The sequence below is a fragment of the Antechinus flavipes genome, chromosome 1 (assembly GCF_016432865.1).
Source record: "Antechinus flavipes isolate AdamAnt ecotype Samford, QLD, Australia chromosome 1, AdamAnt_v2, whole genome shotgun sequence".
NCBI lineage: Eukaryota > Metazoa > Chordata > Mammalia > Dasyuromorphia > Dasyuridae > Antechinus > Antechinus flavipes.
In genome coordinates, this window is record NC_067398.1 from 175625253 (window position 1) to 175913610 (window position 288358).

At 33.7% G+C, this 288358-nt stretch overlaps 1 protein-coding gene across 1 annotated transcript; it reads right to left on the reverse strand.

Moving 5' to 3' along the window:
- Positions 1-115107: 115107 nt before the first annotated feature.
- Positions 115108-224923, reverse strand: TMEM161B (transmembrane protein 161B). Its single transcript, XM_051993198.1, has 12 exons — positions 224819-224923; positions 190810-190913; positions 182670-182753; positions 181170-181267; positions 178420-178576; positions 141305-141456; positions 140668-140728; positions 140061-140201; positions 137252-137365; positions 129380-129554; positions 127118-127214; positions 115108-125485 (listed from the first exon to the last, which is right to left on the reverse strand). The coding sequence occupies exons 1-12, from the start codon at positions 224819-224821 to the stop codon at positions 125208-125210; spliced, it is 1464 nt and encodes a 487-aa protein (XP_051849158.1). The 5' UTR covers positions 224822-224923; the 3' UTR covers positions 115108-125207.
- Positions 224924-288358: the final 63435 nt, after the last annotated feature.

Below are 288358 nucleotides of genomic sequence, written 5' to 3' on the forward strand. Positions count from 1 at the left end.
AATAGCAGAGTTGATTTAATCATGATTATAGAATTACAAAGCCAGGCAAACTATAGGAGCAATGGTAAAGCTGCTGATGAGTGGGTTGAGAAATTTATTACTCTGATGAAAATATATCTCATGCTTAAGTATATGTATATTACCTCTTTATACCTTTTCCTCCATCAAAATATATATAAGATATTATAGTAGAAAAAAACTTTTGGAATGTTCAGTGTTCAGTAAATATTTGTTGATTACTACTTTTAAAGAGTTATTATATCATTCATCTTAATAACATATCAGTGATAAAATATTTGTTAAAATTAATTGCCTAAGAATGTCTCCAAAGTTTTCATATACACCCCAAATGGGTTTACTGATTTTGTTGATTTAAAAATCATTTGCTACCAGGATGACAAACTAGATCTCAGCATGAATATTCATGATCAGGTTACATGAAGAAAAGATTGCTGAGAAAGGCCTTTGAATACATAAAATATTTAAGCTTTTCCTTCTTCATCTGCTATATCACATATATTCTTGCTTCCATCAGAGAATATATTTTTCAGATAGAAAAGCTTACACAACTTTAACTGGAATGATACTAATAATTCAATCTAAATCAAAGTAGTATGCACTCACCCACAAGTTTATAAGGGGAACTCTGCAAAGATAATTGTGGCTTTGTCTATAACCATAATATGAACAGAAGAATGAAGCAATCATCTAGATAATTCAACCATTCAAAATGCCCCTTTGCCTGAAATGTCCAGATAATGGAGGCCAAAATATTTTTTCTCTTTCCGTTGCTTCAAAGTTCTACTTCATTTTATATTCAAAAATTTAATCTTTCATTCAGCAGCAAAAACCTAAAATATTTTTTGGGTGAGAACAAAAAATGTTTTCATAAAGGTTTTGTTCCCCTATTAACAATAATCGCCTCAGGATTATTGTAGCAATATGTTGCCCTTACTATATATATTGGAACAATGAGCTCATGAAGAGATAGGGTAGATCAAAATACGAAACATTTTTAATTATGGTTCATCTCAGATTTGGAGAATTTTTTTTCATTAGATTCTTCTGGAATGTTAATTCAATAAACATTTATTAAATACCTACTATATGCTATGTTAGTCCCAGAGACTATGAAAGCAAAATTGAAATCTATGTTCTCAAGGAGATTATATTCTACTATTTTATTCACTTTGATCATTCTAACACATACCTTATAATAATTATCAAGAGATTTGGGGAACATTTTTTTAGCTGAATGTTAGATCAAAAACATATCTTTGTGTACATTAACTGTCTTCTAATGGATAGTTTTTGGTTCTTCAGGGATATTGCTTAATTAAGTTAAGAGAGCCATGGATGGGGAGAAATTGTCATTAAAGGGCAAGACACATGAGAACAGGGCTATTCTCAATAAGTGAGCTCAGAACAAGTATGAAGACAGGGAATTTGACATGAGATATCCAGATATTCATGATTACAAAATATGAAGGATACCCTGTCCTACACTCAATTAACTGTCAGCATGATAAAATCATATTAAAACTTATTGCATTAACAGGGATTCCTTGGAGATACAGAATGGACAGCATTTGTGGTTTCTTGCAAAATGTTGTGTTCTAAGGTCAGCAAGGTAGATAATATCCCATCTGGGCCTTTTCTGAGAATGTAGCACTTGGGGAAAAGAACAAAATCTTGATTCCAATCAATAAATCTAAAATAGTTTTTCAAGGTTTGAAAATGTTATTCTTTTTGAATTATAGTCCTGCCCTCCTTTGGCACTAGAAGGCACTCATGACTACTGCCAAGGCAAGGAAAAATTAATAGTTCTCAACTTGGGTTTTCTTTAACTTGCTTTATTCAAGGTTTTCTGCAAAGAGCAAATTTATTACCTGTTTTTCAATCCTAACACCACTTGGTCATCAGAAGTTTATCTTAAGTTAATGAGGACAGTGAGCCAACATAAATTTGACCATAACCTGATCTGACCCAAATAAAGACTCTTCTAGGCTTTATTTGAAGGTTATGCTGAGTAAGACTTAAACTTCTATGGTCAAAAAATATAAACAAACAGTTCTCAAATTGAAAGCTATTAATAACCATATAAAGATATATCCACATCACTAATAAGAGAAATATAAATCTTTCATGTTCAGAAAATTGGCAAACATGAAAAAAACATGGAAATACTAAATAGTGGAGGGATTGTAGAAAAACAGACAAACCAATATAGTGTTGATGGCTCTGTGAATTGATAAAAATCATTTTTAAAGCAATCTGAAATGTTAATAAAATAACTAAAATCTTTGACTCAGATCTTGCTGCTAGACATATACCCAAAGGAAGTCAATGATTTTTTTAAAGTTCTAGATATACCAAAATAAGTATTTTTTGTAGAATCAAAGAATTAGAAACAAAATGCATGCCAAATGAAGAATAACTAATAAGAATATAGTATATAAATGTGATTGAATATTACTTTGCTATTAGAAATGATCAACATAAGGAATATAGAAAAGCATGGGAAGATTTATATGAATAAAGTAAAGTAAGAAGAATTAAGAAAACAACATATATGTAGTTTTCCTATATATAAAAGCACCAAAATGCAAACACTAAAAACAATAAAAATTGAAACTGAATACTGTGATATTGTAATGATAAAATCTGGTTGTTAGTTATTGGAGCTGATAACTAACATTTGTTTAGATAACAGGGATTATACTAAGTGCTTTGACATATTATCTCATATAATTCTATCTTTTTAAAATAGTATCTTATTTTCCAAATACACATAAAGATAATTTTCAACACACATTCCTGTAAAACATCATGTTCTAAATTTTTCTCCCTCTCCAAGACAACAAGCAATCTGACTTAGTTTAAACATGTGCAATCCTTTAAAACCTATTTTTATATTTGTCATATTGTCAAAAAAAAATCAGACCAAAAGGGAAAAAATGAGAAAGAAAAACAAAGAAAAAAGTGAAAAAACTATATTTCAATCCACATTCAGTCTCCATTATTCTCTCTCTGAATGTGATTGGCATTTTCTACCCCAAATGTTTTGGAATTGCCTAGAATACACTGCATTGTTGAGAAGAGAGGAGTCCATTATAGTTGATCATCACATAATCTTGCTGTTTATTGATAATGTTCTCCCGATTCTATTCACTTCACTCAGCAAGGTTTTTCCAGGCTTTTCTGAAATTAGCCTGCTCATTGTTTCTTATAGACCAATAATATTCCATTATCTTCACATACCATAAGTTTTTCAGCCATTCCTCAACTGATGGGCATCCACTCAATTTCCAGTTTCTTGCCAATATAAAAAGAGTTGCTACAAACATTTTTGCACATATGGGTCCTCTTTTTTCTTTTTTTAAAGATCTCTTTGGGATACAGACTCAGTAGCAAGATTACTGAATCAAAGGATATGCAAAGTTTTATAGTCCTTTAGGCATAGTTCCAAATTGCTGTCCAGAATGGTTGAATCATTTCACAACTCCATCAACAATGTATTAGTGTTTTCTAACATCCCTTCCAATATTTATCATAATCTATGTCATTTAATTCTCAGAACTATATTGGGAGATAAGTGGTTTTATTATCCCCTTTTACAGGTGAGGAAACTGAGGCAAACAGAGGATAGATGCCTTACTTTGAATCACACAGCTAGTAGGCCCTAAATCTGGGCCCTGATCTGAATATAGATTTCCTGACTTCAGGGCCAGTTTTCTGTCTCCTGTATCATCTAGCTATCTCTTTCTATAAAGAAGAAATAAGACATTGCAGCTCTCTTCCTTCAATGCAAATATGGGAGACCCTGGTGGCTTCTAAGTGTACTTTTATGTTATTGTGAAAGAAAACAAAGGATATTTTTAAATTTATTAAAGGTTTAAATGTCAACTGGCTTTGTGAATATATTCTGCATATTTTTAATTTACCAAACAAAATGTGTGTACAGTACAGAGTATATTGTGCTATTAGAGATAAAAGGACAAATAAGAAACATTTGCTGCCCTCAGAGTATTTATGATCTAGCAGGGAGTTAAGATTTACATAGGCAAATATAATGCATAAAAGGAAGATAAGTGCACCAGAGTAGTACAGCACATTAGGGGCAGTTAGGTATTGTAGTGGACTGAAACAGCCTCACATACTTTACTTAGCTGTGTGACTTAGCAGATCATTTAAACTTGTCTTCATCTCAGTTTCTTCAACTGTAAAATGGGGGAAATTATCCTATCTCCAAAGGTTATTGTGAGGATCAAAGAAGATAATGTTCATAAAGTATTTAGCACAGTGCTGGCACACAGCAGGCACTTTGTAGTAGTCACTACAGATTCTGTAATTATCGTTATTTATTATGTCAGATGAAGTAATTATTCAAACATGCAAATCAATCAAAATTTCACACAAAAATAGCTATTGAACTAGATATCCATTTTACATTTATGTTTAAAACTCTTATAATATGAAGTCTTTACATACACACACACACACACACACACACACACACACACACACACACATATAAGTGTATAGGAGTAAAGGGATATGCAAACATTTTTTAACTGAGCTCTCCTCCAGCAACCAGCCCCACTTTGTCATTGTTTTGCGGTGATTGTCTCGGAATGAGTATAAAGAGTAATTGTTTTATTTTGGCCAGAAACCCAGAGGGTCTTACCCTTCTAGATTGATTTTTTTTTTGAATATGCAAAAAAGGTCATTCTCTGCCTTGTTTTTTTAACTAGCCTTCAGCACTGATTAAGGCTTTGCCTCAACCTGAGACGGGTTAAAGATCTTAGCTTCAAAAGACCAGCAGGATGATTTCAGAAAGGTCTGGAGAGACTTACATGAACTGATGCTAAGAAAAAGTGAGTAGGATCAAGAGAACGTTGTATACAACAAGATTATGTGATGATCAATTCTGATAGACCTGGCTCTTTTCAACAGTGAGATGATTCAGGCCAGTTCCAATGATCTCTTATAATATGAAGTCTTTATACACACACAGACACACACACATATATATAAGTGTATAGGAACAAAGGGATATGCAAACATTTTTTAACTGAGCTCTCCTCCAGCGACCAGCAATAGGTCCCAGACCAAGCCCCACTTTGTGAAGGAGAGAGCCATCTGCACCCAGAGAGAGAGAAGTGAGTGTGGATCATAACAATATTTTCACTTTTTTTTGTTTGTTGCATTTTATTTTCATTCTCAAATATGTTTCCTTTTTGATCTGATGTTTCTTGTGCAGCATGATAATTGTAGAAATATGTATAGAAGAATTGTACATATTTAACATAAATTGGGTTACTTGCTGTCTAGGGGAACCAGTGAAGGGAAAGGAGGGAGAAAATTTGGAATGCAAGATTTTGCAAGAGTGAATGTTTAAAATTATCCGTGTCTATGTTTTGAAAATAAAAACCTTTAATAAAATATAAATAAATAAAGATCTTAGCTTAAAAAGGCCAAGGTATCCCACTGCATCTCAGGTCATCTCCAGTAATTCTGATCTATATCTTGCTACTGGACCGAGATTACTCTGGAGGGGAAAGCGAGGCAGGTGACCTTGCACAGCCCTCCCTCATTTAAATCCAATTCACTTGCATGCCATGGCATCACCTGCCTGATGTCATGGTCCTCTTCAGGAACAAAGGACAAACAACAATCTTTGGGGAGATTGTGGGTACAGAATATTTTGGTAGTTATCAGACTTGGTATTTGTATTGTTTGTCTTAACAATCTATTTTTTTCCCCTCTATTTTATTCTTTTTTTTTTTTTTTTAAAGATGGCTTTGTGGGAAAGGATAAGGGACAGATATATTTAGAAATGAACATGATGTAAAAAATAAAAGATAATAATCAAAAAAATTCTCACACATGCCTAGTAGTTTTGAAAGTCTTTCTAATTTCAAAGGTGGTCGTCTGTCTACTACCCTGCACTGCCTCCCCTATTTGATGTTCCAATAAAAGTCATCCATCTTTAAGTCCCAGCAAATACAAGCTGTATATACACTGACATACAAGTTTTTTGAATCTTAGAATAGCAGCATCCACAAAGTATAAATGTTGACCCCTAACAAAAAGCCCAGCTGGCAATTTATCAGCCCAATTTAAGATCTTAGAAGTAAAGAAGAGTTTATTGGCAAAAGCTCGCTTCAGAGAAGGAAAAGCAGAAACTGAAGGTTCCAAGTGGGAATTCTGGTTATATAAAAGGAAGGATTTGGGAAGAAAGAAATCATAATGTCTGGTAACAGAAAAAGAAGGCAAAGAATATGATAAAAGCTCCCAACATGAAAAATGGTTTTACTCTGACTTTTGACTAAATAAAATTACAAGATACAAATTGGTTGTCTTTGTATTTTTTGGTTATCTACATTGCTTAGTATGATGACAGATACATAGTAGGTGCTTAAATAAGTGTTAATTGGTTGGTTTTCAGTTTAATGGCTAAAGAAATGAAGAAAACAAAAGCTGGCCATGACTTTTAGACACAGATCAAAATAGACTGTAGGAGGAACAAAGAAAACTCTTATGAGAAGTCTATTGGGCAATGCCTTCTGAATATTTTATATGAAAAGTTGGGAACCTATCATGACTGGCATGTAAAATAATCATCAAAGACACAACTGGATTATAAAATTCTAGGAACCAATTAAGGTTCATAGGAATATAGATTTAAAGCTAGAAGAGACCTTTGTAATTATGTACTCCAAATTCCCTCATTTTGCCAATAAGGAAATAGGAATCAAGAAGGGTTAAGATTCTAGTTATCCTATACATAGTACAGGTTAAGGTCCTAGTAAGTAGCATAAAATCTAATAACTTATATTGGTAGTATGGTAGACAACTCACATTTATGGAAGTATGCCTTAGATACTTCCTATAGTCTACAAAACAAGAAGTCTTATATTCTACTCCAGCCTTTGACACATACTTGTTTCATGACCTTGGAAAGATCACTTAAGGGAGCAGTGCTTTAAGCAATGGATTAAATTTTAAGTTACAGGTGTGCATTGATAGATGTAATTTCCTCATCCAGAGACTTCAGAATACTAGTGAAAATAATTTTTAGGTCCAGTCCCTAGTCCTGTATTTTATCTTCCAGGAGGCAAATATCTCTTACTGATATAAACCTGAGTTAGAGTGGGAAAAGCTGCTGAATTTGGAGTCAGAAGGCCTGGGTTAAATCCCAGCAATGTTATTTCCTACCTAGGTCATCCTGGGTAAGTCACTTAAATTGTCTGCTCCTCAATAGATTCATTTGCAAAATGAGTTAGACAAGGTGGCCTCTACAATTCCTTTAAGCTCCAAACCTATTATCCCATAACTATTTTTAGTATGAAGTTCATCCTTCATAGGCACAGTAAAACAGCAGTCATATGTCAGTAATTTTTCAGCTGCCCTTCAAGCTGTTCCTTTTTCTTCTTCTGACATCTGCTTTCTTCATTTTTAAAAGGCCTCTTTCCACAATGAAAGTTATACAGATTTCTTTTTGTTATCAAAATTTTTTATGCTTATTAGAACTTTCTTGTAATGAATATTACTTGAAACATGCCCCATTCATTGGAATTTTAAGTTTCATTGTTATTGCAAAAAACAAAAAAATTCTGGTTGTATTTGGCAAATATTTCATCTTTTCCTAAGTGTACCAAAAGTGTTAGAGTAACTAATATTTTCAGAGAGAACTTACCACCAGACATTATAAGTCACTATAAAGATCAACTTTGAGGATCTGCAAACAAGAAATTCCATTTGTCTGATTTCCATCGTAATATCTGGAAATAGCTTAGGCAGTAGATTGCCAGTGGTACACCACTGGTTCTCATGATTTTCAATCACTAAATTTACTTTTTCAAAAAAGAAAGGTAAAAAGTGAGAAGTTTGACATCTCCATTTGAGAAATCTCCAGAAGTTTAGATGCTGTCACAAAGTTGGGCATCTGAACCTTTTATATAAAGCTTGCTTATATATTTTCCCTTGTGCCGTTGCTTTGCCTAATAATTCTCTACCTTGCTAAATCTTGCAAAAGCAAAATTACCATATAGTGGGAGTAAAGCTTCTCCAATAGTGACATTCTAGCTGCTATCAGAAAATATATACACATATCAAATGCAAGCAAAAACTTCCCAAACAAGCACTGAAGTCTCTGGTAAAAAGTAGGTATAACCATAAAAGAGAATAAAAGCAAGGGAAAGCAAAAGACCAGGGAATATTTTAGGTTCATTTTTTTTAGGTTCATTTCAAGACAAAAGAAAAGTATTTTACAAATTATCATTTTGATCAAATAGGCTCACTCCCTCTTCATCTTTCTATCTGGGAAATTATAAAAACAAATACACTATTATTTAAATTAAGAAATTACTGATCATAGGAATAAAAAAGTAGGCATACACACACACACACATACACACACAGGAAATAACACGGAGAACTTGGGGCACATAAGAACTCTATTTCCTTAATACAAAGCATGTTTCATCCTATTGGGGCTCATCCAAAAATGAAGTCATCTCTTTAATTGGCTTATGTTGTGTTTCGAATAGAGTTATTTTTAGAAGTGGCAAGTTCATGCTTTCTCACAGGGTAGAATAGTTCAGAAAAAGAGCTGTCTTTAGCCAACAATTTCTCTATCAGTTAAAAACAGTAATTGCTTATAGGCAATGACCTTAACCTCCTCTTCTCATTTGCTGGCCCTTCATAGGGATTAGTGAATATTCGAGTTCAGTCTCAGGAGTGGCTTATCACCTCTGACAAAGGAAGTCCAGGGCTTAGGAGCCTCTTTTGAAATGATGAACAAAAATCTCCTCTCCATGGTGCAAGTTTATGATTCTTGCCGATCCTAGTGTGTATAGGAAGTCTCTTAACCCTATGTACCCCTTCAAACAAGCTCCAGGGATAGAAAACGGCTTTATTCTGGTTTTCAACTAAATTGAAACTATAAGATCCAAATTGATCATCGGCGTCAGACCAGCTCACAGGTAAATAATTCACAGTTCATAGTGTTTTAAGATGCTGACAATGTCCCTGTAAGGTAGCCAATAAAATGTTACTGCCCTCATTGTAAGATGAGGAAAAAGATCACAGAGATTATGTGAGTTGTCCAAGATTACTGAAGTATCAAAGCTAGCAAGAGAGCTCAAGTTTACTGATTGGAAGACCAGAGTTCTCTCTACTGTACCAAGCTGAATCCCTTGCCCTCTTACACTTATTCTTGTGTTGTCATTTTGTTGTTGTTGTTGTTATTGTTTTGTTTTGCAAGTTTGAGGAAAAGATAGCCACTGCAATGCTTAGACTCCTTTTTACTATTGACATAAGAGACTCCCATTGTCCCATGCATTATTTAACTTTAATCTGTATTGCATCATGGGGTTACCCTACATTACTTGACACTGACAAAATGAACCATGACATATGGTCTTCAAAGAAAAGAATCCTATCATACCAATATCTTCAATTCTGAGTTAGGATAAATGAAATAATTTAAGAAATAAAAATGAAAACTAGGAAAGTAGATTAAATTGCTTCATTTTCTTAAACCATTTTTATGGTTCTAAATTTAATAAACAACATACTCCAGGATGGCATCAGTTGAGGGTCAAAATGAAAGTAGAAAAATGATCTAAATTTCAAATGCCTGTTGAATACAAAAAGAAACAAGTAAAACTCTATTATTTTTCTTGTTCTTATTATTGTTACTATTGTTTTTTATCTTCCAAAAACTTGACTCAGATAGATTCTTGAGACCTAAAAGTGGGCCTAATAAGCAGTGGAGCTTATCACGTGTCTTTGAAAAATTCATCCTAAGCATTTGAAAGACCTGTCTAGGAGATCCTCATTGAGGAATTCATGTAGATCTTGGAAGGTTTATCATAGATTTAAAACAATTTCTTCTCCCATATGATGATCATTCTGTGCCCATGGGCATTTCCACGAAATGGCATGAAAAAAAAGTATATTTCTGGCTAGAAGATTATTCTCATCACCAATCATCAAAGACTGAAAAGGTTGGCTCACATACATTCATGCCCTTTGAAAATTCCTAGGAAATCTTTGAAACAGTGGGTTTCATTCTTAGAATACATATGGTCCCAGAGAGATGTTTTTCTAAAGCATCTAGTTATTTCTGCTAGTTAAAAGACTAAACTTATAATGATCACCCTAATCATTTTTGACTGAATTGAGTGATTGCATATTAGACTGACATTCTAATATGTTGAGTGTTTTCCTTTTTTGTTTTCTTAATAAACAGGATAGGCCCTTTCAATATAACAGTAGCCAGAGCCTCAAAACCCACTACTTCAAAGGAGAGAATTTTTAGGTTATAATAGGAAAGTTCACCAAGGTAGAAAAAATTTCACCCAGATAACCAGTTCATTGGCTCACAGGATTCTGCTATAGAATTGGAAGGGAGCTAACAATCATAAAGTCCCTTCCTTTTACTGAAAGGGCAGAAAAAGAACTGATTTGTCCAAAATCTCACAAGTAATCAGTATCAAAGAGAAATGCAAATTAAAGGGGAGAATAATCTGATATAAATGATGACTAAGTATGAGAAACTCTACATTCAATTCCTATTTCCTTTTCTGACCTGTCATGTAACCTTTGATCTGAAGGTGACTCAGTTCCTTCCCTTATAAAAATCCAGAACAAAAAATATGATGAAAGTTCCGGTTTCCTAGTTGCCTTACCAGAGGTCTGGCACTAAGGAAATTGTGAATTATGTGTATTTGTCTGTCCTCCACATTCCCTGAGTCCTCTTTCTTCATTTATCTTTTCCCTCAATGGTATCCCTTGTGCTTGCTGGTAGCTAGATGGTGCAATAAATCGAGCCCTAAGCCTGGAGTCAGAAAGATCTGAGTTCCAATGTGACCCCAGACACTTACTAGTTTGAGTGATCCTGGGCAAATCACTTAACCTTATTTGCCTCAATTTCCTCAATTATTAAATGGGAATAATAATGGTTCCTACTTTCTAGAACTGTTGTAAAAATCAAATGAGATAATAATTGTAAAGAGCTTAGCACTGTACCTGGTATTTTAATAAATACTTGTTTCTTTACTTCCTTTTTCTTCTCCCCTCTATTTTAATACTAGATACTCCTTTTGCTGACATTTTCTCTGACCTCCCTTGCTAGTCTCAGGGAATGGATCTCTGAAACAAAGCCCTTATGTTTTGTTGTTTTGTTGTTGTTGTTATTGTTGTTATTTAAACAACATTCTTTCAGTAATACCTTATAAGAGAACCACTGGATACCATTTCATCTAAATAATTAAAATTTATCTAAAGGACAATGAAAAGGCATTTGGTGGACATAAGCAGCTACAACATATTACAAATAATTAGACAAGGGATGGGGTATAATAGGTGTATGGTAGAGAGGGAAAAGATATATCTAAAGATAACAAATGGATAGCTATACTCCATAAATGTCCATACATTATCAAATAACCTTAAAGAAAGCTTCTAATATATCAGGAAGGCCCCTGTGGGAGACTTATGGGAGAACATGGGCAAAAGTATACAGGATAGACAAGTATGGATGTTTGGGAATATTCATCTTTGGAAGAAGCACATGTATAAAGTCACAGACCCTTCTAAGTATTCATCTGAGATGTTCCTCATGAATATATCCAAATATCAATAAAATATTAGGACTCGGGTCAATAGAATGAATTTCTAATTGTATAGAATTTTTGACATCAGAGAGCAATAGGTATTTGAGGAAACAGCCTTTCCCAATATACTTCAGATAATATTGGCAGACCATTGCTTATTCCACATATTTTTAAGGTTTATCCTGCTTGCCAGTTAAGCACCAGCTATAAATCCTAACAAGGGTAGATCAGTCCTGCCAAGGGTAACTATGTGAAAAAAAATTTTTTTGAAGAGATGAGTATTTAGAAATAAAAACTAAGACATAAGTAATAGAAATATGGAGGAAAGGAAAAACCCCATGTGCTGTATGTCTCATCATTTTTTTCTGTGAAAAACTAAATTTTTAAAGATTGCCAGCATGCTGTCATGATCAACCATTCTTTGTTATAATAGAAAAAAACTAACATACTTAAAATGATGAGGGCAGCAAAATATTGGCAATGGTATAGGGTGAAAAGAGCATTGTATTTGGAATCAGGTGACCTAGATTAAAAATCTGGCTCTGCCATTTATGGCCTATGAAGCCTTGGGAAAATCACAACATCATTTGGCCTAAGTTCCTCCATTTATAAAATGAAGAGATTGGACTCAATTAACTCTAAGATTCTCTCCATCTCTGTGAAAGACCTATCTTTTTCTAAAAGGGAGTGATTTAAAATGAAAAAGCATAAAATCTGAACAAACCCTAACTGTAGACAAAAAAGACCATCTGTAAGAGGCCATCATAATCATCATTTTGGGTTATGGACATTAAGTTAAGATTTTGTCTTGGGTTAAGACATTGTTCCTTAAAGGCCCCTCTGAGAATATAAAAAAGTAACCTGGGAGAATTAGCATGGCTCTTCATTAATAACCACTAAGACATTATCACAGATTAGCTAGACAGCACAGAACAGACCCCCCTGAAGATTTAAGTTTAGGCAGGCCAAGTACATTTTAATAATAGTGATAAATATCCAGGACATTCAAAAGCCTAAATTGGTCACCATGACAGGGCCACATGAAGTAATTGTGGCAAATAGGGAAAAAGAAAAAACAATATTCATTTGGAATGGGAAAAAAGTCCCCCTAAGAGAAGCCAGAAGTTTGGGTAGAGGGAAGATAATCAGAGACTTGGGGGGCATTAGCTAAACATTAATTTCAACCATTTGATAATTTGGCTAAAATCAAACCTGTGTACAGTATATCATTTTATAACCTGCCAAAATCCTATAATTAAACTGAGACCATATACAGAGAAAGGTGAGTATGAAAATTGAAGGGAGAAAAAAATGATCAGTTCTTTTCTTCATCTGTAAAATGTTTTCAAAACAAGAGAATGAGGAAATAAAGGAAAAAATTGATAATTAGATTAGATGAGAATTATATATGAAATCAAATAATAAATGGAATAGGAATAATTAAGGAAATAGTTAAGAATATGAAACTAAAAAAGAAACCAGAAAAGAAAGTCAGAAATTGCATTATATTTTTATTATTTTTCATCACTAAATAATTATGAGCATGTGAGAGAGGAAAGTAATTTAAAATGACAGGAAGAATTTGAAAAAGTGAAGCCAGAAGAAGATCAGTGTTAAGACTATAAAAAATATGAAATGGTAGTACATGGAGGAAAGAAGGAGAGACATAGCTTTAAAATATAGGATGACTGATAATTCTTAATAAAATAAGGGGGAAAGATATCTTAAAGCAAAAGAAACAGAGGAAAATTAATCACAATTTTGAAACAGTTTTAAATTAAGTGAAATTATAGGGAGAAACAAACAAAAAACAAGAGTAATGAGGGCAAACCTAAAAGGCGGCATATAATAAAAGAAAAGGCAAGCAGAGAGAAAAAGCAAAGAAATGAAGGAGAAAAATACAAAGGCAAAACAATAAATAATTTTCAAATAGAAAATTTCACCTTCAAACCTTCCCATTTCCATATACACACCCTATAAACATCCAGACGCATATACTCTTTTCCCAGACAGCTCTAGAATGCCTCTGCCCCCAGACCTAACTCCTAACCCCCCCTTAGTAAAATCCTCTCCTGGGAAAAGCTACTGTTAGTCAGCACGGCCTATGCCTGTCCTTCATTAGAATATTTCCCACAGGCATGTGTCCTAGCTAGTAATACACAGGAATCCCATATGGCACAATCTGGATCTCACAGAGGATAAATCTACATAAAGTAGGAATAATCCAGGGCCGGCACAAAAGCCGAGACATGCATGTAGCAACGTTGGCTTCCTGCCCTCTGACCCAGCTCGGTGCTTGTTCCCACACTTTGCACAAGTCAGGCAAGTGTGGCTGTGGGGCCTGTAGGTAGCAGCAGTGTGTCAGATGATGGTGATAGCATTGAAAGGAAACCACCAAAGTGGACCTTCTATAACACATGGGGCAGTTTTCTACTGCTATCTTTCTATCTATCAAGAAAATCTACATGTGTCAGTCAGATATTAACCCTGTTAGCCTGTGTCTAGCATTGTTTGGAATGACCAGCTAGTGAACTTGGGTAGGGAAGTACAGAGCAGAATGTTTCTGAATTAATTAAATCAAAGGTTCTTAATTTTTTTCTTTAATTGCACTACTGGAACCTTTTGAGTCACTGAAAACTATGGGGCTTTCTCCATTTTATGTTTTTAAATGCATAAAACAAAATACATTAGATGATGACAAGCTAATTATATTGAAATGCAAAGAAAAACAAATTTTCTTTTTAAAAAAATCCATGGATTCCACGTTAAGCCCACCTGATTTAAAGGTCAAAAAATACACTGTAATATATTTCTATCATGTTTAACATATTGGATTACTTTCCATCTAGGGGAGGGATGGAAGAAGGAGAGGATAAATTGGAACACAAGATTTTGCAAGAGTTAATGTTGAAAAATTATTCATGCATATGGTTTGAAAATAAAAAGCATTTTTTATAAAAATAAATTTTATATTTTTAAATTATTTAACTAATAAAATTATTAATAAAAATTTTAATTTTAAAATTAATTAATTAAATTTAATAAATAATTGAGGGTTTGGGTTTTTTTAAGTATGCTGTATCCAATATGGCTATAAGGAGTGGTAATTATTTTATACTAGTAAATAAGGATTAAGGGCTAGCAAAACAACTAAATCTACCTTTAAAACAGAACTGAACTCCTATCTGCAGTGTTTTGGGAAAATATACAGAGGGATATCTCAGAGGATTATAAATTAAGACAACTCCCAAATGATGGCATTATGTATTATTTAAAAAGCTTATATAAACATTCATCTATTAACCAATTAGACCCTGAGAAAATTATGACATATAAAGAAAAGATCAGGAAGGTAAACACACTTTCAAAAAATGTGGCCTGAGATCAGGTATTAGTTGAAAGTCAGAATTCTCTTTTTGCCTTGGCCACAATTATGGATGCTTTGTGATCTAGAAATGAAAATCCTAAATAAAAATTTTAAAACAATATGAACTAATGATCTCCATTATCTTTTTACACACTAAATGGTTGATCTTTTTACTCACAAGATACAGATGCACATTAAAAAAAAAAAAAAAGAAATGTTGCACAGTTCAATAATGAACACAGCTTCTTTTTCAGTACAATATAAAATCTTTAAATGAAATTCAATGGCAAAAAAGTGCCTTTTTAATGATGTCCTGAATTTTTCATATGCTTTTTTCTATAATTATATACCATATATAACAATTTTTATTAAATACTAGGATTCAAATGATTGGAAGAAAGAAGTTTGAAACATGAAATATACACATATATAATGCATACATATATATTTGTATATTTGTATGTGTGTGTGTGTGTGTGTGTGTGTGTGTGTGTGTGTGTATGCATATGTGTATATTTCCCTATCTCTAATGTCCTAATTTGATTTTTCTGGGGTTTTTATTGTTTTGATTTGAAATGAATATCATTATTTTATAGTTTCTTTTTTAAAGAAAAAAAAAATTCTTCCCAAGCCAAGGTCACCTTATTGTCTATTGCTCACTTGAAAGGCAATTAAGAGGCCTAAACTAAATTTCTTGGATAATCCGGGGGTGGGGGGTGGGAAGGGAGGACAATATTTCTCTGTCTGAAATGCTAGGTAAAGGGAGAAATAGTAAGGATAATTTTGCCTGAATTGTCCCTTTTCTTGATTATTTTGCTTACTTTACTTTGTATCCTATAAATTTGGATCTCTCACATCTTACCTCAGGTACTTTCAATTTTCATCAGTTATTCATTTTCACACATTCCACAGTGTTTCAGGTAAGTGTCACCCTCGATTTTAAGACTTTTTCCCCATTACTGCATGATCCCCACATGCCAAATAGAAGTGTCTGTTTTGCAAGGTTGCAGTCTCTTTCCAACATTCCCATTCCACATCCCTTTGGGTCTTCACAATAAAAGGCAGCAAGTGAGTTAAGTGTTTTCCACAGAAACATAATTGACTTTGGGGGAGAAAGGAGGAGGCAGTTTTCTTTTCAATATGTTAAAACATACATGTTTTTCCAGCATGGACTTAAACCAATTTTGATTTTAAGAAAGCAGAAGTAACAGAAAGTTATTCCCTAGCTTTTTGGGTTTTTTATTCTTTTTTATTATTATTATTATGTTTTACAATACTATCCAATAAATATCCAGTTTTTATATTCCAGAATGTCCTATGATACCAATAAGTGACAGAACCAGTGATTACCTTGAGCAATCAATTTACTTGGGACCCCAGCTTCTTCATTTACAAAATGAGGGAGTGGGATTAAATGGCTCTAAGATTTGACTCTACCCTAAACCTACAATCCTATGATTTCAAGAACTCTGACCTCCCTTTCCAGCTCTATGATGCTTTTGAGACAGAAAGAATAATGCCGTTGTTGCTTTTTAACCTGAGTTTTGTAGTGTGGAATTCAAAGAAATGAATAAAAGGTATTCATTGCTTATCATGATCTCTTCATTTTAAAGATATGAGCAAAATTAATTTCTCACCAACTGGACCCTGTAATAGACAAAACTTTCCTTGGCTGGATATCCAGACAAAATAGCTTATAGACATAGGATCCTGTCCTTAAAAGTCACTTACCCTCTCTGGATTTCAGTTTTCTCACCTGTACAGTCCTTACAACTAACCAATTCTAGAATTATAATCCCTATTTTAAATTAAGAAGCTAAACCCTAGAAGGTTACGTGACTTGACAGACTTCCAAGGTCACCCAGTTAATGTGTCAACCAGGACTTCTAACTCCCCTCCATGACACCATGCTGCCACTGATGATGCCAGAAGTTTAAATATAAAAAAGCCATATTATGATTGACTCAACTGCCATGTTACTATTATTTTTGAGCACTATGTAGTCACAGTTGTGACATCTTTGAGCATGTTAGCTCTTTAAGTGAAGTATCGTGTTTAGCCTCCTTTTCCTGTAACCTTAAAGAAACAATCTGTGAAATAAAATATTTTGAAGAATTAAACAGAACTATTCTGAACCACTGAGTAGAACATATTCCATGAGCACCTCCCCTCCCCGACCCCCCAAGAATCTTGAACATTAAGAATGTAGTTGTCTAGCCCAGCCTCATGCCCCATCACCTCAGCAACAGAAACCCTCTGGTGCACAGGTCATTCCGTTGCAGCTTGGACAAGAACACAGTCCCCATGGGTGGTCTAGCTTTTACATGCATTTGGGTACAAAATGCTAATGTGTTTCTTTTGGGCTTTTTGTTGAAATTCATATCCATCCTTCCAAGAAGGGATGGAGTGGGAAGGGAAGAATCAACTGAAGAGCTAGCCCTTCCTGCAATAGCATACTTCTAATCTTGTAAATTCAAATGTAGCATGCAGTGTGCAGTTGATTTGAGAATTCAGGTTATTTTTTGATTATATTGTACAGAAGCTGAACCTCATACTCACATTTTTCAACCTTATTATCCCCCCTTCTGTATATTTGTTGTTGTTGAGTCATTTCATTTCATATCTGATTTTTGTGACCTCATTTTTTTTTTTGTTGGGGGACGTTTTTAGCAATGGCATTGAAGCAGTAAGCCATTTCCTTCTCCCTCTCATTTTATGGATGACAAAACTAAGGCAAATAGGATTAGATGACTTGCCCAGCAACACACATCTACTAAGTGTGTGAGGCCAAATCTGAACTCACGAAGATGAATTTTTCTGACTCCAGGCGCAGCACTCTATTCACTCTACTATCTGACAGTCTACTACTATATGTTGCTACACTGTGATGATACTTTGGGATTCAACTGGTTGGGCTCTCAGTGGCTTAATTTCAACATCATGGTCTGTCACTTAATCAACACTATATGCAAACACTGAGAAACCAGGTCCTTTCTCTTTCAAAATGCCAAAGTGCTTACAAAACTAGGCTAGCCAGTTGGAAAAGTGAAAGGTGCTCTCTAAAAGTAATATTTCTAGAAGTGTCTTCCCATTGATAACGACAAATTAGGTTAATTCAATTTAGATGGACATTGGGCACATTTTCACATAAAAGGTTGCTTAGCTTCTCCAAAAGCATTAAGATATTTTCTTCATGATTGGGAGAAAACATTATTTGCAACAGCTGTAACCTAGAGGCTAAAATGCCTAATTCACTTGCAGATTATTAAAAAGCAGCAGGACGTACTCAAAATGAAAGGCCCTTAGTTCTTCAGACTGAGGTGACTTGCTAAGGAGAGAAACAGCATGGCGTTTAAGGGCTCCTTTTGAGGTCTGAGTTCTAAGACAGTTGAGAAAGCTTCTTAAAGTTCCAATGGTTCAGAAAAGAAGCCACCAAATTAAAATGATTGCTTTTAGAGAGGGGGGAGGAGAAAGAGGTAGCAGTGAATTATTCACAAGAAACAATCATGAAAATGTGTTTTCTTAACTAAATAGGTAATTTCTTAGGAAATACAAAGAGGGGAATAAGCAAGTGAGCAGGTCAAAATGACAACCTAGTCAGCCAGACAGAGCTCTCTCCATGTTAGCTGGGGACATGGCTCTTTAAAAGAGCACTGATTTAGAAATTCCTTTCCATTACAAAAAAAAAAAAAAAATGTCCACTCACTCCTACCCCTGCCACCATAACTGCCCATTTTGTTATCCTATTTGTATTTGGTGCTCTTTCCCCTTCTTTCCAGTGATTTCCCCTTGTCTCTTTTGTTCTGCCAGTGCCTCTGTTTCACTCTCTCTATCACTTGTCCATCCCTTTCCTCCCAATCTCTTCTATTCTTCTGTCAAGTCCTTTGCTCTCCTCATGACCTTGCTCCCCTCCCTCCTTTCAGACCAAAGTTCCTTGAACTTCTTCCTGACCCTTATACTCATTGCAGCTTTGCCAGCGATCTCCCTGGCAGATTTCTGTGAAGATTTGGGAGCAATGTTCACATTGCTAAGCAGTCTGACCACAATGAATAAGCCCCTTATTTCCAGTGACTTCCCAGAGGTGGTATCCGTGAGTCAATTTTGAACTTGAAAATTTTTCAGGATTTCCAAATAGCCTGAATGTGTTCTCCTGTTCTATGTCATTATCAGTCTCCAGCCTGCTGTTGGCTACTCAAATCCCATGCAAATAGCTTGGAGAATGTAGAGTCAGTGAAAATCTCTCTCTCTCTCTCTCTCTCTCTCTCTCACTCTCTCTCTCTCTCTCTCTCTCTCTCTCTCTCTCTCTCTCTCTCCCCCTTGCACAATTAAAACCAAGCAATAGCCCCTACAATTCTTGTGTTAAGAAATGAAAAGGGGGGGTTGTTATTATTTTTTTAAATTGACAGCAATGATTAACTGGCAATTTAATCTAAATCATCTGCAAGGGAAATCTGTGTTGCTGGCTTGTTAGTCGAATGTATTGCATGATGACATTGTGTTGTGTGCTATGTGGTATACTGAGTTGCTAGGTTACCCAGAGCATCAGGAATTCAGGGAACAATGTACTTATATCTTTTTCAATTTTGAAAAATAAAATAGGTATTGACATAAAATACAGTGTGGCACTGAAGTAATTTTGTAGTGGAGAGATCAGAGGAAGGGGGCCTTTCATCTCTGTGACAGCAGTTTACTTCTCGTTGTGACTTAGTGAGGGCAGTGGCGGGACAGCACAACAGGATGTCAGTCTCTAGCAGAATACTTGCAGTCCCTGTACCCCAGCAACTGTTCCTTGAGTCAGGCTCCCCAAAGCCATCCAGCAGCTGCCATTCTGAGCTCTGTCAACTGGTCCTACAGAAACCTATGACAGGTCCAGTGATGTATGGACCTGCAAGGGAACAACCAAGTCTTTCATGTTAAAAACAAATATGACAGGTCTTGCTAAGGACCTCACCCTGCTGGGGCCAAGCTGGGAGCTTTTTCTTTCTTTCTTTCTTTTTTCTGTATGATTATTATTATCACCTTCCCACTCAGAGATAATGTCATAATTTACAGTCAGGCATTGTGTGACCCAAGTGATTGATGCCACTTGGACATGAATTGGTGGGGTTAATAATGGACCTTCAGTGAGTCACAGCATGGGAGGAAGCTCACTCAGGAAAGCCTCCATCCCTTTGATATTATGCTCAAGACAGGAAGGTGAGATTCTAGAAATCAACACTCCATCACTCTACTTCCTAAAACTAAAGCATTCCCTAAGCACTGGTAAAAAAAAAAAAAAAAAATAAGAACTTGGATGAGCCCAAGCACTGCTTTCTGCTCTTTCCTTTCCAAAAAATGTTCACTTTTTGTTTATACTTTCTTAATCAAAAATTGTCATTTCTATGGAAATTCCAATATAAACATGTGCCCACCTTTAAGTTATCACCTTTGATATAAGTACACCTGTTATAAGGTCAACATAGTCTGCCAAATATCCATGAGCCATAGCAAATTGTGATCCCCACATGGAAGGAGATGTTTCTATTCATCCATTATTGATCAACTCATCTGTGCAAAATAGAATACTTAAACTTGGGGATACATGTACAAATATAATACAATGGTAATAGTATGGTTTTGGGAATCTAGAAGATTGGGTTCAAATTCCAACTCTGATACTAAGAAGTTATGTAGCCATAGCAAATCATTTTGTTTTTCTGAGCCTGAAAAAGAAAGGGAATAACCATACACTAGCCTGTCTCACTGGTTCATAGTATGGAAAGTGCTTTGTCAACCATAAAGAACTATCAAAATGGTAGCTACTGTTCTAAAAAGTAGTTAATGGTCTAGAATGTGAGACAAGATACCTCTACAGATGCTCAGATAAAAAAGCAGTCAGTTTTGTCCTATAAGTTCCCAGACAGAGACCAGAACAAATTGCCACATGGTTGCAATAGTAGAAAACAATTGGTTCTTCCTGGAAATAATCAAGGAAGGTTCAATAGAGGACATGACACCTGAGCTGGACCATGAAGGGTGGATATGATTTTGTGTAGCAAACACCAAACATGTTTGTAGAATTGTTAAATTGAATTGACAGACATGAATCATGATTCCCATCATGCAGAGTTCCACTTGTTTGGAGAATCATCAGGGCCTTTTTTCCAGCCAGTTCAGGCCAGAAAGAAAACTACGCTCTAAAATGATTATACTTGGACAGTTTTTGCCATTAAATAGCAACATTCATTTTTCTGAAATACTGCAAGTTCACCTGTCCCCATGAAACATTTTATTAAAACAGTTGCCACCAAAACATCTTTCATTTTGAGTTTTCTTTGTAACTTTATACTTATATTCAGTAATATCTTTCCTCCAAGGGCCCTAAAGCACTTTACAAAATAGTGCTATTATTCCCATTTTACTGACAAGACAATACATCCTCTCTTCCACATATAACACTTTCTATCCATGGACTTTACTGTTTTCTGCTGGCAACAATTATTCTTGAGAAATGTATAAAGCAAGAATCCAGTGACTTGTCCCATATAATACAACAAAGCAAGGATGGAGCTATGAGCAGAATCCAGGAATTCTGAGCCCTCAATCTGTATTTGCTTTTTTAAAAAAATTATTGACATATTTGTTTTTATTATTTTTTATATTACAAACATTTATAGGTTATTCCCACTTCATAAGAACTCTTGTACCAAGAAAAACAATAAAACAAAACTAAAAATATGTGACCTCATCTATAAGTACATACTTTTATCTATCACTATCTATTTATATAGCACATACTTCCCATGTCTCCATCTAAAATAATAATAAGAATGATATGAAAAAGCTATTTTCTCTCTCTCTCCCTCTTCCCATTCCATTGGGGGAAAAGAAAAGAAAAATAAAATTTATTTTAACAAATATGCATAGTCAAGCAAAACAAATAATCTCAGAGAATATATATAAATCTATCTAAATATTTATTTATCATTGGCAGCTAGGTGGTACAGTGGATAGAATGCAAGTGGTAGAATCAGGAAGATCTGAATTCAAATCTGACCTTAGAAACTTAGTAGCTGTTTGACTCTAGCCAAGTCACTTAACCTTATTTTCCTCAATTTCCTCATTTGTAAAATGAGCTGGAGAAGAAAATAACAAATCATCAGGTATTCTTGCTTAAGAAAACTCCCAAAGAGTCAGACATGAGTGAAACAACTGACTCTACTATTCATTTATCTATCTATGTCTTTTGTGTCTATATCTTAAATCCACCACTTCTGTTATACCATGCTTAATCATCAATACTCTGGAATCATGAATGGTCACTGTATTTATCATAGTTCTTATTGTTTTTCAAAGTTTTAATGTTGTTGTATATACATTGTTCTACTCATTTCATTCTTCATCAGACTATAACAGTCCTCAAAACTATCCATTTATATAATATTGATATTATAGTGTAAGTTGTTTTTCTGGTTCTGTTCACTTCACTCTGCATCAGTTCATAAAAGGGTTTCCAAACCTTTTTGAACTGATCTATTTTCTCGGGAATTGTAGTACAATATTACTTCATCACATCCATACACCACATCTTATTCAGCTATTCTTCAGTGATTGGATCTTACTTTTCAGAGGTTTTTTGTTGTTATTTTGTTTAAGTCATTACAAAAAGAGCTGCTATAAATATTTTTATACATAAAAGACCTTTTTCTCTACCTTTGAACTCTTTGGGGTATTGGCCTAGCAGTGGCATATCTGAGCCAAAGGACACATGCTGTTTAGAAATTTTTTTGAGCATAATTTGAATTTGCTTTCTACAATTATTGCCCTATTTACAGATTAACTGACAATGAGTTATTTTCCCACAGCTTAACCAATATTTATCACTTTTCTTTCATGTCATTTTTTTTACTCTGAATGTGAGATGGAATTACAACATTTATTTAATTAGTAGTAATTTAGAGCAATTTTTTCAAATAGCTATTAAAAAATCTGTTTTTCATCTCTCCAGAACTATCTGTTGTTATCATTAGACCACTTATCACTTGGGAATCTCTTTTTATTATAAATTTGAATCAGTTCCTTATATAGCTAAGAAATTAAAATGGAAGAGCTATGGATATAAGAGCATTCCAAGATTAAACATGGAATAGTGAGGACCATAAAAATGTTCAAATGGCTAACCCTGAATGCATAAAATTGAATAGATTTTGTACAAATTTGATAAAGCTAAGAATAAATAAGAAACAATTAACTGGAGTTTAACAGAAAGTGACAACACTCTCTTGATCTATTTTAGACAAAGTAGAGTTGAGCAATTATCTGGTGCCAAATCTAGATTACAAAAGTCAAAAAACATCTCTTTTTCTTGGATTACTAACAGAATACATTCCCCCACACTATTTACTCTTAAAATATATAAATCTTAAAATCATCTAGGACACAAAGGGACATGGTAGAAAATGTTTAAAATGAGTTTTCCAAGGGGGAATAACACACTTAGGTTCGATCTCCATTACTTTTAACATTTTCCCATGCCTTTCTTAAGTCTAAACAGTAGACAAAACATGAAATCAAACCTTGATTTGTAGTGTTTACTGATTCCTAAGGTGCAAATGCTCAAAATGAAAATTTAACAAACAAATTGAATTGTTTCCAACATCCCCCTGAGAAGTGTCCATTTACTATCTATTTTACTGAGAAGTAGAAGTAGCATCTCTTTCTCCTCATTATTTTACCTACCTTTCTTTAATAGCATGCATAGTAGATACTGAGAACCCAGACTCAAGTTCAATACTTCCTCTCACACTTGCTAACTATGCAAATGACTCAGCCTCTGAATGCTCTAGACAGTGGTGTCAAATTCAAATAGAAATGTATCCCTGAAGATCAAGTTGACTAAGAAAACCACCAATTGGCATTATCTACATTGGATTTTTGTTGATTTTATTAAACATTTCCAAATTACATTTTAATCTAATTTAGATCACTTTCTAGAGTTTTGCCAACTGCTGGCCAGCAGACCCTAAGTTTGACATGTCTGTTCTAAGAAACTGAATCAAGTAGGTTGTGGAGAAGGTGCCTTCCTGCATTAGCTGAGAGGATTTCCTCATTTAGAGACCTATCTATTCCAGTGACATTACAGGTCCAGTTCCTCTTCTTCTTTCATTGACTTGACTCAAGCCAGAATCTAAAACACTTTCCATAAACTAAAAAGACACATACACATCTTTCTAACTTTTGAGACAAGTGGGTCCCACCTATATAGAAGGAAAATCCAGGATGAATACTATTCTATACACTAACACATAAGGGATATATTTCTCTTCTTAGGAAAGATCATATTCAACTAATAGGTTTATATTACTATACTCCTGGTGCAATTACTATGTTCAAGTGGTTAAAAAAATACTTAATTAGAATATAATATTGACCCATCTCTCAGGGATACTTTGAATTACCTAATTAATGATGGCAAAATAAAAGGATCTTTAAAAGCTTAATAACAGGAGATTACATGATAAGTTAAAAGATGAAGGTTAAAATGTAGGCAGTAAAAATCCATATCTTATATCCATGACATAAACAATGATTTTAACATAATTAAAAGTTTCTATAGATTTTTCTACTCATATGTGAACATAATACACACACACACATATATATATATATATTTTATTTAAATTATCCTTCCCCAATAAGGCAGCATTTTAAAACTAATATTTTTCATATATGCTGTTTTAATTGCTGCTACTTTGCTTTATGTATTTTAATTGAATCTTTTAAATTTTGTAGTTATACCCCATGGAGTTATAACAACAAAGGGTGCAACTTTATTAATTGAAAAAATAAATATGGAAACAATGCCCTATATATGTTAGATAACCATGTAACAGATGAATTCCTATTTAGATATATAGATAGACTTTATATGTGTGTGGAGATAGATAGATGGATAGATAGATAGATAGATAGATGTATATATTATATTATACATATATTTATGTCCTTACTTCCCTGTCTTAAAAGATTTATGTTTCCCTAGGGTAGATACTTCCTCTACAAGTTAGCAGATATTTTCATGAGTTGCTATGGTGGAAAATACTCATTACATGGTAGTCAGCTTTCTGGTAATAAAGTTGTTTGATTTTAGTTAGGCTGGCTTTTAGATGATAATATATTACTTTAGAAGCAGCTAACTGGTACAGTATATAGAGTGCAGGGCCTGGAGTCTGGAAGATTCATCGTCCTGAATTCAAATTTAGCCTAAAACACTTTCTAGCTGTATGACCCTGAACAAGTTACTTAATTCACATAAATCAAGACTGACCATCGCAATCACATATAAGATGACTTAAAGGTTTGAAAAAAGGCAGAATAGACATCTGTAGCCTCTTCTCCCCTCATTCTTTGCCAACAGAGACTATTTCCTTTTAAGAAGACAAGCAGGATTATGGGGCCAGAATGTTAGCCATTCTGCTCTCTTCAAGAGAGAGGTCACTAAATTAGAATTAGAATTATATGCTTCCTTAAATATTATTAGCCCAAAGGACTGATTTTCAAGTTCAAGTTAACTTCTGATCTCTGTTTTTATTATGAGGAAAGGTGTACCCCAAGCTTTATATATGAGGCTTTAGATATCCTTTCCCTCTAAAGCAGTTCAGAATGAACAAGATGGCAAGTAGCAAGGGAAGCCATTTATCTAACTCACAGCAAAACAGAAATCAAAGAAATTATGCATAGGAGAATATATAACATATAATACAGAATGAAAGAATTTTCCCATTAGACTCACTAAAAAAAATAAAAAAGAAAAGAAAAAGAAAGATGTTAAATTTTGGTTAGCAATCAGTTAAAATAAAAATACAATTTCTTCCCTGTCCAAGTTCAGAGAGTCCCTGAAATCTATCTATCCATAGATTCCCTTGGGGGATCTATGGATTCCAGGTTAAGAACTCTTGGCCTAGAAGAAGCTGACACACAATTGAAGTATTTAATTATATAAAATCTTTTCCTTTTATTGGTTCCATGTAAAGATTATGAACACTCTATGGAGTTAAACATAAGTCTCTTCATATGAGATAGAGGTGATGATTCCATTATGACAAGACCACAAAGCATACTCAATGAAATGTAGTAAAATTGGGGAAGAAACAGTTTCCACTAGACAGAGGCTCCAAGGCAATTTCTGATTGAGCAAATCTACACTAACACCATTTACACTTAAAAAGATGAGTAGAGGAATTCAGAGAGAAGAAGGGCTGGGAAATAGATGACCATCCACTCTCTAAGAATCAAACGGGTCTTGGCACTTCCCCAATATTACTTCTAGAATGAGAGGGATAGGGGAGTGTGGAGGGAATATTAGCTGCTAGAGTTAGCAGGAAACTTCTCAGGATCCTGCCTTTTGAATATGATTTAGATAGTAACATTACCTTGTACTTAAACATAAAGAAAATGGAACTTTTGTCAGATAAGTGTTCCTGGTCTTTTCTTGCTATGGAAAACAAAGTTTTGATTTTTTAAATACACTTTTCCTAAATCCATCCTTGTGTTAAGCCCCATTTACGTACTCAAAAAGTGTCTACATAATACTAAAATTACAAGCTACTTTGGGTTAGACAAGCAATGTATTAATTAAATGAAACAAAATTATATAAACCAATACTTTTTTCTTTAAAATGTTGGTTATTTCTAAATTGATCATTAATAGTGTCAAAGTGGTCATTCTGGTAGATGTGCAAACACAGTGAGAGAGTGGATAACAGACACTGTATGATAGGTATGTATGATTATATAAGCCTCTGTGTCTGGAGCCTTATATGCCTGTTTCTTTTGTTGTTATTCAGTAATTTTTCAGTGTGAATCTTTGTGCCTCTATTTGGGGTTTTCTTGGCAAAATTACTGGAATAGTTTGACATTTCTTTCTCCAGCTCATTTTACAGAGAAAGAAACTAAGGCAAACAGAGTTAAGTAATTTGCCCAAGACTACATACAGCTAGGAAGTATCTGGATCAGATTTGAACTTAGGAAAATGGGTCTTCCTGCCTCTGGGTCTGACATTCTATCCACTACACCACTTAGCTGCCCCATGCTTTGATATATGTCCTAGAAAATAAGCATCTATTATTACATTAGTTATACCTTTGTTAAATATTGTTTTTTTTTTCCCCAATCCAATTGTTTGTTTAACTGAATAACTGTTTTGATTAGGGAATGTTAGCACATCTATCTGCTTTTTGTTGTTGTTGTTATTAAGATTGACAAAGTGATAACTTGCCATTCTTTTTACTCTAGTATCTCCAAAGTTAATTGTTTCAAACAACTTTTTGATGTTCTAAGATCTACTCCAGAGGAAAGCTAATTCAATAAGCAATGAGATTCAGAAGACATGTCAGCTCTTCTAATTTTTTGAACATTGATGGACATCTGGCATTATAGATATGAATTCATCTTATAGTCACATATAAATTTCTGCTTTTCAATACATCTTCCAGGAGACATATCACTATGACATGAAATTTTGTCTGCAAATGCACAACTGCAGTTGTCTAGTTAGTAAGAGAAATTTCAGAATAGAAAGTCAGGAAAATCAGAGGTGACTTAGGTAATGTCCTACCTTTTCATCCTGTGGATTTTTGTCTATATTTCTGTATGAAATCATATTATCCAACAAGTTGAAGGCCTTCCTTTTAAGTCTACTGAAAGTACTTAAATACCACTCAGTTATTGTTGTTATCTCTAATTTCATGACAATTTCTTTCTTCATTATAAAATGTCCTATTTTCATTAACATGTCTTAGTTAATTTTCCCTATGAAAATCATGCTTAGCAATTTCAGACTATTTATGTCAATGATGGATTTTTCTATTGCCTTTGGCTTAAGCCAAAAACAAACTTATCCCAGGAAGTATTGAAGAAGATATTTGAAAGACTTCCCATTCTATTCAATCTTTCCCTCGTGTATTTACTAGAAAAGTCAAGATCAAATTTGAACTAGGAAAACTAATGGAAATTCAATGAAAGAGTAGTAGTTCTAGAAATCTTTCAAAGAAAAAGACAAATATTTTTTAAAAAGAGCAGGTGGATAAATACATTCATTTAAAGAATAAGTATAAAGTAAAAACATATTTAGTTAAAAAATAAAAATGTATTACCAGAAGAAAAGAGATGTCTGTCATTGTCTGAACACTATGCATTTTTTCATCCATTTTGTTTTTCCTTTTAGGATGGATCAGTCAGTTACTTTTTGCATTAATATGTCTTCCATTGAAATGTATTAATAAGATTCAAAACTAGAATCCTTTCCACACTCTTTATTTTTTAGGTAAGGTGAAAAAAGCCTAGACAGATTAAATGAATTGAGTTTAGTCAACAATAAGGGAAAGATAATAAGAACATTTGAAGAATCATATCAGTAAAAGATACCAATTTCATTTGTATTTATGCAAGATATCATCTGACATTGCTGCATCTTATGCAAATACATATTTCTCTGTTGAACACCTTGTCTCATTATCAATACTCAATAACTAAATTATTTCAGTAGTAGCATCAGTCTATGATGCACTGCCTAATTTTCAAGGACTTTAAATATAACCATCTTCAAAATACAAATATCACAAAATAATGTAAATAATCAAATGTATTTAAATAGATAATCTCCCCTAAAATTTCATAGTACTCTTTTCTAGGAAACACACTGTGACTGGTCAATAATCTGATAGATTCATTAATTTATTCCCTTATGTTTTTCATTAGGCAAATGTTTAGTGTGTGATTGTTAGGTGGTAGACACTGTATTAGGTGCCTTATGAGATAATGAATATAAATAAGGTCCAGTCTTTACCCTCAAGGAGCTTAAAAACTTATATGGGAAATGATGCATATAAATAACTATAAGGCAAAATGTGATGATAATTGTAATAGAGGAAAACAATGTTAAATTAGCTCAGAGAAGCAATGCTATTTCTGATAGGGGGCAAGATCTTAGGTAGACTTCTTGGATCAAACGCTATTTTATATTACAGGACAAATTGTTATTCCTTGATAGATAAGGAATAAAAGGATTTAAACAAGTAGTTCTCAAAAGAAATGCAAACTACTAACAAGCATATAAAAGATTGGCTGTATAGCATGAGAAGAAAAATGCAAACCAAAAGAAATCTGAGGTTTCATCTCATAAAAAGAAAACATGCAAGGATGATAAAAAGCGGTAAATAGATATTGGAGAAGCATTAGAAAGATAGCCATAATAATTCTTTGTTAGAATCATTGTGAATTAGTCAACACATTCTGGAAAGTAATTTGGCATTATATGGGGAAACAAAGTAACCTTTTGACCCAGAAAATCAAAACATACTACTCCTAGGATATAAAAAGAAGGTCAAAGAAATAAAATAAGCTATCATATTCATAACAGCATATTTTATGGGTGCTAAGAATGGGGAACAAAGTAGGTATTCATCAATTGGGGCATAGTTAAAACTGTGGTACACAAATGTTATAGAATATCACTGTGTTCTAAGAACCAAATAAAAAGTTCTTTAAATGCAAAGATTTATATGAAATGATACAGAATGAAATATGCAGAACTAAGAAAACACCACAAAAATGTAAAGAGAAAGAGTAATAAAATAAAACCGAATCTTTAGCCATAAGAAAGAGGTGGAAAAATGTACCTCACTTTCTTCTTTGCATAAGTAAGGGACTATGAATGCAAAACATTCAAATTCAATTAATATTCTGTTTGATTTTTTGAACTTTTTTTTCCTTTCTTTTAAAAAAAATTCTTTGTTATAAGAGATATCTAACCAAAGAAGTAGATATACATTTGGAAATTAAAATGATTAAAAAACAAACAAAAGAGGGACAGCTATGTGGTGCAATGGATGGAGCATTGGGCTTAAAATTGGAAGACTCATCTTCATTCTTTCAAAACTAATCTCAGATAGTTACTAGCTGTGTGAACCTGGGCAAGTCACTTAATCCTATTTGCCTCATTTTTCTCATTGTAAAATGAGCTGGAGATGAAAATTACAAATCACTCCAATATCTTTGAGAAGATATAACAAATGGGATCATTAAGAGTTGGACACAACTGAAAATAACAACAAAAACAAAAGGTAACAATAATTTTTAAGAATATCATATTTCAGTAAATCCTGCACTATGAAACAGATTTTAATATGGAGAATTAGACTTCTTTCCAACACAGACAAAAGGAACAGCATTAACAAAATTGTGGAGGTGGGAAAGTGAAGAGGATGTTCTGGGAAAGAATAACTAAATTTAGCCAATGAATAAAAAATGGCAGAGATTGTGTCATTTTTTTCATCTTTGTATCACAGCATTTAGAAATGCTTGTTCATTTGGGGCAATAGGAAGCCAATCTGGAAAGGTAGATGGGAAATAAAGTTTAGAAGTGCTTAAATTCTAGACTTAGGATTTGAGATGTCATTCAGAAGATAGTAAGGAGCTATGAAGGTTTCTGAGTGAGACTTGGAAACGGGGAGCAAGGAGGTATATTATCATCAGAATTGTGCTTAGAGAGGATTTATCTGATAAGGAATAAAGATGGGAAAAGTCTAGAAGTGGCAATAGATTAGGGGAAGGGGTCATTGCAATAGTCTAGGTCAGAGCAAATGACATCCTGACTTAAAGTAGTGTGTCTAGAATAAAAGTGACAAGTTTGAGAGACATAAAGAATTAAGATCACCAAAATATAGTAACTGGTTTGATGAGAAGGAAAAAAAAGAGTCAGAAAAAACAATAAAGTTTTAAGATTTTGTGATTTGGAGAATCTGTCATTAACAGAAATGGAACTCAATTGCAGGTACTGGTTTATGAGGGAAAATAATTAATTTAATTATGGGCATATTTAGTTTTAAATACTGATAGATCACTAAGTACTGGTGCCCACCAGACTGTTGGAAGTTAAAGAAGAGGTAAAGCAGTAGAGACAAAACAGTAGAGTCAAATGCATAGAAGTTATAATGGAAACTCTAGGAGGTCATGATCTCAAAAAGAATCTGTAAGAAAATACTGTAAGACTGTAAGACTGTAAGAAAATAAAAACAAGCTAAGGATAGAATTTAATCAGAGAGTCAGTCAACTAGCATTTATTAAGTGCCTTCTGTGTTTTAAGAACTGATACAAAAAAACAAGATGCAATCCTTGCTTCTCAAGAAGCTCATAATCTAATATGGGAGACAACATGCAAAAAATTATGTATGAGCAGTTTATGTATATAGGATGAATTTGAAATAATGCAAGGAAGGCACTAGTATTAAAGGAGGTGAAGAAAGGCTTCTTGTAGAAGCCAGACCTTTAGCTGAGATTTGAAAAAAGTCAAATGAACCGAGGCAGAGATAAGGAGCAATAGGGTTTTAGGCTTGGGGAGAAAGCAAGTAAGAATGCCCATTTGGGAGGAGGAGTGTCCTGTTCAAGGAAAAGCAAGGATGCTAGTGTCACTGAATCTCAAAATGCATTGCTACTGGGAGAGAAAGATAAGGAGTAAAATATAAAAAGACAAGAAACATAGGAAAGAGTTATGTTATGGAAAGGTTTAAAAGCCAAATAGGAAATTTTATATTTGATTCTAGAGGAAATAGGCATCCACTGGGGAGTTGTGGTCAAACTCGAAATTTAGGAAGATCAATATGATAGCTAATAAAGGATGAAGAAGAAGAAGGAGACTTGAGGCAAGGAAACCAACAAACAGATTATTAGGATAGTCCAGGCATGAAGTGATAAGGAATCTATACCAACATAGTGACAATGTCAGAGAAAAGAAAGAGGTGTATACAAGAAATATTAAGAAGATATAAACCACAGGACTTGGCAACTGATTAAATTGGGGGGAGGAGAGAAAGAAAGTGAATTAGAAATGAAAATAACATCTATGTTAATGTAATGGGGGAAAGAATGACTTGTCAAAGGAAAATACAATGGAGTAATCAAAGAGGTAGAAAGTGAGTCAAGGTATTTTCCTAAAAAACAAAATTAGAGTTTCAAGGAGAAAGTGGTCAATAGATGAACAAAAATTGATTATCAATCCTAAATCATGAGATTTCTTATTAGGATGCCATTGGGAGTTCAATAGCACATAACCTACAAAGTGTCCTCTCTAATTCTTAAAAACTCCCCAAAATATTAAAAAAAATGCAACACTAGAAAAGTAATCTCAGTTGTCCCCACAGGTCAATACACCAAATAGCCTAATGGTAACTCCCTTTTAAATTAATAGCAGACAACACATTTAACTCTCTTATTCAGCATCATTAACACACACATACCAACTCCTATTCTCTCCTACACACATTGGTTTATACTATTGTATCCACTCAGCAATTTCCTAGCTGCCACATTAGTTTCTGCCATCATATCTTGCTCCCTGACTGGAGTAGTGTGGCAATTAATTAAGTGCTCCAGGTAACTTCCTAAAATTATAAACTACAGATAAGTTGTTGACTAAAATTAATAGAGGAAATTTGTATACCAAGTATTCCCCAATGAAATCACACATCAGAATGAAAAAATAAATGTGTCATATGATCTCTTGTTATTTTTGTCTAGTCTTTTGAGTGGTGTCCAATTCTTCATGGCCCCATTTGAGTTTTTCTTGGCAAAGATACTGGAGTAATGTGCAATTTCTTTATCCAGCTTTATCCAGAAAAAACTGAGGTAAATAGGGTTGTGACTTGATCAGGGTCACAAAGCTAAGAAGTATCTGAGGCTAGATGTGAACCCAGATCTCCTTGACTTTATCCACGGCACCATCTAGCTACTAGTATATCACTCTTGCAGAATGATGCAAAGAACATGTCCCAACTATCTTTTATATAGAAGTACTTGAACAGTATATATAGATGGGTGGATAGATGAATGAATGAATGCCTGGTGTGTAGAAAGAACTACAAATTTGAAGTTAGATGATCTGAACTCAAAACAAAGGAAGTACTTAATCTCTGTGTTTTAGTTTTATCTTTCATTAAATAAAAGATATGGATTAGATGATCTCTAAAGTCCCTCCCAGGAATAGCGATCTGAGCTGACAAAGTAAAAATACTTGAAGAGGATCTGGAGGATCTTGAGGTGTTGGTTCATATTATAAGAGGCATAGGGTTTGAAGGCCGGGATATTCCCTTCCTTTGAGATTATCAGTATCACATTAGAATCACATGATTGGGGCAGCTAAGTGGTGCAGTGGTTAGAGCATCAGCCCTGAAGTCAGGAGGACTTGAGTTCAAATATGATTTCAGACACTTAACACTTCCTAGCTATGTGACCCTAGGCAAGACACTTAACCCCAGTTGCTTCAGGAAAAAAAAAAAAAAAAAAAAAAAAAAACAAAAAAAAAAAACCAAATCACATGATTTCAGAATTGGAATAAACTGCAAAACCCATATTCCTGACCAATAATCCTACATCATCAACAAGTGATGACAGATTCTACTTGAAAACATATAGTGAGAGGAACCCTCCCAAGGTAGCCAATTTCACTTTGAGGCAGTTGTAATTATCAGAAAATAAGTGTTCACTAAAACTTCTTGACTGACTGACTAAATTGACACAGATAAAAATGACATAGTATAAGAAATCACGATAGGTTGTTATTTGTACCATTACCATTGTAAGAAATAATGAAAGGAATTGTTTCAGAGAAATTTTGGAAGACTTGTATGAACTGATGCAGAGCAAAATAAGAAGAATTAGGAGAACAATTTCTACAGGAAATCCCATTTGATCTCCTAATAAATTGTGAAACAGATGTTATTGATATTGCCACTAGTATGTGTCTCTGGGCAAGTCAACTCAGCTTTTCCCAGTCTCAGTGACTGTTAATGATAAATTGGGAATATCAGTGACATGTATATTGCTTTGCAAACTTTAAAGTGCTATATAAATACTAATTTTATTATTGTTATTATTATTATTATAACAAACAATAAGGAAATACAACTTTGAAAAATTTAAGAATTCTGAGCAAAGCAATAACCAACCATGATTCCAGAGAAATGATAAAGAAGTGTGCAGTAATAGAAGCAAGGTGAAGAATGAGATATTTTTATAAATGGCCAATGTGGAATTTGCTTTGTTTGAATATGCATATTTATTACCAAAGGTTTTCTTTCTTTTTTTCTTTTGTTTCTTTTTCTTTTCTTTTTTTGAAGTGAGGAAAGAATTAGATTTTTGTTAATTGAAATAAAATTAAATTTAAAAAAATAACCCAGGGCTTTTTACAAGTCACAAAGAGGTATCAGAATAGGATTTTTGATAATTACCAGGAAATTATAACTTGTTTTTATATAGCACTTTCAGATTTGCAAAGTGCTTTATATGTATTATCCTATGATGTTAAAGTTACTATTTTACAGATAATTATGATGACAAGGAGAAATCAACTGTTTTGCCCAGGATCAGACAAATAGTAAATATCCGAGGAAAAATTCAAACCCAAGCAAAAGGTTGTGGATAAACTGTAATATATTAGCGACAAGAGGAAAGGATTCTGAGAGCTGAATTTGTTATGGGGAAAGTTTATCAGATTAATTAGCCCTAATGAACTGCATTGGCAGGGAAGATTTGCTTTTCCACTTGTAGGACGTAGGCTTGACAATGGATGAAAAATGGTGAGGTGAGGTGCGCCTATGATGGATTTAAAACTATACCTGCCAACTTGTAAAAATACTAATCAATCCTTAGAATTTTCAAAGCGCCAAAATATGATAGACACAACAGGCCTAAGAGTCCAGGATCCTTTCACATGTTTAGATAACAACAACAACAAAGTACACTTCAGAGGTCTAAATTTAGTATTTTTCATTTTTATCAAATTTTTTTCTTGGAAGAACCCTAATTTCTAGACCTCAGGACCTTTGGCCATTTATATGATTGACCCAAGTGATAAGATACTTAGTGGATTCAGATATGGCCCAAGATCATTTCAGGAGAGATAGTACTCCACTGAACAGGGAAGTCTCTCTCGTTGTGACCTGTCATTTATGGCTTATTATAGGTGGCTCATTTTTGACACTGTGACACCTTTACTCCTTTTCTTAGCTTCTCAAAGGACATCTGACTGAACTGTACCAGTAGCTTATTTTGTTGCACTGTAGGTCATCCTGACCCTTTGAAACAGAATTGAGTGGGAAGAGGGAACACCATGCAATTGTCACACCATTACTCCTAGCCTGGGAAATGCGATGATGCAGAAGTTCAGAGATACAAAAGAAAACTGCTGGGAAGGTTGGTTGTTTTCCTAGATCTGACAAGGATAATTCTAGAGGCCTATGGCTAGTAGGAATAAGGCTTCAAATTGACAGCATTTAAGGTATATGGATGTTATTGACAGCATTTTCTTCTGGTTAGAAAAGAGATATTCGTGAATCCTAGCATTATATGTCTATAACAACAATGATGATGACAACAACAAGAAGATCTATATAACAATGAATTATCTCTTTTGAATCCTATGTGAGCTGAACATATTGTGAGGTTTAAATAATTAGTCCAGAGTCACAGTTAATAAGGATCTAAGACAACTATCAAATGCAGATTTTCCTGACTCTGAATCCAGGGAGTTATCCACAACACCACCTAACTTCCTCCATTATGTAGTTTGGAAGAAAAAAATAAAACTGACAATTCCTGCAGTGTTAGACATATATATTATAAGAGGGAAAAGAGACACAGTAAGAGAAAGAATGAGATTTACATTAAAAGACTTGAGATATGAGCCAAATGGCTTTTATATTTATCGTTGATCTATTTTCCAAGGAACTTCTATTTATCTAACATTTGCCAAGACCAAACAATATGGCTTTAAGTTTTATTGATTGACCTTATATTCCCATTAGAAATGAGGAAGATCTGCTGTGAATGCATATTGTCCCCCTTTTAATTATAATACCATGTTTGAAGGCCTGAATAAGATATCATCTTTATTAAAAGAAAATCATGTTTAAGTGGTTACTACAATTCAGTTACTTTTAATTTTATCTCAACTGAATCTATTATTTTTGATGCCAATTCAGATGGAGTTTTTGCTGGAAAATATGCCTTTCATTGGATATGATTTTTAAACCCCTAAAATAGGAGTTTTTAACCTGGAGTCCCTGAGCTTATTTTTAATAAGTTTAAAATATTTTGATTACTGCATTTCAATATAATTTATCACTTGAAATCCTTTTTTTTATTTTATGTACTTAAAAACATGATTCTGAGGAAAAGTAGAGAGACATTACTGGTCTGTTAAAGGGGCCCATGACATAAAAAAGATTAGGAACACTTAGTTTTCATAATTTCTGAATTGAAGCAATTTGTGACTTGCCTTTTCTGTAAAGGCAGCTAGATGGCATGGTGGATACAGTGCTGGACTCTGGTCAGGAAGAGGAGTTTGAATTCTGTTCTATTGTGAGAACCTGGGAAAGTCATTTAATTTCTGTCTCTATCAGATTCTTTAACTGTAACTGTAACTTTAACTGTGAAATAGGGATAATAACAGTATCTACCTGCCAGAATGGCTGTGAGGATAAAATGAGATTATATACACAAAGTGCTATATAAATCTTTGTTATTGTTGTTGCTATTGTTATTATTATTACGGAATGAACTTTTGAGCCTGGTTATTCGTTTTACCTAGATGAGAATTCAGTGGTTATCACTTTGTTAGATGCTTTTCTGTTCCACTTGGTATTTAGTCATCAGTTCAAAGAATACATGAGTGTGGGTATGTCACTTAAGCAACAAATCCAGTAAACACCACTCAGCTGAGGGAAAAAAAAAAAAAAAAAACCAGGGAGAGTATACCCAGGACATAGCAAGCTTTGGACTCACCATGAAGATCATAAATATACAGTTTGTTCTTCAAATTGCAACTGGCTTTCAGAAATGATACTCCAGTGATGATATCATTTAGGAAGAAAGAATGGAAATAGAAGTCAGATTCTTGAGCATGCAGTTGCTGAATTTCTCTTATCTTTGTTGCTTTGAGTTTAACCAGATACGAAGATATTCACAGTAATGCAACTGTACTTTCCAAAGAAGGAATTTCTCTTTTTATCATTGGTCACAAGAAGGGGAAAAGGAACTATGCATTTATTAAGCACCATTATTTTTCCTTTTAATTCTAAATAGTATTTTATTTTTCCAAATACATATAAAGATAGTTTTCAAATATTCAGTTTTATAATACTTTGTGTTCCAGATTTTTCTCCCTCCCTCCCTTACCTCCTTTACCTAAGACTCCAAGCAATCTGATATAGGTTAAATACGTGCAATTCTTTTAAACATATTTCCATATTTGTCAGGTTATGCAAAAAAAAAAAAAAATCAGACCAAAAGGGAAAAACCAAAAGAAAAAAAAAAGTGAAAATACTATTTAAGTGTTTATTGCCAGGGATTGTGATAAATGTTTTATAAACATTGCCTCATTTGATCCTCACAACAATCCTGGGACGTAGATGCCAATACTATTCCTCATTTTGCAATTAGGAAATTTCCTGGGGTCATATAGCTAGTAAAGACCAGATATGAATTTAAGGCTTCCTATCTCCAGGCCACTGCAACACCTAGAGGCTAGCAGTGGGAAAGTGACAAACTAAACTATGAAATATGTATAACTTAGTTTACTGAATAGCTATATACTAATTTAGTTGGAGAATGAATAGTTTAAAGCTATTTACAGATCCCTGTGGGTTTTTTTAATCTTTTTCTAGTAAGGAGAGCAATGTGTTGTTCCTATCTTCTAGAGGTACAAATCTGAACCTCAACTGCATGAACAAGTAGACTCCCTGTAAAAAGCTGAAAATTCAAGGAAGATGTGGAGATACATCTGAAGAGCAAATACATAGAGCAGGTATCTTGTAGTAAATTTTCTTTGATTTTTGAAAGGAATTATAGGTGATAATGGGCCTATGGGGGTAATAGCCCCAGAGGAACCACAAAGCAGTGTCACATTGGGGATTTCACTAATATAAGAAAAACCCAGGTCAATTGTTTTATGAAAAAACACATTATCCAGAAAAAAGAATCCATTTGTGGATTAAAGTTGATATATTTGACTAGTATTTAGTTCTTGGTGATGATTTTTTTCTTGATTTTCACATTTTAGAAAATCAAATGTTTTATAATTATAGATACTGTTTTGTGGGGGGAAAAAATCTTTTTTTTATAACTAGTTTATTATAACAATTTTTTATTCACTCTTTCAACAAAGTGAGCACCCATCACTGTTCCAGATGCTATGAATGTCAATATGATTAAGAAATATAAAATACAAACTAGATTGGGATCAGTTCCTGGAGACTAAACTAGAGTACTGCATAATATTTCAAAAGGTAGAAAAAAGAATGGAATGCTAAGTAGAAGGAACAGTATTGTCATGAACAAAGACATAGGATGGTAACTCAGAGAATGTGTTCAGAGAACAAATCATAAATCATAGACTTTGACATGGAGGGAAACATGAGAATCCTTTTGTCCAGTTTCCTTATTTTTTCAGATGAGGTACTAAGACTCAGAGAAGTTATTTACCAAAGATTATACCAGTAATAAGTGACATAAGCAGGATTCATATCCAAATGCTTTGACTCCAAATCCAACTTCCATCCTTCCTCTACTCCACCCTTGCCTGCCTTTGCCTGGGGACAAGGATAGAAAGATAATTTGGAGTCATACCATAAAAGGATTTAAAGGTGAGACTGAGGAACTTATACTTAATTTTACAGGCCACAGGGAATAGGGAAGCTTCCCTACATAACCAAAATTATATATAGATAAGGAGATCAGTTAGAAATCTATGGAATATTCCAAGTGAAAAGAAGTGAATTATCAGAATGAATTGTAGAGAAATAAAGAAGATATTTGCGGAAAATATTCAAAATTACCTATATCACAAACAGAATTTGATAACAGAGAATGGTGAGAGGATTCAATTCTATGAGATTTTGAGATTTCAGCCTTAAGGTTATAGGAATAGATTTCTGAAGAATTCTGGAATTGATTGCATGCCATGGGAAATACTGGTATAGAACAACCTAGCATAGCTTGCCCACATCAAAGAAGACACTGTGCTCTGCAAATGAAACAAATTGCAGTAGCTCAAAAGGAATGTGAGATATGCAAGTTTAGCACTCCAAATGTTCATGTGGACTACTTCTGCTTGATCTATGGCAGAGTCTTCCAAATTCATATTGATCTGATCAGCCATTGTCAAACACATTGTACCTTGACTCCAACATAGTAAAGTTACTTTCATCCTCTTCCAGAATGAAGGCCAACAATCAACTAATATTGGAGGAATAGTAATAGCAATGGCAGAAACTAGAAAGTTAGAAGTAGGTTCTTGATCTTTACTATGTGTTAAAGTAAGACATCTAATAGTCAATAGGGAAAATTGGGACAGACATACAAATTTAAGAATCACTGAAGAGAGTGGACAGATAAAACACAAAGACTAAATGAGGCTGCCAAGGAAAAGAGATTGTTAAAAGGAGAAAACATTTTGTGCCTCTAGTTTTTAAATATTTACTTATAGCTATCACAATAGTTTGCATATTATGATTTCAAATTCCTTTACAAACATTCTCTCATTTTGTCTTCACAAGAACCCTGTGGAATATTATTTATGCCCATTTTTACAATTAAGATGCACCCAGAGTCATATAATTAGAAAGTATCTGAAATTAAATTTGAACTCAGATCTTCAACTCTATTTCCAGGGCTCATCCCACTAAGCCACTTAGCTAATTATCTATGTAATTATCTTAGCTACTAAGAGAAATTAAAATCTTTTATTTTATACTCACACGTTTGATTTGATTAAAAGTCTAATTTCATGGAAAATTATGCTAAATTTTTCATTTTAGATTTAATTAAAATTTTATTTAATTTCATAAAACTGAGATTTTATGATCCTAATTTTACAATTGATGAAATGTGGGAAAAGTCATGTTCAAGGTCACATACTTACCAGAGAAACTAATATTAATCAACTGTTAAACACTTATGTGTTGGAATCCTTACAAAGTGTTAACTCATTAGAGTTGATAGAGACAATAATTATCTAATTTAGCATGGTACTTAGCAAATTCTCTAACTCACTAATGTATTTAAGTACTCATTGGAGTTCACAAGTATGGGAGATTCACAAAGTTAACTGTAACTTTGTGAATTCACACCTCCCATAATCCCACTCTCTCAGAGGAGGAGTCAACCTTTAGGGGATCATATATAAAGAAGCTCTTGGAGCTTCAGTCAGTTAGTTAGTTTGGAAGATTGACAGAAAAGGGAGCACTCTGGGAGATTGAGAGCCAGAAGCTCTCTCTCAGAGGCAAGACAGATTCATTCCAACTTTCACTTTGGTGCTGGCTGGAGATATTTGGAAGAAGAGAAGCTGAAGCTGGCAGAGACTCTGGGAGATACAGAAGCCCACAAGCCCACTCTCTGAGGTGAAGTCAGATTCATTCCATTTTCCACCTTTGTGCTGGCTGGAGGCTGAAGGACAAACCTTTGGATTTGGAGACATTCGGAGGGAGCTCTTGGAACCAAGCAGAGAGATAGGCCACCAAGAAAACTAAGCAGGCTATTATGGAGGAAGCAATAAAAGATCTGAACTTTTAACACCTGGTTGCATTTGGGGTGATTATTGATCTGAACTGATACTAAGGTTGCCTCCAGAAAACCCCCCAGAAACCTGATCCCACAGAGAACCATTATATTATATAAAAGAGAGAGAGAGAGAGAGAGAGAAAGAGAGAGAGAGAGAACACCACACCTATATACCAGTAATTCCCCTCATGGTATGATAGAAAGATTTCTAGCTCTAAAGTCAGAGAAGTTGGGTTCAGATTCTTTCCCCAAAACTTACCTATCTGTGTAACTTTTGGCCAAGTCACTTATGTTTTCTGGATCTCAGTTTCCTCTTTTCTAAAATAAAGAGAATGGCTTATCTGGCCTCTAAAGTCCCTTTTACTTTGAGATCTATGATCCTGTACTTCTATGATCCCAGTCTCTATTGCTTGTGTTCAAAGAACTTAAAATCTACTTCAGGGGATAAGAGATATATTTCCTGTCAAGATCTAATGATCAAAGACCACAGAAACAGGTATGACTGAGAGGAAAAAATAAGATTTCAGAAGGCACAGTCACAGGTACAAGTTGTTCTTGTGAAACCAAGCCATCATTACCAAGCCTTGCTTATGTTCTGCAAGCATTACCTCTAGCAGCTTCCATCACAGCCCAATACATGAAATTTACCCTAGGGAGACACACAAGCAATAATATGCTGGAAAATGTTTAACAAATAGAACTATGAAAATACACAAGTTTTGAACTTGAAAACTTTCGAGTTTAATCTGCATCATTAATATTTTCTCTACCACTTTCTTACATCTAGACAATCAATAGAACAATAAATCAAACCTTGATATGTAGAGTTTGCTCATTTCCAAAGTATAAGCTGAAAAGTTAACAAAAAAAGTTAAGAATCAGCTCTTGACAGCCAAGTTCATGCAGGCTCAGAAATGAAGACAAGTCAGAAAAGTCAATCAAGTTACCAGATTTCTTAAACTTACTACCCTATCACAAATAGGTCATACGTGACTGTCTTCTGTTAATATTAACAACTCTAAATAACACTATTTGAGTTATTTGTTCATTTTTCAGGCATGTCCAACTCTTCATGACACTATTTGAGGTTTTCTTGACAAAAGTAGTAGAGTGGTTCACCATTTCCTTTTTACAAATGAGAAAATGGAAACAAATAGAGTGAAGTGGTTTGCCCAGGATCACATAGCTAGTAAGTCTTTGTAGCCAGATTTGAACTCATAAAGATGAGTTTGCCTGATTCTAGTCATAGCATGCTATCCATATGCCACTTAGATACCCCTAGTAACATTGTAAGGGCCAATTGAGGAACTATCAGCTCAGAAACTTGAATCATTGCTGCTTTTATTAGCTAACTTTAGGATTCCTTAGAATGAAAGAGAAGTTGGTATAAATCCTAAACTTGTAGAGAAGATAGTTAGTAAAGATAAGGCTAAAAGGAGAAAAAAGAGAAGTAGTAATAACTTGAAATGAATGAATGGGTAGTTTAAAATATACAGAAGAAAAATCTAAGACTTTACTATCACAAATAAGAATAGAATTGGTTAGCAGACTACATTAGAAAGCAAAATTCAACACCTCATTTATAAAAAATACTCTTGAAACATAAAGATTCAACAGAACTAAAATAATAGATCTAAGAAAAATATATTATGCTTCATCTGAACACACACAAAAAGAGGTCCCAATTATGATTTCAGACAAGATGACAGCAAAAAAATACATTTAATTAAAAAAGATAATGAGGAAAACTATATTTTACTGAATTTATAATATAGACAATGAATTGATTTCAATATGCAACATATACATTCAACAGCACAGAAAATAAAACTATAATAGAGGAGGATTTCAAGTTACCCTGTCAGTCCCAGACACATTTAACAATAATAAGAATAATAATAAAGTTAAGAAAAAACTTGATATAGAATTTAGAAAATTTTGATATAATAAATTTTTTGACAATTATTGAATGGAAATTATTGAAAGGAGCATATGTATTTCTCAGCTGAGGGCATTACCTCAACAAAAATTGATCTTGTCTTGGGACTACAACCTCATGAACAAATGGAGAAAACAGAAATGTTATACACATCCTTTATTGATAACAATACAATAAAAATCAAATTAAATAAAGGGTTTCTAGAAGAAAAGCGTTAAAAAGCAACCAGAAACTAACAATCCTAAAAACTGGTAAGTTAAAGAACAAATCATAGAACTGATATGTAATTTCACTAAGTTCATCTGATAATATTCCAAAATTTGGGGGATGAGGCTACAGCAGGCCTTAGAGAAAAGATATATCTACATATCCTTTTATTAACAAACAAAAAAGAAAAAGACAGATCAATGAATGACAAAAAAAATCAATTAAACACCAAATAGAAATCCTGAAAATTAAAAAGAATTATCAATAGTGAAACAAAACATAGCATTCAAACAATAAATAAAACTAAGAGTAGCTTATTTAAAAATTATAAAACATAAATTATATCAAAAAGAGAAAAACCAAATTACCAGTATCAAAACTTAAAAAATAAAAAGTACAAAAAATGAAACAGAAACAAGGGATATTATTAGAAACTATTTTATCCAATCACATTCCAATAAAACCAAACAATTTAAAGAAAAGAAATGAATATTTTAAAAAATATATAAAAACCCAAATTAACAGAATAAGAAATAGAGAAGTTAAATAATTCTTTTTTTTTTTTTTTTTTTTGGCTAAGGCTACTGGGGTTAAGTGACTTGCCCAAGGTCACACAGCTTGAGGTCAAACTTGAACTCATATCCTCTTGACTTAAGGACTGGTGCTCCATCCACTACGCCATCTAGCTGCACCTAAACAATCCAGTTTTAAAGGGAGAAATTGAACACATCAGAATAAATTTACAAAGAAATAATTTATAGGTACAGATTCACAAGTTAAGTGAATTCCATCAAACATTCACAAAACAATTCTCATACATTGTTTACAAAAACAACAAAAGAAGAAATATTACCAAATTCCATGATAAAGATATAGCCTTGATAAATAAATAAACTAAAGAGAGTAAAAATAGAAAAAAACAATATAAACCAATATCCCTAATGAACATAGATAAAAAAATGTTAAATAAAATGTTAGCAAGGAGTTAAAATTAATTTGTAGGTAAGTTGTATGGTAGATAGAACACTAGATGAGTTCAAATCTGGTCTCAGACACTTACTAGCTGTATGATTCTGGGAAAATCACTCAACCATGTTTGCCTCAGTTTTCTCATGCATAAAATTAGCTGGAAAAGACCCTAAATGAGGTCACATAGAATCAGACATGAATGAAAATGACTAAAAAAAAACACAAAAATCATATTCAATGGATAGAGTTCTGAATTCAAAGTCAGGAAGCTCAGAGTTCACATCTGTAACCAGATATTTACTACCTGGGTGACACCAGGCAAATCACTTCACCTCTGTTTGCCTCAGTTTGCTATTTATAAACTTTAAATAATAATAGCATCTATAGTCTCAAATTACATGAGAATTAAATGAAATAATTATCATAAAGTGCTTGATACAGTACCTGGCACATAATAAATGCTATATATGTTAATTATCATCATTATCACCAAGATTATACACATGAACCAATTATATATACACAAGAAATGCAAGGTTGTTTTAATATTTGGAAAGTTATAAACAATCAACAAAAATTATAATATCAATAGATATTGGAAAATTTTTGATGAAATACAACACTCATTTTTGTTTTGGGAAAAAAAACATAATAACAACACTAGAAAACAGGAAGAAATGAACTTTTCCTTAAAATGATATATAGCATATATGTATATATAAACAAACAAGAGTACTATTACATATAATAGAAAATAATTATAATCATTTCCAATCAATTCAGGGGTGAAACAAAAATGTCCATTGTTTTTCTATTTGACATAGTACTACAGATGCTGACAATCACAGTAAGACAAGAAAAAGAAACTGAGGGAATAGCCATGGATAAACAAGAAACAAAATGATCCTTTTTTTTTTTTTTTTTTTTTACAAATGATATGACAAAGAACTTAAAGAACCCTAAAGAGGCAACTTAACAATTAATTGAAACAATAACTTCAGCAAATTTGCAGGATATAAAATAAATCCACATAAGTCATCAGTATTTCTATATAATACCAATAAAAATCTGCAGGAAGACACAGAGAAATTCCATTTAAAACTACCAGAAAATGTCTAAAATACTTGGGAGAGTTCCTTCTAAGATACACACAAGAACTATATAAAAACAAATATAAACAACTGCTTATAGAAATACAGTCTTTAATAATTAGAAAATATTAATTGCTTATGAGTAGGATGAGCTACTATAATAAAAAATGATAGCATTATCTAATGCTATATCTAATTATTTAATGCTATACTAATAAATTACCAAAAATTACTTTATAGAACAAGAAAAAATAATACTGAAATTTGCAAAGAGAAAAAAGTTACAGATTTTAAGAGAAATAATGAAAATATATAGGACTTAAAAGGGTATGGCAAACAAATCTCAAACAATATTATAAACTAATAATTACCAAATTATTTGATACTGGATAAAAAATTAGAGAGATTCAGCAATGTAATGGAATAATACATAAAAAGCAAATATATCTAGGACTCCAATATTTGACAAGTACAAATATCCCAACTATATAAATAAAATCACTATATGACCAAAAATTCCTGGAAAAAATTAGGAATATGGAAGAAATTAGATTTAGCCAACACCTCACACTTTATACAAAGATGTGTTTCAAGTGAATAATATAAAAGGTTAGGTCACATTCAAGTTAGAGAAACAAGACAGGAAAATTAGATATTAGCTATATGGATTGGAGAAAAGTTCATGACCAAGCAAAAGAAAGAGGTGATCACAGAAGAGAAAATAATTTCTTTATAAATAAATCCAATAAAGTTAAAATTAAAAAGAAACAATTAACTTGGAAAATTTTTTGCAGCAAATTTCTTTTAAAATGGTTTTATTTTCCAGAACTTTAACCAAAATAGTGACCATTCCTAATACCAAAGGATCAATAAAGCAATATACTATCCATGATAGAAATGTATAAGAAGTTTTAAAGTATAGGAAGAAACATGATATATATATACATATATATGCATATATATATACATATATATGCATATATATGTATATGTATATATATATATTCTATAGAGCCAGTGAAGAAATTTGTTTTTCTTGACTTCACATATTTATTATAAGGAATATGTTTTTCTTTCTATTTCAATGGAGTGAGGAGATAGGAGAGAGATTTGGATCCTATTCATTTAAAAAAATTGAGAGGTGGAGAGAGGAAAAGGATTCTGAAGATGTGTAATATTACATGCACTTTCAGATAAGATCACCTTATTTTTAGTTTTACTTAATTTTTTTTAACTTTGTTACAAGAGATTTCTGATGGAGTAAGAATCTTTTAATGTAACAAAAACAAAAAATCAATTAGACTTTAAAAAAAAGAATAACATATATACATATTGATTTATTCCACCTACATATAAGGCTTTATCTGCTCTCAAGTTTCAAACAAGTGGAGAAATGAATTAGAATTAATAGCAAACTGCAGTTTATATCAATACTAATCTGAAAAACTAGGTCAGTTCACATCAATTAGATCCTAGAAATGCTTGTGATTGAGATAAACCTTAACAATCAGACTGATTATGGTACCACATCTTTACTCTGGTCCTTTATATGGGTTCATAGTGAGTACTAAAACAGTGATAGAGGCAGACAACATAAGACACAGGAACATCAAAAGAATAGACAAAATATAAAACAGCCAAAAAGCAATTTCTTACAGTCCCTAGGTCTACCTTGAATTATTCATGTAAATTATTTTGGAAACAAGCATTGTCACAGGAATTCAGTGAAACGTGAAAAACCATAAACCAAGGATAATGATAAATATCAACCCCTTAAGTGGTCAAAAGACATCCAGAAGAACAATGAAATTCAGAATATTTCTCAGTTTTCGTTAATATCTTCATTAATGGAATGATACAAAGGCTAAACAGTACATTCATTAAATCTGTAGGTGATACAAAATTGAAAAGCATTTGAAACAATAATAAAAATGGGAAAATAGTAAGGAAGGACATGAAACCAGCAAAAGCATAGGCAAAAAATAACAAAATTACGTTTCTCAAGGGTAAATGCAAACCAATCCATCTGAAGAAAAAAATCTACTCTATAGATTACCTACTGAGAAGAAAGCAATACAAAAGCAACTCCCTAATGACTAAAAAAACTGCAAAGGTTTCAGTGTTATAAAACTAGAAGTCAAACTATTTTCATCCTAATTAAACAATCTAAGATTTATTACAAGTTTACTATACATCCAACACCAACCGAGGCAAAGGAATATGTGAATATTTCATCCCTTCTTTTCAATGTGTCTATCAAAACAAAAGATACTAATATTTTAGAGTCTATGAGATGTTACTTAATGAAAGACTATACATTCTGGAGGAGGATGGTATAATGTGACCATAGATCAATAAAAACAGGATATTCACAAAATACATACAAAGTGATGGGGAAGGAGTATAAACAATTAGGAGAATCAGGAATCTATTCTTGACATATTAAATGAGCCTAAAACAAATTTAGGTAATTAGAAGGGCATTCCATGTAAGAAGTAACTACTATGAAAAGATGGAGACAGTGACATAAGAACAAATTAATGGCATGCATACAGTGTGGATAATTTCAAAAGGGTCCTAGAGTAATGAGTGGGGACTCAGAAAGGATTAGGCCAAAATGGGAAAGCATGTGGAGCAGTGGGATGGGAAAGAAGAAAAGAAGTGGTTTGGTTTAATTAATACTAACTCTGAGGTTATCTTCTCCAAAATCATAAAGGAAATTTTTATGTGATTTTTTGAATGAAAAAGAAATGGAAAAGGTGGCCATCTGATTAGAATCTTCAAATCGATATAGTTCAATTTTTTTGGTCTTCTCAATATATATTGAGTTTCTATAACTCACTCATAATAACAATTCCTTTAGTATTCAAAGAAAAGGAATGAAGGTTGAAAAGATGGAAGCTAGATACTTGGTAATTTATAGCTGTCTTTTTCACCAACAAACTTCAAAAAGCACTATAAGCAGATATTAGAGATAATAAATGTCATTCTTTTCCTTAACTTCATTGTGTTATTGTTATGCAAAAAGGGAAGGAGGAAATGAACATATAGAAAATTGATTCTGATTAAGAAGAAAAAAATTGATTCCTAAAAAACAGAAACTTTGAGGGTGAAAGACAAATTATAGATTTTACAGTAGAAAAGAAGAGGAAATCCAGGTTTTCTGCCATATACTCCAGATCTGAGGAAAAGATTTCAAAAAGCTCAAGAAAAAATATGGTCAATATTATATAGGGTAAGTTAGCACAAAAAGGATGAGAAATTCTTATGAAAGAAATTCTGAAGATATAAGTAAAAATCACTAGAAAGAGAAACAAAAGGGGAACTGTTAAAAATAAAAACAATGGATATATGTTGGGGACTCATTGAAAAGCTCAGATTTTTTAAAAAATACATATAGAGAAGATGGAAGTAAAGTCAAGTAAATGAAGGTAAATTTTTAAAACTGTCTAGAAAAAACTTTTATTTAGTACTAAACTATCAAATGAGCTAAGGCTAGTGAGGAATGCTTAAAGACAACAAAAAAGATTTATTTGCTTTTTTAAAGATTTATTGGGAATAAAAGACCAAAGAAGGAATAGAACCACCACTTGGAGTAAATGAGAAGGATAAATGACCTAATTTTTATTTTGTTTCTTTTTTCTCTTTCAAGAAGAATGATATGAGAAGGGATAGAGCAAAAATTATTCGCAAGGAATAGAAGTCCAAGTCAAGTGATGAGGTAATTAAGCAATATCTAGCAGCCCTCAATTAGTTCAAGTCTCTCAGAACCACTTCTTAGAAAACTAAATGTGAAAGGGAGAGAAGTATAAAACTAGAAAGAAGTGAGGGAGAAGGTGAAACCTGTAAACCATTCTTAAGAGAATTACAAAACACATGTTTTGGGGATGCTTTTTGAGTACATAAAAAGGAAAGCCACAATCACTGAACACTATCTAGGCTTCTTCAAGAAAAAGTAATGCTGGACTTTTTTGACAGAGTAACCTGATAGGTATATCAGAAGATGGGGTAGACAAATTATATTTCAGAAAAGCACATGACAAAGTTTCTCAAACTATGATTATGGCCAAAATGGAGAGATATGCATAAGGTAATAGTAATTATAGATGATTTTGGCAATGGTTGGACGAGTGCCCTGAAAGAGTAGACTTTAGAAGAAATCACTTTAGAAGAAATTATCAATATATTCATAAAGTGGAAAGAGAGAGTTAGAAACAAAAAACCTGTGTCCACTCCTGTCATTTAATACCATTATGCCTTAGTCAAGTAATTTCATCTCTTTGGGCATCAAGTTTCTCATATATAAATTTAGACTAAATGACCTCCCAGAGCCTTTCTACTTTCAAATCTATGATCCTATGACCTGCTTAACTAAGAATTTTCAGAAACAAACAGGTCCCTGTATATTAACAATACCAAAACTGAAAAAAAATTATTTTTTGTATGTATGTAATGTATGTTCATAGGGTAAATATTTCAATCAGTGTTTTCCATCAGCAGCTCAAAAGAACATCATGCTTCAACCAGGAAAACCTGATCCCCTGAAATCTCATCATCATGCTGATTTTGACTTAGCTGTGGATACTCAACACTTTCTCATCTCTCTTAGCTGTCTCTCCCTCTAACTGGAGGGAAGCACTAAACTTCTCCCAAAGTCTTTCTTTGTAGAAAACTGTGATCTGAATTTTCCAGGTAACTCTCCTCTTTCCATTAGCAACTGTGCTTGGCTTTTACAATACAACATACCCTGATGCTGAATACTTTCTCCAGGTGTTGCCCTCCCCCTTTTTCAGTCTCCTTTTTTTGTATTTTCTTCCCCCATTAGAAGTAAGCTTATTGAGGGTAAGGACTTTCATTATCAGATTTGTATCCTCAGAATATAGCAGTATTTAATAAATGTTTATTGAATTATGTATTTAATCCTCTTGAATGAGCACATGAAAATATACATGTATGCCAAGTGCCTATGGGGTCTTAAATTCATTCATTCTATAGGCATTTAAGTTAGTACTATGTGCTAAGTACTGGACTTGCGAATACAAAATATATATAATATATATATATATAAAATATTGCTTTCCAGAAAGGCCTAGTTCTATCAACAATCTCTAGAAATCACAAGATAACTAACTCCTCAAGATTTTCTGTGGATATGAGAGAAAATCTGTATATGAAAAGGACCTGTATATATACATGAACTACAAGTTCACCAAATCTAATCGAGCCCCAATAGAGATCTACTGATAAGAAGGCTAAAATAATGAAACCAAAAACTACACTTTGATACTGGTGACCAAATTGTTTTCCTAGGGCTCTAATAAATAAACAATCCAATCTGAAAACAAAGATACCAGAAATAATAACTTTGAGAAGGAAGTTAACATGGTTTATTTGGCACTTGATAAAAATTAGTCAGTCCACAAACACATCTAGCAACTAGGGTCTGTTTTCCCAGTTTACTATCAGACATTAAAGCTAGGAGACTTTTCAGTTACATTTAGGAAACTAGTGGAAGGAACAAGATGAATAGTCAATGTCTTTACAACAGGTTGAGGAAGAATTTTAGCTTTTCTAATATGACAGCAAAATTCTGTATTTCTTTTGTATTTTCAATGCATAGAAGAGAAAAATAATTGCAAAAATGATAATAAAAACAATCAATAATATAAAACAATAATAATATGATAAATAATGAATAATCTAATAAATAATTTAAAAACAACATTTTCCTTGTACAGTAAGTGTGTGAAATCAAATTTATTTTTTTTTTGAGGGGGAAGATAATAGTGGGAAAGATAACAGGGTGCTATCCATACATATATTTTTATATTCACTACTTACTTTGCATTGATTTGAGTGAGCTATTTACTTTATTTTATTTACTCCATTCTCCCATATTTGTAAGTCATGCAAATTCAATTCTATGATTCTTTTACAGTCAAAAGTATTACATGGATTCAAATCATTTAAAGTTCCTAGTTTACAACACTTTTATCCCAAATATGTGGATTTGAATGGTTTGGGGATAGGACAAATGTTTAACAGACCCAAGAATATAAATTGGGAAAGGATTTCCTTGATAATAACTTCTGGAAAAACTGAAAGTATTTTGGCAGAAATTAGATTAATATGCCTTTGTTAATCCAGAAGGATTTATTAAGAACTTGCTATGTTCCAGGCACTAAGCTAAATGATAGAGATAAAAAGATAAAAATGGGCCAGTTCCTTCAAGAAGCAAACATTTCCTTATGGAAACACACCTATACATAAATAAGTATATACAAAATTAAGATTTTTAATCTGAAGGAGAAGGCACCAGATACTAGAGAAGATCAGAAAAGGCCTCATCTAGATGATGGCACTAAACTAAGCTTTGAAGGAAATTAAGGATTCCAAAAGATGGAAATGAGGAGGGACTATATTTTCTTTTTTTTTATGTCATAATAAACTGTAAATAGAAAAGTTGCCAAAATATAGAAGAGCATATTGTAGGAGGGAAATGGGAAAAGGAAGAATGTGGGGAGAGAATGAAAGAAGTACATCTTATAACTTTGGTTAAGGAAATAACTAGTAACCAAATAAGGGATGGAGAACATTAAAAAATATATAATTTCAATTAATCAAAACTAAAATTTTTTTTGCACAAACAAAACCAGTGCAGATAGAACAAGAAGAGAAACCTTAAGGTAAAGAGGGAAATGACATTAACATCTTATTGTACAGTAAGAAATAATGAACAAAGAATTCAGAGACCTTTTTATGAATTAATGTGAAGTAAAATAAGTAGAATCAGAAGAATAAACTATAAAATGACTATAAAATGTAGATGAGAATAAGGGAAAGTTTAAAAAGTTCAAAATAAAGTTAACAAAAATTAAAAATTAAAAGAAGGTATTGTGATTTATGAAAAATATTGGATAATCTTATTTCAAAAAAACAGTAAGAAACATACCTTCTGCAGAAAGGTGGAGGACTTTGGGGACATAGTTTTATACACTGTTACAAAGTGTTAACCACATGTTACATAGTTACATAGTTTCGGATATGGTCACTAAAACAATTGGTTTTTTCACTCTCAGTCTTTGTTATAAGAAAGGGTTAAATTATAGGAAATGTTAGGGTGAAGGGTATATCCAAAAAGCACTGACATAGAAATAAAAGTGTTATCAAAATTGTTTAAAAAAAAGAAAAGAAAACAGAGAATGGAGATTTGTTAAGATAATTCAGTTAATACTTTTTCTTTTTAACACACACATATATTATATTATGCTGTTAGTCTTTTCATGTTGTACATGGAAGGTACAGTGCTGTCCAAGGTGTTCTAACTTCAGAACATCCTTTTCTAAACAGGTGACCTTTGTATATATATTAAAATATTATTAAATGATGTTAAAGAAATCTTTACTTGCAATATCCATTATTAGCATGCAAAACTATTTGGCTTTATTACATGTTAAAAATTATGTTCCATGGCTGTGTTTTCATAGCTGTGAAATTTATCTATCCAATCATATCTTTACTGTCTACATCTTAGCTATGAAATAGAATTTTGTTTTTGGCTAGTAGCAGAGAACTTAGGTTACATCAATTTTTAAAACTTCCACAACCTTAAATATATCAAACTCTATTATGGTGTGTGTGTGGTGTGTGTGTGTCTGTGTGTGTCTGTGTGTGTGTGTGTGTGTGTGTGTGTGTGTGATATTTGCTAGGCAATAATTACTTGAATATTTGAAAATGACTTTATATTTCTTCCACAGGAATTCAGTAATGTGTTACTAAAGAAAACATATCAGGCAGAAGCAAAATACCACAAAATGCCCAGAATACCTTAAAATTGGAGCTTAACTGAAAAATTACACAAAAAAAAAATTCTGTGTTCTGCCTCAAAAATTATGAGTATGCAATGACTAACAAAGATTTGGCTAAGAATAAACTTAACCACATGTATCAATGTGGATGGCAGCAAAATATTCAAAGAACCAAACTGATCTAAATAACAGATTTGAAATGGGGTAGTGTGATGTATGAGGGTTTAGTCTTGGAAACAGAAAGAGCTAAATTTAATTCCAGTCCCTGACTTATACAGGCTGTGAGAACTTGGACACCTACTTAACCTTTCAGTGCCCAGGCAACTACATAAAAATATACTTTTCAGGTAATTTGCTAATCTGCATGGAATTTCATTTTTTAAAATATTTTTCTAATTACATGTAAAAACAATTTTTAACATTGATTTTATTTTTATTTTGAATTCTAAATTCTCTCTCTCCCCCCTCATTGAGAAAGTAAGTAATTTGAAAAAAAAGTTTATATTATATATATATATATATATATATATATATATATATATATATATATATATATATATACACACACACATACACACAGTCATTTTGCATGGAATTTCTAGAGTTCCCTACATTGATGAAATCATAGGTCCTCACCAATAAAATAATACCTGGGATATTTTGACACTAATAATGAGACTTTTCTATCCATATGTACATTGCCTTCATTGTAGTCATTTTGGGAGCCTACGGGTTTATTCCAAATATGCTGCTACTGCTCAAAAACGTTTGTGGAATACCATTTCTAAAACAGACTTCAGAGACACATTATGAACCATACAAGAAAACCTGTCTTACACTTTATAACATCTCATTATGGATCAAAAATTATATTACCAAATTGTTCACCTTATTCCCTAGTGTAGAATCTGGGTGACTTGAGGCTAATTCTAAAAATCAAATCAATCCTAAAAGGAAAAAGATCGTCTACCACTGTGCATATCCAAGAGAAGCTGCCACAGGCTCTGAAAGCAATTCCAAAAATATTTTGTACAACAGCAGGTCACACTGAATAAGGGTACAGCTCTCAGGCTGACTACTTAGAAGGCGAGAGTACTCATTTGCTTACTTGATATAAATTCTTGAATGTTTGTTTTTAGAAAATCAGTTGCTTTGGGGTAAGATCACAGAATCAAAGCTCTTGAACAGAAAGGGAACTAAGACATCATCTAGTCCAATCCCTTCCTTTTGAAAGATGAGGAAACTGAGGCTTATTGAAGTATTCAAGATCAAAACAGTAGAGAACTCAGATGATACTATTATAGATTTAGAGTTGAAATGAACACAAGAGAAACCTAATCAAACTCCTTCATTTTAGAGTAAAAAAAACTGAGTCTGAGAAGCTAGGAAACTTTTCTACAATCACAAGTCAGCAAATTACAGGTCTGAGAAATTTCATATATATACATATATAGATAGTGAATCCTCCCTCCTCTCTCTCTTCCTGCCTTCCTCTCTTACTTCACTCGCACTTTGTATAATTCTATCATGAAACTTTCTCAACTACCTGACCCTCTCTAGCTCTCTAAACTTCAGCTGTAAATTTTTAGTCCAGAAGATGCCTGCGATTCTCTAATTTTATCTAAAAATCCCTATTACTAGTTTGACAATTTAAAAAAAATGTTTAATACTTTTTTTTTGCAATGATATCATTTCTAATTGCTACACTACAAAGAGAACCTCTCTGTGACAAAGTAGAGTTAAGCAAAACAAATCAACATATCAATCCTCAGACCATGTCTGGGATACTGCTTCCTAAAGCAGTATACTTAAAGTGTTGACCATCCCAGAGGGCAAAGAAGATGACGATGGACTTAAAGTACCTACCATTTGAAGACTTTTTTAAAGAACTTGGGATGTTTAGCCTGTAGAAAAGAAAACTTGGGGAAATCATAATAACTATGAACAACTATTTATAAGAGTATCACAGGGAAGTGGGCCTCAACTTGTTCTAGCTAGACACAGAAAGCAGAAACAGGAGAAATGGGTAGAAGTCACAAAAAAAAGCAAATTCAGGTTTGATTTCAGGGAGAAAAAAAATTACCATCAAAGCTGCTCGAACACAGAATAAAACATGGAATAGACTAATTCAGAAGGTAATAGTTTCTCCTTTAAGCAAAGGCTAGATAACTACTTGTCAAATATAAGATCATATATCATAGATTTAGAAAGCACCTTCGAGGCAAATGTGTTTAACTTTTTCATGTTACAGAGGATAAAACTGAAGCAGAAAGGGGATAAATTAGTTGCTCAGGGTCACATAACTAGTAATTTTCTGAGGCTGGATTTGAACTCAGATCTTTACAACTCTAAGGTCTATGTATTATTCATTACAATGCTATCCTCCTCAGTGTCATCATGGGGATTCTTTTTTGAATATAGGTTGGACTAGCTGAGGTCCCTTCCAACTCTCAAATTTTATGATCCTATGATTGATTCTTCTAACAGCATGTGATTATATATCTATAGCCCATCACCTCTGTATTCAGAGAAGGGAGATAAGCCACTTCTTTATCATTGCTCTGGCATCAAAATTGTCCATACCAGTTTGCAAAGTTCAATACATACGTTAGTTCTTTAGTACTTCCTTCTTTCTCCTCCTCACCTCATCCCAAATCTTGCTGCAAAGTTATAGCCCCAATTTTTAGACACAGTTCATATCTGGATTGAGTTCTAGACATGTTAGATGTTTCTGGGTCATCACCCACTAAGAGGTTGAAGTATTGGAAAAGAATGAAAAAAAAATGTTTCTAGTAATCATTTTAATGGGCTGTCCTAACATAGATAAACCTGTAGGCATTGATAACCACATTCTTTGAATTGATATTAGAGTAAATATATGAAATTCAATCTTTAAAAATGTTATTCACTTGGGATGTCTGTTGACATTTTGCAAAGCAAACTATAAATGTACTTAAACCAATGAGTAAAACATTAAAATTAAAAGCCCTCCTATTTTTTTCTGCAGATTCCTTTTTTTAAATGCCACAGAGAACTTTACACAAGCTCCATGAGCCCCTACATTTAATTCCTCAGGGCAATGGTATTCATCAGTACATTGAGCAGTCTGGTCAGGTTCTGCTGAGTCAACCTAGTTCTGGGACTTTCCTTGCTTGTGAATGCAGTGCACAAGCCTTGAGATGTCATTATTTCTGCACTATGATAAGGCTCTAACTTAAGCTGCTTTATGGAAAGGGAAAGCCAAAGTTTAGAAAGCCAGCACATCACATATATTATACTCGTGTATCTTGAATATCATCCCATTTAAAAAGACAATGTTTGGGAAAGAAGCAACTTTCTTTGCATGGCCCATCATCATGCTACAGATGGTCAGGGAAAGTCCATTTCATTTTGCTTTTGGAAGCTTAATTTTCATTGGAAACAATAGATCCTGACCTGATCCATGGGATACTTGATCCTATGTCATTTGTGCCACATGTCACCAGAAGGCTATTGTTCTCTTAAAGGATCGCTATTACACCAGTGCCCCTCACAGCAAAACTATTTAACTTGGAACAATTTGCTGAGGTCAATTGACATCAACAATGACAAAAGCTATGGTATGGGCTCACCATCCCATATTAAGTTGTTTAGGGAATAGTAATTGGCTCAAGTCTTAAGTACAAATGCAGCACATCCCTGCAGTACAAAATATAAAGTTTAAGAAATCAGTATAAACAGAATAATAGTAATAGATGCCGCCATTGATGTGTATGCAGACTCCCACATAAGGGAACCTGTTCTACCAAGTTAATGAGGGAAATCAGTAATAATCATGCCTGGAATACACACACACACACACACACACACACACCCCAAACTGCAAATGTCAGAATGAAGGCACTAATATAAAGGAGGACTTGGAAAAGGCATTTTTGAAGATGGTAAATCATTAATTTTTTTGAAGTTATAAATTCCTAGTCTGTGAAATGGGGATGATAATATTAGCACTATTTACCTAAAGGAGTCCTTATGAGAATTCAGTGAGATAATGCCCATAAAACAGTTTATAAAACATATAATGTGCTGCAAAAATGCAATCTATCATTATTTTAAGACTCCTGACTCCATCTAAAGTTTGTGATTGTACACAGCACCACTAAACAGGCAAGTTTCAAGAGATATAGAATAGTTTTTAAAGTCAGATACTAACAATACTTTACTCTGGCTCATAGTATCTCAGAATTATGTGACCTTAGAGGTTGCTTTAAAAATCCCAAATAAATAGCTATCTAGGTTCTATTTGAATAGTTCCAATGATTTTTACTACCTCACTTGTTACATAGTTCTTTCTCAAGTTAAGCCAATAATTGATTTCCCCCTCACTTCTGACCATTAATCTTAATTCTGCCTTTTGAAAGCACATAAAATGTTTTCTCCATGACAGCCCTTTGGATATTTGAAAATAATAATCATGATCCTATAAATCTGCTATTCTGCCAATACAAGTCCAATTCTTTTAACTGATTTTCATAGGATAAATTTTCCAATTCTGTAAAGAAATCTTGCAAGGCATTCTATTCTATACAGAAAAAAAGATAGGACTAAAGACTAGAAGCAAGGGATAGAAGTCAGACAATGGGAATACAGGGAGATAGATTTTTAAAAATAAATAAATAAATATTTGATTCACTGACTACTTCATGTCAGGTACTACTTTGGTTACTAGGGAAACAAAGGCAAAAGTGAAAAAGTCTCCACTCTCTAGGAGTTTATTTTTGGTTACAAATAAGTAAACAAAATCAAAGTAATAGGAGAAAATAATAATTGGGAAAATAAGAAATGCCTCCTAAAAGAAATGATACTTCAGCCAAGTCATAGTATCCAAGTGGTGTGGATCTGATTATGGGATTTTAGGATATTAAAGTGAGTAGAAGAAAGAGTCTTTGATTTTAACAAACCTCTGAGAAGTCTTGAATCATAAACTCAAGTTTAGGGCCCCTAATAATTAAATGCCACACATAAAGCCCAACCCTTGAGAACTACTTCCTGATGATGATAAAGGGAGAGTAAAAGCAGGGTTCATTTTCCCCTAACATGTTGGCATCTAGCTCCTACTAGCAGACTCTCTATGGAACCACTCACAGGAGATGGACTACCTGCCTCAGGACCTATGGGTATGGGGTTTGCTTCATGATACAAACCTAATACTGTAGAATATTATGCAAATATGGGTTATATGTAAGAGATAAAGAATTTCCGAGGGTTTGGCAGGTACCACACACAGGCAGTGAAAGAATGCCAGAAAGTTAAATATCTTCTTTAGTTTTTCATTACAAAATAAAATTTTTCTGGACCAGATCTTTGATTTCATTGGTATAAAACTCCTAGTGAGGAAACTCATTCTATTAGTGCACATTGGCACTTGCTCTACAATTTTTAACCTTAGAGAGCTTCCTGAAGCATTAAGAGATTAAGTGAGTGACCCAGAGTCATACACCTCTTGTCAGAAAGTGGAACTCTGAAACCCACACTAGGCATAGCAATATACTGTATCTTGAAAATGCATATATATGCATATATATATTTTTTCAATGATATCAATAATGATTTTATTCCAAGACATCAGAGAGCTTACAATGTATATCTATATATTTATCCTTCATATACATAATGAGGGAATTATCCTTAAATGAAAGATGGTATGATACTAATAAAATATTTCAATTCAGTTCTTCACTTACCACATCACTGGGCATTGTTTGATGGAAATTCATTCAAAATTATGGCCTGAAGTTCCTTTGAAAAATGCATTTCTAAAGCTGTAGCATAAATATAAAAGTAAAATTTCCCAAACTTTCCCAAAGAATCATACTTGACACTTGACTTGAGTGTCAAGTATGAGACACTCTCAGGATTCTTTCTTATCAGAGAATCCTAAAGCAGGATACATTTACTTCTAGTGACTCTTCCCTTCATCACTCCCCCCCCCCCCAACATACATATGCCTCAGATGACATACTATTCAGAGCAAGGGCACAGCAGCTACTTAGGTGGCAGTCTTGACAAGTCTTGAAGTGCCTTAGAAACTCCCATATAGATAATAACAACCAGTTATTCTCAGGTCTTGTTTTTCTTGGAATAGTTGTTTTTTTATTTTGCCTTGTTTCCTTTTTATGAGACTTTTTTTCCCTGCCCGGAATGGTTTGCTCAACAGTCTGATTCAGTGGTCCTCCCTGATGTCATTTATCCCCATCACAACCTAGATCTCCACTTGTTCCGTTTTCTGGAGGGAAATAGCCCCTAATCTGCACCCTCTCCCACTACTACTACTATCTCTCCCCCGACCCTTAGCCCCAACACTTTTTACCCCATTCTTTCTGAAAATCCTAAATACATCTAAGAGTATTTGATCTCGTTTCCAATTCTTTGCACTTTAAGGGGCCATATAGCCTTGATGTACAAGACAAAAACAAACAAGCTTTGGGCTTAAAAAACCATTCGTCAGAATCCTGCCTTTTGGACGTGTTCAATGCATTGGTCTGTTGGGGAGAAACTAATCTGGGGAAAATGTGGAGTGGAGAGTGAAAAGAGCAAAGAAAAAGAGACATAGAGACGGAGACAGAGAAATGAGAGAATGAGAGAGAGAGAGAGAGAGAGAGAGAGAGAGAGAGAGAGAGAGAGAGAGATGCAAGTGCCCCCAAAACAATCTGATACTTCATCCATTCCCGGCCAGGGACTTCGTAGTATGATGAGATAGCCCCCTTTCCCCTTTGCTCAGCAAGCCACAAACTTGACCTTCCTGAGCATTTCAAGGAGAGCAGCGTTCTCTCCCCTCCCTCCCCCACATCGTCTTCACGAGCGCTAGTGTGTGCCTCCTTCTGGGAAATCAGTAGCCCCGGACTAGCGCTTCAATAAGCACACATGGGGGAGAACTCCAACCTAGTCGAGGCTATCTGTGAGGGTAAAGAGGGAGGGGGAGGGGGGAGGAGAAGAGGGAAAATTTGCATATGCATAAGGCTCCCAGACCTGCCCTCTGCGCAAGCAGCCAAGCTGCACTGGAGAGGAGGCGGAAGCGAAGAGGAGGAGGGGGCAGTGGGGGTGGGGGGAAGAGGGGGAAACTGGGAGGGGGCGGAGTGGGAAGAGGACAAGAGGGGGAGGGGCAGAAGCTGAGTTGAAGGAACGGAAGAGGTGATTTGCATCCTATCTGGTGATTGGCTTGCGGCCGGGGGTTGGGTCTTAGAGGTGGTTTCTGAGTGGTTTGGAGGAGGAGATGACTGTATTCTTCCGGCTAAAGAAAAGCTCGAGGAGAGCGCGGGAAGACGCAATGTGGACCTAGACCGCGAGGGGCCGCAGTATCCCATCTTTGTTCTGTTAAAAAGGCTTTCTCCTACTCCCCTCCTCCCCCATCTCTCTCTCTCTCTCTCTCTCTCTCTCTCTCTCTCTCTCTCTCTCTCTCTCTCTCTCTCTCTCTCTCTCTCTCTCTCTCTCTCTCTCTCTCTCTCTCTCTCTCTCTCTCTCTCTCTCTCACACACACACACACACACACACACACACACACACACACACACACACACCAAAAAACCCTGTGATCCAGTCAACTGACTCTGCCCCGTCTATTAAGAAAGATGAACACTCCTTTCTCTTCCATCTCCCTTCATGGGAGACCACTTTTCATTTCAGATTATCACATCAATAAATATTCCTAGAGGAAGGAAGAGGAGGGAAAAAGGAAAGAAGGAAGATACTTTGCCCAAAGATAAGACAGGAATAATATATTTACAGATAAACATACATACATGTCTACATATATGTGTATATATACAGAGAGAGTATGTATATTCTAAATACATTAAATGTGTTTAAATTGTTAAGAAAGGCAATACAAGACCAGAAAATAGATCCATATATGTAAATAAACGCATAATCACAACGGAAACAAAACACAAAAGGCAGAAATCCAGAACACCCAGAGCGAAGACACAATACACACAAATGTTCACACAAAATACGCATACCCTTTCTCACAGATTTCTGTGACAAAAAAAAAAAAAAAAAAAAACAGCATGCACTTCTGCACACACACGCACACACATGAGGAATGCAGAACAGGCACCCAAGTGCACTCACAGGGAATAGCTAGATCACGAAGAGAAAACACGAGGGGAGGGGGAAACATACAGGGATGCTCATCGAAAGAGCCACCACCAAACGCAAGCAGAATGAATCTGCATACACAGTACACAAAATACGTGCACCAAAAAAAAAAAAAAAAAAAAAAAAAAATCCTCCACGTCAGGGCACACTAGAGGACACACACAGACTCCTTACAGCCCACAAAATCGACACACCCACAGACTCTCCTCCACCCACAGGGTGCGCACACACACTCTTAAAAGGAGCGTGCAGGACAAACATACCCAAACATAGCTTTACAATTTGTTTTTGTATTTTTTTTAAGAAAAGGTACCAAATGTGAACAAATAAAGAAACCCACCCTCCCCAACTAGGGAAGCACTATTTAGCTAGCCCATCTTGCCTTTCTAGTTAAAACATAAGCACGCAATTCTCAAACAGAAGCAAGGTTGGAAGAAATGGTTGTAGATTAATAAATGATCAATATATTGATTAGTTAAGTTATATATTGCAACTACTTCATCCTAAAGGTCACTTTTAGAGAGTGTTCCTGAAAGTTAAACTAAAAAAGAGAATTAAATACACACGCATACACTTTTTTTTTTTTATGGTAGCAATAGAAAAGTCTGTTCTATTTAGGCAAAAGACAAGAGAATATTGATGTTTTTATTTTAGGAGTCCAAGAATATTACTGTTGGTTTCCCTGAATGGGATCCATACCTTCACAAGTCTCCCAGCCAGACTGTACTACAAAAGGCATTGTTAAACATTCCAAATAACAAGAGCTGTATATATACAGATGTTAAAATATTTAACCTCTTAACTTACTAAATCTCTCTGTCTCTGTCTCTATCTCCCTCCCTCCTTCCCTCCTCCTTCCTTTCCTTGCTCCTCCCTCCATTCCTTTCTCTCTCTCTCTCTCTTTCTCTCTCTCTCTCTCTCTCTCTCTCTCTCTCTCTCTCTCTCTCTCTCTGTCTCTCTCTCTCCCTCTCTCTCTCTCGCTCTCTTTCTCTCTCTCTTTCCCCCTTCTTCTCCACCCATCCCCCATTCTTTCCTTCCTTCTTCTCTCACGCTCATTTTGGGAGTTCAATGAAATGGCAGAACATGGAGGGGTGAGTTGCATTACCTGCTCCCGTGTTAATCATAATTTCGTTTCATAGCGATTGCTTCCCTTACTTGCTAAGAGAAGAGGTCCGTAGATCATCAGGGCTAGATTTTCTGCTTTTGAGATTTGATGGTTTCCCTCATTTTGCAAAGGGACGAAGAAAGGGTGCTCCCTAAAGAGTGCAGACTCTTCATTACCCTTCCAAACTGCTTTTTCTCCTACTTCAGGGAGTCGTCATACTTTCTCCTCCTTTTGGTTTCTTTCAACCATCTGCACAATGAAAAGTGCAAAGGAATAGCAAACTATATTACCTTGAACCCTAAATTTACATACTTTTCAAGATTATTTAAATACCCTACTAATGTGAGGGAAATGAGGAAATTTTTAAGTGTCCACAGAACTTAGAATAATTAAGTATGGCATGAAATGATTTCAAGGTTCAAAATAAAATGTAGGGGTTTATAGTGGGGTGTCTTTTTTAAATGGAAGAATCAGTATTCCCTAGAACCAAGAAATGGATAGGTAGACCCATAAGGAAAATCAAAATTGACTGACAATGGAATCAGAAAGGGTAACCCGAAGCCAAAGAAGTGACTACAAAACTGCCTTACTTGAAAGCATACAAATGTGGAACGACAGGTTTCTTTTCTCTCCCCTTTTCCCCAAAGTCCTCATAAATAGTAATTTCATTTCCTCTTTCCTTACTTTGACCTAGATCCACTTCTGAAGCAGTTTAAATAAGTTTGAGGTGGCTTCTCCAGGTTCTTTGTACCTTGTGGAATATTAGTTTTTCTTCAAAAAATGGAAATGAAAAGAAATAAAGGGAGAACCAAAGGTTCTCAAGATGATGATTTAGGTGGAGAAACCTCTTCTTGGAACATTTTCACCAGAAATGAAAATAAATTGCATTAAATTGGTTTAAGTCTAAAAAGAGAAATAAATGTTTAGTCACTCTCAACATATAACTATTTGACGTTATTTCTATTTAAAGTCAAATATCAATTTTCCTGAGGAGTCCAGGGGGGTTCTTCACATCTGAGAAACTCTAATCTTGGGCAGGTTTGAAATAGCTTATGAAATCTGACTTAGAAAACCTTATCTGGTACTACCATTTGATCACAAAAAGGTAAAGCTATGGTGCCTTTTAATTATATTAAAAATAGCTTGTTATCTAATCAATTACTTTCCCTTGGTGACTGACCAAATTGCTTGAATATTTCTCCAGTGGCTCAGGTTGCTGTCTCTCTTTTGCGGTGCTGAAATATACCACTTTTATATGCAAGGCCCAGATGTATTTGGACAAAGAAATTCCTGTAAAATGCAGAAGAGTGTAAATGCAGAAGAGTGAAAAGAAACTAAGTCAAGAAAAGCAGTAAACAGGAACCTTTATTTTTAAAAAGTCATTTGATTGTACTAGAACTTTTCAAGTTGAGATGGGGGTCGGGAGGGAGGGGAGTGGCAATGAAGGAAAAAGGAATGGGAGAGGATAAAAGAAGTCGGCTACTAATACCATTGTGGATTCAGGGGGAAATGGTAATATTGGATTGTTATTATTCAAAGTCTTACAAGTAATAAAACATATTTTCAGGACTGTATGGTGGTCAGAATATTTTTTTTTTCTATTTCATAAGTCCTTTGGAATAGTCAGGGCAACTGAAGAGTTTTCTAGCTCTTCCTGATCAGACATATTCATCCAGGGACATTATCCAAATCTGCTAAAGAATGAAGGCTGCTTATCATGCGTCCTCCATCTCCAGTAATGTGTTGCATTCAATTATAAGCAATTTAGGCAATCAGTGCTGTTATGGGAGAGGGGAGTGTTAAAAATAGGTTTTCTATAGCCTCAGAACTCTAATTCAGAAAGAAAATCTAAAATTACATATGTATCATTTCTTTATATAAAAATAAATATGTAATCTGCAGGTCTTCTCCATTTCCCTTTTATCACCCTCTTCCTCGTGTCACTTTTGGAATTCACAACTGCTCTCAATTCCAAAATCTTTAAATCTGATAGAAAAAAAGGCTTGAGATCTTGAAAAAAATCTTCTGGGATCACAAGAGACAAAGGTTCTCAGTCCAAAAAAAAAAAAAATTGCTTGGACATATTTCAGGGTTGTCTTCATAAGATTCCTGGCTAGTGGGAGCCCATCTATACTACCTAGAATGGGAAGGTGATTCATAAATTTTAAGTCACAAAATGAAGCCATTCCATTACTATAAGTTACTAGTTGGGTTATGTCTAGTCATATGATATTTAGATCTATTAGCAGAACATCAGACAGAGATAACTTGCTTCATACATTGAAATGCTAATCCCGGTCAAATAATTGCCAGAGATGACTATTTTGGGAAATCTGGCTGGTTCTCTCTCCTCTAACTTATCGTGGTCCATCTTGAAGGGAAAAAAGGGGCAGAGGGAGAAAGAAAACAAGAAAGGGGGTGGGGGAAGTGAGGATAAAAGCATTGACATGTTTTCTAAACAAAACCTTAAAGATTAAAACAATCCAAAGAAATGCTTTCTAGTAGAAGAGAAAATGCAGAACACTAAGGCTTTCATTCCCTGCTTGTCACCTATTACCCTGCACAGATGCCTGCAGACACATAGGGGAGGGAGGAGGAATGGAGGGGGAGGGACAAATGAAAACCAGATACTGCACTGCAGACACATTTCAGCATTTTACCAATTCTTTCCCTTTCAGCACAACTGTTTTTGAAGCTATTTTATGTCTTGATTTTTTAGAGAAGAAAAATCTTTATTTAAAAGAGTAGGTGGTAAGAAATGAAGCAACCCCATTTAGGACAAAAGCTAGAGGTAAAGAAAACTTCAGAGAATAGCTGATTTGTCAATCCTATCCCCTTCATTCCTTTTCTCACCCTCACTCCCATCCCCACCTCAGAGAGGTTCCCTGGATAAACTGCATTGAGTATCTCAACCTCAAAGTTCACTAAATAAAGATCTGAAATTCCCAGATCAAAATGGACATGTGGGGACTGAAAAAAAAAAGAATAGAAAAGGAATTGTGGGAAGTAGAGGCTCATAATGTACTCTTGGAGAGAAATTAGTCAAAAAAGCAGAGAATCAAGAACTCCCCAGGAAGAGAGCTGTTAACTCCACAGAGACTTTGGAACCCCAGAACATGATACTTGAAAACTTCCCTCTTTATCTTCCATCCCAATAGCTTTTTAGTGAAGAGATAATCCCTCTTCTCTTGGAAGAAATATATAATCAAAATAACTTTTTTTATTGGGATTAGCAGAAGCTAAGAATGTGGGAAGGATAGGTGAATGGGGGGATGGGAGTAGAAGATATTGTTTCAGTCTATTTTCCCCAAGATTGAGCAGTACATCAAAATAAAAGTAGTTCAACATAAAGAGACCATAGTTATTTGAAAAGATAGCTTGGGACTTCATGTATCTAGACTACTTTAAGAACAATAGGAAGTAGATTTACCATGAAAGAATGATGCTTATATTCTGACTATCTAAGTAAAAAGAAAGCAAACCTCTAGCTTTAAGACAGGACTATTAGGTTTTCTTTTTTTACCTTGCTTTTAAATTGCCTTTACATCTTATCTGAAAATGGTTAGGATCTAAATTTGCCCATATAACTGATTTTCCTTTTGTATAAAAGTCCTTTGTATACAACTTTGATAAGTATATTAAACATGAAATATTGAAATTCAAATCTGATGTTTGAAGACTTTGATAATAGCCACTATAACTCGATTGTTGTCTATTTCTTATTATGTGTTTATTTCTGACTCATTAACATGAAGACACAGTGCTAGAGCAATTTTCTAAATTTAATCCTATACAACTATTACTTAGGCTATGAAACAATATGTGCCAATTTTAAGGATTTTCCACAAAATTATTTTTAATTTCCCTTATGATTTTGTACATGAAAATGAATTGCTTCAATAATCTTTCTAAAAGGTGTATATTTGTTCTTACATAATCAAGATAAAAATAAATGTAAAATTTTGTTCAATCTTTTATTTTTTCCCAAATTTTAAAACACTTTTACTTAAAGTTTTGAATTTCAAATTCTCTCCCTTTTCTTCCCTTCTCCTGAGACAGTAAGCAATAGATATAGGTTATATATGTGCAGTTATATCAAACATTTCCATATTAATCTTTTGTACAAGAAGACTCAAATAAAAGAAAAAAATAATGGAAGAAAGTGAAAAAGAACATGCTTCAGAAAGATGTGTTCAATCAATATCAATTCTTTCTCTAGAGGCAAATAAAATGCTTCAGCATTTGGTATTGCCTTGGATCACTGTATTGCTGAAAATAGCTAATTTTCATTCATTTAGTTATTCATTTTATAATATTGTTATTACTGGGTACAACAGTTCTCCTGGTTCTGTTCACTCTACTATATAACAGTTCATATAAGTTTTTCTAGTTTTTTCTGAAATCACCCTGCTTGTCATTTCTTATAGCACAATAATATTCCATTACAATAATATACCACAGCTTGCTTAACCATTCGTCAATTGATGGACATCCCTTTGATTCCGCCACCCTTTTTTGAATGTCTTTAAGATATAGACCTAGTAATGGTACTGCTAGGTCAAAGAGTATGGACAGTTTTACATAGTTCCAAATTACTCTCTAGAATGGTTAGTCAGGTTACAACTCCCAACAATAATATATCAATGCCCCAGTTTTCCCACATCCCCTCTAACATCCAAAATTTTTCTTTTCTGTCATATTAATCACTCTGAGAGGTATGGGGTGGTACTTCAGAATTGTTTTTATTTGCATTTCTCTTATCAATAATGATTTAGAACATTTTTATATACCTATAGATAGACTTGATTTCTTTGTCTCAGAATTGCCTGTTCATATCCTTTGACCATTTATCAACTGGGGAATGATTTGTATTTTTGTAAATTTGACTTAGTTCTCTATATATTTGAGAAATTAAGCCTTTATCAGAGATGCTTGTTGCAACATTTCTTTCCCTTTTCTTCTTTCCTTATAATTTTGGTTGCATTGGTTTTATTTGTGCAAAAACTTTTAATTTTATGTAATCAGAATTATTTATTTTGCATTTTGTAATACTTCTATATTTTCTGTGGTCTTAAATTCTTCCTTTACCTATAAATCTGATAAACTATTCCAGTATCTCTTAATTGGATTACGGTATCATCTTTTATATGTAAATCATGTACCCATTTTGACTTTATCTTAATATAAAGTATCATCCTATTTTCCAGTTTGTTCTAAAGGCTTAGATCTTTGGATTTATTATGTGCTGGATTACATTTACTATAATATAATTTGTAACTAATCTATTCTACTGATCCACTACTCTGTTTCTTAGTAACAGATCATTTCCATAATTACTATTTTACAATATAATTTGAGATCTAATAGAGCTAGACCACCTTCTTTCACATTTTTTCATTAATTACCTTGAATTTTTGTTCTTTCAGATTAATTTTGTTATGTTTTCTAGTTCTATAAATTTTTTGATAGTTTGGTTGATATGACATTGAATAAATGAATTATTAATTTAGGTGGGATTGTCATTTTTAATATGTTGGATTGGCCAACTCATGAGAAATTAATATTTTTTCATTTGTTTAGATTTGACTTTATTTGTTTAAGAATTATTTTATAGTTGTGCTCATATAATTCCAAGCATATTATATTCTACAATTATTATAAATGGGATTTCTCTTTTGCTGCTGGACTTTGTTGGTATAGAAATGCTAATGATTTATGTGGTTTATTTTATATCCTGCAACTTTCTTTAAGTTAACAATTTCAAGTAATTTTCCAGTTGATTCTCTAAGATTTTCTAAGTATAAAACCATATTATCTGTAAAGAGTAATAGTTGTATTTCCTCATTGCCTATTCTAATTTCTTTTTCTTCTCATTGCTATAGCTAACATTTCTAGCACAATATTAAATAATAAGGATGATAATAGCCATTTTTGCTTTATCTCTAATTGCACTGGGAAGGCTTTTCGCTTATCCCCATTATAGAATATGCTTGCTGATGGTTTCAGATAAATATTGCTTATCATTTTAAAGTAAGCTCCATTTACTCCTATGCTCTTTTATGTTTGTTTGTTAAATAGGAATGGGTGCTATATTTTGTCAAAAGGTTTTTGTGCATCTATTAAAATAACAGTATGATTTCTGTTAGTTTTATTTTGATATAGTCAATTATGCATCAGCATAGTTTTCCTAATATTGAAGGAAGTTCACTGATGGGGTGTTCAATTTCTTTTTCTGAAATTGGGTTAATGCATTTTATTTCTTTTACTATTATTGTGGGTAATTTATATTTTTGTAAATATTCATTTAATTTATTATTTTAATTTGTCATAATTAATTCATTTAAATTGTCAAATGCTTATAACTAGACAAAGTAGCTCCTGGCAATTGTCTTAGTTTCCCCTTCATTGGTAGGTAGTTTGTCCCTTTCACTTTTGATACTAGTAATTGGGTTTTCTTTTTTCCTTTTTAAAAAAAAATCAAATTAACCAATAGTTTATCTATTTTATTGCTATTGTTGTTTTCACAAAGTAAGCATCTGGTTAAATTTATTAGTTTAATGTTTTTGTTTGGTTTTTTTACTTTCAATTTTATTAATCTTTCTGCTGATTTTCAGCATGTCAAATTTAGTGTTTAAGAATTTTTAATTTGTTCTTTTTCTAATTTTTTAGTTGCATGGCCAATTTATTGATGTTGTTTTCCTTCTATTTTACTAATGTAAGTAATTAGAGATATAAATTTTCCTCTAAATACTGCTTTGACTACATCCCATAAATTTTGGAGTTGTCCTCATTTTCCTTAATGATATGATCAATTGTTTCAATGATTTTTTTGACCCAACTGTTTTTTAGAATTATATTATTTATTTTCCAATTAATTTTTAATCTCTCTTTCCATTGCCATTATTGAATGTAATTATTATTGCATTATGATTTGTAGAGGATATATTTCCTGTTTCTGCTTTTTTGCATTTGATTGCAAGGTTTTTATGTACTAATACATGATCAGTTTTTGTGCGGGTGTCTTGTACTACAGCTGAGGAAAGGTATATTTCTTTCTATTCCCATTTAGTTTTCTCCAGAGATCTATTATATATAACTTTTTCAGAATTTTATTCCCTTCTTAACTTATTTCTTGTTTGTTTATTTTTTGTTAGTTTTATTTAGTTCTTCATTATTTTAGATAAATATTGCTTATCATTTTAAAATAAGTTCCATTTATTTCTATGCTCACTAGTGTGTGTGTGTGTTTAATAAGAATGGGCATTGTATTTTATCAAAAAAGGTTTTTGAATGTAATATTGTATAGTTTATCATCCATTTCCTTCTGTAATTCATTTAACTCCTTTAATAATTTAGATACTGTATCATTTGGTGCATATATGTTTAGTATTGATATAACTTCAGATTCAGATTTGGTATCTTTCAGAAAGATATAATTTCCTTTTTTAAATCCTTTAATTAGATTTATTTTTGTTTTTACTTTATCTGAGATTATGATTGCTGCCCCAGCTTTCTTTTCTTCAGCTGAAATATAATAGATTCTGTTTCAGCCTCTTAACTTTATCCTGTGTGTATCTTTTTGTTCCAATGTGTTTTTTGTGAACAACATTGTTATGGGACCCACTTTCTAGTGACTGCTGAGGATTAATTCTGACCAGCAGAATAGATCCCTTCATCTGAGAGGATGATAACAATACAAGGAGATTGAGAGGCAGTTGCATTCTCTAACCTCTTTCCTCTTCCCTCTGGTCTCTGATTTATTTCATTCCCAATTCACAAGCAACTTCTGAATCAGTAAAGGCTGATTTGCAATTCCTTCAAGTGTGTGATGATTCACAATAGTGGGGGCTTTCAGAGAACTAACCTGCTCCTTAATGGTACAGTCCCCTTTAACCCTTTACAGGTTTTCTGGGTTTTACATCTAGGCATGGCACTTAACACAACATATTGTAGGATCCTAGTTTTTAATCCATTCTACTATTTGCTTCTCTTTTATAGATGAGTTCATCCCATTCACATTTATAGTTATAAATAACTGTATTTTCCTCCATGCTAGTTTTCATTTGTTTATCCTCATTTCTCTCTTTCACCCCATCTTTTCTTTCTTCATAAGTGTTTTATTTCTGATCACCACCTTCCCCAATATCCTTTTTATCAGTCCCTCCTCCTTCTTTTATTCCCCTTCTTTTTTACTTACTTATGAGGTAAGATAGAGTTCTATATCCAACTGAGTATGTGTGCTATTTCCTCTTTGAGCCAATTTTGATGAGAGTAAAGTTTAAACTTTGCCTCATCACTACCAACTCTTGTTTTCTCTTCCATTATAACAATTCTTTCATGTTTCTTTTATGTGGAATAGTTTCTCTCATTCAATTTCCCTTCTCTTTCCTCTTCTGGTGCAATTTTATCACCCCTCTATTTTGTTTTTTGTGGTATTATCCCATCAAAGTTACCTAATATCCATACTTTCTCTATATATGTGTTCCTTCTATTGTTCTTATAGTAATAAAATTGTATGTTAGAAGTTACAAGTGTTATCTTGCCATATCAAAATATAAATAGGTTAGCCTTATTGGATTTCTTATGTTTACTCTTTTTTTTCTTTTTTTTTAAACCTTTTTATGTTTCCATTGAGTCTTGTATTTGAAGGTTAATTTTTTTATTCAGCTCTGGCATTTTAATTAGAAATGCTCAAAATTTCTCTATTTCATTAAATATCCATTTCCCCCTCTGATATTCAATTTTGTTGGGTAATGATTCTTGGTTGTAATCCTAAAGATTTGTTCCAATATAATACATTCCAAACCTTTGTTCCAGTATAACATATTCCAAACCCTCTGGTCTTTAAAGTTGAAGCTGCCAAATATGTGCAATCCTAACCATAGCTCCACAATATTTGAATTGTTAATTGCTTGCAATACTTTCTCCTTGATTTGTGATTTCTGGAATTTAGCTGTAACACTCCTGGGAGTTTTCGTTTTGGAATCTCTTTTAGGCAAAAATCAGCATATTCTTTCAGTTTCTATTTTGCCCACCAGTTCTAATATATCAGAGCAGTATTCTTTGATAATTTCTTGGAAGATGTTGTCTATACCTTTTTTTTTTTAATTATGGCTTCATGGACTCTACTAATTCTTATATTATCTCTCCTGGATCAATTTTCTTAGCCTGTTTTTTTTTCAATGAGGAATTTCACATTTTCTTCTATTTTTTTTTTTACTTTTTTATATCATTTTTTCATATCTTTATGTCTCATAGAATCGGTAGTTTTTACTAGTTCAATTCTAATTTTTAATGAATTATTTTCTTAAGTAAATTTCTGTACTTTCTTTTCTATTTGTCCAATTCAATCTTTAGGGAGCTATTCTCCTCAATAAAAATTTTTTTTTATTAATATGGTAACAGTCTTTCTGGTGGCTGCCCCTAGAGGAGATATCTTGTTGCTGATCTGCCCCAGAGATAGAGCCCTCTTTCTAGGTTGCTATAAAAACAAGGTCTCTCTGCTGGTAGGTTCCAGCCCAAGAGCCCTTGCTACTAGTCAGCAATGGAATCAAGTCCTTGCTGGTGGCTATTTCTGGGATGAGGCCTAGCTGTGTTGCTAGGACTGCTGTTTTGCAAGAAAGTGGAGCCTTAGGGTCAGAGTCAAGATGGTGGAGAGTGGACAGGTTTTTATCTGAGCTCTCTCTGGCATCCCTCAGATTAACACCAAGTCAAACTTCTGAACTGATTTTGGGCTGACAGAACCCACAAAAATTTGTAACAAATTTCCAGCAGAAGATATTTTGGAAAAACTTCAGAAAATGTCTTTTTAAATTGGACATAGGGGAGGCAGCCAAGTGCAGATGCAGCTCAGAAACCCAGGGTGGTGTGGCATCCACATACTGGGGGATTTATCAGGAGGCTCTTAACCAAAATACAACAGTATTGGCTATTCCTCTGGTTCAGAAATCAGTGGATCAGCAGATTAACTATGAGATATCCAACACAAATACAAAAGGCAAATAGTGAGCCTCTGAACCCCAGAATAATGTGGGACTATGCTATGCCCAACCAGCACAAGAAAGAAGTCAGCAGCATTGGCCAAGAGCAGCCACTATAGCCTGTAGAGGAAGCTTGGAACAATTGCCCCTTTGCCCTAAGAGCAGACCTCAACTTTTAAAAAGTGAGCAAAAAAACTAAAAGAACTCTGGCCATAGATAGTTTTTATGGAGAAAGAAAAGAACAGACTTCAAACCCTGAGAACACTAAAGACAAATCATCTCCAGATGAAACTCTAAAGAGTGCTATGAGTTAGTTTCCATCTCACAAGCCTCTCTTGGAAGAATTCAAAAAGGATCTTAAAAGAGAATTAGAAGAAAAATGGGGAAAGAAAATGAGAGCATTGCAGAAAAGTTTGGAAAAGGAAGCACAGAAATTGTTTGAAGAAAACTCCTTACAAATAGATTTAGCAAAATGGAAAAAGCATATAAGTCCTTACAAAATCGATCTGACAAAATACAAAAAGAAAATAACTTCTTGAAAAACAGAATTTGTGAAATGGGAAATTAATCCATTTAATAAAACAACTCATTTAAAAATTCAATTGGCCAAATGCAAAAGGAGCTAAAAAAACTAACTGAAGAAAATAATTCACTAAAAATTAGAATTTAACTAATATAAGTGAATGATTCAATAAGACATCAAGAATCAGTGAAACAAAACCAAAAAAAAAAAAAAAATGAAAAGTAGAAGAAAATGTAAAATACCTCATTGGAAAAATAATTGACCTGGAAAAATATATCTAGAAGACACAATATAAAAATTATTGGGCTTTCTGAAAAGCATGATGAAAAAAAGAGCCTAGACATCATCTTTCAGTAAATCATCAAGGAAAACTGTTCTGATATCCAAGATAGTGGAGCCTTACTATTGTCTTGAAGCCTTGTTGTAGACCCTTTGCTATGAGGCTGGCTGCTGCTGCTGTTCTTGAAATTCACTTCTTTCCCAACTCAATGAGATAGTCTTTTTCTGCCATGCTGGTAAGCTGCTTCCCTTAGTTCTGAGATGGTTTTCTAGTTTATGGAGGGGAATTTATTAGAACTTCAAAGATTTCCTCCCTCATTCTGTGATCTTGATACTGAAAGTCCTCAAATGGCAGATTTAAATAATAAAACAAATGTGCTAAATTATGTTTTTTCCTAATTAATACAAATAAAAGTGAAAATTTTAGTTAGTCTAGTTCTTTTTTAATAAATTTATTTCATGACCAGCAGGATGAATACAAAGAGGACTAGCAAGACTTACATGAACTGATGCTAAGTGAAATGAGCAGAACCAGGAGATCATTATATACCTTAACAACAATACTGTATGAGGATGTATTCTGAAGTGATTTCTTCAACAAAGAGATCTAACTCAGTTTCAATTGATCAAGAATGGACAGAAGCAGCTACACCCAAAGAAAGAACACTGGAAAATGAATATAAACTGCTTGCATTTTTGTTTTTCTTCCCGGGTTATTTATACCTTCTGAATCCAACTCTCCCTGTGCAACAAGAGAACTGTTCAGTTCTGCACACATATATTGTATCTAGGATATACTGTAACCTATTTAACATGTATAGGACTGCTTGCCATCTAGGGGAGGGAGTGGAAGGAGGGAGGGGAAAAATCGGAACAGAAGTGAGTGCAAGGGATAATGTTGTAAAAAATTACCCTGGCATAGGTTCTGTCAATAAAAAGTTATTTAAAAAAATAAATTAATTAATTAAATTTATTTCAATTACTGATGAAAATCAAATATAAGAGTCTTTTATAAAATTTTAAATGATTTTCGAGTGAACTTTTTAAAGCTTTATTTGAACTTTTAAAAACATCTACTTAAAACATAAGGCATATAAGACTAAAATTATACTTTTGAAGGCTTCTTGAAAATATTTCAAGTGATTTTATAAATAAAGAATATTTCATATTTTTTATTTTGTTAAAATTTAACTATGTGGACTTGAGCAAGTTGCAACTTTTCTAGGTCTCAATTTTACTATCTATAAAATGAGAAGGTTGGATAACAATATTATTATCCTTTTCAACTCTGAAATTTCAATGATTTTATGATAAATTGAATTCTTACTAATATAATGGATCTCCATGTATATGGCATTAACTGGCATTGAGTCCAATATAATTTAATTCAGGGGTAATTTGGTAGGTTTCTTGTAATTTGTGTAATTGATATAAAAATTATTATTATTAAACTCTGCTGGTAATTAGCTGTTGACCTTGGAGTCTTAATATGCTCATCTATAAAATTAAGAATTTGGAATCAATGACCTTGAATATCCCATCCAGTTTTACAGTTCTTTGAAACTTTAGTTAATGTGCATTTATAAATAACTATTTTATTCGGTCATGCCTCCTCAAGTAAGGTTTGTTCATGTTGCAATTATTCAACAAATTTTTTTTTAGTTACTGTAAAAGGTACACATACATGTGCCAAACACACACAAATGTTCTCTACTTTCATGGAGCTTGCACTCTACTAGGGAAATTGAAATGTGCATAACTTGCTATAGTACATGATATGATGTGAAATTGCAATAAGAAATGTACATTGTGCTGTGTTAGTTCAGAGTAGGGGAAAATCACTTCTGCTAAGAGCATTAGGGAAGACTATAGAAAAGATGAGTTAATATAGGTTTTTAAAATATATATAGGAGGGAGAAGGAGAAATCAAAGCAAATTAAAATATTGACCCTAAGTCACAGGACAGATGACAATGCCATTGAGGAAAGTAGGAAAGTCTGAAGAGGAACAGATTCTGTGGAAGCAGATGATGATTAAGTTTTGGGTCTGTAGAGTTTGTGGTACTGAAAATAGTTGGAAATATTGATTAAGATATGTATGTATCTATCTATACCTATATATATATAAATATATATATATGAACATAGATACATATATATACACACACACATGAGACAAAAATATACATTTGAATGATCTTTGTATTGCGATAATCAGTCAAGAATCATTTATTAAGCACAAAATAAAGAGAAACTAAGAAACCTCTTGATAAGGTTGAAAGAGGAGAGTATAAAAGCTAAATTGAAGTTTAAAATTTAAAAAATAAACTAAGATTTTGGCAACTGGTTCCATTACTTCCTGTCACATAGAGAGCGAAGAAATGGAAGCAGTGTCAGATTTTATATTCTTAAACTCAAAGATCATTTTTTGCAGATGGTAACTGCAGCCATGAAATTAAATTGTGAGAATGGAATATAAGGAAAGCTGAGTGCTACAGAATTAATGTTTTCAAATTTTGATTCTGGAGAATATTTTTGAGAATCCCTTGGATATCAAGGAGGCCACATCAGTCAATATTAATTAATAAAGGAATAATACATGTAAATAATAACAATTTATAAAGGAAGTTCACTGGAAGATCAAATGCTGAAGTTTAATTATTTTGGCCATATAATGAGAAGACAGCATTCATTGAGAAAAGACCCTAATGTTGGGGATGATTGAGGGCAAAAGGAAAAAGGCAGAGGATGTGGTAGATAGTCTTGTAGAAATTACAAACTTGAATTTGGACAGACTTAGAGAGATAATAGAGGATAAAAGGGGCTGGCATGCTATGTCCATGGGGTAATGAAAAGTTGGAAGTGACTGAACAACAGCAATCATATGTGCCAAGAATACACAAAAGGGAAAAGACATGGTCACTGCTCTCAAGTGGCTCATAACCTAGAAAGAAACAACATCCAGATAACTACATAAATATAAGATATTTAGAGTATAAATCTAAGAAAGAAGATACTATCAGGAAGAAGGAGAAGAATGGGAAAAGGTGTCATATAGAAGGTGAAATATGAGTTAAGCAATGAAGAAAACTAAGGAAGCTGGAGGTTAGAGATGAGGAAGAACATTTCAGATGTGTGAGGCAGACAGTAAAGAGACAAGAAATCGAATGGCATTTGTGAGTAGCAACAAATTGTTCTATGGATCTTCATCATAGAGTATATGTAGGGGAGTTAAGCATGAGAAGATTGTAAAGATAGGAAAGGGTGAAATTATAAAAGGCTTTTTAAGTGTGAAACAAAGGATTTCATATTTGATTTTTGAGGTAATAGGAAGCCATTGGAGTAATAAAATGACTTGGTCAGACTTGTGCTTTAGAAAAATCACTCTAGAAGCTGAATGATGAATTTAAATGGGAGGAATTTAATGCAGGGAAACCATTTAGAAGCTATTTCAACAATCAAGAACTGAATAAGAGGTATGTTCTGACAGATTTCTTACTGTTGTTACTTTTCTAAGGGATCTTTCCTTCTTTCTCTTAGCCTCTCTAATCTTTTCTTACTTCCTTCAGGTAGATGTTGGACTCATTTAGGCTGTGCAACATTTAGGAATTATCAGGAGCAAGAATGAACTCTTTGTTTGAAGTTCAGCTCCAAGCCTATGAAGTTAATTTTCATTTCAATAGCTATAAGACTTCCCTCAGCAATATCAGTGATTGCACATGCAGTAGAAAGATCAAGTTTCGAACCTCCATCATCTGAATGAGGTTGGGTTATGTTTTCAATTGGACTAAGGCATTAAGTGATTAAATTATGCTCTCAGACACACCACTTTTATCCAGGCTTCCTATCCAAGCAGCCACAGAAAAGTCAATTTTTGGCCTAGAAACCTCTAAGGAAAACTTGGGATGCTTTGGGAAATGATGTTTGCAATTAAAGTGGCACATTTTTCTTTCCATTGCAAACAATTCCTGAATGCCAAGTTTAAGAACACTGTAGCTACTGTTATTTTAATAATCAAAGGTCTTCTATCATTCAATGAGGGGAATGGAGAGGGAAGATTTTGGCACTCCCTCTCCCCAGGCATCTTTGATGTACAATCATTTAAGAGATTACAAATGACTTAACCGAACTGCAGTATGAATTCCCAAAGGAAATTATCTTTATTCCTACCACCACTAATATTCACAAAAGACAAGGGCAATATCAGTTTGGCAGGTATATTTTGCCTACTTAAATTCTTCTCCCAGCTATACTTGGGCATAAAGGTAGGAGTCTCCATCCAATCTCTTTTCTCTTGTTCTAAACTGTTATGCTCTGTTTAAAAACTACTTGGTTTCTTGCCAGTCCTGGTTGAATCTTAATAATTACTGCCAAGGTTCCTAGATTATAAACAGTCTTAAGTGAAAGTCACTACATAGACATAACAAAACACTAATCATGTGTCATAAGTGTGAAATACAAACTACTGAACAACTATCACCTTTTTTGGAAAATTCTATCAGGTAATGGAAAGGGCAAGAAACGAGGAACAAATTATGTCTTGTCTACACAACAAATTAATCCACTCAGGCCTATTGAGAAAAATCTCAATCAATAAATTCAATTATTAGATCATTGGCTAGCTACTTTAAAGCTCATGGGACTTGAAGTTAGTATAAGATTCAATCATCAAAATATACATGTGTGGACTGGGAAAGAAGCAGGTGGCGCTTGCATATCTCACATGTTGCAAGGGATAAGAGGAGATGTTTGGATGTTTGATGGCTTTTAGGAGCCTGTAATGAGCTTCCTAAACTATTAAACTATGGACAGTTAGAACTTAAGTTTCACATTTAAATTAAATCCCAAAGCAAAATATCTTTGGAGAATGTATTATTTTGCTTAGCAAGATTTATTGGTATACCTATTGGTATACCCTAGGTATATCCAGGGTTGTGTAAAAATTTCTCAGGCAAAAAGGAATTGCAACTGGAAACAGTATAAAAAGCCCTGCTTTACAAAACAGAGAATTCTAAATGCTTTGGTTTATCCAGTCTCAACAACTATTTCCTCAGTGTTTGGACAAAAAATGTTTTACTCAGTATGTTCTGAGAGATGAACTTTGCCATTAATGAATTGGACAAACACATAGAATATACTCTTGCTTATAACTTTCAATTCAATTAAATGGACATTTATTAAGCACCAATAATGTGCAAAGACATTGTGTTAGGTGTTTGGCAATACACAGACACAAAAGACACAGTCTCTTCCTTTAAGGAGTTTATGTTGGACTAGAGGGAACACAAGATATACAAGGACAAGATAAATATAATATAAAGTAAGTTGAAGAAGAGATCTCTAACTGGGGATATCTGGAGAGGCTTCATGGAGGAACCCATATAAATAGAAAAATATATAGTAAACCTTGGGTGCCATGCATTTGAATTATGACAGCACAATCTGATTCCCCTATGACCTGAGTGGGGAAGTTGGATGTTGATGTTATTTTTTTTAAAAGTCTAAATAGTTTTTGGAATATCTCCCCAAAATCTTTGAACTGTTTCCCCATCATCTTTTCTTTCTCCTACCCCACCCCGTATTTCCAGCTGTTCCTCTGGGAATCAAGTCAATGTTATTATTATTTCTGAAAAGGCAATATTAGTCAACCGCCCTATTATTCCATTTGTCATCTCTGTGATTTCCTAGACGAAAATTTCTTTCTCTGGCCACCCCTTTCCTGTATGTGTCTTATCTATTAAAACCCAAGCTTCTTTAGAAAAGAGACTTTCTCACTTTTGTATTTGTATCCTTAGTACAGTGCATGGTCTATAGTGTACAATGAATAAACACATTTTCATTATACTTTTCATTTATTCTTTATCTTTTCTATATGTTATTATCTAACTTCCTCTCTAGCATGGTATGTAGAAAAAGGTTTCAGATTTCAGAACCTCTGATAAATATCAATAGTGTTTTTGCCCCAACTATGATTCTTCATTAGTTCAAGTATTGATGTATTCCAAGGAAAATATTGTGAATTCTATAACCCAAAGAAAGTTGGGTTATCTACTGACACACCAAGAAGAATCTCTCAGGATATGTATAAATCATAATCTACAAATTACTGTCCTCTTAGGAGACTTTAGATTTTAGAATTTATGGAAGGAAAATTAGTTCTGTTTTTGATATATGAATCTGAGATGCTGATGGGACATCTGGGTATTTTAAGGATCATCTAGTTCAACTTCCTCATTCTACAAATGAGGAAACCCAGGCTTAGAGAGATAAAAGGATTTTCCCAGCATATCCAAGCAAAAAAAAAAAAAAATTAGTAGAACCCAGCTCTGATTACAAATATGGTTTTCTTGCAGCTTCTTATGGTGCCTCTATTGCTGGAAGAATATTTTTTTAAGAATGTCTACCTGAAAAAAAGCCTTCACATCTAAATCTATTTCTTAATGTGTATGCTATCACCCATTCCTAACAATAACAGGTCAGATAACAATCAATAGACACTTGCTATATACTAACTATATTTATGGTCCCCATGACAGATGACTAAGAAACACAAGGAAAACAATTTTTGCTTTCAAGGAGCTTATTTTCTGTTGTGGGGATTCAATATATATAAAAAAGATAAATAAAATTCAAAGGAAGTTGAAAGTAAGAGCACTAGCTAGGTGTTAAGAAAGGTTTCATGGAATAAATGAAACCTTAGTTGTACCGTGGAGGAAATCAAGGATTCTTAGAGATAATAAAGAATGTATTCCAAGTATGAGGAGTGAGTGTCTTTACAAATACCCAGAAAAATAAGAGCATGGAGTGTAGTATTTTGGAGAAGTAATAGTCAAGTTTCACTAGAATATGCATTTTATAGAAGACAGGAGTATGAGATAAGACTGCAAGTTATGTACCAGCCACAATGTGTGTGTGTGTGTGTGTGTGTGTGTGTGTGTGTGTGTGTGTACACATGCATGTATGTATTGTATTTTGTCCTAAGGGATAAGTAAGCAAAGATTTTTTTGAAACAGGAATGATATAGTCACAGAGCTGTGCCTTGGGAAGAACAATTAAGGGCCTACTGTAGTAGTTCAGGTAAAAAAGTGATAAGGATATGAAATGGGCTAGTGGCTCTTTGCATATGTGCGTGTGTGTGTGTGAGTGTGTGTGTGTGTGTGTGTGTGTGTGTGTGTGTGTGTACAGATGGCAGAGATATTGTCAGAGTAGAATTAATAAGACATATATATTTAACTTATTCTGTGAAGGAGAGGAGAGGATTAAGGACAATTCTAAAAAGAATATTGGTGTTCTCAACAGAAATAGGGAAAGTTCAAAGAAGGAACAGGATCAAAAGGGAAGATCCATTATGTTTTTGACAAATTGAATGTGAGATGATGATGATGATGTTGTATCCAAGAGATATCCAACAAATAGTTGAGAATGCAGGACTAGAGTTCATCTAAGAGATTAAAAAATATATAGATTTGACAGTCATCAGCATAGAAATACAATTGAAACATGTATAAAGATGGGAACAAGAGCAGCATGATAAATGTAGAAATATTTTTAGATAATGGCATATGTTTAACCTATATTGGATTACTTGTTGTCTAGGGGATGGGAATGGGAAGAAAGGAAGGAAAAAAAATTTGGACACAAGGTTTTGCAAAGATAAATGTTGAAGACTATTTTTGCATGTATTTTGAAAATTAAAAACTATTATCAAAAAAAGATGGGAACAAGAGGAAAAAATTAAAGAGAAAAAAGGATAAAGGACAGAACTTTGGAGATTATCCACACTTAAAATGTAGGACATGAATGAAGAATAAAAGAGATGGAGGAGGGGGTCAAACAAGTAGGAGGATACCAGAAGAAAACAGTGTCACAAAGGTCAGGAAAGGAGAGACTATCTAAGAGATAAGAGTATTTGACATTATCAAAGATTGTAGGCAGGACAATGAGAACAAGACATGACAAAATATTTTCACATTTCATAGTTAAAGGATCAGTGGTAACTGTGAATATGGTGAGGGTGCAAAAAGAGAAACTGACCTATACTGTAAAGCATAGGCTACAGAACAGTGTCTTCCAGATGGAGCCAGGTCTCCATGAATAAGAGAAAATGGAAATTGTGTGAAAGGAAATTTTCTAAGATGAAGGGAATTTTGTTGGAGCTCTTAGCAAGATGGCGAATATGAAAACAAAGCTCCCCTGCACTGACATAGATGATGGTTCAGTCCATTGTTGGACTAGAAAACAGATTGCAAGTGTTTAGAAGTCCGTGAAAAGTGAAGAAGTAGAGAGAAGACAGTTCAAGCCTTCAAGGAATTTAAAGTTTAATAAAAAGAAATCTTTATACCAGGAATGAGGTTTAGTATCACTAAAAAGGATTTTACTGGTTGACAGCAAATGTTCCAGAGATTTTCTTTTCTAAAAAATGAGAAAATCTATAAAAAGTCATGTATAATATAACAACAAATCCATTTGGGGGCATCAGAGAAGTTTTCCACTCCTACTACATGAGTACTGAAAAGGTGAATATTATTACAATTCATTTTGAGTCAACAAGCATTGCAAAGTATCTACTGTGTGTTCAACATGTGGTAAATTTTTGGAGCTTCAAAAAATAATAAAGTGTGGTCCTTATCCTCTAGAAATGAACGATTTATTTCGGGAGACAAAAGGTAGTAATACTATAAGTGAAATAATTTGGAGAAATATAATATGGAAATTGTTTAGGAGATTTTATGGTATCATGAAAAGAGAATTGAATGGCCCATAAGTATATGTGAGTATGTGGGCCAAGTCTGAGGGCAATTAATTGCGTGACCTTGGTCAAGATCTAAATTAACAAAAATATAACATGAAGTTATATGAGATGATTTTGGGGATTCCTTACATATTTGCTCTGAGAAGAAATTACTATAACTTAGAGTTAATTTGAAAGACATTACTGAAAAGAAAGATATTGTGCATATATGTATGTGTGTATGTTGTTCTTTTGTTTTCTCCAAATAGAGACAACCATAGATTATCCCACAAAATGTAAACAAATAATTAGTTATATACGTGTTACTCAATCTGAGGAGTGTGAAGGTAAGTTCACTCTTTCCTGATTGTAAGCAAATAATGAGATATTTGATCATCTCTCAAAAAAAGAAAGGCATATTCATACTACAGAGTAGTAGTCTCCAAAGTCAAGAGCAGCCTTGGAATGAACCCAAGGGATATATGATCAGGCTATATGATCAATCAGTGGAGAAGATGAAAGAATGTTGGTTCTATCCCATTCTCTGTAGTAGCTAATCACAGAACTTTTCTCCAGCTATGTCCTATCTTCCCACATTACAGATATTATCTCATTCCACATTCCCCCATAAGCTCCTAGCCTTCCCTCTTTTGACTGAATATGAGGCTTTTCGTGTAGTTTTAACCTAATCTTCACCTTTTCATTCATAGCAGCAGCTATGCAGATACCATTGGGAACTCTTCTTCTATCCCTAGCATACTCAAAGAGGGGAAATAATAAGTTATATAAGAATGATAAGAATGCCAACAGAAGGAAGTAAGAAATTTGCCATATTGCCCAATAGTCATTGTTTCACTGCTCAATCTGTCTTTTCCAAACTCTGTGTTCCATCCCATGATCCCAGCATTCCAGTTTTCCTCTCTGAATCTCTGTAAGGCTGTCCCAAATGTCTAGAATAATACAGTCCCTCTTATTTCCACCTCCTAGAACCTGTAGTTTCAAGGTCATGGACTTTGCTTGCATGAAAAGTTGAGCAGAATCATAACACTTCCATATATAATACAGTAATGATCAGAAAAGGGCAACATATTGAATAATGATCAGGAAATGGGAATTTTGGAACAAATGACACAAAAGCAGACTAAAGATAAAAAGAGATAAAAATTATCCACCAAGCTTGATAATTACCAAGAATGCCAAAGAGAAGTTATAGAAAATTCCCTTGTTTAGGTCAGTGTTGCATAAGGCAACAACCAGAAACTTGCACAAACTAAGGAAAAGGAACACCCAGAAAAGTCAGAGCAAACATACTTTTTGCAATCTTTTCAGTCTGGACTAATAATGCTCAAGGGAAACTTGATGCCTGCTGAGTATGCCAATAAAAATAATGCAAGTACAGGGCAGTCTGATCTCTGAGCCCTAGCAAGAATCAGAAAAACTCAAAGAGGGAGAGTAGTGATCAATTATGTCCTAGGAAAAATGAAAATTTTCAGCACATTGAGCTGAGTCACTCTGGAGTAAAATGCAATGCTTCATACCTGAAAGATACAGGCTGACCTGAAATTTGTGAGCATTCTGAATTTCATGTTAAATATCTCATCTTGTTCTGGTTCCCCTGAGCACCCCACCCCAACTTCACTTTCTAACCAATAGAGTAAATAAGTTTCTAAGCAGCCACTATAAAGGGGCAACAGCAGGAAAGGGGGAAGCTAGGTATCTTACTGGATAGAATTCAAATCTGGCCTCGGACAAGTCTTAGTTATGTGCCTATACAAAGCATTTAATCCTGTTTGCCTCAGTTTCCTCACCTGCAAAATGAGCTTGAAAATAAAATGGCAAACCACTCCACTACCTTTACCAAGAAAATCCCAAATAGGGTCACAAGGGGTCAGATGTGACATCAATAAACTAGGAATTAAGATTGCCAAGACATTCCATATGAACTGTGCCAAAACTATGGTCAAAAGACCATAATTTGTAAATTGTATCAAATAGTAACCAAAATTCACATCTTGGTAATAGTTTAGGTGCTACTGTCAGAGTTCTGATTCTCTGATCATTGGAAACCACGCAAATTCCAGACCTTCACAGTTCTAGATCATCAAAACATCAAAAGATGCTGTTAATTGCAAGATGACATCAGCATGTTAACTTTAAAGTTTTATCAACAACTTTGAGATGATTTGTATATATTAATGAACTCAAAGTGGCACAAATAAAAGTTAGTCTGTTCTCCCAAAAACCTTATAAAAAGAAATGAAACTCCTGCTGCCCCCTCTGTTCACCCCCAGGATTCTTCCACTTCCATTGGATCCATACTGCTTAATGCTTCTAATTCTAATCCATGGTTACATGAGTGTTACTCTCTGCCTTTTTTCCTCCTGATCCTTTTCCCCAGCTGTTTACCTTCCTTCACCATTCCATGCCTTCTTTGCATTATGTCTGCCTCTGCATCCATCTTGCTGCCTGCCTCTGTACTCAGTTAATGTGATTCCCTTCCTATTGCCTACTGTCTTTCCAATGAGTACCCAAAGAATGGATAAGTTTGCATCCCATTTTATAATCCCATAATTTCATAAGTTAATTATTAATTTGGCACAGATGATAGTGAAAGTAAAAGTCAGAGACAAAAAGCATAAATAATATGGATCAGGGCCAGGGAGGACCTGATCATACTTGAGAGTATAGGAACAGTCAAAGTCAGTCCTACCACAAAAGTTCAGAAGGTAAGGTTGGAAATAAGAGTAAATAGAAAATACTAAAGATAAAGAAATATTATAGATCCAGGTGTGTTTAATGCATAATCCTACTCCCACCCTCATGCCCCCCAAAAAAGAAAGAAAGAAAGAAAGAAAAGAGAGAATAATTTCACAATGACAAACAGAGCCACAGATAAAAGAATGATTTACCCTATAAAAATCATAAGAGCTCCTGGGATGAATGAAGCAAGGAGGGGATCAGGGAGAGGAAGATATTATGAATTAGATGAGACTCCCTATAGAAAAGAATGAGAAAAGGAATAGTTAAAGAATATTTTAAATCTTCCAGAGAATTAAATTCACTGAAATTTAAAATCAACCAGATAGAAAGCAATTATTCCATGAGATAACAAATATTAAAACAAAATTGAAAATTGTACTGGTTGCCTCCCAAAAGAAATTTCAAAATTAAATCTCTGAGGAAAGGCATAGCCTAAGTCCAGAGCTTCTAAGTCAAGGAAAAAAGTGCTAACAGCAATCAAAAACAGAGGTGGTAAAGTCAGAATCACATAAGACCTGGCAGCTACAATTATAGAGAACAGGACTCGCAATATGATACCCCCAAAATGAAAACTGATGGCTTTTAACCAAGAACAACCTTGCAAAATTTAAAATAATTGAAAATGGCAGAAAAATGGATATTTAAAGATATGAATATCGAGTCAAAAAGAAACTTAGAAAAGTAAACATAAACAAAAAATGGGAATATAATATGATGGAAATGCTCACATTCTCCTAGAAAAAAGATAGATCCCATTTTTTAAACAGAAATTAACTCCAAACAATCAAAGGATTGCTAGAACTAAAAAAATGCTAAAATTCTTCTGGAAAAATAAAGTCAGGAATCTTAAGAGAAATAATTTTTTTTTAAAGTAGGAATGAAGAGAACCTAGAAATGGATCTCAAACTACACTACAGAGCAATTAGTCATTCTTAAAAATGGTTAGAAAATATACAAGTTGATCAGTGAAGCAGATTGACTACACAATAGAAAGATGCAAATAAAACTGGAAACTTACTCTAAAGTAAATCCAAGGATGCCAGTTGCAAGAGTAAGGATTCGCTATTCAACAAAAACTGCTTAGAAAACTGGAAAGCAGTGTGACAGAAATTAGGTTCTAAATAACAACTCATACTATATAACAAGGTAAACTCCCAGTGGATATATGTCACATATAAAAGGTTTTATCATTTTTAAAAACTGAAGCATAAAGAAGAGATTATCTTTTTATATCTGTGGATAGGGGAAGAGTTTGTAATCAAACAAAGCACTAAGAAGATTACAGGAGATTAAATGAACAATTATAATTTCATAAAATTAAACAGCTTTTGCACAAATAAAATCATTACAATCAAAATTAGAAAGGAAATAGATAACTTGCAGAAAAAAATTGCAGCAAGTATCTCTGGATAAGATCTCATTTCCAAGATAAAAGGAAAAATGATTCAAATATATAATTTATGACATAACATATTTATATAAAATATCTATTCCCCAATAAATAAGTGATCCAAAGATATGGACAGTTCTCAAAAGAAGTTATTGAACTTATTGACAACCACATAAAATTCTCCAAATAACAAATAAAGAAATATTGATCATATTTTCATAATTAACTGAAAAGGAAAAATTATAAATGTAAGAAAGGCTATGGAAAAGCATTAATACACCACTGGTGAAGCTATAAATTGGTACAACTATTCTAATGCCCCCAGAGGTTCTAAATGATGCATACTCTTTAATCCACTGATAACATTGTTAAACTAAGAAAGAAGAAAAGGATACACACATATTAAAATATTTATAACAGCCTTTTTGTAGTGACAAACAAGTGAATATAAGAGGATATATTAATAGGTGATTGATTGACCAAATTATAGTATATAAATATAATGGAATATTGTTGTGCTGTAAAAAATGATGAAAGACATGATTTCAGAATTTGTATGAACTGATGCACAATGTAGTTAATCAGCAGAATAATTTGTACAGTAACTATACCACGGTGAATAAAACTTCATTGAAAGACTTAAGAACTAGGATCAATGCAATGGTCAGAACTAAATAGATTAATTCCCAATGGCATGAGATCTGGAGGTGTGTGGGATTGTAGAGATAGAATTGTTAAAATTGGCTTCCTGATTGAATATGGATGGTGAAGGTTGAATCCACTTCTGTGTTACAAAAATATTTTTATGAATAATATATATATAAAGGAATATATAGAAAACATATACATTTTTAGATGATATAAGCTAGGAAAGGTGACTTATAGGCTAAATGACAGCCAAGATCCAAAAAGTTCTCTAGAGTTTAGAGCATTGAGCCAAATCTAATAAATTGTAACTTAATAGGAACAAATATAAAGTCTTATGTTTGCCTGAAAAAAAAAAAATCAGTAAGTTCTGGTGAGCTGCACGCCTAATCTTAGTCAATAGTATAATAAGCTAGTCAGAAAATATTTATGAATTCAGACTGTATTAAGAGAAGCAGAATATCCAATATGATAGATATCCTGGTCAGACTAAATCTGGAGTCTTGTGTTTAGTTTTAGATACTATAGTTAAATAAAGATATTAAAAAGCTAGAGAAAGTCTATAGGACCAGGATGGTAAAAAGTCTCAAGATTGTGCCATATATGCATTGGCTGAAGGAACTGGGGATAGAAACAAAAAGATTTGGGAGGAATTTATTAACTGTCTTCAATTATTTCAAATGCTATTATATGGAAGTAGGATTAGACTTTTTCTGCTTAGATACCTTCAGAAACTCCCTTTTTAGTTTTTTAAAATGTTCTTTTTCCCCATTAGAATGTAAGCTCTTTGAGGGCAGGAATTATCTTTCAGATTATATTTCTGTTTCTAGTGGTCAGCACAAAGTCTGACATATAATAAGTGCTAATAAATGTCTGTTCCAGAGGGTGGGCAGCACTCTAAAGGTGATAGATAAAAGTTATAGATAAACAGATTGAACTTTACTGGGGGGCGGGGTAGAGAAGGACTTTCTAATACTTACATTATCCTTACATAGAACAAACCAATGCAGGAAGGAGTAGATTTCTCTCTCTTTCAGATTCTCCAGTGGAAGGACAGAAGAATATTTGAAAGGTATGTTGTAGGGGCAGCTAAGTGGTTAGAGCACCAGCCCTGAAGTCAGGAAGACCTGAATTCAAATCTGATCTCAGACACTTAACACTTCCTAGCTGTGTGACCCTGGGCAAGAAAAGGAGCCATTTGTATAAAAACACTTATAGTTCTTTTTGTGAGGGCAAATAAATGGAAATTGAGGAAATACTCATCAGGAGGGAGTAGTTGAACAAGTTGTGACATATACAATTGTGATGGAATATAGTTGAATATTATATTGTGCTATAAGCAATGAAGAAGGGAATGATTCAGAAAAACCTGGGAAGATTTACATGAACTATTGCATAGTGAAATGAGAAGAACCAGGAAAACATTGTACACAGTAACAGAAATATTGTACTGGGGATAAACCGTGAAAGACTTATCTACACTGATCCATTATCTATGATCCATGATAATTCTGAAGAACTCATGATGAAAAATGATATCATTCTGCAAAGAGATTCCTGATAAAGTCAATAAAGATTGAAGTATTTTTTCCCCACATTATTTTTCTCGCTTTTCTGGGTAACATGACTAATGCAAAAATGTTTTTCATAATCCATATATTAAAAAAGTTATTATGATGCTATGGTGCATTAAAAGACGATATATTACTCAATACAAAGGGAAAATTTCATTCTCATAATACTAACATAGTATTGAATTAATTTCTTTGCCTTGGTTATTTTAAATTGGATATCAACTTAAGCATATCAAATGAATATAAGTGTATGCCTCTATGTATGTGTATATAAAGGTGTATTATAATCATATTACAAGAAAATATCAAATCACCTTTTTTATTCTGTGCATATCTTATTATTATTATTATTGTAATATCGTATTCTCCCAAATAAGCATGCAAATATATTTTTCAACATTCACTTTTGAAAAACTTTGTATTCCAATTTTTTCTCCCTCTCCTACCTCATTTCTCTCCCCAAAATACCAAGCAATCCAATATAGATTAAACATGTGCAATTGTTCTAAACATATATATTCGTCATGCTTGCAAAAAAAATCAAATCAAAAAGGAAAAAACACAAGAATGGGGGAAAAAACAAGCAAACAAACAACAAAAGATGAAAATACTATGCTTTGCTCTACATTCAGTCAGAATAGTGCAGAGGGCACTTTCCAATCCAAGTCTATTCGAATTGCCTTGAATCACTTCATTGTTGAAAAGAATCAAGTCCATCACAGTTAATCTTCTTGTCACTGTATACAATGTTCTCTGAACATGAGCAATGTTTGCTTACTTCACTTAGTATCAGTTCTTGTAAGTCTTTCCAGGCTTTCTGAAATCAGTCTGATCATTTTACGTTAGGAAACAATAATATTCCATTACATTCATATAGCATAACTTATTTAGTAATTCCCCAATCGATGGGCATCCACTCGGTTTCTAGTTCCTTGCCACTACAAAAAGGGCTGCTACAAACATTTTTGCAAATATGAGTTCTTTTCTTTCTTTTATGATTTCTTTGGGATACAGACCCAGTAAAAATACTGGTAGATCAAAGGGTGTGCACAATTTTACAGCCATTTAGGCATAGTTCCAAATTGCTCTCGAGAATGATTGGATCAAGCAGGATGAATACAGAGAGGACTGGCGAGACTTACATGAACTGATGCTAAGTGAAATGAGCAGAACCAGGAGATCATTATATACCTCAACAACGATACTGTTTGAGGATGTATTCTGATGGAAGTGATTTCTTCGACAAAGAGATCTAACTCAGTTTCATTTGATCAAGGATGGACAGAAGCAGCTACACCCAAAGAAAGAACACTGGAAAATGAATATAAACTGCTTGCATTTTTGTTTTTCTTCCCGGGTTATTTATACCTTCTGAATCCAACTCTCCCTGTGCAACAAGAGAACTGTTCAGTTCTGTACACGTATATTGTATCCAGGATATACTGTAACCTATTCAACATGTAAAGGACTGCTTGTCATCTGGGGGAGGGGGTAGAGGGAGGGAGGGGAAAAATCGGAACAGAAGTGAATGCAAGGGATAATGTTGTAAAAAATTACCCTGGCATGAGTTCTATCAATAAAAAGTTATAAAAAAAAAAGAGAGAGAATGATTGGATCATTTCACAATTCCACTAACAATGCATCAGTGTCCTAGTTTTCCATATCACTTCTAAAATTCATCATTATCTTTTCCTGCCATCTCAGTCAATCTGAGAACTGTGAAGTGATATCTCAGAGGGGTCTTAATTTGCATTTCTCTAATCAATAGTGATATATAACATTTTTTCCATATGACTAGAAATGACTAATTTCTTCATCTAGAAATTGTCTGTTCATATTCTTTGACCATTCATCAGTTGGGGAATTTCTTGTATTCTTATAAATTTGAGTCAATTCTCTCTATATTTTGGAAATGAGGCCTTTATTAGAAACACTGGCTGTAAAAAGTTTTCCCCAGTTTTCTGCTTCCTTTCTAATCTGCATTGGTTTTGTTTGTGTAAAACCTTTTTAGTTTAATGCAATAAATTTTGCATTTCATAATATTCTCTAGTTCTTCTTTGGCTATAAATTCCTCCCTTTTCCACATATCTGAGAGGTAGACTATCTTTTGTTCTCCTAATTCCAATTCACCTTTTGTTACAGAAATAATCCCCCCCCTCTCCCCTTTCCCTTTCCTTTTCCCCTCTGCCTTCTTCTCAACTTTAATCTTTCCCTATTTTCTAATGCTTAAAAACATCTGTTAAAAAGAAAATTCTTGAGGTGGAGCCAAGATGGTAAAGGCAGGAATTCATACAACTTCTCCATCAAACTTTTCCAAATTCCTTTAAATAAATTTGAACTCTTCTTGAACTAAACAAATTTTAGAACATGAGAAAAATCAAAAAGATGGAATAGAACATTATCTAGCCAAAGACAACTTAGAAGGTCAGCAGAAAAGATCTATGGTATCAGAGTGGGAGCTCAGTGTAGATCCGGTGTAGAAAGCTTCAGCGCAGTCCCATGCCTGGTCTTGACCGCACATCAGTAAAGTCTAGTGACCTCTGAAACAACATCAGTTCTGGCAGTTTCTAGAATTCTCAATCCAGAAACACCAAAGAGGACTTAGAAGTTCAGCAAAAAAAGGTCTGTGGCAACAAGGTGGAAGTCCAACATGCAATCCCAGCAGCCCCAGCCCCAGGTTGAGCTAAGCAGAATTCTGTGGCTTTAGCACACTAGATTTTATAATTCTGTAGATTCTGTAGAAGTGCAGAGACACTTCTAACAGTTCTAGGGCAGAAAAAAAAGGATTTGTAGTGAGGTTTATAGGAGCAATTCTGAAAACAGCTTGAGACAGTGCATTTTCCACTCTGGAAACAGAGCACTACTTTAATAAGGAGTTAAAAGCTAAGTAATAAGCTAGGAACATGAGACAACAGAAAAAAGCTTCTGACCACTGAAAGTCATTGTGGTGACAAGGAAAATCAAAACATACATTTAGAAGATGTTAACAAAGTCAAAACTTCCAAGAAAAATGGAAGAGTTCAAAAGGGATTTTGAAAATCAAGTAAGAAAGATAGAGGGAAAATTAGGAAAAGAATTGAGAGTGGTGCAAAAGGAAATACAAAAAGCTAAGGAGGAGAAGAATGCTTTACAAAGCAAAACTGGGGCATCTAGATGGTGCAGTGGATAGAGTGCCAGCCAGCCCTAAGTTAGGAGGATCTGAGTTAAAATACGGCCTCAGACACGTAATACTTCCTAGCTGTGTGACTTGGGCAAGTCTCTTAACCTCAATTGCCTCATCAAAAAAATAAAGAAAGAAAGAAAAAGAAAAAGAAAAGAAGAAAAACTGGCCAATTGGAAAAAGAGGTACAAAAAGTCACTGAAAAAAAATTCCTTAAAAATTAGAATTGAACAAATGGAAGCTATTAACTTTATGAGAAACCAAAATACAGTAAATAAAGCAAAACCACAAAAACTGAAGGAAAAAAAGAAAAAAAATGTGAAACATCTCACTAGAAAAACAACCTGGAAAATAGATCCTGGAGAGATAATTTAAAAACTATTGGTCTATCTGAAAATCAAGATCAAAAAAAGAGCTTGGACATCATTATTCAAGAAATTATTGAGGAAAATTGTCCTGATAGTTTAAAACCAGAGGGTAAAATAGAAATGGAAAGACTACATCAATCACCTCCTGAACAAGATCCCAAAATGAGAACTCTCAGGAGTATTACTGCCAAATTCTTGAATTTTTTCCAAGAAAAAGTTTTTACGGTGGAGGGAAAAGGGGGAGGAAAAGGTGAATGAGTGAACTTTACTCTCATCAGAATTGGCTCAAATTAGAAATAACATTCACTCAATGTGGGGAGAGGAATGGGATATAGGAAGGGAGGAGGTTGATAAAAGAGAGGACATATTGAGGGCAGGTAGTCAATAACAAAACATTTGAGGATAGACATGGTAAAAAGAGAGAGAATAAATGGGGGAAATGGTTAGCAATAGTAATTATGAAAAAGAATCTTGAAGCAAGTTTCTCTAATAAAGCTCATTTCTCAAACACAGACAGAACTGAGTCAAATTTATAAAAAATAAGAGCCATGCCCCAATTGATAAATAATCAAAAGATATGATCTGTGCCCAAAGAGCTATAAATCCATGCATATCTTTTGACATAACAACACCAGTACTAGGCATAAATACCAAAAGAGATTCAAAAGGAAAAAAAAAGGAAAACGATCTATAGGTACAAAAGATATTCATAGCAACTCTCAGAGCAAAAAATTGGAAATTGAGAGAATGCCCATCAATTGGGGAATGGCTCATAAAGTGTGGAATGTGTAATGAAATATTATTATTTCATGGGAACCATGGTCTAGATTAGCCTTACTTCAGTTTTGAACCCCTATTTAGTCTTTAACACTTCTCTCCCCTCATTGCCAATATTCAATCAGCTGTCATGCCCTAAAAAAATTTCTTTTCATTAGAGTTTTCTTCTATATCTTTCTCAGTACTCACATGGATACTACCTTAGACTACTTGCTGGGACTGTTATGAATAGTCTCCTAATTTATCTTCTTGTTGCACCTCTTCTCCTGCTATTCTATCCTTTTCACAGATACCAAAATCATCTTGTCAAAGCACAAGTCTGGTCCTGTCTGTTACTCTTGTGCTCAAAAACTGCTGGGAGCTCTCAATTGCCTATAGATAAAATACAAATTCCTCAGTCTCTTTTAAAGCTTGCCATAGTCTCAATTCTAATTTATATTTCAAGCCTTAGTTTACATCCCTTCTCTCTGTGAATTCTTTGTTCCAGACTTGGAGCTCTTCCTAGCACCCAACATATGTTCTGCCTCCATGAATATGGAAGTACATGCTACTTCATATTTGTGATACACTGTAACACTATGACTATAGATATCACTTAATCTGTTTGTCTCAGTTTCCTTAATTATAAAATAAGAACAATAACAGGACATATCTCCCAGTGTTCTCTCTAGCCTGCCACCTCATTGAAGGTTTTAGATCTGGAGTCAGAAAGATGTAAGTTCAAATCCAACCTCATACACGTATTACTTGTGTGACCTTGGACATGTCATTTATCTTTATCTATCTCACTTTCCTCATCTATAAAGTGGAGATGATGATAAATAGTATCTATCTGTCAGAGCTGTTATAAGGATAAAGATTTGCATTAGAGGCATTATTTATAAAGAATTGTGATGTATAAAAAGTTAAAGAGATAATTTCTGGTTAATTATTCATCCAATTAATTTTAATTATTTATTTTTAAATATGAATAATCAATAAAAATGATCATTTGGTTTTCTCTCATCATTCAAAGGTGAATTATGCAGGCCTCTGAACCCTTACATGCTCTTGGAAGTGTGGATGTTCCCCACTGGTAGAAATCAACTGATTAGTTAACAATTAATGAGAGAATGAATTTTACAATGAGAGATGGATTTATTCTAATGAGGGACTAGAGGATATGACTTTTAATTATATCATTCTTACTATTCTTTACTCAGATACCCCCACTCTCTCACCCACCACCCCTCCCAGCAATATAGACAATGGGTTCTACCCACACAGGAACATCTCACCCACCCTTGCCTGACCAGAACACGAGGGGTAGAATTCTCCTTGATTAGATTCTCTTTATAAAGTTTTCTAGTTCGGTAGAATAACAATTCCACCTACATAATATAATCTGGTGGAGTAGATTTTGGGCAAAGTCAATAAACTCCTTGAGAGACTAGACTTTGAATGAGGAAACAAGAAGGAAAACATTAATTTCAATTAATAATTGGTTATTAATAATTATCATTTATCTCAACATCTTGTAATTTTAGAGCACTATCTGTTGTTGTTCTTGCCCTTATTTGATTAATATTATTATTATTATTATTTAACCACCTCATCACCTACCTTCCTCAATAATTATAAGGTACAATTTATTATATAAGAATTGCAGTCACATTGGATATCTCAAACCACACTCCTGAGGAAATACTGAAGAAATTCATATTCTATCTAGGTGGATTTAAGGGTATACAACACTATTACCAATTTCACATGCAAATGTCTTTTATCTAAGGTTTCTTTCTGCTATGCAAGGTAGCATAAAGGCCTCTCACTCTTCTTTAATATACTAACTTTTGGCAGTTTAGCCCACTGCACTTAAACTTTCTTAATGGAAACTGAGTACTTGGATATTTGTACATTCTGTTTACAAATATCCAGGTGGCTTGCACTTTAATCAAACAAATCATTGTACCACAAAGTGGATCAGGCAGGAGTAAATGAACCTGGTTGAAATTTCCTCACAGAACACTGACTGGGATAGATTGTGACACACAGTTGTGGATCGGTGCACATATGTGCCAAGGCCATCATCTAGAGCTCCCTTCAGAGGGGAGAGTTAGGAGTCAAGATTAATTTTTTTTTTTTTTTTAATGCAAAGCTTGACAAGGGAAAGCAGAACTTTGCAAAGCAGAGAACTACAAATAACTGAGGGTGGGGAGGGAAAGATGTGTGTATGTGTTTGAGTATGTGGTAGGGACAAAATAATCATAATTGATAAAATGTAGTCCATAATGCCTGGTGTCTGTAGTTTTAAATTCTTGTCCAGGACATACATGAGGAAAAAGGAATACAGCACCAAATGGTTGTATATGTGTTGTGTGTATGTATTGTGTGTGTATTATAAGAGATTATTAGGCTATCTGATACCACATTGTGCCTCCTTTATTCTATCCATCTTTTGCATCTCTCCATCCTTTGTCCTCCCTACAACCTTAAAGGAAAGGGAAGAGAGGAAGGAAGGAAGCTAAGAAGGAAGGAAGGAAAGACTTTTTAAAATGTATGCAATAAAATAGACAGAAGACACCACAAAATAATGAATAGATTTATAATTTATATATTCAATTTATTATAACTTTAAAAAGCAAACCATATATAATAAAAATTCAGAGTTTAATGAACAATCTTCTCTTCAATCATGAACACAGAAGTACTCATTTTAATTGGTGCTCCTTAACATCAGCAAAGTGCTTTCCATATAATAGGTATTTAATAAATGTTTCTTTCACTCTTATAACTATATACTTTTTAGGTCTTTTCTGGCTTCAAACTCCCTGATCTCTTTTTTAACTGTTTTTCTCTTCCAAGAGGGTTTCTCTTAGAATAGAAACTGGAAACAAAAATAGAGCTAATTACTTATATCTTCACTCTATCGTTTCATTTCTCCCCTAGTAAAATATAATCTCTTTAAAGAGAGGAGTTAAATCATTTTTTTAAAAGTTTTTTTTTTTTTTGCATCTCCAACACCTGTTGTTATTGTTTGTCCTTTGTCCTCGAAGATCACCTCACACAGTGTCTTCCATATAATAGGTACTCACATACCTGTTGAATTGAATTCTCACTGAAGAAGCTATTTGATCTTTTGGTATCTAGGTAAAGCTGGGCTTGGAATCAAGAAGAATCATCTTCCTAAATTCAGATCTGACCTTAGACACTTACTAGCTATGTCATCCTGGGCAAGTCACTTAATCCTGTTTGCTTCAGTTTCTTATATGTAAAATGAGCTGGAGAAGAAAATGGCAAATTACTCCAGTATCTTTGCCAAGAAATGCCAAATGGGGTCATGAAGAGTCAAATATGACTGAGTAACAACTTATGATCTTTTGCTATTTCTTTGCTTATACTGGGCCTCCTAATAACTAGTTTCATTCTATCCTTTCAAAGAATTTCAAAGAAGTATTTGAAATAGAAGACAAGTCAAAATAAGAGTCAAGTCATCCATCTTCATTTTCCGTTATTCCATGTAATGTTCTCTTCTCTAAAACATAAAGTTCTCCAGTTGCAGGTTTCTTGGGGGGCTCCTGGATGAAGCCTTAGTTTCAGTTCAGAGTAATAACCACCTCGAATGCAGCCAGGAATTAAAGTCCAGTCTTTTATTGTCTCTTCCAAAATAGCCTGGTTAGCTTTCTTAGAAGCCTATCTCTCTCCTTGGTTCCAAGAGCTCCTGTTGCTAGTCCTTTTGCCTCTGCCAGTTTCAGCCTCCAGCTCTCTCTGAATCCTTCATTCTGCCCAACTGAATCCTGGCTTCTCAATCTCACAAAAGTCTCTAGTTGGCTTGTGGGAACTCCTTATATATGATCTCTTAAAGGTGTGAACTCAAAAGTTGACTCCTCCTCCGAGAGTGGGATTGTGAGAGCTGTGACTTGTGAATCTCCTCCACTGAACTTGTGAATCTCCTGGACTTGATAATCTTGTAGAATTCCGATGTATTTAACACATTAGTGAACCAGAGAACTACTAAGCATGATGCTAAAATTAGACAACTGATTTAGAACCTTGTAAGAATCTTAACAATTCCATCTATTCCAATTAATGATCTCAGGTAGCATAGTGCATGGATAGAGCGTTGCTCTTATAGCCAAGAAGACCTAAATTTGAAAACAGCCTGGGACACTCGTTGACTGTACCATTCTGGGTAAGTCACTTAACACAAACAGTCTAAGCTTCATCTGTAAGATGGAGAGAACATATGTAAAACCTTCAAGTTCTATATTAATGCTAACTAATCTTATTCTTTGAATTTACCCTCTCTCAACATCATTCACAATAGCCCTTTGTACCATCCTTAGCATTCATCACCAAACTCAGATCATTATAATCTCCAGGGCTCCTCATTTTCTCCATGCAGGACTATCTCTTTTGTGTGCTCATTTTCCGTTATCTTATCTTTAATATATCTTTATAGATATCTTTTTATATCTTATCTTTAATATAACATAAAAATCAGACATAACTGAACAGTTCCCAGTGTTGATTTACATCAATCTTAAACACTTTCCCTGTTTTTTTTTTATCAGAATTTTTTGCTCATGTTGTCAATATTTCAAGATTAAGATCTTTCCTTTGGCTTGCGATGACTTTCTCTTCTCTGTCACAAACTCCAAAATGGGGTAATCACTTCTTCCTAAGTTCCATCATTACAACTTTCTACTGAAAAAAAAATGTTCAAAATCAAGCCTAGAATAGACATTCCCTTCATTTTTTTTCCATTTTTTGAAAAATGAGGTCATGATTAATGGAAATAAATAATTTATCAGCTCTTCTGCTTCTGGCACAGAGAGAATTCCAACAGAAGTATATATAGTTGAAATTCTCCACCATCACCAAATTCAATTCAAAAAGAATTTATAAAGGGTTTACTACATGTAAGTACTTAATATAATGCTAGTAGTGCAGTGGACAGAGTATTAGACCTGGAATCAGGGAAGATTCATCTTCCCAAGTTCAAATCTGGCCTCAGACACTTACTAGCTGTATGATCCTGAGGAAGTCATTGAATCTTGTTTGTCTCAGTTTCCTTATTTGTAAAATAAGCTGGAAAAGGGAATAGTAAATGACTGCATCACTTAGAATGGTCAGGAATGAGTCCATTACTACAAAGAAATGTTAATGAAAGAGGGTGGAGATAGAAGAGGAGAGGAATCACTTAAACATTTATTCTATGGCTTTGGCAACTCTGCCAAGGAAAATAAGATGGAATGAATATCTGCTATATTTTATTCTGTTTTATTACAGAAATATCTATAGCAAAATGTATTATTAAAATGAGGAAAGTACACAGTGCCTGCCTCCTAAATAACTGCTTAATTACTCTTTTATATTGGCTAAACTCAGACTTGGGAAAGTGGAATTAAACAGTAGAGAAGAAAAAAAAAATGAGGAAAGTATCATGTTTTAGAAATCTGAAATAAAAAACAAAAATTGTAAATTCAAGTCAATTCCATTTTTTCTTTCATTACATAAATATATTTCCAAATAAAGAATTGATTTCTAATGAACCTGTATTCAAATAATATTTCTAAATCACTTATAAGCCATATTAAGTGACATAGTAAAAGCTTTGAGCTTGAAATGCAAAAAGTGGCTGGCCACTCACTGTCTAACTAAGAACAAGTCAATTTGCTTCTCAATTTCCTCACTGATAAAATGGAGATAATAATAAGTAGACTACCTGCTGGATTGTTACAAGAAAAGTACTATGTAAACTTTAAGGCATTATATTAAAATAATAACAATGATAATAACAATAAAAACACTGACATAAGGCCCTTATACATAAGGCCCCTAGAAATAAATATTCACTCACAACATTGTGTAGTAAAATAATATTTGGCCTAGAAGTTAGAAATCAATCAACTAGCATTTATGAAGGGCCTACTATATGCCTTAAATCATGGCAAGCCCAAGTGAGTACAGTAAATAGAGTTCTGGACTTGAAATAAGGAATACTTGAATTCAAAGCCAGTTTCAGGTACTTACTGACTATGTGATCCTGATCACATTAAACCTGTCTACTTCAATTTTCTCTACTCCAAAATGGAGACAATAATAGCAACCTATCTTCCAGGGTTGTTCTGAGAGTCAAATCAGATAATATGTATAAAGTGATTACAACAGTATCTAGCACATAGTAGGTGCTTAGTGAATGCTTATTCTTCCTCTTCTTCCACATCCTCTAAGCTTTGGGGGCAAAGAAAGGCAAAATACCAACAGTTCCTGTTCTCAAGAAGCCCATAGTCTGAGGGAGAAAACGAGCAAACAAGGATATTTGAATAAGATATAGACAGGATAAAGTGTCTCATAAGAGAGGTTTCCTGTGGATGTGGAGCCTTGCAGTCTGATCTTGGCCAAGTCATTTTCACTTCCTTAGTGGAAATGGACCTCAGTTTCCTTACCTGGAAAATGAGTTTCCTCCCAATATTCCATGTTGTTTCAGACACACAAACTATTCTCAAATAAGTGTTTACTTTTGAACCTTCCCCCAGGTTTTGTTGTTCCATTCAATTACTTCATATTCAATAAGCTTGATTACCCTTCCTGATTGTATAATGCCTTAGTAAAAGTGCTGAGCTATCTGATAGGGATAACAATAGTTCTGAAAATATTAAACATGACTTTCATATCAGCAGCATGAGGAATCATACTAAAAAACACTCAGAAGCTGCATAAACACCTCGAAAAAAAAAAAAGAGATCGCTCAACCTGTGCAAGAATGACAAATGACACCATGAGTTCTAAACAAATACCTAAATTACTTGGTCATTTGACATTTCAAAAATTACGCCTTTATTGTTCCAAACAAGGTCAGTAGACCTCCCTGTTACACCAAAACAGACACATATCAGAGCCTAGTGAGGCAAAGTCCATAACAGAAAGAAAACTGAGAATAAGCTCTTACTAATCTGTACTTTTAAAACTTCCAGTTAATTTAAAAGCACCTACTTTTTCAACATTAGTCTCTCAAGTGTTTCCTAGCGACTTTAAAATATGATGCCTCTCATTTTGCAATTTCCAAGCTGTCTTCTTCCCCCTGAGACTCCCAATTAGATGGCCAGAAGTTTTTATTCTGGCAAAACCAAGATGACAATCGAGGACTGCTTTTGTATTTTCTGAGTTGCCCAAATTATTCCCCTGTGAGAATGCTGCTTTTGTGCCATGTGGGCCTTTAGATGAGAGCAGTGAGGTTGCTGCTAGGGATGGTGTGGGAGTATATCCATGAGCATGAGGATCCAGGATGGACACATGTGAAGGAGAGACACCTGGGAAGATTATAAGAGCATTTGCAGGCTGTGCATAGCACTAAAAGCTCTGCTGAGCCGCTCCAGGGCTGCTTGAGTCAGTAACAAATTGAGGCACTTTATAAAATTTGTAGCTCTTCAATAATTTTGAATCACTCTAAAGTGCTCAGGCTCCAAACCATAAAGTCTTTCTTAACCACTGCAAACGTTATAAAAGGCACATCATCAAAATGACAGTAATCAACTCCTTCAATTTCAGGTGTGAAATTGTTCTGTATTTCCCCTCCTTGTTTTTGTTGTTCACCAAGTACAAAAAAAAAAAAAAAAAATGGTCATAAGGACACGATGTACAAAATTTCCATTTTCAATATCATGGAGTAATCAAAATTCAAAAAAGTTTTCTGATTCAGAAACCCTTTCCCTTCTACCCCAACCCCCAGAAATTTTACACAAGATCTCCTGAGCCATGTGGGTATGTGTGTGAGAATGGATGTTTAAGTCAGTTGGAATCCTAACTGAAAGGGAAACAGAAACGAGAAAGGAAGGCGAGGGTGCTGGGAGGGAGCTCCAGGAATACCCTCCTAATCGTCTCAATGCATTGTATTGTCAATGAACGCTGGAGCAAAAGGGAGATGTCTAAATGGAAGCGGCCCTCTGCAGGCTGATGGATTTCTTTTTCAGTTAAAATATTTTTTTTTCCCCTGTGGCCTGCTCCACGAATGGAGGAGCGGTGTAACATTGTCATGTTGACACGGTTTCCTAGTCTACCTTTGTCTTGTGGGCTATTGAATCTGCTCCACTCCGATTAGTTACTCCCAGGAAATGGGTCGTATCAACCATGGTTCAAGCTTGTTAAATTTCTTGTGCTGCTTGCTACACATGAAAAAATCCCTTTTCTTTCCAATATAGGTGAGGCCTTAGGCCAGCCCTGTAAAACCCTCACATTTCTTGAATGGTTTTCTGTCATGCCATGAACACATTTATAAGAATATCCTAAGTTATTATGGCACACCACAGCAGGCTTGATTGGCAGCAGGTTTAATAATAATAAAGGTATAATAATTGTAATAAGAATGATAACTAGCATTTTATATACGGCTTTAATTTTTGCAAAGCTCTTTACCTAGATAATCGTATTTAATTCTCACAATAATTGTATGAAGTAGATACTCTGAGCTCTGTGATGCCCCTTTCCTCCCACTTTTTTCCCTGATGAGGAAACTGAAGTTGTCACTTGCGTGGGTTATGCAGCTACTAATTAAGGTAGGATTTGAACTTAGGTCTTCCTGACTGCAAGTCTAACACTTTATCCCCCATGTCACCTTTCCTTTGGCATGAATTAGGGCCAGGGAAGGATTACTTTTCATCCTTTGTTTTCAAAGTGAACCAGTGACACCACAGGATGATTTCTTGACTTGTCGGTGACTTGGATTTAAGGAGGCAGAGTTGCACAAAATCCCTAGCTCTCTGTCTCTTCTGAAGCAATCAAAGTCCAGTGACAGGACAAAAGTTAAGACTGGTGAGGGCCAAGGATGCGGTGGATGACCGTGGAACCTTCAATGTCTGACCAAGCCTAAACACTCCATAGCATCTCTTCGGCTGCCTTCATGGCCGTTGGAACAAATTGTTCTCATTGGCTCATTCTTCCAGGGGATCTCTTCACATGGTTGGGTTGGATGTCTCCCTAAATACCAATAGATCTGAGCCTGTCAGTTTATCTCCAACCTGGCTTAGCCACTGAGCTGGGGTTTGGCTTCTGTGAATGTTACAGCTTCTTAGAGTCACAGGAGAGATGAGTGCCAGGTAAACACCACAAGTGGGTAAGGAGGACTGAAAAGAACTTTGCAAGCCTTCACACCAGAGCTACTAGTCCTCCTGAATCTGCATATGAGAAATGAACAAGCTAGATATTAAAACAAAATTTAAAAAGAAGAAAATCAGTTCCAATCCAATCCAATTCTACAATATGGAGTGTATGAGCTCTTCATTCATTGAAGATATCAAGGTTGTCTTGACTTTTGTCCTGCCATAGTGGAAGAGACACTGAGGGGGATGACTTTGCAATTCTGCCTCTCTTAAATCTAATTCAAAGTAAGGCAATGCATCATGCTGTGATGAAAAAGAAGGATGAACAACAGCATATCGGGCACTGTGCTATTTCTGGGGATACAATTAATAATAATTAAAAAGAACTAGTCTTTGTCCTCAATGAATTTATAATCTAAAGAAAAAACAAATGCAGGCATGAAAACAGAGAGTAAGTGCTGGAGGAGAAGGGACACTAGAGGTGTGGACATATTTTATTCTGTGGAAGTGAAAGTAAATAGGGCAGCAGATGCAAAGTGGTATGAATCCAATATCTGTCTTCTGTAAAGGAAAGCATGGGGAGAAGTTTGGACTGCCACCCCCCAGTCCTCCAGTCAAAGAAGAGGAGAACTGAAGGAAGTGATGAAAATCAAGGTTTGGTGAAATTAGATGAGCTTAATGTGGGAGGGGTGTCTGGTTCTGTGGAGCAAAGTAGATGTAAAATTGAAAGTTTACTTTTTCTTGCCCCTTCTAAAAGAAAACTTAGGGATTTCTTGTTCAGTCATTTTATAGTTGTGTCTGACTCTTCATGATAGCATTGAAGTTTTCTTTTTTTTTTCCTTTTTTTTAAATAACTTTTTATTGACAGAACCCATGCCAGAGTAATTTTTTACAACATTATTCCATGCACTCACCTCTGTTCCGATTTTTCCCCTCCCTCTCTTCACCACCTCCCCCAGATGACAAGCAGTCCTATACATGTTAAATAGGTTACAGTATATCCTAGATGCAATATATGTGTGCAGAACCAAATAGTTCTCTTGTTGCACAGGGAGAATTGGATTCAGAAGGTATAAATAACCCGGGAAGAAAAACAAAAATGCAAGCAGTTTATATTCATTTCCCAGTGTTCTTTCTTTGGGTGTAGCTGCTTCTGTTCATCCTTGTGAAACTGAATTAGCTCTCTTTATCGAAGAGATCCACTTCCATCAGAATACATCCTCATACAGTATCGTTGTTGAGGTATATAATGATCTCCTGGCATTGAAGTTTTCTTGACAAACATACTGGAATGGTTCGCCAGCTTATTTTACTGATGAGGAAACTGAGGCAAAAAAAGTTAAGTGACTTGCCCAGAGTCACACAGCTAGAAAGTGTCTGAGGCTGGATTTGAACTCACCATTTGAACTCACTGTTCTACCTAGCTGTTCAGGCTTAGAAATCAGTTGCAAATTACATGCATAAATGTTATATCACATTCTTGTAGTAAAAGGACATTAGCATACAACTGAATTTTTCAATCTGATTAGCTGAAGTCTTCATTTAATTTTCAAATTGGTAAATCCCATTATAAAGAATAATAGGGAATAAGGTTTTGCAATGTGGGAAGAAGCCTCATAGTGTGTTGGAAAGTGGATTATGCTGGGAGACAAGAAAGGTTTGAGGCCCATCCCAATGTACTGAGTAGCTTTGTGATTTTTATGTGATTATTTCATGCCTCTGAGCCTCAGTCTCATCTCCAAAATTAGGTTCATAGATGAAATGTCTTGGATCATACATAAAATATCTCTTGTTGATATAACATCGTTGGTTTCCAAACAGAACAAACAGCAGAGTTCCACTAGTTCTGATAAGAGGGGATGAGGGTTCAAATTTTGCCTCTGCCTGTACGAACTTATATGTCCCTTAACCTCCCAGGGCCTCGTTTTTTTCATCTATAAAATGAGGAAGTTAGGCTGTCCCTTTCACCCCCCAAGAATTAATTATAATTCCAACATATTAAGTCCTCTAGTGCTTTATCATAGTATGGAAGAGGCCCTAGTTTTCAAAAGATTAAGTGAGTAGAATTCAACTTCTCACAAGTTCTATCAGCCTGGAGAGAACATTGAAAATGGTTCTGTCAACAGATTCTGTCTCTTCTCCAAAGGCCAGTGTGGCTAAAAGGAGAGAAGCTCATCACCTGGAAGCTGACCACTAGATAAAGAATTCTTTGACCATGGCAACTCATGAAACACACACACACACAAACACACACACACACACACACACACACACACACACACACACACACACACACTGCAGAATGGTCCTCAGTCCTGCATAGCCAACACTTCCCTTTTTGCAACAATAGGAAAAAAGGCTAAAAAGGAGGAAAAGGATGCCAAGAATATCATAACTTTTATTCCACCTAGAAACATTAACTTAGTTGTTGCTATTCTAAATGTGAGATTCCTGTCTAGTGACCAACAAATAGATACACTATAGGGGAAGCTGAATAATATTAATCCTGACTTCCTCAATATAAATGAGAAGATAAAAGGAAGTAGTAATAAAATGAAAATATGGCCATAGGTTCTCAATGGAAATAAGGGATGGAAGATGGAAACTGCACGAAAAATAAATATTTTAAATGGAAGTGTTTGTTACTCATGGAACAGGCATTCCAGAGAGCATTGTGGACAATGTCAAGTGAATAGCCTTAGAGTGGGTCATTTTGAGAGATATCTAAAATTAAAGAAAAATGAGAATAAAAGATTAGTTAATAGAAAATAAAAGGAATATGAATAAAAAGAACCAGGAGTTCAGTATCACAAGAATAGGGAGGATACGATGGGATAGGAGTCTGTTAAATATTAAAGAGTGAGTTCCAATAGGTTATCAATATTTCTAGGGATTTGGTCTCAGGGTAGAATCCTCTCTGAGCTGAGGTGAAGGGACTAATAGAAGGAGCTGATGAAATGTCACTTCTTTCCTTCCTCCCAAAGACTGGAGACAAAGCGGAAGACCTGGCATGATGGAATGGAATGGAATTTCTCAAGAGAATTAGCCTTCTCATAACCTACTTCTCATAATAAACATTTTAAAAGATGTCACTGTGAAAATAATTGTAGTTTCTGTGTCAGCATTTGTTGCAAGTTTTTGGATAATGAGATAGAAAAATTCCTTGAACAATTTAATTTATATGTCTGTGTATGTGTGTATATTTGTACATAAATATGTATATATATATATATATATATGTATATATTATAAATGTGTGTGGATATTCATATTGTAAATTAATTACCATAATTGTTGTTCCTCTGTTCTCAAAGTGGACTAATGATATCATGGAATGATATCTTTAATTGTGCATGGATTGGATTGAAATGAGGCAGTTGTCAATCCAATGGCAAGACAAAAATCAAAACTGGCAATGGCTCAGGATGTAGTGGATGACTTTACCATCTTTGATGTCTGACCAAGCTCAAATTGCCCCACTCCATGCATTATGCTAATCCTCTTTTCAAACTCCATATACCTCTACCAAGGAGATTCAAAGAATCTAGATATTGCTCAGGTAGCATAAATTTGAAGTGGAGAGATATGGCACACAAAAAAAGTGGTTTTGATTTAGAGCAAAACACATTTGTAAATTATTTTGGAGAACAATGATATTGCCTTATGAAAGAACAAGAAGTCCTAGAATTCAAAGAAAGTATGGTGAAAGACTCAACTAAGCCAAGTCATCCTGAGGATGATTTAAAAGGTGAAATTTGGAAAGCATCTGCATATTTTTAGATAATAAACTCTTTTCACCATTAAGAACTGTGTAGCTGCAATATTTGAATATGCTACATGAAAAAATGAAAATTACATTAAAAACACATAAAACTGAACTAAACAAAGTATTTTTAGGAATATTCCATACAATCTTTAGCAATGGCTCTATCTACCTAGGGATTCTGTGGGTTTACATGTAGACTGAGAAGTTCAATGAAATTCGATAAACAGGTCTGTTTTTCTTTCTACAAGGACAATTAAGTCAGAATTATCATTGCATGTTGGCATTATAAAAATGAAATAGTTTAAAATGTAAATGTTGTTTACCAGCAAAAATCTTCATATGCATGAAATAACTTCTTGTATTTCAGATGACTTCTGGTTTTGAAAGTTGATTACAGACTCAAAGGCCATCAGAGTGATAATTCCTAAGCACTTAATGCACCTTCAATTTAGATGTGCCACAGAAAGAAAGTAGAAAATGAGTACAATCCAGTTCAGGTGTCAGAAGCTGCCAAGGGTACAGTACCTGTGAGAGATGTCACGTGTGAGGACATTAAAGTTTTTATAAATGAACAATTTTTAATGCCAGAAGATTCTGGATCCATGGCATATATTGTAGATATTTATCTTGTGCTGTCAAGTTGTTTGTATTACAGGGAAAATTCTAAGTCTGCAGTGGACAGTAACACCCAGAGGGAGCAATTTGCCTAAGATACACAAATAAATACCATGTCCCCGTTCTAAAGTTTAGTTACTATTTCCAAATAATATAACTGTCATTATATGTATATGACAAGAGAAATTATAATTTATATAATTTTCTTTTTCAGCAAAACTCAGCTGCTTTATACTATCAAACTGTGAGTGTTTTATTCAAATGGAACTGCAATTTCATTGATTTGATTATACTTTCCAACAATGTATGTTACACTCATCCATGCTTGTCCATCCTTGCATGGAATTATCCATGTATTCCCATAAATTCACTGCAAGAGGACTTTCCAAAATTCTGATAGCCATCCTCCTTTTCTCCTAATATCACAAGAATACTAACTCAGGCTGTCTACCTGAAATTCCTCAACCCCACCACGTATAGCAACCAGCTTTTTCTTTTTTTTTTTTCTATTAACACATGTTTTTCTGACATCCTTTACTACCAGTCTTTTTCATTGTTCCTTATTTGTTCTCTTCACACTCAATAGGCACCTTTCCAACACTCTCAACTTCAACCTTAAATGATTTTGATGTATGTACAGAAGTCACCTTATTTGAATAAATTTTCATGTTTTGCCTCACTGAATCAAATTTTTAAAAAAATAGTAAAGTACAGTCAGTTCTTTAATTTCCTATAACTTTCAGTCAAATTGGTGGTTGTGGAGTTATATTCCCTTCTATTGTGTAATATTGAGAAAAACTGCTTATTCCCTATTGAGGAAATCATTGGTACCTGTGAAGATGATTCTCATAAACATTTTTACACAGATGATCATGTAGGCATATGGAGGTAGTTGTTGATTTTCAGGTTTCTGCATCTCGTGTGTGTGTGTGTGTGTGTGTGTGTGTGTCTACTTATGTACAAACTTTTTTTTATACTTTTAAAAAATTTTTTTATACTACAATATAAAGTCCAAGACTTTTCTGACCTTATGGAATCTTATCCCTACTTCAGAGACTTTGTGAATAGATCACCTTCACAATTGTGCCATCTCTAGCATGCATTTCTTTTAATACACTTGTCCTAATATGACTAATGTCAAAGTTATTGTTTTTGCTGCTGAAAATACTTATCCAAGTTTCATAGATCTTTTCTTCTTTTTCTTCTATTCATATCCTTCCACTTTTATTCTTAAAATCTTTAAGGATGATTTTGTTAGTTGGGTCTTTCACCAAGATTTTAAACTGATTTTTACTTTCCTTTTTTTTTTTTTTATTAGATAATACTTTTCACTTTTCTCATTTCGTGATCCTTATTTAAATTTTATGAACAAGTTTATATTTTAAACTAAGGTGATCTTAAGTTGCCATCTCCCTTTTAAAAAGAAAGTCAAACTTATTGACCATGCCATTCTTTGGCCTCCTTATTATGGCAATTAGTTTATATTTATTTAACTTCTGTGTGAAACTATTATAATCAATGCTAATATCCTTTGTGGTAACACAAACAGCATATTTTGCAGGAGCAACATTTTTGAATCATTTAACATCCAGGTCAGCCTCAGAAAAATCTGCTACCAGCTGAACCAAAATGATATAGATAAAATTTCCAAATGAAATAAGGCAGGGTTTTTGTGGTGAAACTAAAGGATTGGCTGTAGCAACTTATAAATACATGTCTGGAATTGGTCAGTCTGCCAGGATTGACTGGGAGTTATTTGTAAGACGTGCCCACTGAGGTAGAGAGCAATTACATTTAATTTGATAAGCATATATTAAATATTTACTGTGAGCCAAGAACTTTGTTAGGGTCTGGTGATAGATACTAAGACAAAAACTAGTTTAGACCTTCAAGGAAATTATATACAACTAGGGGGGAAAAAAAACATCTACATGGATAAGTAAAAAAACAAGCAAGTTAGGTGAAGCTGATAGGCAGAGATAATGTGTGGTAATAGAGTGAAGGTAAAGGGTTGAGGCTGCCAGTAAATGTCAAGTTGAGCAGACTGTTGTGTGAATTAAAAATGATTACCTGTAGAATCTGAGACGAGAGAGGAGGATAGATTAGGTATTGTTAGGCCAAAGCATGAACGGAAGACAAAGATATTAACTCTGCAACCAGTTCTGGGTGGCCAGTCTCAGAAACTAGTAAGCCAGAGGTGGCAGTTCATCAATACTGCAAAGGTGAGTTTGGATGGACTTGATACACTGTTGGTCTTCCTCTGAAAACTTTCCATACTACAAGTTATCAGTAAAAGACTGCTGGACGAAAAGTCCAGACAAAACTGATTCTGGGCAAAATTAAGAGGTTGGTGAAGATGCCTTCCCATACCCTAATTTTTCAGTACACCTCTATCCAATGGGTGATTTGTCCTGAGATAGCTTCCTCATTCTTTGTTTTGAGAAGGGTCAGAGACAAGAGAATAACTCTTAAATGGTAGAATTTCTATTATCTGCACTAAGACTTAAGAGCAGCACTTTTCTAGGGTGATATTCTTCATAACACACCAAATCACTTATGTATTACTGTCTCTATGTTAAGCTGACTTCTTAGCCAGAAGATGTGGGAAGTTGAATGAGCTAGCAAAAAATCTTTAATTGGAATGTGTTCTATCTTAGTAGTTGTACATTACACTAGCAGATGTAGCAAGAGAATGAAGACTTCACATTGACACTCGAGTCAGCATATGTATCTACATTGTTAACTTAAACATGAATTTGTGCTATAACTTAAAGAGCTGGATTTGGACTCAAAGGATCTAGGTTAAATCTCAGCTGCGCCATTTATCCCTGTGACTTTGACCTCCTTTTCTTCATATACAAAATAAGAAAATTGAAATTAATGAAGTCCAAGGCTCATCCCAGGTTTATATCTATGATACTTTGACTCTTTTGAGTCCTAAATCTGATCCTGTAAGGTACTTAAGGTTAAGTAATAAAAAATTAAGGCAAAGTAAAAAAAAAAAAAAAACTAAAAAAAAAGCTTAAATTTTCTACTTTTAGATAGATATCATAAAGTAGCAGGATTTATTGATGTTAATCTACAAAGCATGACTCTTAAGCATGAATGCAATCGAGTCAATAAGCAGTTATTAAACATACATAAGGAGTGTATGGGATGTTCTAGAAGGATTAATATCTCTGGTGTGAGGGCTTGCTGGGCCTTTTTCAGGACTGCTCATCCACCAGTTAGCCACTTTCACCCAACTCTCACCTGTGGCTCCAAGAAGCTGTAGCATGTGTAGCTGTTACACCTCAACAAAACTCTCAGCAGACTAAATCAGCTTGAGGATAACTAACAGGTTTCACAACTGTTGATGAGTTAGAAAGATGTCTATCACAAATATGTGAAAAACTCCCCCAGTGGAATGGGCAGGTGAAAACAGTTTATTCCAACAGCCATGACAGCAGCAGAAGCAGGCAGTGTGGCACCTGGCCAGACGCTGAAGATTTCAAGGTCATCCACTGCATTTCAGGCCTTCGCCAGTCATCTTGACTTTGGATTTGGATTACTCTGGGAGAGGGAGGCTGAGGACTTTGTGCGATTCTGCTTCACTTAAATCCAATTTGTGGGCAAGTTAAGACCTCATCCTATGTTGTCATTGACCCTCTTTGAAAATCAAGGATGAACAATAAGTACTTATTATTTGCCAATAAATACCCCAGCTAAACACTGGGGATACAAAGAAAGGCAAAACACACACACACACACACACACACACACACACACAAGCAAACCACCAGTTTCTGATCTATAGAAGCTCATGGTTTAATGGTGATATATAAAAATAGATGTGTGTGTGAGTGTGTGTGTGTGTATACATAGAGAAAGTATGGAGAGAGAAAGAAAGAGTACAATTAGAAGATAGATACTTTACAGGGGAAATTTCAGCAGTAGCCTAAGAGGGGATCAGGAAAAGCTTGAAAGAAATGAGGAAAGTCAAGAGATGGAAATGAGGAAGGTCAGAATGTAAGTCATCGATGGGAGAAAGAGGGAAGATAGTCAATGAAAATACCCAGAGAAGGGAGATACAATGTTGTATGCAAGGAACAACCAGGAGGTCATAGAAGTATGTGGAGATGACTTAGGCAAAAGAAGATGGAAGAGGTAGGGGAAAAAATGAGATTCTGAAAGGCTTTAAAGTCAAATAGGAGATTTTTATATTTGATTCTAGGAATAAAAGGAAGTCACTGGAGCTTATTGAATTGAAGGGAGTTTTTAACAGCTGAGTGGTAGACTGGAGTGGGAGGAATCTAAGAGGGGAGGAATACTCACTCAAAAATCTCTTGAAATAGACCAGGTGGACTTGAAGAGATTCTGAACTAGGGTGATGAAAGTAGAAAGACAGAGAAGGAAAGGCATATAGGAGAAATGATATAAATATAGATTCTACAGAATTTGGCTTCAGTTTAGATTTGGGATGTAAGAGGAGATTCAAGATTTAGGTAGAGAAGCTGGGTAACTAGGAAGATTGTAGAGCCCTCAATAGAAATAAAGAGGTTAGGGGTTTAATGAGTTCAGTTTTGGGCACACAGAGTTAAAAAGGTTTTACAGTTCAAGATATCCAATAGAAAGTTGGATATGTGAGACTGAAAATGTGGAGAGAAGTTAGGGTTGAAAAAGTAGATTTGAGAATCATCAGCATGAAGATGAAATTGAATCCATGGAATCCATGAGATCACCAATTGAGATATTATTGAGATAACTACACTATAGTGTAGAGATGAGGAAACATGAATCCACAGAAGTGAAGGGAATATGGGTGTGTCAAAAGAAGAGATCAGAAGTATTTACCAATTTGCCAAAGGTCAAGGAATATAGCTAAATTGGAAGCCAGAAGTTAGCGATAACAGAATAGATGAGTTTACTCAAAGATTTCTGGGATCTGTTTGCTTTCAAAAATCCCATGCATGACTAACAGGGTTAGCTCAGCTGGTATTGACATTTTACAGCATAGAAATAAAAAAAATCTATAAACCAAGAACTGTGGAGTACCTAGTAATATATATACTCTAATCAGCCAGTGTCAATCTATCCCCTTTACTCCAGTCCTTCATACAAATTTAGATGATTCTACTTTTAGGAAACCTTAGGAAATCCTGCCCATCTACAGATGTTTCCTTGTACTATTTTTCAGTAGAGAATCCTAGCCACAAAGTATTCCTAACAATCTCGCACTTAGACCTATCATCTTAGTCATCTCTCATTCTCCAGAAGTCTCCATTTGCCCAGGCTTCTTCCTTACTTCTCACTAGAGCTGAGGTCGAAGTCCACAGTGGTTTATTAACCTTTCCTAGTTCTCTTACACCGTTATTATATGAAAAAAACTAGCTTTTTATTGTGAGTTCTTTCCTGGCAGCCTCTTAAAGTATTGTATGCTCTGTGGAACCTATTTTTAAAAGATTTCACAGATATTTTCTTATATCTATGTAATCCCATATAGCTAGTAGATCTTGTACCATTCGTACTAGAGAAATATCATGCTAGACAATGGATTAAAAAAGACTAAAGTTAGATAAGCTGTACCATTATTAGGTTGCCCTACTTTCCTACTCCCAGCCTGAATATGAACACCTTGTCAATCAGTGCTAGGACTCACTATGAGCTGTAGGCTAACCGAGCATAGGGAGAGAAAGCAGTTCTTGAACTCTGCTTTGCAGTTTCTGAAATGCAAGTATATGAATCCCACTAACCCAGAGCATGCTCAAGTATGCACTCAGCATTTCTAGCACAACTTTATATTGCAAACAACAAAAAATAGCCATTGATGATAATCATATCAGTTATACATAATGTTTGTAGTATAGTCTTTTGTCAGATCCATTTAACAAACATTCATAGTGGGGATGAAAGATGATTATCAGTGTCACTCAAAGTTAAGGGTAGAAAATTGATATAATCCCTTCTCTTGCTCCCTGCACTTTCTCCAACTCCAATTAAAACCTCACTTGTGACACTTAGTTCTGTGACCTTAGAGAGATAGGGACATAGGGAGACTTAAGAATTGAATGTGATTTCACTGGTATGGGGTACTCCCTCTATCAATGACCAACTGTCTAGCTACTATGTAACACTCCAAGTCTTAATCTGAAGCTCAGGATCCCCATCTGCAAAATGGAAATAATGCTTAGGGCCAAATAAAACATGTAAGTGCTTTATAATTAATAGTGAACTACTGTCACCAATAGGCCTTTGAAGCAGTCCTCCTACCCTAACTAACCTTCCCCCCTCCATCTCCGCCCTGTAATTTGTGACAGTTGACCTGATTCATCCCAAGCCAAGCATCCACTGTGACCATAGAAGTCATAAAAACCATTGAAAGGTCTCCCAGGATAATTGGAATCACTTCTTTGGAGTTGGAAGAAATTTTAAGAGGTGTTTGAGCATAAGCTCCTCCCTGTAGATGAGGAAACTGAAATTCAAAGAAATTAAAAGACTTCTTCAAAGTCATACATAGTAAGTGGTAGAGCTAGGATAAGAATCCTGGGTGTAAATTCCACCTTTCCCCATTTCTCTATAATTCTCTTTAATTCAATGATGTATGATCACAGACTTGTCCCTTTCTATATGTCATGGAAAAATACATTATTTTCCTATACAATAACTTGTTGATGAGGCAAATTACTGAAGGAAAAGAAAAAAAAGCTTGTTTTAAAATTTCCCTTGAGGTCATCTGGACACTGAAAAAATCTTTTATGAATCAATCATGATCATAAGTAATGTGAATATTTAGCTCATGATTTCCTTCAGTTCAACTATGGTACTAAGGAACTTTAATATCTACTGAGCTACTCATACTCACTCAAGCTCCCATTTCTTCAGATATTTTAAATCCCATGACTTATCCTTTCTCCACAGCCATATCTTTTCTCACTTATTCCCCACTTTCTTCCTCATCTGACCTCTAACTTCAATGTTCAGTTGAAATTGCTCTTTTCAAAGTTACTAATGACCTTTTAGTTGCCAAATTTGATGGTCTTTTCTCAGTCCTCATCCTGCTTGATTTTTCAGCTCCAATTCAAACTACTGGAAGTCCTAATATTTAGGAGACCAGATTTAGAAATCAATGATTCCTTGAGACAGCAAGAAATATTAAAATTAATAAAATTAAAATTGAACAAAAAATGGAACCCATAATTAAGATTGAAAAAAAGTAGGAGAGAAAAGTATCAGATATCAAAAACATACTGATGTGGAAAACAGATGAGAGGATTCAAAAACCAATCAACTCCCTGAAAACTATGATCTTCTCTGCACATTGTATTTCAAGAAATCATAAAAGCAAACAGGTTTCTGTTCCTCACAGAGATGTTAAACTGCTTCCCCTATTTTATAGATGAGGAAAATAATTCAGAGATGTTAAGTGACTTGACCAAGATCTCACAGGTAGATGACAGTAGAAAAGGGATTTGCGATTTTCTGACTTCTAATGCAGTGCCCTATTTAACCACCTGCTTCTCACTAATACTTAATTCCCCTATAGCAAAGTCAGTGACAGGAAAAACAAAAACAAAAACAAAAAAAAAACCCAAGTAGTTCTTTATAAATCATGGCAAGTGGAAATGACTTTGCAATCAGCAGATAAAATAAATGTGCAGATGTTACTTGTTCCCATTCAGTTGGAGGGAAAACATGGCAGGAAGGCAAAATGCTAAAGTATTTGTCTCCTTAAAATTACCTTCCCTTTCTGTATTCTTTGTCCCATAGTGGTGACTTCCCAGTTCCTTTTAAATGCTGAAGAATACAATATTAATTCAAGAGTTAACTCACTGACTCCAAATTATCTTCTTTGTAGATTTTTCATCACTTCTTTCATTTTGTTATAGAAAAGGTCCAACTGCCAGCAGGTTTCTTTTTTCTCACCTGTGTATCTATCCTATTTAAAATATCCATTTTGTTTATTGGCACATTTGACAAGGATTCTGAAAAACTGGCATGGCTTCTACCTGGTTTTTATTCGATTATGAAGCTTCTAGCAATGTATATCAATGGAAAGCATCCTTATTAAGACAAATGAGTATTATCTTTAAGACTGGAGAAATTATGGAGCACTGAAATTATATATCCATTTATATACATCTAATTATATATCAACAAAAATCCAAGCAGTAAAACCTGTAGGTAGAATGGGAAGTTATGTCTTACTAACTGGAATATAATTCCTAAAACTCATGTTTTCATGAAAAGTTACTCCATTCTAAACCAAAAATTTTCATGTTATTAATACCTGGAGTTTCAGTATCCATACATGTGTATAAAAGTGCATTTTCTGTGGGTGGCTAAATTCCATGATTTGAAGGACTTTTTACAGAACAGAACTTTCCCACACTTCAGAAGAAATGGCTTTAAGATGATCCCTTTCAAGCAAGAATTTTGTAACTGCTGAAATCAAATCTTATGCCTGTGTTATATAGATTTTAATTAAATCTACATAGTATTTCAAATACTATAGTCTATTGGATTTCAGCACCCATATATAATTACCATCCACAAAGTAATTGTTGTAAACAAAATGTTTTTGAGTTTAATAATCCCTGGAATTAGGAGCAGCTCCTAACTGCTGATTTTATAAGAATGAAACAATCAACTTGAATTTAGTTCTTGTGTTATAGTAGTAGAACAATAATCAATGCTTAGTATAAATATTCCATTGGTTGGTGCTTGTGACACTCAAATATTCAATTTAGTTAAATGATGGAAATAGAGCTAGAAAGTTACCCTCTTACTATTACCTTCCTGATTTAGCTATGGCCACCAGATGTGTTCCAATCTACTGACTCATCGTCATTACTCTAATAAGGATATTTTAGAAGACCAAAATGAACTAATTCAACATATAGTTAAACATTAAAAAAGGGTCATTCTTGTACTAGTAACAATAGATGGTAAAAAAAATTCTTTATTTCGCTGTGAGCCCACTGCACTAGTTTAATACTAAAAAAGATAGTATATTCCTTGTTTCAGTGTAAGATTTATAGATATAATCTACCTTTTAGAATCTGAAAGTGAGCTCATTAATTGTTTTCTACATCAGAAACCTAAATATAAGTTCAAGAGTTGAGACACAGTTCAATTTCTCTACTGTTAATAAGTAATTTTACATGCTCTGAGAAAAGTGCTTCAGTGCTCTCAAAGTTTCTTTCAATCTTGAAGGGTATCAATGAGACCAGTGCCATTGATATGTGCACAGAATCATACAGATACTCCTAATTCCAGGAATTATTAAACTCAAAGCAAAACATTTTGTTTATAACAATTACTTTGTGGATGGTAATTATATATGGGTGCTGAAATCCAATAAACTATATAGTATTTGAAATGCTATGTAGATTTAATTAAAAGAACTAAATTTTGTCTTATCAAAAGGATCTCTTGTAATCATCCAACATTAAATGAAAGGAAATTCAACAGTACAGAACTTTGAAAAACAGCATACATCATGGGAACTTGTTCAATCTCCTAGGTCAATACCTAGTTTAATAATTTAAGGAAGAGAAAAATGTTTTGAAAAGTTATTCATGTGCTCATGATTTGTAACAACTTAAAAAATTATTTCAGACAGACAAGATATACAAAAATTAATATATGGGGGAATTCTTTTATTGATCTTTGGTTTCAAAGTTGCTGTATTTCTGATTCAGGCAGTACTGTGTAAAAACAATTTAATGAATATACTACATGCAAAGGTAAAGGAACAGAAACAACAAAGTTTGTATGTATTACAATGATGGAAAGGGAAAATACACAAAATGAGGGTGGGAAAATATTTCTTTTAAAACTATAGACACTGTTTATAATACCTCCCTCTTCATCTGAATGCATTTCACAGTATCTACATATGATCACAACCAATTTGAAAAAAAAATTCTTTTAAATCATATAATTATTTATAATCATTTGAAGATAAGTATCTTGACTTTAAAACTTTTAATCAATATTTAACTTGTGCTTTTTCCTAAAGGGAAAACATTAAATTTCAAATAAATTAATGGGAACATTAAAAAAAAAAAAAAAACACCAAAATCACAAATCATAGTTGCAATAAAATCTCACAGTATTTCCTTACTTGGCAAAAAAGTTTAAATCAGCAAGTTGTTCATCATTTTCAACATCATTAGGTTTTTTTTAATGACATGCAAATATCTATCAAGTAAGAGGATAAAAAGCTTTTTAAAAATCTCTTAAATAAAACATTAGCAGCAATAAAGACAATACACCATCCTACACATGGTGCAAGAAAATAACAAAAGAGCTATACAGTAGCTGGGTAGAGACACATTTCCTTTGCCCCATCATTACATTAACACACTAATTACTAATGACATTTCATTTTAGCTTGAAAAGCAGAAGACACTATAAGGCTTCTTTATAAGGAGTGTTTCCTTTGGTATATATGCTATTAATTCAAAAATACAGCTTACACATATATTTAATTCTTTACATGCAAAAAGATCAAATTCTTGAATTATCATGTACAACTGAGCCATATTTTTTTTCTGCTGAATCACTATGTAAATATTTTTAAATACCAAAAATTTTAGTTTTTAAAAAAATAAAACTTCCAAATTGAACAGTTTGTCATGACTTTAACATAAAAGATATTTTTAAAAACTTTACAATTATTATTCTCACTTCAATCTGCTGTATACTTTCTGTGATGTTTATGTACATGTTGGCATGACAGTATGAATATCCAAGTTTTACTGACCTCACTCAAACCAATTGGCAAATCAACTTACAAGAGGGTATGCTTGCTACAAATTGTAAAAGTTCTCTTTTTGACTAGTTCCCAGCATGCCATGTCAGATTCTACTAACTGATTTGATGTATGTAAACCCAAACTATCTGATTTTAATTAAATAAATTTTATCCACATTATTCCATTGTGTTAGTTTCAATAGAACAAGTTACAAGATCATGTTTTTCTCTTTTCTCAGTCACCTCTGACAAGTATGAGAATAAAGGAAAAGAGGTCTTTTGGAGTGGATGATACAATAGAGAACAAAACAAGTTTAAAAATGTTATTTTCTAAGGACAGTGAGAAGATACTGTCAATGGCAAATTATTAATAAGCTTTGTATTGCCCCATCAAAATTTATAATGTTAAATAACATGGGCAAGCATGAGGCTTCTAATTGCCAAATAGGTTTTGATTCCAAAATCCTATGGAATATAACAGTGAAAATGGCTTTTGTTTTTGCCACAACTAAAAGTTTTAAGATTTTTTCTTTCTTATTTTGGTCCCTTATGAAGTAAAATTGGGAGATTTAAAATATTAAAGCACCTTAATATTTATATAGTTTATTCTAAAGTTGAGATAGTATTTTTTAATATGCACAATTTACGACACTGTTTAAAGATTGATTTTTTTTTTTGTTTAAATGCTGCCCTATAGATTTACCTTTTCCTTTATGACAGATGTCTCTTGACAAACTATGGGCTACTGTCATTACTAACTAGCATAGATGGACAAATTCTTAGCAAGCACCAAAAATAATAACCAATAACATCAACTGCTTTAGGAACAAGAGAGAATCTTTTTTTTTTCTCCCATTATACTGAAATATGTGGCATATTTAGGTGCCAATGAAGAGAGTAATTATTCATTTTCCTCTTGCTACTTGTTTGAATATAATTATGGATAATGTACTAGAAATTCAAATTAATTTAAAGATACCCAACAGGAATCCTGAAACTACTGAAATGTAACCTTAAATCTAAATGTTTAGTTTATACACAAACAGGTATTTTAAAGCAATTTTTATAAATTATAAAGTAATTTTGTACCTTAAAAATTCTCATTTCTGATGGAAAATTCTATTATCTGTAACTTAAGTATGAGACAACATGTTAAGATGTAGTGTAATTCTGTGAAGACCAGGATAAAGTAAGAGGCATATGACTGGAGAAAAATGATATTTACATCTTCTGAATATATCCTCACTTATAAGTATGCATATAAAATCGAATACTTAAGAGTACTAAATGCCATAAAAATCAGCTACAGAAAAGGTACATGTTATAAAGAACGGTAAAAATTAATTCAGGGCATGGTTTATAATTCTCTAAAAATACTGTTAACAACAAACTTTATAAAGGATATGTGAAAGAACTGTAGCATGACTATATATATGGATACAATCAAAACAATTGTTCCAGTATTAAGTTTGTTGCTAAAAAAGCAAGTAGAAAAATGTTTTTTCCCCTTGATAAAAGCTAAATGTGTTTATAATCAGTAGAATAAAGCAACATTCTAAAGTGAGATAACTTATAGGACATGAGGCACGTCTCTTCCCTTGTTATGAAACTAAAGAATATTCTATATAATAATAAAAGCTTTATGAATTTTAAATTGATATTCACGTTCCCCTAAAGATAGAAAATTGCAAACTTCATTTCTTTTAACTGAGCTTCAAGAGATCTTTTAAAATGCAAACCACCTGTTTCAGAAAGGAAAAGAAATATAATCATGGATATTTAAAGAACAAGTACAAATACACATAACCATTACTGATTTTACTTTCAGTATCTCAATTATTTTTAAAAAGTAAGCCAAACTAGTTTAATTTTCTGTGTTTTGGCATTTTTTAATTTAAAAAATCACATTTTCTTCATAAAAAGAATTATAAGTCTTCTTTTACCACAAAAAAACACAAAACAGAAAACACTAACATTTAAAAATAAAGATAGAAGGAACAAAGCCAATTCAGAAGAACCTTCTTGAATATAATTTTTGTTTATTCCCAATATTATTAGCAGCACACATAAAATATCATGTCATGCAGCCTATTTTCAAACTTGTAAAATTTAAAAAATTTAAATGACTGAGACTTAAGTGATACTTTCATTTGTCTAATTAGTTCAAACATAAATACACATCCTGGAAAAGATTCACCATAAGTTGAATAATTTCTCTAGCTTTTAAGGGAGTTGGTACTGTATATTATTAGTTATTTTTAGATAAAATGGTAATATGAACTCCACTATTCTTTACCTATAACTTTTAAAAAATTTTTTCTCCCCTCCCTCCACATTTTTCTGGGAAAAAACTTTTTTAAAGTCATTTAAGGGAATAAATCTTTGCATGTAACAAGTGCCTAATATTTACTAATTTGAATTTAAATTAAGCAATGTATTCCAATGAACATATATGAACTCTGGATATTATGTTACCTTCATGTTTTAGATTTTATAGAAAATAAAATTTAACATAGCTCAAATTTGCTAGCACCTTGCAAAACAGATGTGGCAAATGACAAGGTACCAAATATATGGGTTCCACTCTTTAAATGCCACTAAAACAGCCTCTGGAAATTTAACTTATAATTTAAGCCATCCATCTGATTTGCCACTATTGCATAGATAACACAAGGAATAAATACATTCATCTTATAGGCAAGACATAAATAATGATGGCATATGCATCATTGATACAACTTTTGCATTCTAATAATTTGAACTTCTATCATCAGATTTAATAGAATTTCAGTAAACACCAAGTTAGATTCCAAAGGTGACCAAGAAATTTCACGATGTAATCTATACATTTTGAGTAGTTAAAATTTCAAACCAAACGGGTATTATTATTATGGGGCAGTAATTGACTAAATTAAAGCTGACTATCCAGATATTATTAATATACCTTTCAAGATAATTTGTATCCTGAAAATAACTAATTACATATATATATGGCTCATTATGTTCTCTTAATTTAAACCCAGAAAGGAAAATACAAAGATTGTAGCTTATAGAATACTATTTTTTTTGATCAATAGAGAAGATGACATATATATGTAAAGAATAGATAAACTTCTAGATTCCAACTTGTCCAGAAAAACAAACAAACAAATAAACTGGCTCTTGCAGTTATTACTTCCCTTGGCATCTGCATCAGGTTCTTAAGAAAATAGGAGTCAAGTTCCTCTACCAACTAATAAGTCTCCCTAGTCTCTTCTAATTACTTCTTTGAAAATCTCTCTATTAACAGGTAACTGGGTAGCATAAGGAAATTTCTGGAGGAAGGAAATTTTAGATTCAGATATTATACTTTGACTTGCTGCTACTGACTCTGATAAGAAAACACTAACCACTATGCTTCATAGTTAAAAAAAAGAGGAATGGAATTTAAAAAAAAAAAAAGATAATTTCTTTGGTATGATGCAGTGTGAAGAAGATAACTAATGGCATCAGCAGCTACTTGCTAAAGCAGGCAATATGGGAAAATAGTAATAATAATTTCTTTCCTTAAAGACTATCAAAAAATATTATACTTTTAAAAAAATAAAATAAAAAAAAGTTGAAGATAGCCCCCTCCCTTGGGGGAAAAAAAAAATCATGAATGGCATATAATACCATTAGCATTTTGTTAATGCTTGAGAAAATGGAAAATTACTCCCTCATAAAGATTTCTCTAGATTCCCACACCAGAGTCTTTAATGTCATTTGAACCATTTAATTGAGGCAAAATTTTCTCTTCTCAAATTCCCTACTTCTTTAACTGAAAAATCTTGAAAACCATGAATGTCCTGGTAAAATATAAATTTCTTGACAGCAGGAGCTGATTCTTTTTATCTTTGCATTCTTAACACTTAGAACACAGTAAGTGTTTTAATATATTTACTGAACTGAATGGATTTGGGAAGTAAACATGGCAGAAAGGTTCTCCAGTCTCAGAGCTTCTTGTGGGTATAGATAACCTTTCTAAAAAGTGCATGCTAATTTGTCAGGTAAGAGATCATCTTTCAATAGGAGCAAGATTTGTTTTTGCCACAGTCACATAGCAGTTTCAAATATGCATAACAATATTTAAAATAGCATTTCAATTAACCTGAACAGCATATGACAAAGCACATGACAATTCTTAGCTTTATACAAAGCTTAAGTCAGGTATTAACTCACCCATAAAGTGCTACCTTTAGGGTCCTGAAATTACCTTAGATAATCAATCAATCATTTATTATGTACTTATACAAAGCACTACACTAGATGGGAAAGACATAAACACAAATCTATGTCCCTGTGGTAACTCCCAGAAGACTGCAAGCTCCAAGAGGGCAGGAGTATAGTTTTTATCTTTTTTATCCCAAGTGCTTATCACAGTGTATTTAATAGGTATTTAATAAATATCAGTTGAATTAAATTGAAATTGATCCAGTGAAAATGTACTTCAGTGGTTAAATTTAGATAATTTGTTATTTTTAAATAACCAGCCTTTTTTTGGAGGGAGGTGAAGAGATAATTTTTTTCAAAGATATGATAAATTAATATAAATATGACTTCTGTGTTCTATATTAATCATTTCTTTCCCTATCAGATGATAAAAGTCCTATGACTATGTGCGTAACAAAGATGGCAAATTGCAATCCCAGATTACCCCAAAATAATTATTTTTGGTAAAAAATACTTTTGAATATAAGTTTGATACATCATCATTTTCAAGTCGGATTCAATAAATGTTCACTAAGAAATATGACTAAGGTCAGCAAGTTGTGAGTGACTGCTATTTTCAGTAGTACAATTATCAACATAATCTACTTTAAAGGATTATGATGAAAAATCCAATCCATATGCAAAGAAGGAATTGTGTTTGAATATAGACTGAAGCATTCTCTCTTTATATGTTTTTATTTTTAATTTAATTTTTCTCAAGGGTTTTCTTTCACAACTTGACTTTTACGGAAATGTTTTGTATAACTTTCTATGTGGTTTCTTAATTGTGGGTGGGGATAAGGAGAGAACCTAGAACTCAAAAATCTTAAAAACAAATGTAAGAAAAAAAAATTATTTGAATGTAACTAAGGGGAAAAAAAACATTAAATAAATAAATAAGTAAAAAACAAACAAACAAACCCATACAACTTGAAAAAAAAAAATAGGCAGCAGACATTTCTAAATACATAGTATAATTATATATATTCTTCAAGTTACTATCAAACCAGATAAATTCATATCAGATTTGGAATTTTAGTGTGTCCCAGAAGGTACCTTAGAGATAATTTAGTCCACTCTCTACTGTTTCTTTCCACATGAAGAAAAGATTCACCTAACTTAAAAGTAATTTGTGATTAAGAAATGTACATAAATAGAAACAGTCAAGAATAAAGGGAAATCATTGATTAATTCTTTAAAGAAAAGGTGTGAAAGATGATATTTGCTGTATGGTCATATTCAGCATTCTTATCACCATTCTCATCACCATGAGGAGTTTAGTTAAAAAGTCAAAGCACAGATATTAGTGGGAGAAAAAAGATGCAATTGGGTGACTATTTGAGACTGAGTTCAAACAGTGGAATCCTAAGTATGGTTGGATCTGATTCTTTAAGCCAACTAAAGCTTCATGAAGACACTGAATGATTCACATTCAAAAATCACTTTTTTTACTTTGCTGAAAGAGCTACACGACCATAACAGAAAAATTTCAATTATGAGATGGTCTCAGAAAGTCTACCAGATTGAGAAACTAGATAATTTCTGAAAATGTTAAAATTTTCTATTTGGAAAGAGAGTATTTAATTTCTTATTTACAAGAACAAAATATACTCTTTTACATTACAATTAAAGCTCCATAACTAATACTGTTTCCTTTTCCCTGAACTAATCAACTTCATTTTCTTCTGAATCATAATACAAGGATAAACGTTGCTAATCATTTTATTGTTGGTTTGTATCAGAAATGAAAAATGAATCATTTCTCCTTCTTATAAATTTTTGTCATATATTTGTTGCAATTTTTTGAAACAATTGTGGGGAAAATTTCACCAAGTCATATAAGATAGAATTTTAAGTGTTTCTACTCACTATGGTCACACAAGTACACTAAAAAATACTTTACTCAGCATATAGCAGTGAGAAAAAAGTCTGATAGAGGAAAAAATAAGGTAAAAGAAAAATCAGGAAATTAAGAATAATCTAATAGTTTATATTTTCTCTACTGTTTAAGTTTTGAGATTATCAAACAACCAATGCTCCAGAAATAAAAATTTGATTTAACTCTGAAGTTCCAAGCTTCTTTAAAGATACACACACACGTTTGCACCCATAAAGTTGTATTACTTGCTATGAGCCCTTGAAAATTTTCTAGCTAGCAATCATTATCCTTAATTTACTCTCAAAAATTTTTCCTCAAGAATTTGTTCTAGAACTAAATAGATATCTATTGCCTGAAGTAATCTGTGAATTGTGCAAAATTTGTGGCTTAGAAATTTGGTACAAAATAGGTTTTAAAATAAATCATCTCAATATTTTAAAAAATTATAAGTATCCATCTGAAATAATGAGATTATATGAAATGTGGTTTCTTTCAATTTATGAAGAGATCTTTTCTTCTTTCTGCACTTTATTCCAAAGTACAGATTTTAAAAAGTGAGGAGTAAGTAGTACCTTTGGTAAGAACTTAAAATTATAAAAGCAACAACAAATTCTACTATGCCCTCTTAATTCAGAACTACTCAAACACATTTCCTTATACACACACCTACACCCACATACATACACATGCATACATATGGCAGTTTAGTTCAATAAACACAAAGAATTATCCCTAAATCCTTAATGACATTTAGAGAGGCAGACATGAGACATGACTTTAAAGTAATAGGACTGATATTTTACCAAATATGTCAAGTCATACATCTAAATAAATGTTCTTTCTGCATAACCTTAAGAGCTTATACACTTAAGTCACCAATACTGGTACCCTTTAAAGAACAATTCTGGAACTCTCCAATAGGAACTGCTTTCAGGGGCACTTTATAAAATACAAAAGTAAATCGATTTCATTATTTACTTAGTCATATCTTACTGTGGACCCAAACTGAACTACCTAGGATTGAGTATGCACTTTACTCATCACACTTAGCTTCAAATGGTCTTTGGCTATTCCAAAATCAAAATCACTCATAAAGGTGAAAACTTTTACACCACTGAAAATATTAAAAAGATTATATGTGCACGTTTTGATGGCTATTCCAAAACTACAGAAATAACATGAGCAGTAGTAACTTTCTTAGAATATAGATCTTCCTTGGTGGCTGCTTGGAGTGATAACTCTCATTAAGATGTCCAATTTATTTTAAAGTTATTTTAAAAATTAACCACACTATATAGTAACAACCCCTGTAAATCTTTAAATTCCTAACTCTGAATTTTAAGTTTTAAATATTCAAATTCATCATGTTCATGTGTTCGCATGTGTGTATTAGAAAACCAAACTAAATTAAAATCTGTATCAAATATCTGATTATTTCTTGCTTCTGAAACTATAAGATGTCATTTTTAAAAGTCCTATTTATTTCTTTTAGGAATATTTATTTATAAAGATTCAAATGAAATTTTTATTATTGGTCATAATATAAAGGGTACTGAAGATTTTACTCTGGAAAACATAAGAAATGACAGAGTAAGAATTACAGTATATTAGTAGAGTTAACAACTAAGAAGTCCCAAGCATTTTTAGTAATCTAAGTGTCGTAGAGGAAGTACAAATCAACAGCTTTCTGCTGAACTTTCAAAAATGACTTTTAATTTTCCTTCAAAAAGCCTGAAACTTCTAGAAACATATGTACCTCTATTTAATCACCTTTTGATATACAATAAGCAACTTAAAATAAGACTTCTCTAACTTCATCTTTTATAACTTCAATATATTATATATCTAATATATAATATGTACAATACACATATGCATTCAGCAGGACTAAAACTTATTTTTAAAAGTTTGATCAGTGTTGATAAATCTTTATACTGATTTAAGATATATTTGTCCAAAAACATGGGAAAAAAAACCCCAGAAATTGAGGCCTACCCAAATTTGTGAGACTCAAAAGCAATTATTGTTCATATGGCCATTAAAAAAATAAACTGCAGAGATTGAGACAACGTATATTTAACAATAACAATTCCTGCTATGCTCAGGCAGCAATACTTGCTGGTATTATGCACTTACATCTCCATTAAATTAAAAAATACTACAGCTTCCTTTGCTGTAATATACAGCAGCTGTTTCTTCTTTCCTGTTGGATTTGTTGTAGTTGCTGTTATTCATCTGGAAGAGCAACTAATACAGTTCCAACAGAAGTTTATTTTTTTCTCCCTTGTCTCCCCCAAATATGGCTCAGTTTCAAGATTGTTCTCTAGGCAGCCACCATTAATTTTACCAGTACCTTAATACCATTCAAAGGCATCAGACAAGGACTGAACTCATAAACAAAATTCCAAGGACAGTTGAGTGTTTCTGTAAACTAAAGTGATCATAAACATTTAAATAGCCCTCTCACATTAGTAAATGTATATGTATGTTTGTATGTATATATGTGTGCATATGTATACACACACACACACACACACACACACACACACACACACACAGATGCATATATATTTGTCCATATATATAAAGGAAAAAAGTCACAGTTCCACAGCCAAGATTCAATAGTTACTCACTATTTACATAAGAAAATTAACAAATCAACTTGTGATTTTAAACATCAAAACATTAATTCACCCTGAGAAGACAGAGGAAGCATTAAAAAAAAAAAGAAGAAGCTACTTAGATGATATGTATTTTTCTTCAGTCTTTCTGATTTCTTCTGATTTTCCTTAGATGTTTCTTCAAAGGCACATGGACTCCAAACTAGGTTGCCGTCACTATCTTTTGCTGTTATTGTCTTTGTTAGATGATTAGTTCATGCCACAGTCAGGTACTGGTGATAAAAAAGTCCAAAAAGGCTTGTGGCAAAGAGACAAGCAGCAATCCACCAAGTCAGAAATGACAAGAGCCCTCGGAAGAGCAGAGGCGTAAAGATGGTCTTTAGGCTGCCCAATGCCATTGTTATCTGAGTAACAGTTACCTTCATTTTTTCATCAGTAGATGGTAATTCAGAATGAACAGAACCAGAGAATGGATGGTCCTCCACTAGAGAGTCAGAGTTAGACTCAGAATAGATTCCCCAGGAATGATTACCTGTAAAATCCAAATTAATAACTGAAACATAAATAGGAAGAGGTTCAGAAAGTGTTGATTTTTAAAGTGAGACATGAATGTCAAAATTCTCTAGCCAAATTTTGCAAAATTTAAATTTGAAAAATTGCCATCAGATTTTTTCTTGATGTGGAACATAAAATTAAAACAAACAGCAATCAGAGACATTTCCTTGATAAAAATCATTATTGAACCTGAGTAAATGACAAGACTGTAATCTGATATCAAAAGTAAAAATAGCTTAAAAAAAAAAAGAAATATCTTCTTTTGAATTGACTTTTAATCAGCTTGGGGCAAATCATTTAACATCTTTAAACTCTTGAAATCTTTTCACTTTCTTCATTTATAAAATGAGAGGATTTGACTTAGATGACTTCTTAAGTTCTTTCCAGCTCTGACTCTATAATCCTCTAGAAACTAAAATATGGAAAGATAATGAAAATGTATTTTCTTAATGGAGAATGGCATGATTACACTGAAAATGGTCATTACTGACATTTATATTCTTTTATAACTTAAAAAATAATTTGCATTTATTATTTTATTTGGCCTTCATAACCCCATGAAATAGCCACCACAAGCACTGCCATCCCCATTTCAAAGATGACAAAAAAGAATCGTAGATATTAAGAGACATGATCAGACTAAACCAACTAGTATGCTTCAGAAGTCGACTGATCACAAAACACTGACCCTCCAGTGTTTTTAATAAATCATATCTTTAATCAGAATATGTAAGGTAGAGGACAGATTAGATGGCTTCTTAAAAGTACTTACTATTTTATAACAGACTTTCAATATCACAATAACATTAAAGAAAAAGAAATAATTAGCAACGTCAAAGCTAGAGGCTAATAATAATTTTCAGAAGTTTTCATCATACAAACATCCTAGTTTTGTATTTATATTTATTTTTTATATTTTATCTCTAGATTTCCCATGTTATCTATTAAATGCATTCACATAGCACTTGTGGCTACTTTTAATCTTTCCAAACACACCTCCTGAGGAGTCTGTCAGATAAAAGGTTATCAATTTAACTAGCAAAATTCTTGAATCAAGTGGAAGGGGATGTGACACTAGGGAGATTTTACACTAATCCTTCCCCCAGAAATTTCTAAAATGAAGTGTACAAATATGAGAGACACCAAAGCTAACAGTTCAAATGAACATTCTATAGAGTGAAAATCAGTATTGATAGACTTGCTGTTAAATTTCTAAAAATATTAACAGCAACTTAATTCAAGGGATGAGTGTTTAACTTATTCTCTTGCTATATACAAACTGAAATAAATAATATATAACAGAGTTTGATCAATGAACTCGTTTAAAATTGAAGAATGAAGAGGTGACTGATAATCCTCTTAAAAATCTAAACACAAAAGCTGGAGAATAAGTTAGGCATGAAGTTTTAAAACTTTATGATGTTGAATTTTCAAAGACAAGCAGAAGAAACAATAGCGCTAAAAGTTATTCCTGCTTTTTAGATTTACAAGCATTTTTGAGATGGGTGCTGTATAACACTCTTCATATTTTACATATCAGTGTGTTACTAATCCAACACAGCAAGAATGAATACAAAAATCACTATTTTCATTGTCGAGGCATGCATACCTAGTGTTTTCAAAAGTAGGGTTGTGTGGAGCAGCATGACCAGAGGTGCCACATACTGCAGTGCAATTACACAAAGGTAATAAAACACTCTCGCCACCTGAAAACAACAAGAGTCTTGAGTGAGTAAAAATGCAAAGAATTTTAATACAATCACATTAGACTTATAAATATGATCATCAGTTTAACTGAGCTCCTTAAAATGTGATCAATCCTTGCATGAGAAGGAAGCAATATTTCTAACAAATTTTCATGATATTACAACTGCTTCAAATATTGTGCTTCAAAAAGATCCAAATGTTCAAAAAGATCTCAAATTCTTGTGTAGGCTTTTAAAAATATATAAAAAGTTAAATAACATTTTAAATACTTGTTTTTCTTATGGACAAAATGGGAAAGTGGGTATCCCCAAAATCAGATTTAATGATATCTTCAGTCAATAAAAATGCCATGTAAAACTATAAAATGTAAACATTTCATTCTGTAAAGACCCAATTCAACTCTAGAGGAACAAACAAAATTTTTTCCTAGCACCTACTATATGCTAGGGATTATGCTAAGGACTTTACAAATATTTGTAAATTTAAGCTCATTTGAGCTTCGTAACAAACTCGAGAGGTGATTGTTATGCTCCCATTTTATAGAAGAGGAAACTGAGGCAGACAAAAATTAAGTGACTTGCCCAGGGTCATATAGCTGTCTCTGAGGCTGGATATGACTTCAGGTCCTTCTGATTCTAGACTCAGTACTCTACTTACTGAACCACCCAGCTGTCTATTATTTTAGGTGAAACTATTCCTGATGGTCAAGTTGTGATTAAAATGAAAGAAAAGACCTGGGGGGGGGGGGGGGGGGAGGGAGGGAAAGGGAAAGGGAGTTCATTCTAAAATAGTCCAGGATTCATATAACTGTTAGTAGGGGGAAGTGGAGACTCAAAAAGAGAGAACTGTTTACTCTTCTTTTTTCCCCATGAGATGAGAGAATGGATTACTCACATTTTTTCTTCTTTGGGTTTCTTACCATAAATCAGATATTTCTTTTATGGTGTTCAGGTAACAGCACAATAGGGAAAAAAATTCTAACCCTAAAAGCAAATACTCTTCATTTTGTAAGTCATAAAGCCCAGATAAAACCTATTCTGCACAGTGTTAATAGGCTCTCTATCTTAAGACACTTAAAATCATTGAAGATAGAACTAGGAGTAACAACTGAAAGCTTTTATTTTTCTATTACTTACCATAGAAATCAAGTTAATGATTTTCATTTATGACTTTAACTGTAAAAAGTATCAGAAAATAAGTTGGTCTTATTTATTGAAAAAGTCCCTGGTAGAATTGAGTATTTGGGAACTGGTTCTCGCTTATAGGATATAATATCATATACCATCAACTTCTTGTCACTATAGGAAGAGAGATTCTCAAAAACTGCTTGTTTCTAAGGCTTCCATGAACACAGAAGTTTCCATGCTTGAGATGAAATCTGATTCTTAAACTGTTTAACTTCCTATTTTGTGATCGATACAGCAATGACTTTGAAGATGCTATCTACTTTTTGGTTTCTCATGATTTAATTTCACACTATTTTATTTCCTTTACAAAAGATATCTCAATTAAGTGACATCAATAAGTATTTTGCTAAACACTATGTGTCAGAAATAATGATGACTATTAAACCTTCATATAAAGTGCAAATGACCCTTGTTCCTTAAGAAACTTAGCTTCTCAATAGGAAAGGCCTAAGTACATAAATAGGTATATATATGACAGATGGGAGCAGAGATGAAGGCTCTAGCAACTGTGAGGCTTGGAAAGAGCATCTTGTTCAAGTTGGCACTTCCATTTTTTTTTTTCTTTACTTCATTTGATGATGCACTGTGAAGGACAGGGTGATTAATCCTTCTACCCCCTTAAATGGCATTTCCCACCTCCCCTCCAATCAAAGTCCTTTCTTCATCTTCCCAGGTGAATGCATTCTCCTTTCCAAAAGTGACTTTATATTTTTTTCTATAGGTGTGTGCAATTTAATAATTTGTGTAGTTTTCTCCTGATAGAAAGCAAGCTCTTTAAAGTCTGAGATTATTTGGCCTTTGCACTCATTGCCAGTCCCTAGTCCGGGACTTGGCATACAGAAGGCATTGAATAAATACCTGATAAACTGAATTCCATTGTGTATAAAGAAAAAGAACCCATGGAACAGGATAATAAATGAATTGAATGCTATTTTCTAACTAACAAGAAAATTGCCTCATTCCATCATAATATTTACCATTTTTTGCAAATCAACAGTACTAATTCGACCAGCTTCCTTCTTCATCTGATCCACACACTTCTGGGCTAAGTTTAGATAAGCTTGAAGGTGATTGCGCATCAGAGCCAATCTCAGGGCACACAACAGGAGTATCAACCAGAGTCTCACAGTATCAAATGTAGCTTCTGTCATTCTGCAGATCAAAGAAGGTGATAAAGTATTGCCAAAGGTCAATGGAGTTACTTTTCATTGTGGATACCTGAGCAAACAAGAACCCTGGGGAGTAGGAGGATTGCGGTATGTAGAATCTTTAACATTTTTCAGCAAAATCGTCTATAATGGAGTTCCCTTAATTAACCAGAGATACTAAAGTCAGACTCTGAAAAAGAACAACTCTGAAGAGTGATTTGATGCCCTCACCATTAGGATTTCATGTAAAAGGCTCTTGTAAATTTGGGGCACAGGATTCCAGATCTTCAACTTGTAGCTTGTTTTTTTTCCTTGTAAAAAATCACCACTAGTCCATTTTTAATAAGCTCATGGATTATGTAGGTGTAATAATGTCCATCTATGATTCCTTCTATTAAAATTATTCCAATGTAATTTAAAATTATATTGAACAGGGTTGGGGGGAGGAAACATACAAATTGCTCATGTAGGTATACATCTATTGCACATATAGGGGCATGCATATGTGATGGCCTGTGTACATGCATATATAAACTGGTGTGTACACAATGTGTGCAGAGAGCAAAGAATGTATAGTTTGTGGATTTACTACAATGTGGTATCTGTGTGTTGGGGGAGGGGGAAGAAAGTTAATGGGACTGATGGTCTATAGAACACCAATACCAGATACCAATACTAATTGTGCCCATCTGCTGGGGATAGAATGGGATTGGCATGGAAGGCTGCTACATTAGAAGTTAAAACCAAAGATATCAACAGGCTTGTAGGTTATAGTTGCGATGCTGATCATTGTTAGGATGTGTATAGGGGCAGACGACTTCCAGCTGGAAATCCCAATAGTCCCTTCTATGCAGATGCTTTCACATTTTCCCTTTATTAGAAAGATATGTGACTGGCTCAACCTGGCTTATCAATATGGGTATTGAGGCTTTCTGGCCTCCATGTGCCCCTTTACTAACCTTAATCTCGGGCACTCTTTTACCATGTTTCTATCTTTTTTGTATATTGTCTCTTCCATATTGCTCCTTGAAAGTGGTATTGATTTTTTGTTCTGGTGAAGGATATGATTTTCTTTGCATCTCCAGCAATTTATACAGTGCCTGAAATATTATAGCAACTTAATATGTGTATGTATACTTTAATATTAACTAACATTTATTTTATCTCTTTAAGGTTTTTAATGTTTTAAGACATATCATTTTACTTTATCCTCATGATTAAGTAAAAAACAGGTCATTCTTTGTACTTTTATTTCAGTGGATTTGTCTTTCATTAGGGATCATATTCCCTCCATTGATACAAACCAATCACACTTTCTCATTCATAAACTCTCCTTGGGGAAACAAAAGTGTTACCCAACATTCCAAAAGCTTTTCTTGAATTCTTTTAATATTTTATCTATACTAACAATGGTCCTCTGGATACTTCTGTTTTGGATAATATACAGAATGCTAACTGGAATATTTGCAGAGCTTCCCCAACAGAGATCTATTAACCAGTCCAAAGATTCTGACCCAACAAAACTCACAGAAAAAAAAAATCAAATGTGGAGAACAATTATTATTTTGATTATGATGTGCAGTTAGTTGATCAAATTGTAAAACTCATCAATATATATTTGGACAGACACTGCAACTGAAAAACAATTTGGACCTAGAATAAAAAAGGGAAAAAAGAAGAGTTTGGATTGTCTTTGGGAAACCGCAAAACTCCTTTAATAACTTCAAACATTTCAGAAAACAAAGTCAATTTTAAATAATATTCTATGGAAGGTATTGTATGGCTGTGAATCACAGAACAAAACAATCTTTAAAGAATTAAAAATTAATATCTTTCAGAAGGCAATGGTGAAATGTGTGGTAGGTAGCAGACCTTCACATAACAAAGGAGTCACTGAAGAAATGAGTAAAGATGTCATCAAAGATATATTTAATAAAAAATAACAGATGCTGGTCACATGGTAAGAGCAATAGTAGACAGTGTATGTCACTGGTCTTTTCAAGATATCAAGGAGAAGTGAGGAAGGTCCCCAGCACACTGGGTAGAACTCATATGTTAAACTTAGGGGAAGACAGAAGATGAGCAGTTATGGATGGATTTATCACACAGATGGATTACCATTTTTTTCCAACAATATATATACTGGATGATGATGCCTTTTGTGATACTTCTTATGCTCAAGTCCACTGTGATTAACGTAAGGAAGTTTACAACGGTCTGGATCAAATTTTATTTTTCAGATAATGGGGATGTTTGATTTGCCGCCTATATATCTAGTGAGAAAATACAAGTGTTAAAACAAAGGGCTTCTGAAGCTTAGGATATCTAAAAAATACTATGTAATTTTCCAATATCATTAAGCTCAAAGTTCTACTACTCAATTTTAGGCTCAGCTCATCTTCCATTTTCAGTAGCAATATAAGATATACATGTACTGATAAATTAACTTAATGATATATCTAATGAATATCAAAAGTTGAAATTAAATGGATTTTTCATCCATTTTGGTTTTCTACATTTGGCAATCTTTTTTCAATATCTTTGGATTTCACTATGGAGTCATCTATCATTCTAGTTAATTCATGCATCTGGAGAAGCTTACTTCCTACATTTTTGAAAGCCTGTTTCTGACAGCAGTGTCTCTCAGAAGCTTAGACTAAGAGTGAATTATCCTTTTCCCAAAGACTCTGGAAATCTCATTATAACCTTGATGTTATTCCTCTGCAGAAGGTTCAAAGTAACAGGAGGAGAATTTTCAATACAACAGCAATATAGATATGGATCTTTAAGGTCAAAACTACTTAAGAACTTTACTAGGTGAAGGGACAGGTCAATTCTCCTGCTACGGATCACAGTACTTGAAGGAGTTGCAAAGCAGCCTTCACAGATGTTCCTTGTGAATTGGAAATGAAATAAATTGAAGGCAAGAGGAGAGAGGTCAGACCACACAACAGCCTTTCAGTGAGAGGATCAGAGAACGTAGATGCTTCTCAGTCTCTTTGTATCATCATCATCCTCTCACATGAAGAGATACATTCTACAGATCTGAGTTAGACCTCTAAAAGGCACTGGCAGGTGGCTCCCATATCACAATATATAATAATATGAAGCACTTATATTTCTTTCTTTCTTTTCTTTTTTTTTTTGCTGAGGCAACACAGCTAGGAAGTGTTAAGTGTCTGAAAACAGATTTGAACTCAAGACCTCCTGACTTAAGGGTTGGTGTTCTATCCACTGCGCCACTTAGCTATCCCCAAACACTTATATTTCTAAGATGGTAAATATTGAGAGGTATGATCCACGTAAACAAAATCTCTTTGGAGATGATCCTCAAAACCTAGTATAAAGTGGTTTTGGGACTAAAAAATTCGAGAGGTACTGGGTCTAGAAGAACCTAAATACTTAGCCAAAAGCTTGGCTCCTAAATCCAAGCTTCTTAGACTCTGGAATGTTTCAGGTTAGGGTTAGGAGCATATCTGATAGAGATTCATGAGGATCAACTGAAATTAAAGTGGCTCTTGTAAGTAAGAAGAGTTATGGTAGAAAATGAAGGTTGGAAGCAATCTAACCAGCTAATCAGTAGAATACAAGTTGGTTTCATCTCAAATAGTTTTAGAGACTTTTTCAAGGTTTTCAAAGTGCCTCAGGGCAGACCAAGTATAAACAATAAATTAAAACCAAAAAATGTGTAAAAATTAAAGTCTTTGTAAAAACGACAAAATAAACACATCTGTAATAATAACAACCACCACCACCATCACCTCCCCCCCAAAAAAATGTTTCCTTAGGATCTGAAATAGGGTAAGCTGAAAACCCAATTTGATAAAAACAAAAACTTATGAACGTATCTCCTCAATTACTTACCCATTTTTCCTACAAAGGGTAATATATTTAAGGAAATAAAATTGTCAAAAGATCTTTGAAGGAGATTAAGGTAGAGCAGTTAGAAAAAAGAGTATAGTCATGAAGTGTCAGTGGAACAAAGAGTGTGAAAGAGTAGAAAGAATGGATCAGCTAGTCTACAGGTCAGACCAAATCAGATTAAAAAACAATGAGATTAAATGTGGTGATAGAAGAACCTTAAAAAATTATAGTTCAAAACTTCAAATAGTTTTTTTTTTCTTCCTGGACTTCCAATATATTGAAATGATGATGTTTGTTGAGGTTTGTTAAGTTCATTATAAAAAAGGAATTTAAAACCAAGCTGATAATAGGAAGTTGAACTGATAGGCAGAGTAGATGAAGGAAATGTTAGAAGATAGAAAATGTTATCAAGCCATGTCTTACTCTCTGTAACCCCATATAGGGTTTTCTTGTTAAAGATAATGGAGTGGTTTGCTATTTACTTCTTCAATAGCTTTAAAACATCAAGAACTTAGATAAACAAGGTTAAGTGATTTGTCCAGAGTCACAGCTAATAAATGTCTGAAGTTGGATTTCAATTGAGGAACAGCCTAAGAAAAGAGATCTAAAGAATCCTAAAGAAGTCTGAGGTCTTGTATATAGCCACATGATGGTATATGAATGTTATGGAATATTATTGTTCTGTAAGAAATGACCAGCAGGATGAATACAGAGAGGACTGGCGAGACTTACATGAACTGATGCTAAGTGAAATGAGCAGAACCAGGAGATCATTATACACTTCGACAACGATATTGTATGAGGACATATTTTGATGGAAGTGGATTTCTTTGACAAAGAGACCTAAGTTTCAATTGATAAATGACGGACAAAAGCTGCTACACCCAAAGAAAGAACACTGGGAAACGAATGTGAACTATCTGCATTTTTGTTTTTCTTCCCGGGTTATTTATACCTTCTGAATCCAATTCTCCCTATGCAACAAGAGAACTGTTCGGTTCTGCAAACATATATTGTATCTAGGATATACTGCAATATATCCAACATATAAAGGACTGCTTGCCATCTAGGGGAGGGGGTGGAGGGAGGGAGGGGAAAAAAATCGGAACAGAAACAAGTGCAAGGGATAATGTTGTAAAAAAAAATTACCCTGGCATGGATTCTGTCAATATAAAGTAATTATTAAATAAAAATTTTTAAAAAAATATAGCCACATGATTTACATAATCTAATTAACAGTACACAAGAAAAGGTGGACAGAGAACAAATCATCCACTGAAATAGCAGTATGATACAGTGGAAAAGAGAACTAGATTTGGGCGGCAGATAGCCTACTTCAATCATTTGGATGTATCATTTAACCTCTTTTATGAGTCCACCTTGCTAATCAGTAAAATGAGGATAAGAGTATTTGCATGATTTACCTAATATGGTTGTTTACTCAACTTTAGTCAACTCATCTTCCATTTGCTGAAGACATGCAGACCTGACTCACAAGCTCTTGAGATCCTACCAGATTAAAATGGAATTGTTGTATGCTTACCAAAATAAAAATAGATAATGACACAGATAATATCAATCGTTGATTTTCTAAGTCAACATATTGACCAGCAGGGATCTATTTCTATTTAAGTTTGACACTGCTGGTTTAGAGAATCAAAAGAAATGATGTAATATTTTATACTTTCAGAGATTAAGAGTGAGGGTATCTTCAGAGATCATCCAATCTAACAGCCTTCATTTTGCGAATGAGGGAAGATCAGATCAGAATGATTACACAATTTGTCTAAACTCATATAGGTACTAAGTGGCAGAACTAAGTCATGAACCCAGGTATTCTGATGCCAAATCTAATTCTCTTCCCTACCATATCCCACCATCAGACAGTTTGGTTAAGTAATTAGAGAGAGACAGTAAGGTTTATTTAAAACCTTATTTTTTTTGGACCCCAGTTTCACAATCATTGCAAGAAAAACTAAACTCTCAGCTCTGTTCCATCTCTGATTGACTTTCTCCCACCATCAGACAGTTTGGTTAAGTAATTAGAGAGAGACAGTAAGGGGGATCTTATTACTTATTAATAAGTAATTAACTTATTATTACTTATTATTAACAAATATTCAGTAAGTAGCTTAAATTGATTTTGTACTAGATCTCAAAAGCCCCAGGTAGGTGCGGGATAGAAAGTTTTGTGAATAAGCTAAAAAAAAATTCTCTATCAATCATTCCTGAGAACTTGGCAAGAAAATATTTAAAATACACATTTTTATATGTACACATACATGTGTGTACTGTAGTCATATGTGTGTGTGTTACACACACACACACACACACACACACACACACACACACACACAAGTGTTTATGTACAGTGGCATTTTTTTTTTTTTGTCCACAGTGCCATCTTTCAGATTTGTTCATATAGGCAATTCGGGTATATGGATATGGTTTACTTAAATAACGAATACTGCTAACAAATGAATACATAAATATTTGAATCCATTTCAAAGTTGAATCTTCATTACAATCAATTTTGTTCTTAATTGCAAACAAAGAACTTAACTAGAAATTATTGAGCCTTTATGACAGAAGAGAAAATTGTCACTTCCTCCATCACTCTACATTCCTGATTGATAGCTGCCTGCCTGGGTCCTTTCACAATCTACCATGTGGACTGTGAATTTTAAATAAACCTTACTGTCTCTCTCTAATTACTTAACCAAACTGTCTGATGGTGGGAGAAAGTCAATCAGAGATGGAACAGAGCTGAGAGTTTAGTTTTTCTTGCAATGATTGTGAAACTGGGGTCCAAAAAAAAAAAAAAAATGGAGTGGAAGTAGAGGCAGAGAAAGGTTAAGATACTAAATCTGCAGTTGTGACATTGTTCAGATTTCAACTTAAATATATAGCTAAAGAAGAAATTGGCATTCTACCAACCTTCTCTCATATCCTTCTTTTATCAGACCTTGAGAAAACTGATTAGAGAAGATAACAATTTCAACTCCAATGACTGAAGTCCATGCATGAGTGGAAAATTCAGAATTAGGAACAAGATCACTCATTAAAGAAAATACTTAAGAGTCCGTTGTATAGAAAATGCTACTAAGCACAAAGTTTAGACATAATGGCTTCCCCACACAGAATTGAAGATTTTCTCTAACCTGAGGATGATACAGAACCTAGACCTTACTGGTTCCTCACTACTCCCCCTTATTACTAGAGCAGCCATTTACTCCAACCTTTTAAAGATGAGGAATACAAATAAGAAGGCAAACTTGCACTTGAGTAATTTTAAATACAGACCAATGAAGCTACAGTTAAACTATATAACTAAAAATATATTGTTTTAACTTTGAATAATACAAATGCTATTTTAAAACCAAACACCTCTGCTATAATATATTCTAAACCTAAGAGAAGTATAGTCACAATATAGCCTTAGTGGTTCTATGTAGTTTTAAATTATATGTATTAAACTCTACATTTTTTGATCTATGAATTTACTATGGGTGGATAATGGTACTTTTTTTTAATACTGCAAGAACACGGAATCCAGAACCAATGATATCTAATAGTTTATGACTTTAATTTTGAGGACTTAAAGTTTACCTTTATCAAGTAAAATTATCAATGATGCAAATCTTTTAAACATTCTTTTTGCCTGTTATCTTCCTTTGTTAAAATGAATTTTTCTAATGATTTTCACTGAAAGTAGCATTGCAATGATAATATAAGGTCAAAACTAGTGTTTAATTATACAAAATATGCAACTGAACAAAATCAATCAGAAAATCTTATATATGATTATTTTAAAAATTTTTTTAAAATGACACTTACAAAGGAACACTTTCTTTACCCAAAGTTGGGTTCATAATGTAGTCTTTGGTGATTGGTTTTACCCACAGCAGGACCATAAATAAGGGTGCCAAGAAGTTTATGTGAAGTAATGTTCTGAAAACACATAAGAAATAATCATGAATACAGAAAGAGAACAAATGTTGATAATTATCCTGTAGAAGATTTGGGTCACACTGAAGTTGGAAATTTAGTCTACCATAATCTAACTATGTACTATTGCATTATATTTTCCCAGAATGTGTTAACACCTGATCTCATTTGATCTTCACAATAATCTGGGGAGAGAAATATGGGATACTTAAGGGAACTGAGGTTCAGAAAGGATAGCTAAAGTCATAAAGCTGGTCAGTGGCAGATGGGATAGGATGGGAACCCTCAAATCTTATCTTAAACTTTCCTCACCAGCCTCTTTCTACTATACTTACACTCTGATTCAATAAAAAGCTCTATGAGCAGTTCTCTGAATTAAGTGTTGAATGACTCCAGTGAATTTTGAGGTTTAGAAAAGTAAGTTTTTTATATTTAATGCAGCTAAAAGAACGTCTTCCCATTATAGAGGACAAAGTTATATCAATTTAAGTGACAGTGAGAGGTCCATAATATTATTCTATAAGGCATATGGCAGACAAACCTGAGTGAAACACTGTTTAAATTAGAATCCCTTTGGTATATAATGATCATGTAAAAAGTTTAAATCATATTATCAAAATCATATGTGATTCACAAATTTTCATTTTTTCTTGGATCATTAAGAACATACCTGAAATTAATTTTTAAATCCTATACAAATCAAGGAAATTTATTTCATTTCTGACAAGGCAATATTCCCAATATAGCAAAGGGTAACTTCATTGTTAATTGTACTCAGAATTTTTATCCCATAGGGACAGATGGGTGGAGAAGATATTTTTATTATTTTAGAACAAAGGCAAATTCTTTAGAATAGTTATTTTATTTTACAGATGTTGGTTTTATTGTCAACTACCCTGAATGGATAAAATGGAGAGGGTTCAAAGAGCCATTTTTAAAAGTAAAGGAAGTGGCTCTAATATCTGTTATCTCAAAATGATAATAAAATGTGTGGGGAAACAGTGTCTGAGTTAAGAAACCATGCACAGTTGACAGGAAAAAGGTAAAAGTTTGGCCACTGCCCTCTGGTAACATAGTAAGAACTGATACCCGCCATGAGGGTAATGTCTTTGTGCCAATCACGCTACTCTCAAAGCCAGGCTAGCGTGCCCACACCCCCTGCAAATAGGCAGAGTGCTGTAACACAATGGGTGGTGGGGCTGTTCAGGAAAGGGCTGAAGCAACACCCCCCCCCAAAAAAAAAAAATTTCCCAAGCACAAAAAAGCAGAATATTTTAAAAACCACATTAAATTCCAAGGGCCACTAAAACACCCACAAAAATAATAAATGCTTAAATATTTTTATGAAGTGTTTCTTTCATCCAGCAGTCTGAGTAAGGCAGTGGGTTTAGCCAAAGAAAGAGGCAGTATTAGGTATGCAGTGTTGCTAGGGAACACTATAGTATCAAGGAGCAGCCCACAGCGGTTTCAGTAGCTTGTGAAGGGCTCCCCTCCACCCACCCTTTTCAGCTTATTTAAATCATAACGCTGGGGTTAGTGGACTGAAGTGTGTGTGTAGAGTAGAGGGGGAGAATCAGGTTTTCTCTTAAAAGAAGCCATTAGAGAGACGGGTGGTGGGAGAAAGGCAGGATGTAGCCAAGAGCATGCTGAGTAAAAGGAAGAAATAAAAGGGGATGAAGGGGTGTGTGGTTAGAGGTGGGAATAAGTACACCCACACACAAAGCATATGCAGAAAAATGGAGGTGGGGGAAACAAAACAAAAGGACTGTCAAAATTAAATAAAAGAAAATGACACAGGTAAAAGAGATATGAATGTTCATCTACCTAAGAAAAAGACTATAAAGAAGGTCCACTATTAAATACAGGATTTTACAGATTAAGAATGTTAGGAGATATGAATACTCAGAGTATCCTAATCATTTTAAATAAATAGATCAAATGGATTATTTTCAACTTTGGATTTACACTGCAAGAAAAAAAAAAGACTAAAGGAAAACTTGGATTTATATATAAGTGAAACTGTATACAAATAACTGCCTTTCCCCAAATATTCTGCATTAGAGAAAAATCTATTGATAATGAAGAATATATTGCAATAAATTTTTGGAATTTTAGTAAAATATCTCAAATGGAAAAAGTGTTCAATGACATAAAACAGTGTAGGGCTAAAAAGCAAATAGCAACACTGTAAATTAGAGAAAGAATTTGATTAATATTTTTACAACATGGTAGAATATCAATAATTTAAATTATGTTATCAGAACTGTTGATAAAACACTAATTTTTGTACTATTAACTAGGGTTTTAGTATATTTGGAGCACAAACATAAAAGTTAAGAAAAACCAAGTGCTCAAATTACGAAAGTAAAACACATGTATCTGCATTCTAATTTTAGTGATTGTTATTGTGAGTATTAACAATTTAAATAAAAGCACAAATTTGTGTCTTTTATGTTCACTGGACAGAAGATTTATTTGGAGGGGTGGGAAAGGAGAAGGTAAATAGCTTTTAAAAATACATTGCACTAACAAAAATAAAAGTAAAAAGGGTGTTCAACTTGTAGAAATATGAAGTACAATCTAAGTAGATCAAATGATTACTTCATTATTAATTTTCATTACAATAAATTGCATATACCTGCATTGAGATGAAAAACATATATTTATCTGCATGTGCTTATGTACATTTTCCGCTTACTGTGTTATTTTTTCTGTTGCCAAATTCAGGGCATCCAGATGCATTTGAGCCAGCCGCAACCCAGGGAAAGTCAAAAAAGCACCAATAAGTGAACACAGAATAGCCAGGAAAAATTTGAAAGTAAGTTTAGACACAGGACCCCTAAAAAAATGAAAAGATTCATCAATATTTCTTTAAGTAACTATGAATTTCCTTTTCTCTAACAATTTAGCCCATGAACTATATTTAATAATCACAGCCAGAAACATTTTAAACAGATTCAGATCAATTTCTGACTCAGGACAATAGTAATGGTAAAGGCAACTCTGACAACTAGTTAAAGTTTTCATTGGAAGAAAGCATTTAAGAGGACATATCAGAGCAAGCAAATTCTAGTCAGAATTGGTTGAATCTGGAAAGGTCAAAACAAAATTAATAAGAGTAGGAAGATGCAAAATCTAAAAACAAAAATTATTAGCTCAACTTCCTTGTAACAAGGATAAAGTTTTTAGGGAATAGGTAAAGCAACAAAGATGGTATCTGAAAGGACATTTCCTACACAAAAAAGCAAATTTCAATTTTCAGCTAAAATATTTGGATTTTATCTTTAAAATCTTCCAAAACTTACTGGGATTCTAAACCTTGCTTTTCAAGAAACTGCATCGCACTTTCTGAAAAATTTGTAAAACCTGTAGGAAAAAAAAAGTATTATTCTTATAGGGGCAAAATACAGAATCTTTCTTTGGAAATAAAATGCTAGAAAACAGCATCTTAAATTTTCAAGTGTCTAGCTTAGCTCTTTCATGTGCTAATTAGTATGCCACAATGCAATAAAATTTGGTTATTAACAGGAACAGTCTTTGAAAACATCCCTTTGATATTTGTACATTCCATGAACGTGAATAAAATTTGCATTAATTCTTCAGGAATTTGTTTAATTTTTTGCATCACAGAAATATTTAACTGTAAGAAAGTTGCGGGGTGTGGATTAAAAATGAAAGGTAAGCAAATAATATCAGCAAAGCAAATACTGCACAATGAAGACTTGATTCTTTTAAAAATAATGAACAACAAATTGTGCTTTTTAAAATGGGACACATTTCAACATGAAAGAATTAAAAGTATACCTGAAACATTAAAGTTATTTTACTATACATAATGCACACACACACACATACATATATACATATGGGGGGAGGGCAGTGAAAAGATACATATACACACACATATTTATAAAATCATCTATATTTCAAAGCATTTATTACCTGTTTCAAGTCCAAATTCTAGGTAGTTTTCAGTAACAATCAAGATTGCCATAGCTTTGACAAAGAAAAAAAATCCAAAGGTAACACAAACTGATCTTTCACCACCTTCTTCTACTTTGAAATAGTGTGTAGTCAATGAAAACAGTACCTTGCTGTAGGAATAAAAAGTTCAGGAAAAAAACCCAACAACTTTGTGGAGTCCAACAGTAGTACCACTTTACGCTACCTGAAATAACATTAAAATTTCAACACTGTCTACAATATACCACAACAAAAGTAACTTCAAGTTCAGAAGTTGACACTGCTTGGTAAAATTCCTTAGCCTTTGGAAATCAGAAAATCTGTGGAAAACTGGTCATTCTCCCAGGAAGCAGAATGAAACATTTAAGAATGTAGCAGGTTCAAATGTGGTTTAGAGTAGCCCTGACTTAGGAAAAGAGCATAAACAGTAGCAACATTGTCCTTGGATAAACAGAGTAGATATTAAAATTCAAATGAGAATCATATTGCACTATAGGTCACTATAGTAATTTTTATGCAATAGGTTCTTGTAGACAGGAAAGACCAGGAAAGCAGCCATTTTAGGAAAGTAAGATTTTTCACCACTGATTTGTAATTAGTTGTCTTCAAGACAGTAGGCAACACTTGAGCCTGTTAAAAAAAAAAAAAAAATCTTAATTCCTGGATTGATAAAGTAGAATTTAGAACTAGAAGCCCCGGGGACTTTGAGGTCATTTAATGCAACTCTTATCCTAGTAGGAAGAGACTGAGACTTACAAAGGCTAAGGGACTTTCCCAGGCAGTGTCAACATTCAAACTTGAGTCCTTTCATTCCAGAACCAATGCACACTCCATGAGAACATGATGCTATATAACAAGGGGAGATAGATTTATTCAGGTATCTGGAATTGGAAATCAATGAATTTTCCCATGGAGACAATTTTATATTTGAGGGTTTGCTGCAATTGAAATAGTCTTTATAATCCTTTTATTCTTACATTTTAACCATATGAGCTCAGACAAAGTGAGAACTTAATTAAATACTGTTTTTAAGGAAACACCCCATAATTCAAAATAACCAATAGCTGGTGCTACTTTAACCCACAGTTGGGAAATTAAAGAAAGTTCTACTTTTAACAAGGGGAGATGTATTTATTCAGGTATCTGGACTTGGAAATCAATGAATTTTTCCAAAGAGACAATTCTATATTCAAGGAGTAGATGCAACTGAAATACTAGTCTTATATTTTAACCTTATGAGCTTAGACAGTTTGAGAACTTAACTATAATATTAGTTCTAAGATAACACTCCTGAGTTCAAAATAACCAAACAGAGAAATCAACTCAGAACACAATACCTTCACAAAGTGAGGAATATTCTATGATCGAAGTGGAAAAAGGTAAGGGAATGGAGTTCTAGCCCTGGTTCTACCAACTAACTAGCTCTGCCTAGTTCTAACCATTAGTATGTAATTATGCGCAAATCATTTTTTTTTTAAGTTTCCTTATCTGCAAAATTGAGATGATCTCTAAAACTTCTTACACTCTAAAGGCCAATGTGTGATTGTAAGAGTATAAAATGACAAAACTCTTCACCATTTATATAATTACAAATGCAAGAGATTTCCTGATCCTTTATAAAGTTATTAAATTACCGTCTCTTTTTAATATGCTTGTAAACACAATGATATACACATTCTCCAAATTAAAACATCAACAACTGACCTATGTCTGTCTCATATAGACACATTCACACACACACACACACACACACACACACACACACACACACGGCCTGTATGCATGTATGTACGTTTTCATGTGCTACCTGGATTCCAGTCCAAGCTGTATCACTAAATCCACTTCAGAACAAGTCACTGACAATGTGATCTGATAGTAAAATTATTTCTAAAGGTTCATTTTAGCATTTATTTTTAAATTGTTACTCTACCTATATCCATCTCTGTACAGAAACCAAACTGTCTTGGACTAACAGCAGCCACTGACCAAAGCTTGATACCATTTCAATCCAATATATTTTTACCTCTCAAATAAATTGTGCCTATCTCTCCCTTTTTCCTATCTTTTACCATTTACAGTGTAATATATTCCACAGAAAACTATTTTTCAAGTAGCAACATTCAAGATCAATGGACATTTATTCAATTTGATCATTTTACTACTATGTAAAATATATTTTCCATTATAATAATCAAATATTTTAAAGTTACATTATTAATGTCAATCGATTTTATATGATAGTTTAGGACTCTATCCTAAACAATATCATTCCAAAGATTCGAGGAAAACGTGTTCCAAAATTCCAAATAACTGCTGATTGATTATATATATTATTCTGGTGGACCCTCATAATCTGACATCATCTTATCTTTCCAAATTCATCTCATGCTATATCCTTCTCCTATAAACAAATGGCCTATTCCCTAAATTCATTCAGCATTTTCTACCTCTAACTACTCAGATTGATCCCTATGCCTGCAATAACTTCACAATCCCCTTCATCTCTGCCGGATTAAATCCTATATATTCTTTAAAGGATGAGTTATTTTTTCTCAACGAATTCTTTTCTGACACACCTCCTCCCTGCCCCCTGTCAGTTTTGATCTCTCCTGATTTCAATCATCCAGAACTTGAAATACCACTTGGCTTAGCACTAGTATTGTACTAATAAATTGTTAAGTTCCAAAAGGCAGAGACTGTATTTTATTTCATTTTTTTTTTTTTTAAATCTCACTAGGACAAGCATGTAACACACCTGGAAGCACACCTCTTCAAAATATACTAAAAATAATTTCATTAATTTGTAAGCCAGTAAAGTTAGATTTGTTATTCAAAGCCAAACTTGTGGCAAGCTGGGGACTTTTTACAATCTTACTACATCATGGTCAGTTCACAACAGTTTGTATGAGGCTATCTAGGGAAGGTCCTATACGATGAAAAGAAAGGGGAAAAGTCAGGAAGAAATAGACCCTAATCATGAGTCTGTTGATTAACTATGCACAATTCATAAATAAGATCTACTAATTTACTCCTGAGATGTCCCACACAATTTAAAAACATTTAGTGTGATCTAAACAAAGTAATTTGATATCATGGCATGTATATTTGCTATATATAAACACAATATTAAATTGAGTTATTTTACTTACATTGAATACTTTGAAACTATATAAACTTTTTATTAAATAGAAACTATTAAGATGGTCCATTTGTGCTCTTTGGTCTGTTTTATATACTAAAAACTTAAGAAAACAACTACACATCTACCCTTCTGTACTTTTTGTTCCATATAACAATGAATGTTAACTACTGAATATGTGAAATCTGAAACAGAAGTGAGCTCAGGTCACCTAGTCAAACCCATACATTAAAAGAAATTCATTCCCTTCATCTAGCATTCCCATAAGTCCACTCCATTTCTGGATAGCTTTAATTATCTTTGTTTTTTTCCCCCAAGAGTTTAAGTTAAAGAAGAAAAAATAGTTGAGGTAGGAAAACCAAATTAAAAAAATTATCTTTCTATTCACTATTAATCTGTCCTTGAATTCATTGTAATTTGTGTATTAATAGAGCAAATTTCAGCCGAAGAATCTTTTTAACAAGAAATGAAGTTAAACTCAGTTAAATTGAATGTTTTACTTAAATGTCACCTAAATAATATTCAATACATTACCTAAATACCATCCTTCCAGTTTTTTACTGTAATTAAACTTTTAAAAAAATTATAGCTTCTTATGAATTTATGCCAACTTCTAGTAATTCCTAAACTCTACTGAATTGAAAAGTTAGTTTGCATAAGTTTTCATAAAATCTAATATCAACCTTTTCTAGATATATACTATGGAGAAAGGAAAGAGAATCATATTTCAAACAAGATATTTAGATATTTCAATAATATATACATGACTTCCGGCCAAGATGGCGGAGAGGAGGCACACAGCTGTGTAACCTCCATGTTTTTCTCTCACTATCCATTTCATTTCATGCCTCTGAATTAATGCTCGACTGAAAAAAAACATACAATTAGTTGCCAAGAGAAACCATCCTTGAGACTCGTCAGGAAAGGTCTGTTTTTGCGCAAGCGCGGGGACGGTTATTAGATCAGAAGCAGCCTGCGGGCAGCAGCGACAGTGAGAGCCCAGAAGGCGGCTCAGAGCCAAGGAGAGTGAAGAGGGGGTGGGGCATGATCACAGCAGTCCCTGCGGGGAGAGCTTTGCTACAGGATTAGATACTTTGCTCCGGCAGCAAGTCAGCAGGGCAGCAGAGAAGCTAAAAACACCGGGGGTGAAGAATACAACCCCAAACAGTTGGAGTCTCTCGGGACCTGGCCACCCCTCCCCACAGTGTCTCAGCACGCTCTGGGATCTGAGCGCAGGCGCAGCACAGTAGGGCTAGTGCCTCACTGCTGCCCGTCCCCTCCCCCCCCCCCCAGTCTGTAGAGGAAGCTCGGTAACACCACCCAGCCCCTCCCCCAAAGAAAGCAGCCTCCATTCAAGGGTTTTTTCTTCTGTTTCTTTGATAGTTTGTCTTTGATTATAAGACAAAATGAGCAAGAAACTGAAAAAGACTTTAACCCTTGACAGCTTCTATACAGATAAAGAGCAGACTCCAAATCCTGAGGAGACTAAAAACAAACAGTCTCCAGGTGAATCCCCAAAGGAGGAGATCATCTGTTCCTCAGCACAGATGAATCTCATAGAAGAAATTAAAAAGGCTCTCACAAGGGAGCTAGAAGAAAAATGGGAAAAGCAGAGTGAGGCTTGGCAAAAGTGTCTGGAGAAGTCATCCCACTCAGTTAAAGAGAGAGTGGATAAAGAAATCAAATCCTTGAAAAATAGGATTGGTGAACTGGAAACAGAAAATAGCTCTCTAAAAAACAAAATTGGCGAAATGGAAAAAAATTCCACAGAACAAAAGAACTCAATTGGACAATTAGTAAAAGATTTTTAAAAAGTGTGTGAAGAAAATACTTCACTGAAAATCAGGGTCGAACAAATGGAATTGAATGACTCGAGGAGACAAGAAGAATCAGTCAAGCAAATCCAAAAAAATCAAACAATGGAAAAGAATGTGAAATACCTTCTGGGGAAAACAACAGACCTGGAATACAGATCCAGGAGAGACAACCTGAGAATTATCGGACTCCCAGAAAAGTATGATGAAAAAAAGAGCCTGGACACTATTTTCCAGGAAATTATCAAAGAGAACTGCCCAGAAGTCATAGAAACAGAGGGTAAAATAGACATTGAAAGAATTCATCGATCCCCTACTGAAAGGGATCCTAAAATCAAAACACCAAGGAATATAGTGGCCAAATTCCAGAACCCTCAGACTAAGGAAAAAATACTGCAAGCTGCTAGAAAAACCCAATTCAAGTATCGAGGAGCCACAATAAGGATCACCCAGGATCTGGCAACATCCATATTAAAGGATCAAAGGGCCTGGAATATGATATTCCAAAAGGCTAAGGAACTTGGTATGCAACCAAAAATAACTTACCCAGAGAGAATGAGCATCTTTTTCCAGGGAAGAAGATGGACATTCAATGAAGTAAGCGAATTTCATCTATTTTTGATGAAAAAGCCAGAACTTAACAAAAAGTTTGATCTACAAGTACAGAATTCAAGAGAAATCTAAAAAGGTAAAGATTAATCTTGCGAACTATATTTCGGCTATAAAGATGTATAAAGAATACATGTATACCTTGTTCTAGAAACTAGATGTGGAAAGGACATTGTACCAGAAAAAGGAGAAAGTGGGAGTACTACATTTCATGAAGAGGAAAAGAAAACCTATTATATCTGAGAGAAAGAATGGAGAGGGATGAATATAGTGAGTATTTTACTGCTTTCAGAATTGGCATTAAGAGAAAAATTTTAGACATATTCAATCTATGGTGAAACTTCTCCCACCTCATTGAAAAGTGAGAAGAGAAAAGTGAAAAGGGAAGGAATAAGCTAAGTGGAAGGGAATACGGTAACTGGGAGGGAAAGGGGTAAATTAGGGGGAGGAACTCTAAGGGGGGGGGAGGGATACTAAAAAAGGGAGGGCTGTGAGAAGCAAGTGGTGCTCACAAGCTTAATACTGGGAAGGGGGGTAAGGGAGTAAGAAGGGAGAAAAGCATAAACCGGGGTTAACAAGATGGCAAGTAATACAGAATTGGTCATTTTAACCATAAATGTGAACGGGGTAAACTCCTCTATAAAGAGGAAGCGGTTAGCAGAATGGATTAAAAGCCAGAATTCTACAATATGTTGTTTACAGGAAACACACCTGAAGCGGGGAGATACATGCAGGTTAAAGGTAAAAGGTTGGAGCAAAATCTACTATGCTTCAGGTGAAGTCAAAAAAGCAGGGGTAGCCATCCTGATCTCAGATCAAACTAAAGCAAAAATTGATCTAATCAAAAGAGATAAGGAAGGGCACTAAATCTTGCTAAAGGGTAGAATGAATAATGAAGCAGTATCTATATTAAACATATATGCACCAAGTGGTGTAGCATCTAAATTCTTAAAAGAGAAATTAAGAGAGCTGCAAGAAGAAATAGACAGCAAAACTATAATAGTGGGAGATCTCAACCTTGCACTCTCAGAATTAGATAAATCAAATCACAAAATAAATAAGAAAGAAGTCAAAGAGATAAATAGAATACTAGAAAAATTAGATATGATAAGATCTTTGGAGAAAATTGAATGGAGACAGAAAGGAGTACACTTTCTTTTCAGCAGTTCATGGAACTTATACAAAATTGACCATATATTAGGACATAAAAACCTCAAACTCAAATGCAGTAAGGCAGAAATAGTAAATGCATCCTTTTCAGACCACGATGCATTGAAAATTACATTCAATAAAAAGCCACGGGAAAGTAGACCAAAAAATAATTGGAAACTCAATAATCTCATACTAAAGAATGATTGGGTGAAACAGCAAATTATAGACATAATTAATAACTTCATCCAAGAAAACGATAATAATGAGACATCATACCAAAATGTATGGGATGCAGCCAAAGCGGTAATAAGGGGAAATCTAGAGGCCTATTTGTATAAAATAGAGAAAGAGAAGGTCAATGAATTGGGCTTGCAACTAAAAATGCTAGAAAAGGAACAAATTAAAACCCCCCCAGTCAAACACTAAACTTGAAATTCTAAAAATAAAAGGAGAGATCAATAAAATTGAAAGTAAAAAAACTATTGAATTAATTAATAAAACTAAGAGTTGGTTCTATGAAAAAACCAACAAAATAGACAAACCCTTAGTAAATCTGATTAAAAAAAGGAAAGAGGAAAATCAAATTGTTAGTCTTAAAAATGAAAAGGGAGAACTCACCACTAACGAAGAGGAAATTAGAGCAATAATTAGGAGTTACTTTGCCCAACTTTACGCCAATAAATTCGACAAATTAAATGAAATAGAAGAATACCTCCAATAATATAGCTTGCCTAAACTAACAGAGGAAGAAGTAAATATCCTAAACACTCCCATCTCAGAAAAAGAAATAGAACAAACTATCAATCAACTCCCTAAGAAAAAATCCCCAGGACCAGATGGATTTACATGTGAATTCTATCAAACATTTAAAGATCAATTAACTCCAATGCTAAATAAACTATTTGAAAAAGTAGGGATTGAAGGAGTCCTACCAAACTCCTTTTATGACACAGACATGGTACTGATACCTAAACCAGGTAGGCTGAAAACAGAGAAAGAAAATTATAGACCAATCTCCCTAATGAATATTGATAAATCTTATAAATTATAAATAAAATTGCTAAAATCTTAAATAAAATATTAGCAAAAAGATTACAGAAAATCATCCCCAGGATAATACACTATGACCGAGTAGGATTTATACCAGGAATGCAGGACTGGTTCAATATTAGGAAGACTATTAACATAATTGACTATATCAATAACCAACCAAAGAAAAACCATATGATCATCTCAATAGATGCAGAAAAAGCATTTGATAAATTCCAACAGCCATTCCTAATAAAAACACTTGAGAGCATAGGAATAAAAGGACTTTTCCTTAAAATAGTCAGGAGCATATATTTAAAACCTTCAGTAAGCATCATATGCAATGGGGAAAAACTGGAACCTTTCCCAGTAAGATCTGGAGTGAAGCAAGGTTGCCCACCATCACCATTATTATTCAATATTGTATTAGAAACACTAGCCTCTGCAATAAGAGTCGAGAAAGAGATTAAAGGAATTAGAGTAGGCAATGAGGAAACCAAACTATCACTCTTTGCAGATGATATGATGGTATACCTAGAGAACCCCAGAGATTCTACTAAAAAGCTATTAGAAATAATTCATAATTTTAGCAAAGTAGCAGGATACAAAATAAATCCCCATAAATCCTCAGCATTTTTATACACCACCAACAAAATCCAAGAGCAAGAGATACAAAGAGAAATTCCATTCAAAATAACTGTTGAAAGCATAAAATATTTGGGAATCTACCTACCAAAGGAAAGTCAGGAATTATTTGAGCAAAATTACAAAAAAGTTTCCACACAAATAAAGTCAGACTTAAATAATTGGAAAAATATTAAGTGCTCTTGGATACGCCGAGCGAATATAATAAAGATGACAATACTCCCTAAACTAATCTATTTATTTAGTGCTATACCAATCAGACTTCCAAGAAAATATTTTAATGATCTAGAAAAAATAACAACAAAATTCATACGGAACAATAAAAAGTCAAGAATCTCAAGGGAATTAATGAAAAAAAAATAAAATGAAGGTGGTCTAGCTGTACCTGATCTAAAATTATATTATAAAGCAGCAGTCACCAAAACCATTTGGTATTGGCTAAGAAATAGATTAGTTGATCAGTGGAAAAGATTAGGTTCACAAGACAGAATAGTCAACTATACCAATCTAGTGTTTGACAAACCCAAAGATTCTAACTTTTGGGATAAGAATTCATTATTTGATAAAAACTGCTGGGATAACTGGAAATTAGTATGGCAGAAATTAGGCAAGGATCCACACTTAACACCATATACCAAGATAAGATCAAAATGGGTCCATGACTTAGGCATAAAGAACGAGATTATAAATAAATTAGAGGAACATAGGATAGTTTATCTCTCAGACTTGTGGAGGAGAAAGAAATTTGTGACCAAAGATGAACTAGAGACCATTACTGATCACAAAATAAAAAAAATTGATTATATCAAATTAAAAAGCCTTTGTACAAACAGAACGAATGCAAACAAGATTAGTAGGGAAGCAACAAACTGGGAAAACATCTTTACAGTTAAAGATTCTGATAAAGGCCTCATTTCCAAAATATATAGAGAACTGACTCAAATTTATAAGAAATCAAGCCATTCTCCAATTGATAAATGGTCAAAGGATATGAACAGAAAATTTTCAGATGATGAAATTGAAACTATTACCACTCACATGAAAGAGTGTTCCAAATCACTATTGATCAGAGAAATGCAAATTAAGACAACTCTGAGATATCACTACATACCTGTCAGATTGGCTAAGATGACAGGAAAAAATAATGATGAATGTTGGAGGGGATGCGGGAAAATGGGGACACTGATGCATTCTTGGTGGAGTTGTGAACGAATCCAACCATTCTGGAGAGCAATCTGGAATTATGCCCAAAAAATTATCAAACAGTGTATACCCTTTGATCCAGCAGTGTTTCTATTGGGCTTATACCCCAAAGAGGTACTAAAAAAGGGAAAGGGACCTGTATGTGCCAAAATGTTTGTAACAGCCCTGTTTGTAGTGGCTAGAAACTGGAAAATGAATGGATGCCCATCAATTGGAGAATGGCTGGGTAAATTGTGGTATATGAATGTTATGGAATATTATTGCTCTGTAAGGAATGACCAGCAGGATGAATACAGAGAGGCTTGGAGAGACCTACATGGACTGATGCTAAGTGAGATGAGCAGAACCAGGAGATCATTATACACTTCGACAACGATATTGTAGGAGGATGTATTCTGATGGAAGTGGATTTCTATGACAAAGAGACCTAACTGAGTTTCAATGGATAAATGATGGACAGAAACAGCTACACCCAAAGAAGGAACACTGGGAAACGAATGTGAACTATTTGCATTTTTGATTTTCTTCCCGAGTTATTTTTACCTTCTGAATCCAATTCTCCCTGTGCAACAGGAGAACTGTTCAGTTCTGCAAATATGTATTGTATCTAGGATATACTGCAACATATTTAACATATATAGGACTGCTTGCCATCTTGGGGGGGGAGGGTGAAGGGAGGGAGGGGAAAAATCGAAACATAAGCGAGTGCAAGGGATAATGTTGTAAAAATTTACCCTGGCATGGATTCTGTCAATACAAAGTTATTATTAAATAAAATAAAATTTAAAAAATAATAATATATACATACATACCTACATGCATATATATATACACATAAACATATTCAAAAGTAGAGTTTCACTCATCAATAAATCTGATAAATTGTCCAAACTGGCAAGTTCCCTATGTTCATGTCAAAGTGGGAATATTAAGATTAGCCTTCTTGTAACTCACCTCAAAATTCCTTTTAAAGGTCTCAAACTATCAATATACTTTTACTCAATTTTAACCTGAGCTTTCTCACTGTTAATTACAAGATTAAGGTAATTTCTTTAGTAATTGGGAAATATTTAAGAACACTGTGATTTTAGATTTGACAGAAGACTTACTTAAGCAGGACAAATTTGTCAATTTCAATTACAAGTTAAAATTGTTATATTTCAATAGATTCAATATGATCATTATGAAGTATGTTGATGAACATAATAAAAAATTTAGCTTTTACATGTTTACTATCTATAAAACTTAATTATTATGCATATTCTATCATGATTTTTTTGTAAGATATTATTCACTTGATAGATTTAGGTTTTGATATATGTGATCTTATCTGACATAATTTAAGAAAGAGTTTGTTGTAATATAAGTTGAATAAACCATTTATCCCTTGAAAAAAACATAGAGAGGCTGTTATATCAGAATAAAAATCAATCCTTCCTTTCAATGCTAATTAAACACTATTATTTACATATAAATGGGGTTTTAAATAATGTGAAGATACAAATAATCATGACCACTACCCTCAAAGAATTTTTATTTGAATAAAACTGTCAAGTGGTACAAAGTATATCTAAATGATAAGAATATAAGTGTATGTGAAAGGCACAGATAATCTTTCACCAGGAAAGGAATACTATTTGCAGTAATGCAAAACTTCTCTCTTTTCTGATAATTACTATAGTTTACTGAAATTCCAAAACAATATAGTGAAGTTGAAAGAAAACTGAACAAATTTTAAAATTGTTTAAATGTTGAGTCCTTCTCCTGTAGTTCAAATTACCAAAAAAGACTGTTTTATGCTTATATTATATTAATGCTTACATTAAGAAATTTTTTCTGCATAAGATATTCTTACTGTTCAAGAAAGTTGGTATACAGTCCTTAAAATGGCATTTAATAGGCATAAATATACTTTTGAATTTTTAAAAAAAACCTATATACTTTTCTACCTTTATAAATCTGTATCTGAATATTTTAATCAATTACAATACAACACCACATTTTAGTAAAGACACAGATAAATTGTAGATCAAACAAAGGAGTAAGATGGAAAAGGGACTCAAAACTGAGTCATATAAAAACTTGTACTCCCAACACCTCAAGGGTTGAGGGGAGATGAGGTAGCCAGAATGAGAAAAAGAACAGCTCAAGAATATAATTCCACAGAAAGATGTCCATGAGAAAGATACAGCAGTTATCTAAATTATCTAAAAAGGTTGAACCAAAAAAAAAAAAAAAAAGTTCCTTCTTGCAGTCCCAAATAACTAAAAGCTAGATCATGGAAGAGGGGTCTTGCTAAAGGAGCCAGCAGATAAGCAAGCTAAAAATCTAGAAGCCCCTGTCCCTTACCAGGAAATTTCTAGGGAAACACAAATACGATAGTGTCCTGCCCAAGGAGCACTAGCAGACACAGAAGAAACAGAATCAAGGAAGACACATCAAAGACTATGACCAAATGAAAAAGCTGGATGCTCTATTTCACAAAATCATAAAAGAAACCACCCAGCTTTACCAGATTGTATAGTGAAAAATGGGGGAAAAAAAATCTATCATCCCCATTCACACAATCACCTATCTGGTTTAATTTCTAACTAGAAATTGTGACAATCTGTCTTTTCTTGGGGGAAGATGAAGCAATCTAGGTTAAATGACTTGCCCAGCGTCACAGAACTAGTAAATGTCAAGTATCTAAAGCTGGATTTGAACTCAGGTCCTCAACTCCAGGGCCACTGCTCTATCCACTGCATCATCTAACAGCCCCTAGCAATAGCATTCTCTTGTCTCCCAGCTTTAAATTTTTCCTTGGATCAAATCATCCTGAACACAATTGATATGAAGATTTTTTCTAAACCATGACATGCCCTGCCTAATGACCTCATCATTACTGTTAGGCTAAAATATAAATTCCTTTTGGCATTTAAAATTATTTATAAACTGTTCCCTTTTTATCTTCACATTCTTCTTATGTTTTACTTTATTCCATATACACTATGATTTAGTTTATACGAGCTTCCTTGGTGCTCCTGCCTTTGCACTAGCTATCCCCTAAGCCTGAAAATCATGTCTGCTTTTAGTTTTAGCTGGTTTCCTTCAAGTCTCAAATCAAATCCTACATTCTGCAAGAGGGCTATCCCAGTCCCCTAACTTGTCATTTTCTCTCTCCCTCAGATAAGAGGGGATTCCACCCACTCTCTCTATTTACAGCTTATATTAACTTAAATGTTTACATGTTTTTCTCTCCCATTAGAATTTAAGTTTCTTAAGTCAGAAACTTTGTTTCCCCCTTTGGAGCTTAACACAGTACCTGATACGTAGTAATAAATTAACAAACGATTGTTGACTGAGTGACTTCAGGTTCACTCAAAAAAGGATGAGCAGTACCAATCATGAACTCAAAGTAACAGTGAAAAAAAATTATTAAAAGAGATAAATAAAAACTGTTATACACAAAAGCAATAAAGATAACAAATCACTACTAACACTTAATAGTGTAGCATCTAAACACTTAAAGGTAAAGTTAGTCAAATTACAAGAAGAAATAGACAATAACACTGGAATACAATAACAATGAACCTCAATGTACTTTCACATTTAGAAAAATCTAACAAAAAGAAAAATGAGAATAAAATTCCTAACCTGAATAGAATTTTAGACAAACTGGCAATGAAATAACAATTCTTTGGCAATTATTCAATCAGAACAGAAAAGAATATATATATTTCTCAGAAGAGCATGGCACTTTTGCAAAAACTGACAATTTAGTAAAGTATAAAAACTTCACAAATACAAAAAAAATTTTTAAAGTATTTTATACATGCAATAAAAATACAAGACCTCTCTATTTTTTTTTAAAGACTTAAATCAATTGTATAATAAATAATTTAATTCTAAAGAATTGGTGCATCAGAGAACCAGTAATGGGGAAAAAAAATTGAGAGAGAATTTTATCAAACAAAAACACAACAAGAGAAAATAATAAAACTTTTAGGCTTATAGCCAAAGCCTTTTTGGAAAAGGTGTATCTTTAAATTCTAAATTTTATCAACATTTCAGAAAAATAGCTGGGCAATTAAGTTTTAAAAAACAGAAAAGCAACGAATCAAAAAAACCTAAGTAAATGACAAATCTGAAATTCAAAAGATTAACAAAATTTAAAGGAATAAAAAATTGTAAAAATTAATGAAGATTAATAATTATCTAATCCAATGAAAAAGGATAATCAAATTGTCAGCATCAAAAGTGAAAAAAATTCAGAACAAATGGGGAAAAAAGTAAACTATCAGAAAGCATTTTGTCCAGTTAAGTGTCAATAAACTAACTCAAGTAATATAAGATGTATAAAAATATTATATCCAGATTAACAAAAGAAAGAGAATTTAAGGAATCCAGTTTTAGAAAATGGAACTGAAAAAAAATCATACATGAGACACTAAAGAGGGGGAGGGAGAAGAGACCCTTTAGGCCAGATATATGCACAAGAAAATTCTATCTAATATTTAAAGAATAATTAATTCTAGAACTATAGAAATAATGCAAAAATAGTTCCTTATGCCAAATATAATATTGATATCCTTTGTTACGGGCCAGAACTCTGAACTTGAAACAAAGGATTCTTACTAAGTACTAAAGTCAGTGGAATTGATAGAGACAATAGTTATTTAATTTAGCATGGTTCAGTATGATTGATTTAATCCTAAAAGGAGATGTTACCGGCCAGAACTTGAAACAAGATACTGAGTGGAATTGAGGAGATAATGGTTAAATCTAGTTTAGCATTGATTTAATCCTACAACAAATAATGGTTTCCTAGTGATATAATGATTGGTTTGTACTCAGTGTGCAGCATATAAGCTGGAAGCCTCAGCCAGGGAGATTCAGAGATATTTGGAGGGACGCTAGAGGCAGAAGCTAGCCAAGGCAAAGGACTGGTAGCAGGAGCTCTCGGAACCAAGGTGAGAGATAGACCTCTAAAAAAGCTAACCGGGCCCCAGGAAAGGAGATAAGACTTTGAAAGAAACAATAAAGGATCTGGGCTTTTACACCTGGCTGTACTCGTGTGGTGATTATACTGAACTGAAATGAAGGCTCCCAGAGACCCCAAGAAAACCTCTACAGAGAACATTACATTTTAGAATATTACAATTCTTGATATCCAAATCAGGGGGAAAATCAAGCAGAGAAATAATGTGATCCTATAATATCTCTACTTAGAATCTACCAGATGTTAGAGTATCTATTTAGTATATGTACCAGGAAGACAGAATTGAGTCAAAGTAAAGAAAACTATAACATAGTGGGACTGGGGTAGACCTGTGAAATCACTTTTAGATGAGTCAACTCCTTCTATCAATTCAGTTCAGCACTTTTCCAAAACTCAGAGTCTGAGTTGTCTGGAATATGAAGAAGTTAAGTGACTTGCCTATATTGATGTAGACAGCATATATCAAAGTCAAAACTTAAATATATATTTTTCTGGCCCCAAGGCCGGTCCAGTCATTTTTCATTTTACAACCCCATTTGGGCTTTTTTGGGCAAAAATCCTGGAGTGGCCATTTCTTTCTCTAGCTCATTTTACCGATGAGGAAACTGAGGTAAACAAAGCTGATTAGTTAATCAGAGTCATATAACTAATGTTTAAGGCTAAATTTGAACCCATGAAGAGTAGTCAACTTGACTCCAGGTCCAGAATTCTATCCACTTCGACTCTAGTCACTAAGCAGCGCTGACCAAAAAAATGTTTACAAATAAATATCAAGAGAACACCAGAGAATATACTAAAAAGCTATTAGAAATAATCCACAACTTTAGCAAAGTTGCAGGATACAAAATAAATCCAGATAAATCATCAGCATTTTTATACATCATTAACAAAATGCAACAGCAAAAGATACAAAGAGAAATTCCATGTAAAATAACTATTGATAGTATAAAATATCTGCCAAGGGAAAGTCTATTAAAAGTAATATGAACTAATTTAGTTTAATTAATTAATTAATTAATCTTCTTAGATAATAAATCTAAAACTAATATAATTTATTTAGCACTATTATCAATCAGACTCTCAAGAAACTATTTTACTAACCTAGAAAAAAATAACAAAATTGACCTGGAAGAACAAAAGGTCAAGAATTTCAAAGGAACTGATGGAAAAAAAAAAAATCACATGAAAGTGTAACAGATCTAAAACTATATTATAAAGCAGCGGTCATCAAAACCATTTGGTACTGGCTAAGAAATAGAGAAGTTCATCAGTGGAATAAGTTAGATTCACAGAACAAAATAGTCAATGACGATAGCAATCTAGTGTTTGACAAACCCAAAGGCCCCAACTTTTGGGATATGAATTCACTATTTGACAAAAACTGCCAGGAAAACTGGAAATAACATGGCAGAAACTAGGCACTGACCTACACACTTAACACCTTAATCAAGATCAAAATGGGTTCATGATCTAGACATAAAGAATGAGATTATAAATAAATTAGAAGAATAAAGGATAGTTTACCTCTCAGACCTGTGGAGAAGGAAGGAATTTGTAACCAAAGAAGAACTAGAGATTATTATTGATCACAAATTGAAAATTTTGATTATATTAAGTTGAAAAGTTTTTGTACAAACAAAACTAATGCAGACAAGATTAGAAGGGAGCAATGATAAAGGCCTCATTTCCAAAGTATACAGAGAATTGATTTATAAGAAATTGATTATTAAGGAACTATATGAGCAAAACTACAAAACACTTTCCACACAAATAAAGTCAGATCCAACCAAGTGGAAAAATATTAAGTGCTCTTGGATAGGGCAAGCAAATATAATAAAGATGACAATACTACCTAAACTAATCTATTTATTTAGCACTATACCAATCAGATTCCCAAAAAAGTATTTTAATGATTAGAAAAAAATAACAAAATTCATATGGAAGAACAAATGGTCAAGAATTTCAAGGGAACTAATGAATGAAAAATCAAATGAAGGTGGCTTAGCTGAACAAGATTTAAAATTATATTATAAAGCAGCAGTTACCAAAACCATTTGGTATTGGCTAAGAAATACTAGTTGATCAGTGGAATAGGTTAGGTTCAAAGGACACAATAGTCAATAACTTTAATAATTTAGTCTTAGACAAACCCAAAGACCCCAGCTTTTGGGATAAGAATTCACTGTTTGACAAAAACTGCTGGGAAAATTGGAAATTAGTATGACAGAAATGAGGCATTGACCCACACTTAACACCGTATACCAAGATAAGGTCAAAATGGGTTCATGACCTAGGCATAAAGAATGAGATTATAAATAAATTAGAAGAACATAGGATAGTTTAACTCTCAGACTTGTGGAGGAAGAAGGAACTTATGAGCAAAGAAGAACTAGCGATCATTATTGATCATAAAATAGAAAAATTTATTTATCAAAATGAAAAGTTTTTGTACAAACAAAACTAATGCTGCCAAGATTTTAAGGAAAACAATAAACTGGGAAAACATTTTTACACTCAAAGGTTCTGATAAAGGCCTCATTTCCAAAATATATAGAGAATTGACTCTAATTTGTAAGAAATCAAGCCATTCTTCAATTAATAAATGGTCAAAGGATATGAACAGACAATTCTCAGATGAAAAAATTGAAACTATTTCTAGCCATATGAAAAGATGCTCCAAGTCATTATTAATCAGAGAAATGCAAATTAAGATAACTCTTGAGATACCATTACACACCACTCAGATTGGCTAAGATGACAAAAAAAAAAATAATTACACATATTCGAGGGGATGTAAGAAAACTGGGACACTGATACATTGTTGGTGGAATTGTGAATGAATGGCAACTAAGTGGTGCAGTGGATAGGGCAACTAAGTGGCGCAGTGGATAGAGCACCAGCCCTGAAGTCAGGAGGACCTGAGTTCAAATCTGACCTGAGATACTTAATACTTCCTAGCTGTGTGACCCTAGGCAAGTCACTTAACTCCAATTGCCTCAGCAAAAACAAAACAAAACAACAACAACAACAACAAAAAAAAAAAAAAAAAAAAACCCAAAAAGGAATTGTGACCAAATCCAACCATTCTGGAGAGCAGTTTGGAACTATGGTCCAAGCAAGTTATCAAACTGTACATACCCTTTGAGCTACCAGTGTTATTACTGGGCTTATATCCCAAAGAGATCTTAAAGAAAGGAAAGGGACCTGTATGTGCAAAAACCTTTGTGGCAGCCCTTTATGTAGTGGGTAGAAACTGGAAATTGAATGGATGCCCATCAATTGGAGAATGGCTGAATAAATTGTGATATATGAATGTTATGGAATATTACAGTTCTGTAAGAAATGATAAGCAGGATGAATACAGAGAAGCGTGGCGTGACTTACATGAATTGATGCTAAGTGAAATGAGCAGAACCAGGAGATCATTATACACAGCAACAACAAAATTATATGATGATCAATTCTGATGTGGCTCTCTTCAACAATGAGATATTCCAATTTGTTCCATATTGTTCCAGTTCCAATTGTAAAATAATGAACAGTAATGAAGAGAATCAGCTAGACCCAGAGAGAGAACCATGGGAAATGAGTGTGGATCACAATATAGCATTTCCACTTTTTCTATTATTGTTTGCTTGCATTTTTGTTTTCCTTTTCAGTTTTTTTCCTTCTTTCGAGACCAGATTTTTCTTGTGCAGCAAGATAACTGCATAAATATGTGTACATATATTGAATTTACCATACAATTTAATATATTTAACATGTATTGGACTACCTGCCATCTAGGGACAGGGGTGGGGGAAAGGAGGGGAAAAGTTGGAACAGAAGGTTTGACAAGGATCAATATTGAAAAATTACCCATGCATATATTTAGTAAATAGAAATCTATACTAAAAATAAATAAATATCAATATATAATAAATATAAACAAAAAAATTAAAAATCTATATGAATCAGCAGATGTTTACAATGCTTTTGATAAAATTCACTACTCATTCCTGTTTAAAAAAAAAAATTGATTAAAAGGAACAAACTATAGGAATAAATGGATCTTTCCAAACCTCAAGCCAAAATTAAATTGAAATCGAAGGGCAAAAGCTTTCTAGTAACATCAGGGACAAAAGCAAGGATTTCCATTATCATTAATACTACTTCAAATGGTGGTAGAAATACTACATACATCAATAAGACAAAAAAAAAGGACATTGCACAGACAAATAGGAAACAAAACTAATACATTCTGAAGATAATATGGTATAGAGAAGACTAATATCAACTAAAAATTAGCTGAAAAAGTAACTTCAGTAAGGCTAGAGAATAGAAAATAAGGCTACATAAATCAACAGCCTTTTTAAAACCAAACCCCGCCCCCAAACAAAAACAAAAGACAATTAGCAAAAAGAATAAAGAAAAATACCATTTCAAATAACTAAAGAATATATATTATATCTGAGTCTATCAATCAAGTCACACATAGTAACTATATGAGAACTATAAAGTCTTTACAAAAATAGACTTAAATAATGTAGATATAATAGGAAATGATAGTCTAACTTAATTTAAACCAATAATACTATCTTTTATTGATCTATTAAAAATAATAATCAAAAAGTTCATCCAACAGAACAAAAGTTGAAGAGTATCAAAGGAAATCATGTAAAAAAGTGGGAAGAAAGATGGTCTAGCAGTATCATATGTGAAAGTATATATAGATACAGTAATAATCATCAAATGAATTTGATATTGGTTAAAAAAAAAAACTCAATTGTTAGAATCTTTACAAAGTAGAGTCAATAGAAACAATGTTTAAACCTTTAAGAGTTTACACATTAGAGCTCACACCTTTAAGAGAGTTTACATAATAGAGTTCACATAGTGGAGTTCACAAATACTGAGGATTCACAAAGTCAACTTTGTGAATTCACACCTCCCATAATCCCACTCTCCCAGGAGTCAACCTTTGAGTTTACATCTCTAAAAGAGCATAAAAGGAACTTAGTGAAGTAAGTTCCGTTTGGGAGATTGGAAAGCTAGAGACCACAGTCAGGCAGAACGAAGGATTCGGAGGAGAAGAACCACGATTCAGAGAGAGCTAGAGGCTGAAGCAGGCAGACAAGCTGCAAGAGCTCTTGGAACCAAGGAAGGAGATAGGCCTCTAAGAAAACTAACTGGGAAGGCTGCCTCCAGAAAACTTCCCCAAGAAACCTGCTCACGGAGAACCATTATATATTATAAAAAAGAAGAGAACACTTTATTCAATCAGAACTTTTTTTTAACAGAACATCCAAAAGCAATGAACAACAGAGAGAAAATAATTAAATTGTAAAAATTCTTGCAAGAAGTTTCTGATAAAGTTTAAAATCCAAGTTACATAAGAAACACTTAAATATATTTAAAAGCCATAGTACAAAAGATAAATCATCAAGGATATGAATACAAAGATAGCAATGATATGAATACAAGGAATAAATACAAGTTAACAGCTATATGGGGGGAAATGGTCAAAAGTAAAACAACTCTGAGGTTCCAACATGTGTCTATTGGATTGGCAAAGACAATAAAATTAAATTAAATTAAAAAAATAAATAAATTTTCAACAAAATAAATATAATTTAAAAATTAACAAAAATAAAAATAAATAAATAAGTAAAAATTTTAAAAAAGAACAATAAAAAAAAATTACAATTGTTAGCAGGGCTTTAAGATGTCCTCTCTCAAAATTCTACCTCTACTCATTCAATTAATTGCCAAAAGAAATTGGAAACTATCAATTGGTGAATGGCTGAATAAATTATGGTATATAAATGCTATGGACTACGATTGTTCTGTAAGAAACGACCAGCAGGATGATTTAAGAAAGATTTGGAGAGACTTACATGAGCTGATGCTAAGTGAAATGAGCAGAACCAGGAGATCATCATACACAGCAACAAGAAGATTATACGATGATCAATTCTGATGGATGTGACTCTCTTCAAAAATGAGATGAATGAAACCAGTGCCAGTTGTTCAGTGATGAAGAGAGCCATCTATACTCAGAGAGAGAACGATGGTAACATAGTGTAGAACACAAACTGGCATTCTTGCTCTCTCTGTTATTGTTTGCTTGCATTTTGTTTTCTTTTTCAGTTTTTCTTTTCCTTCCTTATCTGATTTTTCTTGTGCAGCAAGATAACTGTATAAATATGTAACTATGTTTTGGATTTAACATGAATTTCAACATATGTAACATGTATTGGATTACCTGCCAGCTGGGGAGGGGATGCAGAGGTGGGGAAAATTTGGAACAAAAAGTTTTGCAAGGAACACTGTTGGAAAAATTATCCATGCATACGTTTTGTAAGTTAATTAATTATTTTTAAAATTAATCAATTGCTAAGACCTATTTTGACTTTTGCAAAATTGCTCATGTATATATTCCCTTCTCTCTTCTTAAGACTACAATCACAGTGCAGGATCTCATTATCTCCTTTTTTGGCCTATCTCCCTGATTCAAATTCTTTCCCCACTATAGTCTATTCTTCATTTGGCTTCTGAAATAATCTTTATAAAAGCACAAGTCTGACTAAATCACACTTCTACCTCAATTTAATCAACTCTGGTGACTGTTGCCTCTAGGATCAAATATAAAATCCTCTGGCTTGCAGTCTTTCATATTTCATATCCGGGCCCCCTCCTATTTTTCTAGTACTCTTACAATTTACCCCTTTTTCCTCTGCCTTAGACATAATCTATGATCTAATAATACCAAAATCCTTGCTTTGCCTCAAATACTAATCTAAGTGTTTTCACTGGCTGCACCCATGCTTGGAAATCTCTCCCTTCTCATCTGTCTCCTACCTTCCCAGGCTTCCTTTAATTTTTCAGCTAAAGTCTTGCCTTCTTCAAGGAGCCTTTCTGGATCTCCTTTAATGTTAACTTTCTTGCCTCTGTTGATTATTTCCAATTTATTCTGTATGTATCTTGCTGGTATTAATTGTGTACATATTATCTCTTTTTTGAAAGTAGAGACTGTATCTTTGCCTTTCTTTAAATTCCTAGTACTTAGGACAGTTCTGGGAACAAAGCAAATGCATAATAAATGCTACTCAACTGATATGCTGTATCATATGTAGAGCTGTGAACTGGCTCAGACATTCATTTGAAATTGTGATCCAAAAGTTATTAATCTGTATCCAACCCTTCAACTTAAAGATACTCCTAACACGGCCAATACACCAATGTGTGGGACAAGAGCAATCACAAAAACAACCAGACTCTCGAGGAAAGAAAAATTTTAAGAGACTTATTACGATCTCGCAAGAAAGGGCAACTCCCAACAACTGAGAGTACAAAGCACAAACTGCAAAACACAAGATTAAATAGATCCTGAACAAAGCTCCCAAACCTCTTGGCCTTTTCTCCCACTGTCTGGGAGAAAACTCTATACTCAAGTCTCTCTAAACTCAGAAGTCTATCCCAGAAACAAAAGAATATTAGTAAATAACAAGTCTTTTTTTTTTTTTTTCACCTGAGGCAACTGGGATGACTTGACCAGGGTCACATAGCCAAGAAGTATTAAGTGTCTAAGACCAAATTTGAACTCAGATCCTTCTGACTTTAGGGCTGGTGCTCTATCCACTGTACCACCTAGCTTCCCCCTTAATAACATTCTTAATTCAAAATTCCCTAGAGAACTGTTATATAAGCAGATGTTCCTGGATGAGAGAATTCTGTTACCTAAATTCCCAAAGTTATCATCACCTTTAAAAGAAATACTTGAATGCTAATTAAAAGGTAGTGGGAAACAGAAGGGGAAATGTTCATCCAAGACAATTGAACATTTTCACTTTTTTAGCTATAGCTCAATTTGTTATTGCAAAATTTCAAGTCACAATTAGGGCACATTCCCATGAGAGGTCTTCACTCAGTTTGTCCCACACACCAACAATTTCAAAGAATGAGAGAAAAGATCAATCTTTACAAAACTATACATAGCAGCACTTTTTGAAAGAGGAAAGAATTAAAAACAAACGTACAACTATCAGAGAAAAGTGAATCAAGACTTTACGAAAATGATAGAAAGTTAAGAACCCAGAGAATAATTTATACAACAAGAAAAGAATTCAAAGTACAGAAAGAGATACTTTGGACACAGCTCGAGAGAGAATCTCTTTTGCTTGACAATGCATTATTTAGAAGGATTTTGGTTTTGTTTTCCAATCTGGTGGGGAGAATTGAGGGTAGAAAGCTAGCAATTTGTTTGCCTTTCACCTTCCTCAATTAAAAGAAAAATGAGAGAAAAGTGACATCAATGATTGTTTTTTTAAAAACATCGAAAATAAGAGAGGGAAGGCCAATAGGAAATAATCAGGACAACTTTAAACAATGCATGTTAAATTTATTAATTACTTAAAAGGAAAAGGAAGGTATTATGTAAGATTCAGTTTCACATATAATCATCTTTTCTAATTTATACATATCTATATAGATATTTATCTATGTCTCTATATGACATGCTTATTTTACTTGGCATTTCAATTCAGAATAAAAAAAATCATAAAAGATCAAATAATATGAGAATTAAGGGAATGAGGATATATAACCTAAAAGAAGAGTAGACTTAGGAAGACATATAATAGCAGCCTTCAAATATTTGAAGGACTCCAATATGGAAGAGGGCTTAAATTTATTTTACTGAATTCAGAGGTTAGAAAGAGGAAACTACAAAGCAGCAAATTATAAACTATAAGGAAATTCCTAACAATTAAAGTTTTCAAAAAACTGAATGGGGCTACCCCATTGCCAGGCCCATATTAGATGGCTGCTGAGATGTTGTATTTTCAAAAACTTTCAAATTAAATACTGAGTGCCTACAATACATAAAAATATGCCAGGTGATTAGGTTACTTAGATATGGATGAAAAAGTCCACTTTCCTCGAGGTCTTTATATTCTACGGATTATGAATGCATCAGTATTAACACGTGATATAATTACAATATTTCAATAATTCATCTAAAAATAAGAGCAAAAGAAAGCATACAATTTGTACAGTATTACAAGTTAGAATATTTGGAATCCTACATGTAATTTGGAAGGAATTGCAGGTCACTCAGCTCAACCCATAACTAAACAAATTCTCTCTACAAGATTCTTGATAAATAGTCATTTGGCTTGAGTTTGAAGACCATCAACAAAAGAGACCACCACTGACCTGTGGTAGTAGTTCTTTATTTAGAATACAAGTTCCTTGAGGGCAAAGATCCGTTGATTTTTACCTTTATATTCCCAAAGCTTAGCACAAAGCCTAGTATACAGATACTTAAGTATAAAATTGAAATGAATTTCTGAAATAGCCTGTTCCAAGAATATAACTGGCTTCCATATTTCCTTACAGGATTTATATCTTTAAGTGAAAAAAAGAGAAGTGGTAGGATAAGAGAGAAGGGATAATTCCCTTCTGTCTACAGAACAGAGATATTTGTTTTCAACCTTCCTATCCCAGCCCACCATTTTTCTTGACAGTGAAACCTATTGTAAAACTTTTAGAGTATGTGTTTACTCATCGACAACAAAATGGATGAATAGCAGAATGTGCTATTACAGTGGGATGGACAGATGAGAAACCTGATTAAAAGTAAGAAGTGTTAGCAATAGGAAGATAAGTAGACCCCAGACCATGTGCTCAGAATTATGAGAGCTGAAAAGGAATTTTAACAATTTGTATAACCCCTTATTTTTTAATATGAAAAAAAGATGGAGAGAATTGGGAACCAGCTTAATAGCAATATGTTTCCCTGGTACTAACTTAATTATAAGAAGTCCCAGCCTATCCAGTGTCCTTTCCTTCCAAGTAACAAATCTCTCCAGTGAACATCTAATCTGCAGTGAACATTCAGCCTCTAAATGTTTCCAAAATCTTTAATAATATTCCTAATACTACTGCCCTAATGCCACAAATCTTGAGAACATCAGAATGATTCTCAAACTCTTTCATCCAATGACTCCTAAGGGTCATTAGCATTATTATGAATATATTTAATATGTTAAGAGCAGTGGCTTCAGAATAAGAATAAGAAATAAGAGTCCCAATTCTATTGCTAATGATTTATATGGGCAAATCACTACATCTCTCTGGCATTGAATTCTTGATCTCCAAAATACTATAGTTAGACTAGATGATCTCTATGGTCTCTTGAAGAACGCTAGGCTTGGGAATATTTGAGTTCTAATTAGGCCTTAGACACACAACCATGTGACCCCCTAGGCAAATTATCTATTTCCTCAGTTTCCTCATCTTTAAAGTGGGAACCTAACTTGCAGGGTTATTTATGAGGATCAAATAAGATAACATTTATGAAACATTTAGTACACTACCTGGTACATAGTAGGTTAGTTAATGTTTATTTATTTCCCTCTACAAAGATAAAACAAAATAGTCTATTATTTTCCAGTTAGAAAAAACTTCAAGACTATTTTTCTTGAGATTTTAGTTCAAGGAGCCACAATATTACCAGTGTGAGCTCTCTAACCACCAATGCCAACCTCAATCTTTTTTACAACTTTGTGGTCCACCTATGAGGAACACTTGTATTCTTGAGTATCTTAGTTGATCTTTGGATATTGTATCACTGTTTCATGTCTGAAACTGCTGCCACCTTTAGCAAAGCTCTTCAGAGTTAGGAATATCCTTGGTTACTTGAGAATGAATGCTATTTTGGGGTAATAGGTAAGATTTGTAGCAGATTCATGAAGATAATGTAGAAAAGGACAATAAGTCAGAGAAAAAAGGTATATATAAAAAGCCTTGTTGGGCTTTGTAGGCCCATAAATTACTAAATTTTACTAAAAATTACTAAAAATGTTTACAAGAATTTAAGGAACCAATTTACAATTCCTTTATTTTATTGCAGTAAAGAAAGATGTTTAAATAGCATTGTCAAAAATGTTAGAATTAAAAGATTATTTTTTTTTATCATATTGGAAATGCAATATAGAAAACTCTGGGTCAGAAAAAACTTGAGTTTAAAGTTTTGAATCTGACATACTAGCAGAGTGACTGCTGAGACAATCACTTAACTTTCCAGTAACCTAGGCCACTCTCCAAATCTATTAATTACAAAGCAGGGACTGTTCTTCATTGGTAGGAGGAATTTCTTCACAACGTTCAATGTACCAATAAAATTATAGATCCAGTCATAATTTTTTTCTTTTGTAGAGGCAATTGGGATTAAGTGACTTGCCTAGGGTCACACAGCTAGGACGTATTAAGTGTCTGATTTTGAACTCAAGTCTTCCTGACGTCAGGGCTAGTACTCTATCCACTGTGCCATCTAGCTGCCCCAATCCAGTCCTATTAAAATTTTTTAGGATTATTGCTACATTCACTTACTCAATTTTAATTTATACACAAGACTACATTATTACAAGTGTTTCATGTTAACAGTGTGGTTTTTATCTCAATAATAATAATAATAATTATACACACACACACACACACACATATATGCGTATATATATATATAAATCTTGTCCTGTTGGTTAAACTGGTGCTTTTTATATCTGTCTCTTCTTTTCCACTTCCATACCACCATTCATTCTCATTAGTAAAAAACAAAACAAAACAAAACAAAAAAAAATACCTAGATTAACTTCCTACTAATCTCTCTCTCTAACCTTTCCTCTCTCTAATTATATTACATACTATCACAATAATCTTTAGGGAGAGCTATGTGGCATTAGTCCTAGACACAGGAAGACCTGAGTTCAAAGCTGGCCTCAGACCCTTAACAGTTATGAGACCCTGTTTCCCCTGTCTCTTCCCAGGAACACTTTAACTCTGCACCAGGCAGGTGGCAAACATGTAATGGTATGATGGTATCATGAGATATAGAGCTATGTGGAGCCTACAAAGATCAGCTAGTAAAAACTCCATATTTTATAATATAAAGAAAACAGGAATCTCTTCCCTTTTCTAATATTAATTTCCCTTAAGACATTTAAGTTGTAGGGCAGAGCAGGCACACACGACTCTCTAAGCTCCTTTCCTTCCCCTCATAACCAACTATTTAATCCAGCCTCAAAAATAACTCTTCACTGCTTAAATTCATGAAGATGAGAAGCACTACAACTTACCAGCCGAAGTCAATCCGGAAGCTCGCCAGGAAAGGTTTGTCCTGAGGGGCCAGGAACAGACTAGCACAGGCAGGGAGAGGCTAGCGTCCTGAGCAGACCAGGGGCGGGGGTGATCTCTGTGGCTAGAGAAGTTATAGAGATGACTCTGCTATAGGCTAACTGCTCTGCCTTGATTACAAAGCAGTAAACTGGCAGAGAAATTAATGCCTGAAACAGAGGGTCCTCTAAAAAACGCCAGAACCTAACGAGATCTGGCTGTAACCTCTCAAACCCGGAAGTGACTCAGGCAGACTTTACCGCAGCCCTGTGACCACATTCGGCACTTCGGGGCTTTTGCGGGGGCAGTTACTAATCTGCACGGCAGCGGGGCACAGCCTGGGCAGCCTCTGATCGGCAGAGTGGAGGGCTCATCCTGGAGCAATAGAACCTTTCCAGCTGACTGTGCTTCGGGCAGACACTTCCTGCCCCTGCAAATCCATTCACTGCTCAGCTGCTAATACCCACAGCCCCAGGATAGGGTTTGGCTTGGGGCAGTGAAACTCTCACTGCTAAGTGTCTAGCCCCAGGGCAGTCGTTATCTCACACAGCAGGGGTTCTTTGCAGGGCACTTTCCCAGTCCGCCCAGCAGGCCTGAGTTACTTTCAGGTGGGGAACTCTTTCCCAGAGCACTCCAGTACCTCGCTGCTTTTTGTAGCCGGCTGGCAGGGCAGGACAGCTACCCATCCATATACCTTTCACTGCTCTGCAGAGGAAGCTGGTAACCTCCTAGCTCTGAAGGCAAACCTTACAGTCTTTAACAGTTTCTACACAGAAAAAGAACAGCTTTTCAACCCTGAAGAGACTAATAGCAGACAGTCTCCAGACAATTATTGGTCTCCAGTACAAAAGGCTCTCCTAGAAGAGACTATTAAAAACCTTAAAAGAGAACTAGAAGAGAAATGGGGAAAGGAAAGAGAAGCTATGCAAGAGAGCAACAACTTCCTAAAATGTGAATTGGAAAAGATAAAAAACTCCCAAGAAGTGCAGGGAAACAGAATTTGCGAATTGGAAAAAGAAAATAACTCACTAAAAAAAAAAAAAATTAGTGAAATGGAAAAAAATTCCATAGAGCAAAACAACTCAATTGGACATATACAAAAAGAAGTAAAAAAAGCTAATGAAGAAAATAACTCACTAAAAATCAGAACTGAACAAACAGAAATGACTGATTCATTGAGACATTAAGAATCAGTCCAGTAAAACCAAAAAAATGAAAGATTGGAAAAAAATGTCAAATATTTACTTGGAAAAACAACAGACCTGGAAAATAGATCTAGGAGAGATAACCTGAGGATCATCGGACTACCAGAAAATTATGATGAAAAAAAGAGCCTAGATACTATTTTACAGGAAATCATCAAAGACAACTGCCCAGAAGTAATAGAACTGGAAGAGAAAATAGGCATTGAATGAATCATCGAATACCTTCTGAAAAAGACCCAGAAATAAAGACTCCAAGGAATATTGTGGCCAAACTTCAGAATTTTCAGACTAAAGAAAAAATTTTACAAGCAGCCAGGAAAAAACAGTTCAAATACCGAGATGCCACAATAAGGGTCACACAAGATCTGGCTGCCTCAACATGAAAGGATGGAAGGGCCTGGATTCAGATATTCCGAAAGGCAAAAGAACTTGGAATGCAGCCAAGAATAAACTACCCAGCTAAGCTGAGTATTTTTTTTCCACGGAAAATAGACATTTAGTGAAACAGAGGAATTCCATCTGTTTCTAAGGAAAAAACCAGACTTAAACAAAAAATTTGATCTCCACAACAGGAATCAAGAGAAGTAAAAAAAGGAGAAACTAGACAACATAGTAAAGTAAGAGAATACAGTTCAACCCAACTCCTCCTACAACTACTTCAACAAAGATGAGAAATTGAAGGATACACTGCAAGACTCAAGTGTTTCATTCAAGTCCTCTATCTTCAGAGTCGATGTTCTTTTCACCTGCCATTGTGCTTCCCATGGTCAGGCACACTGTAACATGCCCTTGACTCCTGTGCCTCCAAATCCTGTATTTGGAGTGAGCAAATAAATGTCTCCTACCCAACCCACTCACAAAAAAAAAAAAAAAAAAAAAAAGAGAGCGAGAGAGAGAGAGAGAAAGAGAGAGAGAGAGCGAGCACAGGACTTGGAGTCAAGAAGAACTGAATTCAAATCTAGTCTCATATCCTGCCTAGCCCTGGACAAGTCATTTTACCTCTGACAAAGTGGATCCACTGGATCCACTAGGGAAGATCTCTGCCAAGAAAAGGCCAAATGGGGACAACAAGGCTGGACAAGGCTGTCACAACTGAGCAACAACCAGAGAGAAGTTTTCCTGATGCCAGGACCAGCCTTCTAGCCACTGTGCCACCCAAAATGCCCTTATTAATATGCCTATTAGCAACCTTTGTGTTATATATGTTTATTTTAATATGTGCCTATTAACACTTTTATGTTATATATTATGTGTTAATTTTAATATGTGCCTATTAACAATCTTTGTGTTATATGTTATATATTAATTTTAATGTGTGCCTATTAACAATTTTGTATTATCTTAATTTTTAACATATGCCTATTAAAAATTTTTGTTTTATAAAAAAAAAGACATTTAAGTTGTAGTTCAAGTTCTAAATCTAAGTTTTACAAAGCACTTAAGATAGACTACCTCAAGAAGAACCTTATATCAAATAGGAAATAAGTGATTTTACAGATGAGAAAACTGAACCCAAGAAAGATTAAGGGATTTGCAGTGTAAATAACCAAAAAAGAAGTGAACTCAAGTTTCCTAATATCAAGTCTAGCACAATATCTACTGTGCAACCTAATTATCTATTTGCTTTTTATACCACTCTTCAGACACTTAATTTGTTATTGCTTTGTGTTATTACTTAACTGTTCTTATGTTTATGTTCTATTTCCCCAAATTCCTCTCTCAGAGCAAAGACATGATATTAATCCACTTTTTATCCCTTTGCCTTGACAGCCTTAATTGAATGAACGATCATGAGTTTATAAATAAAGCCCAGGTAGAAAAGTACAAAAAGAAACAATTCAAAAGTGAGGCATACGAAATCACAGATTTTGAGCTGGATTTGAAGATTATAATTTTTTTGGAAGAAAAAACTGAGGCCTAGAGAATCTTAGTACTTGCCCAAGGTAAGATACTTATTAGTAAGTCATAAGAGTATGAAAATCTTCAAAAACAGCATTTTATGTGTCTCTTTAAATGTCCTTTTTTCAATGCCAAGTTAATTTTATCTGAACATAATTCCTACCTGTGGTAGTCTTGCAACTTAATCTACTAAAATTTAACCTAGGTTTTGGAGGATTGTTGTTTTATAATTTAATTCTCCCATAGATAATACTATTTTTCTCAAGTTTAGCAAATTCAAGACAAAAAATTTGCTTGCTAAAGCACAGGCATGAAAAGATTCTTATCTTGATATTCAAGATATCTAGACAATTAGCATAAATATATAAGTAATTATGTAATAAGTGGTCAGAAGCCTCAAAGAGGCAGTTTTCAAATGAAGAAATGAAACCTATCAATAACCAATAAAAATTATTATGTGCCTACTATGTTGTGATCCCTCTATATGCTGGATAACCATATAAAACAACCACATTATAACTGCAAATTATCATTAATAGGAGAAGTGCAATTTTAAATCATTCAGGTTCTACTGCATACCCATCAAAATGGTAAAGATGAAAAAAAAAAGTAAATTGTTGGTGAAACTTTGGGAAATCAGATATATTAATAAATTATTGGTGAAACTGTGAACTGGCCCAACCATCCCAGAAGACAATTTGGAACTTCACTTCCCTCCCTGATCACTAAACTGTCAATAACCAGTAATACCATAAAACCTTTTTTTAGGCCTATGTTCCTAAACATCATTGACAGAAAGACCCACACTTACAAAAACATTTACAAGTTACTTTTTTTAATGGCAAAGAACTGAAAAAAATCGAGTGTCTATCAGTCAAAGAATTGCTGAGCAAATTATACTATCTAAACATAATGGAATATCATTGCACTGTGAAAAATGATGAAACAGATGGATCAAAGTAAGATATGTGAGTTGATGCTAAGTGAAATAAGTAGAATTAGGAGACTAAATAACAGCAAGAAAAATGACTTTGAAAGACTTAACAATTCTGATCAATTTACATTGATTAACCAACCATAATTCTAGAAGATCAATGATAAAATATGCCTAAACCCTACTAAGAACTACTGAAAAAATAAACAGAAAGCAGAAAGAAGTTCATAAGTTCATGAGGGCAAAGTTGGAACTATTATCCTAATATATAAATATAATATATACTAAAAAAAAGTATATAACAGATTCACAATTTCACAATCCTTTTGTTCTTTAAATTAAAATGTATGTATTGACATTTAAATTCAAATTTTGAAAAATATTCTAAGCTCAAATATATACAATGAAATAACTTGCTTCCAAGTAACTTCAATTGCACAGTAGTGAAAAACTCAAAGTGGCAGTTTAGAACCAGCAGCTGGTTTCACTGGGTAATAATAGGAGGGGACACTTCTGGTACTACTGAAGAACCACAATGAATCCCAGTGGGAAAACATTAATATTTTAAGCTAGCTTGCCAAAGTGGTTATACCTTTATATCTACAGAAAGCTCTGAATTTTCTCCAATTGCAAATACAAAACTGTGATAAAATCTTGGAATTCCCTGGTATAGGAATTAAAAATCTAAAGCAGGAGATTGTCTCTCAATATTTTGCAATACTGCAAAGCTAAGAAAACATCATCCTACTATCACCTTGAGCTTTTGTGAGTTTACTAATTCAAAACAAGATTTATTCCACAAGATTAGAATTTGGTATACTACAACTTGGCACCACTAGGCAAAAATATCACCTTTAAATGAAACAGCCTGCTACTAATATTAGGAATTTTAAAGTACAAACATGGATCTTAACACTACAAGGAATGTAGCTGCTACTACCTAGTCTACAAATTTTAATTTATTTCAATGTTAACCTTCACATAATTTCCTGGTAAATTGTTGTACTAGTTTAAATAGTGATTATCTTCTGTTACAACAGGAAGTCGTTTATTATTTTTTTTCTCATAGGATAACATTTCTGAAAAGGCAAAAAATTGACTGCTACTATGACTTCTTAAACATTCTTCCTCCTCTATGAGATGTTTTTAAGGTTAAAGTTTCCTACATAGAATATAGAAATAACCTAAGTGCAATCTAAAAATGTTTAAATCCTTATTTTATTCCTTTATGGCAAAATTATATTATTTTGAAGTAGTATACATTTCTATAATTACTTCTAAGAATTACTATGTGAATAACAGATGCTTATATTTATGATAAAGAGTGGATTTAGGAATGATAAATTTAATATGTTAAAATAGTATCTTTCAAAATGAGTTCCAGATTTACCAAAAAAATCAAATTAGTCAGTAATACACCAAGTTTCATTTATAAGATATTTGAAGTGAAATAAACAAAAAATTATTGGAAATAAATGCCACTTAGCTTCTACCTTTTTTACACCGTCCTACAAATTAGGTTTTATGAAAATAATCTCACTAGTAGATTCTTAAAACTGCACATGAAAATCTACTGATGGAAGCAGCTACACCCAAAGAAAGAACACTGGGAAATTAATGTAAACTGCTTGCATTTTTGTCTTCCTTCCCAGGTTATTTTTACCTTCTGAATCCAATTCTTCCTGTGCAACAAGAGAATTGTTCGGTTCTGTACACATATATTGTATCTAGGATACACTGCAACATATTTAACTTGTATAGGACTGCTTGCCATCTGGGGGAGGGGATGAAGGGAGGGAAGGGAAAAGTCGGAACAGAAGTGAGTGCAAGGGATAATGTTGTAAAAAAATTACCCAGGCATGGGCTCTGTCAATAAAAAGTTATTTAAAAAAAAAAGAAAGAAAGAAAGAAAAAGAAAATCTACTGATGCAATAATTTTCTTTCTCTAATATTTTTTCATTTTTAACTTTTCAATAATAATTACTATAGACTACATGGTATTAAGAATTCATTCTGCTTTATGTTATATTTATATTCATATTTATGAACTCAAACAGAAAATATAACAAGTAGGTTTTTTTAAAAATCCTTTGTGAAATGAACTTTTTTAAAGTGCTAATTGAATATTGATATTTCTCTACTGGAGTGATATTTCGATTTTTATGCAAATGGGCTGAATTTAGAAAAGAAAAGAATGAAGAGATAAAAAAAGATTGGTAAGAGCAGGGAAAACTAATGAAAACTGCCCCATTGCCTATAAAGAATAGATGCTCTTGAGTCTACCTGGAAACTTTTTAGATAATAAAACTTTAAAAATTATCTTAGGATCAAAAATTTAAAACTAGCTGAATACATTCAGGTCATCTAATCCAACCATCTCATTTTACAGATGTGAAAACTGAGGTCCAGGGAATTTAAATGATTTCTCCCAGCTTCACGTGAAGCTTCCCAGATCTTAATCAGTTATCATTCATTATCATCATTTTACAAATTGCTTATTCAGATTTTAAAATGTGTAATGCACAAGTTAAAAAAAATGCAAAGTGTATTAGTATCTATACTATATCTAACCCTAAATTATCTAAACACTTTGCTCTGTTTTCTTCAGATAAAACATTAAAAGAAAAAAAGAAAAGTACAATCTAAAGAAAAGTTTTCTAATGAAACACTAATATGGTGACTGGTGAGAAATTTCTGAAAATCCTTGACTTTAGCAAAATCTAGCTTTTACAAAACAAATCATTTTCCCTCTTCTTTAAAAGATTTTCATGTATATCTAAACATCTCCTTTTAGAGACAACTGAGAAAAACAAATATTTCTAATGTTTCTTTTCCTCTTCAAAGTGTATAAACCTATATCTATTAGTCCAGCAGAAAAATCAACTGAAACACTTATGTCATATTAACTGTTTTGTTCAACAGTTTGCACATGGAATGTTAACAATGAGTAGCACAATAATCCTTCAGGCCTGTCAAATATAATCTTTTAAGAAAAAACATATTAATCTTATCCTAACTTGCAACTTAATTTTAAAAAAAATCTTATTTCTACTATTAAAATACATTCCTTTAGATGATTGATAGCTACAAAAGTATATTATTTTACTTTAATCAAATAGAAGAAAAATAATTTTGTAGATGATTAAAATTTTTGATACATCTCATTTTGATGAAATGTGCAAGTCAAAGTATTTCAGAGTACAACAAAGATCTATACAAAGATCCCTGAAGACAAAATGTAAAGATTTTATAAACCACTAACCCAACTAACAAAAATGTTACTAGTTTTATGTAACTTGTTAAAAAATTAATCTCATTTCAATTTTAACCTTAAAATTATAACCTTAATAAAAAAATTGATCATTGTAAAATTAATTAGTTCTCAGAAGTAATTATGGCCCAAATAAATTTTCACTCTAATAATAAGTCTATGACCTGAAAGGTAAATAATTTGCCCTATAGTATAAAAGACCTAGAAAAAGTTGAAAAAAACAAACTTTGATGTAATAGGCCAAATGCAATTTTTTGAAACAAAACAAATACTTTGGTTCTGTTTCAAAAGCTTTGATTCACTGGTAATATTCAATATCATATGCTATATACTTCAGGATTTATATAGGAAAACAGAAAATTTCTGAGAACTAGGAAAATTATTTAAAACCATGCATGGTCTTCAAGAAAGGTGACTTTTCAGTGCTTTACTTTGCCATTGTCTTCAGTGACCTTCAATCTAAAAATTTAGCCAATGATTAAATGCTAAATACTAACAGAATTTAGAAATTCTAAAATTTATTGAAGCTTAATCATTACTTTATTTGATGCAAAATTTGCATTTTTAGATACTTTCCTCAAATTAAAGACTTTAAACAGTCATAAAAACATATACAATAGAATTTTGTACCTTAAAGCATCTACACTGTAAAATACAAGCACTGTGGAAATGTGACTAATGATTCAGTCCTTTAACCAAATATAATAGGACTACTGAGAAGCTTTATCTTTCTTTGTAAAACAGCTTTCTACTCACTCAGATTCATGTAATTGACTCAATATTAATTCCTATGCTATAATATGCTGAAGGCTTTTTAAAATCTATACAATGTTGAAACTTTCAAGTTTCTATGAGTTTCACTCCTAATCAAAACGCTTAAGAAGTCCCCTTCTGCTTGCTTTTCCTATTCATAACTGGAAAATCTTAAGAACAGGGAGATTTGATTATAAAGGCTTTATGAAACAATATAGATGACTAAGATGATATTCAGAGTATATTTTGTATAGATATAAATTATTTAGCAAAATAATATACTAAGGTATTTATATATTTTCACACATCTCCTCCATCCTTTATCTCCTCTATGAGATGTTTTAAAATTATACAAAGTAATTTTAGGAATGGATAGGGATAGTGAATTTGAGTAAAGAAGTAGTCCATAATAAGAAATGAGCCAATGGGCTAGAATTAAAAATGAGTTTGGATTGTTTTAATTGTAAGGCCCTGAATAGTTTTAGAGCTAGGACAAGGCTAAATGTATGACTTTTTAAAGCTGAAAACAGATAGAATCTGAGGACCTATAGGGTTTGGGGTTTCTGTGTCATTTTTTTATGTGCTTCATTTATTTACCTTCCAGAAATGTTTATAAAGCTTTACTGCAAATTCCCATATAGTTATTGGTTCTATATCTGATTAGTCAAAAGTTACAAGTAAAAACTATTACAGAATTAAAGTGATGCTTTTTTCACTTTTAAATTTAGAATTGACTTTAAGCTATATATCATCAATTTCAGGTCTTCTTAAAAGCACAATTCCACTAACATGATTGCAGAGGTATTTTGATTTAGCTGATTTACGTGCTATTCTAGAATTAAGAAGAGCTATTGTCCTACGTAATCAATGGAGACATGTGTTTGACTAATAAGCAGGCACAGACAATAAGAAAATGAACAGAAGCCAGACAGAGGTCATTCCAACTAGACTCTCCATGCATAGGGAATGAAAGGCATACCAGATACATTATCGCTAAGATGAAAGATAGGCCGTAAATAGTATTATGGTTGGTGTTAGATCATCTGGCATTTTAAAGGATTTTTAAATTCCAGTATACCTCATAAAGTTGAAAACAAGAAAAGAGTAAATTTTCTTACATTCTACAAGTTCTCTTAAAAACCTTTTCTTTCTTCTTCCCTTCTTCCATTGTGGAAAGTCAGAGTTGGGGGAAAATAAGACTGTATTCTAAGCCCTTCAGCACATTCTGTCCCTCTATGATGGGGAGACAGCAAGCTCCTGGGATCCCGCAGAGTTGGCATTGTTTGGTGACTTTCACAAGAGGTCTGCTAAGACTAAGTCAAGTCAGTTCAATGCTGGAGAGTATGTGGGACCTTTACTCTCATATTAATAGCTAATGCTGACAGTGAAGCAAAAGGTGAAATGTATTCACATGATCAATAATTTGTCTTGCCATTAGCAATTATCCTTTTCTATACTCTCAACAGGTATCCAGGGTAGTGTCATGATCTAAAACAAAAAATGTACATTAAAATGTTTATTTTGTTTTTTAAACAAAACCGTTATATACCATTTTTACATGTGTATATGTGGGTATGTACATATATACATTCACTCACACTATAAATTAATTAAATAAACTTAAGGAAAATTAAAAGCAGACCATGAAGTATCACTGTTTTAGCACCATAATTTTCAAAGCCATCAGAAATCGGTATCAGATATATTGAAATGCAATGTCTATAACATTTGGAGGACAACAGTCAGTAAGGTTAAGATATTTTCATTATGCTTTATATAGACTACTGATTATGAGAGGACATAGTCTGCTTTAATAGAGGTTTAAGAAATTGAATTACATGATGATTTTTAACTACTGAAGTAGTTCTATCAGCTAAAATCCATAGAGATTTAAATGCTTGAACTAAATTTGCTACTACAATTATCGAAATATGGATATCTTATGCATGCTTTTCAGCTAATTTGGATGATTACTGCTTTTATACAGTGCAGCATTTTGCTTTGTAAAGATGCTGGCAGATACAGCTTTGTACTGAATATAGGATCTAAAAATTCTACCTTAGTTTCAGGATCTGTTTTCCTAGGTCAACTAATTTTCAAAATATGGTCAGTTCAGAGTACTTTTTACATTTTGTTTACACCAGACTGTTGTTTGCTCAGTATCTTCAAAAAGTCAGATTTTAACACAAAAATAAAACCTTGTGTTTCCAATAATCTTGCTATCTTTCAAATTGTGACAAATTCCTTAAGCATACACTGGAAAAGCAAAATAAATTAACAAACTATCATTTGAACAGTGAAGGATACATTGCAAAAGTCAAAACAAGCAAGCACCAGACAATGCTGATATTCATTTCCTGTGTAGGTTTCATCAAACTGTAGTAGACTTCAGTAACTAGATAAACTACTGTAGCTGCCACTGTGAAATCCACCAGCCATTGATATTCAGGAAAATAATGCAATGCTGAAAAATAAAGGTTTTCAAATACAAAAGTTTTATCTAAACTTTTATCAATAACAATGGATTTAAGCATACTAAATTCTATTTCTAGATTTATAAATGTTTACAAACATGAAGATGGTTTTAATACAGAATGTTATATTCAAAATTAAACATTACAAATTTTACTATCATAATAAACTGAATGTCATCAATATAAATTTATGTTAAAATGACTATAAATACATTGTAGCTTAATGATTGATTAATTTTTAAGAAAATTCCAAAGCATTCTATCTTTTAAAAGGGAATTTCATTTATGCATTTTATCATGAGGATACATATAAATCTGGGTAAAGTACATTGTCTTTTGAGCTTTGCTCAAAAATGAAACTTAAGCCATTTTAACATCAATGATAGGGAGGGGTTATTTTATGAGTTAATATAAGCAATTAAAAAAAAACTGTAAAGTATTGTTTTGTTTTTTCTCCTCTGTTTGATGTATCCTTATTAAAATACTGAGAAATCCTTTAGATTCCATAAAATCAGTCTCTTTAGATATAATTGTTCCATCTCCAGTTTGCATTACAAGCAGAATACTTGTAATATGAACAGGCTTGTACTTTCTTTTGGTCTCCATATTCCTTAATATGTCTCCCTAAAGGGATCCTTTAAAACTGACCTAACATCCAGTATTTTCCACAATTTTCCCCTTCAGGGAAAGGACAGACAGAAATCTAGGCAGGGTCAGGGGCCTGAAACTGAATGGGAAATTTTATTATTATTTGCTTGTTTTTAATTTCTTCCTTTTATCTTACTTACACTATTAAAATTGCAGGGATTAAGGAAACACCTTTAATTGTTGATATAGAATTTAGTCCAATGGCACCCCCACAGGTAAACAATATAAATACCCACTAATACAATCCTATTTACCAAATCAAAATTCTATGTGTCAAATTTCATTTTTTCTAACTTCTAATATAAAATGAATACACATTGCTTTAGGGACAAATTGTGGGAATCGGGGGTGGAATATTTGGCCCTTAGTTATAACACTAAAATTTTGTGAATCTTTTAAAAAATCACTCATTTAAAGAAAAATTTATGTTAAAATAAAATAATGCTATTCAAAATAAGATAGTTTAAAACATTAAACCCATGGTGATCTCCCTCTGAAGAGGTAAAAGAGATAAAATAACAAGATGTAAAGTAACAAGCCTTAATGCTTTTTCAATTTGGCTAAAATTTTCACTTGCTTTCAAATTGACTTAACACTTCTAATTTCATACCCAAGGTAATTGTTTTAGCTCTCTTTTGTGCACTTATGTTCTCACATATATTTAATGATTTCTCAATAAAGCAGAAGGTTTCATCCTATCACATCTCTAGACTTCTTTAAGATTGGTTGCTTCCCTCTTTTAACAAACATTTATTAAAGGCTCACTATGTAATAGGCACTTCCATAGAGTTCTAGGTTGTTGCTAGCCTCTAAATCTTTAATTCCAAAAAAGTGAACCAAACATTTGATCATATATATTTAGATATTTTTAAACATCATTAAAAATAATTAAATCAAGACTTCAAAAAATATTATATTCTATCCATATATCCTAAGAAGGGGAAAACAAATGAAAATGATAAAATACAAATGACATTCTTTTAGTCTTTTCACTACTTTATTTTATACTTCCCCCCAGTGTATATGAAAGATATTGTCAATTATATCTTCTGCATATCTACAACACTAGCATTAAGTCTAATTTAACTCTATTGTATGTTTTATCACACTTTTATAATGTTGAGCTGCAAAAAGGCAGAATTCAGAAAAGCAATATATGTAGCCTAGGTACTCATGGTATATTAAGTACTGTGTAATAATGGCCACTATGTTATAAAAACAAAACTAAGATTTGTTGTACTTACTATTAGTTCTGCTAAATTTGGCTATTCAAACATAATTTCAAATTAGATTCCTTCAGAAAGAATTCTTTCTGAAATGTTAAGCACTATACATATTCTTGCACTTATACTCAAAATAAGTATATTAAGGCCAGGAAAAAATAATATACCCATTTAATCATTAACTAAACTGAATCGCAGAAATTCACCTCTTTTCAGTGACATAGGGTTGAACTAGAACCATAAATGAGATTTTTATAACTCCTATCTACACTATTCTATATTAGAACTAAATGTTATAAACAAAACAATTCAGCATTAACATACACATCTATCAATTAAATCTAATCATTGTGAATATTATAGTAGAATGAGACCTGGAATTAAAAGCATTAAGAAAACAAAAGCTATGTGGTTTCAACATTTATGCCTTTGAAATAGTCTATTTTTTTGCAAGCCACTTAACCTCTTGTTTTCCTCATAGTAAAATGGTCAAAATAACATAGAATTTATTATAGATTAACCAATACATGAAGAAAAAGGTCATTAAAAGAAGTCTCTATGAGTTTCTTAGTTCTAAAAGTTTACACAGCTCCTATATATTAATAAAAGCAACATATAAATAAGTTCTATTATTTTAAATTGCATTGAAGGTAATGTGCAACTGAGCTTTAAAGAATTCTTAACTAAAAACCCTTTACTGAAATTTTCTTACCTAAAGTATCCACTTCTGTAATTGACTTTGTTTCTAGATGAAGATCAATATCCTTTGGGATGGTTAGTGGCTTACTTTCAATATGACCATTATATTTCCTATAAACAGATAAAATACACAAAAAGTTATCAAATTGCTGTCTAAGTTATTATGTCAAAATTTAATTTTTTTGAAGTGAGGCGAATGAATAGCTGATACCAATGCATCAATCAGTTTTTAGAAAGGAGCAAAAATTTTAGAGGTAAATTATTTCAATGAAGGATTATTTGGTGCTTATTAAGACCCTTAAGTGAATAAGCCAGGCATCCAAATTAAAGGAACAAACATTTTGTGGGAAATGTTAGTTTACTGACAGCTTAACAAACAGCTTCAAACCCTAATTCTATCCTCACTGTTTGGAATAAGTTTCACAGACCTGAATTTCCCAAGAGATTGCTGATATAGAAATTTTGTCGGGGAGAGGGTGTAGAAAAGAAATCTAATGAAATTGCCATCATTCTAGAATTTTAAAAAATGACCAGGCAAACAATATATATATATATATATATATATATATATATCATATGTACGCTACAACTGAGATATAAAATAAGATTATTTAAAATATTAGACAATAGCTTTAAATTTTAAAAATAAAATGTTATAAAGAAATTACTTTATGTTAACAAAGTAGCAAATATTGACAACTACTATCTACAAAGTATGGTCCTGGGCACATTTGAAATTGTGAAATAGACTATGTTCTAAATACATGCAAGCATCGTACTAATAAGAAGAAAAAAGCCTATATTTTTGGTGTATAAAATATGTCAAGTAAAAGTTTTGAACACTTAGAAATTGAACAAACAAAAAATCTATGGATATAACAGTTCTGGGCTATAAAGGTCTATAATATTTTATAGTAAACAAATATTTCATAAAAGTTTAAAAAATATTTTTATGTATATATATATATATGGATATTTTCCATAGTTACTCTAGAAAGGAGATTTTCAATAAATCACCTTGTGAAATAGAGATTTTTTTTTTTTAATAGGGCTTTTTTTGTACAGACCTTTGATTTTGTTATATGGAACTTCTGGTATGTAATTAGTTACTCTACTACAGATCAGCAACTAACCTCTCTTCTCTTAGAGAGACAAGTGGTATATTGAAATACCAGCCAGTCCAAGATCACAGAAGGATTTGAACCCAGTCTGCTTTTTGTTCTATATCTTCAATAATATATCTATAATACAACAGTACCTCAAGACTGCTACTAGTCAGTTCCTAATTTGTTTTATGTTATTCTGATTTTTTCATATCAAATTTTCTTAAAGTTCAATTATAGACATTTTACAACTTGTTTTTATTGCAAATTCCTTAGTTTTTTCATCCTGATGTTTATCATAACTGTCACATTTCTATTTGGAAGCCTAACACAAAAATATTCTCTTAACAAACTATCCAATAATGTGACATAACAAACACATAACATAAACACAATAATGACACATTTACCTATCTTTTTTGCTCTTTCCTCTTTGTTGTTTTCCTGCAAGAAGGCGTAACTCTTCTTCTGTAGGATGCTGATACCATCGCAAACTAACAACAAAAAAAAATTCAACAAAATAAATGGTAAACACATAAAAGTATCGAGCTTTTAAAAAATATTGACATTCATTCTAAATATTATAATAAGCAATTCCTTCTGTTATCCTCTTCACTTAACTATGAGACCATGGCAATAAATAAATTATTCTTTATTTACAGATTTTACTTACATGGATAAGATCAAGACCACAGAATTCATTTTAGATAGTATTTTTAATTTTACACTTTCTGGAGGAGTTAAGTCTTACCTAAACTTTTCCCCAGAGAAGTTAACAAGTGCCAAAAGTGACCAATTTGCATTGCCCATATCAGTCTCTTACTCTCTTTGATAGGTATCAAATAATGAAACAGGAAAGGAAGCATGGAAACTACATGTAAACTACAAGAGATAACAAGTTGTTAATAACCAAGTTTTCTGTATTATTTATTTCCTAAAAAAAATAAAATTTGTATGTATACTATCCAAATAGTTTCTACATGAGAACATGAGAAGAGAGTGATTTTAAAAACAAGGGAGGAGGTGCTGTTAGGTAGGATATTATTGGAAGAGGGAAGGCAACAAAGGGTAGGTAAGTGCTTTTAGAAATGTGTGCTTGGGGTCAAAATCTTAACTTGCAACATTTATTAGAATCCTTGAACCAATAAACAATTTCTGAACCCCAAGATTATTGTTACAGCTTTGCTCTCTATAGAATGAAGGAAAATTAATATGAGAGAACTATCTTAATACATTAAAGCTTTGTCTATTTAGAACTCTCTCCTCATTTTAGTCAAGTTTTCTGGATAAGGATATATTATTCAGTATAGAAATATGAAGGATTTTTAAAAAGTAAAATGAACAATATATTAATGATTCAGCACTGCCATTATGATAAATAGTTGTGTTATGCTATAATTAAGATTAAGATATGAAGGATTTGAGATGCTATTTGTTTGCCTTTACACTAACTGGCCTCAGGCTGCCATATCTTTTTAAAAAAGTTTGTGTTTTTGAGTCTTATTTTCTTCTGCAGTTACTTCTCACAATTATCAATACAATGTCTCTTATTTTAATTTTTAAATTGAAATCAGGTAACAAGGATAGTTTTATTACGTCAATAGGATTGGAAGATGAACTTGAGAAATTTCTTATCAATAAAACACATAGACTCTGATTATTTTTTTGGCTTCTCAAGTCCTGCCTCTGTCGTTTTTGTTTAAGGTTTGGTTCTTTCTCTTAGTTCCAAGTTCTTAGCCTTGTTGTTAAGATGAAGTGAAATATCACTCTATATCAAATACAAGTACAAACATGTCAAAATGAATAATAATATCTAGAACATTCTTGCCCTCTGATTCACTCACAGAAGATGATAATCCTAGCCTAACACACCATTTTAGTGATTCTGTTCAAAGGTCTAATGTCAGTAATCAACAAAATATATATACATATGGTTCATATACTTCACAAAACTAAACAACACATCACTTCAGTTAACCTATTTTATAATTTTAAAAATCCTAGTTTCCCAGTCAAATCTTAGAAACTAATTATACAAGGAACTGTGAATAAAGTGAATCTTGAATTTTCAGAGAGAGACAGAGAAAGAAATATAAAACATTGGTTAAAATTGCATCATTTCCAAAAAGCTTCCAACCCTAAATATACAACTTAGAAAACTAAAGAAAGATCTAATCTCACTTTGAATCCTTTTTTCCTCTTGACTTTTTTTAAATGACAAGTTACAAAAATATGCAACATTTTCATTTCTAGAAAATGTGCTTATTTTTTAAAATTCAGTTCCTTGTACATATACCTAACAGATCCCTGTTCTTCTCTGCTGACAATTTTACCAAAATACCATGGTCATTTCAGAGAGAGAAGGGAAAAAAATGGCCAAGGCAAGGATAGCAAGGGTTTCAGGCATCATTTAGGACAGAGGTGAGGTATTTAAACTTTATCCCCATACCTTAGATCATAGGTCCCACCTACTGTGCATTTGAATAGTAGGTTTAAAGGAGGAAGCTAATAGGCTCTCAAGATCAGGCAACATGCAAGAAAACAGGCAAAAGAAGTCCCAGCAATTGAATATGGAGGTATTTTCATATTTTTCTTTACCCAATAAATGATGTGTCAAATTTACTGTGCATCTGAACAGAGTAGTAGATTTTTGAAGAGGGACATGAGAAAGATGGTAATTCACCAAATTGAAGAGCCTAAGGAGATGGAAGAGGAGGCAAAGATAATGCATCAGGTTGAAGGGCACAATCAGGAAGAGAAAAGCAAGTCTAACAAGGCACTGACAGGGAGAAAACCAGTACCTTCCCCAAATCCCCATGCAAAACCCACTATTCAAATGTACAAAAAGATTATAGCCTATCAACTTACCTCTCCAAGAAGAGAGGGGCCAAGCAAGACACTTCAAAACAAAAAGGAACTTTAATTACAACAGAGTATAACACTCCGTAGGTTTGGATTTTTAGATGGGGTATGGAACAGAAAAGATTGTATTTTTTTTTTAATGTTTAGATAAAATAATCTGTACTGGACAATGTATCATATAAACATCAATTCACTCCATAACTAGTCACCCTATGGTAATGATTTCTTTAATAGGCAGGTGAGTGAACAGGGAAGGATACAAGAAGTTTATCTGTAGGGTTATAGAGAATAGCTTATATATAGCTAAAGAACCTAAAAAAGGCAGCATTTCCTGGCTAATATCTTAATGCTACCAAATACCTCAGTGTTTTTTCTTTTGACCAGTTGATAGGAATAAGATAGAATCAAAGAGAGAGAAACAAAGACCCCTAAAAAAAGTTGCTTAGTTTTTCTACTTTGTCAAAAATTTATTTCCAAACATGAGAAACACCTAAAGTAGAAAAATAGAAGGAATTTGAAGGGAGGGTCATTTCAGTTACACAGAATAATCCCATAGAGGATAGGAGAAGTGAGTTATTGGGACAGATAACATTTTTTTAAATTGTATTACACACATGGCTTGTGCTCAGTAATTCCTATCAATGTTTTATATTAATCTTCTAATTTTAGGATAAAATTAGTTAAAGATAGTTTTCTATGGATATACTACATAAGAGAATATGTGGGAAAAGATGGAAAAAGAAGAAAAAAACCTGCTTTCAGTACAATTTTTCCTACTTTATAAAGTCTAATACCTCTTCTCTAAATCTAACACAGAATTGGAAGTTAAAGGAGGTAGTTTAGCTTTAATGGCTATCTATAGTAGTAGATGAAGTTGAGAATTTTTAGTGAATTTCTGAAAACAAAAATCCAATTGCCTTATATTAAGATAATTATTTGGCAGCTAATAAAACAACAACCATAATTCCAGAATCTTATTTTTCCTTTAAAAATAATTCATCTTTCTCACAAATTAGCTGCATGACCTTGGGCAAGTCCCTTAATTACTCAGTGCTATAGACAACTTTCTATAATATAAGCTACTAAAAGTTGCTCATCTGAATTGATCAAGAACTAAACTTTCCTTGCCAAGGGGGAATAGATCCAGTCAAATAATAATAACATTAATTTTTCATAAACCGCAGTGGGGGAGGGGGAGTAAATAAGGTCATAGAAGTTTAAATAGTAAATGGGGCAGATTATGAACAAACTACAACAAAACAGAAATTTCTTATTTCCTTATTTTATTAGCCCTTCTGAAAATGATTAGATTACTTTTTAAATACCTACTATAATTGAGTATAAGCTGGTGGCCTTCATTCCAGAAGAGAACAGAGGCTATGAAAGAGAGTAGCACTATCAAAAAGTAATGACTAACACAATTCAAAAAAGAAGCTCTGAAGTCTACAGAGGAAGACAAAAACAAAAATGCCACAAAGCACGTTTTGGTATGTGTATATAAATAGATAGATACAGATATAATCACTTTTAAAAAACTCACTGATGTTCAGCATTGAAAGGGATATAATTCTCTAGACCAGAGGTATCCAACTCACAGTTCTAGACTAGACTTTTGAATTCTACTAAAAGTAATTTAGGAAATATATAACAAAATAAAATAAAAATACAATATAATTAATAATAATTTGTAGTCTTCTAAGTCAATATGTAGCCCATAAAGATTCCTTTTTATATGAGTTTGACAACACTGCTCTAGTCCAAATTTTTCATGAAAAAAGAATGTATATTTTCTGTTATTATATAAGCAATCTTCCAGGGAACTCATTTGGTTTTGAGACAATTTTTCCAAAATCTCAAATCTAAATTGGTCTCTGTAACTTCTCACTGCTGCTCCCACTTCTGTCTAATAGAATCAAATAAAACATATTTAATGGTTCTTTCATATAGCAGCCTTTCTGAAAAAAGCTACTGTGTCAGTCTGCTTTTCTCTAGACTTGACACATCCACTTCCTTTAACCAATTGTCACACAACAAATTCAAGAACCTTCATTCACCACTGTGGGTTTTGCTCTTCTGGACAACCAGAATTTGGACACAAGCTCACCTGTGGTCTTCCTAAACTGTTGGCATGTAGGCAATAATGTTTTCACACAATTTATTTTTTTTTAATGTTTCTTTATGTTACATAAAAGTTTTCACTTGACCTATTCCCTCCTCAAATTCCTTAAAGCACTTTCAAATTGAATTTTTTTTTTCTTTTACCCAGCGGCAACACAATAGTCACAACAGCAGCCATTTTTGTAATGGCAAGGAACTATAAACTGAGTTGGATTCCCATCAGTTAGGGAATGGCTGAATAAGTTATGATATATAAATGTAATATAATATTATTTTTCTAGAAGAAATAATCAGGGGCAACTAGTTGGTGTAGTGGATAAAGTGCCAGCCCTGAAGTCAGGAAGACTTCAAATCTGACTTCAAACACTTAACACTTTCTAGCTGTGTGACCCTGGGCAAGTCACTTAATGCCAATAGCCTCAGGGGATGGGAGGGAAGGAAAGGAAAGATCAGCAGACTAATTTCAGAAAGGAAAGGCTTGGAGAGAATTACATGAACTAATGCTAAATGAAATGACAAGAACCATCAAAGAACATTGTACACAGCAACAAGATTATCTGATGATCAACATATTGACTTAGAAAACCATAACTTAGTATTAGCTGTGTTGTATTTTTATTTATATTGTTATATATTTTCTAAATTACATTTTAATATAAATGTGGAAACATGTTTAGAAGAATCATACATGTTTAACCTATATTGGATTATTTGATGTCTAGGGAAGGAAAGAGGGGAGAAGGGAGAAAAATTTTGAACACAAGGCTTTGCAAGGTTGAATGTTAAAAAGTATCTTTGCATGTATTTTGAAAAATAAAAAAAACTATTATTATTAAAATAACATAAAATAAAAAATAAAATGCTATGTTCACAATGCTTTCAGAATATATGGAGCTGGAAAGCTGGAAAAGCCAAAGCAAAGGATTCTTAACCTGAGGTCCATAAAGATGTTTTTAAAAATATATTTAAAGCTGGTATTTCAATTTTAATATAATTGGGGATTTTTTTTTGGGGGGGGGGAGTAATCACAGATATTTTATTTTATACATTTTAAATACATCATGAGAAGGGGCCTCTAGGTTTTTAACCAGACTATCAAAACTATCAAGACTATGATACAAACAAAAGTTAAGAATCCCTATCCTAGAGTGAATTCTAAGATCTTCACCTTTGAGATTAAAAAATTAAAAACTGGAAAGATTAAATGACTTGCCCAAAGTCACATAGGTGGCAAATTACAGCCAGAATTTGAGTCCAGGGCTCTTCATTATAATTCTAGCCCTCTTCCTGTTCCAGCATACTTGCTTTCAATTGAGTTAACAACAAAAAAGTTACAGGTTTTGTCTTCACATTTATATTAAAAATATTAATATTATTATCTAATAAAAGCAAAATAAATTTCCCCTTCACCAGGAATTTAAGTATTATTCTCTCTCCGATCTTCTGTATTCACTAAGTAAACACCTGCATTCACGATGTAAACACCAGAACACTTTACAAACTAGACAGTGAAATATAAAAAGAAAGGCACTAATTTATTCTGACTAAATTCTGACAGTATTCCTGGAAAGAATTTAAGTAGCATCAATAGATTACATCCAATACCAATTTTGGTATTGAATGTAATATTAAATAATGTTAAGTCATCTACTTTATAACAAGGTCATACTTTCAAAAGACAATAAAGTGTTACAACATTACAAAGTAATTTCCTCACTTCACTTGAGGTAGATGGGCAAGTTTTATCATTGCAAGTATTCAGATATCAGCAACTAAACCTCAGAAAAATGTAATGATTTACTTACACTTCAAGATTCAAACACTGATCAACTAATTCCACTTTCCTCCATTGACTACTACAAGTTTATGAACTGTGACACTATACTCATATCAAAACCAAAGGTTTAAATTCTTCAAATTACAAAGAAAATTCAGGAGTACTAAAAAGGAAACATAGTAATCTGGATTTTCAGGATTTTTTCCCTGGAAAACTAGCAAACTCAATGGGCTCAAGGTGATATACTTTATCACATAAAATACATAACAGATGAAGATAGGGAAAGATCACCAAGGACAAAATGTCAGTGAAAGAAAAATTGTAGTCTTCATGAACTGTACATTTAATGATTTAGTAGTCATGTCTATTCTTTAAAAAAAAAAAAAAGGTTTTTTAGAGCTATCAAAACACAAACACACACTGAAGTCATAAGTACAAAACAGAGGCAATACAGTTTGATCTGAAGAGTCCAAAACTTCATTAATGTATTAAGTCCAATTTTATCTGTAGAATAAGAATACATAAATTCAAACTCAAATAATTTGTAATTTGTTGATAATTTATAAATTCGTCTAAAATTCCCCTTTATAACATCTATGAAAAAAGGATAAGCTAAATTAATTAATTATGAAAATAAGGTTACAGAATAAATGTTAAGCCCTCCTAAAAAAATTTACAATTATTATCTAGCTATAAAATCTTAAGCCACTTAACACATGATCCATAACTATTTATTAAAAGAGATCTTGCAGGAGTTAAGAAAAATCTGTCATGATATTATTGTGATAAACCTCAATTTTAAAAATCTCTAATTTAGACTACCTTTCCTTTTTCTAACTAGATTGAATTAATGGGGTTCTGCAATATTATAAAATAGATTGGGAGAGGAGGGAAAGAGAAAGAAACTGGAGAGAATGCCAATTAGTCAAGATAACTCTGGAGGGAAACATTAAAAGAAATAAAAAAACTTCCCTATCTTTGACAATATTAAATTATCAAGAGAAAACTGGTATTCAGCTGTTTATTCTAGATCTCCAAAAAAGGCCCAAACATAAGAAAATGATGAACAAATACATCAAGAGAGTATGGTAATTTCACAAAGATGAAAAACTAGGGGAAATGTTACAAAGTAGTAGTAGTTTTGGTTACTGCAATCATGATCTTAGCAATTAATAATCATTAAGTATCTACTGTATTCAAGGCACTGTGTCTAAGTGTTAAGAAAAGGAAAACAAAAATAAAAGCTTCTGCCCTCAAAAAACTTACATTCTATATAGAAAACATGTTCACACATTAAGTAACTTTCTCACTTCCATCCTTTCAAATTTGGAACTTTTCAGCAAAACAAATCACAAACTCTAGTTTAAGTAGAGGGTAGCTGCCATTAACTGGAACAATGGATCATTATTAGGAAGGAATACATTCGATTTGTTTCTATAGTAATAGAGATAGGTTTGTGCATAATTTAAACAACTAACTTGTCACCATTACAATCTACAACATGAGTTTTCAAGGAATCTGATTAAAAATTAAGAATGTTTACAGAACATAGTAAAGTTAAATGATTCATATGGGAATTGATTCTATTACCTTGATCTTATCAATTTTTCAACTTAATCAAATAATTGAAAATTTAAGAAAAATGTAATTTTAAAAATTTTCCTTTCTTGCCTTTTCAAATAATTGTGACTATGAATTCACATCATTTTCTGAAGTGAAACTCAATTTAAATTTAATTGTTAAACTGAATTTATTTTAAAGTTATTATCAAAATCATTTTATTCTTAACTTACCTGCCATTACAAAGAAGCCATCGAGCAAGAGAATAGTGAGGTAAAATCTTCTGCATGACACTGGCCATTACCATGGTAACAACCAATTGCACACCTATCACACCCTGTGGAAAAAAACAAATTACTAATAAATCAATGCTCAATTAGGGGAGGCAATAGAGATTTGTTGAGTTTCCTTGCATGAATGTTACATAACCTTCAAATATTGTTTTTAAAAACACTTTATAGTAAAGGTCTGTATACCATAGAAATCTATTATAATGTTAGGTATTCTACATTTCTCAAGTAAAAGTTGAAAGATTTAAGGTTCTCCTTATTTTCTTCCATAATATGTTATCAAAGGACCATATTCAAATATAAGCAATAGTCAAGGGGAGCCTAAATTTAATAAATAATTTACATGTACAGATATCTAGACACTGTATGAAAATTTTTCTGCATAAGTAATTTTTAATAGAGTTTTATTTTTCAAAATATATACAAAGATAGTTTTCACCATTAATCTAATTTTTTTTCTCCATTTCTCTTCCTCTCTCCCTCCTTAGACAGCAAGTAATTTAATACAGATTAAACATGTGCAATTCTTCTGTTTTTATTTTTAATTATAGCTTTTTATTTACAAAACATATGCATGGGTAATTTTTCAACACTGATCCTTTCAAAAGAAGGCATAATTTTTAAAAGCATTTTGTTTTTTCAACTTATTCTTTTTAATCCACTAAGGATGGCAAACTTTTCCAAAATGACATGCCAATCCAATTGATCCCGTTCTTCTGGAAGATACAATTTATCAATTTCAGTTAGTAATCAGGAAATGGTATAAAATAGTGCTACTAGATAAGAGACACACCATCCCCAAACCCTGATGCCATCTTCAGTATACATGACACTGCTGATTCCTTTCCCATATACTGACTGGAAGACCAATTACTACATAATGAAATTCTATATTATGTTAGCCCTTGATAAAGGAGGCAAAAGCCAATGATACACCAAAATTATCACAATTCCTGAAATTAAATTTCACCTAAATAGCAATCTTATAGTATAATCAATATTATAAATGATAAAAGAGCAGAATTCAAGGAAAGTTTCTGTATAAATTTCATACTGAACATAAAGAACTTCTAGGTATTTTTAGAAGGTGACTTTTGTAGCAAATTTTAAATATATCTTCTGCTATCTATTAAACTTCCTTACAACCCAAGTTTATCATATCAAAAGAAAAAAGCACATACTGAAAATCTATTTGCCTTTGTTGTCCTATTGGCATATAATACATCCAGTCAATGTCCCGGAGCACAAAAAAAAAAAAAAAAAAAACTGGCTGACCATGCAACTTAAAAGTTGCCTTTTTATTGGTTCAATATCAATCATTCAACATGTCAAATAAGGTTTTATATGTTCTAAGTAAATTGTTGTTCTGTCTCTATAGACCAGTTTTATGATAATTTGTGTATCTTTATCTTAAATTCTTTTTAAAAAAACTATCTTTTGTTATACATGGTGCATGCCAGCACCTACAATAGGTAAAACCAAAACATTTGAAAAGTCAATAAGAGTAACAAAGACCAGTGACAAAATATGTCTATAAACCTATCTAAGAACCATTTCTCCAATATAAATGAAACATAATGTAACAGCTATCTCCAACCTGAATTTATTTCTGAAGATCCTAATGTGCAACAGATTGTATTAGACAATTTCAAATAGTTTCATGGTTCTGACAAAACAAAACCCAAAGAATTTTAAAATCTCAGACTTTTAAAAAGAAAATGTCATAAGACGAAACAATTCCTCAAAATACTTATACAAAGTATAAAAGAAAGTAAACCATCACTTTTAAACACCAATACAACTACTGTGGTTTAAAATATAAAAAAGAGAAAAGTAAATCAAAGCACCAGCCTAAAATCACAAAACCAAACAAATTGATTGATAATAAAAACAGTTGAGATAAATGAAAAAAAAATTAAGACTTTCTGGGTAATTGATAAATTTTATTAGTTAAGCTAAATAATATAAAAAAAAAAATTAATAGGCTATTGGTTTCTCTGGCCAAAGAAAAACTATGGAGACACAGAATGCTTTAAAAACTTTTGAAAAAGAGGATGCACTCTAATGAGTGAAAATTAACCTTGATTGATGAATGAAGACTTTTAAATAAGGAGATAGGATGAAAGCCTTCAGATACTCCATCTGTGAACATGGCTTGATCATGAGATATAGCTGCTTCTAGCAACCTGGACAAAGAAATTCAGCTCTACCCAAACCAGTCTGGTTGGTTTTCTCCTTCATAAATGGATCACCCTGAAGTCTCTCTAAAGTAAAGAGGGCATAGACTTGATGCTGAGGGGCTAAAATTCAACTGGATTAGATTCTGTTTACATTCTAAACAAAAATAAGATCTCCTAGTTGGGTGTGGTCTAATCCAAGATTTGCATGTTTCAGAGGATTAGTTCAATCTCAAGAATCAGCCTTGTCCTTCAGAAACTAGCTGACTGACCTACAGAAGCTGGTTCCTGAATGAAAAAATAAAAAAGCTGGATCCTAACTAATAATGTGAGGTTAATATGATAGAAAATAGTTTCTCACCACAAAAATAATATACTAAGAGACACAGAAAAAATTTTTGATAAAACAAAATTTCCATTCCTTTTAAAAAAAACTTTGGGAAGCATAAGAACAAATGGAAATTTTCTTAAAATCAGTAATATTTATTTCAAACAAGTGGTAATGAAGAGAAACTAGAAACCTCAATAAAATAAAAGGTTAAGCAAAAATGTTTATTATTACCAGAAACTGCCAGAAATAGAAGACATAGCAGTATGATATGAAAAAAAAGGAAACTGAAGGAGTAGGATTGGGCGATGAGGAAACAAAACTATCACTTCTTGCAGTTAATATGATAGAATACTTGAAGAATCCTAAAATCAACTAAAAAAAAAAAACTAGGTGAAACAATTAACAACTTTATCAAAGAATAAAGATATAAGCCTACATAAAAGTAAGTCCACATAAATCATCAGCATTTCTACATATCAACAAGATCTATTAGGAACAGTCTATCTACCAAGACAATCTCAGGATCCATATGAAGATAATTATTTTTTAAAAAACTTGTAAAATAAAGACAGATGTAAACAAGTGTAGAAATATTCATTGCTCATGAATGATCAAATCAATAGAATAAAAAAGAAAAAATTTATAATTCTATCTAAACTAATTTACTTATTCAGTGCCATTATCAAACAAATCACTAGGAAAGTGGATTAGCAGTACTAGGTTTCAAACTATAGTGATACCTCAGCACTCTACTTCAAAACTGGTATTTGAGACATTTTAAAGAGAAAAAAAACACTTCAACATTTGCCATCTGCTCCATACTTGTCTCACTTGTTGACTGTCTTGGTTGAGTAGTAGGGATGTGAGATTGGCCAGGAATATTGCCCAGTTCCTGCTGCTGCCACTGCTACTGTCCTCAGCCCTAGGCAGTTCCTTCCTAGCAAAGGCAGCCCTACGCAGAACTGTCATATTGGAGCCCACAATGCTGAGGATGCTCATGTCAGGGAACAGGTTGCAGGGAAGTTCCTGAAGGATGATGTTGCAGCATGTAATCTCCTGGCTTCCAAAACAGTAACATTGAAAGAGCTGACATGCTCATCAGGAGGAAGAGCAGCAGCAGTGGGAGCCCAGGAAAAGACAGCAAAGGACACAAAAGCATAGCTATAGCCTCCTCCTTCACAATGAGTCCCTCTGTCCCTTACCCCACCACCCTGCTCTGCAGCCCCAACTTAGACTTTGTGGTATGGGGAGAAATTATAAAAGTCAAGAAGGGAAGAGTTCCAGACTGGCTTATTTCTCCACAGCTGGAAGCCCTACTTGCCCAATTTCCCAAAAGGGCAAGTGCCACCTGGTACATTAGTACAATTATATCACTACTAAGGTATTTAGGGGCTGAGAGGACTTGAAATAAATGGACCCCATCTTTGACCATCCTTGTGCATCCCCTGCCTTCATCACTCCTCCATTAAGACTAACAACTGAGGCTGGTCCCAAGATCCTCCAGAGAGCTAGTCTGAACGGTATATTTTGGCACCCCAGCATGGAATTCTAGAAAGCACAGTACATTTTGGCACCTCAACTTGAGGCTCTAGAAAGGACGCTACACATACCTTTTTGCCACTTACATCTTGCCTTTTGGAACAATTAATAATGAATACCAAGGTACCACTAATGCAATGCTACTGTGAATTGGTCCATTCATTCTGGAGAACAATTTGCAGTATGCCCAAAGGATTACAAAAGACTGCATATTGTTTGACTCAGTAATATCTAGGTCTGTATCCTAAGAATATAGAAGAAAAAGGAAAAGGACTGATAAGTATGAAAAATAGTTATAGTTACTCTTTTTGTGGTGGTGAAGAATTGGAAATGTGGCTAAGGATACTACCTAGAGTCAGAAAAAACTCAGTTCAAATTTAGTCTCTTACAGTGTGACCCTAAGTAAATCAATTAGCCAGTCTGCTTCAGTTTCTTCATTTGTAGAATGGGATTAAAAATAGCATCTATCTCCTAGGTTTGTTGTTAAGGACAAAATGTTATATTTATATTTGTAAATCACAACACAGAAGTTGGCACACAATAGGCTGTTTATTGTCCCCTTTCCCATTTATAATTTTATCATTAAAAACAAAATGAGAAAAAACATTTACTTAACAGATCATTGTTTGATAGGAAATTTAGTCACATCAGTCATTTGAGAAATATTTATATTTAGGCATAACTTGTGTCTTGAACTCCAGAACCCCAATACCAACCAACTCTTTGCTGACCAATTCAACTGAATGTGCCATTGACATTTCAGAATCAAACAGCAAAATATTTCTATTCCCCCTGTCTCCTGAGGCAAACATCAAAAAAGAAAACAAACAAATAAAAACAACCACTACCATACAGGCCACTTCAAGAGATAGGTTCTTCCTTCATTTAAGATCTCCAAACAAAGCCTGGTAAGTATGCTGGAGTAGAGAATCTTTTTAAAACCTGTATTAGACCACACATATGCTGAGAAGTCTTACAACTATGAAATTCTATGATTCTATGATCCTTCCAATCAATAGGATTTCTGACTTGATTCCCTGATTCTTTCCCCTACCTCACCCTCCACCAATATTATATATTCAATATATATATTTTTTCCAATTCTTCTGCCATCCACCTCTCACACCCTAATCTCATAATTGTCATCCTCATTTAAATCCTCTTTACCCTTTGTGGGGCTCCCTATACTAATATGCTAATTTATTCCCCCAATTTTCACCTTGTTCTCCCTCTAATATGGACACTGTATTTTCCCTACTCAAAAAAAAACAAACAAACAAACAAAAAAACCTGTGTCTTCTATTTATTTCTGAGTACAAACTCCTCAGCCAAGTATTTATTTAGAGTTTTATAAAAGAAGAAATGAGTAAATATTTCCTACTTAGAGATCTTTTAGAATACAAAAGATCATAATGAAATAGCCTCAAAGAATACATTTTTTACACATAATGAAAAATACTCATAAGCAGCATGCAATCAACAATATTTAAGGCCAGTGATTCTCAATTTCACAGCAAAAAAAAATTCACAGCTGTGACACCCAGCTAGGCAAAGTGCTTGACCTGAGTTCAAATCCTACCTTAGATATTTATTATCTGTGATATCCTGGAAATATCACAAACTCTATTTGCCTACTTTTTCTCAACTACAAAATGGGATAATAACAACACATCTTCCCTAAGAGTTATTAGGGCAACCACAGGGCATTACACATAACAGGCACTACATAAATGCTTATTCCCTTTCTTTTCCATCCTAATACAGCCTCTGTCCTAGTTTAAGCTCTAAACATATATTGCAAAAATATCCTAATTGGTATTTCTGCAACCAATTTCTCCCTCTCTCTCTAATACATCCTCCATACAAGGGTCAATTTGATCTCCCTGAAACACAAAGATCTGACAATATCATTACCCTACTTTAAAAGCTTTAGTAGTTCCCTAAAGATTCTACTATCAAACATAACAATTTATATTTAGTTTTCCACAACTTAACTCATACCTATGTGTGAAAATTTATTTCATATTACTTCACTTAAAGTATTCTCTGTTCTAATACTTATCTGCTAGCTGTTCCCTATACATTTCTCACTTAATTCTTTGTACAATCTGTCTATTCCCTATATATGGAACTTGCTTTATTTCCACCTCTCCTTTAAAAATATATATCTTAGGTGCCACTATTTTAAATAAGGCTTTTCTTAATTCTTTATCCCCCGTGAGTGGCCTCTCTCTCTTGAAAATACTTTTTATTTACTTATCTGTATATAATTTCCCATTAGACTTGGACAGGTAAGGACAATTTCATTTTTAGTTTTTAAATGCCCTCTGTCTAACACATGTTATGGCTATTGTTCAGTCATTTCAATTGTGTGTGACTATTCACGATCCATTTGGGTTGTTGTTTTTTTTTTTTTTTTTTTTTTAAAGATACTGAAGAATCTGAACTGAGGAAGTTGAGTCTTCCTGATTCCAAGAATGACACTCTTAAGCCACTGTGCAACCTAGTTGCTTTATACACAATAGTCAATAGATGTTTCTTGGATTTAATTACATTAACCTAAAAAAATTAATTACATATACCATAAACTTAATGAAGAAGTCATGTGTGTATGTATAGACACACACACACACACACACACAAAATCATGCAGTTAAACGTGTTAAAACAATTAAACCACACTATACTAAGAATAGAGCAAACTTACTTCACATAAAAATAACTGCTAATAATTAAAATATAAAAACCAATGGCCTAAACATGTAATAAGTATGTTTGTGGCGAAAAATCTGAATATTATTGTCTCAACTAAGTATAATATGTTAAATACAATGTTATCTATGTTAAGATATCGATAAAAAAATGATGGGTTTTTTGATAGAAAATTATTGTGGCTGTCACTTTGAAATCTTAAAAAAAATTTCAAACGGAAACTAGTGACATTTGACTTCAGGCAAAAAGGGATAAAAAGAGAAAAAAAATGGATATGATAGAGATACTTCTCTGTACAGAAAAACAGAATGCTTATCATCAATATATTATGCCAGCTATGTTTTGTCACTTTTAAGGTATTCAAATTTATGCTATGTATAGTTTTTTAAAGGAATCGCGTCTGAAATATAAAAACAAACTAGTACCAAAATACTATTTGTACCTCAACAATATAAAGGAAATATATGGATCTCTTGGCTACAAATCAAATGTTATACTAATTGTTGACTGCTTTGGCTAACAGATCTTATCTTGATTAGAAGCTACTTGTAATCATGAATGAAATTATTGGTAGCTCAATAATATATATGAAATTTACTAATATACTACATTTCACATAAAAGAGCCAATCTCAGTCTACTCTATATGTAAACATTGTGACCAAGGGATAAATAAAGCTTTAAACAAGAGGATAACACCTAAATTTGCCATTTGTTAACTTTAGATAGAATCTACTTGTAATAGCATTGTACTACTTTCCATATGTCCAAAATAAGCAGATTTACCATATAAGCAGTGCATGAAAAAAACAAACAAAATTTTAAGTAGAAAAACCTATTTGATTAATTTCATTCTTTCATATTTTAAAGCTAAATATTATAATTAATAACCACAATTATATATTTAAATAAAATAAACCTAAAATTTCAGCTTTCCTCTATAAATATGATTTTGAAAAGTTAAAAAAGCAAGACAAGAAAATATAATAGAATATCATTCATTAAATATTAGCACAATCAAAATGATTTTGATGGATATTAAATTTATTGTCAGGACTTAAATATGGATTTTAGATAAAACTACCAAGAAGCAATGGATTGTGTACTTTCAACTTTACCACTGACTGTGCCCTTGAATGAATACTTTATCTTTGCATTTTCTTTTGCTGTGAGTTAACAGACTGAATTATATGATTTCAAACTTTACAACAATAAATATTATATAATTTTAAGAATTAAAATGAATTTATGAACTGTCTTAGAGAATCATGTGCTATTTCTGAAAGTGATTTTTTTTCTTTCCTCCACTGATTCTTTTTAAAAAATTGAAATTTTATTTCTGTCAATATAGAGAACCTCATAAATCAATTAATTAACATTCATTAAGCCCCTACTATGTATCAGGAATTGTGCTTAGCACTGGGAATAAAAAGGGAGGCAAAAAAATAGTCCCTACCCTAAAGAATTCACAATATAATGGATACAATATACAAGGAAATATACAAACATAGAGATACATACAGAACAAACACAAAATAAAAGAAGGAACGCAATAGAATTCTTGTATCAAGAAACAAAAAACATTTCATGGAGAATCAAAATGTAACTCTAAGAACAATGCAGGAGCCATTAGGGCATTCCCCATCCCCTGACCTATCCCCCTCAATTAACCTTCATGGGTGGAGGCAGAAGGGGGAGGGGCAGTGACACAATCAGCACCATCCATGCAGGAGCTTTGTCCACCCCCTATGACAAGACTATAAAAGGCACTAGTTAAAGCTAAAAAAGAAGGACAGGATATATCTGATTTAAGAGAAGCATACTTTGTTTGACTCTTCAGGTCAAGAAAGGAGAAGATACACTTCTTTTGATCTGGAAATTATAAAAGATTTGAAAAAGGGTTGCTCTTTAATCAATTAGCAGGTAAGGGTCAGTATGCGGATGCTTTAGCACAAATTAATTACTCTTTGATAGCATATGAGCAAATTGCTGCTGCTATCAAAGCATGGAGCACTCTCTCAGGAAAACAAGATAGAGGGGAAGCCTTCGCGAAAATAGAGCAAAGTCCAAATGAACCATTTGCTAATTTTGTGGGACGTCTGCAGGCAACTGTCATACAAACTATTGGTGAAAATGAAGCAACAGGAATTACAATAAAACAACTTGCTAGAGAAAGTGCTTATGAGGTTTGTAAAAGAATCATACACTACACAAAAATGTGCCTTTAGAGGAGATCATAAGACGCTGTGCCACAGTGGGCACAAATGTCTTTTATACCCAGGCTATGATGCAGAACATAGGAAGACAGGATCCTTCTTGGCAAGGAACTTCCAGAGAAATTCGTCAATGCTTTCAATGTGGTAAAGTAGGGCATCTAAAAGCTCAATGTTGGCATAGCAAAGAGTGAGAGAGGACAGGGTGAGAGAATAAAACCCAAAACCCTGTGTCCAAAATGCAACAGAGGCTTCCACTGGGCCTCAGAATGTAGATTGACCCAGGGAAATGAGAGGCGGGGCCCTGCTCCAAGACCTCAAAGAACAGGTGGGGCATGATGGCAGCGGAGGTTACACTTTAGAACTTCAGTACTCTGATATGATCAATCAACCAAAAAGCAATCCAATGGGGAAAAGGAATTACAATTGGGGAGAATACAGGTTTTATAACCCAACAGAAGAACAGTGTCTAGTGAGAGCAGCTTCAATATAATTTCCAGGTGATGTGGAAAGATCCACAAAATGGTGAATGAAAGGGACCAGATAGGCTAACTGCTTAGGGAAGAGGGTTTGCTTGTATCTCTACAGATGGAGAAGGAGTCAGATGGGTGCCAACGAGTTGTATTCTCCTTGTCCATCAGAGAGAGACAGAAAAAGAGAAAGAACTGGAAACAAAGGAGAAGACCTAAGAAACATCTGACACAGAAAGAACATGGCTGATATTGAGACTGTTGCAGGACTTTAAAACCCACAGGTATCATTGGATTCCCTGAGATGAAAAATTGTTGATAAGACTGTTGCAGAACTTCAAAACCAGCAAGAATCATTGGATTTCCTGAAACATGATAAACAAGTGCAGGACTTCAAAGCTTGAAGGAATCCAATGATTCCCAGACACATGAAGTAATGGACAATAGATTGGTTTTGGACTATTTCTAGAACTTACGGACATGTATAATTCCTCATGTTGATTCATGTTGTTTGTTACATCACTACTAGTCTGTGTTACTTGTGTAATACCTCCCATGTTGATGGATTTATGTATACCTGTCTCAAGTGAGACCCTTCAGAAACCTGCAAATCAGGTTTGACTCCCCATTTCCTTTTGGTGTTTTCATCTCCATTCCTGAGATGTCAGGAAAGGTGGTGATTACCTCCTTTTTTGGTGTTTTCAACCCCTTCTCTGAGAAGTCAGAAAGGGTGTGATCATCTCCTTTTTGGGGTTCTCACCTCCCTGAAAAGTCAAAGAGGGCATGACCACCTGTGTTCTAAAACAAAAGAAAGTAGGAGATGTAATGGGCTAGAACTCTGTACTTTCAACAAGAATTCTTGAAAGGTGTTAACTCAGTGGAATTGATGAGACAATAGTGATTAATAGTTCTCTAGTTCAGTACATGCACTTAGTACTTAATATAGTTCTACAAGATTGACACCTGTTCTATAAGATTCACACCTACAATGGTGTAATTATAATAGAGTATATAAGCTGGGACAAATTCAGCCAGAGACATTCATTCCATCTCCCACCTTTGTGGTGGCTGGCTTGTCCTTCATTTCTCCATTGAAACCAAGTCCTATTTGAAAGACTTCTAGAAACTAGGCTGGGCCCTACGCAAGAAGAACAGACTGTGAAGGAGTCCCTGGCTATTCTCGTGGTGATTACTCTGGAGAAAAGAAAACTAACCAGAACATTACAGTTGTGTACCCAAAATGTTCCACCAATTAACCTTTTTTTGTTGTTGTTGAGGCAATTGGGGTTAAGTGATTTGCCTAGGGTCACACAACTATAACCTATATATTTTTTTTAAACAACATCAAATTCCTAATAAAAAATGCAAAGAAAGTGAACCAGCTCTACCAAACCTAAAACTTCATTATAAAGCAACAGTCATCAAAACCATGATATTGGCTAAGAAACAGAGTAGTGGATTAATGGATAGATTAGGTTCATAAGCCATAACAGTCAATGACTCTAGTAATCTAGTGTTTGATAAACTCAAAGACTCCAACTTCTGAGATAAGACCTCAAAATCTGACAAAAATTGCTGGGAAAATTGGAAATCAGTATGACAGAAACCACACATTGACTAATACCACCCTACCCTATTTCACGACAAGGCCGAAATGGGTTCATATTTTAGACATAAAGAGTGACACTATAAGCAAATTAGTTGCTGATGATATGATGGTATACTTAGAGAACCCCAGAGACTCTACTAGAAAGTTATTAGAAACAATCCACACCTTCAGCAAAATTGCAGGGTATAAAATAAACCCACATAAGTCATCAGCATTCTTATATATCACTAACAAAACCCAACAGTTAGAGATACAAAAAGAAATTCCATTTAAAGTAACTACTGACTGTATAAAATATTTAGGAATCTATCTGCCAAGGGAAAATCAAAAACTTTACGAGCAAAACTACAAAACACTTTCCACACAAATTAAGTCTGATCTAACCAACTGGAAAAATATTAAATGCTCTTGGATTGGGCGAGCAAATATAATAAAGATGACAATACTACCTAAATTAATCTATTTATTTGGCGCTATACCAATCAGACTCCCAAAAAACTACTTTGATGAACTAGAAAAAATAACAAAGTTCATATGGAAAAAACAAAAGGTCAAGAATTTCAAGGGAATTAATGGAAAAAAAAAATCAAATGAAGGTGGCCTCGCTGTACCAGATCTAAAATTATATTATAAAGCAGCAGTTACTAATTTAGTTTCAATTGATCAAAGATGGGCAGAAGCAGCTACACCCAAAGAAAGAACACTGGGAGATGAATATAAACTGTGTGCATTTTTGTTTTTCTTCCCGGATTACTTATACCTTCTGAATTCAATTTTCCCTGTGCAACAAGAAAACTGTTCGCTTCTGCACACGTATATTGCATCCAGGATATACTGTAACCTATTCAACATGTAAAGGATTGCTTGCCATCTGGGGGAAGGGGTGGAGGGAAGAAAGAGAAAAATCGGAACAGAAGTGAATGCAAGGGATAATGTTGTAAAAAATTACCCTCGCATGAGTTCTATCAATAAAAAGTTATTAAAAAAAAAAAAAAAGCAAATTAGGAGTACAAGGAATAATCTCTCTCTCAGATATAAAGAGAAAAGAACCAATACAACCAAGATTAGAAGGGAAATAGAAAGCTGAAAAGTAATTTTTACATCTAGTGTTTCTGATAAAGGCTTCATTTCTAAACCATATAGAAAACTAATTCAAATTTACAAGAATACAAGCTGGTCCCCAATTGATAAATGGTCACAAGATATGAATCAGATTAAGAAATTAAAGCCATTTTCAAACATATGAAAAATGCTCTAAATCACTACTGATTAAAGAAATGCAAATTAAAACAACTCTAGAGATAACACTTCACACCTCTCAGATTGGTTAAAGTGATAGGAAAAGATAACAATGCATGTTGGAGGGGATATAGGAAAACTGGGACACTAATATATTGTTGGCAGAGTTGTGAACTGATCCAATCATTCTAAAGAACAATTTAGAACCATGCTGAAAGGGTCATCAAACTGCATACCCTTTGATCCAGCAGTGTCTGGTTCTATATTCCAAAGAGATAATAAAAAGGGAAAAGGACTTATGTATGCAAAAATGTTTGTAGCAACCCTTTCTATACTGGCAAGAAACTGAAAGTTGAGTGGATGCCCATCAGTTGGGGAATGGCTGAATAAGTTAAGATATATGGATGCAATGGTACAGTATTATTCTATAAGAAATGATGAGCAGGCTTATTTCAGAAAAGCCTGGAAAGACTTTCATGAATGGATGTTAAGTGAAATGAGCAGAACCAAAAGAACATGTACATAGTAACAAGATTAAGTGATGATTAACTGTGATGATGACTCTTTTCAACAATGAGGTGATTCAAGACAATTCTAATAGAACTGTGGTAGAAAAAGCCATCCACATCTAGAGAGAGAGAGAGAGACTGAATGTGGATCAAAGAATAATATTCTCACTTTTTTGTAGTTATTGTTTGCTGGCTTTTTTTTTTTTTTCTTCTCATGGCTTTTTTACCCCTATTGATCTGATTTTTTTTGTGCAGCATGACAAATGAGGGAATATGGTTAGAAAAACTGCACATCTAATTTATATTGGATAGTTTGCAGTCTAGGGAAAGGAATGGGAAGAGAAAGGGAGAAAATTTAGAACACAAAATTTTACAAAAATGAATGTTGAAAAAACTACCTTTGCATGTATTTGGAAAAATAAAAAGTTTAGAAACAGATACTGATATATTTGCCTTCCTATTCAAGTTTTTTATTGTTATCATCCTCAAGACTGTTGACATTTGTTGTGCTAGATGAATTTTATTATTTTTTCTAGCCACATAAAAATATTCCTTTGATAGTTTAATAAGTAAATTTAGGTAGTATTATAATTTTTGTTATGTTGATTAACCATCACGAATTAATGTTTCTCTATCTTAATTTCTGCAAGAGTGTTTTATACTTTGAATTCATATAGTTGCTGGGAATATCTTGGTAGTCATATTACCAAATATTTTATGGTTTCTGTAATTATTTCAAAAGGAATTTCTCTTTCTAGCTCTTCCTGCAGTTTTTTGTTATAGTATTACAAGGATGCTGATGATTTATGTGGATTTATTTTATATCCTGAAACTTTACTGGTTTTGTTTTGATTAATTTTTGGAGTAACTATAGGATTTTCTAAGTAAATCATAATGTCATCTAAAAAAATTGATACTTTGTTTCCTGAAATGGTCAGCAAATATTAAGTGACTAGTAAGTGCCAGACATTATGCTAAGTTCTAGGAATACAAAACAAAACAAAACAAAAAACAGTTCCTTGTCCTCAAAAAGTTCAGTCTAATATAGAACACAGAATGTAAACATTTATAGATAGGCTATATATTTATCTTTCTTATGTTATTGTTAGAAGTAGCATTTGTAGTACTATGTTAAATTTAAGAAATGATAATGGTCATATGTTTTTATCCCTGATTTTATTAGAAAGAACTCTTACTTTTATCCATTATAAATATTGACTGATTGGCTGTTGTCTTTTGTCCTCAAAGAAAACCAAAATGACATCACTGTTAGTCAAGTTACCTGTCCAACTGTGGCTGATGTGAATAATACAAATTCAGAATTCTCTGCCACAGGTCAGACATTAATTTTTCTTTGCTCACAGAGGACAGCACCTTCTCTAATGAGGGCACTCCATGCTGGACGATCCTATGCCACTGTCTACCATGTCCTACAACCAAATTTAGAGTTCTTAAGAGAAACCTTGAGAGTGTCCTTGCATTGCTTTTTCCAACCACCTTGCAAGCACCTGCCCTGTGTGAGTTCTCCACAAAATAATCTTTTTTGATAGGCGTGCATTTGGCATTCCAACAGAATTGCACTTTCTGCAGTAACAGTTGGAACGATTGGCAATTTAGTTCAAGTAAAAACGTCAGGGTCTGTTATCCTACCCTACCAGGTGATCTTTAAAAATCTTCCTAAGACAATTCAAATGGAAATAATTCATAATTCAGTTTCCTGTCATGGCACTGGTATTCTGTCTAGATGTCATAGATATACAATAATGAGGTTAGCACAACAGGTCTGTAGACTGTTGGTTTATTAGTCAATCAAATACCTCTCCTCCCCCACATTTCTTAGGAATTTCCCAAACATTGAGCTAGCTCAATCTCATTATCAATGTGGACATCCCCAGAAAGTATAGTGCCAAAGTAAGTGAATTTTCTGACAGTATTCAAAATGTCTCCATTTGCTATAACTGATGATTCCACATATGTATGATGAGTACTTGTGTTTTCTTGGTGGTGTTAGGCTAAAATTAGTACCATATTCTCTTTACCCATGTGCAAAAAAAAAAAAATCACTGCATCAAACATTGGCATTTAATAGACTATGTGATTGTAAGAAGAGGCAGACAAGATATGAGAGTAATGAAGGCATTGTGTGGTGCAGAATGCTAGACTGATCATAGATCAACTCACATAAAAACTATTGAGGAACCAAAACTAGGTGTTTATGAGTTATGTGTATTAATATTTACTTAATTAGAAATTAAAATGTCTTAGTACTATTATAAAAATAAGTTTTAACCTTACAAGTTATTGGAAAAGTATCAGAAATCCTAGGGATTCACATTTTGAGAACTATTGCTTTATGTATTTCACTAGTATTTAAGTGGGCAAAATATTTCTGATGAATTCATTTATCTAATAAAATTATTCTGATATAAATTTCATTTTAAAAATGAACAATTTGGTAATGTTCCTCTCTTTTTAAAAAACAAATTAACTAACTTTATTTACTAGTTTTTTTTAAAGCAGCTTTTAGTTTTATTAAAGTCTTTTTGCTTAGAACTTTATTAATCTCTTCAATTCTTGAAATTTCTATCTTGTTGCTTATTTGAGGACTTAAATGTGCTATTGTTTAAGATTTTTTAAGTTACTGACCCAACTTGACTCATTTTTTTCTCTTTTTGGTTTTTCAGTTTACAGATATAAATTTTTTATAAGAATTGCTTTAGTGGCATCCCTTAAGCAATGTTGTCTCATTATTGTCATTTTCTTTGATGAGATTTTTCGATGATTTGTTCTTTTACCCATCAGTTCTTTGAATCATGTTTAGTCTCTGATTAATTTGTCTCCAATTACTGAATAGAAATTATTTCATTATGGTTTTACTGTCCCCTAGTCATTTTTTGTACAGACACCAAGTACAAGTGAGTGGTATGAAAAACCTGTTTCCATTATTTAATCAGCAAAGGATTTATCATCTCCAATGAGTTTAAAAGTAGTACACTAAGTACTAAAAATAGTACAATAGTACAATCACCTACTTATAGTTTTCTAGGCATTTCTACCAACTTTTCCTTTAATTATTTAAATGCTCTACTATTTGGTATACATAATTAATGCTAATTTATTCTTTGTATTAACTATACAATGTAATTTACCTGCTTATCTATTTTTTTAATCATGTCCATATTTGTGGCATCTCAATCTCCTTCTGCCACTATGCCTTTCCTTCACCTGAACATGAGATTTTGCTCAGACCTTAATTTTGACTATGTGAATCTCTGTGTTTCAAGTTTGCTTATTTCTTATAAACAACATAATTTGGAATTTCATTTTCTAATGCATTCTATTCTTTTCATTTGATGACTAAGTTTATGTATTCATATTCGGTATTATGATTATTACATGTTTCCTTCCATCCTATCCTCTTAATTTTTTTTAATACATAAGGAATTTTTCCTTAAGTATATCTGTCACTTATAATCTATAAAAGGCAACTAGATTTGTGATGTTGGGCAAGTCATTTAACACCTGCTTGCTTCAGTTTCCTCAGCTGCAAAATGGGAACAGCCACTTATTTGTGAATGTTTTAAAAATCAAATGGGATATTCATAAAGAACTTAGCATAATGCCTGACACCTATTAATGTTTGTTTTCTCCCTATAAATGAAATAGCCTGCTGCAGCTCTTTTCTTTTCCTTTATCCTCATTTCAAAGTTTTTCTCTTAACTTTTTTTTGTTTCCTTTTAATCCTCCCTTCAAATTCCTACTTGTGACATAAAAATTTTTTTGCTTAAAATTCCCTTTTACCTATTCTGTCTTCTATTTTATATTCTTCTCTTCCTTGTCCCTGCCTCCTTTTCTTTTTTGAATTTAAACTATATTCTTAATTTTTCATATAAATTACTCTCCATTTTAAGTTCTTATCTTTCACATTTTGGAATTCTGTATTCCAAACTCACCTCTAGCTTACAATAGTAGCTGCAGAGTCTTGCATGAATGTGGCTCCTTTTTTGGCTGCTCATAGTATTTCTTCTCCAGAAGCTCTGGATTTAAGCTATGATGTGATATTCCTGGAGTTTTCATTTTGGGGTTTCTTAAATGAGGGACAAGTAGATTGTTTTTATTTTTACTTTACATTCTGGTTCTAAGAGTTCTGGGCAGTTTTCATTTATAATCTTTTTCTTTTTTTTTGGCAAGGCAATCAGGATTCAGTGATTTATTTGCTCTTGGTCAGTGTCAAGTATCTGAGGCTAGATTTGAACTCAGACTCAGATTTGAACTTTCCTGACTCTAGAGCTAATACTCTATCTACTATACTATCTCATTTATAGTTTCCTGAAATAATTTCCAATTTTTGTGGTAAGGGTGGGTGATGTGTAAGTTGCCTTGATTTTCAGGTAGTTTGTTAATTCTCGTATTATCTCTTCCTGAAGTTTTCTGGATCAATTGTTTTTAATAATATTTCTTAAGACTTTTCTTTTTTCAGTGCTTTAATATTTCTTTTTATATTCCCAAATCATTTTCTGCTTGATGCAACCAAATTTTCAGAGCATGCAGTTCTTATGTGAGATTGTCCCACTGTTGGTCCCAAGGTATCAGTAATCCTGGCCATTCTTTCCTAATACTTTATCACTTGTACTCTTCTCTTTAGTGTTTATGACCAGGACATTTTTCCCCCTAAGGTTTTATCTGAACTTGTAACGGGATTATTATTCTCACTTGAATTTACTCTATGGGCATCTTTCAATGTTTATGTTACTAGGGTTTTCCTTGGCTTGGTCATCTTATCAGCCTCACTTTCAAAGTAGGGGGTGGGGATGGGGAGGGAAGCATTGTTAATAAATAGCATGATCATGGTTTGCCTAATGCTAAATGATAGTTAAGATTAGGTACTTGCTTCAAGGGAAACCAGAGCTACTTATTTAAACTGCCTGGGACTTCCCTTTTGCTGTGCTGGCTTACCAGCTTCAGAGACATCTCAATCTCACTTAAAAGTTTTTCTCCTACATTGGGCTTAGGCTACTTAGTGTCACACTTAATCTCACTGGGAGTTCTCTAGATAGAGCTGCTCCCTTTGGAAATTCATTGGGATACAGGGATATCCCAGATTGCTCTTTGCAAAAATCCTGTCTCCTACCATTGACCTTAAGGTCACTTGTACCAAGAATGCTTTGATCACAATTCCCATAGATTGTCTTGTACTATTTTCTATCTACCTAATTTTGTCTCTTTCAGAGAGCCCCATTGAGGGCCCTAATGGATACCTGGACTAGGTAGAGGGATCTAGGGACAACTCTTCTTATTTCATTTTACAATGGTAAATTTCTAAAACTTCATAGCCATCATTTGAAGAGGATTTACTTTTTTACTTTCAGGCATGATGCTATCTTTCTACAATCCCACAATCATTTTTCCATTTAGCTACAACTTCCTTTTGTCTTCTGATTTCATTTATCACGAAAATATAGATAACAATATTGATGTGGTTCAGATTTCCCCTTGGTCAATTTGTAGGTCAATAGATAAAAACCTCACATTAAGTGAAATAACTATGTTCTAAAAACAAAAGATATCCATAAAACTTTTTTTAAATCTTGCATTAAGGTGACCAATAGTTAAAATTACAGACAGCATAAAAAATTAATTGTTAGCCCCTTAAGATCCCCATTTCTACTATTCTATCAGTGTTTATTACATAAGAATCAAAAAGGGCTACAGAGAACTGAACATCATTTTTCTGTTGTTACTACAAGAGTTAATTATCAGATAACTGAACTGGAGAAGACCTCAATTAATTCAAGTCGTAATTTTACAGACTAGGGAACATAAGACCCAAAGAAGTAAAATGCCTTGCCCAAGGTTACATAAATAAGTCGAACTCAGGTACTTCTGTTAAAGTCATGGGATTCATTCTTGGTAAAGAACGAAAATCTCTTTATGCAATGAAATCTTTACATTGAGTCATCTGTACTTGAAGAATTTCTAGCTTAATTGAAATCTACCAGTTCTTACTTCAATCAACCAGCAAAGTCCAGGAGCTATCAAAGTCACCACTCCACCACAATGAAACATCAGAGTAATACACAGACTTTCAAAAAACCCGACAAAGCTAGCCAAAAGATTGATAAGAATAAAAGAACCACATCTGTAAAATTTAGAAAGTCTAAGAATAGAATATAAAATACTATTATAAAATATTCAACACATTAAAACAGAATAATTAAGATATAAAATAGAGGCAAACACCTGCTAGAATTTATGTATTGGCAGGGAATTTGGGCTGGTTGATTGCTACATTTTCTCTTTCTATGATTCTATTATTTCCTTCTCTAATTGTTGTTTTTAATTGAAAGCTTCAGTCACTATTATCAAGAATGAGAAAGAAATCAGTATTCATCTTGAAAAGCCAAATCAATCATTATGGGCTGCTAGGTGATTCAGTGGATAGGTAAGAATGCCAGGCTTGGAGTCAGAAATAATCATATCTGGCCTCAGATCTTTACTAGCTGTCTGATCTTGGGCAAGTCACCTCACTCTGTTTGTGTAGTTTCTTCATCTGTAAAACTAACTGCTGAAGAAAATGGCAAATCACTTCACTATCTTTACTAAGAAAAGCCCAAATGGGGTCATGAAGGACATGACTGAAACAAATGAATAACATGTGCAAGGCACTGGACTCTACACTAAATATACAAACACAATGAATGACTGGAAAAAAGATATAAGGAAAATTTTCTCTCTTCTTTATCCTCTATATTGTTGTTAGCAGTAAAATTCCTCATAAAATCAGGGGATTATGTGCTTACTTTTGGGAAAAAACAGAGAGGAGGGGAAATTAATAGTATACTGTGTTGAACTGACATAGAAATAATATACCTCTTTACATATTACATATTCTATCTTAATGCAACAGAACACTGTATCATCCTTCACTAAAAATTAAATTAAATTTTTTATTAAGAATTTTTTTAAAAGATTTATATTAAAATCACTTTTTCATAAAAAAATAAATATGTTCTCAACATTTCTTCCATTACTTTCTACTAATGAGAAAAACAGTCTGATTGTTTTGGTCCTTAGTCACAATTCTGTAAATTATTTTATTTCTTTTTCAAAAAAATATTTAAGAGATTAGAGGATTCATATCAACTACTTTTTGTATCTATAATATTCAAGGCTGGCATCACTGAGGGACAACATAACACATGAATTTGAGACTTCTAGCATGGAGTCTCTGTAACAGTCCAGAGGCCCAACCATAATCATAAACTGGGGATGGAGGGAAGAAAAGGAGGAAATCAACTTCTTTCCCCGCTAGAAATCCCCCAAAACCTCCAGTAAATACGCATAGTAGAATTGTGGAGAGATTTCTTAGAGACCTTCCAAAATTTCAACAATTCATTTACAATTTTAGGGAAGATTAATTCTTCAAGTCACTTTACTAATAATGATATCTAGGAAGAATGGATAATTCAGGATAAAAGGGAGGCAAGCTCTTTGTGATTCTTCTCAAAAATAAACTTTCCAAAAGAAATTTTGAAAAAAGGAACTGAATAAAAAAGTAAATAAAAACCAACACAATTTGAGATGATAAATGAGGTTAATAGAGTACAAATTAACTGCAAAATAAGTATTATTATGTATTATAATAAAACAAAAACCATTTATAATGGCAAAAACTAGATACCTTACAAAGTGTGTCATAAGACCCATCAAAAATGTATATTAACAATTAAGACTTGAACATTTGAAGAGAGAGAGAAAAGAGAGGGAGGGAGAGAGATTAACAAAAAAGAAAAAGAACAAATATGCTGCTATAACGATATCAAGATGAAATTAGACCTGGCTCTGGTCTAATCTCCAAACAAGATTTTCAATATTGAACAATTATATACATTTAACTGTAGATATATGAACTGAGGATAATTCTCCATCTTGTCCACTACAGCAGTTGATGCAAATCTTTTTTTATTAAAATTTGAGTCACATACCCAAAAGCCACAATTATGGCAGATGACATAGTCTATAGAGAAAATTGAAAACATTCAAGAAGAATGCTTTCAATTCATTTCTGCCTCTTCAAATTTTTCAATAGACTCTTCTTCCCTGCTACCTCAGAGCATGAAGTATTCTTATTTTTTGCTAAAACGACCTACTATTAGGACATTAGGAAATATTCTGTTTTCAAGAGCTAAGACATAATAAACAAGCAAGCTGTGTCCTCAGCTTGTTGATAACACTCCTTTGAGCTCACTCTCTGATCTTACCTTCTGGAAAATGTTACCAAAGGTTTAATGAGTTTATAGGATACATATAAGATATATATGACTTAGATCCATATTTCGCAGCAGATCCTGGCCTGAAAGCTTAAGTTGCTGCAACACAAGTGATCAATCACATTTCCTCATATTCTATAAACAATTCCTGTGCTTATAATTGCTTAGTGAACTGAACCAGGTACTATACTCCTTTTCCTGACACACTAACTATGGTTCTGTACGTTGCTGAATAATTACAAGACTCAATGACCCTAACAATTTGACATAATCACAAGACTCACTAATTCTAGTAACTTAAGAGACTAATCCTACAAAATCCAGTAATGCTTGTATTTGTCCCCCAAAATGCTGTCATAACTGTTTACTCAAAACCTAAGTATATCTATGATGGATTTTTCATGCTTAAAAGCTTATCCCTGATACAAGGCATAAGCCCTCCTCTTCAGAAGTGTTTTCCTCATTTTGAAATTAAACTTTTGTTTAATCCCTGACCCTCCCATCTCTAAAATGCTTTGTTCAGTCTAATTTGTTCTCTAGTCACCCAAGTTAGAGACATGAATTGACACTACTCCCTCCAATCCAATACTTCCCCTCCCTACTCTAAGAAATTAGTCCTTCTCACACAACTTGTACCTTTCCTTCTTTAAATGATCCAAGCTTCAAAAAGTCGTCTTCTCCTCTGTCTATGACATAGAACCAGAGAAAGTTATAATAGATTCAGTGCTGGAAAAGACTTCAGAAGCCTTCTAATCTCTACCTTCTCATTGTATAAATGATGAAAATGAGGACCAGAGTGGTTAAGTGACTTCATTCAAAAACTTTCAGAATGTCAGAATTTCAGTATTAGAAAGGACATCATAGGCCATCTACTCCAATTGTCTATTGAATAAGAATGCCCTCCACTGCATTCTTGGTAAATAATCATACAGCTTCCATCTCAAGACCACCAAATGAAGAGGAGCACTTCCATCCATTAGCAGCTCCTACAATACCATCTAAGGTCCTGGAGGAAAGTGGATTGTATAATCCCCTTTAATAATCTTTGTATTTCCATGACATGGCACCATGCCTGGCACAGAGGAGACACAAAATAAATCTTGATGAATTGAAATGAATCCCCAAGACAGCTCAAAGTTCTAACTGGGGGCAGATAGATGACACGATGAATAGAGCACAAGCCCTGAAGTCAAGAGGACCTGAATTCAAATCTGGCCGCTGACACTTAACACTTCCTAGCTGTGTGATACTAGGCAAGTCACTTGACCCAACTGCCTTAGCAACAACAACAACAAAAAGTTCTAACTGGTTTTTGTCTTTCCTCAAAGTCATTTACTGTTAAATTGAAAAAACTCAAGTGTTTTGGAAAAGAGGAAAGAAGCAAAAGTCTCTACCTAGTCCCTCAAACCCCACACTCTACTCAACTTTTACACTTTGCTGCTAGCAATAAAAAACTCTAATAAAACTTATAGGAATCTTTTCATGATCTCAGTGATACCACAGCATTCTCTTTCAAAATTACCTTCCATCTGTTGTGTATGTATTTTGCACATACCAATTTCTACCTTTCTACCTTTCAGGAGTCACCTAAAAAACACAAGTCTCTTCTTTCTTTATCTTTCTTTATACATATTCTTGATAATCATTTGTAGATCATTCCCATGTCTAAAAAGTAGGAAAAATAGCTCAGAAGCTACAGATATATCCTTTGTGGGTTAGAAAACCACCTGCTCACCTTCCCCCCACTCTTGCCATAACTCTTTTCTGGATACTCTTCAACTCAGCAATGTCCTACTTAAACTGTGATAAAACACAATGCTCTAGATGAGGTCCATGTGCCAGGCATAAGGCTAAGTACAAAGGGAACAAAGAAAGGCAGAAGTAACAATTGCCTTACAGGAGTTTGCTTTCTTTCTTTCTTTTTTTTTTTTTTAATAACTTTTTATTGATAGAACGCATGCCAGGGTAATTTTTACAGCATTATCCCTTGCATTCACTTCTGTTCCAATTTTTCCCCTCCCTCCCTCCACCCCTTCCCCCAGATGGCAAGCAGTCCTTTACATGTTGAATGGGTTACAGTATATACTAGATACAATATATGTGTGCAGAACCGAACAGTTTTCTTGCTGCACAGGGAGAATTGAATTCAGAGGGTATAAATAACCCGGGAAGAAAAACAAAAATGCAAGCAGTTTATATTCATCTCCCAGTGTTCTTTCTCTGGGTGTAGCTGCTTCAGGAGTTTGCTTTCTACTAGAGGTATACAACATGTAAAGAAATTGCTATGTGCAAAATGTGGAATGAGGAGCAAATTAAGGCAAGGAGACAAATTACAAGGTTACTGCAATAATCCAAGTAAGTATGACAAAGACCTAAACTAGAGTAGTGGCTGGGAGAATGGAGAGAAGGGGACATATATGAGAGTTATTATGAAAGTAAAAATGACAAGACTTGACAAGAGATTAGATGTTGGAAAAAAGGGTAAAACGATGGTATTGCCCTCAACAGAATTTGGGACTATCACATCTCTATTCTTGAAAACTATATGCTGCTTCTTAATGAAATCCAAAATCACATTAGTCCATATTACAGAGCAATCTCATACTGAATTTGCTAAACCCTTAGATATGCTTTAGAACTGGTGCTTCACACACCTAATGTTTGTACAAATTTGTACAGTGTTTGTACAGTTGGTACAGTTGATTTTCTGTGTCCAAGTACAAGTCTACAATTATCTTGACTGAATTTCAGTACAATACTCTAGCCTGTTAAGTTCATTTTTTAATTTGATTTTCATATGCTATATTTAGCTATCATTCCTAGTTTTGTAGCAATTATAAATTCAATGAGCATAACATCTATTCATTTTATGAAAATCACTGATAAAATCAGATAAATCAAAACTCAATGAAGTAGTCCACTGGAGAAATTAATGGACATTAAACCATTAAATGCCATTTGGAATCTTCTGCTGCCTGATTTCAACTCCAGGGATAAAGATGCTGTTTCCAGATTAAACTCACCACCTCTAAAAATCATCACTAAGCTAATTCTAGCCTTAAATAATACTAAATCCCTCAGTCTCCTCACTTCTCTGATTAGAAGAAGCCTAGAAAGTAGAATATCAAACTCCTCCCAAAGCCTTCCTTTATAACTAGTAAAAACTTATCTTTTGAACCCACTCTCCACTTCACATCTGCTTGCTCTACCAGGTTTTAACAGCAAATAATATAATGCCCCTACTCAGGTTACCTCTCTTCTTTCTCTTCCCTTTCCTCCCTTCCTTTTGAATACTTTTTCCTTCCCATTACAATATAAGTTCCTTGAAGGCAGAGACTTTCTTTTTATTAACTACATCTGTAGTCACTGAGCATATTACCTAATACACAATGGATTACTCTCTTTCCCACTGCATATTTCCCAAATATATAACTTTCAATTTTTATAACAATATAATTATCTTAACCAACTCAGGAATCCTGTCAAAAGAAATTAGATTGAGATGGCAATTCCTGACCTTAATGAAGATTGCCGGCTCTTTGCAATCACTGTTTTCCTTTCTTAATGCTTGCTAATCATTTTCCAAAGATATGTAAAATTTTCCCAGAAACCAAAGTCAAGCTCATTGGGCTCGTTTGCAGACTCTATTTTTTTCCCTTTTTTGAAAATCAGGACATTTGTCAATATTACCAATAATATACTCTCAATATTTATTTGTTCTTTCAGGACTTAAAGATGCATTTCATCTGGGCTAGAACACTTGAATTCATCAAGACAGCTATTTGTGTGCTCTCTTTCTCTCTTGATCCCCTTTTTTTCTTCTTCCTCTCTTTCTAAATTGGGCAACAATTAGACTTTTTTTTTCATTTTTTCTGTGTCATTTCCAAGATAAAGAAAGGTTAATTCTTTCTAGTAGGTAATAAAAATGAAAAATACTAGTTGAGCTATCACTCTTGGGAGGGCAGGCAGCTTTGTCCTCACAGATATCAACTTACTTTTCCTTCAAAAAGGCCATCAAGTACCACATCAAACTAGCAAAACTGACTGAATTTTAAAAGCGGGGGGGGGGGGGGGGAGGGGGGGGGGGGGGGGGGCGGGGGAAGGAAAATGCCAAATGCTGAAGGAGCAATGGGGGATAGAAGAGAAGGGAAGAGGAATATATTAATAGATTACTGGTGGAGATGTGAAATAGCCCAGCCATTTTGTAAAGTATTTTGGAATTATGCCCAAAAGTTTTTAAAATGCATACCTAGTAATACTAATGGGTCTATACTCCCCAAAAGATTAAAAAAAAAAAAACAGAAAAAGAATACCAATATACAAAAAATATTTATAGTATCTCTTTTCATGGTAGCAAAAAATTGGAAAGCAAAGGAACATCCATCAATTGGGTAATGATTGAACATGTCTGTATGTGTTCTAAGAAATGATGGAGACAATTTCAGATATACCTGGTATGATTTGTATGAACTGATGCAAAGTGTAGTGAGCAAAACCAAAAGAACAATTTCTATAACAATAACAAAGTAAAAATAAACAAGTTTGAAAGACTAGGATTTCTTATCAATACCAAAATCAACTACAATTCCAGAAGACTCATGGATAGAGAGAGAAAGTAAACTCAAAATGAAGGCGGAAGCTTTGAAGATTTCTTTTTTGGATGTGGCTAATTCAAGAATTTGTTTTGCTTGATTCCACATGTCCAACAAGTCTTGTTTTTCTTGCTCTCTCATTGGAATGGTGACAACTGGGGAGAGAATTCAGAACTGAAAATAAAAAGAAACTTTTTCTAAAAAGCTAAAAGATCTTCAAGTCTTTTTTTTTTTTAAATGCTCTAATTATACAACCATCTTTTTATTTTCTTTCTATTCTGTTTAACGTTAGATCAAAAACCTCGTCTTCAACCTCAGGGGAACACTAATCCCCTAAGCCATATATCTGGTTGTAAAGAAAGAAGTTATCTTTTGAGTCTCATCACATTCTCACCCAAGAAAAGAAACAGCCTAAACTTAAAATATAGTTAACATAATAAATTAACGTAATAGTTCCATGTCACTGGAACCAAAATACAAACATAGCACAATGTTGCAAGTCACTATAAAAAATTTCTTTCCCTACTTCCATAACTGAGATTTTCTCATCTATTTTCTTTCATTAACTTAAGAGTTGTTCATTCATCAATCATAAGAACCCTATTGAACTTTTAACAAAAAAAAATTTAAAATTCCTTTCTTTTTTTAATAGTATTTTATTTTTCCAAATACTTGCAATACTTTTGTGTTCCAAAATTTTTTCCCTGTCTTCCTCTCCCCTCCCCAAGGTAGCAAGCAATAGAAATAAGTTAAATGTGCAATTCCTCCAAACATATTTCCATATTCATCATGCTGCACATCAAAAGGTAAAAAAGCAAACAAACAACAATTTTAAAAACAAGTTGGAAATATTCTGCTTTGATCCACATTCAGTCTCCCCAATTCTTTCTCTGGATATGAAGAGCACTTTTCCTCACTTTCCATATAAACATTTTTAATCTATTACTTCATTCTTGAAAAGAGTCAAGTACTTCATAGCTGATCATCACACAATCTTGTAATTACTGTGTACAATGTTCTCTTGGTTCTGCTCACTTCACTCAGCATCAGTTCATTTAAGTCTTTCTAAGATAAAATTATTTTTCAATACCTCCACAGTCACACATTTCAATTGTTCGTTTCCCTAAGACCATTTTATCAATTTAATTAACATTTTAATTATTCACTTGTCTTTTCTTACTTATCTTATTGTCTTACCAACTAAATTCAAGTTATCCTTCCGCCAGGTTTCACTCCTTAACCCTCTTTTAATTCCTTTATAAGTGTCTTAAGTATCTTTGATCTCATCTCATTTACAACTCAGAAAGAGAATCTGTATTGCTATCTGGGCAAGGAAATCACTTTATTCTTTATATGTTCCTCAATTTCCCCCAAATTTTGCCAAATCTTTCCTCCACAAATTTAACCTCTAACCCAACTCACCAGTCCAAGCTACTTCAAATTATCTACATAATTTCCTCCTGCTTTGTAAGATCAAGTCCTAGTCTCTTCTGTTCCTTCTCCCAGAACTTTATGTGGAAAGCCCAACTGCCTCATACAAGCAGTGTTCCTAAAGAACAAACAACAAAGTTACATCATAAATAATTCAGGCTCACTCACCTTTTAGAAATGCCCGTTATCTGTTTACTCTTTGTTGTTTTTTTCAGACTTAAGAAAAGAAAATTAAACATTCCTTATAAAGTTTTTGAGTGTTTGCCTTGCCTCATTAAACTCCAAAAGGATTAATTTTCCTAAAAATCAAGCAGGAAGATATGACTGAGAAAAGGGAAAGTAAAGCCAAAAGCCTTAGTTAATTGTTGGAGCTTATAATGATATTTATTGTGAAAAAAAAATTAATTCCTTGTTAAGAGTGTTATTTATATAACCACATAAAATAACTGATAAGTAATTTAGAAACATAACAAAAATACTGTCCCTTAGCTTAAAAATGGTAAGTACATTAGCTTATCAAAGAAACAAAGTAATCACAGCCTAGCATTTGGTTAGTCAAATACTGATTGCTGCTTGTGTTCTTTAAAGTCTTAACTATTTTGAAGTACTTTCCTAAAAAGCCATTTCTATAGTCTAAGGTACAAGGCACATTGGCATCTGAATGACAGTAGCCTACAGCAATTTAAAAAGATGGCTTCAGGAGACCACAAGACATTCCAAGAATCACACATCAGAGAAATAAAAGAAATTCCTACTATTAAGGATTGAAAACATACACATATTCATCTCTCACTAACCCTTTCTCATCTAATACCGCCCCTCCCCCCCCAACCATTAATCCTCCCACAATCCTGAACCCACTCTAAGACTAGAGTTTATCATGGATGGCCACTCATGATGAGGAAGGGAAGAAAACCATGCTTCTACTTCTTCTACTTTTCTTCTAAACTATTCAGCAACTTCCTCAGCGCCCAGAGTTTATCTGAAAAGTGGATGGTATTATGACAGTATTTCAGTCCACTACCCCAAAGACTGATTACCTAAGTGGCAGAATCATAGAATCTTAAAAGTTGTAAAGAATCTCAGAGGTGATCTAATACATCAAACTCAAAACAGAAACAGAGGGCATTAAACTAGAGTAAGGATTCTTTTATGGGCATATTAACATTATTTGTTTTTTATTGTATTTATATTTATTTTGTTAAAATTTTCCAAATTCTCATTATAATCTGGTTTGGCCATACTCATAAGTGTTTACCATATCTAATATTGTATATTAAATAAGCATCCCAACAGCTTAACAGATTCCTCCTATAAACACTACCAACAAATAGTTATCCAGATTCTATTTTTAAATGATCAATGAAGGAGACCATTAATTACCTCCCAAGATTGGACAGTAAACCCCAAAGAATTTTCTTCCATTAAGAGAAAAAAATTTTTGAGAAAGAATAGAGGGATGATTTTCTATCCTATGTGTTACTACTGTTACCAATTTGCGGAAACTTCTTAGAAAACTTACTAAGAGGGGCTTACTCCATAGTAGGAAATATATGCTATTATATGCTTTTGCAATGAGAAGAGAAGGAAAATCCTAGTCAAAAGTAAATAGTAACAGCATAAAAACATGTAGGCCACATCCTTAAGACCACGTTCATAAAAATATTAAAAGCTAGAAAAGAATTTAGATATTACCTAGTCCATCTCCCTTACTCTGTACTCAAAAAGACTGCTGAGGACAACCTGCTCAATAACATTGTTTTTCACTCATCCCCTTCCCACTCTCCTGAAGGAAGACTCCACAAAAACCATTATCAATGAGTTGGATCAACTGTTCTACAAATGAAAGTGATACAGGCATACCAATTTGTAGCTCTGAATAAAAATTCCATTACATTCATGTTAACATGAATATAAATAGATCTGTAATTTGTTTAAAATTTGTTTAAAAACAAACACCAAAGATGTACAATAAAGATATATAAAAGCACAGAAAAAACTTATAGGTCATCTAGTTCAAATGTAAGCTCATTTTCATTGCCTTTACCTTAACTTTTCGCGAGTTCCAATCTCTATAAATACCATTTGGGCCCATATTTAGTTTTATGATGAAACATCCCCATATTAGTCTCAGACTATAATATCAGGATTAATAAAACTAGATCACAGAAGCTGAGGACCTGGCATCTTAAATATCATTTAACTGCTGCCTGCCTCAGTGTCCTGTACTATAAAATGAAAATAATAGCACTTAGCTCATAAGGTTATTATGTGGATCAAATAAAATAATATTTTCAAAGCACTTAGCACAGTACCTCACAAAGAGTATGTGCAATATAAATGTTTAATTCCCTCTCTTCACGGTGCTTAATACATAGTTAATATAAGAAGAAAAATGTCAGGACAGGGTATCCCCCACCTTATGGCCTAGTAAGGTAATAATGACACACATCCCATTTAAAACAACAAATAGACTAACCACTCAGTGACAAAATTAAAAACAACCATAATATCTTCCCTCAAAATTTTTACAAGTTAATAAGAAAAGTATGAGCATGAGACAAGGTAGAATGTAATAATTCATTCATAAAAATCCAACAACTCCCCACCCCAACTTCAATAGCCTCTATTACTTCTAGGATCAAATATTAAATAAACTTATCTGACATAAACCTCTTCCCACTTCTCCATTCTTCCTACACATTCTCTTTGCTCTATGCTCATCAGATTGATAGGCTCACTTTTCTTCAGAAATGACATCTATCCCATCTCCATGCCTTTACATAGCTATTTCCCATGCCCAGGAAACTCAGTTTAAGCACCACTATCTAAACAAAGTCTTTACTGAATCTTACCAGCTGCCAGCACCAGTCCTCTCCAAATCACCTTGCATTGAATTTGCTTATTATTAAAGTCTAAAACTATAATAAAACTTTTGGAACGTCCTGTATATGAAAACATCTATGTATGTATACACACACACACATATACATGCACAAACATATGTATATTTTCTATTTGAATATAAGCTCACTGAAGGCAAGAACTGTTTCACTTTTGTCTGTGTCCTCTTCAGTTAGCCCATTTGTTTAAACACAGAAAATCCATAGTATATTAAGAATTTGATTTGTGTAAAAAGGAAGGAAGAAGCCCTACATTCATTTAAATCGTTTAGGGAAGAATTTATGATAATCCTAATACCTGGTCTTAAAGAGAGAAAGATTTTAACAGTCATTCATTCAACAAATTTTCATATATTTTATTATCGCTACATATTTCTATTGCTTTTATAAACTGTTTTACAATAAAAGTGTAGCATAGAAGTATTTCTTTTAATTACAAAACTAAAGACTAAATTCAACTTCTTATCCTCCTTTAACAAGTGAACCATTTGTTTTTGTCCTTTCAGACATAGGAAAATGACGTTAAAATGTGAAGTAAAATAAATACATATTTACATCCTAAAACGCTGATTTACAAATTTTAAAAAGTAAGTAACAATTTTCTTTAAAGAAATTTTTATTTAAATTTAAATAATATTTATTTAAAATATTTAAGTTTTTAAATTTATTTAAAACTGGATCTTTCCTTCTTGTCCATGATGGAAATGAAGGGTCTCTTCAAATGTCTAATCCTACTATTACTAATAATAGGTCTGACCTGTTCATTTCTTCTTCTTAGGTACTTCTTAGGCAACCCATTGGACCCACAGCTTCAGGGAGCTCAACATTTTATTATCATATTTAGTGCAGGACACCCAATCAGTATAGCCCACTACAATTTGAAACTTCTGAGCTTAAGAGCTTAAGAGATACCACCCCAGTAACTAGGATTACAAGTATGGGACATCATGCCTGAAAACGAATTTAATTAAATAATTATCTGCCAAAAAACAATATAAACCTATCCTAATTAAAACTTTTAAAGTATTCACAGTATTAAATCTTTAAAAGTTATTTCTTTTAAAGAGTAAAATTATATAGTTACATGGCTCAAAAAAAATAGTACCCTTGTGACTTGATACCTAAGACCTGTCCTCTTCTCTAATAAGTCTAAAAGCAAGCTCCTTTCATGAATTGTGTGCTAAACTTTGAATGCAAACAAGAGCTATTCAAAGTTTGACAAACTTTTGTTCAAGGTTGCCATTTGTTGTAATTTAAGATTTTTATAAGAAATGTTCTTTCAGGACCTAACACATTACACTACACAGTATAATGTTTGTTAAAATCAACTTTGAAAATTCCTTTGATTTTCAAGAACCAAATCTGTTTAAATTTAAATTTTTTTCTCCAAAGTCGACAAAATGAATCTATATATTAGGGGGGGGAAATGGCCTTAGAATTTTTAATAAACTGAAAAGAAGAAATTATAATTTAACCTTCAAAGGTAAAATAATTAGATTATATTGCTAATTTGTAGATTCAATTTCCTAATCCGTTTCTCCTGTCTAGAAAATACTTTAAAGTTGGTCAAAAACATTATGATTTATGTTTTATAAACTGGCTGCATTTATTTTTTCATTTTCTTTTTGATACATAACCAAAGAAGACTAGTCTTTTATTTCTTTGCTAAGTTTTCAAAAAAATAGAATGAAACTTAAAAAAAAATCCCAAGTCTTTAAAATTTTTCCCCATTTATTAAACATATTAAGAATATTGTTCTTAGTTACATATACCAGTTGATTTGGATGCATATGACATCAGAAAAAAGGAAAGCAGAATATCTTAACTTTAAAAAAATATAAATTCATTTATGAGAAAAAAAAGAGTAAATGAGCATTACACCATAGTATTTAAGGTAATAGTTATGAGAACTAAAAAACAAACACATCCAAATAAGGAAATGTAGATAGAATGAAGGAAAAAATAAACTAGAGAAGAAGCCAATTCTAATGAACTGAAAATGCCAAGCAGTGGCAACAATAATTAGATCAAGTTTATGTACAGAAATATGCAGTATATTCTCCTTTGTTCATCAAGGACAAAGTTCTGAGGTTTTATAAAAAAGTTATAGATATAACTTCTGATAGCAATATAAGTTTTAAAGTTTTAAACTCTGGAATATAATTTTAGACTGGAGAAATCTAACTTACTTCTCACTTCCACAAAAACGAAGTGATTCAGGTCAGAAGTAAGCAGATGTGTATCTGTAGCCCTCTTCACAGATGAAGAAACTAAAACTAAAGTTAACTGACAGCACAAAAAATGTCAGTAGATCTCTAACCCACTTCACAGGTGGAGAAACTAAGGCTAAAGGTAAGGTTATGACAGAACATAAAAAATGCTACTAGTTTAGATCTATGATAATAAGGCTCATTATTGCTTTCTGGAGTGATATGATCGTTCATCCAATAACTGATATACATTATAACTGATCTTAAAGTTCATTATGGATCTGTCCTATGAATTAATTTAAAAGTATGATAGAAGCTATTTGAATTTTCATCTTTAACACAGCAGGTGGTACTAAATGTGTCTAAGGAAACACTTTCTCCTTTCATGATTGGTTTGTATAAAACTGGAGCATGATACTCAGTGTCACTTTTCAGTGTATCTTTTTTCTTAAGGGGAAAAAAAAAAACATTTCATAGATGCAGCCTTTATCAAAACTAATAACCTTTTGGACTCAAATTTACTTTTTAAAAGATTCACTGGGTGGCCCACTAATTTTAGTATTCTGGGAAATGTTCAATAAATATACAGTCTTTTTTTTTTTTTTTTAAATCTTTAATTATGTAAATTATCCCCTTTTTTCATGGTGAAGATAAAAGTCTAGTCCTTTAAGCTATTTAAATTGAGTGAGCAAATGAACAAGTTTTCCAAAGAAAATAGTGCACTAACTCACCTAATTGGATTATTCATTTTATACTGTATCACAGAACTTAAGGCTGAAAGAAAGTTTAGAGGTCATTTAACTCAATAAGATAAGGAAACTGAAGTTCTAGAAGGTTAAATGTTTGCTCAAGGTCAGCAGTAAATAGCTGAAACTGTACTCAAACACAGGTTCTCTGACTCCCAATCCAATGTTTTCTCCATTACATCACACTGCCAACTTATCCATTCAATATACAATGATACAATCTAAGCAGCAAATACCAAAAGAAGTACAAAATTAAATATGAACTAAAGGGTCTTATAGTACACTTTGTTATGATTTAGACTTCCAAATCTTTTAGAGGTGGATAAACAAAAAACCCAACCCCTTATAGATGCATTTTCTGGACATCCCAAACTTGACCCTGAAAAAGTATCAAATAAAGGTTAACATTCACCGAGGGCAGGCAGTTTATGCAGATGCTGGTACAACAGCTTTAGCACAAGCATCAAACCCTTTCAAGTCTAAAGATTTGGGGGACTGATTTTACTACTATTCCTAATTGGAGAAGGAAAATATACCTACTACGTAAAGAAAATATTTTACATCCATTTTTGTACTCTTAAGAATGGCTTTTTTTTTTTAACCATCCTATTTTCTGATAAGATATAGAGTGGGTCTTCTCCCATAGGCGCAGATCATACATCCCGAGACTTTGATTACTGACATCAAAGTCCTTGTCTCATCTCAACTCAGCGTACAGTAGGTATTTAATAGATGTCTGCTGAGCAGGGTTTTTCTCGATCTCAAATATGCTAGTTTCCCAATGGAAACTTGGGAAGCAAACAGAAATACCATTAGTACCTTACCCACCGATGATGACTGTGAGGGATGCCTCTGCCAGAGCCCTGAGACCTACAGCCACCTGCAGAGTAGGACGAGAAGCCGGGTGGGCTCCGCCTCCGGGGCTTGTCACTTGGGTCTCACCCGCCTCCCATCAATTTGTATGCACCCCAATCCCGCGCTTCCTTGAATACGCAGACTCACCATGGCGCTGGAGCAAGGTGATCCCACCTTCGGTTTTCCCCGGGACGATCCTGAATGTTTCACCTTCCCGTCCGGGAATTTCTGACTCCTTCCAGGAGCGGGGGGTCTTCCGGCTCCAGGCGGAAAACGAGAGAGCGCGGGACAGGAAGTCCCGCCTCTCCAGATACACGCTGAGCCGACTTCGCGGCACGCAGCCAGCGAGCGGACGCAGGGGCGCCTTCTACAAAAAAGGACTTCCGTAGGAACCCCCTAGACTTTGGAGAGGGGGAGGGGACTACGTCGAAAGGGGGCCTGTCCTCGGCGCCGGCGCCTGGAAGGGAGGAGGGAAGAGGGAGACTGCGGCTGCCCGGCTAGAAGTGGCGGAGGAGCTGCGGACGCGCGAGTTACCTGGCATATGAGCATGCGCGTGCGTGCGGCTGGATTCGCGGCGCCTTTCGGAACCCAAAGGAAGAGAACGGTTGCCGTACCCAAGTGATGAGCAACTGCTGGAGCTGCAAAGATCGCATTCTATGAAGCTGAAGGTGTGACCGGCCCCGGGAGACGAAAGACAAGCCAGGCTCCCTTTCCTCTTTTCACTTGGGCACACGTGGCTAGAACAGTTCCCTGCACCAGCACCCCCATGATTGCAACACCTGAGCAGGTTTCTCAGTTAGGTGTCCCTCCCTCTGAAGGTTGCCCGCTTGCCTGTTTCTGAAAGACATCTGCTCGTAAATGTTTTTCTTCCGCAGTTCTCGGATATCTCTTGTGTCCAAGTGATTTTATTTAACTGCTTGAACACGCCCCCAAGGATTTCCAGTCCAGTACTTTCTCATGATGACTTTCTTGCCCTTAATAACTTTACCCCTCTGACCTTTCTATCTTGGCGAGGAGAAGGCTAGGATTGTTGAATCGGTCTTTTGACTTTGGCCGACAATTTTCTTGTTATTTACGGAAACGGGGAGGACATAGGATGAGAGAATCAATCGATTAGCATTTAATTCGCCCGTACTGTTTGTGGTGGTAAACGAGGAGGATACAAAAAGAGGTAAAAGACAGTTGCCCTCTAGGAGCTTTCAATCGGTCTTAGACAACATGAAAACAAATAAGCAAGCTGTATATAGAATATAAATAGGAAATAATTAAAAGAGGGAAAGCACTAGGGAGAACCATTAGGAAAGTTTCTTATGGAAAGTAAGATTTTAGTTGAGACTTAAAGGAAGCAGTGAGGTAAGCAGTCTAGGCAGAGAAGGGAAAGTTTGGAAGACAAAAAATCCCAGAACAGAGTGTTTTGTTCTGTAACGGCTCAGGAGGCCTTTGTTGCTGGACAAAGAGATTGTGTTGGGAAGTAAGTTGTGAGAAGATGGAAAAGGTAGGGGGAAAGCTAGGTGACATTGTCTCTCTCTCCTTAACATCCTAGCCCAAGGCCATTCTGCTGAACTGGAAAGAAATCAGGCTGAATGATTTCAGGAAAAAAAGACCTATCTAGCGGTGATTTAACCCCATATAGAATGCAGGAGGAGGGAAAGAGGAGAGAAGAAAATTAATCTCTCTATACCAGTATGCTCAGGGATGCACAGATGATGGTTGTTCCCCCACCCAGGTACTCACAGCATTTCTGATCCTAAAGCTCTGGTACAGTGAAAAACAGTATTTGATCTGGAGTAGAGATTTGGATCCACATATTGACCCTACTATGTGACCTTGAGCAAAACTATCACTTTGTTGGGAATTGGATTGCACTAAATAACCCATAAAGTCACTAAATAACACATAAAGTCCTTAAAGCTCAAAAATACTCAAGGTGTCCCAATTTCTCTTGGGAATGTTGAAATACTGATCCTTCAAGAGAAGATGCTGGAATGAAAAGTGTAGTGATTACACCCTACCTCCCCTCTTCAAGTAATTCAACTAGACACTAGTATCAGCTTCTGATGGAGAGCCCTGGCCAAAAAGAAAAAAAAAAAAAAAAAAAAAAAGGATGTTACCTGGGACAAGAGAAATGTACAAAGTAGATGATGAAGTAGAATGATAATGGAGACTTGTAATACTATGTAGTAGAAATAAAGTGATGAAATGGGGCTCTCTGAGGCTGCGGATTGTTATAGGAATCTTGCTTATGAAGCCCCATTTTTACCCCTACAGTGGCACTTGGGCTAGGAGCAGCTACCCATAGAGTGATAGTCATCATTTGAGAGCTCACTGTAATTGATTCCTTTTGAAAGCAGCAGCCATCTCCATAAAAAGGTACAGAAGGAAAGAATTTATGAGTTAAAAGATTTGACATCAAATCCAGGACAATGCATTCTCCTAAATTGGGCATTTTCTTTGAGACTGTCTCCATATATGTTCCAGTCAGGTGCAATTTTTTGTCAGAATAGAATTTATTCCAGCAAAAATGAGGCCTAAGGGAAATCACAACTAGATGTCTAGCTGCTTAACTGTTTATTGCTAAAACTAGAAGTTTCTTCACTCTGGTTCCTGTTCAGTACTCCCACTTTGTGATGATGATAACATCTGGTTAGTATCCTTTAATTTCAGTTGACTGGCTGCCCCCCATCACAACAAATTACTAAGTAGCTCGCTAATAAAATGGGACCAAATTGTGAGCAGTTTGTATCCATTTGTAGAAGTTTGTATATTTTACCCAAACCATTTCATTCTATAGCATGTGGTAGCCCCACAAACCTCAGGGGACTAATGGGATTTACAGCCAAAAGGGACCATAGAGATCATCCAGCTCCCTATTTTATAGATGAAGAAACTGCCTGTATGTAAGTTTCTACCACAGGCAGAGAATTCGTAAGAAAAGAGGAAGGGGAAAATCAGGAAGGAAAAACCAAGTAAGTGGTAAAGTACTCCTTTACTTTCAGTCAATCATTTATTAAGCACTTATATGCTAAGCACTGGGAATATAAGTACAAAGAATAAAATGATCTTTCCTCACAATGAGCTTACATTCTAAGAACATAAGAGAAAAAAGTTATATATATATATATATATACATATATATATATCTATATATATATCTATATCTATATCTATATATATATACACACACACACAGCATATAATGTGTGTCTATATATGTTAACTTATAATGTAATGTACACATTACTATTTATTTCTTTCAGTTGTGTATGACTGATGACTGATCCCATTTGGGGTTTTCTTGATAAAGATACTAGAATGGTTTGCCATTTCCTTCCTGAGTTCATTTTACAGGTAAGGAACTGAGGCAAACAGGGTTAACTAACTTACTCAGGATCACACAATCTAGTAGGTGTCAATTCAGATTTGAATTCACAAAGTTGACTTTTTGATTTTACATGCAATACTTATCTACCATGCCACAATAAAATAAATTTATGTAATACACACATAAAATAAAGACAAGGTACCATGGGAGTTTGGGCATTAACATTTGACATCAGGGAAAGATTATATCAGAAAATGGTGTCTGAGCAATATACACTGATGGGTTGAAGTATGGTTGAGGATTATTTTAGGGTAGAGGTCCTTAATCTGAGGTCTGTGAATTTTTAAAATATTTTGATCATAGAATTTCTATAATATAATCCTTTGTAATCCTATGTATTTATTTCATACATTTAAAAGCCTTCTCGTAATGATGAAATGGTACATAACAAAAAAAAAAAAAGGTAACACATTCTTATCATACAGGATCTTAAGCAGTTTTGTACTTTCATTATGATATTCAATTTTTTTAACTTAGATTTAAATGTCTAAGCTGTTTGCTATTCATTGAAATATCTTCTCATCTATAAAGCCTTTAAAGTCCAACATGACTGCCTTTAGAACCCCTCCCGACTAACCCTTTCCACAGTGAACTTTCCATAGCCTTTTAATGCATACAATTTGTACCATGTTATTATATATTCATGAATTTGTAAAAAGCTTTTGTAACTGTCTCTTGTTTTATTTATATCTTATTTCTCTAATTAAACTGTAAACTCCCTGGAGGACAAAAGAACTTGTTTTCATTTTTATTCCTCCATAGCACAGACTTACAAGTGCAGTAGATCCTCAATAAATACTTTATTGATTAAATGAGATTTGTAAAGTGTTTAGCACAGTGCGTGGCACATAGTAGTATATAAATGGTTATTCCATTTTCATCCCCTTTATTAAATGAATGCTGTATGATTTATGAATATCCTTTCATGTACTTAAAGACTATAAAAGTGTTCTTTTAGTTTTTCTTCTGTCTTTTCAACCAAGTAATTGTCTCTAGGTGTGGGAAGAGCTGTTAGTGACAAGACAGGCTATTCAACACTTTTGTTGCTATCTTTCTGATAAGTACAAATGTAAATCTGTATAGTGTTTTAACAATTTTTAAAGCACTTTCATATGTTCTCATTTTAGCCTTTAAACTTTTAGGTTTTTATTTAAAGGTTTTATAAAGAAGGAAATTGAGGGCTCAAGAGCTTGTGAATAATGGGTTGAACTAGAGCTCTGAAATACCATCAGTTGTATTACTGATTTCTGTGAAATATGTTTCACAGAATGTTGCTCTGACTTACTCTGGACCTTTAAATAATTACTAATAATTATTTTTCTTTGGATTTATTTTTTTTAATTAATATAGTTATAGTTAGTATGGGTATAGCACTATGATAAAAAATCTGACCTAATCATTTAGCTTATAATTTTCATTTTAAACAGCCTTAACCTTTCATATCATATTTTCTACATGATGCTTTTTGGTATCATCTTGTACAAAGTCATTTAATTATTAGAATAACAAAAAATGCCTCATAAAACAAATTCACCTATAGTACTTTTATGAGAATACAATTCCAGAAGATCAGTGTATTTCATCTTCCTGTAAGTCTTCTAAGTCTATTGTATTTGGATACTCATGCCTTTTTACATATTAATTGTAGTGTCACTTTTTATCTTTTAGAATTACTTGTAATTGGCTTGATTTTTCATTATACTTATTACTAGAACTTACAAAGATCATTTTGAAATCTATTTTTAAAATATACTGGGTTTTTTCATCCAACTTGTTATTAGCAGCAAACTTAATTTTACTAAGAAACTAGAATGAGTAAATACTGTTAGATATTAAGTAAAGAATAAAAGTAAAGCCCACTATACTAGTTGCTGCCTCTGTTTAAAAAAAAAAAAGTTCTCTTCAATTACCCTTTCACCTTAGCTAAGCCAAATTTAGATGATAAGTGATTTGTCTTAAGAAAAAAGGATTTCACAATTTCAGCAACTAATAAAATATAAAAATAATATAATAATAATAGAAAATAATATAATATGTCTGTGAGGATATACGTTTTCCCTTCAAATTACACCCATCTTCAGGCCGTTGCCAGTTGTCTTGACTTAGGTTTTGCCATTGGACTCTGATACTTTGAAGGAGATAATGAAGTTTTGTGTAGTTCTGTGTCTCAGTTTTAATTCACAAGTCAAGATGTTAATCTTGTTATGTCATTAGTGATCTTCAAGAATGAAGGATGTGCACCTTTACCACCACCAGTCATCTCTCTGTTCAGTGTATATTTGGTTATCTTTATAATGACCCTTTATATATTTTTACTGACCAAAGTAAAAATCATCAATTACTCTTTTACCCTTCTCACTAGGAAAAATGCCAATCTTTTTTTTTCCCCCAAATATTTTCTTGATCTAATTTTTTCCATCTTTGAGTCAGTTCTGTAGTTTTATAATACTACTAACTAAGATAAGTCATAATTTTCAAAACCAATGTCAGAATAAGTTATCTAAGTAAAAATCTTAACTATTGCTGAATATGATTCAGATTATCACTTAGTCCTACATTATTTAATCACATAAAACAGATAAGTGCATTCAGTTATTCATAGTCATTGGCTGTCACTGGTTTTAAATAGCCAATTATCATTTTCAATTACAATTTACAAAACCTGACAATATATTAAGGTATATTGTGGATGTTGTATAAGAACTGCTTATTTTTTTCAGTTTTTATATAGTGCCTGCTTATGCTTTGTAAAATTGAGAAAGGCAGAATGGTTTATGAATGAACATTTTGCAAACCCTTAAAATATGCCAAGCACCATGTTGAGCCTTGGGCCTAAAAAAAAATAATAATAAAATTATAATAATTAATCCTGCTCTCAAGTTGCTAACATTCTGGTTGGAGGAAATGGCACTTAAAGGATCATTCAGCTGCAGGATGGATGGGAAAATCTAGAAATTCTTAGTGTAACATGGCAGCATTGAGGAATTTGTAAGCTGTAGTGTATAGGGTCTTATTCCTCATTGTAGTTAGTAATTCTTTACTCATTCATATAGTATGAGCTGCATAGGAGACATATAACTTACATGGTAGAGAACTAGCTCTGAAGTGCCTCTAAGAAAGTCATCAACCTGTTGGGAGGAAGGACCATTGGCGTGAATACTCAGGGGAAGAGCTCCCCTTGCTCCTTATTCTATTGGATCTCTCCTGGCCCAGTGTGATCTGGGGAGTAAGAAGCTGCTGGGAAAAAGGAAGTGAAAAGGACATTTGGCTTTTTAGTTACATACTCAATTCATCTGTTCTGGGTTTGTTTTTTGTTTTTGTTTTTGGTTGGTGAAAAGGTTAGAGATAGATTTCCCCCTAAAGACTTCTTTGACCTGGATTCCAAGAAAATCCAGGTTTAAATGTATGCATACTATTGATATGATTGGGAAATTTACTTTTCTGTAAAATAGAAGTAAAAATACCTAAAATACTTACCTCATAGGATTTTTGGTAAGACTAAATTAATTGATGGGTGTTAAGTGCTTTATAAACTTAAATGACATTTACATAATATTAGTAATAATTAAGATATTCCTGAGAATCTGCTTTAAAAATGGTTTTGGGTCTCAAATGAACTTTTTAAAGAATTGAAACAAAGCTTCCCAAAAAGGTAGGTATGCAGAATCCTCATACCAACATTCCTAGAATTGAAGTTGGGCTTGATTATACACATTTTTAATGAAGTATGGTACAATTAGTATTTTTTTAGATGTCATTCTTTAGTTATATTTCATGATACTGATAAACTTCTGTACAACTAAACTTTTGTAATGTGGCATGTGCTTGAATAGTTGATTTTATAACTTGTCATATAATTATGCTAGAATTTATGGGCACAAATCTGACATAGTAATGTCAAAATTAACTTGGTAAAATCCTAGATCCTTTTCTTCTTAAGGAATGTTATGTGTAATTTTGGTGAATGTTCTGCCTATCCAATTATCCAATCCATTCATTCCTGCATGGCCGATCTATATCTCTTCGCATTAATATTACCATCAAACTACCCTATTTCTTCCAGCTCTTTAAGTTTGGTAGTTAAAAGAAGGCTAGAAATAATGTTTGACACTTCCCAGATGTTCAAGTCACCCTCATTCCAAATGCCCAAATCTGAGAATACCTAAATTTGGCTATTTTACCAATCCCGGGCTCAGCTGCATTTTCTGAGCCATTGTAGTACAGTGAGTATAAATTTGAAGTCAGTACCGTCACTATTAACTATGATCTTCAACAACGCCTAACTTCTGAGCTTCAGTTTTCTTAAAAAGCCTCGCAAATCTTCAAGTCCTAAATCTGTGAACCTAAAGTAAACCCTATCCTGAAGTCCATTGGTGTGGGACTTTATCCTTATTGGTAGAAATGAAGGCCCTGCCCTTTGTGAGAGCTTTAGTTCTTAGCCAATCCCCACTTTTGGATGCCTCAGGGAATAGTCTTCCTCTTTAGGGCTCATCAAGTGTAGAAGTATAAAGTAGCTTCTGGCTCCCCTAGCTTCCCACTTTGAATGAAGAGATGGAAGAAGCCTAAAGGAAAATTCTCTGAGAAAACATGAGAGATCCTAACAGTCCTCTATGTCCCTATTTGTAGCTTCCTACTCTGACGACTTAAAGAGGGTTAAGATGTAGGATATTCTTCATAGAGCCACGTTGTTTCACTCCCAATATGAGAATCCATTCAGTCTGTATTGTCTGACACACGTTCTCCTATATAATCTTCTCTGATTTCTATTTTATGATTTAGTAAAATGCTATTTATTTTTGCTATTCTTTGTGTGTCCATTATGGAACCAATATTAGGTAAGAAAGGATGTCAAGATTCCACATAGAGCAAAGCAATAAAAAATTAGGTGGAATCTAATATTCCTTACACAATTTTTAAAGAATCAGGAAGATATAATTCTAGCCTCATCCTTACTAAGGAAAGTAAGATGCTGCCTCCTGCCTTCCTACCCCAATTTTCTGCTCTCCCTCTGGTAATGTTTCCCTTGAAAAAAAGGTAGGAGGAGAAGCTAGAGAGAACTATTTGGCTTTCCTTCAGATCATAGAAGGACAGCCCCTTGCTACAGATGGAGCCTCACTACAGATGTGGGGCCCACTCTTAAGAATAATTACATTTATGAAGAATTGTTCTGGGTAAATTGACACACCTTTTCCTTTTACTATCAAGGTCATTTTTGGAAAAATCCCACAACCTCTATTCAAAGTAAACCCACCTTTGTGTCAAGGGAAAAAAAATACATGATGATATGGTGATGTAAAAATAAAAGTATTTCAATGAAGGGTAGCATGAAAAAAAGTCTATCTCCACATTTGGAATTTTGAAGCATTTCTAAGTGATGTCCCCTCAAAATGAGGCAAGGGTTGGGTATTTAAGGAAGATTTCCTTTAAAAGGTTACTAGGGGAACAAGTCACAGGCAGCATGCTCATTTTCCCCAGAATGACTCCTTTTTTCTTTTGGAGTTTGTATATTTACTTGCAAGGTGTAGTTTATAGGGTCTCCTGTTAAGAGAAATTTGTGCCTTCCTGGTAGTATAACAATATACCTTCATTACTTCTGGGATTTCCTAATAAAATCAGTTTCTGTTCTTCCTTGTACATCAACCACTGAAGCAGGAATGTGTTTTTAACCTCTTCTCAAATCTCTGCCACCATCAATTGCTCTAGATGAGTATTTAGAACTCCTTGAATTTTTTTATAAAAAGGGGAAAGAAGTTCGAAGTAATTCAAAATGATAAAGAATTTTTTACACAAAATTTATAGGGAAACTGCCTCCTTCACTAAAGCACTTATTTGGTCCCTCAACCCTCTCCTGAAAAGAGAAGATACTGCCCACTAGTTTAGCAAGCAATAGCTAACTTTGCAGCTAATCTGTGTTTAACAAGGGAGGAAAAAAAGCAAAGTTCCCTTTAGCTAATTTCATCACCATGTCCCATCAATCCTAACTCTAAGGAAAGTCTTCCTTACTCCTTAGCTTCCAATCCTCATCAAGTTTACTTGAGCTTGCAATATCACAGAAGCCTCTTGTGGGAAAAAGAGGGGACACAAGTCCCCTTCATTATGCTTTTGTATACATTCCTGAATGTTGGGAGCAAGAGCAAGAGCAAAGATTTGGGTGAACTTTTTTTTTTTTTTTTTTTTTGCTTATCAGAAACCTCCAAAAAAGATAAATTCAAAAGACACAACCAGTGAGTTCTGAGATCTTGTCCACCTGAGTCTCCTTGCTTAATGGCACCATCTCTGGGTAAGAAGCCAAGGAATAAAAAACCCGGGAATAAAATTTTTAAAATTTCAAATCTTAATCCACTCCTTAAAACTAGCATTTTCTATTTTTCTTAAAGGTTTCCTGTCAAGCTTAAAAAAATCTTATCATTGTCTGTTTCAAGTCCTATAAATTTCTTAAAGCTTTGCAACTTTGACTACACAAGCTCTCTTAAAGGTTACAATCTCTTAACTGCTAAAGTGAATGATTTCAGTCAACTGACTAGTTGAAATGATCTTCCAAAGAACTAATAATGCTCACACATCAAGAATGAGCTAAAGAGGGAACAATACATATACATCCAAAAGGATATAACACCCTCCAAAGCTAAGAAATGAGGGGGAGGTAATAGGTTTAGGTGAGGTAGAGAAAGGTATATAGATTAAGAAGTAGGATAAAAGTGGGGAAGGATGGGAGAAAATGAGGGATCCGTGGGAGAGTAAAGTTTTAATAGCAAAGGAAGTTAATGGGTAGAAGTAGGCAATAGGAAATAAAATATACACAAAATACAATAACTGATCAGGAATAGAACTTATTGAGGGAAAAATAAGGATAGTAATAGTAAGGATTCAAGAAATCTATATTAGATATCAGCCATATTGTTTTAGATGTATATGCATATATGTGTATATGCATAGGAGGGTTATATTTGTGTAGGTAGGTGTATATCTCTGCTTATAGTATGCTTGGGGAAAGTTGGGGGAAGAAAAGAGAGAAAAAAAGTGCCCAGCTGAAAACAAAAAATGTACAAGGAAGCAAAGATGGACAGTTGTGAATATAGTATCTCCTGTTAAATATGCTTGCTTGAAATGGAAATATTTTGAATCCTCATGTTCTAAGCATATACTTTTTTATATTTTTTCTTATTTTGCATTTGTTTTAAATGCATTAAAAGATTTTCAAGGAAGGAAAGTTTTAAGGCAGGAATGATAACTGGAAAAGCAAATAAGGATGGGATGACTAGATATTACAATGAGAACAAAGGACAGGCTTAGAGAGTAAGGCAGAGGGAGAAAGTCTCTTAATAGATCTCTAACCCTAATATCTCCTTTTTCCAATCATTTTTATTTTAATATTTTCCCTCAGATTCAAAAAATTTTTCATTTATTTTTAAGATTTTTGAGTTCTAGATTCTCTCCCTTATCCCCAGCCACAATTAAGAAACCACATGTGAGATTTTGCAAAACATCTCAATAGTCAAGTTGTGAAAGAAAACATGGATTTCCCACTATAATGAAAATAAAAGCCCTCAAAAATTTAGTTTAAAAAAATGCTTCAATCTGTATTAAGACACAGTTCCTTTTCTGGATATGGATATGATTTTTCATAAATCAGAGTAATCGTGGATGATCCAATTCATCTTCAAATTGATGGATTTGGAGTGATATAAGGCAAAGTGTGCCTAACATGTTACTTAAAAACTTTGAATGGTTTACCAGGAATTCTAGTATAAAATATAAATGCAGTTTGGTGTTTTAAGTACCTTTATAAACTAATTTGAACCTACTTTTCCATACTTCATCCTTGTCCCATTCAAAAACTTATCATCCAAAATAGACTACTTGTGGTGTTCTTTTTCTTTTTTAAAATAAAATATGATGGTTCTCTCTGGGAGCAGGCAGGTTTCTCGGGGGAGGTTTTCTGGAGGCAGCTTTAGTTTCAGTTGAAAGTAATCACCCAAAACGCAGCCAGGTGTTAAAAGTTCAGATCTTTTATTGTCAATAACCAATATAGCCTGGTTAGCTTAGGCCTATCTCTCTGCTTGATTCTAAGAGCTCTTGCCGTTTTGTCCTTTGCTGCTGCCTCTGCTTTCTTCAGCCTCCAGAGCCAGCACCAAGATGAATCTGTCTTGCCTCTGAGAGAGGGCTTCTGGCTCTCAATCTCCCAGAGTGCTCCTCTCCGACCCCAGTCAATATTCCGAAGTAAAACTCCTCACTCAGAGAGGGCTTCTGGCTGAACTCACTTGACACTCCCCTCTCAATCTAAAATCAGCTGAACTCTGAGAGCCTCTCTGTTTCTTATATATGAGAGGAATTGTGGGATACGAGAGAGAGAGGGATTATGGATTTCTTCCCAGAGTACTCTCTGGCTCTAAGAGCTTCAAGGGAGATGTGAATTCACAAAGTTACACAGTTAACTTTGGGAATCTCCCATACTTGTGAATTCCAATGAGTAAAGGTGTAAACACAAACATTGTATCAATTTGTTCTACTTAGTACCATTTCAGATTCTGGCCCAAAACATCTCTTTGGAGAATTAGATCAGTGATACTGAACCATGCTAAATTAGATAATTATTGTCTCTATCAACTCTAATAACATAACAATTTGTAAAGATTCCAACAATTACTAACTGTTCCTGAATTGGATCTTCTCTCTCCCATCTCGTTCCTAGGGCTTCAAATTCATTCCTCCTCACTTTGGACTATCAGAATTGTTGCCTTTCTTAAAGCTTAAGCTTAGACAATTTCTTTTGTGAAGACTACTCTGATCAAAGTAATTGGCTAGTGATTTATTTTGCCCCCTCTTATATTTGTTTCTATTGTTCTTTACACTCCCTCAAAGCCAACATTGTTTTGTTTTTGTTGTGGTTACTTTAGTATGCAGTGGCCTCTATGTAGTAGCCTTAATAAATGTTTAATCAAATTGAAACCAAACCCAAGCCTTTGAATTTGGAAACGGCATTCTTTCCACTGAGTTCTGTAATTATAAAGAAAAAGAGTGTCTTTTCTTCATTGTATTTTGGCAATATCTATTCAGTTACACATATAAACTGTTGAAATTCTACCATAGATTATTATTAATCTAGATTGAACAAGGGGATAAAAAACTAAGTGCATTCCTTATCTCATGTTTCCATCCTTTTCCATCCTTTTTCATACTTGTCCCATGAATCTCCTACAAGGGAATTTATTGTATATGTTCTTCTAGTCAGTGGTTTTCAATGTTTTTTTGATCCACAAATAGCCTTCAGCAACAACCAAAAAAAAAAAAAAAGGCATTGTGAACTCCCAAAGTATTTAATATAATACTCATAACAACTTTTTAGGTTTATTAAGTGCTTACAATAACTATAGTGACTTTTATCCCTCCAAAACTGCAAATTAAAATATTATGAAGTTACAATTACAAGATATATGTTTTTTCTACCCATAATTACAAAGACACTAAATATAAAATTTTAAAACCTCGTATAACTGATATTTATATAGTAAGGTTTACAAAGAATTTTTAAAGACATTCTCATTTGGTCCTCATGAGAACCTTATAAGTTACTACAAACATATATTTTATAACTCTTAGGATATAGTTTTAAAACTTGGACAAATTTTAGCCAATTATTTTTCCCTAAAATATAATCTTCTCTGGGAGCAGATTTCTTGGGGGACTTCTGGAGGCAGCCTTAGTTTCAGTTCAATGTAATCACCCCAAATGCAGCCAGGAGTTAAGTCCAAATCCTTTATTGTCTCCTTTAAAGTCTTGTCTCCTTCACTTGGAGCTCGGCTAGTTTTTTGGAGGCCTTCTGTAGTCTTGGTTCCAAGAACTTAAGCTGCCTTCTCTGGATTGTGAATCTCCTCAGCTGAATCCTGGCTGAGGCTCAGAAGTTCCAGTGGACTTCCATCTCTAGCTCCCTCGGAATTCAAAGGTTTGTGCTTTAGTCTCCAGCCAGCACAAAGGTGGAAGATGGAATGAATCTGTCTCTGTTTTGTGATTTTAGGGAAAGGTTCAGATTCGCTCCTACAAAATGATGCTCTCGGACTCAAAGTGAAAGTAAAATTTAATTATACAATGCACGGAATAGATTGCTTGCAATAACAACTAATAAAGCAAATAACACATAACAGACAAAAGACAAAGAATAATAAGAATTATGATTAGAATAGCAGAAAAAGAGAGAGATTACATCACTGGTCGAGGGAGCTTTAACTCTAATTTACGGCTGGGAGGCTCTGGTATTTCAGCCTGTGAGTCTCAAACGCGAAAATCCTAGGCAGATCGTCATCTCCATAGGTGAGGCTTCAAAATGGAGAATGCTTTGCCTGCTTTTTATAGGAATCAGGACGAAGGCTTTCATGTAATGAAAGACCTCATGTAAGACAGGGACGTACCGACGAGGGCTCCAGGTGGTTATAGTCAAATGTTGCATTGACTAGGGGGCCAGTCCTTATCAACAGCAACGGTTCCAAGGAGTGGCGAGTTCCTGGAATCACATATTTGGAGCAAAAACACAGGTGGTACGTGCCTAGCTTATAGGTTAAAAAATGGTCAAGTTCTCATGGGAGTAAAAGCTAAAACACCTGTTATGGGTTAGGGAATGGTCAAGTTCTCACAGGGGGAGTCATGTCCTACCTCGGTTAATTTCACATGGAGACTGGGTTCAAATGGTTTGGATGGAGATTAGGTTCACATGGGGAAAGTCAAGTTCTTACAATGATTTGAAATGAACTTACTAATAATATGGAGATTTCCTATTCAATCTCCTCCAAGACTTTCTAGTGGGCTTGTGTCGTTAACTCTGAAAGCTCCTCCTTATATATGCTTCATAAAGGTGTGAATCTTGTGGAATTATAGTAAGTACTAAGTACATGTAAATTAGAGAATCATTATCTCATCAATTCCACTGACTTATAAGAATCCTAACATCTCCTGCTTTCTTTTGATTTAGAACATAGGTAGTCATGACCTCCCTGACTTCTCAAGGAGGTGAGAACCCCCCAAAAGAAGGTGATCACAAAAGGACTGCTCAAAAAAGGAGTGAAAACACTATAAAAAAGAAGTGATCACACCCTCCATGACTGCTCAGGAAGGGAGATGAAAATACCAAAGGAAATGGGAAATCAAATCAAATTAGCAAGTTTCTGAAGGGTTTCATTTGAAATAGGTATACATAAATCCATCAGTATGGGAGGTATTACACATAAATACATAAATTACATAAGCACATAGCAATATAACACAGGCTAGTTGTGGTGATCTTTTTCTTCTTTAAAATATATAAGATATAAAAGATGGTTCTCTCTGGGAGTGAGTGCAGGTTTCTTGGGGAGGTTTTCTTGGAGGCAGCTTTAATATCAGTTCAGATCAATAATTACCCCAAATGCAGCCAGCTGGTAAAAATGCAATTGTTTATTTCTCCTTCCAAGTCTTGTCTCTTTCCTTGGGTCCGGATAGCTAGATTCTTAGAGGCCTATCTTTCTGCTTGGTTCCAAGAGCTCCCTCCGAATGTCTCCAAATCCAAAGGTTAGTCCTTCAGCCCAGCCAGCCAAGTGGAAAATGGAATAGATCTCTTGCCTCGGAGAGAGGATTTCTGGAGTAATTCCACTGAAATCTGTGCGAAAGCCTCTGTCTGTTTCTTTTATACAAGAGAGAGGAATTGTGGGATACAAGAGAGCGGGATTATGGGTTTTCTCCCATAGTGCTCTCTGGCCCTAAGAGCTTCAAGGGAGGTGTGAATTCACAAAGTTACACAGTTAACTTTGTGAACTCCCATACTTGTGAACTCCAATGAGTAAAGGTGTGAACACAAGCATTGTATCAATTAGTTCTACTTAGTACCTTGTTTCAGATTCTGGCCCAAAACATCTTCTTGTAAGATCAGATCAATAATCTATCAACTCTAAAGAGTTAGCAGTTTGTAAAGATTCCAACAGCTAGTAATGATGTAACAAATAACATGAATCAACATGAGGAATTATACATGTTCATAAGTCCTAGAAATAGTCCAAAAGGAATCTATTGTCCATTAGTTCATGTGCCAGGAATCTAATAATTCCTGCAAGTTTTGAAGTCCTGCAATAGTCTCATCAACAATTTTTTCATCTCAGGGAATCCAATGATTCCTGCAGATTTTTTTCTTAGGTCTTCTCCTTTGTTTCCAGATTTTTCTCTTTTTCTGTCTCTCTCTGATGAACAAGGTGAATACGGCTCCTTGGCACCCATCTGATTCCTTCTCCATCTGTAGAAGTACAAGCAAACCCTCTTCCCCAAGCAGTTAACCTATCTGGTCCCTTCCATTCACTGCTTTCTAGATCTCTCCACATCACCTGGCAATTATCTAAAGATAGTGGAACTGCTCACACTGGACACTATCCTTCTGGGGGTTATAAAACCTGTCTGCCAGAGCCGGTGCAACTTTATCAAAAATTTAAAAATTAATGGTATAGAGAGCTAAATTTAGAAGTTCTCTAGTGTTACCTGTGGCTTTTGTTTTTGGAGGAGTGTCTTAATGTCTCTTTTTCTTCTCTTTACTATTGCCTGACCTTGAAAATTAAAAAATATGCCAGTGGTGTGTAAAATCTGATACTGTGCACAAAAGTGTGCAAAATGTTTAGAAGTCTATGCAGGTCCATTATCTGTTTTTATTGCTTGTAGCACCCCCATAATTGCAAATGCTTGGATAAGGAATTCAGTGACCATTCAGGCTGTCTCTTTTGCTGCTGGTATTGCAAAAGTGAATCCTGAAAAGGTATCTACCACAATATGGATAAAAAACAGACCAAAAGATTTCATTGGGTCTCAAACCACAAGGGTTCTTCCCTGGAGGAGCGTAGGAATGTGGAAAAGAAGGCAAGCTGTACAACTTTTTACTATGCTCCTAGCTTCCTCTTTTGTTAACCCAAATTCTAAACATAAAGCTTGAGCAGCCTGATGATATTTAGAATGAGATTCTTGGGCTTCCTGAAATAAAAGAGTACTGGCTTACATAGTTAGAAGGCTATCTACCTTTGAATTTCCATCAAAAATAGAACCTGGAAGTCCACTATGTAAGTGGACATGTAAGATATAAATCTTACCTGGATGCTTTTTCACTTGCTCTTGAAGTTTCTTACAGAGCTGATAAATATCAGAAGCTGCAAATTTTATTTGGACTGTGGGAATTCTTTGTACCATACCTACTGAATATTATATTCATATCTCCTGGATAATATGTAAGAGCTAGCATGATTGCATATTTTTCATTCTGCTGAGTGGACTGAAAAGGAGTTCTGACTACTCTCTGGTTAAATCATGAGAGTATACAGCACAAATATTTTGTTTGGATGCGTCTATAAAGATAGTTGGTCCTTTAAGAGGAATCTTAGAAACCTTTTCTTCAAAAATCCATTGCCAATTATGTAATAGCCAAGTTATCTTTAATAGAGACCCATGTGCAAAATTTAGAGCTGTGGCCAATAAAATTTGCCACTCTGGGATGGTCTCACAGCATACATTAAAATATTTACAAATAGTCTATGTGGGATATTCTCTAAGAATTAAAAGAATTCAGCAAGATGTATGTTTACTATTATCTGTAAGACAATATAATTTTTTTATTTTTCAATTTTGTTGAATAAGTATTTTAGTGAAGTTACAAAGTTGATGTTTAACATATAGTAGTTATATGTTAGCTTAATTTTGTTGTTATTCTGTGCATATCCATTCCAGCAGTGTCTCTACTGGGCCTGTAACCATCCCAAAGAGATCATAAAAATGAGCAAAGGACCCACATGTGCAAAAATGTTTGTAGCAGTCCTTTTTATAGTGGCAAGGAACTGGAACCTGAGTAGATGCCCATCTAATTGGAGATGGCTGAATAAATTATGTATGTGAATATCATGGAATATTATTGTTCTATAAGAAATGATCAACAGGAGGATTTCAAAAAGTCCTGGAGAGACTTAGATGAACTGTTGCTAATTGAAATGAGTATAATCAAAAGAACCTTGTACATAGCAACAAGAAGATTATGCAAAAATAAATTCTGATGGGCATGACTCTTTCCAAAAGTGAGATGATTCAGGCCAATTTCAATGATCTTGTGATGGAGAGAGCCATCTGCACCCAGAGAAAGAGTACTGTGGGGACTGAGTATGGATCACAACATAGTATTTTCACTTTTTTTTGGTGGTTTGTTGCATTTTGTTTTCTTTCTCATTTTTTTTCCCTCTTTTTGATATGATTTTTCTTGTGTAGCATGGTAAGTATGGAATATGTATTGCACATGTTAACATATTTTATTTATTGTCTAAGGAAGGGAGTGAGGGGAAGAAAAAGAGAAAAAAAAAATTGGAACACCAGGTGAATGTTGAAAACTATGAAAATCTATGCATGTATTTTAAAGATAAAAAGCTAAAAAATTATAGTTGTCTATTTGGTTTTAACAAAAGTTTTTAGTATTTATCTTCTTACCAGACAAAAGCAGTCTTAAATCTGCTTTTAATCAATTTTGTTTCTGTATTTTGATTAAAAATAAAGTAGAAATGTTACCTCGCAAAAATGTGGTAGAAAATCATAGAATTTTACAAGCTTTTTTGCTAAGAGAAAATCATTTTTAAAATGTTTAGTCACCTAACCAATCAATGAAAATGAATAGCCTTTTATGATATAAAGTACTTTTCTGCTGGCTAATGACAAGTATTGTGTTAAATGATAAATGTGCTTAAAGTTCATTTGCATATATTACTTCATCTTTAACAGTGTTTATATAAAAACTAACCTATGTAAGGTAAGAATCTCTTCAAATAGAATAGACTTTCCTTCTTCCACTGGAACACTATCCATCACTGTTAAGATGTAGCCAGCCCATCTTCTTTTCTGATCATATATTTCATGGATAATGTATCTTATTATATATTATATCATATTATTATATTATATTATACATTAATAAGGATAATATGTCCTTATTATAAAAGTACAAAAGCCATTATTAGAAATATGCTGCATCCTACTTATACCCACCAAGAGAGAAAAACCTCATATAATTGATAATTATATAGTTAAGATTTACAAATATTTTAAAAGTCATCTCATTTGATCCTCACAAGAATCTTATACGTTACTATAAACATACTTTTTATAACTCATGGTATCATAGTTTTAAAACTTGGAGAAATTTTAGCCAACTATTCCAAACACTCTTTATTTTTAGATAAAGAAGCTGAAGTTCAAAGAACATAAGGGGTTGATCGCATAGGTGGTAAATGACAAAGCCAATGATTTGAATCCAAATCTCACTCCAAATCATACTTTTTTTGTTGTACCATATTTGCTTCAAATGCTTTTTATTAGATTAGAAAAATGTAACTAAACCCAAGATTGGGTACATAGTAATCACCTGTGGATACCCAGATATGAGCATTGGGATTAAGAATGGTCTGGATATTTGAAAAAGTGATCAATATGATTTACTATCTTTTTATTTTCACTATCAAATTTGTCACAGAGCCAATATAATTCATATGAAATCTTATGGGAACATTAGCACAAACAACTTTTAGACAGAATAGTCAGTCCAAGAGGAATGCCTCAGAAATAACTTATGATGAATAGAGCATGGGACTTGAAGTCAAGTAAGTCTGAGATACTTGACATGTGCTAGCTATGTGACCCTGGGCAAGTCACTTAACCCTGATTGCCTTACAACTTTAAAAAAAAAAAAAAGAAAGAAAGAAAGAAAGAAAAGAAAAATGGATTAACATCTGATGGATCAGAAATCTGGTTGGTAGAACACTCACCATAATCTCTTCTGTAACATTCCTTGAGAAGAAAAAGAAGAAAAAGAAAAATTTAAGATTTCATAGAGTCATTTTTGATATTGTTGTCAAATCCTAGCACAAAAATATAGAGGGTATAACAATCATCTCACCACTATAGTTCAATCATTCAAAAATATGGAAAAGAAAGTGACTTCTACATTGTCTACAAAACCAACCCAAACTTCAGTGCTGATAATACTCATCATCATTCAATACCTCAATGCAATTTTAATTTCTTTTTATAATTTATTTAATATTTTCCCAGTTACATTCAAAACAATTTTTTTATTTAATTTTTTTTTAGATTTTTGAGTTCTAGGTTCTCTCCCTTATCCCCACCCACAATTAAGAAACCAGATGTGAAGTTAGGCAAAACATTTCCATAAAAGTCAAGTTGTGAAAAAAAATACAGATTTCCCACCCTAATAAAAATAAGAACCTTCAAGAAAAAATTAAGCTAAAAATAGAGAAGTAGAGAATGCTTCAATCTGTATTGCTTGATCAGTTCTTCCTGTCTGGGTATGGATAGGATTTTCATAAGTCCTTCAGAGTAGTTGTGAATGATTGTACTACTGAGAATAACAGTCATTAATAGCTGGTTGTGCCAGAACATTGTAATTATTTTGTATGCAATATATTTCACTTTGTTCACGGAGGACTTTGTTTTTTTTGCCTTGAGAGCATCCTGCTCATCATTTCCCAGAGAACAATAATATTCCATAAGAGAAACTTGCTTTGAATAATTTTAATTACTATTGCTAATTATATTCCCCCCTATTTATTCTCTTGCTCCTTTCACCCTGTCCCCCCTCAAAAATATTTTGCTCTAGACCGCTTCCTCCCTAAATATGCCCTCTCTTTTATCACACTTCTACATCCCATTCCTCTCCTATTTTCCTGCAGGGTGTAAGATAGCTTTCTATACCTCTATTGAGTATATTATTTCCTATTTGAGCCAATTCTGATGAGAGTAATGGTCACTCTGACCTTTTTTTTTCTCTTCCACTGTAAAAGCTTTTTCTTGCCTCTTTTTTTTTAAGACAGACAATTTGCATTGTTCTACCTCTCCTTTTCTCCCAGTACATTCTTCTCTCATCCCTTAATTTCTCTCTTTTTCTTTTTTCTTTTCTTTCTTTCTTTCTTTCTTTTTTTTTTTTTGCTGAGGCAATCGAGGTTAAGTGACTTGCCCAGGGTCACACAGCCAGGACATGTTAAGTAGCTAAGGTCAAATTTGAACTCAAGTCCTCCTGACTTTAGGGTTGGTGCTCTATCCACTGCACCAACTAACTGCCCCATTATTTTTTTTAAAGATATTATCCCTTCATAGTCCACTTATATCCATTCCTTCTATCTATATATACTCCTTCTAACTGCCATGATGAGAACATTCCAATGAGTTATAAGTATCATCCTTCCATGTGGGAATGTAAAGAGATACACCTTATTTAGTACCTTAGGATAATCACTTTTCCTATTACCTCCTTATGTTTTTCTAGAGTTCTGTATTTGAAAATCAAATTTTCCATTCAGCTCTGTTTTTTTGGAACACTTGAAAATACTCTTGTTTCATTGAATGTACCTTTTCCTCTGAAGGATTATACTCAGTTTTGCTGGGTAGGTTCTTGGTTGCAATCCTAGTTCTGGATTCTCCCTCTGGGTTATCATATTCCAAACCCTCCAGTTCTTTCATGTAGAAACTGCTAAATCCTGTGTTATCTTGACAGTGACTCCATTAAGCTTGAAATGTTTCTTTCTGGATGCTTGCAATATTTTCTCCTTGACCTGGAAGTTTCAGAATTTGGCTATAATATTCCTGGGATTCTTTCCTTCCTTTTTTCCTTCCTTCCTTTTTTCCTTCCTTCCTTCCTTCCTTCTTTCTGTCTTTCACGGCAATTGGGGTTAAGAGACTTGCCCAGGGTCCCACAGTTGATAGATTCTTTCAATTTCTATTTTACCCTCTGGTTCTAGAATATTAACACAGTTTTCCTTGATAATTTCTTGAAAGATGATGTTCTGGCTCTTTTTTTGAAAATAACTTTTAGGTAGACCAATAATTTTTAAACTATCTTTCTTGGATTTATTTTCCAGGTGTTTTTCCAATGAGATATTTTGTTGTTGTTGTTGTTTTTTTCCTATTTTTTCAGTTTTTGTTTTGTTTTGTTTTGCTTTGCTTTATTGTTTCTTGGTTTCTCATAAAGTCATTAGCTTCCATTTTTTCAGTTCTTTTTTTAAAGATATTTTCCTCAGTGAGCTTTTGTACCTTCTTTCCCAATTGGCCAGGTTTGCTTTTGTAAGGCATTCTTCTCATTAGATTTTTCTATTTCCTTTTGTACTTTTCTCAATTCTTAACCTAATTTTTCCTCTATTTCTCTTGATTTCCAAAGTCCCATTAGAGTTCTTCCAAGAAAAAAAAAATTCTTATTTTTCTTGGAGGCTTTGGACATAGGAACTTTGACTCTGTTTATCTTCTGAGTGTGTGATCCTGCTTGTCACCATAATTACTTTCAATGGTCAGATCCAGACCAGAGCTGGGGTTAGGGCTGGGTCTGTGCTGGGATTGAGTTTTGGAGTCCCACTCTGGTTCCACAGACTTTTTTCTGCTGATCTTTCAGCTCCTCTTTAGTGTCTCTGGGCTAAGAAGTTTGGAATCCACCCAGACTGCCACTGGATCATTGGTTGGCTGGGCTGGGACTGGGAGTCCCACCCTGGTGTCACAGACCTTTTGTACTGAGTTTCTAAGTTATCTTTGGCTGGAAAATGTTCTACCCCATCCTTTTTGGGTGTTCTGATGCTCTAAAATTTGTTTAGAATCTTTATTTAAAGGAATTTGGAACAGCTTGGGGAAGAAGTTGAGCAAGTTCCTGCCTTTGCTCTACCATCTTGGCTCTGCCTCTGCAATTTCTAAAGAGAATTTTCCTCACAAAAAAACCCTGCAGATATTTATTCATATATCTCCTACTGTACATTGTCAAAGGTTATTGATTAGTCACAGAAGGCACTGTGATCCAATGGAAGAGAGTATGGGTTGGCTCTGGAGTTAGAAAACCTGGTTCAAATCCAATATCTGACATTTACAACCTATGTGAAACCTCAGACAAGTCACTTTGCCTCTCTGAACCCTAACTGCTTTATCAGTTTAAATTCAATTCACTTTCCTGTCATGACATCACTTTCCCCTCATGTCCTCCTCCTCTGAGAACAAAGGACAAAACAACAAGAAGGGGAAATTGGACTGAATGGTTTCTGATGTCCTCTCTAGAACTAGATTCATGATCTTATTTTTAAATATATGAGAAAATGCAAATTCTTCTTTAAGCTTGGTCTCACAATGAGTAAGAGTTAGAGAAGGCATTGGAAGCCCAATCTCCTAATTCCTAAATCCAATTTTCTACTACACAGAGCTATTTTATAGATAGCAATTATTGTACTGTGCTGCAATACAATGATGTCCTCAGAGCCTATGAAGGTTTGGTTGGTTGTTTGCTCTTAAAATAAATAGCCTTAAATCACTAAGCTTTTTGATTTACTATCTTTGCTTTTTAAAAGGTTTATGTTCTTCCTAAAAGTCAGCTGTCACTTCATATGTTTTCATGCCATGCCTCTGCCCGCATCCTCCAAACTTTTTCTCTTATTTCCTTTTCTATGATTACATTCACCATCTCTGTGTCTTCCCAAACCAAAATACCAATCCTTAGACTCCATTCCCCTATAAATATTGCTTCCCTCATTGGGATGTAAGCTTCTTGAAAACAAAGAACATCTTGATTTTTATATGCTTATTTTAGTGCTAAACACAGTGGCTGTCACATAGTGCTTATATAAATGCTTTTCATTCATTTAATTCTCAAAGTTTGAAATTTGCTATTACTAGTAAGCTGTGGACTGAGAAACCAAATAATCTGAATATTCACTCTATATCAGACATAGAGTATAGTATGCTGGATAAAGTGTTAAGAATAAGAATAAGAACTTATGTATAAATCCACTTAGAGACTACTTAACTATATGATCTTAGACAAATCATTTGATCTCTGATCTTCAGTTTCTTCATTCATGAAATGGGGATAATCTTACCTTACCTTACCTTACACTTACCTTAACAGTTGTGTTTTAAGGATCAACTGAGATATTTTGGAAAATCTTGAAGCACTATAAAAATGTGAGATGATTATTATTTCATTTTTTTCATCTTGTTAACTAGAGTTCAGGTAGAAATGGCCAACGGATAAGTCACTGTACTGTTATTCTTTTGTGTTTAATTTTTGATAGATTATTGCACAGAAGATGAAATTATTTTTGTTGTTGCTATTCCTTTTCACCAAATGAAATTCTTGGGATGTAAACTTGTTTTCTCTAGATTCAGTGAAGTGGACAGAACTTCAGTTATAATACGTATTTTTACTGTTCCTGTATGATTTTGATTTCTTTTACTGCCTCTATATTTTTAAAGTTTAAAAGTTATGAGTACTCAGTATGATGATATTTATTTAAAATGTTATTAAATTTTTGTGGGTCAATGTTAGATCAGCATGACTTTGAGCAACGTTGTTAGTAATCATGCTCTGATTCCAATACAGCTTACTGGTTGAGTTCTCAAAGACTGTAGGGAGGGGGTTGTATTTGTGTTATTGAGACTTTGTCATCTATTATTTTAGGAATAATAGGCAGCTTCTTGTATACATATGCTTCTAACTCCATGTATATTTGTTATGTGCTAAAACTATTCTATATGTTGCAGTTTTCACAATTTCTTTACAAAGTAAGTCTGCATCAGTCTTTTAAGTTCCTTATGAATGTAATTTCTGTAATTTCTGTTTAGCTCCTAGAAGCACTGCCTAATTCACAGGATGAGATTCCATGGATGTTGAATATTTCATATTCAAGGTCCTCCTTGTATTCTTACCTCTAAAATTATAATTCACTAGCACTTGCAGATAGCCTATTAAAAAACAGTTTCTGTATGATCCTAGGCAAGTCACTTAACCCCAATTGCCTCAGGGGGGAAAAAAGACAATAATTTACTAAAGTAGCATAGTAAGAAAATTAGCAACCCAATAAATCTGAGGCATAAAAATACACTTAGTACCAATTGTAAGAATGGATACACATATTGATGAAAAGAGAGAGACACATATATATAGAGAATATTTAAGTGACAAGGGCACACGTGGGGATTATGTGTGGCTAGGACATTACAAGAAGAAACAGTTCATACCTCTGATGCTTTAGGATTGTTCATGTTGCATTGCTATTGCTGACCTCCATTCTCTAGTCTCTGATGGATATCTGGAAGACTATGATTTGAACTCTCTGGTAGTTATTCCTGTCACTATTATCTCTACAGCTTCCACTTCTGGTTCAGTTTGAAATCCTTGGGCAGGATATTGCTATGCTCTTTTAAAAAGAGCAGGAACTCTTAACAATGTAAAGTGTCTTCTTCCTTTTCCAAAAAAAAAAAAATAGGAAATCTTTCACTAGAAGATTCAATGATTAGACTTTTTGAATTCAGGAACCCTTGAAATAGGAGTTACCCTATAAGAATTAGTGTTGTCCTGGAAATCTTTCTCTTCAAAGAAGCTAAATTCTAAGATAATGCTATCTAGGGAATTTGGAATCCTCTCACCTCTACAAAGAAAATTAGAATTTGGGAAGTAATATCTTTCCCTTTCCTTCTCAGGCTTTGTACAAATACATTGTATTTCTGCCACAAGGCACTATTTTTGCTTCTGATGGTGAGTGGAGAATTTTCCCCCCCACACATTCGCGCGTGCACGTGCGCACACACAGACATACACACAGACACACACACAGACACACCTTGCTATATACTATGCAAGAAATTGAAGAGAGAATGACTTCTCTGATCTATCCCTTTGTAGTGATATCTTGAACAATCTGCTTTGTAACCAAAGTCTACTTAGCCATTTGCTTAATGTTCCCTTTTGACATACTACTAATCCAGTTTATGAACATAGTGAATATGAAAATCTTTTTCATTATGTTCTTGGATCTTAGCTGTTTCATAGTCTCCATCCAGTGATAACTTATTGTCTGTTAATGTGATTCAAAGGCATATTTGTCCAAACTTTTAATAATTATGCAGTGAGAAAACATTTACCAGTTAGTTTTGATGATTGTTAATTTTTCTATACATACTTTGGGATAGTGCACCTTATATTTTATAATTATGTGAGTGTTTGGATATTTTCTAAATCCATTTTTGTCCATTTTATTATTTAAAAGATAGATACATGTTAATATTGGCATTGCAGAGATATTAATTGCTTTAAACATAATCTTTCCATTGAAGTTTGATTTTAAAATGTTAGTGAGCCTCTTTATATATAACGTCAGTTCAATTTTTTTAATATAACTTTGAACTAAATGCATCCTGCATGTAGAAAGCCAAATATTTGAAAATACCACTCATTCATTGATTTCATTTGAAGTCCTGATGATTCATTTTTAAATTTCTGAAAGCTGTCTTCCATATCATGAGTTACATGAATGAGGGAGTAAGCAAAATAGATTATCCAGTCAAGTATATTTTGGTATACCCTGAGACCTTACAGTAGCAGAGAAGACTGGACAAGACCTCACAAATGCCAGAAAAACTATGCTCTGGCAGAAATATTTAATGACAAGACATCCTGATTAACTTTATATTGGTCCTAAAAATCAAAGAAACAGAATGATACAGGATTGCAGGAGTCCTCTACTCAGAACTTTTGCAATTATTAGCTTACCATAAATGACAATGTGAGAAATGCTAAAGAGTTGGATTTCCACAGTATTGCAAGCTTTGAGGTAGTGTGAGGTAGTGGACACTACTGATTAAGAAGTTTTCAGAATGTGAGAGGTTAAGGAAAGTAAGGATTCACAGAACAATTAAGTGATCAATAGAAGACTTGATCAAATAAGGAATTGAGGGGCTAGGAAGGTGCAGGTAGATTCAGCCCATCAGAAAGAATCATATAATTTTGAGAAAACCACAAACTTAAGATAATAGCATATCCAGCCGAAACTAGTTGGGGTCAGTGACAGGACTTGACCAAATCACTACTGCGCCTGCTTAATAGGTTAAATGAATATTAAACAACACACCCCGTAGGCTGAGTTTTCCACCATTTTTGAACATGGGATGTATGATGAGGGTGGAAACATGTTTGATACATATGAAGAGGAAACATGAGGTTGGGTATATCAGAAAGATTGTACCCCAGATGAAATGAACCAATCAGTCCTTTGAAGGGAGGGGCTATGCCACATTAGCAAGTATAAAGTTTCTTCCATTTGTGTACTCAGTGCTCCCTCTTCCTGAAGAGAAGTGGGGCCTGCTTCTGGCCAGAAATGTTAAAAACGATTCCTTAAGATTCTTCTTTAATAAAATTTCCCCAACATCTGATTTTCAGTATCAAGAATGTTATTTCTAACAACAAAGCAAGTGGCTCATTTCTTATTTCAGTACCATAAGAAGTCTAGATAATCCAGAACAAACTATAAAGCATATAAATTACACCACCTTAGGGAACTGATTTACTGTATATAGCACTGACCACCAAAGTGCATGAAGACATAAATGCTTTTACTATGTGCCTCTTATACTACAAACTTGGAAAAAAAACATACGAATTATATAAATATAAAGAGGAAAAAAATAAACATTCTAAAATTATTGAAAACTGGCTTGTTGTCCCTCCAGAAATTCTACCCATTCTGAGGAAGAGAAAGTGATGCTTTAATCAGAATTGTTTAAAGTCCTTTTGTGTTTCATGAAATTGAACCCAGCTAGTAAAACAAATACACCAAAACAGAGTAAGGATTTTTTTTTTTTTTTTTAGTAAAAGGGACCATTTAGTAAAATAGCTATTATAAATGAATACATTTCTCCACAAAATTTGACAGAAAATGTGAAAACATTTCAGGATATAGACAAAACAATCTATGTCAAAGCTGTTGCCATAATAAAAGTCGTAGGGGAAATGTGAAGTTGTCAAAGAACATCCCTAAATTTAGGTATCATACATCTCCAAGGCAGAAGTGGATTGGGAAAGCTATGAACTCCTGCAGATAAGGACTGGAAGATTGTTTCATTATCTAGCTATCAGTTAGATTGTAAATTTCTTGAGGCCAGAGACTTCTTTTGCCTCTCTTTGTATCCTTAGTACAGTACCTAATACATAATGAGCACTTAAAAAATTTGGTTTATTGTTTGACTTGCAATAAAAACTTGGGTCATCTTATCACCTGATAAAAGGCAACAAAACCAAACACTTAGTTTGGAGTTTATAAAACTAAAGAATGTCAGAAATTCTTCTTCCTTCTCCAAAAAAATAGGAAATCTTTCACTAGCTAAGGGAGTAAGGAGTAAAGAAGTCTTGGGTTTAAATCCCATTTCAGATACTTACTAGTAATGAGATCCTAGCAAGTCATTTGATTTCATCTGTAAAATGAGAGTGGATTTAAAGGACCACTAAGGCCCAGCTCTAAATCTTTGATCTTATGAATTGTTAAAAACAAAAGCAAAAATGTCTTCAAAGAGTACAAAAAGTCAAAGCAACACAAAGAACAAAATAAGTATTTCGACATCAAAATTCTAGTATAAAGAGATTTGAAAAGCAAAGAAATAAGAGTGAAGAGAGGAGGGATTTGAGTTCAAGTTCTACCATTGACATACTATGTGACCTACTTAGCCATGGTAGTAGAATCAACTCCCATACTAATGAAATATCAAGTCCAGTTCCTATTATTATCATCTAATTCTATCTTTTTTTATTTCTTTTTTGGATATGGTTCAGATGGGATCTGTCAAAAGATAAAGAACTAGAGTGCTATATTTTTGTATATTTAATGGTCTGTGTATTGTTGCACTGTGGACAAAGTGACAATTTTTTGTAATATAAAAGTTTGGGGATATAAATTCATCTTCTGTAGAGTCACTGAAAACATTAATAACATCATTGCCATTTTATACCCACAAGTGCAGATTTCTATGATCTAGAACTCTGAAATGCCTATAGCTATTCCTGTCTTTCTATTTCTCTATTTTTCCTTCCTCCAATCTCAAGGCATTCTACTCCTCTCTGCTTTCCCAGTCCATATCCACTGCTTGGTCCTTCCTTTCTTCACTTTCAAATTTTGATGCCGTAGTTAACCAGTTCAACTTTATGTTATCCTTTACCCTTCATGTCTTTGTCCTCCTATCCCACTGTAACCCTTTTCCAAACTGCAGACCTGGATAATCCCCACTGTCTGCCTTCTCAGTGCTTCTGAACCCTGATGACTGGGCTCTACTTCAGGCCTACCTATCAGATCTAATCTCTCTTCTCAAGGTTTCAACAAAATCATTTTATTCTTTCCTGGTTTTCTCTGTTGTAGTTTTCTTCTCAAATCACTCAAGCTCCTCCTCCCTATCCTTTCCTTCTCCCATTCTCATCTCACACTTTGCTGATAAAATTGAAGGCATCTCTACATGTTTCCTTCTCTTCCCATTGGCCTCCTGACTTCCTCTTCACTCCATTCTCTACACAGTGGCTGTATGTATACTTTTTTTCCCTTAATGTAAAAACATTTCTGTATTAGCCATTTTGTATAAGAAGACTCCAATAAAAGAAAAAATGAAAGAAAGTGAAAAATAATATGCTTTAGTCTATATTCAGTGAATATCATTTCTTTCCTGGAAATGGATTGTATGCTTCTTCATTAGTCCTTTGAGATTTTCTTGGATCATTGAATCACTGAGAATAATTATGCTATTCGTAGTTCCTCATTGAACAGTATTATTCTTGCAAAGGTCTTCTGGCTCTGTTCACTTCATTATGGATCAGTTCGTGTAAGTCTTTGGTTTTTCCTGCAATAACTCCACTTTTCATTTCTTATAGCACAATAATATGCCATTGCAATCATAGAGCACAGCTTATTTAGCCATTCCTAATTTATGTGTATCCCTTTGATTTCCAAGTCTTAGCCACCACAAAAAGAGCAAATAGTGTCTTTTCTCCCTTTTTTGGATGTCTTTAGGATATAGACCTAGCAATGGTATTGTGAATGCCTATTCTTTTTTTTTTTTTTTTTTAACTGAGGCAATTGGGGTCAAGTGACTTGCTCAGAGTCACATAGCTAGGAAGTATTAAGTGTCTGAGACCAAATTTGAACTCAGGTCCTCCTGACTTTAGGGCTGGTGCTCTGTCCATTACCTAGCTGCCCCCTGAATGCCTATTCTTAAAATACAACTCTCTTGATTCATTATGGTGATTTCCCTGCTCAGAAAGCTCCAATGGCTCCATCTTGCCTCCATGATAAACATAAAATCCTCTAAAAACTTAAGATCCTTCACAATCTCATTCCAGGATTATTTCACATTGCAACCTTCATAAATTCTGCATTCTGGCTCAGCTGGCCTACTTTCTGTTCCTTGTAAATAACATGCCTTCTCTCAATTCTGGGCTTTTTGCCAGAATTGTCTCATTCTTAGAAAATCCTCCCTGCTCCCCTTGGTCCCATGGACTTTCCCCCCCCCCCATCCCCTCAACTCTCTTTCTCACTTCGTTACCTTTTTCATAAGATTTTTTGAATTCCCTCAGTTTGTAGTGCTCATACAGCTTTACAAAATTACATGGACTAAATATTGCACAATATATGCTTATCTATTTATTGTTTCTCTCTTGTAGAATTGTTAGCTTTTAAAGCAAGAAATTCTTTTAATTTTGTCTTTGTACCCCCAGGGCTTTTCACAGTGTCTGATACTTTTTTTTGGTGGGACCAGATCTATGGTTGCATGAATATTCTTTTTTTTTTTTTTTTTTTTTGACTGAGGCAATTGGGGTCAAATGACTTGCCCAGGGTCATACAGCTAGGACTTGTTAGATGTCTAAGGCCAGTTTTGAATTCAGGTCCTCCTGACTTCAGGCCTGGTGTTCTATCTACTGTGCCACTTAGCTGCCCCTCATTGCATGAATATTGATAGCTCCCAAACTCTCAATATGTCAGCACCTACTCTCCAATTTATATTTTAGAGATTTGCCTAAAGTGTTAAATGATTTGCCTGAGATCATCCACACAATATATATCAGAGGCCAAACCTGAACCTAGGCCTTCCTTACTCAGAGGTTGGCTCTCTTTTCACCTCTAGCTTATTGTCTCTCTTCTGACATGTAGAAGGAATTTAATAAATATTTGCAAAATTGAAATCATTCATTAGAATTGTATATTGTTACCCAAATAACAATAATATATAAACACTGAATTTGAGCCTGCCCATTATAAGGAAGAGAAGCAGCAAACCTGATGTTTCATGGACAAGTGAGCAAGCTGGGCTTCAATACTTTATTTTCCATCAGTAATTCAGCTTATTTCTTCTCACCATCCTCATTTTTCAGCTTTCTTTTCTTTGTTGCTTGTCTTTCTCCATTAGATTGCAAACTCCTTGAGGGCAAGGACTATCTTTTTCTTATTTGTATGCTCAGCATTTAGCACAGTGGCTGACACATAGTAGGTGCTTCATACATGTTTATCAAATTAAATTGAATACTGCTTCCAAAGCATTCCATAGTGATCTCATGCCCTTTGAAAACAGTTAAGAGTGACCTGAAAGCCAAGTGGCGAAAACTGCTTGATACTATGCTTTGTGATAATGAAAGAGAAAAGCTTACCTTGAAACCAAATTATCTGAACCTGGGGCCATATTTCAACTCAGGCTGTAATCTACATAACTACTATAATATGAAGAAGCTTTCATACTTTTAGGTTTATTCCCCTTGCTCACAAACTGGACAAAGAGGACCCCCTACTTAAAAGAATATCATTAATAGGACCAAACCCCATATTTCTGAATCCTACAGAATTAAACTCCAGGAATTTACATGGAAAGACTGATGATACTGTAAACCCAAGACTCTCCAGAGTACATTAGTTCTCCTGGCGCCATGATTCTTTATCATTCTGCTACCTAAGTAAATCATTTCAATTGTGCCATGTACTTGTACTGGCTTTTTGAGAAATAAGATGGATAGTCTCAAGATCACCAACATCAGAAAACATTCTGACACTGTCTTTTATAAGCATGCTTTCAATCACAGGTGCTGGAGAGGAATTGGAAGCAGCTACCCTGTGGTGACTGGCTAAGTGGCAGTCAACCCTACATACATTAATAGCCTTACAGCATCCTGCCTCTACCATTCTAATACACAATCATATCAGAATTGTCACTGTTCCAGCCTCCAGCATGAAGGAGGTCTCCTTCTACTATTGCGCTTAGTGTAGAGAGGATGATGATGATAAATAATAATTTGGCTGACATTTATATAGTGCCTACTATATGTGCCAGCCACTATGCTGTGTTCACAGATATTATATGTTCCTCACTGCAATCTGAGAGGTCCATGCTATTCTGATCAAATGTTTGTCTGATGTATTCTACTAAGGTCTTTCCTCTTTCCCTGAAAATATTCCTATTATTTAGATTGGATTGAACTCCAATTTGTTCATTGTATTGAACTCCAGAAGTAATTTGTGTATTAGTTTTAATATATAGACTCTGTGGCCTTTATTTTGTACAGGTAGTTCAAAGGCTTTTTTTGCTTGCTTTCTGATTATCTGATTCTTTACTATATTCTGGTTAGGGATATCTGGATAAAATGATTCAATATGAAAGATTACAAAGAAATATAAATACCAAGATTGTGGGAAGTATGAAATTTGAAGTCTATCTGGTTTATCTTCCCCTAGAACATAAAACACCAACTTAATATTGATGTCATTTGACCTTTGTGATGTATTGTAGGTATCATCTGTAGCAAAATCAAATTCAATATTGTAACTCTACATATCCCTTTTTAAATCAAATTTTCAGGCTTCCTTTTAAAAAAATGAATGTCAAAAATAATATTTTGCATTTCACATATATGATATCATTTTGCTCACCTTTTCAATGGATGACATGATAGAAGAACTGAGAATTTGAAACTCAAAATTTAAAAAAAATGAATGTTAAAAGTTTTCAGGCTTCTCTAATTGCCTTTCCTCTTGCCTTCTCTTACCAAAGCATGAATAAGAAATGCATTTTTAGAAATGATGAATATGGGAAAAGATCTTGCTTGACTGTACTTATATGATACACAAATTCTGTATCTCTTTTTTTTCCTTCCTTCTCTCCTTCCTTCCTTCCTTCTTTCCTTCCTCCCTCCCTTTCTTCCTTTTCTTCATCCCTCCTTTCCTCCCTCCTTTCCTTCCTTCCTCCCTCCCTCTCTCTCTTCCTTCTTTCTTTCCTTCCTTTCTTCTTTTTCAGTGGATAGGGGAAAATGGAAAGGAAAAAAATAATGCTTGGTCATTTAACAAATGAAATCTTTTTTAAAAAAAGAAAAATGCAAAAAACCCCAACTCTATGACTGCTTTATTTACTTTTCCAATCACGTGTTTCCTGGATGCTATTTTTTCTGTCACTTGCCAAATGCAGGCAAGTCAGTCATAGTTATGCCAAAGCCTATTTACATTTACCATGAACCTTTTCATTGTTCCTAGGGTAACTCACAATTTTTATGAATTGTGGTTTCATCTATACAGAAAGTTCTCAACTGATGCCTATAGCATCATTGACTTGTCTTAGAAGTTGCCCAAGGCTCAAAGATAGTAAGTGATTTACCTATGATTACATCTGTTATATAAACAGAATTGTATCCTACCTAGTCTTCTTTTCTCCAATTCCCCTATTCTATGAAGAAGATGATGTTGTCTCTCTCACTAGTAGAATTTAGTCTTTGGGGGGAAAATGGACTTAGAATAAGAGATGAAAAATATAATACCCTTCTTTCTTTGCAGAGGTGGTAAACTAGAAATATGGGACATTTTACAGATTTGCATAATGTATTGGTTAATTTTGCTGAAATGATTTTTTTTCTTTTTTATTCTTTGCTACAAGGGATTACTTGTGAAATAGTTGGATGGGGAAGGATATAATTGGAAATGAAAGTGGCAGAAAACAAAGGATATTGATAAATAAAAATTAAAAATACAAAACGATGCGTTTGTGTGTCAGAATGTTTTGGGATTGTTGAAAACAGTAAACAATTTTTAAATGTAGTTCAACTTGTTATCTTCATCCTTTTCATTTATGGATTCATCTTATTAGCTATCAACAATGATTCTCCAAGATACCTATCTACCTATCTATTAATATATACAAAAATAATATCTACTTATGGACTAGCTCAAGGACTAGTCATCCACTGAATATCATAGAATAAACAGACATTTTTCATTTATTTGATTTTTCCAGTATTGATTGGCAAGTCTATCTCTTCTTTTTATTATTATTGTTTTATTTTATTATTTTTATTTTCCCCAATTATATGTAAAAACACTTTTGTTATACATGTACATTCTTTTTTTTACATATTTCCATATGAATTATATTGGGAAAGAAAAAAATCAGGACAAAAGGGGAAAATCACAAGAAAGGGGGGAAAAAAGGTGAAAATAATATGTGTTGATCTACATTCACTTTCCATACTTTTCTCTGCAATCTGCCTTTACCATCCAAAGTTTATTGATATTAACTTAAATCATTGAACCAATTAAAAGAACCAAGTCTGTCACACTTGATCATTGCACAATACTGCAGTTCTGTGTACAATGTATTCCTGGTTTTGCTTGTTTCACTCAGCATCAGTTCATGTAAATATTTCTAGGCCTTTCTAAAATCAACCTGTTCATCATTTTTTATAGAACAATAATATGCCATTATTTTCACATATCATAACTTACTCAGCCATTCCCCAATTGATGGGCATCTGCTCATTTCCCAATTCCTTGCCACCACAAAAAGAAGTTACAACATTTTTACACATGTAGGTCCTGTTACTTTCTTTATGATTTCTTTGGGATATAGGCCCAATAGTGGCACTGTGGGTCAAAGCGTATGCCCAGTTTGATGGTCCTTTAGATATAGTTCCAAAATGCTCTTCAGAATGGTTGGATTAGTCCACAACTCCACCAACGATGTATTAGTGTCCCAGTTTTTCCACATTTCCCTCCAACATTCATCATTATTTTTTCCTGTAATCTTAACCAATCTGAGAGGTGTGTAGTACCTGAGAGTCATCTTAATTTGCATTTCTCTAATCAATAGTGATTAAGAGCATTTTTAAAAAAAATTTTTATTGACAGAACCCATGCCAGGGCAATTTTTTACAGCATTATCCCTTGCACTCACTTCTGTTCCGATTTTTCCCCTCCTTCCCTCTACCCCCTCCCTGAGATGGCAAGCAGTCCTTTATATGTTTAATAGGTTACAGTATATCCTAGATACAATATATGTGTGCAGAACCGAACAGTTCTCTTGTTGCACAGGAAGAATTGGATTCAGAAGGTAGAAATAACCCAGGAAGAAAAAACAAAAATGCAAACAGTTTATATTCATCTCCCAGTGTTCTTTCTTTGGGTGTAGCTGCTTCTGTCCATCCTTGATCAATTGAAACTGAATTAGCTCTCTTTATCGAAGAGATCCACTTCCATCAGAATACATCCTCAAACAGTATCATTGTTGAGGTATATAATGATCTCCTGGTTCTGCTCATTTCACTTAGCATCAGTTCATGTAAGTCCCTCCAAGCCACTCTGTATTCATCCTGCTGGTCATTTCTTACAGAACAATAATATTCCATAACGTTCATATACCACAATTTACTCAACCATTCTCCAATTGATGGGCATCCATTCATTTTCCAGCTTCTAGTCACTAAAAACAGGGCTGCCACAAACATTTTGGCACATACAGGTCCCTTTCCCTTCTTTAGTATCTCTTTGGGATATAAGCCCAATAGAAACACTGCTGGATCAAAGGGTATGCACAGTTTGATAACTTTTTGAGCATAGTTCCAAATTGCTCTCCAGAATGGCTGGATGTGTTCACAATTCCACCAACAATGTATCAGTGTCCCTGTTTTCACACGTCCCCTACAACATTCTGCATTGTCTTTCCCTGTCATTCTAGCCAATCTGACAGATGTGTAATGGTATCTTAGAGTTGTCTTAATTTGCATTTCTCTGATTAATAATGATTTGGAGCATCTTTTCATATGGCTATAAATAGTTTTAATTTCTTCGTCTGAGAATTGTCTGTTCATATCATTTGACCATTTATCAATTGAAGAATGGCTTGATTTCTTATAAATTAGAGTCAGTTCTCTATATATTTTAGAAATGAGGCCTTTATCAGAACCTTTGACTGCAAAAATGTTTTCCCAGTTTATTGTTTCCCTTCTAATCTTGTCTGCATTTGTTTTGTTTGTACAAAAACTTTTCAATTTGATATAATCAAAATTTTCTATTTTGTGGTCAATAGTGATCTCTAGTTCTTCTTTGGTCATAAATTCCTCCCTCTTCCACACGTCTGAGAGGTAAATTATCCTATGAAGAGCATTTTTTCATATGACTAAAAATTGTTTTAATTTCTTCATCTGAAAATTGTCTATTTTTATCTTTTGACTGCTTATCACTTGGGGAATGGCTTGCATTCCTATAAATTTAGTCAGCTCTCTATAGATTTTAGAAATGAGCCCTTTATCAGAAACACTGACTATAAAAGTGTTTTCCAAGCTTTCTCTTTCCCTTCTAATTTTGGCTGCATTGGCTTTCTTTGTACAAAAACGTTTTAATTTAATGTAATCAAAATTATCCATTTTGTATTTCATAACATTCTCTATTTCTTCTTTGGCCATAAATTTCTCTCTTCTCTACAGACCTAAAAGATAGGCTATCTCTTGTTCTCCTAATTTGTTTTTAGCAGTACCCTTTATGTCTAAATCATGAACCCATCAACCTTATCTTGGCATAGGATACTACATGTTGATTAATGCCTAGTTTCTGTCATACTGTTTTCCAGTTTTTTTCAGCAATTTTTGTCAAATACTAAGTCTTGGGATTTATCAAGCACTAGATTATTATAATCATCAACTATTATGTCTTGTGAATCTAAACTACTCAACTGATTTATCACTCTATTTCTTAGCCAGTACCACATAGTTTTGATGACTGTTGCTTTATAATAGGATTTTAGGTCTGGCTAGGCCACCATCCTTTGCATTTTCCCCATTAATACACTTTATATTCTTAACCTTTTCTTTTTCCAGATGAATTTTGTTGTGCTTTTTTTTTCTATTTCTATAAAATCCTTTTTTTTTTTTTTAGCAATTAATTGGTATGGCACTGAATAAGTAGGCTAATTTAGATAGAATTGCCATTTTTATTATATTAGCTCAGCCTACCCATGAACAATTAATATTTTCTAAGTGTTTAGATATTACTTTATTTGTGTGAAAAGTAGTTCCTGGGTCTTGGAATATAGACACCCAAATATTTTATTTTGTCTGCAATTATTTTAAGTGGAATTTCTTTATATCTCTTGCTGCTGGGCTTTCTTGCAATATATAGAAATGATGATTTGTGTGGGTTTATTTTATGTCCTGCAATTTTGCTAAAGTTAATTGTTTTAAATAAGGGGTTTTGGAGAGTCAATTCTCTACGATTCTCTAAGTAAACCATTATATTATCTGCAAAGAGTGATAGTCTTATTTCCTTGTTGACTACTTTAATTCCTTCTGTTTCTTTTTCTTTTCTTTCTAGAGTCAACATTTCTAGTGTAACAATGAATAATAGTAGTGATAATTGGCATCCTTGTTTGGCCTTTGATCTTATTGGAAATGCTTTTAGTTTCTCTCTATTACAAATAATGATGGTTTTAGACAAATACTGCTTATCATTTTAAGGAAAACTCTACTTATTCCTATGCTCTCTAGTGTTTTTAATAGGAATAGGTGCTGTATTTTGTCAAAAACTTTTTCTGTATTTATTGAGATTATCATATGATTTTTTTTTTAGTTTTGTTACTGATATGGTTAATTATGCCAATAGTTTTTTTTTTTTTCTTATATTGAACCAGTCCTGCATTCCTGGCAAAATCCCACTTGATCATAAGGTATTATCCAACTGATAAGTTGTTTTAATCTCTTTGCTAATGTTTTACTTAAGATTTTTGCATCAATATTCATTTGGGAAATTAATTTATAATTTTCTTTCTTTGTTTTGGTCTTTCTTGGTTTAGTTATCAAGTCTATATCTGTGTAAGCCTATCTCTTCTGAAAGTTTATCGATATTGAGCTTTCTGGAACATGGTGTGATCAGCAAAATATTTTTTATGAACACAAGAATATGGAGCATTTCACTATATAGAGAGGAAATTTGTCTTCCATTTGGAATGTAGTTAGAACACCCTGCATGTTAGGGACAACCATTTTTTTAAAATTATAACTTTTTATTTACAAGATATATGCATGGGTAATTTTTCAGTATTGACAATTGTAAAATCTTTTGTTCCAACTTTTCCTCTCCTTCCCCCCATTCCCTCCCTCAGATGGCAGGTTGACCAATACATGTTAAATATGTTAAAGTATAAGTTAAATACTATATATATATATATATATATATATATATATATATATATATATACATGTCCATATAGTTATTTTGCTGTACAAAAAGAATCAGACTTTGAAATAGTGTACTGTGAAGCCTGTGAAGGAAATCAAAAATGCAGGACAAAAATAAAGGGATTGTGAATTCTATGTAGTGGTTCACACTCATTTCCCAGAGTTCTTTGCTGAGTGTAGCTGGTTCAATTCATTACTGCCCTATTGGAACTGATTGGTTCATCTCATTGTTGAAGAAGGCCACTTCCATCAGAATACATCCTCATACAGTATCGTTGTTGAAGTATATAATGATCTCCTGGTCCTGCTCATTTCACTCAGCATCAGTTCATGTAAGTCTCTCCAGGCCTTTCTGAAATCATCCTTCTGTCATTTCTCATAGAACAATAATATTCTATAATATTCATATACCACACTTTATTCAACCATTCTCCAATTGATGGGCATCCACTCAGTTTCCAGTTTCTGGCCACTACAAAGAGGGCTAGGGCAACCATTTTTAATAACCATATGATTCTTTGTTTTGTGCCTCAGTTGATATTAATAATGACAGGATTTTTGAACAGCTATCTTTTCAGTTTCTGATATATCTTTCCTTGGAGACATCACATTTGAAGTGTTGTGCAGTAAGCATCAAATGGCTTGACAAGTCAAGTAATTGTATAAAGCATAGGTATTGAAAGAGACAGATGTTTAGTCTTTTGATAGTCACAATTATGCCAATCTGAATGTGCTATTACTTATGGCACTCTTGCAAGAGTGCAAGTCACTCTTGCATTGATTTGAAAGAATTAAACATGTAGTGACTCAACTTATAAAGAAGAGTATATAGCCTACCATCTTGCTAGATTTTATAGATTAGCTTCTTATTTCCAGTAGAACACCCCATTAATCTTGATTTAAGCTTATCAAATAACCTAGCCACATCTTTAAATTTATATATAATGATTTATTTCCCTCTTGAAATATAAACCATCAACACTGTGCTGCAGTGGCCTTAAAATGTTAGCATTCCAAGTTAATAACCTTTGAGGTATTTTGTAGTTTGCAATGAGAAGCACTATGTACAATGAAATGTTAAAAATATGTTCTCTTACTTTACAACAGGTGAATGGACATTTTTATCATGAGCTGTACAAAGACTGCAATACAAGTAGTAAGATTTGTTTTGCTGTTAATGCTCCTTCCTACCTTCCCATCCTGAATTTGTGAGAGATGCTGTTTTATGATGTCCAGGATCTCCTATTGAAGAGTTCCATTGTCAGTTGTTAGTTTGGACAATAACCCATAAATTCAGGGGTTTTTAGTCAGTGGAGAAAAACAATATGTTCTGTTCTGTATTTACTAGTAACTATTAAAAAAAGTCTTTTATACTTACTTACTAGCATTATCTAAACACTCATGTCCAACCATGCTCTATAACTGAAGCTTTTTTTTTTAGCATGAAAAAATCCCTATTCTAACTATGTTATTCTGGTTGATTTGTATTATGTTACATTATGTTAATTATTTTGTATTTTATTGAATTGTACTGTATTGTGATATATTCTACAGTATCATATAGCACATCAGTCGTATCAGTTATATTATTGAATTTAGTCCAGAAGTAATATAAACATATTATGCTCTCAAGACTGAAATTCTAATGCTACATGCCCTTTGACCCAACTATAACTCTACTAGGCCTATACTTCAAAGAGGAAAAGGATGTTTTATATATATCAGCTAAGTGGCACAATGGACTCAGACCTGAGTTCAAATTGAACCTCAGACATTTACTAGCTGTGGCATGGGCAGCTGTTTGTCTCAGTTTCCTCACCAAAAAAATGAGGGTAATAGCAACATCTATCTCTCAGGGTTGTAGAGGATCAAATGAAATAATATTTGGTAAGAACCTACCATGGTATCTGGCACATAGTAGATACTAGGTAACTCTTTAATTTCTTCCCCTTTCCTTTTAGTATTAGCCCCAAATTGGAAACTAAGGGCTATCCTCCTATTGTAAAGTGACTAAACAATTTGTAGTATCAATGTAATAGAATATTATTGTGTCATAAGAAATTTTATAAAATGGGTAATATCAGAGGAAACTGGGGAAGATTTCTGAATTGATGCAGAACAAAGTAATTAGAACTAGGACTATTTATGCAATAATAACATTATAAAGAAAAACAACTTCAAAAGAACTTTGATCAATGTAATAATAAATTACTGGTTTAAAAGAATAATGATTAAACCTTCTACTCACTTCCTAATATCAAGGTGATGAACTTAAAAGGCAGAGGCATACGTTTTCAGGAATGGGTGATGTGAAAATTTGTTTTGCCTAACTATACAGCTACATATTGAGAAATTTGAGGGGCTTTTGTTCTGCTTTTTAAAAAATTCATTTTGTTTATTCAGTGGGAAGAAATGATGGGAGAGTAGGATAGCTTGGTAATTTTTTAAAGTTAAAAAATGAAATTCTGAAGACACAAAGAAAAACAATTTTGATGAAAAGGAAAGAAAGAAAACTATGTGTAAAGAAAGAAATACAGATACACAAAAAATTTATTGATCAAATTAAATAATAGAGGTTGGACATAAAAGCATTGGAATAATCCTGAGAAAATTGTGTAAGGAATGCTAATTTGAGGCTGATGATAAATGTTAAAGACAAATACACACACACATACACACACACACATATGTACATGTATATGTATATATACACAGATATCATATTTATATAGAATACATTAGAAATGTATTAAATACGTATGATAATCAAATGTGGAATAGAACTGCTGTTTGGAATAGACTGATTTTTGGATCCATTTTGACAGAAAATGGATAGAAAGAGGAAGTGCTCAATTCCTAATTTACTTTTGTGTTCTCTTTCAAAGAGCATGATCTTTGGATTGAAAAAGGGCAGAATAAAAATGGCTACTAGCATACTGAAATCCCAAATAGGAGAATAAGATAAAAACCTCCTTGTTGATTTTAATTCATCATGTTCAAATGAAGTACATCCCAGGGTAATGAAATCAGTGGCAAGATGTTAATTGCTAAGTCACTTTCAGCAGTCTTTCAAAGACTGGAGGAGACATGCCACAAGGCTTGAGAAAGAGAAATATTCTGATTTTTCTAAAATATTAGTAATAATTTTGATAGTATTCATATAAAATTTTGTTTTCCTGATATAATTCTTTTTTTTTCTCCCCCTGAGGTAATTGGGGTTAAGTGACTTGCCCAGGGTCACACAGTTAAGAAGTGTTGAGTGTCTGAGACCAGATTTAAACTCAGGTCCTCCTGACTTCAGGGCTGGGGTTTCTATCCACTGCATAACCTTTTTGATATAATCTTATCTAATCCTCACAACAACCATTGAAGGCTTAGCAGAGGCTAGGTGACTTACCTAAGAATCCACAAACTACAGACCATTCAAGTCATCCGCAAAGGAAGCAGAATTCACAAAATGTCATCATGGCTCATCAAGAAGAGGTCATGCTACTTGCTTTATTTACTTTTTTTTTTTTTTTAAACAATATTACTATAGTGATAAATCCGCTTTGGATATAGTCTTCTTGGTTTTGTGTTTTGATTTTTTTTTGCAAGTATTTTACATAATTTCCTGTGCCATTCTTGTGGACAGGATAGATAGAAATAAGGCAGATGATCATCTCTGGAACTGGTTAAATGGCCAAAAACAAAGAGAGGTCATCAATGGTTCAATATCACCTCAGTGATCTCTAATGCAGAGGCCCTGGAATCCATTTTTTATTCTGTGCTATTCATTGTTTTTATCAATATCAGATAAAAGATAAGATAGTGTGCATATCAAATCTGTACATTACACACAGGTAAGAGAGTAAATAATGCCCGGGAATAGAAAGTTAAGACTTAAAAAGATCTAAACCGGATTTAAACTCAGCTAGATGTAATAGGGTTTAAAAAAGATAAATGTAAAGAATTACATGGGTTTAAAAACTCTACTTCACAAATACAAGATAAGGAAAGTATGATTAGTCAGCAATTTACCTAAAAAAAAATCTAGGGATTTTAAATAAATTGTCAACTGAACATTAGTCAATAATGTGACATGTAAATTATCTCTAATGATCTGTTCAGTAGTTTCCCTAGGAATCAAAGTTAATAAGCTCATTGGCCTACAGTTTGCAAATACTATTGCCTTCTTTAAAAATTGGAACAATTTCTTATTAACAGTTTTGTGGTATATTTCCCATTCTTTGTAATTTTTTTGATTGGTATATTTTGTTTTTACATCATCTTTATTTCTCAATCTATCCTTTTTTCCTTCTCCTTCCCAGAGAGCTCTTTACATCACACTGGCTTCAATAGCCTCACCCCAAGAGACTACAGACACTATTATAATTATTTGAAACCTTTCAAATATTAAACAGTGACAGTTGAATGGCCATTCCTTGAGGAGTCTGTGAAGAAACCGTTATTTGTGGAGAGATTGGCAGTTTAACTATCATTGTGGAGAAACTATGAACTCTCATGGTTGAAGAAAGACTGAGTAAAGTATACAGAGAAAGAAAAAGAAAACTGCTCTTTTGATAGAATTATTTTAACTTATAAAGAACTATATAGAAAAATCTTGAAAGATTTTCACTGCCATTCTGTTAAAACTGAATGGTGGCAGCGAAAGAACTCTGGGAGATGACTATGAACCACTACGTAAAATTTCCCAATCCCTTTATTATTGTCTGCCTGCATTTTTTATTTCCTTCACAGGCTAATTGTACAATATTTCAAAGTCCAATTCTTTTTGTACAGCAAAATGATTGTTTGGACATGTATACATATATTGTATTTAATTTATACTTTAACATATTTAACATGTATTGGTCAACCTATCATTTGGGGGAAGGGGTGAAGAGGTGGGGGGAAGGAAGGGAAAAGTTGGAACAAAAGGTTTTGTAATTGTCAATGCTGAAAAATTACCTATGTATATATCTTGTAAATAAAAAGCTATTAAAAAAAACTGAATGGTAGGACTATATTCCAGAATTGAGAAGTCAGCAGTTAAATCGATAATTAGAGGAAACTTTTGCTGTAATGTTTCTTATATCTCAACTGTTGTAAATAATAATTTTATTTGTTAAATTATTAATAAATTATATGGAGTGCAACTCTGAAATTTAATTTAAGCCTAAGAGATTAGGAGTTTTAATGTATAGATATATGAGCAACTATTTATGTTACTCCAGTTTATTAAATTAGTGACATTTAACAGATTGGAATGAGAGCCCAATGCTGATTAATGAGAGCAGTACTTCAGTTTTAGCCATTAACAAGGAAAAACAAAACATATCTCTATATTACCTTAGAACTTTGAATGATAAGAAAATAAATACAGCAATGACTCAAATAATAGACTGAAGGACAACAACTCTTATGTGCTTACATGGTTCAGTCTATGTGTAAATGTGGTATGATATAAGCTGAATGACTTAAAAGAGCTTCACTTTGTATCAACATCAAACCTAATCCAAGATAGTACTGACTTTAGAATTGTGCCTTCAATGGTGTCTGAGACCAGAATAGAATATTTTCCTGACTTCTGATGGTGTTTTATCCACTATTCACATTGGTATCATATTACTTTCCTGTCTTGTTTCACTTTGCATCAGTTCATAGTTCATCCTGTGCTTCTCCATAATTGTCATAGACATAGTTTCTTAGGGTACAATAATTTTCTATCATATTTATTTAATATAGTTTGTTTAACTATTCCTTCATCTGTAAGCATCATTCTTTGCTTTTACAAAATATTCTGCTATTGATATTTTGGTATATATGGAAATTTTCTTTTTAAATTTGATCTCTTTGAGATATTTGCCCAAAAATGGAATATCTGGGTGAAAAAGAAAGAAGATTAAAGTAATTTCCAAATTCTAAAATGGTTAGGCCATTTACATCTCCACCAACAGTGTATTAATGTAGCTATCGTTCTACAATTCTTCCAATATTGACTACTTCCTTATTTTGTCATTTTTACCATTTTTTTAGATCTGGAAATTGTGATTCTGTTGTGATTCTAAAGGGACAGAATGGCTTCATAATAAAAAAATCATGCTATATTAATCTATTTGCTATTCTGACAAGGTTATAAACTAGTAGATCAGGAGGTATTGTAATTAATCCACCTACATTTTGGCAAAACATTTTATATAATATCTCATACTATTATTATAAAGAGATATAAGCTAAATGATACAGTAGGTTAGATTTGGAACTGCCTTCTAATTCAAAGACTAGTCAGATTAAAAGACTAGTTATTAATGATTTTATGCTAACTTGGAAAGCGAACTCCGTTATAGTATCTCAAGCATTTATAATTGGCTCTGCAATATTTAATGTTCTTATCAACAATTTAGTTAAATATATGGATGATATATTTATCAAACTGGCAAATGACACAAAATTAATTAGTAAAACTAACATATTGGATGATAGTAAAATTCTCAATCAGTCTTGAAAAATAGTTTATATAATAATAATTTTGTAAAGACAAAAAACTTTGAAAGACACCCTGATCAGTGTAATGTCAATCCTCTCTTCCAGAGGGCTTATGAAGAAATATTCTGTCTACATCCAAATAGAGAAGTGATGACTCAAAGAGTGTGTATATACGTGTATGTGTGTGTGTGCGCGCATGTGCATATACAGATACATGTATATATATATATATATACATGGACAAGGTCAATACAGGTATTTGTTCTCCTTGACTACATGTTTGTAAAAAGAAAAATAATGGATATTATGGATGCTTTTGGAAGTTGTTCTGGAGTGTTTGTTAAGTTTGTTAATTTTAAATTACCACAATTAGAGTGTTTGTTTAAAATACAACAACAATCCTATCTTAAAAGATTAAATTAGTCTGAATATAAGAAGATGAATTCAATAGAGTTAAAAGTCTTGGGTCATGGGACAGCAAATAATGCAGTGGATAGAACATCAGCCCTGAAGTCAGGAGGACCCAATTTCAAATTTGGCCTTAGACACTTAACACTTACTTTCTGCCTGTGTGACCCTGGGCAAGTCACTTAACCCCAATTGACTCAGCAAAAAAAAAAAAAAAAAAAAAAAAAGTCTTGGTCAAAAAAAAAAAATCAGTTTCACAGTCACAGAATATAGGAAGTATGATTAATAGTGGTTTTTCTGAAAAAGATAAGGGACTTTTAGTGAATGGCAAGTTCAGAAGTTTGGAGGAGATACCAAAGAATTTAATGCAATTTGGAGTTCCATTAAAAGAGACATAACTTCCAGGAATAAGGATGTAGAGGACCAGAGACAGTGGGGGAACTCTCGGTGAGATATAAGACCCTTCAGCCCAGAGGGAACATGCTAACAGGGTCTAGTTCAGCTCTCATCTCCCTTTGGGGGCATCTTAGCCTTCCTGAGAAGTCAGGGGGACGTGACAACCTGTGTTCTACTTGAAGCAGAGATACTTGTAGTAAAGAGGCATTTTACATGATAAAAGCAAGATGCTTATATTTAGCATATGCTCATGTGCTGTGGTGATGTAATGGTACTATAGTTAGTACTTGTTCAGTGTTCTGTAGTGATGTAATGGTGCTATAGTTGACACATGCTCAGTGTGCTGTGGTGATGTAATGGTACTATAGTTAGCACATGTTCAGTGTGCTGTAGTGATGTAATGATGCTATAGTTGACACATGCTCAGTGTGCTGTGGTGATGTAATGGTACTATAGTTAGCACATGTTCAGTGTGCTATAGTGATGTAATGGTACTATAGTTAGCACATGTTCAGTGTGCTATAGTGATGTAATGGTACTATAGTTAGCACATGTTCAGTGTGCTATAGTGATGTAATGGTACTATAGTTAGCACATGCTCAGTGTGCTGTAGTGATGTAATGGTGCTATAATTAGCACATGTTCAGTGTGCTGTAGGGATGTAATGGTGCTATAGTTGACACATGCTCAGTGTGCTGTGGTGATGTAATGGTACTATAGTTAGCACATGTTCAGTGTGCTATAGTGATGTAATGGTGCTATAGTTGACACATGCTCAGTGTGTTGTGGTGATGTAATGGTACTATAGTTAGCACATGTTCAGTGTGCTGTAGTGATGTAATGGTGCTATAGTTGACACATGCTCAGTGTGCTGTGGTGATGTAATGGTACTATAGTTAGCACATGTTCAGTGTGCTGTAGTGATGTAATTGTACTATAGTTGGCACATGCTCAATGTCCTGTGGTGATATAATTGTACTAAGGTATTTAAGGCTGAGAGAACTTTAATCCATTTTTGACCATCCACATGGGTCCCTGTCTCATCAGTCCTTCTCTAAGACCAAAGACTTGGGCTAGTCTCAAGATCCTCCAGAGAGCTAGTCCAGATGGTATATTTTGGCACTCCAGCATGGGCTCTAGAAAGCACACTACATAAAGAAGTATACTTCCTCATATTATGCCCTAGTCAGAACACTTTAGAAGCATTTTGTTTACTTCTTGTAACTATACATTGGGAATGATATAGGTAGCTGGGTTTAGCGGCACAGCCTGTAATCCCAGCTCCTGGGGAGGCTGAAGCTGTGGAACTGCAGTGGATATGCTAAGTAGTGTCCTTACTATGTTCAGTCTTGATATGGTTTGACCCTGAGAGCTGGAGACTCTTGGGTTGTCTAAGAAAGGACAAATTAACCCAAATTAGAAACACCGAGTCAAAAGCACTTGGGCTAATCAATATTAACTGAAGCCTGGCTAAATGTCACCTACTTCCTCTCTCTTCTGATCATAGGGCTGGAGGAAGGTACAAAAATCATCTCAATGCCTTCCTTTGTAGAGGACAGAAACTGAATTTCCAGTTCATTCCACTTTTACACCTGTTGCCCTCCCTACCCAACATTTCCTTGGGCATGGAGTACTTAACTTTTTTGCATTTTGAATCTCTTCATCAGGCTGGTGAAGCCTCTAAAACCCTCCATAGAATAATGCTTTTAAAACCATAAAATAAAATATATAGGATTATAAATGAAGCTATTTGTTTTTAAATGGAGTTATCAATATTAAAAAATAAAACCAAGTTCACAGACCTCATGTTAAGAACTGTTGCTTTAGAGGGTACCATAACCCAAGGTTATTTTAGCTTTGTGCCAAATAGACCCAATATTGTGTTATGTGTATGGCTGGCCCAAATAGTTGTTAATGTTGTTGCTATTTTATGATATATTATGCATGATTTGGGCATGTGCCCTAAAACTTCACTTCTTAAACTGTGATTTGAAATCTTGTAACTGATTGAGGAGGGATCACAAAATAATGATTTGTTATCAGTAAATGTTTGATTCGTATACCTATTTTATATATTTGTATACCCGAAGTCATATAAAAATTTCTCAGGGAGAAAGTGAGTGGAAAAATGTTCAGAGGTCCTCTCCTAAAGCATGCCACATTTCTCCAGGGTCTCTCCCTCAGTAAATCCAAGCAATTAAACTTGTTATATGGAGTCATTAATTGAAAGTATTTTATCATGAATTAGAAAATCATCAAATAGGAACATTTTCATATTCAAAGAAGACCAAAAAAGGAGTTTGTACATGAAACCACAATTTATTCATTATATATGTATATATTGTAGAATATGGTAGTACCAACATTGTTCCAGCTTCCCAACAATTATTAGAATCTTCCTCCCCTCATATTTTTCAGGCTATTAAATAAGAGATAAAATAATCAGAATTGCTTTAGTTTCTATTTCTCTTTTTCTAATTATCCCTTCTACATTGTGACTTTCCCCATTGCAATTTTGGTATATTGTGACTTGTCATAAGAAATTAAATGGTAATTTTTTGGATGCTTAGTGGAAGTCACAGATGATATGCAAAGACTAGCAGATGATACAGAAAAAGCTTAGAAACTCAAAAATACCTAAAATATATGTATACTGTTATAGGATATCAACATAATTCAGACTTCTCTGGCACAAACGGAGAGCCAAAAAATTCATATGGCTTTTCCAGATCTCAGGTGTGCTGTGTTCCTAACCCCCATGATGTGAAATGGAAAATTGCTTTAGTGTTGGGAATCATTTTTTTCCCTAATGATTGTTGATAATATATCTTTTCTGTTTTGAGTACTGCCTTTTTATATCCTTTGACTATTTATACATTGTGGAATGGCTACTGTTTTTATGTATTTATATCATTTCCTATATATCATGAATCCTTATCAGAGAAATTTGAGGCAAATTTTTTTTTCAGATTACTGTTTGCTTTTGTTTATGCAAAAAAGTTTAAAGTTATGCAATTGAAATTATCTATTTTATCTTCTCTCTCTCTCATTAGGGCAAGATTCCTATAGTGTTTGTAAGTTCTCTCAGGTAAATGGTGAGGTGAATATTTTGGGCCCGGAGTCAGGAGAATCTGAGTTCAGATGTGACCCCAGATACTAGCAATATGACTGTGAGCAAGTCACTTAATCCTTCTTGCCTCACTTTCCTCATCTGTAAAATGATCTGGAGAAGGAAATAGCAAACCACTCCAATATCTTAGTGAAGAAAACCTCAGAATGTCACAAAGAGTTACATGTGATTGAACAAGAATTCTTCTTTACATATCTTTCTATGTAAGAAACGCATAGGTAATCAACTTCTTTTATTCAAACTAACAAGTTTCCTGCATAGTCCTTTCCCATTTCCACCATTCTTTTGCATTTACGTTCTACTTTCATCTTAATTGTAACAGGTGTTCTTTCCAGGGCTGTACTAGAGTCAGCTTGAACCTAGTCACAAAAACCAATTATTAACTTTTCTGGGTGAGCATTTTATACCTTAGAAATGGGCAAACTACAAATTAGGTCTTGATTTATTGTTTTGTCGATTATCTAGACTTAAGAAAGTAATGAAGGAAAAGTTAATAATACAGATTAAACCCAAATGTGTCTTGCTGCTTCTTCTTCTCTTTTTTTTTCCCTTGGAGAGTTTATCAGCATACCATTGATTTTAGCTTTCCTTAATATAAGTTGCTTGATTGTAGGGATAATAATATCGTAATTATCTCAGCATGCTCTCAGCTACTAGTAAACCATGCCCTTTTCACTCAACTCTAAAATGAATCATCTTAAATGCCTCAGGGACTTTCATAGGTAGCATGACCAAGTCAACTATTCTGGCCTCAAGAACTGTGGGCAAGGAGAGGGAGCCAGGCAATTCATGAAATTCTTGCTGCATTCAGGCCCCAGGACTCTTTCACAAATGCCTTCTAGTTTAAATTACTGAAGTTCGTTCTTCTCCCAATCAAAGGCTAATGTAACTGAGTCATGTTTCCCCTATAATGCTTTTAGCCCCATAGTTGAACCAGTCATTACATCTTCAGGCATATGTGGCCATGACAGCTGTAATGATCTGACAAAAGACTGATTCTTTCAATATTACTAATCATTAACCTCCCCAGACAAGATAGGACAAGCCACACTCTTGAGACAGTTCATCCAGGAGGAGCCTATTTTTTGACAAAATCCCTTTTTCACCTTTGTTCATGGCAATTTTATTTCTTATACTGTGTCAAACTACCAATTTTTCCAAGTCAGCACTTCCTACTTGGACCAGGGGGCTTTTTTCAATTCACAGAGAGGAGCTAGTATCTTTTTCATTAGTGAATGTATCTTACTTTTATCAGTGGTCCCTGGAAGAGTCATTTCTAACTGAGAATTTAAATGAGCCAGTTCATTTGAAAACTAAAAACTAAGAGAAACAAAGGTTGGGTATTGATAGCTCTACACATTTCCTTTCCTTTATTTGAGCCCCAAAGTTTCTAGTTTGAAGTTTACAGACACAGATTAAGCAAATACCATCATTTCATATGCCAAGTGTATAGCAGAGTCAGTCAGGATAGCTAAAATAAAATAGATATGAAAAATGTCTGAAAGAAACGAAGAAACAAAACATTTAGATTATAGGTATCTATTCTTAATTTACTGAAGCACTTGGTAAAATATTGCATATTTTCTCTCATAAAAAGGGATTATTACTTTAAGTGGTCTTTGCTTTTCTCTAATGGTTCTACTTCTATAAAATTGAAAAAAAAATAGCACCAGGAACAAAATACTGGGAAGTACTAGCTCTCCCTGTCGTGTAAGCCACCAGTCATTTCTGCAAGTTCCCCTGGAGGGTCTCATTAGCCAGGAGCCAGAAGCAACTACCTGCCACATAGCACCAAGTTCTGAACAGAGGTAGAGTAGGACATGGTTCTTGTACAACAAGTTTAAATCTAATTAGGCAAACAATATAAAAAGATACAAGAAGAACTGGGGTGATAGACTCAGAGGAAAGATAAGTGACAAATAACATGATGGTCTCACAACAGCCTGTCTTCAGGCAGCCTTAGGGTGGTCAAGGAAAAGCACTGCAAAGGAACTTTTGAGGACAGACTGAACAGAATGAAAAAGTGAAAGGATATTGCCGAGTGATGCATGAATGCATAATAAAGTAGAATCATGTACAGGGCTCAAGTCTTCTCAGTATTTTTCTGGAGTACAAAGAAAAAGAAGCAAATTTTGGAATAAGAGCATTTGTCAACGTTTAGCTGAGAATGACAAGGAAGGGGATATAACAAATTGATTGAACAAGAGACATAGAATATTAGTACTTTCAACAAAGGTTTTAAGGGAAATTTTGAGAGGAAGGGTTCATTATAAGGACACAAGAATTGCCATATTGGGCCAAATATACATGCTCTCTAATCCAGTATTTTAATGATAGTACTAAGAGACTTCCTTGAGATCAATCTCAGAAGTTTATGCAGAATTTTTTTTTAATTTGTTTTCCTTAATGGGAAAACTATTTATTGTCCATTTATAGATTTGCCATTTCTCACCTTTTTTTTTTTTTTAAGAATTCAAACTATCTATTAGGAAAAATTCCATAATTTTGCTGATTTCTATACTTCTGCACCTCTACTACTTCCTTTTATCTGCCCTCAATGTACTTTTTCTCCAACTTTAGGGAGTGCCCTTGTTTTTTCTGGGATTTTATGAATAAGCTCATATTCCTCTTCTTCTCCCTTCTTTCCCCTCTCTTCCTCTTCCTCTTTCTCCTTCTCCTCTCCTCCTCCTCTTCTTCCTCCTTCTCCTCTGTTCTCCCCCCCTCTGTGTGTATGTGTGTGTGTGTGTGTATTCTTAATGAAGTGACAGATTTCAATCATATTCTCGCTCAGCTTTCATCTTTCCAAATCTAAGTACCAGTATTTGCTTTCTAGTCTCCATATAGCAAATGTTTCTCACTTTACTTTGATAATTTCATTTCTCACTTTCTGACTTTCTTTATATCAATTGCATCTCTTTTTTTTTTGAGACAAAACTTGTAGAACTTCATAGTATCTGTTTTGTTCCCAATTCTTTTCCAATGATTCCCTGCAATTTATTGCCACAATAAGCAGCACATCAAGTAGAAGTTACTTTTGACTCTCAAACATACCGTTAGATTGACAAGGAAATCTCCAATATTCACCTTATCAAAAATGTGTTTTAGGTAGTCTCAGGATTGGCTAGAATGCATCTCCTGTTTATTATCCTGTACCAGAAAACTATTCTTCTGAAGCCATGAACAGCACCAAACATTTCCATAGGCAAGGAAAGGCTCTGAGGGTGAGGGAGAAGGCATTAATGTTACAGAGACACAATCTTTGCCTTATCAATTGCCTGTCTTGTACTCCATACATCCGGGGGAGGGGGGGCGGGAAGATAAACCTAGGTTAAAATAATTTCTTAGGTTTCTGAGACAAAGAAGTGATTCAATCCCCAAATCCTGGAGGCTTTAAAAGAATCTAATTCTCCTTTTGTGAATTATCCAAATTACCTAGAGGCAACAAAGTTAATTAAGACTAATTATCTACTTGCAGCCAATAACAGCCTCATCTGTTTCTTAAACCTTTCAACTAAGTGTACCCCAGTATATTAATAACTAAGTTACAAAACTATAGTGCTATAGCTATAGTGCTAACAGTTTGTAATGATTCTTGATTCATTTCCTGAAGTGCAATGGACAACTTAAAATCTTTTACATTTTTTAATCTCTTTATATAATTTTCTAGTTTTTCACTTGAGAAATCAAAAAATGTCTAGAAAAAGACAATATAATAATTTTGAAAGTTGATCTTAATATGTGATTTAGAATTGTTACCTGACACAAATGAAGAAACTAGGAATGAGCATTTCATCCTGCTTTTCACCCAAATGATATATCACCTTTTCATCAGGAATGTGTACTTGGAAAATGATTAATCAACTTTCCTTTGAAGACTCTACCTTCTGAAATAACCCATTTTACTTTGGGGACAATTCTAATTGTATTTTCTTCTTTCCTTCAAACCCAGACCTGCTTACCTATAGTTTCTACTTATTGGTACTTATTTTTGCACTTCTTGAGTCAAGCAGAATAAACCCAAACCTTGTTTTATATAACTCTTTAAATATGTCTGCGATTTTACTACTTGATCCAAACATCTTTTCTGGACTAAACATCTTTCTACTTATCCTTCTATGTAATGGAATCTGCCAATGGATCCAGTCCTGAGCCTGGATTTCAAATCAATCAGGTTTGAATACAATATTATACCTGAGTACAGGTCCAACGCTGTATGCAATGTGCCATTTTTTGCGGTGTGACCTTCATTTTATTGTCTCAGTTTCTTCAACTAAAGGATTAGGCAGTGTGTCTCTGCAGAACAGAAGTTGCATTAAAAGATCACTATGAGGAATACTTTTTATAAATCTGAAATGTGTGAAAATTCACTGTCATTATTATCAATAATTAAAGTACTTAAGGTGTTAACCATATAATGTTTACATAAAAATGCAATAACTTTTTAAAATTTTACTACAGTACAAAATAACAATAAACTAAATTAAGTAATTCTATGTCTCAGATCCAATAGCATTAAAATCATTTGAGTTTAATTCTTCTTTTATATTTTAGGGAGTTGAATATTCATCTAATTTCATGCTACTCATTCAAGAAATGTGTTATATCAAGCCAAGTCTTAGGGAAGATCATTGGTGGCTAGTTGTTTAGTCATATTCAACTCTTTGTGACCCAATTTAGGGTTTTCTTGGTAATGATACAGGAGATATTTGCCATTTCCTTCTCCAGTTCATTTTACAAATGAGGAAACTGAGGCAAACAGGCAAACTTCAAAACCCAGCACACTATCCACTGCATCATCTAGCTGCTTCTTCAATACCTAATAAACAGTGACTATTGAGAAGGGCAAGGGGTGTGGTGAGAAGGAGATGATTAGGGAGAACAAAGAAAGATTCCCTATTTCCTAGTGTTCAATCTTCTGATGAAAAGCCATCACTAGCTGAGATGTTCCCTCTCCTCAACACCTTGATAATACTTTATTTGAAGAATGAAATATACTCTTCCACTCCATTGCCCAAGAACCTAGTGGAATGAAGTAATTCTCCTACCCCTGAAACAGGGCACATTCTGCCACCTTCAAACATCACTGTGCTTGTATCTTTTATAGGTCTAGAGACAAGGCAAAATAAAAATCATTTCGTTTATAGAGGGAAAGGCCATTAAAAACGATATTAAGATGCTTTTTACTTCTATTCATTAGTTATTGACTGTTCTGTTATATAAAGTAAATCAGGATAGTAAGATTATGTCACTGTACCTATAAGAATCTTCTTCTACATTTGCACCTTGATATTGCATTTTGTTTTATTTTTCAAATGAAGTCTATAAATCAGGATTTTTAATAACAGCAATAATAAAGCATTATTATTTTAAAATATATTAAATTATATTTATCCATTTATAATAATAATAATAAATATCATTTTATTTACAAATTGCATTTGGATAAGGGAAGGGAATAAGTATTTATTATGGCCTACTACATGCCAGGAATTGTGCTAAGCATAACATCCTTGAGAGATAGATGCAATTAATATCCCTATTTTATAAATGAGGAAACAGACTGAGAGAGGTTAGGTGCCTTGCCCAAGATCACAGAGGAAGTAGGTATCTGAGGCAGGATTTGAATTCAAGTTTCCCTGACTCCAGGTCAAACAATCTATTCAGTTACCTTACTTGACTTCTTAAGTAAGCCCTTAACTATTTTTACAACATTGTTATTGTGACTCAGATACAGACCTAGGAAGGATGGTCATGTCATCCAACTTACCATTGGTAATTGGTAACAATACCATGTGGTATGGCCATCTCATCAGAAATGTGTTCCTGAAAAATAATTAATCAGCTTTCCCTTGAAGACAGAAAGTACACTGCCTCCTGAGAAAATCAATTTTACTTTGGGGGCAATTGTAATTGTTACAAAATTCTTCTTTGTATCAAGCCCAGATCTGCTTCCCTCAGGTTTCTACTTATTGGTACTTATTTTTTACCTTTGGGACCAAGCAGAATAAATGGCTAATAAATAAATTGTTAATAAATTGTACACACAAATCATATACAGTCATTTTCCAGCCATCCCCTGAATTTCTTGCTGTTTAGCTCAAAGGTTACAAGAGGTAGAATGAAGAATATGTAGAATAAGATAAAATCATAGAATTATGTATTATGTATAACTTGCTGGATGGGATCATGAAACAAATGCATGCTAGATTTAGCACATGCAAGGCATGTTAAAATCCCATTTTGGCACTTCTGAACTGTGAATGTGTCTCTAAGCCTCAGTTTCCTCATCTGTAAAATCCAACTTTTAGTCCTTACCTCATTGGTGACTGAGGAACAGATGAAATAATGTACACTGAAAGAAAGCATTTTGTAAAATAAGTTCCTTATAAATTTGTACTATTGTTATGATACCCTCTGCTTCATTTTGCAGATAATAACAAACAATAATAATAACAATAAATAGCATGTATCTACACTTTAAGGTTTGCAAAGCACTTCACAAATATCTTATTTATCTTAACAATACTGAGAGGTCTACATTTTATAGATGAGGAAACAAAGACAAGAGTTAAGTGACTTTCCCAGGATCATACAGCTAGTAAGTATCTAAGCAGGGTCTGAACTCAGGTCCTCCTGACTCAAGTCTGCCGGGAAACACTAAATACCTTAACTAACATGGCCCACAGAGGAAGTGCTAGCACTTGAATCCTTATGATGGCACTGTTGTTCAGTGCCTCGAAAGCTGTCATGGCAGAGCACGTTCAAATATTAAATTGTCTAGTGGTACTAGTGCCAACAAAATTCTGGGATTTTAGATATGTTACTGAATTTGTGAGCAAGTTCAATGACTTCAAACTTTTCCATTGAAACTCCTTTTATATGATTTATAATATTGACACATCCTTAAGCAGCTTTACATGCATCTTTGTCATTACTAAACTTTTTACTTAAAAAAAAATCGAAGTAACTTAATGTGAGGAGTATAAGTTGTTTTCAAAATTTTGTGACTTGAGAATAAACACCTAATCTGCTTTTACATTTTACATTTTAACATTGTACAATGGGGTGTAAGGAAGAACCCTCACAAAGAAAGTGAAACTTGACTTGTTCTTGAAGGAAGAATTTCTGAAAGGATTTAGCACTGGGTTCATAATACCATAGAGCTGGAGAAGGAAATGGCAAACCACTCCAGTGTCTTTACCAAGAAAATCCCATGGGGGTTACAGAGAATCAGATATGAAAATGATTAAAGAACAAGTAAATTAAGTGTTTATTCCAAAAATAACAATTTTGAAAATAACAAATTATATTCCTCACATTAAGCTATTTTACAATTAAAGTAAAACATTTAGGAATCATAACAAAGACGTGCATAAAACTGCTTGTTTAGGGAGATTTATCTGGATACCCTGGATAGCCAAGATGATTAGAAAGATTACAGGAAAGAAACTTGATTTGGAAGCTACTCCTACTATCCAGTTATGAAGTGTTAAGACTGTAAAATAGAATGTCACTGGCTGAAATGGAAAGAAAACAGTAAGCAAAGAGAAGAAAAGGGAAAGCACGAACCATTTATTAAATGCTTGCTATGTGCCAAATACTGTGGTTAGCATTTTACAGATATCTCCTTTGATCCTAATATTTAGATGATGTAGGTGCTATTACTATGTCCATTTTACAGCTAAGAGAACTGAGACACTAAGTGATTTGTCCAGCATCACACAGCTGCTAAGTGTCTGAGGCTGGGAATGAACTTACTTCTTTCTGACTCCAGGCCCAGCTAGTTGCTATCTGAAATAACCAAAAGGACCTGGGAACTGTTTGGATATGGGAGAGGGAAGTGGAAATAAAAGATTTCAAAGCTAAATAAAAGCATCTTGATACCAGAAAGCATGTTCAGGAGAGTAGGGAATCAAATCCACAATGGCTCTTGCCGTCATGACTGGGTTCCTAATAGAGCTTTGTCTCTGGTAATAAGCTTGTGATACTCTCTTTGGACTAAGCCGTCTGATGAAGTTAGCTTTTCTGTTAGACATTATTATCCCCTATTGTAAGAATTCCCTAGGAATTCTTCAGCCTTAGAGGGAAACACAGTTCCTTCTGACCAAGAGATACATGCCTTTCAGTAAGGTCAAAGTATGGGTCCCAATGGGTATTTTCTATTCGGCTGGCCTGACAGAATTAGATACAAACATATAACATGTAATCATGTTTTACCTTTAGTTTCTAATTGGCTACACTCTGCTGATCATAAGCATTTGCTAATTATTAATAGGTATTCATGCCACCCTGTAGGTATCATACCATATATTTTGCTAATTATACCTATTTTACCAGTGACCAAAAAAACCCCTTTGACCTTCCCCCTAACCCCCAACTGCAAGGCTGATCATTCCTGCCGAGTCTCTACCTATCCCTTTTTCCCACTGTGATGTGGCCTTGAAGCCAACCTGGGCTTTTCTTATGCCTCCTCATTTCATGCTCTGTTAGGTATAGCTCATCTTCTTTCTTATTATTGGGCCTTCACCACAGCTACCCCCTCCTAACTTCTTTACTGAATGGGAAGGGAACTCCAGGCAGCTTCTTGCAAAACTATTATGCTCACCATGACATCCCTCTATCAGACAGTGACACTCCAGCAATTTACACTCCACAATAATCCCACCCTCTCTTAATCTTTGGTCTCTCCCTGTCTACTCTTCCACACTGCCTTCAAATGTACCCAAATCATTTTAAAGAACCTTCACTAGACCTTACCATCACCTCAAGCTATTGTTTGTTTTTCTTCCCTTCCTCACAAAAATTTCTAGAAAATACTGACTATACTCATGGTTTCCTATTCCTCTCCTCTCATTCACCCCTCAGTCCTTTGACCTTATTTGAATTTTATTACTCAATTGAATCTGCTCTTTCCAAAGTTATCAGGGATCTCTTAATTGCCAAATCTAATGGCCCTTCCCAGTCTTGATCCTACTTTGTCTCTCTGCTGTATTAGACACTGTTAGCTGCCCTTTCCTCTAGTATACTTTTTCTTTCCTGAGTTTTTATGACCCTGATCTGTACAGTTTCTTTTCCTGCCAGTTTGATCACTCTTATTCTTCTTTCCTGGATCATAATTCATATCCTGCCCCTCACCACTAGGTGTTTTTCATATCTTTGTCCAGAATTCTTTTTTTAAGACCTTTTTATGCCTCTCTCTTTCTCTGTCTCTTCCTTCCTTTCCCCTTACATGTGCGCTTGCTCTCTCTCTCTCTCTCTCTCTCTCTCTCTCTCTCTCTCTCTCTCTCTCTTTGTTTCTGTCTCTCTGTCTCTATCTATCTCAGTGTCTATCTCTCTCACTTTCTCTCTCTCTCCCTCCCTTTTTCTCTCCCTCTTCCCCTCCTCCTTCCCTCCTCCTCTTCCCTCTCTTCCCCCCTCTTCTCTCTATTTGTCTCTCTCTTTCTCTCTCTGTCTCTGTCTCTGTCCTCTCTCTCTCTCTCTCTCTCTCTCTCTCTCTCTCTCTCTCTCTCTCTCTCCTTCCCACATTTATTCCTCCTAATTATGATCTCTAAGCTGAGTGCTCTCAGATCTTCCTATCTAGCCTAGGATGTCTAGTCTCTCCACTCACCTTCAGCCTCATATCATATATCAAGTACATATTGGGATTTCAAAATGGATGTCCTAAGCCAGGCACGGTGACAAATGTCACTGTTCCCTACTAATTGGGAGGCCGAGGTTGATGAATTTATAGAGTTTGGGAGTTCTGAGATGCCATGGGACTGAAGCCATTTAGGTGTTCATATTAAGTGTGTCACCGTTATGGTAAGCATCAGGATGGGGTTACCTAACTGAAGAAGAGTCAAAGCAGTCCGGATAAAAAATGGAAGGAGTCAAAATTCTCATATTGTTCAATGGTGGAGACAGGCCCATGGGTGTTGCTATTCAGTCAGGTCTGACTCTTCATGACCTCATGTAGAGTTTTCTTGACAAAGATCTTAAGGGAGTTTGCCATTTCCTCCTCCAGCTCATTTTGTAGATGAGGAACTGAAGCAAATGGGATTAAATGATTTGTGCAGGGTCACACAACTAGGAAATAGCTGAGCCAAATTTGAATTTATGTCTTCCTGACTCGAATCAGAAGATTCAACTACTATGCCACCTACGTGTCCAGAGCTATGAACTGCTGATGCACTTCCAGCCCGGGTGAGATAAGAAGATGCAAACTTAAAAACAAAAACTAAACCAAGCAAGTAAACGAAGAAAAAACAATATGAATAGATTAATGGTATTCAAATTCAACATGTCCAAAATAAGAGCTCACTATCTTTCCTCCCAGACCTATTCATCTTACAGATTTCTTTGTTTCTGTTGAAGGTATCACCATTCAACCCAGTGCTGTCTCCACAGATGTGATCACTTGCTAAATCTTGCAGTTTCTGCATCCTTTCATAACACTCATGTCTGGGGCTCCTCTCTACGTTCACAGTCATTCCTTGAGCTTGTTGTTGTGGGTCAGTTGTATCCTAGTCTTCATGGTCTCATTTGGTGTTTTCATGGCAGAGATACTGAGGTGCTTTGCCATTTCCTTCTCCAAATTGTTTTACACAAAAGGACCTGAAGCAAATAGGATTATATGACTTGTTCAGAGTCACAGTTAGTGTCTGAGGCCAGAATTGAACTCAAGTGGGCAAGTCCATTGTGTTCTGCTCAAACTTGAGTAGAGACAAATCCTTAAGTCTAGATATCCCAGACTTCTAGTGGTCTGGATAGAGATAATTTCTCCAAGAGTGAAATGATGTCATTAGCAGCCCCTTATTGCTTAAAAGGGCATACAAATTCGAACCTTTTTAACACTTAACCTTTAACCTTTAACACTTAACCCTATTCGAGAGACTTAGTTTCAGAGTAATTTTATTATTTTATTAAGAAGGCCAGGAGGTTATTAACAAGATGATGGCCATTTGACTGTCTCTCTCAGACCAAAAACAATCAAGGTGACAGGTTCACATTTTATATACCATTCTAAGCAACGAGGGGCTGCTAGTGACATCATGTCACCCTTGGAGAGATAAATCATTTCTACTCAGACCACTGGCAGCCTTGGGCTATCTAGACAAAAGGATCTGTCTTCATCCAAACTTGAGTAAAACACAATGGGCTTCCCTACCTTAAATTTCTTAAAAGATTGAATGAGGTCTGATCAAAATGAAGAAAGTTAATGCAAACTCTTTATCAGTAATGTCCTTCAAGAAAAACTGTACTTTGGATCTTTGGAAGAAGGGGAAAATTATGAATCTCCCCAAGATATTGGTTATTAATGATCATTTCTCACAAAGGACTTGCTCAGGATCATAAAATTAGTAAATGTCTGAAGCTGGATTGAACTTGTCTTCCTGACTATAGTCCTGGTGCTCTTTCCCTCCCACCACCTAATTGCTCTCTTATTAGTTTAGGCCCTCATTATCTTTCTGTGGTATTATTACAGGGATTTCCTAATTGGTCTCTCCTCCTCAAGTCTCTTACCACTTCAATCTGTCCTCCACATAACTGCCAAAGTGGTTTTCCTTAAGTGCAATTCTGACCATTCAACAAATGGCAAAGGATCCCCATTGCCTCTGGGGAAAAATATAAATCTCTCACTCTCTCTCTCTCTTACTTTTGACCCTAATCTATCTTTCTAGTTATATATATTATCCTCTTCCTATACTTTATGTTCTAGCCAAACCAATCTTCTCCCTGTATCTCACACAGAACATTCTATCTCCTATCTCCATACTTTTCTACGGGCTAATTTCCATATCTGGAACACACTCCCTTCTCTTCTCCATCCCATATAATCTCTCTTTTTTTCAAAATTCAGATTGAGTCCTTCTGCAATTTTTTGATGATTTCCCCAACTGCTAAATTACTTGTGTTTCTAAGTACCTTAATTTTTTGGTTATTTTCTATATTTTTATACTGGGTCTTCTTTTATTTGTACATGTTGTCTTGACCAATAGAATGCAAGCTCTTTGAGAGCAGAGATAGTTCTGTTTACTTGTTCTCATTTCCCCAGTGACAAACACTATGGCATATCGTGTGCATTTACTACAGGCATCTGGATTAAATTGTTTGATTACTGTGTGCCAGGGAATGGGAGGAAAGGAATAAGCCTTTGTATGGTGCTTACTATATGCTAAGCACTTTACAAATATCTTATTTAATTCTCAGAACAACCCTGTAAGGTAGAGGCTGTTATTATCTTCATTTTACAGCTGAGAAAACTGAGGCAAGCAGAGGCTAAATGCCTTGCCCAGGGTCGCACAGCTAGTTAGTGTCCAAATCAAGCTTTCAACTGTAGTTTTCTTGACTCCAAGTCCAGTGTTTTATTTGTTGTGGCAATTTCCAGACATTGTTATAGGTGCTGAGGCTACAAAGTGAAATAGAAGGAATTCTGGAAGAATATAAAATCATGGAAGACATGGAAGAAATAAAAACTTAATTATCCACTAAGATGCCTAGATATTTTAAGCTGTACATTTTGTAATGATTGTTCATTTATTCAGGACAGGAATACATCTTTTACATTTTGGATACCACTGTGTCTCCTCTGCTTCCTCTGTGCATATTCTTGGTACTGGATAATGTTTAGGAAATGAAATTTTCATTTCACGGAAGTGAGAACACTCCACTAAACTTGAATGTTTGTTTATGACTTCTAATTCAAAATTTCCAAAGGACCCATATATACAAAAATATTTATAGCAGCTCTTTTTATGGTGGCAAAGAATTGGAAATTGAAAGAATGCCCATCAAATGGGGAATGGCTGAACAAGATGTGTTATGTGATTGTCATGAAATATTATTGTGCTATAAGAAATGATGAGCAGGATGATTTCAGAAAAACCTGGAAAAATTTACATGAACTGATGCTGAGTGAAGTGAGCAGAACTAGTTAAATATTGTACAGAGTAACAGCAACATTGTGTGATGATCAAGTAGAAGACTTAGATCTTCTCAGCAAGCCAATGATCCAAGACAATTCCAAAATATTCATGATGGAAAATGCTACCCACATCTAGAAAGAACTATGGCATCTCAATGCAAATTGAAGCATACTATTTTTACTATTTTTTTCTTTCTCATGGTATTTTCCTTTCTTTCTATCTTTCTGTCTGATCTTTCTATCACAACATGACTAATGTGAAAATATATTTACCATGATTATATTTGTATAACCCATATCAGGTTGCTTGCTGTTTTGAGGAGTAAGGATGAAAGGGAGGAAGGGAGAAAAATTTGGAACTCAGAATCTTACAAAAATGACTGTTGAAAACTCTTTATATGTAATTGAAAAAATACTATAAAATGCAAAAAAAATTTTTTTCCAGTGCCATTTTGAATTCTCATTGTGTAAGCCAAAATGTTAGCTAATATTAACTTCAGTGGTTCTTTTATCTAATTCCTACCTTTCCCTCCAAATTTCCTTCCTATTTGCCTCTAACCTTCAGTTGCCAAGATAAAAAGGGTTTTTTTTTTTTTTTTCCTATTTCATTATCCAGATCAATATTGAAAATGAGCCCACTATCAACATGTCCTGATGTCTGTTCTGGTTGACACTGACCCATTAATAACTTTTTGAAACATTGTTTACCCATTATGTGGTCTACAAAGATCTGATTCCCTGATTTATTGATGAGAATGTCATGTGGAATAATAGACTTGTTCAAATTGAGATAGATTATAACATTGTGGATTTTTTCCCTTTCTATCTAATATCACTGTCATTCCATTATAGAAGGATTATTTTGACAGGATTTTTTTTCAGTTATGTCATATGTAAATATATAATTTATATTGATTATGTATTTAGGCACAGATACATTATTTATATTTATTTGTGATTACAATATTTTAAAAGTTAAATAAATTTATTATATTAGCATAAAAATATTTTTTCCTATTATGGTAAAGGAGAAAGGAAAAATACTTGATGAATAGAACAAAAAAAGCTATAGTACTACTAGATTTGATATCTAAATAGTAAAGAAAATTTTGCAGTATATTATAGTTAGTAAATAAGTTATTAAATATAAACTGAAAACAAGTAATGATCATTTCTCATAAAATTCAGCTTTGTACTAAGGTAACTTGACTTAAAGCTGGACTGTTAGTCAAGAGACTGACATTCCAATCTTGTTTTATATACTTAATAGCTGTGTGAGCATGAGAAATTCACATAAGCTCTTAGGGTTGTCAGTACTTAACATCTGTAGGTGTGTACTGGAGCTGGCTCAGATATATTTTCAGTGTAAGCATTTATACTTTGAAAATTGCCAAATGCTATATATAAAGCAGGCTTGATTTATTGTTTTGTTGATTGTCTACATTTACAAAAGAGATGGAGAAAATGCTATTCATTCAGATTAAATTTAAAAGTATTTCAAGCAATCTTTTTATTCTTTCTTCAGAGAGCTGATTGTTAAACATTTTCCAAAATATCCCTATGACATGTGTTAAATGAGTATGTTACTTGCATCCTTTTTTGTCACAGGGTTATTGCAAAGAAAATGTCACTATACAAATGTGACTATATATAAACTACATAGCCAGAAAAATTTGATTACAAAGGACAGTAACATTGGATCTATCATATTTCTATTTGGAATTTTGATTGGTCAAACAAGGGAGCTGATGAGAAGAAAGTAATATCTAGGAAATTTTGAACTAAGATAATCATTATAGAGTAGTACTGTATGGAAAATAATTAGAAATTGCTTTTATGTATCAATAATTCAATGAAAATATTAAATATAATAGTACCCTTTTGATTGTAATAGTAAGTAATCAAAGGAATGGGTGGTCTTTTGTTCATTTTAACTGAAAAGATTAGTTTCTGTGGTTTCTTCATAAACTAAAAATCAAAAATGTTACAACATGCTTTCCATGTTACAATATACATCTATGCATTTGCTATTCTGTTTTACTTGTTCAGTTGATAAATGATGGATTTTAGTCTTCGAGGATGTCAATTTGATACCTCTCAGCAGTACTAAATTCACTAAAAAAGTAATCATATTTTTATTATCTTATATACTTTCAGAAAATAAGTAAACTGGTGATTTTATTAAGCATTTATTAACTTTGTCACTGGCTTGTGCCTTACCTCATACTTAATGGTAAACATCGGGCCTGTACATTCTGAAAACTTGAAACATATTTCTTAAATGGGGAGGACATAGAACATGTCCTGAAGGACAGAAGAAAACAGCACTGAGAAAATAAACATGTCAACATGCCATAAAAATGAAAATGACATTTTCTAGAGAAGAAAATTTGCTCTTTTTTTCTCTTCCTAGATATCACACATTTTTGCATTATAAACTTTTTGTAAAGGCTAACAATTAGGATAGTGATGACAATAAAGAAAAGACAATGGTAAATGAATTATTGTGATTAAAAGACACATTTAAGGTGAACTCAAAAAGTAAGGGACATGACAGGAATGAGATCATCACCCATTTACCATTCAATAATATGATACTTCATGGTACCTCTTTAAAATAAAATAGATAATTGTATCAGGGATTAAGTGTAAGTAAAATCTTTCTTAGAGATTGTTGGAGTTTTCTTGGCAAAGATACTGGA

Coding starts and splice junctions, on each gene's coding strand:
- TMEM161B (XM_051993198.1), bottom strand. Junction 140,729..141,304: donor AGAATTTGGACTTGAAACAG/GTAATAAATGCT, acceptor TTTTTCCTACAG/GTTTTACAAATTTTTCAGAA. Junction 140,202..140,667: donor AAGCAAGGTTTAGAATCCCA/GTAAGTTTTGGA, acceptor TCATTTTTTTAG/GGGTCCTGTGTCTAAACTTA.